This window comes from Amblyraja radiata, chromosome 13, assembly GCF_010909765.2.
Source record: "Amblyraja radiata isolate CabotCenter1 chromosome 13, sAmbRad1.1.pri, whole genome shotgun sequence".
Classification (NCBI taxonomy): Eukaryota; Metazoa; Chordata; class Chondrichthyes; order Rajiformes; family Rajidae; genus Amblyraja; species Amblyraja radiata.
The window spans coordinates 29939972-30175158 of NC_045968.1; the positions used below are offsets into that span (position 1 = coordinate 29939972).

Genomic DNA, 235187 nt, shown 5'->3' on the forward strand with positions numbered 1-235187 from the left:
GTAGAGCTGTCCAAACACTCCAACTGGAATTTGGACAGACTAATGGGACCGCATTAAACCCTTGGAATGTTCACAAAAAGACACTTAGTTCATAATGCAGAGGTTGACGACTTTGGGCTGACACTATCCCACAGCAGAGTGTCCTCTCACAGAGCAGAGCCCTGCGTTGCCATTCACTCATCATGGTGGTGTGAACATCGTGGGTGGGTTCTGGGCTGCCGTGGATTAGGGGCAGTGCCTGGGACACACCTGTCTAGTTTGCCTTTGATGCACCATGAAGGTGTCCAAGGACACTACACATCTCATTGTTAACATTTGCGATTATGAACATTTTCAGTCTGAAGGTGTTGATGGTCTCCAACTTACACGTAGAGAACCAGGAGAAGACCGTGTTCTGTGGAGGGAGGGAGGGAGGCAGAGTGGGGTGAGGAGTTGAATATCCTCAGGGTTTATATCACTGATGCAAACGCTTTGAATGATGCAAAGCAGGGAATTGTCTTGAAGTGAATTACTGCGAGAGGTACTATATAAAGGCAGGCTGACTCTTCCTCATGACCAGAGAGAGGGAGCAAGGGATGTGTCCTATCAGGCCCAGGCACTGGTTAAAGAAGTCCTCAATGTGTCACCTTGATTGCAGTGAAAGATATCGTCAGTTAGCAAGGCACTGCCTGTGGCATTGGTCCAGAGCTCCATGGGGAGAACTCTCAGCTGCAAAGTAACTTCCCTCAAAAGGAAGGGGGAGATTTTGCAGTATGGAGACAGGAAGGCAGAGAAAGAGAGATAGAGAAAGTAGGTGGGAGAGAGAGAGAGACAGAATGAGAGTGAGAGAGAGAGAGAGAGAGGCAGAGATAGAAAAAGAGAAAGGGGAGCAAAGGCTAGAGAGAGAAAGAGATTGAGGAAAGTAAGAGAAAGGAAGGAAAAGGAGAGAGAGAGAGAGAGAGAGACACACAGACAGAGAGAAAGAAAGAGAGATTGAGGTAAGAGAGAAAGAAGGAATAAGAAAGGAAGGGTGAGAGAGAAAAGGGGAGAGAGAGAAAGACAGAAAGAGGGAGAAAGAAAGGGAGAAGGAGAGAGAAAGAAAGGGAGGGAGAAAAAGGCAGAGAACAAGGAGTGAAAGAGGAGAGGAGAAAGAAAGAGAAAGATTGGGTGAGAACCAAAGAGTGAAACAGCTGGGCAGTGAATGTATGTTAAGGCATCATTGATAGAGACCCTTCTTTAACCTTGGTCCCATCAGGTGGCAGGATTCCCAGCCGATCTTTGCCTTGCTGCTGCTAGGAACGCACTCACGTATGATGTCAGAAGGTCATCCATCTTGTAACCCTTTGATCAAAGAAAGCAAGAATTAAAGGAGGAAATGCAGTTTGACCACTAATGCTATCCTGGTCTTTGAGTGACCTCACCAGTGAGGTCTCACACAGGATCCTTTCTCCCTTCATCATGCTGCCGACCGACATGTGGAAGTACGTGCTGCCACTGCACCAGTTGGAGATTTTGTTGAACGGATGGGTCACCAGAGGTTCCTGAAAGCAGAGAGCAGAGGAGCATGAGATGGCTGAACATCAGTGGAGCTCTGACATGAAGCACTGGCCACTCGGGGATCAAGGTCACTGCTTTACCACCAGTGAAATTACAACACAAATTAATGCCTTAGAGGAGAGACATACATGAAGAGTCAACAGTGGATCCTCTGTTGCCTTTAGGCTGCAGGTGATACACTGAAACGACAAAGAGGTTTATGAAAGAAATCCTGTTTCTCCCTCCACTGATGCTGACTGACTGTGCTGGCTCGGTGTTTCCAGCCGGTTGCTGGTTTTGTATCGCTACTCGCTACTTTTTGAAAGCAAATGGCACGTTGGCCTTCAGAGCGAGAGGATTTGAGTATAGGAGCAAGGAGGTCCTACTGCAGTTGTACAAGGCCCTGGTGAGATCACATCTGGAGTATTGTGTGCAGTTTTGTTCTCCTAATTTGAGGAAGGGCATTCTTGTTATTGAGGGAGTACAGCGTAGGTTCACCAGGTTAATTCTCGGGATGGCGGGACTGACATGTGATGATTGAATAGGTCAACTGGGCTTGAATTCACTGGAAGTTAGATGGATGAGAGGGTATCATACAAAAACATATACAATTCTTAAGGGATTGGACAGGCCAGATGCAGGAAAAATGTTCCCGATGTTGGGGAAGTCCAGAACCAGGGGGTCACAGTTTAAGAATAAGGGGTCGTCCACTTAGGAATTCTCTGCCACAGAAGTGGACGCCAATTCGCTGGATGTTTTCAAGAGAGAGTTAGATATAGATCTTAGGGCTAATGGAATCAAGGGATATTGGGAAAAAGCAGGAACGAGGTATTGATTTTGGATGATCAGCCATGATCATATTGAAGGCGGTGCTGGCTCGAAGGGCCGAATAGCCTACTCCTGCACGTATTGTCAGTCTATGTTTCTATGTTTACTCACTGATTACTCCCCACATTTTAGAAACTAAGGAACGGTTGTGACGGGGCTGATTCTGATTCAACTTGAACAGGAACGGACAGAGATGGTCAGTAGGGAGGTCACTGCAGTTGTGTACAGCTGTGTTGCCAGAGGCAAGTCCTCTAGACCCATTCAAACATTCTGAATTAATTCACCAGCCCACCCCTTAAGGATCTACTCCAAGAGGAATGTTTCCCTGCAAAGTTATCCTTGCTCCTGGAACAGACACAGGTGGTCACTACAGGACTCGGGATTGGTGGGGACAAATGGAGTTTCCACCCGGAAATTAAACGCGTGCTTCCTTTGTGTAGGTTCACCGATCAGAAGCTGGGCTTGTTGTCTGGTTTGTTCATCAGGGATGGAGATAGCAGTGTCACAGGGGACATTCCAGAGAGACTGGGGTTCCTCAGTCAATCACAGTGGAGATCACAAGCAGCGCAGATCATGGTGGGTGAAGGGGTAGAGGGTGTGGAGAGGGGAGAGGGTAGAGGGTGGGGAGAGGGTGGGGAGAGGGGAGAGGGTGGGGATTGAGGTGGTGCAGAGGTAGCAGTGTTCGGCTTCTGTTTTTAGATTTGATATTACTATTTCCTCCCTGATCCAAAGGTAATTGTTCTGTGGGAGGTGCGTTTGTTTCCACGGTTACGGGCTACGGGGGAGTCCACGTCCAGACTATAGAGATGGCAATAGAGCTCTTGCCCATTTCCTCTTCTGACTTGCTGAGCCTCCCCCCCTGATTTGGATTAGAGGGCAATGTTAGGGAGTGCAGGATGACCCGATGAGTGGTGCCGCATCCGAACCACGCAGTCAGGGGACAGGTCCAAAGCAAGTGCCCTGGGTCTCAGCCAACACTTTAGAATAAAGGGGAGGTCATTTAAGACTGTGGTGAGAAAAAAAAACTTTTTCACTCAGAGAGTTGTGAATTTGTGGAATTCCCTGCCACAGAGGGCAGTGGAGGCCAAGTCAATGGATGGATTTAAGATAGAGTTAGATAGATCTCTACGGGCTAGTGGAATCAAGGAATATGGGGAGAAGGCAGACACGGGTTATTGATTGGGGACGATCAGCCATGATCACAATGAATGGCGGTGTTGGCTCGAAGGGTCGAATGGCCTCCTCCTGCACCTATTTTCTATGTTTCTAACACCAGTTCTGGCCTGCTGGTGATGGCTCGGTTAGATTCGTAGACACAGTCTCCCAGCCAAAACTTGTTCAAGCCTATGAGGGGCAGCATCGGTCCAGGCAGACCCCAGTTATAAAGAGCATTGATAGGTTTACTCTACTGGGAGGGGAAGCGCTGGTCAATAAGACAGGGAGATCCATGGACAAGAGGTTGGTGCAGAACGTGTAATGGAGAACATCCCAACAGAGCCTGAAACCTCCTGCAGTCACCACTGCTTCTTGACAAGGTGGTGTACAGTTAGACAGAATCTCACTCCAATAATAGAACCACATTACTCTCTCTGTTCCAGTGGTTCACATTACATTGTTTTAATAAGATCCGTAATCTTCCCAAGATGAAAGAGAGGGGGAGGGGGGGGAGAGAAAAAGAGAGGTAGAGAGGTGGGAGAGGAAGAGAAAAATAGATAAGGGGAGAGGGGAGAGATAGAGAATGAGGAGACGGAGAGGGGCAACTGGGATAGGGGAGAGAGCAAAGAAGAGATGGGGAAGAGGGAGAGAGAGAGAGAGGGGAAAGAGGGATGATTGAGAGAGGAGGGGAGGGGAGAGAGAGAGGGGCAAAGGGAAAGGGGAGAGCACGTGGATATGGAGCAGTGGGAAGAGAGAGGGGAAGAGAGAAAGATGAGTGAGGGGGAGAGAGAACTGGTTTGTGAGAACACTGAACTCATTTCATTTTTGAAGATCTCAGCTTGTCTGCCTCATAGGGGGATGGGATGAACAAGCCCTACGTTACCCTGGGGTGAGGGCAGTGGTCCGAGGGACATTCACAAAATCACTGGATCGTGTGGGCTGTGTGATTCTACCCCTCCTGCCCATCCCCCGTCCCCAACCCCCTCCCCCTTACAGCACACTGCTGCCTCATTTCCTTCTGTTTTCCAGCTGTGGCTGGGCAGAGTTACCCTCAGCAGGGAACAGCTGGTCAGGAACCTGGTTAAAGGCCGGAGCTGTAGCAAATCGCTTTGCAATGAAATTACACGCTCCTGACCGTGACTGGCAGCGAGGGTCTCGGCTTACCAGCCGTCCCGCCAGGCGCCTGTCACTGTGTACAACCCCAGCCACACCACGCAGTCCCAGGGGTGCAGCAGCGTGGAGTGTACACCCCCACCCCGGCCCCCATACACACACTCTGCACAAACCCCAACCTCACACCTCCACCAGCCAGTGCCCGCTGTAAACACAAAGAGCATTTCACCAGGCAGCGACCTGGAAGTCACACAGACCCCAGTCGGTACGGGTGCAAGTCAGGACTGTCCCACATGGCCACACCGAGGGGGGGGGGGGGTGGGGGGGGAGGAGAACCTTCCGGAAGTGCAGCAGAGTAAACAGGTGTAACAGAGTTACAGGAAAAGCGCAGGACCGTTAACGTGGTCGGCACAGGACTGTGGCCAACGCACCCTGAACACAGGTCACACGCACCCTGAACACGGGACACGCACGCACCCTGAACACGGAACACACACGCACACCCTGAACACGGAACACACATGCACACCCTGAACACAGGTCACACGCACCCTAAACACGGGACACACACGCAACCTGAACACGGAACACACACGCACCCTGAACACGGAACACACATGCACACCCTGAACACGGAACACACATGCACACCCTGAACACAGGTCACACGCACCCTAAACACGGGACACACACGCAACCTGAACACAGGTCTCACGGACCCTAAACACGGGACACACACGCAACCTGAACACGGGACACACACACACCCTGTACACATGTCACACACACACACAACCTGAACACGGGACACATACATGCATCCTGAACATGGGACACACATCGAGTGGGTCGTGGATAAGGATGATAATGTTTTAATCTGATGCTTGATTGATTTATTGATGTTTGCAAATTGTTGGCAGATTGAATCTCTCCAGCATTTTGTAACTGTGATTATCGGGATAAAAACTTTTGTAAAGGAGAAAAAAACCCCTGAAGACAGAACATCAACGTGTGTACCCTGAACGCAGAACTTCAACACGCTCTAAACGCAAGACACCATCGTACTCAAACACAGGACACAAACACACACAGAGCGCAGGTCACAAACACACATTTAACAAAGGAACATCATCCAGACTGAGCACAGGAACCAATGCACACCAAACCCTGCTCTCTCTGCCGTTCCCAGTTGCTCCTTCACCTTCTGTGTTGATTTTGCTTCCATTCCCCACACAGGCTGGGTGCAGCTGGACAACACTAGGCTTGTGCTGAGGCATCTAGACGGGACCGGCTCACACGCAGAGTCTGGGAGATGAACCCACCTCTCATCTGGCTCAAACCTCAGCAACAGAAGCCTGACTCACCAGTTTGCTCATGAATCAGCCATTTGGGATTTTTTTCTCCAGAGACTCTCTCCGAACATGGAACTTTTAAAAACAGGATTCTTGTTGGGCTGGATCTTGAGCTGGAATCTTGGGCTGAAGCAAGTTCCAGGCAGGTCCAGAGTCGGGGTACAAGTTGCTGTGTATCAGGTCCCTGACACCCACTGCTGAGGGAGATAATCCACCTTCTTTCTTTCCTACCCAACAATTTAACAACCATCATCACACCACCAAATGTAGAGGAGTAGAGAGAGAGGAGACTGTCTTCAGAGAGAGGAGATCTTCTTCAAAGTAGACATACCTTGAGGAGATTTTGCAGTGGGGGAGAGATGTAGTTGTGCTTTGTATCCTCCTGTGATGTTGAAGGTATAGCATGGAAACAGGCCATTCGGCCCACCTTGTCCATGCTGATCATTAAGTATCTATCAACTAGTCCCATTTACTAGCATTTGGACTGTAGCCTTCTGTGCTTTGGTGATAAATGTGTTTATCCAAATACCTCTTAAATGTTGTGAGAGACTCTGCCTGCACCATCCCCGCAGGCAGCATGTTACAATCTGCAACCACCATCTAAACATTCCTCCCTAACTCCCTTCTCAACCTCTTACTCCATACCTTATGCCTAGGATCTCTGGTTATAGATGCATCTGCCATGATTAAAAGATTCCCTCATAATTTTGTACACCTCATCAGATTCCCCCCTCAGAGCAAGGAAAACAAACCTAGCCTAGGCTCTAAGATACTCCATCCCAGGTGATGTACTGGTGAACCTCTGCAACCCTCTCCATTTCTTCACTCTCCTTTGAGGTGACCAGAACAGTACACAATATTCCAGCTGTGGCCTGCTCAATATTTTACAAGCCCAGAGCTGAAGATGGATGTGTGTGTGTGCATGCTCTCTGTCTGTCTGTCTGTCCGTCTGGGAGTTCTGTTTGCAAATGCCCTACCCGGGATTGTAACCAGTATTTGACGCTCACCTTCGTCCGTGGGTTTATCACCGTCACCCCCTGCCTGTTGATGGCTATCCGGACAATATCTGGAAACGTGGGCTCAGATGTTTGCTAAAATGAAGAAGGCGAAAAAGAAATAAAAAGAGGATAAATAAGACAAATCAGTATCAGATGTTAATAATGTAGGATCCAATGAGTTTAAGACCAGAATAGTTGATGTAGCTGTACTGAAGCACACGCTGATTACATTCAATAATAACCTTCAGAGAGTGCGTGCACATGGACACACAACACAGAGAGATCACGTGGCTTGAATTTGTGGATGGCTCTGGTGTTGATGTTACACGGAGATTAACATCCTTCCTGTGCTGACCTTCCCAACAGGAATAGACACAACAGAATTCATTTGCCTGATGCGCAGGAAGGAACTGCAGGTGCTGGTTTACACCGAATATAGATGTAAACCGCTGGAGTACCTCAGTGGGATAGGCAGCACCTCTGGAGAAGGAATGGGTGACGTTTTGGGTCGAGCTATTCAGCCATTGCCAACGCCAGATAACAAATGGTTTCATGTAAAACACGGCCCCTGTGTTCTGATAGCAGCACGACTTTTAAAATGACATCTTCACTTGTGCCGGACCTGGGTCATCTTGGGTTCTGGGTACAGTTTACATTGTAGCACGCAATGGACCGTGAAACAGGTGTCTGCCAATAAGCCAGTTGGGTGAGTTAGCCTATTTGGGGGATGTGTCTGGAGAGTGGGAGGTAGTGGATCCTGAAAGATTACAGCAACTTCATGCTTGTTTTAAGAACCACCAAGGAGGAAGAGCCACTCGTGATTAGCAAAGGGCCCGTGTGCAGGTACAACAAGAAGGCAGGGAAGCTAATGATGATCTGGGTTATTGTCAGTGGGAATTGGGTACAATGGGAGGGAGGTTGTGTTTCAGTTAAAGGGGCACTGTTGAGGCAGCATTTAGATTTAGAATTGGCTTCCTTATTAATGAAAGATGTTAAAGCATTTGAAGCAGTTCCGAAGTTTCCTGGACTAATAACTGGAATGGGTGGTTTGAGGAGAGGTCAGACAGGCTGGGCTCGAGCCCACTGGAGTTTAGAAGAGTGAAAGGAGACTGGATTGAAACACAAAATTCTGAGGGGGCCTTGACAGGGTTGACGTGGAGAGGATGTTTCCTCATAGACAATAAACAATAGACAATAGGTGCAGGAGTAGGCCATTCAGCCCTTCGAGCCAGCACCGCCATTCAATGTGATCATGGCTGATCAGCCCCAATCAGTACCCCATTCTGCCTTCTCCCCCTATCCCCTGACTCCGCTATTTTTAAGAGCCCTATCTAGCTCTCTCTTGAAAGCATCCAGAGAACCTGCCTCCACCGCCCTCTGAGGCAGAGAATTCCACAGAATGTGGGAGAATCTCCAATTATGGGTCTCTGTTTAGAAATAAGTTTCACCTGTTTAGAGCAGAGATGAGTCATAGAGTGATACAGTGTGGAAACATGCCCTTCGGCCCAACTTTCCCACACCGGCCAACATGTCCCAGCTACACTAGTCTCACCTGCTTGCGTTTGGTCCATATACCGCCAAACCTTTCCTATCCATGTACCTATCTAAGTGTTCTTAAACGTTGGGATAGTCCCAGTCTCAACTAACTCCTCTGGCAGCTTGTTCCATGCACCCACCAGCCTTTGTGTGAAAAGGATCCGAGTGTCGATGCTCTTTGGAACCCTTCCTCTGAGGGTATTGAAAGCAGTGCATGACCTGGTTAACCCATGCAGGGCCAATGGTCTCAGTGTTGATTTAGATATTCCTCCAGAACTCTCCTGCTCATGCTGGTCCAGCGATCCAAATATTACCACAATCTATCATAGTACTGATGCAGCATTCCCTCTCCATCCCTCTCTGCTTAAACAGCATCATCGATGAGACCAAGGAGTGGATTGACTGTTGCATGCAGCATCCTGAAAAATGTCAACTCCCCCACCTCCCCGAGAAAAGACACGGAGTGCCAGGGGCCTCACAGTCAATGTGTGACCATGTGGTTTCTGGCTGAGAAGATGGAAGGGACCATCACAACACTGCATCTCTGTATCTGTACTCCAGCAGAGGAGATGTTGGCCACGGCTCAACAAAGGGCAGCTTGGAGATAAGGTGGCCATTGTGAGCATCATGACTCCATTATAAACATTGCACTAACAGCACATGGGAGCATGAAAATTGACCCGAAAACTCGAAGGAACTGAGTAAAATGGTGCAAACCAATGATCTCTGAGCAGGACTAGCAGTTCAAATGCAGTGGCTATGTTCTCTTTTCTTAACCTACTGGTCTCTAACATGTACATCAGGGTGGACCTGAAGTGCAGTGGGTAGAGCTGCTGCCTCATTAGTTTCAGCAACCTGGCTTCGTCCTGACTTCTGGTGCTGTCTGTAAGGAGTTTGCACGTTCTCCCTGTGATTGCGTGGGTTTCCCCAGGGTGCCCCAGTTTCCTCCTACATCGCAAAGACGTGCGGTTGTTGGTTTAATTGGCCTCTGTAGGTTGCCTCTGGTGTGTGGTAGAATGCATGGGGGGGGGGGGGGGGGGGGATGGGGAGTGGGGCTTAGGGGAATGTGGGGAGAATAAAATGTGATTAATATAAATGACAGATTTGGTGGGCTGAAGGGCAGAGGAGTCCATTCCTGATTTAGATGGGAGCTTGCCGCACCTGTAGTCCTGGAACATAGCCAGAGCTGTGGTGATAGGGTTACCGAGTCACCAGTGGAGCTTCCAATCCCGGACGGAGTGAATCTTCAGCTGATGGGGCAAATGCAGGAGCCCCTCCTTCCCCCTGGTCACTGAAGAACCACCTTCCCCACTGTTACCTGTGCTTCAGGCAGCCACGACAGAAAGTGAGGCCAGACCATGGCGTTCCCCCTATCCTGTATATTCAAAGCCAATTCCTGGGAAAGTAACTCAAACCTCCAAGGAACGTGGACCGCGGCTGAACCCCAACAGCGCTGCGATCTACAACCACAATCTCGGAGCAAGCTCTTACCTTCACATCAAAGAATGCTGATCCGAACGTTGGCAGGCGGTGCAGTAGTTTGAGGAAGGCGAGCTTCACCTCATCCCTCGTCTTCCCTGCATGCTTGTTGCATATTGCCACAATGGCCTGCAAAGGGAATTGACAATGAGCTCTCAGTCTAAGCAGGTCCCAGACCGCCATTGATTGCCTATCGCATACACACGGCGTATCGGGTACATTTGGGTTCTACCTTATTGCATTCTTGGATGTTAAAAATTCCCCTCGAGTTATAGAGTCATAAGGTCATAAATGATAGGAGTAGAATCAGTCCATTCACCCCATCAAGTCTATACCGCCATTCAATCATGGCTGATCTACTCTCCCTCCTAACCACACTTTCTTGCCTACTCCCATCACCTCTGACACCTGTACAAAAATCTAACTATCTCTGCCTTAAATATATCCACTGACTTTGCCTCTACAGCCTATTATGGCAAAGAAACTCAATAGATTCACCACTCTCCGACTAAAGAAATTTCTCCTCATCTCCTTCCAAAAAGAACATCCTTTAATTCTGAGGCTAAGTCCTCTAGTACTGGACTCTCCCACTTGTGGAAACATACAGCATGGAACCAGGCCCTTCGGCCCAACTTGCCCACGCACCAACATGTCCCATCTACACTACTCCCACCTGCCTGCTTTTGGCCCATATCCCTCTAAATGTACCCCAGGGGCTGCACCCTATCTTCTAACTTGCTAAATGTATCGCCCTCCAAACTCAAGTGAGGTCAGTAATGCCAGATCATCAGTTACATTGCCAGCATTCTGCTTTATTTTCTCTTCTGGCATTTAACATTTTATTCATCTCCACATATTTACATCTCCTGGGACACCAGAGACTGAGGAAATTTTACTGAAAGATGTAAGACCTGGAGGGGATATGACAATGTAGAGGCCTAAATATTTAAACCACTGCAAGAGCATCGGACAAAGAGTTGCTGTTAGAAGGTTAGGGGGGTTCATTTCAAATTGAGGCACTTAGGAACTTCTAGTCGCGGGTGGGTGCAGGTGTTCTCTACCTCAGATGGTGGTGGAGATTAATTCACTGCCTCAGAGGGTGGTAGAGAAGCAAATCACTGTGACGATTTAAAGACAGATAGCTTTCGGGAAAACTAGGGAATTGAGGCATAGGAGGAGAAGGGGCTGAATGGCCTACTCCTGCTCCTGTTTTCTTATACTCCCACGTTCTCCAACTCTCCTCTTGTTTCCCGGATCTGATGAAAAATTGACGATTGTGGTGTTGACCCTGTCCCACTTTCCACAGACACTGCCTGACTTGCAGAGGGTTCAAACCTCCAGCACCCAAAACATTTTCCTTTTGGCTTTAACTATCTTCCCCACACAGTCCATGACATGTCAATGCAACCATTTTCCTCGAAAATCTCTCCACATTCCTGTCCAATGGATAAAAGAGCAACTGCTCTATTTATCCAGGTACAAGCCTTCTCATGGTACAGACACTGTGTGGCCTCTGGGTCTCATAGGAGTTCAATGTGATTCTCCCTCGAGACCGCGGGGCAGTGCATGTCAGTGATGCACATGCAGGCCATTGATTTTTCCCAGAGGCCCAACAATGTCAGAGATAGGAACGATCATTTGGGATTGTTTTTAATGTAACTGCATAACTTTTGAGAGCTGTGCAGCTCGGTCGTTGTGTTTCATGTTGCCAATTAACCTCTTGACCCCACAACGTACTCTATTACACTTGAGTTTTTATAAGCTTAAAACATTCCAAAGGTCTGCTTTCAAAGGTCTTATTTTCACAGCCCAGTAACGGGGACAGTACCTCCCAAAAGGCAGAAGATTGCTTCATCAATTTCTCATGAGTTGGACATAGAGACATGTGGCCAGAGAGTACGGCACTCACAAATGGCCAGCGAGTAATGTTCCTCACAAATGGCTACACGTGGGTTTCCTCCGAGATCGGCTTCCTCCCCCACACACCAAAGACGTACAGGTTTGTAGCTTAATTGGCTTGGTATAAATGTAAATTGGCCCTGGTGTGTGCAGGGTGGTGTAAAAGTGCGGGGATCGCTGGTCGGTGCGGGCTTGGTGGGCTGAAAGGCCTGTTTCTGCGCTGTCTCTCTAAACTAAACTAAATGGCCAGGGAGTAATGTTGCTCACAAATGGCCAGCGAGTAATGGTATCGATTGGTTGAGGCAAGCAGTTACCCACAGAGGTCTATCTTCCCATTACTTACTGTTACTTGTGGTGAACTCTAAGGATCTTCTGTCCTTGATCTGCATGCTGCTCCTCTCACCCGCCCGCCTCTCTCTTAACTCACTCCTTCCCCTCCTGTGTTGATTCTGGCTACTTTCCCTCTCCTCTTTCAGTCCCACTGAAGGGTCCCAACCCATAATGTTGACTGTCTATTTCCTCCCCACAGATGCTGCTCAACTTGCTGAGTTCTTCCAGAAGTCTGTTTTTTTGCTCCAGATTCCAGCATCTGCAGCCTCTTGTGTCTCCTTGGTTTGTGGGTTGATGCAATGCACTCAACCCTCACTGTCAGCTTGGGTGTGAGCCACGAGTCCTCCTTGAATCCACTGACTAATCACACCTCAGCGGGCAGTTACACCGGCCCCAGGTTTCCATGAGCAGTGTGTTCTCCTGCAGGAAAGGCTGGGTGTGGGGCATGTGCACCGTGGTCCTGAGATAGACCCGCTGCATTGCTATTGAATGGTGGACCAGGAACAAGGGGCCGAATGGCCTTCTCCAGCCCTAACTGCCAATGGAGACACAAGTGACTGGAGACTTTGGAATCTGAAGCAGGAAACAAATTGGTGGAGAAACCCAGTGGATCGAGCAGCATCGGTGGAGGGTAAATAATTGCAGCCGTTTCGGGTTGGGGCCCTTCATCAGTCCTCCCCCCCCCCCAATAGATGCTGCTCCATCTACTGAGTTCCTCTTTCTTGCCACAATACGTTCTGTTGAAGTAGAAAGTTCTGCCCTAAAGCAGATTTAATGATTCGTTAACGGGTTTGGAAAACGCCTTGGATACCTTCTTCCATTCTTCAGGCGACATCATCCGAAGCATGTCCTGGGGCACCAGATCCTTCAGTAGTTTGGGAATGTTGACAAACTGGGACTTGTCGTCGTTGAACTTCACTTTGTACAGGAAAGCGGCCACCTGGACGGCATCGTCCCTGGTGCACGAGTGGTATCCCCGCAGGTACTTGGGCAGCTCCTGGGAAGAGGGAAGAGGCAAAATGGAACGTTAGAGCAGATCATTTGGGACATACTCGGCAGGTGTGAGTAAGAAACCGCCAGCGTTTGAGGTTTGCGGCCTTTCATCAGAACTGGGAAATGGGGAGACGAGGTCGTTCTCTGATGGAGAGTCAGTGAGGGCAAGACGCATGGAGCAAAAGGACCATCTATGATAAGACAAAGTGAAATGGCGGAAAAGGGGCAGTTACCAGTGCAGGCTTCCTGGTCTGTGTAAAGAATTGTTAATGGAAAGGCTGTGGGATCTGCCCAACAGTCTACATAAATGAGTTTGAGTTTAGTTTATTGTCATGTGTACCGAGGTACAGTGAATAGCTTTTGTTGTGTGTTAACCAGTCAGCGGAAAGACAATGCATGATTACAAACAAGCCATCCACAGTGTATAGTTACATGAAAAATGCATGATAAAGGGAATAAAGTTTAATGCGATAAATTCCAATGACAGTCTGAAGGTCTCCAATAAGGTTGCTAGTAGCTCAAGACTGCTCCCTTGTTGTTGGTAGGATGGTTCATTTGCCTGATAGGTATAAGTTGAGAGAACCAACAGGATATAAAGAGAGATTGCGGATTAGAATGTGCCTGGTACTTTCGAAACAACCTACTTTTGCTTAATTCGAGATCGAAAGGCTAACACTCTTTTGGGGATTTTATTGATACTGCCAGTCCTGAGTTGCAGAGACCCAACCTACATTCCCACTCAGGAAGGCTTCATTGTGCTAAGTGTAGGTAGGCCCAAAGAGGTGCTGGCCACCGGAAACATCCTGTGCTGCTCTTTCCCAACCCCATCTGGCATAATCTCCGATATAGTTATTGATTGGCGATCACAAGTAATTTAACCCCAGGGTCTGCTCCGAGACACCCCGGCCAGGTCTGCCCTGTCCCATACAGACAAGGACAGAAGCTGGTTGTTAACATGGAGCAGCACAGCACAGGAACGGGCCTTTTGGTCCATAATGTCCATGCCCAACATGATACAAAATTAAACTACCTACTTCTGAAGAAGGGTTTCGGCCCGAAACGTCGCCTATTTCCTTCGCTCCATAGATGCTGCTGCACCCGCTGAGTTTCTCCAGCATTTTTGTGTACCTTCAAAATTAAACTAATCTCCATTGCCTCAACATGTTCCATATCCTTCCATTCCCTGCATATTCATGCACCCATCAAAAAATCTCCCCTATTATACCATCTATTGTACCAAAGCACCACTATTATAGTTGCTTCCACCACCACCCTTGGCAGAGTGTTCCAGCCACTCACCACTCAGCACACAAAACCTGCCCCGCACCTCCTTTAAACCATCCCTCTTACTTGAAAGCTACGCACTCTATTATTGAACATTTAAATCCTAGGAAACAGCTTTTGACTGTCTACTCTATCTATGCCTCTGATAATTTTATATACACTTCCCTCAGGATTCCCTGACAGGACTCCCTTCAGCCTCTGAATCTCCAAAGAAAACAATCCAAATTTGTGCAACTTCTTGTAGCTAATACCCTCTCATCCAGACTGCATACTGGTACACCTCCTCTGCCCCCTCTTTAAAGCCTTCACATCCTTCCTGCAATGAGACCACCTGTAATGTGCATGCAATACTCTAAATGCGGCCTAACCAAAGTCCATAAAGCTGCTTCTGTTTAGTTTATCTTCACGTGTACTAAGGTACAGTGAAAAGCTTTTGTGTTGTGTTGTATTGTTCATTGTGCAAGCTGCATTGTGTTGTGACCACCGGCACAGGCACGAACAGCAACAGAGAGCTAGTACCACCAAGCAGAGATTACCGAGGCCGGGCCAATTACTCAAGCTGGCAGCTTGGCGAATTTAAATTGTTGATTAAATAACACGGGCTAAAGAGCTGGGATTCCGTACAGCCGATTTGCTCCAGATAGGAAGGATGCCGCATGACGTGGTTTGCTCTGAAAATGACTCTGGCCTGAAGAACCATTGTGGATTTCCACCCACCCTGCACTTGTCTCTGGACGGCAACCACCACTCTCCAGATAAGAATACTCACTCCTCTCCCGGATGTGATCCCTTACCCACTCCGGAAATGATCCCTCACTACTTCCCAGATGTGATCCATCCTGTTCTGGGTGGGCTCCCTCACTAGACCCTGGGCAGTGTTATTATCAGCTGGCGGATGGCGTGTTGGGCGGGATGCTGCTCACCTGGGGGAAATGAAGGAGCAGGTCTGCTTTGAGATCCCGGCCGGGGAGGATGTTGATCCAGAGCATCCTCATGAAGAGCACCTTGTAGGACACAGAACCGGCCAGATCTGGAGAACGAGAGCAGACACAGTCTTAGCCCTGGGAAACACTCGGTCACTTGGGTAAACTGCTGCACGTTATGCGAGAGATTCACCTTCTGGAACCCGCTTTTCCTTCCTCACCCAGTCACTCACGTGCCTCACGCAATCGAAGAAGAAATCTCCTTCCGGGATGCTGATCACCTACATGAACACGGGACAGAAATCTCAGAGGGGTTTCAAGTGGCATGGCCCCTGCTCTAGCCCTGGTGCCAGTCAGAGAACAGCGAAGGACAGGTCTCAACAGAGAGAGGGGACGAGATCAGTCCCCAGAGAAAGGAGGGTGAGATTTACCCTGTGGGTATCTTAACAAGTGTAGTTAAGTGGAAGTCCATTTGGGTAACACATAGTATATGGTCAATTAAAGTCCCCATGGTTAACATTTAGCGTGTGGAGAATAAAAGTCCTTGAGGGTAACATTTAGAGTGTGGTCACCTGATAGAGTATAGAATCAGGGAGTTGTACAGCACAGAAACAGGCCCTTTGGCCTTCCTTGCCAATGCCAACCAACGTGGCATATTTGCATTTGGCTCAAAGTCCTTTAAACTCTTCCTATCCATATGTCTATCTAAATGTATTTGAACAGTAGCCAAACTTGTTGTAAATTTAGATACCCTTTCTGTTTCTCTGCTACACCATTAAGTTTGGTGTCATCAGCAAGCTCGGTTTAGTTTAGTTTAGGTTAGAGATACAGCATGGAAACAGGCTATTCGGCCCACTGAGTCCACGATAACCAGCAACCATCCGTACACTAGTTCTGTCCTACACACGAGGGACAAATTATAGAGGCCAATTAAACTACAAAGCCACATGTCTTTGGAATGTGGGAGGAAACCGGAGCACCCAAACAACACCCACATGGTCACAGGGAAAATGTACAAACTCCATAAAGACAGCACCCATAGTCAAATTGAACCTGGGTCAATTGAAGTCTGCATGGGTAACATTTATACTGTGGTCTATTGAAGTCCTCAAGGCTATGTTTAGAGTGTGGAGATTTAAAGTCCCCGTAAACAACTTACTATATTGTGTAGAAGTGTTACTATTATTGTGAATGGTTAGTTATGGAAGTATTGGGGGGGAAAACACTGACATTACCTTATTTTCTACTTGTACAAAGAGGCTCAGTCCTTCGGAAGAGCCCAGGCCTAGGTGCTTGGTGATGGTCTCACACAGGGCCTTTGCCTTGGTGCTGGTGAAGATCTCGAAGGCCTGTTGGAGAAGGAGGACAGTGAGGATGGGTGGAAAGATTGAGGGGGCTCAGCAGCGGTGAGCCTGGCAGAAACTCACCTGGTCGGTGTCGTTTGGGAAGTAGATTTTGTGCAGGATCGTGGTGCTCCAACATTGGATGGCCTCCACCTCCAGCACATGCGGTGGGTTCCTCCGAGCTCCGGACCTGTCGGTGGAGACAACAGTGGACTCTGATTTATGATCCCTCTGTACACAGCAAGCCTGAGGTCCCAACAGCTCCACCACAGAGAGCACAAAGCCTCAGTGGTGAACAGGTGTTGTTGTGCAAGGTGGCACTTAATGGTGCAGTTACACACACATCACTAATTACTACACACACACTCGTGCACCTACAATATACTCCCACACACACACACCCATTTACACACTTGTGACGCACACTATGACATACATGCACACACTCATACGCACTCTCACACACATACACTCCTTCTCTCACACACATTCTCCCACATTCACACACACTCTCTCTTGCACACACACGCCCACCCACATCCTCCCTCACACACACACAAACATTCACCCATATCCAGTTCGATCACACTCCTGACTTCATCAGAAGCCAATAGTGTCCGACTGTTTAAAATCGTCCCAAGGGGCTCGATGTGGCCACAGACCCATCGCATGCTCACATCATCCTACAACCTCCAGACAGCAAACAAAGTTCATCAACTCGATGATCCACTGAAGTTCTGTCTTCACCCTCAGAATAAGGTCATTATCAACGCATGGTTACTGCATCTTTCAATCCATCAACATTAAATTGTAACTGCAAAAAGAGTTTTCTGTTTCTAGGCCGTCAGTGTAAACATGGGCCAGCGTACCGTTTAGCCTTGGCCAGTCTCTGAACACACTCGGTCGACAGCTTCTCCTTCGAATGGCTCTTGAGAAATTTCTCCACGTGAGGGAACAGCAGGCTGCTGGGAGGGAAGAGGCCGGTGCAGAGCCAGAGCAGCTGCCAGCCACCCTCCATGCTGTACCTGGGAGTCACAAGAACAGGGAAGCATCACAGCTCTTGCCTGCAACAATAGGCTAATGTTTCCCCAGGTCCCAGGTGAGGAATGATCTGAGCTCATCACTGCCTGCCTGAGGGAAGGTACAGAACTCTCTCTGTGACCGGCTGCAGTCTACGTGAGGAAAGATGTGCCACTAATTTTCAGCGATGCAGATGACCAGTGCTTTGAGGGAGCAGTGTCCCTTGGTGGTGAGGACAGGCACACGAGGAGTTTTGAACTTACATCCAACTCACTCTCTGCGTCCTCTTTTCATTTGTATATCCAGGCCTGCTGGGAGCTGCCTAGTGGCCTGACCATGCAGATCCTGCACAGATTTTACATCTTGAGCAACATATTGCACAGATTAAGGAGATGATCGGCCTCATAACATCCCCAATATGTAACCCTACAAGAGAATTCACTTTCTTCCACCCCATCATTCTCCTCTACTTCCTGCAACCCAGACCAACCTGTTTTTTTCTCTTTCCCAATTTAGACCTGGAATTATAAGTTTCCCCTTCCATAGATGCTGCCTGATCTGCTGGATATTTCCTGCATTGTCTGTCTTTCTTTGTTTGATTCTCTCTCTCTTTAGGCAAGGTCCCCACTGGAGATACTGCAATCTGAAGAAAGATCCCAAACTATTGTCCGTCCATTTCCCTCACAGATGCTGTCTGACTTGCTGGGTTTCTCTAGCACTTTGGTTATTGCTCCAGATTCCAGCACCTGGGGTCCGTTGTGTCTCCATTAGAAGCACAGGTCGGCAGTGTCACCTTCCCAGTCAGATCAGAGCTGTGCAGTGAGGCTGGGAGTTGAAAGATAGAAATCCCATCGGACTGCAGACCTGGGGAGGGGAAACTATAGGGATAGAGTGGAACAAGAGCCCGATAGAAACCAAAAAGACAGGGTTTCCCCATTCGAGGAGATGTCCAACCAACAGAACATTGTCAAACAGTCTGGTGTGAGTCTGAGAAGAGAAGCTGAGCTTTGGTTGAGTTCATGGTGATGTAGTGAGGGAGGGAGGAGCCCGCGTGGAACATCACCCAGTGTGAACAGTGACACTTATTGGCCTCTTCATAGCTCCATTCCGTTACCCTACCAGAGAATTCCCATTTTTCCACCCTGTGCCCGCATGGGTTTCCCGAGTGCTCCGGTTTCCTCCCACATCCCATTGATGTGTGGAATGATGTGTTCATTGGGTGCTGTAAATTCCCCTAGTGTATAGGTTAGTGGAAAAATCTGGGGACAGAGGAGTTACTGAACAGAATGGATTAGAGTAGGATTAGCATATATGTAAAGTCAATGGCCGGTGTGACCTCGATGGGCTGAAGGGCTTACTGCCTTGCTGTATCTCTGTGATGATGTGACCCCCAAGTGAGCGAAGGGTTGGGGACTGAGGCCCCGGGTTCAGGGGTTACCTGTTGCGGTTATGGGTGAGCTGCTTCATGATTTGGCAGTAGACCTCATCCTGTACCACTTCCTCCCGCAGCGCTCCAGTAAATATCTGGTCGGTCAGTTGAGTGCCAGACTTGGACAGCTTGCCAGGGTAATCGCCCATGTACTTCATTATAGGTAAGGTGCTGGTTAAGGAATTGACAGAGGGAATCGAGCAGCAGGCGAGAAGGAACAGAGTTTGTGTGTTGGATCTCATGGGGGGAAGCCATTGGGACTGGACTTGGCTCTAACCAGGGGCTGACCAATCTGAGCCGCCCTCACCATGAGGACACTCAATATAGTTGCACTTCCTCCCAGTTCTAGTCCCATGGACTGGGACTCTGCAATGGGACTGCAGTGCTCTCCTTGTTAAGCCCCACCTTCGAATCAGGGCCTTTTGAACCCATTTAAGTGATTCATAGTTAATATGTAGCACAGTGCTGGAGGAACTTAGAGACTCGTGCTACATCTGTGGAGGGAAAAGGACAGATGAAATTTCGGTCCACATTCTACTTCAGAGCATTGTCTGTCCATTCTCTCTGCAGATGCTGCCTGACCCAGTACTTTGATTTTTGCTCAATGTTCTAGTAGCCACAGTCTCATGTCTCCAGGGTTAAAATGTATCTTAACTCCAATTCCTTGATCTCCAACTCCAATAGCTGCCCCGAACAAGAGTCTTTGAATCTGGGTTGGGTTTTTGTTTGAGCCCCAGTACCAACAGCTTCTTTAGGCCAGGGATTGTCTGATTTGCACCACCCTTCATGTAAGGATGGGCAGTAGGCTGTATCCCCTGAGATCAACCAACTTTTCTGGAAGGAAGGCTCAGGCGACCAAGACAGTCAGGTTAGGCGTGCACAGCAACTGTGGCACTGGTGACAGTCGGAGTTACAGCTTCCCAGCGCTGGGGGAGTTGGTGAGTACTGACAGTGTGACCAGTCAGGGGAAGACTATTGCTGACCCTTGGGACCGTTCCCAACCTGTGGAACGTTTGGTACAGGTGACAATAAACTAAACTAAACTAGGCAACTGATGAGGAGGTGGGAGGATAGTGAAGGACCAGGGCTGAAGCAGAAACTGACCAGAGATCCGGTGGTGCGACCCAGTGAGTGTGGTCTTTGGGACATCCGTCGAGGAGTGCAGGGTCTGACTGGATGATGTGTTGGGCTGACATCAGGGCATATTATACATTGAGGGTTGCAGATACAGCCATGTGTACTGATGTCTCGCATGTACTTACAATGGGGACTGGATGTCCAACTGTGATTACAATGGAGATTGAATATCTGATGATGATTACAGAGTGGAGTGACTGTCCATCTGTGGTCACAGTGGTACACGATATGTAACGATAATTACAGTAGGGAGTAGATCTCTTACTGTGATTGCAGTGAGAATTAGATATCTGTACAGTCCGTACTTTAATTTCAAATATATTGTTCTGCAAGGGGTCTCTTGATCATTGCCCTCTGGAATATGGTGTTTCTGTAAGGGTGGGGTGGGGTTGGAGGGGGATGTTCCATGATCTCTGGGATTTATACGCTCTCCAAGGTGCAGTGCGGTGCGGGGAGACCGTGCTCAGATTGAAAGGATATCGATGAAGGCTTGACACGCCACTTGCACCATCTCAGGATTCAGACAGACTTTCTTCAACAGCGGCAGTCTCAGGGGCTCCCGGGAACAGGCCCAGATCGTGTCCTTCACGCGAGCCTTTGGAAACACTGCTCTGCTCATCGACTCTTTACTCGGGGGCCTGTTCAGACAAGAGGAGTTGGGTTAACGTAAGCCGTGCTACCCGCAGCAGATCTCATTCGCAGGAAGCACAGACTCTCAGCCGCCATCTCCGCCGAGAAGGAAACCGAGACATTGCTTTGTGCTGGCGGCCTCACCAGGAAGGGGAGGTGAGGGCACGCGCTTTCCTGAAGATGCTCCCAAGCTGCCCCAAAGGGTCTCGTTCCACAATTTAAATGTGAGATCCCTTGCAGCTGTTTCCACAACAACATCCCAGCTGCAAATACAAGGGCTATGGGGATGGCAGGGTGTTGCTGCATGTGTTCGATGATTAATAGCATTGGATGGGGTTATAGGGTTGTTTGTCTTCCAGGGTTATTCTGCCGAAAGGGCTGAACAGCTGGAGGTCTCTTTCCTGCTCTCAGATGGGTCCATAGGCTTGAGATTGGCCCAAACCAATGACTTCATTGTTGTCAGCATCCTACTGGAGTCCGTTATACCCCCGCAGGTCATCTATGCCCTCTGTTTGTTCAGGTCTGGTTCCTCCTTCAGACAGGGGCACCCATCATCTCAAACAATCTTCCTACATTGCAAGAGGCCATAACCACCACCCATCTCCCAGTGGCCCCTCCTCACCCACGTGCCATCTCTCCCCATCTCTCCTGCCACTCACCTACTCACCAGGAGCAATGAAGTGACCAGCGCTTAACCTTGCGCCCGCATGTGTGGTCACATGGAGTATGTGCAAACTAGGCAAAGACAGCACCTGAGGTCAGGACTGAATCGGAGTCTCCACTCTGTGAGGTTGTGGCTCTACCAACTGCTCCATTGTTCTTCCCCCGGCTTGTTATCCAATACTTTTGATCAAAATGAATCCTTAAAAAATCTTTCATGACTAAAAACCAAATTCATTAAAGGATGGCGCATCTGTCGCAACCCTGTTCAAGAATGAAGAAGGAGGTGCACCTGAAGTGGAGGTACGAGAACTCCTCCAGGGTGTAGTGCTTGGTGTCCAACTCCTGTGTAGGGGCAGTGGGTGCAGCCTGGCGTCGCTGGTCAGGAGACATGCGAATCAAACTCTGTCAGTGGAAGAAGGCAGCAGTTGTGAACAGACTCAGGGCTGAGGAACGGTTGCAGCAGGACAGCGCGATAAGGAAACTGCTGATCTGCTCGGGAAAATGCATTTACAGTTTTATCACCGTTTCCGACGTTTAAACAAAGGCACTTCCTGGTTGTTTATGACTTGCAGCAACTGTTGGGTCATTAGGTAGAGTCGCTACAAGTTTTCAGGCAGCTGATGTACATCAAATCTGACAGGTGGGAAATGTAGAGGGACACAGCACCAACTCAGGCCCTTCAGCCCACCAAGTCCATGCTGACCATCAAACACACATTTACACCAAATCTACATTTATCTCATTTCATTCGCAACAGGTCTCCCCAGATTTCACGCTCAACTACACACCAGGGGCAATCAAGAGAGAGAGAGAGAGAGAGAGAGAGAGAGAGAGAGAGAGAGAGAGAGAGACACACACACACGCACACACACACGCACACGCACACGCACACACACCGCAAAGGCGGGGGTCAGGGAAAGCGAGGGAGCGCTGTCTGAAGTTCACACCCGCGATGAAGAGGAAGATAAAATACGGCTGCACAGTGTACGGTAAGTCCTTTAGTGAGCGAGAGGGAGGGGGGGAGAGGGGGAGAGAAGGGGGAGAGAAGGGGGAAAGAAGGGGGAGAGAAGGGGGAGAGAAGGGGAGAGAAGGGGGAGAGAAGGGGAGAAAGGGGGAGAAAGGGGGAGAGAGGGGGAGAGAGAGGGGGACGAGAACGGGGAGAGAGGGGGAGAGAGGGGGAGAGAAGGGGGAGAGAAGGAGGAGAGAAGGGGGAGAGAAGGGGGAGAGAGGGGGGGGAATGGGAGAGAAGGGGGAGAGAAGGGGGAGAGAAGGGGGAGAGAAGGGGAGAGAAGTCAGACAACTTTTAATAAAGTTTAGCGGGCATTTTACCTACCGGTTGGTTTTCCTTGGTCCTGAAAACTCCAATGAGCCAATTAAAATGCCGGGTCAGCTAAGGAGATTGCCTACGGCTGCCCTCGACTCCCTGTAACTAAATAGTGACCGCACTCCACTGCACTACGAGTTAAATAGAACCATGCCGAGCAAATTTTACTCGCAGAACATTTTTCAACATGCTGAAAATTTTCCACGACCTAGCTGAGGCCGCGTGTATGCGGGAACTTCCCTCGAGCATGAAGGAGAGTTCCAGTGACCTCACAGGATCTCCTAGGACCACGTGTCGACCATGCTGCGAGTTTGAGTCGAGGGCAAACTCTTCTAAACTCGCAGATTTGGTCGCCGCAGTGGGACAGGCTCTTATCATAAATTGTGTTGGGTCTTGCAACAGGAGGACTGCTGGGTCCTATAATATTAGGGCAACTGGGTCATGTAATGGGAGAGGCACTGGATCCTGTAATGAGAGAAACTGGGTCCTGTATTCAAAAGGCTAGTATTGATAAGGGCCCATCAGTACCAGTCTGTGTGCTTCCTCTGCCGTGTAACAGGGGAACTCCAGTTCCTGTAAGCAATGGCTCCATAATAAGAGGAAGCACAGAGTCTCACAGAAAGTGACCTCAGGCACAGACTACTGAGTGCTCAAGACTGTAATGGGAGAAAATGTACAGGCCTGCAATTAATGAGGGCTCCCGCAGGGGATGGCTCAGCTCGGGAATGGGAATGGGAATGGGAATGGGAATGGGAATGGGTCCCTGACACATAAAGGACAAGTAAAAGTAACATTAGCAAATTTGCAGATGACACAAAGCTGGGTGGCAGTGTGAACTGTGAGGAGGATGCTATGAGGATGCAGGGTGACTTGGACAGGTTGGGTGAGTGGGTAGATGCAGTTTAATGTGGATAAATGTGAGGTTATCCACTTTGGTAGCAAGAACAGGAACGCAGATTATTATCTGAATGGTGTCAAGTTGGGAAAAGGGGAAGTACTATGAGATCTGGGGGTCCTCGTTCATCAGTCACTGAAAGTAAGCATGCAGGTACAGCAGGCAGTGAAGAAAGCAAATGGCATGTTGTCCTTCATAACAAGAGGAGTTGAGTATAGGAGCAAAGAGGTCCTCCTGCAGTTGTACAGGGCCCTAGTGAGAGCACACCTGGAGTATTGTGTGCAATTTTGGTCTCCAAATTTGAGGAAGGACATTCTTGCTATTGAGGTAATTCAGCGTAGAGTCACAAGGTTAATTCCCGGGATGGCAGGACTGTCATAAGTTGATAGAATAGAGCGGCTGGGCTTGTATACTCTGGAATTTAGAAGGATGAGAGGGTATCTTATTGAAACATATAAGATTATTAAGGGTTTGGACACGCTAGAGGCAGGAAACATGTTCCCGATGTTGGGGGAGTCCGGAACAGTTTAAGGATAAGGCGTAAGTCATTTAGAACTGATATGAGGAAAAACATTTTCACACAGAGGGTTGTGAATCTGTGTAATTCTCTTCCTCAGAAAGCAGTGGAGGCCAATTCTCTGGATGCTTTCAAGAGAGAGTTAGATAGAGCTCTTAAAGATAGCGGAGTCAGGGGATATGGGGAGAAGGCAGGAATGGGGTCCTGATTGTGGATGATAAACCATGATCACATGATGAATGCCGGTCCTGGCTCGAGGGGCTGAATGGCCTACTCCTGCGCCTATTGTCTATTATCTATTGATCTGGGCCTCAGCCGACCGATGGGGGAGTGCTTGGCCTCAAAAGACAACTCATCTCAACACAAGTAGTAACGAGCCGTTCTTTGTTAGAGTGAACTTTACCCCAACGTACCATCACATCTGACGATGGTTTCTCAAGGATTGGAATGATGTAGACGGACTGCAGAGAAAGGCTTCCTGTCTTTCCCGTACGCTCATTCCATCCTTGAACCCAGCCATGATCCTGAGGCGGAGTTAGCTCTTCAGGTTTAAGAAGCTTAATCAAATCACCCTTCTCAAATTTTAGGAATATGGGATCATCTGAAACACCGAAAATGGAAAGCAAATTAAACTCTGCACTTGGGTCAAAAACAACAGAGACACAGTGTTGACTGTAAACTAAACTGTAAATGTAGGATCAAACATGACAGATGTATTGGCCTGGAGGAACAAACACAGCAGTGATATATTAGACTGTTAGAACGAAGATGACAGCGATACATTCGATTCTAAGAACAAACATGCAAGACACATAGTTAGACTGTAGGGTCTAACAGAATAGCGATACAGTTAAACTGTAGGACAGATACTGCAGATGGACAGTTTAATGTAGGGACAATCTTGATGGATATTCAACAGTTTCCAGACCTGAAAAAGGAAGACTTCTATTACTATAGTGTTTTACTTGATATCAGATGTTCTAAGGAGTTTGCAGTTGGCCTCTTGAAGTATCTTTTGTCATTTGAACTCTCTCATCTTCCTGCCTGAAGCAGACCCTTCCCTTGTTCCTCCATCCACCCTCCACACACCATCATCTGCCTCACTTATTAGGAACTCGAGGAGGTCAATTAGTCCCTCAACCTTCTTCCACTAGTCGCTCTCAGGAATTCTCTGCTTCAGAGGGCGGTGGAGGCCGGTTCTCTGGATACTTTCAAGAGAGAGCTAGATAGGGCTCTTGTTGGACGATCAGCCATGATCACATTGAATGGCGGTGCAGGCTCGAAGGGCCGAATGGCCTACTCCTGCACCTATTTTCTATGTTTCTATGTTAAAGATAGCGGAGTCAGGGGATACGGGGAGAAGGCAGGAACGGGGAACTTATTGGGGATGATCAGCCATGATCACAGTGAATGGCTGTGCTGGCTCGAAGGGCCGAATGGCCTATTCCTGCACCTATTGTCTATTGTCTATTGAAAGAGGGTTTGTCTTAATGGAGAAGGGGAGTGACACAGACAATGAAGGGTATGTTTAAGATGCATAGTAAAGGTAGATAAATCACCAGGACTACACACAATGAATCCGGAGCTTACAAGAAGGTTGGGAATAATGCTGATTCAAATCTTCATTCTTCCAACACTCTTTGGTTCAGGTGTAAAGCTGAAAAAGACTCACCTATTCCTACTATAACCAGCCTATCATCAGTGAGGGGCAACTTACTGGAAACATTCTGTGGATCATCAGAAATGGATATATAGAAAGAACTGGATATATATGGAAAGATTTATCAGGGGAAGGAGACACGAGAGACTGCAGGATCTGTAATCTTGAGCAGAAAACAAAGTGCTGGAAGGAACTCAGCAGGTCAGGCAGCACCTGTGGAGGGAAATAGACTGATGACATTTTTGGGTTGAACATTTCTTCAGACTGCAGTAGAGGAAAGATAGGTGGTAGAAAGAGGTGAGGGTGGGGGTGAGACAGGAGCTGGCAAATGCACACGTGCCACCTTACCCCTCACCTGCCTCCACCAGTTACCTCCCCTCTACTCCAGCAGCCCTGACCCGAAAAATCCTCTGCCCATTTCCTGCCACAGATGATCCCGTCGAGTTATAATCATATAACCATATAACAATTACAGCACGGAAACAGGCCATCTCGACCCTTCTAGTCCGTGCCGAACACATAATCTCCCCTAGTCCCATATACCTGCGCTCAGACCATAACCCTCCATTCCTTTCCCATCCATATAACTATCCAATTTATTTTTAAATTATAAAAACGAACCTGCCTCCACCACCTTCACTGGAAGCTCATTCCACACAGCTACCACTCTCTGAGTAAAGAAGTTCCCCCTCATGTTACCCCTAAACTTCTGTCCCTTAATTCTCAAGTCATGTCCCCTTGTTTGAATCTTCCCTACTCTCAGTGGGAAAAGCTTTTCCACGTCAACTCTGTCTATCCCTCTCATCATTTTAAAAACCTCTATCAAGTCCCCCCTTAACCTTCTGCGCTCCAAAGAATAAAGCCCTAACTTGTTCAACCTTTCTCTGTAACTTAGTTGCTGAAACCCAGGCAACATTCTAGTAAATCTCCTCTGTACTCTCTCTATTTTGTTGACATCCTTCCTATAATTAGGCGACCAAAATTGTACACCATACTCCAGAATTGGCCTCACCAATGCCTTGTACAATTTTAACATTACATCCCAACTTCTATACTCAATGCTCTGATTTATAAAGGCCAGCACACCAAAAGCTTTCTTTACCACCCTATCTACATGAGATTCCACTTTCAGGGAACTGTGCACAGTTATTCCCAGATCCCTCTGTTCACCTACATTCTTCAATTCCCTACCATTTACCATGTACGTCCTATTTTGATTTGTCCTGCCAAGATGTAGCACCTCACACTTATCAGCATTAAACTCCATCTGCCATCTTTCAGCCCACTCTTCCAACTGGCATAAATCTCTCTGTAGACTTTGAAACTCTACTTCATTACCCGCAACCCCACCTATCTTAGTATCATCTGCATACTTACTAATCCAATTTACCACACCATCGTCCAGATCATTGATGTACATGACAAACAACAGTGGACCAACACAGATCCCTGTGGCACCCCACTCGTCACTGGCCTCCAACTTGACAAACAACCATCCACCATTACTCTCTGGCATCTCCCATTCAGCCACTGTTGAATCCATCTTGCTACTCCACCATTAATACCCAACCATTGAACCTTCTTAACCAACCTTCCATGAGGAACCTTGTCAAAGGCCTTACTGAAGTCCATATACACAACATCCACTGCTTTACCCTCATCAATTTCCCGAGTAACATCTTCAAAAAATTCAAGAAGATTAGTTAAACATGACCTTCCAGGCACAAATCCATGTTGACTGTTCCTAATCAGACCCTGTTTATCCAGATGCTTATATATATTATCTCTAAGTATTCTTTCCATTAATTTGCCCACCACTGACGTCAAACTAACAGGTCTATAATTGCTAGGTTTACTCTTAGACCCCTTTTTAAACAATGGAACAACATGCGCAGTACGCCAATCCTCCGGCACTATTCCCGTTTCTAATGACATTTGAACTAACAGGTCTATAATTGCTAGGTTTACTCTTAGACCCCTTTTTAAACAATGGAACAGTTCCTCCAGCACTTTGTTTTTTAACAGGTATGACCAACTTGATCCAATGTTCAACAATTGATGTGCTCCAGTTGTTTTCAGCAAGGCTTTAGAGTAGACAGTCAGAACCTTTTCCCCCCCGGGTGAAAATGTCAAAGATAAGAGGGAAAAGCTTTACGATGAGAGGGAAAAAGTGGAAAGGAGATTTGCAGGGCTAGTTTTTACGCAGAAGGTGGTGGATGCCTGGAACGCACTGCTAGGGATGGTGGTTTAAGCAGATATGATGGTAGTGTTTAAAATACTTTTAGATAGGAACATGGATAGGCAGGGAATGGAGTAATATGGATCACACACAGGCAGATAAGAGTTGGTCTTGGCATCATGTTTGGCACAGACATTGTGGGCCGAAGGGCACATTCCTGTGCTGTATTGTTCCATGTTCAGAGGTAGAGAAAGGCCTTTGTATAGTCAAGGAATAGGCTTGGTTCTGAGACAGTTACCAGGTGCATTGGCCTTGAAAGGCACTAGAGCAATGGTCTCAATGTTCTCCATACCTTGCTTGGGACTGTTGAGCAGTGACACTGCGTACTCCGACCTCATCTTCAGCCCGTTCAGAAACAGCAGCAGCAGGTCAGCGATGTCGGCAGCATGGCCGGACGTCAGGGTGTACTCCTCGCCCTGCAGCGTGCTCACCGTCACACTCTGCCCCGACAGCTTCAGAGCTCTGCGTTGGACAAAGCACCACAGTCAAATCTAGCGTCGCAGGCACTCGGACGGTTCTACGCAGGCAGAGCGTTCTCAAGGGGTCGAGCCCAGTCCGTCAATCCCAGCCCTTCAGCCCCTCGTCTTGCTTCCAGCCGAGTCAGCTTCTCCTCACTGCTCAGAGTATATCCAACTCCTAAATCCCACAGGAATTGTTTTGTCCGGTCAATGGAACAACCCTCCTCCCTCACCCCTGGCAACCGCTGCTCAATCACCAACATCAGCTCACGGGAATACTCCAACTAGTTGACGTGTTGGAATCCCTTCCACTTACGCCTTCACAGCATGACCTCCAACCTCCATGTGACCTCCATCCTCAGCCTGACCTCCAGCCCCAGCTTGACCTCTACCCTCCACGTGACCTCTATCATAACTTGACCTGCACCATCAGCCTGACTTCCATCCCCAGCCTAACCTCTACCCTCAGCCTGACCTCCACACCCAATCTCACCACCCTCAATTTTACCTCAGCCGGTCCTCCTCTAATAATAATAATAATAATAATAAATTTTATTTATGGGCGCCTTTCAAGAGTCTCAAGGACACCTTACAAAAATTTTGCAGGTAGAGGAAAAACATGTAAGGGGAATGAAATAAATAGTAGAGACATGACTAGTACACAAAGTAAAGACAGAATACAATTCAAAACACAATATGAGGCAATTAATGCACAGATGAAAAGGGAGGGGGACGTGGGGCTAAGGATAGGCAGAGGTGAAGAGATGGGTCTTGAGGCGGGACTGGAAGATGGTGAGGGACACGGAATTGCGGATCAGTTGGGGGAGGGAGTTCCAGAGCCTGGGAGCTGCCTTGGAGAAGGCTCTGTCCCCTAAACTGCGGAGGTTGGACTTGTGGATGGAGAGGAGACCGGCTGATGTGGATCTGAGGGACCGTGAGGGTTGGTAGGGGGAGAGGAGGTCAGTGAGATATGGGGGGGCCAGATGGTGAAGGGCTTTGTAGGTGAGGATCAGGATTTTGTAGGTGATCCGGTGGGAGATGGGAAGCCAGTGAAGTTGTTTGAGAACTGGAGTGATGTGATGCCAGGATTTGATGTGGGTGATGAGTCGGGCGGCTGCGTTCTGGACCAGTTGGAGTCGGTTGATGCAGGTGGAGCTGATGCCAAGGAGAAGTGAGTTGCAATAGTCCAGTCGGGAGGAGATGAAGGCATGGATGAGTCTTTCAGCAGCGGGCGGTGTGAGAGAGGGTCTGAGTTTGGCGATGTTGTGGAGATGAAAGAAGGAGGTTTTAATGACATGGCGGATGTGAGGCTCAAGGGAGAGGGTGGAATCAAAGATCACGCCAAGGTTGCAGGCCTGGGGAGATGGGGAGACAGTGGTGCCGTCGATGGTGAGAGTGGGGTTATTGATTTTGCTGAGTGTGGCTTTGGAGCCTATGAGGAGGAATTCTGTCTTATCGCTGTTGAGTTTGAGGAAATTATGTTGCATCCAGGTTTTTATAGCTGACAAACAGGAGTTGATATGGGAGAGGGGGGGGGTTGTGGGGGGATTTGGTGCCGAGGTAGATCTGGGTGTCATCAGCGTAACAGTGGAAGTCCAGGTTGAAGTGGCGGAGTATCTGACCAAGGGGGAGGATGTAGATGATGAAGAGGAGGGGGCCGAGTACGGAGCCTTGGGGAACGCCTTGAGGGACTGTGGCTGTAGCAGAGGTGTGGTTGTGGAGAGAGATGAAGTGGGATCTGTTGGAAAGGTAGGAACGGAGCCAGCTGAGTGCAGAGCCTTCAATGCCGAGGTCTTTGAGTCTGGTGAGCAGGATGTTATGGTTCACTGTATCGAAGGCTGCGCTCAGGTCGAGGAGGATGAGGATGTTGAGGGAACCAGTGTCAGCAGAGGTGAGGAGGTCGTTGAGGACTTTGAGGAGAGCAGTTCTGTGCTATGGAGGGGGCGAAAGCCAGATTGGAGGGGTTCAAGTAGGTTATACGCAAGGAGGTGGGAATGAAGTTGCGACGCAACGATACGCTCCAGGGTTTTTGAAAGAAAGGGGAGGTTTGAGATTGGGCGGTAGTTAATGAGAGAGGAGGGATCAAGACCAGGTTTCTTTAAGATTGGTGTAACGCCTCTGCCACCTGACCTCTACTCTCTGTCTGACTACACACACCTTGACCTCTACTCTCCGTCTCACCACCTCAATTTTCCCTCAGCCTGACCTCTACCCTCAGCCTGACTTCTACCCTCAACCTGACCTCTACCCTCAGCCTGACCTCTGCCCTCAGCCTGACCTCTACCCTCAGCCTGACCTCTACCCCAGCACCCATCCAGAATGGCCTTGACCCAGATGTTCCCAGATGTCTGCAGCTGCCCACAGAGGGAAGTGACGGGAGGGACGTGGCCTCAGCCTGCGATGGCCCGGCCCATGGTTTAGCTGATGAGGGAGTCTGGAGGAGGGGGCGAGACCCTGAGACACAGGGGTGGAGAGATTAGCAGGAGGGAGGTGGTTGATCCCCCAAGCTCTGACCTGTTTGTAGTTACTCCGGTAATTTCCGGGAAGGAGCGCTTCAGCAGGACTTTCTCATTCTCATCCACAAAGCTGAGACTGGCCCAGTTGATGGCGACCACCAGCTTGTTCCTTGGCAGGGTTGGTCCTGGAAGAGAGCAGGTGTGAGTGAACCTGGAGCCCACCGTGCTGCCCGCACTCTTCCTGCTGAGGGAGAACGCACCACCATCTCCCTCTACTGTAGCCGCCTGCAGCTCCCCCCATGCTCAACATGTCACTCACACACAGGGAAGGGTTAAGGTTTTGGCTTATTATTGTCTGGTGTACCAAGGTACAGTGAAGAACTTTGTTTAACATGCTGTCCAATCAAATCAGAAAATCAAACCATCCATCCATCCATCTATCTTCTATACATAACTAAAACTCTGATCTTGTTATCTTCCGGTTTGTGTGGTCTTTCTATTTGCGCAAAAATAGTTTGCGATAGCGCTCCGATTTTCACTAGTTCACTCACCGTTCTCCTGTGCTGCGATTGCACCAAGTTTCGTTCCGATCGGTTGAATGTCGTAAATGTTAGCGAGGTTTAAAAAATCTTAAAAAACATGCGTGTGCAGATCGATCTCTTCTCCTGCCGTGCCGCGCAGATTAGTCTCTTCCCTTGTCACTCACTGGGGCGGTCCGCCCCTTCCTGCGCCATCGTGTCTTTACTGGAGCTGAGGGTGGCTGATGGAGGTTTCCGACCGGACAACATTTTCAGAGGGACCCGAAGCAGCTGAGTCACGAGCAGCTCCACGTCGAGCAACCCAGAGTCGGAGACCCAGCCCAGCCTGGAGTCGGAGGCCCAACCCAGCCTGGAGTCGGAACCCAACCCAGCCTGGAGTCGGAGACCCAACCCAGCCTGGAGTCGGAGATGTCGCGATGTCGCCAAACGGAAAGCGGAGACTGATCCCGGCGGAGGAGAACGACCAGCGACCAGTGCCCGCTGTGAGTCCCCATCGCACCGCCAATTCCAGCCACTACCCCTCTGGTCCTCCTCACTGGCTCCTCTCCCCCCTTCCCTGTGATACCCCCCTCTCGCCCATGGCTCTTCCCCCGTCTTTTCTCCAAACTCACTCCCCTCCCGCCCACACACCCTCTCCATCCACAACTCTCCCCCCTGCCCATACACCCATCTCCCCCACAACCCCCCCACCCACACCCCCCACCCCCCACAACTACCCCCACAACTCCCCCCCGCCCACAACACCCCAACAACCCCCCACACCCACCCCCCCACAGCCCCCCCGCCCCTGCAACCCTTCCCTCCACAACCCCTCCTCCCACACATACCCCCTCCCACACACGCACCCTTCCCCACACATCCCTCCTCTCCCCCCCACATCCCTCCTCCTCCCCTCCCACACCCCTCCCGCCCACATACACACCTCCTCCCCGCCACACACACTGCTGCCACACCCCCCCCTCCACACCCCCCCTCCCCCCACACCACCATCTCCCCCCCCTACACCTCCCCGTCCACACACCCCGCCATACACCCCACTTCCCTCCCCCCCTCCCCTCCTCCTCTCCCACATATGATGAGGAGGGGAGGGAGTGCTTGGGGATGAGGGGAAATGAGCCGCACCTGAGCAGTTAGGGGCTATGGGTTGGTGGTGGAATATTGCGTTGGGGGAACGGGTGAGTGGTGGAATATTGCATTGGGGAACGGGTTGTGTTGGGTGACCAGGCCTCCCGTGTAACTGGGACCCAACGGAGCTCACTTAGTCTAGTACATAAATATAATCAAGCAAGTCAACTGACGTGCAATAGATAGAACAAAGGGGAAGATACAGAGTGCAGCATGGAGTTTTGTATAGCATCAGTCGCATAGACAAAGTCCAATGTCCGCAGTGGGGTAGAGGTGAATCGAACAGTACTCTAGCTTGTGGAAGGACCATTCAGAAGCCTGATAATAGAGGGAAATAAGGTGTTTCCGAGTCTGGTGGTGTGCACCTTCAAGCGTCTGTACTTATTACCTGATAGGAATGGCTAGTAGAAGATGAACAAGGTGGACTAATCTACGTTGGCTGCTTGTCTGAGGCAGCGCGAAGTGTAGATGGAGTCAACGGTGGGGAGTCTGGTCAGTGTGATGGACTGGGCAACATCCATAACTCTGCAATATTTTGACGGCGGAAATCGTTCCGCTGGTGAGTCTGTGCTGTGGGTGACCAGGGGTAGGTCGAGGGCTGTCCTCACCAGCACGTCCCAACATGGATTCCAGAGACTGGGCTGGAGTAGGAACATGGGCACAGTCTTTTCCTCTCACTCTGCTCACCAAAGGACTCACACACAGATTAGTCATACTGCATAGAAACAGGCCCATCAGGACACGCTGATCATCTGGTGGCCAATACACCAATCTTGTATTATTCACCCTACAGTCCCCCCAACTTACCACAGATTCTGCCAACCACCTCCACCACATACTAGGGACAATTTACAGTGGCCAATGTCAACCACCACCAACCTCAAGAGGCAAGAATGTTGTGTTGTCATGTGCAATGGGGAAGACACGATTATTTGCTGCAGTTTTACAAGCTCATTTATGCAAAAGCACAACAAATAAATATATATACAATAATCAATAATACAATAAATTGTCAGTAATACTAGATAACCAGACCATAATGGCAAACCAAAGTATGTAATGCAACCAATACAACGTCTGCAGTCGTTTGGTGCTGAGGGTAGGGTTGTGGTTAGGGGTTGTGCTGGGTGGTTCATGAGCCTGACGGCGAATGGGAAGATGCTGTTCTTGAACCCAGTGGTCACAGCTCTCAGGTTCCTGTACCTTCGTCCTGATGGGAGCAACGAGAAGAGAGCGAGGCTAGGGTGCTGTGGGTCTTTGATGACATTAGCTGTCATCTTGAGGCAACGCCTTCTGTCATGGAGCGGGCATTGTCCACCATCTTCTGCAACCTGCACGTCTTTGGGATGTGGGAGGAAACTTGGAGCATGCAGAGGAAACCCACGTTGTCTCAGGGTGAACATGCAAACCCCACATTGTCAGCACTGGAGGTCCGGACATGGACTGGGTGGCTAGTGCTGTGAGGCAGCAGTTTGTGGGGTCTTGCAGGCATGTGCACACATACACATGACATTTGCCCTTGCGCACATATGATTGTGACACACACACACACACACACATGCATAGGCAAACATGGAAGCTCACTGCAACACGCGGTACCTGAAAACTTTGCAGCTTCAAAAAATCTGGAGAACAGGAGGGGCCACTTCAAGCGGACGAGGTCAACCAGCTGGGCCTTGAGAGTGAGCGGCTCGGGACTGTCCAGGCCGAACAAACCCTTTCACAAACAGAAATATATTGGTGATGGAGTGTCTCTCTACAACAAACACACACAGACACAAACCGAGGCACACACGCATAGACACACACCCACACAAGCACACAGACATATAGGCACTCTATATGACTGAGGCACACATATATCGACACACATAGAAATGGAGTCACACATAGATATATACCTCCTCACACACACAGATATATGCAGATATATATATGTATATAGACAACACATATACATAATTAATCGCAACATTGACCAGTAAACCTTTAACAGGCTGGGTGCCGAGTTGTGAAGTGACCCTGTGTGATGGAGATCGCTGTAGTACACACGACACAGAGTCCCCATGACATACAATCCCTGTGTACACATCCCCGTGACATGCAGTCTCCATGACATGCAGACCCCTGTACTGCAGTCCATGTGACAGCAGCCAGCGGTGCATTGAATAGGCAGAGGCACTGATTCCCCCGCACAGGCACTGCTCCTACAGCTGGGGTCATGGGCAGGAGTGTCTGGGCTGCGGTGACCATAGCTAGGCCCAGAGCTGACCTCACCAGCAGGTCCCCACAGAGATTGAAGTGGAGCAGGAACACGGGCACCTCTCCCTCTCCTCACACAAGGACTCATGCACAGACTAGAGTCATACTGAACGGAAACACATCCTTTGTTCAACTGAGTCCATGCTGATCATCGGGTAGCCAATACATCATTCCATTTTATTTATCTCACATTCCCCTCAACTAGCCCCATCGTACACACGAGAGACAATATACAGGGGCCAATTGACCCATCATCCTCAAGACACACAACACAGGAGTTCCAGGCTGTCCAGTGGGCACCTGGATCCCACCCACGCCCACTGTCTGTCAGACCCTCAGGCACAAGCTTCACACCAGTAGACAGGCACAGACCTATTAGGACTGAAGGTACACAAAATTGCTGGGGAAACTCAGCGGGTGCAGCAGCATCTATGGAGCGAAGGAAATAGGCGACGTTTCGGGCCGAAACCCTTCTTCAGACTCTATTAGGACTGACACCACCGCCACAGGCAAACCAGTGTTGGGGTGCTCACAGTCACTGTGTTGGGGTGATCACAGTCACTGTGTTGGGGTGATCACAGTCATTGTGTTGGGGTGATCACAGTCACTGTGTTGAGGTGATCACAGTCACTATGTTGGGGTGATCACAGTCACTATGTTGGGGTGATCACAGTCACTGTTGTTGGGGTGATCACAATCACTGTGTTGGGGTGTTCCACATTGACATCTCTGGTGTTCTGGTTTTGGGTGGAATTGAATTGCAGGCTCATTATGAAGCTGGAAACACCAATCTCTTCCTCATTGCTGCCACTTGGTTGCCTGGGCCTCCTCTGACCCATGACCTACCCATCACCAGCCCCCAGAGTGAATGCCAAGTTTGCACAGACGGTGAGTGCAGATCTCTGCTGCAATGGACACACAGCACTGAAGGGGTTAAGGTGGACAGCAATGTCCTGATCCAGCTGTGCACGGTTGCCAAGCAACCAACTTTAATTTCTCCCAAGGGAACCCCCGGGATAGTCCTCTCTGGAGAGTGCAGTTCCTTCCTTACCTTCACTCGCGCCATGATCTGTTTACTCCAATCCTCCGGGGATTTGATCTGCAAGAGTTTGTCGGAGATGCAGCTTCTGACAACCTGCAGCCCCTTCACAGCCTCGTCACTCGTTCCAAAGTTCACGTAGTAAAGATTGGCGGCGACATTCACCAGCTCTTCCTCCTGGAGTAGTGGAGTCACACCAGTTAACCATCCCGACAGTCTCCTCTTAACTCTCAGAGCAGGCTGCTCACGGATCCCCACCAGGACCTTCCACACCTGCCCTCAAAACACTGCCCCCCCCCCCCTCCCACGCCCCAGCCCATCACATTAAACAGTCAACACAAAGGGAAGGATTAAGTAAGGTATGACCAGGGTTGTACTCCACATCTCCGTACCAGATCCCTCTCGATGAGTTGGCCAGCTTCCTGTGACCCTAGACCCGGTCATTACCACTGAATTGAACTTTCCCAATTGGAAACAACTCTTCACGTACTGTGATGCCTTCTGCAATGCAATAGTTTGATGAGGGAAACGAGGAATATCCATCAGAACCACACACAGCCAAGTGTCTCGGTTTTTGTTAGCTTTCAAAGATACACTATGGAAACAGGCCATTCGGCCCACTGACACCATGCCGACCATCAATCCCTGTTCAAGCTAGTTCAATGCTATCACACTTTCACATGCGCTTCCTACGCATTAGGGGCAATTTACAGAGGCCAATTAACCTACAAACCCGCATGTCTTTGGGATGTTGGAGGAAACCGGAGCACCTGGAGGAAATCCACGTGGTCACAGGGAGATCATGCAAACTCCACACCTGAGGTCAGGACCAAACCCTAATCTGTGACTCTATGAGTCAGCAGCTGCATCACAGGGCCGTCCTTTTCCACCCACATCCCAAAGACTTGCGGGTTGGAGGGTTAGTTGGCCTCTACAAATCGTTCCCAGCATGTGGGTGAATAGTAGAATCCAAGATGAGTTGCTGGGAATGCAGGCTAATCAAAAATGGGAAGAGTGTAGGATGGGCGAAGATGGGTGGTTGATGGTTGGCACGGATTCGGTGGCTGAAGGGCCTCTTTCTGTGCTGTAACTTTCCATGGCCAGTCAGATCTTCATGGGAGTGGGAGAGGAGAAGGAAAATGATAACATTAGAATCATTCAGTACAGAAGCAGGCCCTTCTGCCCAACATGCCCATGCTGCATGTTGCAATCCCATTCACACTAATCTCATTCCCCAGCCTTCTCTGCCTCGGAGATACAAGTGTTGGACTGGATGCTTCCTAAACGTGAGGAGGGTCTGCTTCCACCATCTCTTCAACAGATGTTCCAGAGTCCAACCACTCTCTGGGACAAACCATTCTTGCTCTTAAAACATGATGGGAAGCACCTGACAATGAGATGCTAAATACGTGATATATATTTATCACAAGTGCTTGACCGACAGATCTCACCTCGAACTCGTATTCCCCGAACCGAATGCCGCGAAGGATCTGCTGGTAGATGAGGTCCGTGCTGACTGGATCCGCTCCGCAGTCGTGCCAGGGTGTGAAGATCTCCTTGCGGAAGAGCAGGCGCCAGGCGGCGTGCCGCTCCTGCCTGCCCTGCCCCTTCACGTACTGCTCGCACTGCGAGATGGCGTCCAGGATGTGATCAGCACCACTCCCGAGGGAGGAGACCTGGTGGCGGGAGGGCGGGAGGGCGGGAGGGGGGGGAGAGGGGGGAGAGATAGAGAGTGGTTCAGAATTCTGTACAAAGTTTGTGCCTTACAGACCATTGGAAACAGGCCCACTAACTCACCAAGTTCACACCAGCCATCAACCACCCATTGACTCGAATCTACACCAGCCGCTCTGAGACAGGGAGGCCCTGAGGAAATCTGGATTGGTGGAGGTTCGGATGAGGGGACATGGTCACAAGATTACCAACCTCATAGCGTCCCTTGCACATTCTCTGTGACAGTAACGCTATAACACTGTAACACTATATTCTGCACTCTGGTATTGTCTCTTCGAACCACCTGTTGTACTTGTGCATGAATCTTATATAGAATGATTTGACTAGATAGCTTGCAAACAAAAGTTTTTCACTGAGCCTCAGTGCACGTGACAATAATTCACCAATACCAATTAGGGGACAGCCATTTAAACCAAGGTAAGCAGGAACTTTTCAGAGGGTGGAGAATCTCTGGAACTCTCAGCCCCAGAAGGTGGTGGAAGCCAGATCATTAGAAGCATTGGAGGTAGATACATTTTTAAACGTTTTCAGAACTAAGAGCTCTGGAGAACTGGCACAAAATTGATGCGTCTTGGGGTAGATCAGCCATGATCATATTGAATGGTGGAGCAGGCGTTAGGGGCCCAGTGGCCTACTCCTGCTCTGGTTTTCCGGTGGACAAAGAGCCACAGGTCCACCAGGCCAGATGTGGGAATCCCAGTCTCAGACGTTCCCTCTGCTTCATGGTCCCTGCCATATCTAGGTGTCCCCACCTCTGCTCGCTCCCTCCCATGGCCTCCCCGACACAGCCCACCACGACACCACACACCCTCCTGCACACAACCCGACTCAATTGAAAGGGCACTTTAGAGCCTCACCTTCTGGTACAGCGCGATGTAGATGGAGAAGCCAAACGAGTCGGTCAGGCCAGTTCTGCTGGCAAGGGCCCTGCACAGCTCCTGGGCTGTGGTGGCAGAATCGATGGAGACTGAGTAACTCGTTCCACTCATCAATGTCACCGTCACCTTCATCGGCTGCTTCGTCTTGGACGCCTGTCGGGAAAGGAAAGAGTCTTCCTCATCACTCACCCGTCCGCAATACACACCGGCCCATAGTCCGCCTGTCAGCAGCGACTACTAGTTCATGGTGGCCAACTGTTTACATAATCCAGTGTCAGCATTCTGCAGAGCCTGCCTGTAAACAGAACCCACCTGACACCAGTGACCGCCTGTCCACAATATGTGCCTGACTATGATGCCTGTCCGTAAACAGAAGCCACGTGACAATGGTGACTACCTGGCCACATTATCTGCCTGTCTCCAACCAATGATCATCCTTTTGCCCTAACGGTCTACCTATAGTCTGCCTACTACAGAATCTCCTCTCCACAGATGCTGTCTGGCCAGCTGAGTGTTTCCACCAATTACTGTTTTTATTTCAAATGTCCAGCATCTGCATTCTTTTTCTTTTCATTTGCTGTAATCTGCAGAAACAGCTGACTACACACAGTAAACAACTCTCCTGTACACAAGAAACAACCCGTTACACACAGGAAACAATCCCCTATATGCAGGAAATTAACTCCTACAGAAAAAAAGAAATAGTCCCCTTACATACAGGAAGCACTAGAGCCTACACACTGGAAATAACTGCCCTGCACATACAGGAAGCAACACTCCCGACACACACAGGGACAACACCAACGCCAGGCAACAACACCTTAAATACTGGAATTACCGCGATACACAACCCTCCTCTCCTCCCCAATGTAGGAGGGGGTACGAGTCCGTCTCTCTCACACCCTGCCCCCCTACCTCTAAAACTCCCCGGGACAAGAGGCATTTTCCGGGAAATCTGAGACTTCCTGCTGTCCGGAGGTCCCCGCAGCAGCATCCCTCCTCACCCACCCCTCCTATCTATCCTTTCCCACCCCTCCCAGTCCTTTCATTCCCTCCCCTCACATCCCTCTCCTCTCGTCTCCTCCCTTACACTTCTCTCCCTGCCCCCCCCCCCCCATCTGAGTTGGATGATCAGCCATGATCATATTGAATGGCGGTGCAGGCTCGAAGGGCCGAATGGCCTACTCCTGCACCTATTTTCTATGTTTCTATCTGCCCTCCCCACTCCTCTATTCCCCCATCTTCCCACGCCTCCTTGTCCTCCCACCCCATCCCTTCCTGCCTCGCCCTTCCCCACCACCCCAACCCTCTACCCTTTTCTGCCCAGCCCCTGTCCTCTCCCCCCTCCCCTCCACCCCCCCACCCCATGCCCCTCGCCTCCTGCCCCATATGCAGACCTCCAGCTCCAGGTAGCTGGGCGGCTCGGTGCGCGCTCCGTTGGCAGTAGTCCGTCTCAAACGTTCCTCGCAGTAAGATGCGTACCCCGCCGGGCCGGTCCGAATGAAGCTGCGCAGATACTGGTGAGAGAGAAAAGCTTTCAATCCCCTCATCCAATTCACTGGCGTACAACGTGAAGAGTAACGACCTTAGCACCGACCCCTGCGGAACATCACTAGTCACTGGCAGCCAACCAGAAAAAGCTCCTTTTATTCCCACTCTTTGCCTTCTGCCATTCAGCCCACCTGCTATCCGTGCTAGCATCTTCCCTCTAATACCATGGGCTCCCATCTTCCCACCAAAGAGTTTTGGAGGTCTTGACCAGAAACGTCGCCTATTCCTTTCCTCTAGAGATGCTGCCTGATTCGCTGAGTTTTGTGTCTGTCTTCGGTGTAAACCAGCATCTGCAGTTCTTTCCTACACAACCACTGACTCTCCTTTGTCTATCCTGTTATTTACTTTCTCAAAGAATTCCAGCAGATTCGTCAGGCAAGATCTCCCTTTCACAAAACCATGCTGACTTTGGCCTACTTTATCGTGAACTTCTAAGTACTCTGTCACCTCATCCTTTATAATGGTCTCTAAAATCTACCAATCACTGAAGTCAGGCTAACCGGCCTATACTTTCCACTCTTCTGCTTCACTCCCCCTTGAACAACAGAGTAACATTTGCAATGTTCCAATCTTGTGGAACCACTCCTGACTAGTGATTCCTGAAAGATCACCACTAATGCCGCCACAATCTCTAAAGCCGCCTCTTTTAGAACCCTGGGGTGTAGTCCATCTTGTAGACCTATCCACCTTCAGACTTTCCAGATTCCCAAGCACCTTCTCCTTAGTAATAGCCACTCCGCTAACTTCTGCTCCAACTCTCTTGAATTTCAGATACATTACTGATGTCTTCCACTGTGAAGACTGACGCAAAAATGTAATTCAATTCATCTGCCATTTCTTTATTCCCCATTATAATTTCTCCAGCGACAATTTCCAGCGGTCCAACGTCCACTCTTGCCTCTCTCTTACTCTTTATTTATCTGAAGAAAATGTTGCTATCCTCTTTTACAGTCATTCATTCTATGGTCCCTTTTCCAATCAACTTCAGTCTGTTCCTCCCTCATTCCTCTGTAGTCACCTTTACTCAACAGTAATACTGACACATCTCCTTCTCAAACTGCAGGTTGAATTTTATCATATTCTGGTCGCTACCTCCAAGGGGTTCCTTTACTTTAAGCTCTCTAATCACATCTGGTTTGTTATACGATACTAAATCCAGAATTACCTTTTCCCTAGTATGCTTGACTAAAAGCTGCTCAAAGAAGCCATCTCGTAGGCACTCAACAAATTCCTTCTCTTGGGGTCCAGTACCAACCTAATTTTCCCAGTCTACATGCATATTGAAATTGCCCATGACCGCTGTAACATTGCCTTTCTTACATGCCGATTGTACCTCCTGATGCAATTGATACCTTACTTCCTGGATACTATTCGGAGGCCTGTAAATAAATCCCATCAGGGTCTTTTTACCCTTGCAGTTTCTCAGCTCTACCCACAAGGATTCTACTTCTTCTGATCCGGCGTCACCCCTTGCTAAGGACCAAATTTCATTCCTTACCAGCGGAGCTACCCCACCCCCTTTACCCACCCAACTAAATTTTTGATAGGATGTGTAACCTTAGATACTCAGCTCCCAGCTCCGATCATCTTTTAGCCACGTCTCCGTGACTGTCGTACCTACTAATTACTAACTGCGCTATTACCTCATCCACTTTGTTCCCATACATTGTATTCATATATAACACCTTTAGTTCGATATTCACCACCCTTCTTCTCACATTGGTCCTAATTTTGCCTGACCTTAGATTCATCCCTTCTTAAACTATCTGTCCTTCTTACTTCCAGAGACTTCGTTAACCTCTTCCCTTTAACTTCATCCATACATTTCCAATTTGTTGCCCTCCCCACACTATTTAATTTAAAGCCCTATCCAGGGCCCTCGTTATGCAGTTTGCCAGGACCTTGGTCCCAGCCGGGTTCAAGTGGAGTCCATCCCATCGGAACAGCTCCCTCCTTCCCCAATACTGGTACCAATGTCCCACAAATGCAAATCCACTTCTCCCACACCGATCTTTGAGCCACGTGTTCAACTCTTTAATCTTCTCCCCCCTATACCAATTTTTTTTGTGGCTCAGGTAGCATTCCAGAGATTATTACCTTTTTGATTCTGCTTTTCAATTTAGTCCCAAGCTGCTCAAATCCCTTAGCAGAACCTCTTTCCTTGTTCTGCCTATGTCATTGATACCTAAGACGACTGGATCCTTGCCATCCCACTCCAAGTTCCTCTGCAGGTCAGACGAGATGTTCCGAACCCGGGCACCAGGCAGTCAACACAGCCTTCAGGATTCTCAATTCACATGACAGAGAATTGTGTCTATTCCCCTGACTAAACTATCACAATGATAACTACGTGTCTCTTCTCTCTCCTCTCTTGCATAGCTCCCTGAACTACAGTGCCATGGTTATGTTGCTCATTCTTCCTACAGCCCTCACACTCATCTGCACAGGGAGTAAGAATCTCAGACCTGCTGGACGAGCACAAGGGCTGAGGTTCCTCTAACACTGCCTTTACCTCTATCCTCCTGCCTGCCTCACTGGCATTCACACCCTCATCCTGACCATTGACCACGTTGGAAGCAGTTACTCTAATGGGTGTGACTGCCTCCAGGAACACTGAGCCCAGGTAATTCTCCCCATCCCTGACGTGCCGCAGTGCTTGAAGCCCGAGTTTCCCGATCAACCGAAACTTGCTGCAGATGTGGTCACCTGGAACAAGCAAAGTGTCCACCAGCTCCCACATCATGCAGCTACAGCACATCACGTGATCCTGCAAGCCTCATTTATGTGTTGCCAATGTATTTACTTGCTGCTGCTTTACTCTGGCTTTGACAGGTCAGCATTCTTCTCCTCAGCCCTTCTCTCCGAAGCCTCTCGAGCCAGAGCCTCAACGTGGCCACTCCCAACAGGCTGCTCCGCTGTAACTTGCCTTTACTTTATCTGTTACTCTAGCTGAGCCAATAGGGTGCATGCTTCAATCTAATCACCTCTTTAATCAGCAACACTGAACAGGGGAAACTTATTTTCGCTTCTTCCCATCGATGTTTTAAAGCTGATTTATGTTTTCAGCAAGATGGCTGCTCTCTTCCCACTGTCTTCAGGTTTAGAAGGTAGAAAAAAAACTCTCCAAGAAAAAAAAGAGCCAGAACCAGAGTGCCCCTGGTTCACTGGTTAGTCCAGGATGTGATCTGGGCTCCAGAGTAAAGCTGGGACCAGGGTCTGGATTGTGGGCTAGGAACGCAGCCAGAACTGGGGTTAGGATCTGGTACACCTGGGGTCAAGGATGGGGCACGGAATACTTCTGTATTTCCCACTCCCTTTAAACTCACTGAGTTCACTGGAACATTTCTCATCAGTGTGTAACAGGTAAAGATAGCGACATAAACGTGTGCTTGGATATTAGTGGGAGTAACATCCAACAGTCTAGGAAATCAGCACCAAAGATTCGAGGGTGCTGAATTATCAGCGTTTCATCAATGCATTTCCCATAAGTTCCCAGCTATTGTGTTTCTACTTTCACAAGTCTTGCTGGCGGGGAAGTTTGTTGCCGCTGATCTTCCAGCAGCTGGAAGAGAGGACGAGTGGAGAGGAGCCTACGGCTGCTGTGGGAGACCTTGGTCCAGCGTGGACTGGCCAGGGTCAGCATGGTTGGCTTGTCAGAGTCAGCATGGGTGGGCTGGTCAGGTCCAGTGTGGGGCGGCCAGGGTCAGCATGGTGGGCCGACAGGCTGACCTACAGCTTGCACTAAACTTTTGGGCAGTTGATGTTGCGCTGGGCTTCCTGATGCTCCTGAGTTGTCTGACAACAGTTGCCAGCGAGAGGCAAGTCAGTTGGCATCAAACTCAGGATGCCTGCAGCTTCAGACGTTGAATGGAATCCAAGTTGGACAGATGCCCAGCAGCTCCCCGCTGCTGTCTTTCTTTCCCATTGAGGTCTTCCATCACCACCCGCTGGCCTGACGTGATGCCAACGTTACAGATGACTGCTTCAAGGTCAAGGTCAAGTGAAGTCAACAATGGACTGATGATGAAGTGGGTTGTTGCAACAAAATGAGGTTCACAAGGTGGGAAGTGTCTGAAGCTGTTCTTCCTCGGAGGGTGGTGGAAACAGGGCTGGCATATTTTTAAGTCGAGCTTGATAGATACATCAGCAAAGGTGTGAATGATTGTCAAGGGAGGTGGGAACTGATCAGGTAGGATCTTACTGAATGGGAGATAGTCTCGAGGTGCCGAATGGTCTCCTCCTTGTCCGCAGTCGTTTGAGTGCAGGCTCGGGCACAGTGCAGCTACTGTGAAACGGTACATGCTCTGACTCGCAAAAAGCAGAGAGCAGACCATCCCTGGGGTGAAAGGGCAGTGATCCTCCCCTGGGGGTGAAAGGTCAAGGGTCAACCCATGGGGATAGGACAGGAGCCCACCCCTGGGCTAAAGGAAGGGTCACACATACAAATGGCGCTGAGCAACACCGGACAAAACCTGCAGAGCTGTGTTTGGGGAGAGAGTGAGACCAACAGTTGCAAACTGGCCTGTAGGTGTGTGGGCAGCACAGCGCGGCTAACAGCCACATCTGCCTGTAGGCATGCATGTTGCACAAGGGATGGCATGAGTCTGCCTGTGAATGTGTGTGTATCACAGTGGGAGCATCAAATACAAGTCTGGATGTTGGTGTGTGCTTGTGCGACTAACCTTCATAAAGCTTTCTGATGCTGGAAAGCAGCCAACACAGAGGGACAGGAGTATCCAGCCTCTGGCGTAGGCGTTCTTGTTATAACAATTGGACAGCTGCTTGCAGATCTGGCAATAAATCTCATCCCTGCAACAAGAACAAGGAAACGATCAGAAGGGCCTCCTTTTCACAACACTTTTCCCTTCTGCATCCAACACGGATTCTGTCGACCAGCACCTGGTTTCCTCCCAGATTCAAAAGACTTACGGATCAATAGGTTAAATGGGTGCCGTAAATTGCCCAGAGTGTGTAAGTGGGTGGTAGAATCTTGGAGGAGTTTTGAGAATGTGGGGAGAATTTAAAAATTGTATAAAAGTAAGATTAGTGGGTGGTTGATGGTCAGCATGGACTCGGTGGCAGGAACCATCGACCAGTTACCTGAAGATAGATGCAAAATGCAGCACGGTGGCGCAACGGTAGAGTTGCTGCCTTACAGCGCTTGCAGCGCCAGAGACCCGGATTCGATCCCGACTGCGGGTGCTGTCTGTACGGAGTTTGTACGTTCTCCCCATGACCGTGTGAGTTTTCTCCGACATCTTCGGTTTCCTCCCACACTCCAAAGACGTACAGTTTTGTATTTTAATTGGCTTGGTATAAATGTAACTCGTCCCCAGTGCATGTAGCTTGGTGTTAATGGGCAAGGATCGCAGGTTGTTGCCGACCCGGTGGGCTGAAGGGCCTGTTTCCTCGCTATAATGTATGGGCTTGTCCCACTTACATGACTTTTTCGGCAATTGCCGGCACCTGTCATATTTTCAACATGTTGAAAGTTCAGCAGCGACCTGAAAGACGCTATGACTCTTTGGGCGACTGAGAAGACTACTCACGACCATACAGGTGCTTGTATGGTCGTGAGTAGTCGCCCACAGAGTCGTACCTTGTTCTGGTCGCCGCTGGATTTTCAATATGTTGAAAATACTCAGCGACCTGCTGCGACTATGACGGGTGCCGGCAGTCGCTGAAAAAATCTCGTAAGTGGGACAGGCCCGTTATCTAAGCTAAATCTAAAACTCAGCGTCTCTGGATAGGAGGAATGGGTGATGTTTCGGGTCGAGACCCTTCTTCAGACCAATTACCTGATGCTGGGCCTGGCAATGGCATTACCAATAATGAAGTGAAGCTTCTCCAGGTTTGACATTGGTCTGTCTGCGACGGGATTCTCATCCAACAGCATTTCCTCTCCAAGTGTTGGACCAGACGGGCTCTGCAGCAGAAACCAGGAAAAACATTTCTCACAAAGAGATTATGAACCAAGGCTTTCAGCTCCACGAACCCAGTGGTGTGTTGTGTTCAGGAGCAGGGCCTGTCTGCAGTTGTGGGGAGGGTGAGCTTGGTTTCCACGTTTACAGCGCCACATCCCAAACTTGAAGAGCATTCGCTTTCAGGGGAGATCAGACAAACTTGGATCGTTTACTCTAGAGTGTCAGACGCTGAGAGTTGACCTGATAGAAGTTTATAAAAATTACAAGAGGCATAGACAAAATGGACAATCAGTTTTTTTTCCCCAAGGTTGAAAGGGAAGTGGTGGCAAGGGAAGTGGTGGAAGCAAACATAATATCAAGGTTTTACAGCCATTTAGACAGACATGTGAACATGCAGGGCATAGAGGGATGTGGATCATGTGCAGGCAGACGGGGTTAGCTGGACTGGCATCATGGTCAGTGTAGATATGGTTGGCTTCCTCCTGTGCTGTACTGTCCTCTGTTATAATCACAGTTTATAAACACACGGAATGTACCGAGCAGTGTTAATCAACAGCATCAAAACAGAATGAAATGTAACAATCTGGGTTTAACTTCTCTGATGTGGAGTGGGGGGGGGGGGGGGGGGGGGGGGGGGGGGGGGGGGGGGGGGGGGGTGGGGGGGGAGGGATGGTGTTAACGTTATGGCCAGTATGTGCGAATGAAGACACAGGAAATGGAGTAAACTACAATGTAATTCTGAAGGATCTCATCCTTCCCAACGACGGCAGAGGGAAAACCATTCTTTCCATACACGAGTACAGAACTTAGATCAACAACTAGACAGGAGATGCAAGCTTCAGCCTTCAACAATGACTCTACCACAAGACACAGCATAATTCCCACCGGCACCATGATGAGGAAAATGGCAGATTCGTTCCAGATCGGAGTTACTCTAATATTAGGAGTTGGATTGTGTTAATAGGGAGTAGGATAGTTAAAAAGTAGAAAACCACTTTAGGAAAAATTGCTGTAGACGTCATGGCCAGTGGAGTCCATGGCTGTTCTCATATCATCAGCATGATGTTTCAATTTGGGGTTGAATTGTTGCTTACATTTAAGCTGGAAGGCTAATGCTTGCTACATTTCTTCCTCTTTTCATGACTCAAGCTCTGGAAACATGGGGAAGTGAGAGTTGTGGCCCAATCTGTAACAGTGCCTGATAGACATCTAAAGGCTTCCAGACACCTAGGCAATTGGCCAAAATGAGGAAAGGAGGGATACAGGATGAGCCACTACCTCATTAGATGGTGGGGTGTGCTCTGAGGGATGTTGGCTGATTTCTGCCTCTGATCATTATTTTCCCTGACTGCAGTATCTGGGAATCCCAGTCCATGCCTTTCCATCCCCGGCTGACACAGAAGACAGTGTTAGTGTTCTTTCTCCACACATCTCCCAACGAACACGTTCATCGTAGCTCAGCTACCCACATAACCTCCATCACACAGGGACAGAGCTGGTAGTACTGCTGCCTCACAGCGGCAGAGACTAAGCTTGATCCTGACCTCCAATTCTGATTATGTGGAGTTTGCACTTTCTCCCTGTGACTGTGTGGGTTTTCACACAAACACGTGCTGCTTGGTTGGTTAATAGTCCACTGTAAATTGCCCCTGGTGGATGGGTGAGTTATATAATCTTGGGTCACGGTGGCGCAACGGTAGAGTTGCTGCCTTACAGCGAATGCAGCGCTGGAGACCCGGGTTCGATCCCGACTATGGGTGCTGTCTGTACGGAGTTTGTACGTTCTCCCCGTGACATGCATGGGTTTCCTCCGAGATCTTCGGTTTCCTCCCACATTCCAAAGGCGTACAGGTTTGTAGGTTAATTGGCTTGGTAAATGTAAAAATTGTCCCTGGTGGAGGTGTAAGATAGTGTTAATGTGTGGGGATCACTGGACGGCACGGACCCGGTGGGCTGAAGGGCCTGTTTCCACGCTGTATCTCTAAACTAAACTAAACTAAAATGGGGTTAAAGTGGGATTAGTGTAAATGGAGGATTGGTAGATGGCATGGACGCGGTGGGCCGAAGGGGCTGGTTGGTGTTGTATGCCTTGATATATCATTCTTCCTTCAAACTATACTACTGTAGTGGTAGATTCCAATCTATCATCAACTATTTTCTTGCCCAAGGGCGGATCAGGCTCATATCGTTCTCCATTTGAGTAATAGCGATCAGAATAAATAGCCCTTCCTTTCACTCTACTCTACCCAGGCAGAGTATTTGTGTTGGAACCAGCAATAATATTTCTCAGATGGGTCTTTAGTCCTAGTCAGAAATAAGTGCAGGAGTAGGCCACATTCAAGATGCTTCCATGTGAAAACATCCCGACATCTGCCACTATGTTCCTTCAGGATCTGAATGTTTTAAAAAGATCACCACTCATTCTTCTGAACTGAAAAGAATATATAACTAATTTATTTAATCATGATGCTAGGACAATCCTCTCATTCCAGGAACCTGCCTGGTGCTGTTGATGCAGACTCCTACTTTCCCTACCGAGTTCTCTTGGTCCCAGTAACAGGAGCGATGATCGACAGAATTCTACCACCATAAGACATGACAGGGGTAGGGTGAGGAAAAGTCTCACCTGCTGCCGAGAGAGAGGGCAAGGATGCATTCAAAGGAGCTCAGACAAAGATTGGTAAATGAGGGAAGCAGGCAGACCTCAGGTCCTCAGCGGGAGAAGGGTTAGACAGCACTGTTTATTACTGGATTGTAACACTGAGATGGGGTGGAAGATTGCAACCTTCACGTGGTCTGCCCTGTTTCGACGAATGCAATCAACCCGGCGTGCACATTCAAATAAGATCAAATAGAACAAGTTGTCCTACACCTTTAGGCTGTGCATGCCATATGCAAGAAGCAGAAGAGAACACTGGGATAAGCCCAATAATCAACCCTACCCTCCAGTAATTTAACACATTCAGATCATTCAACATCCCGCAGGTCATGGTTATGCAGCAACTCATAGCACACAGTAAAAAATGAGGGCCATAATTAAAAAAGCAACGAATTGGAAAATATATATTTTAATCCAGAGAACCTTGGATCAAGTGAACACTGTCAGGATTGGTACAGAAAGGGCCACTGGAGCCCACAGAGGGGTGGTCCTATACTCCACTGTACATACTGCCCACGATATCATGCCTGGTAAAACAGATCTTCTTTCCACACCATCAGAGGGGGAGTTGGGCAGAGGAAGAGAACTGGGCAGAGGGGGGAGCTTAGCAGTTGGAGCTGGGCAGGGGAGGAGCTAAGCTGAGGGAGCTTGGCAGTGGGGGGGAGCTGGGCAGAGGAGGGAGAGCTGGGCAGAGGGGACACTGCCATTGTTGTGGGAAAGACCATTGTGTGCGAGGGAGGGAAGAAACTATTGTTGTTGGAGGAACTGAATGGTTTTGAGAGAAGATAAGGTTAGCGGCGGGTTGGGAGGTAGTTGGGAGGTGGTCAGGGTTTGGGAAAGACTGGGAGCAGTCCAGCGGATGATCGGGTGGGAGAGGGGATGAGAGGAACAGGTGGTGATGGTGATATCCGTGGATGGAAACCTATAGCCCTAGTGACTGAGACCTTGGGTCCCAGACCCTCAACCTTTGGCCCCGCTGGTTGGGATTCACTGAACAGTGTCTGGTTAGTGTAATGTTCATAAGTTCACAAGTCACAGGAGCTAATGAAGAACCTTTAAAAATACTCAAAGACTTGTCCTCCACATCTGTCTGTGGTGGTGAATTCCATAGATTCACCACCCTCTGGTTGAAGAAATTCTTCCTCATCTCTTATGTAAGGTACGTCCTATGATTCTGAGGCTATACCATCTGGTCCTAGACTCTCCCACTAGTGGGAACATCCACTCTACATCCACTACATCCAGGCCTTTCACTATTCGTTAAGTTTCAATGTGAAGCCCTCTCATCCTTCTAAACTCCAGCGAGTATAGGTACAGTGCCGTCAAACGCTCACCATAAATTAAACCAATCTTATCGGGATCATTCTCTAAACCTCCTCTGGTCTCTGTCCAATGCCAACACATCCCTCCTCAAATATGTGGTCCAAAACTGCTCACAATTCTCCAAATGCAGTCTGACCAGTGCCTTATAATATCTCAGCATTATATCCTTGCTTTTATTTTCTAGTCCTCTTGAAATGATTGCTAACATTGTATTTGCCTTCCTCGCTATCGATTCAATCTGCAAATTAACCGTTTGGGAATCCTGCACCAGCACTCCCAAAACCATTTGCATATCTGATTACTGAACCCTTTCCCTGTTTAGAAAGTAGTCTGCACTCTTATTCCTACCACCAACGTGCATGACCGCACACTTTGCTGTACTGTGTTCCATCTGCCACTTCTTTGCCCGTCCTTCTTCAGACTCCCTGCTTGCTGTACACTACCTGCCCCTTCACCTATCTTTGTGTCATCCACAAATTTGGCCACCAAATCATCAACACCATAGTGGTAGCCAGATCAGTACTGTACAACACTTCACACCACGGTGGTCCCTGTACAGGTGGAAGACGTCTCTGACCACACTGCTCCAGTTGACTGGGAGCTTTGATCCACATTGAGCAATAAAACATTGAGTGTGTCAACAGTTCCCGGACGCACCATACCTCATCTGTGGCCTGGTTTGCAGTCATGAAAGCCTTGGACTTTCTGCTAATGGAGTCATATATTCGTGTCATGATGGAGTTCCTCGTCTTCTCTGTGGCCTTGGCAAATGGCTTGGGTTCTGGAAGATCTCCCATGAATCTGAGGATAACATTCCACACAGCCAGGGAAGCCTGCAGACACAGATTCCACATGTCGGTAACGTTACAAATAGCCAGTCCAAAGTTGCTGGAGCTGCCGACTGGCTATAAACAATGTGACTTGCATCATGACACCACACTCCAAAATGGAACCTCAACAATTTAATATCATTACTTCGCTCCAAATTCCACCATCTCCAGTCCCTTGTGAATCCTTTAATGTTATTATTATCTGCGACCCATTCAGAGATTTAGGGCAGATTTAGCACAATGGCGCACTGGTAGAGCTGCTGCCTTACAGCACCAGAGACCTGGGTTTGATCCTGACTATGGGTGCTGTCTGGAGGGAATTTGTATGGTCTCTCTGTGACCACGTGGGTTTTCTCCAGGTTCCCCGGTTTCGTTCCACATTCCAAATACATACAGGTTTGTAGGTTAATTGGCTTCGCTAAATTGCAAATTGTTCCTAGGGTGTAGGGTAGTGCTAATGTACGGGGTGATCGCGGGTCGGCATGGACTCGCTGGGCTGAAGGGCCTGTTTTCACGCTGTATTTCTAAAGTAATGTCTAAAGATGCAGGAAGAAATTTCCAACCCAGCTTGCCTAGCCAACATACACATTGTACGAGTGGCAGCATAGTGGCACAACGGTTGGGTTGCTGCCGTACAGCACCAGAACCTGGATTTGAGCCAGACTACGGATGCTGTCTTTGTGGAGTTTGTATATTCTCGCATGGGCTTTCTCCAGGTGCTCCTATTTCTTTCCACATTCCAAAGAATGTAGGTTAATTGGCATCTGTAAATTGTCCCTAGTGTGTAGGATAAAACTAGTGTACAACTAATCATTGGTCAGCCTGGCCTCAGTGGGCCGAAGAGCCTGTTTCCACGCTGTATCTCTAAACTAAACCAAAGTTCTTGGGCGGCACAGTTGCACAGCTAGTAGAGCTGCTGCCTCACAGCGCCCGAGACCCGATTCAAATCCTGACCTTGGGCACGGAATGTGTGGAGTTTGCACGTTTTCCCTGTGACTGTGTGAGTTTCCTTCGGGTGCTCTGGTTTCCTGTCACTTCCCAAAGATGTGCAGATTAGTAGATGTAAATTGGCCCTTGTGTGTGGATGAGTGCTAGAATCTGAGGTTATTCCACTCATGTGTTTGGGTAGAATAAAGGGTTAGGGTGGGATTAATGTCAATGAGTGGCTGATGGTCAATTGGGGTGGTTTGGCTGAAGGTCTTGCTTCTGTGCTCTATCACCCTCTATCTAAGCTCCTTCCCATGGAATAATAAACACACTTTAGATACGTCCCATTGTAATAAACTCCTTCACCCTTCCTTCACTTACATCCAAATAAGGTGGGAGGGATGGGTGGGAAGTCTACGAGCCAGGCCGTTGGCTTCCAGTTGTGCGACGTTCACCTACCAGGACATCTACTTGCTCCTCGTGGAAGAGCAGGGGGTGTCGGAGAGGCCGTCGGATGTGGGTGGCTGTGGATGACCCCTGGAAGTAAGTGGCAGCGTATTTCGAGAAGGTGAACTGGGAAAGGTCGTCCTCTTCAGCGGTGTCTGAGGAAAGCGAGGTGTCATCCAAATCAAACTCCTCCAACCTCTGCCGCTTCACTTCCAAGTCCTGAGAAGGTCAAACAAAACCAACCATGAGCAGGGCAAAGTGATCTCAGTGATACAGTCCTGAGTGGTAGTCATATGGACAGGTCACAGTGTTACAGACTGGGATCACTTGCAGACAGTCCTAGTGTTACAGGCTGGTATCACCTGTAAATAGGTCCCAATGTTTACAGGCAGTGATCACCTGTAGTCAGTCTCAGTGTTACAGGCGGGATCACCCGCAGAAAGTCCTAATATTTTGCCTGTAGACCACCCCCACCAGTGTTACAGGTGGGGGCTCACCTGTAGATGGGTCCCAGTGTTACAGGTAGGATTCACCTATAGACAAGTCCCAGCAGGGAACCCCTGTGGCCGCTCTGTTTGATACTGTGAGCTCGGGAAAGTAGACACGGAATCCTCTCACTGCCCAAGGGGATCTGCGACTTTGATCAGCAAACTGCATGAACTGGTAGAGATCAAGTAATCAATTCTAGGCAAGTATCAACCTATAGACACTTCCACGTTACTAGCACTTTTAATTAATTAATCACCAAATTAACAGATTAATTGATCAAAGTGTGGATTGTTAAGCTTCTCCTGCCCTCGAGCTACAGACACACAGCTGACGTTGTGTTTCAGCTTACGGTTCTTAGCGATATTAGGCTCAGCATTCCTGGGAAAGTTTCCAGGGCTGGTAACACCGGGTCATTCTGTGGGTGACCGGGTGCTGTTATTTCTCAGACAAGAAGACATAAAATACTGCTGGAGTCTAGTCAAATCTAGTCAGTCAAATTCCCACTGCCAAGTCAGAGGGACAACAACCAGAAATGGCCCAGTGCTGCTCTGGACGCATGGATGAATAATGGAAGCCCATGCCTCAGTTTCACAAACGTGACCACAAAAGGTTTGTGTAGCTGTGGAGTGGAGGGGTGGGGGGGGGGGAGCGTGGGCTAGTTGAGCTGATATTACACTGCATGCCACAATTTATGTTGGAAGCACATGAAGCAGTTTCCAGGCCAGGGGTCTCAGCCCTGTAATCCAGAATCCCAGGGGCACAGTCAGAGACCGCATGTCACGGGATTGTGAAACTGGGCCAAGTAGAATAACAAATCCAGAACAAAACTGCCCACTGCACATGCCCTGTCACCCACAGTCCAGTCAGTGAAGGCCCTCCTTGGGAAATCATGGTATTTAGTTCCCAAAATGGAAATGTTACCTCAAATTTCTCCTGATCTTCCAGCACATTTGGCAGAAAGCTGAAGATCTTGTCCACCATTTCCAGATCATTGATGGCCTCGTGGTTCGCTTCCTGTTGTTGTGTCCTCAAATACTCTTCTCTCAGCCTCCTCTCATTCATCATGTCCTGCTTGGTCATCATGGCCTACAGAGAGAGCAATGAGGACTGCTTAGGGGAGAGAGCAGATAACTGGAGGGAGGATGTTGTCATCAGTCAGGAAGCTGCAAAAGGATCCAATGGGAGTTTGTTTCTCAGAAGGTGTTTGCTTTCAGGGATGGTCACCGCTGGGAATCCAGCATCGAGGACCATCTTCAGGGGGGCATCCTATGGATTGGAGATATCTGCGAGTAGCTTGGATCTCAGACAGAAGATCCCAAGGCCTCGTCCCTCGCAGATCATCCAACATTGGCCGGCATTCATTTAAAAATACTCTACTTTTTAAGCAATACTAATGTTATTTTTTAACGTAAAATTAATTTTAAACATATATATGAGTTAAAATTAAAGGAGTGCCAATAGGTCATTCGGCCTTTCAATCCTACGTCAGCAACCTCGCCCTGTTCCGAATGACCTTCTATGGAAAAAAATCACCCCCTTTCTCTTGAGTGAAGATATTTTGTTCTCAACCCGGTCTAAAATAGCTCACCCTGAAGAGTGAGATCCCCAATTTCTCACAATTAAAAAAATTATTCAGTCAAAGATAGGTAAATAAACTGCAGCTTTTCCTCTTTCCTCATTCATCGCTCTCCATTTACACCTCACTCAGCTGTGAGTAACAAGCCTCCCTCCCGCCTCCTCTCTCGGCCAGCACCACCACCACCTGTCATTCAGTCTCCCCTTGTCTCCACCTTGTCACTGCCTGCCTTCTCTGCACTGCTCCCCTCACTCTGCTACTTAAAACAAGTTTGATTTTTAGCTATTCTCTATCAACCCTGAAGCACTAACTCTTTGTTCTCTCTCCACAGATGCTGCCTGACCTGCAAAGTATTTCCAACATTTTCTGTTTTTATAGCAAGTTAAGGCTCTGGTTGGAGGTGTTTTTGTGGGAAGGTGAGTTGTGGTGCTGGGCCTTTGCAAGGTCCCTGGTCTGTATCGGGCATGGATCCATTGTGGGATCTCTGGTCCCTTAAACCACGTGTATAGCCACTTATCAGCGGGGCGTTTGCACCAATGACAGGACAGCAACCAAGGTAATTGTCAGAGGAATGCCGTTTGCTGAGATGTTTGCAAAGCTGGACGTTGAGACCATTCGTACCGAGTTTCTTGTGTCAGCCTCATCCTTAGCCATTGCGACAACCACCACTCTCCGCTGCCCCCCTTTCTTGCCGAGCTTCCTTGCCTCAGCGCCTCCTTCAATCTGCGAGAGGTTAAAGAGTGAAACATATTACTAACACTCCACCCTCTCATCCTGGCACCTTCTCCACCCCCTAATACCCAATGCTTCCCACTGAGAGAGACAGCCAGGTCAGTTGCCCCACACCAAGCCACCCCCACCTCAGCCCATTCAAGTTCAAGTTCAAGTTCAAGTGAGTTTATTGTCATGTGTCCCTGTATAGGACAATGAAATTCTTGCTTTGCTTAAGCACACAGAAAATAGTAGGCATTTACTACAAAACAGATAAATGTGTCCATATACCATGATATAAATATATACACACATGAATAAATAAACTGGTAGTGCAAATAACAGAAAGTGGTTGCTAATAATCAGAGTTTTGTCCGAGCCAGGTTTAATAACCTGATGGCTGAGGGGAAGTAGCTATTCCTGAACCTGGTTGTTGCAGTCTTCAGGCTCCTGTACCTTCTACCTGAAGGTAGCAGGGAGATCAGTGTGTGGCCAGGATGGTGTGGGTCTTTGATGATACTGCCAGCCTTTTTGAGGCAGCGACTGCGATAAATCCCCTCGATGGAAGGAAGGTCAGAGCCGATGATGGACTGGGCAGTGTTTACTACTTTTTGTAATCTTTTCCTCTCCAGGGCGCTCAAATTTCCGAACCAAGCCACGATGCAACCGGTCAGCATGCTCTCGACTGTGCACCTGTAGAAGTTAGAGAGAGTCTTCCTTGACAGTCCGACTCTCCGTAATCTTCTCAGGAAGTAGAGGCGCTGATGAGCTTTTTTGATAATTGCGTTCGTGTTCTCGGACCAGGAAAGATCTTCAGAGATGTGCACCCCCAGGAATTTGAAGTTCTTGACCCTTTCAACCATCGACCCGTTGATATAAATGGGGCTGTGGGTCCCCCTCCTACTCCTTCCAAAGTCCACAATCAGTTCCTTGGTTTTGCTGGTGTTCAGGGCCAGGTTATTGCGCTGGCACCATATGGACAGTTGCTCGATCTCTCTTCTGTACTCTGACTCATCCCCATCAGTGATACGCCCCACAATAGTGGTGTCGTCAGCGAACTTGATGATGGAGTTCGCACTGTGGTTCGCTACGCAGTCATGGGTATAGAGTGAGTACAGCAGGGGGCTGAGCACGCAGCCTTGAGGTGCTCCCGTGCTGATTGTTATTGAGGCTGACACATTTCCACCAATACGAACAGACTGTGGTCTGTGGACGAGGAAGTCGAGGATCCAGTTGCAGAGGGATGCGCAGAGACCCAGTTCTGCGAGTTTGGTAATCAGTTTGGAGGGGATGATTGTGTTAAATGCCGAGCTGTAATCAATGAATGTGACATATGAGTTTTTGTTGTCCAAGTGGTCCAGTGCGGAGTGGAGGGCCAGCGAGATCGCATCCACCGTTGATCTGTTGTGGCGGTACGCGAACTGCAGTGGGTCCAGGTTTTTGTCGATGTAGGAGTTGATTTGCTCCATGATCAACCTCTCAAAGCACTTCATCACCACCGGCGTTAGTGCCACTGGTCGATAGTCATTGAGGCACGTCACCTTACTCTTCTTGGGCACCGGTATAATTGATGCCCTTTTAAAGCAGGTGGGGACCTCAGACCTCAGAAGTGAGAGGTTGAAAATGTCCGTAAAAACTCCCGCCAGTTGGTCCACACAGGTTTTTAGAACACGGCCGGGTATACCATCAGGTCCAGGTGCTTTTCGGGGGTTCACCCCTCTGAAGGATTTCCTGACATCGGCCTCTGTGACTGAGACTGAAATGCCATCACAGCGAATGGGGGATCGGGAAGGCACATCAGTATTCTCCCTGTCAAAGCGTGCGTAAAACGCATTGAGCTCGTCAGGGAGTGATGTTACACCGGCATTCGAGCTGCCTCCTGGTTTTGCCTTGTAGGAGGTGATTGCATTCAGACCCTGCCACAGCTGCCGAACATCTGTCTCGTCCTCCAGTTTGGAGCAGAAGTCCCTTTTGGCCTTTTTGATGGCCTTACCAAGGTCGTATCTGGTCTTCATGTAGGCCACTGTATCGTTGGATGTGAATGCCCTGTGTCTGGACTTCAGGAGAGTGCGGATCTCAAAGTTCATCCAAGGTTTCTGATTGGGAAACACTCGGAAGGTTTTTGTAGGGATGCAGTCCTCCACACATTTCTTTATGAAGTCTGTAACGACTGTGGCATATTCGTTCAAGTCCGTTGCCGAGTCCTTGAACATTGCCCAGTCTACAGACTCCAAACAGTCCTGGAGTTGTTCTTCTGCCCCCCCCCCCGACCAGCTCTGTGCTGTCCTCACTTCTGGGGGTGCGCTCTTTAATTGCTGCTTGTAGGCAGGAAGAAGCAGCACCGCGGTATGGTCGGACTTACCGAAGTGAGGGCGAGGGATAGAACGATAGGCATTCTTGATGGTGGTGTAGCAGTGGTCGAGGGTGTTAGGTCCTCTGGTGCAGCAGGAGACATGTTGGTGGAAGTTGGGGAGTGATTTCTTGAGGTTCGCCTTATTGAAGTCCCCAGCAATGGTGGTAAATGCCTCGGGGTAAGACGTCTGGTGTTTGTTGACCACGGCATGCAGCTCCTCCAGTGCCAGACGGACGTCTGCCTGGGGTGGGATGTAGACCGCGGTCAGGATAACGGAGGTGAATTCTCTCGGGAGGTAGAAGGGACGGCACTTCACCGCCAGATGTTCGAGGTGTGGAGAGCAGGAGTTGGACAGGACTGCCACGTCGGAACACCACGCAGAGTTGACCATGAGGCAGACGCCCCCTCATCTCCCTTTCCCAGATGCCAGGGTACGGTCCATGCGGTGGATGGAGAACCCTTCAGGCTGGACCGCTGAGTCTGGGGAGCTGGGGGTGAGCCATGTCTCTGTGAAACAGATCACAGAGCATTCCCTCAGCTCCCTTTGATAAAGCAGTCTTGCCCTTAAGTCCTCCACTTTATTTTCAAGGGACTGTACATTAGCCAGTAGGATAGTTGGGAGAGGGGGCCGAAGGCCCCTGCGCTTCATTCTGAACTGAAGTCCTGCCCGACGGCCACGTTTCCGGACACAATGGAGGCTTCCCCTTTGTTTCCAGGTACTGTACTTGCTGTACCTGCTGTTTCTGCGGACCTGCGCTGGAACGGGGATTCCCTCACAGACGGCAGCTCCAGCTCCGTAACGAACACAGACCCTGCCAGACACTCACATATGTGCGCACACACACAAACACGCACACCTGCATGAGCGCACATACACCTGCGCATGCATACACACATCTGTGCACACAGGTACTTGCGTGCACACACACATCTGTACACACCCCTGCACAAAGACACACATCCACTCACCCCCCCGCGCAATACATCTGCATACATAAACAAGCCAAACAAGATATCGTACAATATAAACATCTACACCATACACACACCAATACATACGCCAACACCATACATGACCCGCCCTCTCACGAACACGCACACACATGCACATACACACAAACAGACACACTCACTTAGACACACGTACTCGGACCCATGTACAAAGTGACATGCACACACAGACACTGGCACATATACACAGGCACACACAGACACATACACACAGGCACATGCGCACATATATGCATGCACACAGGCACATTCACACACACACGCACACACAAGCACGCACGCACACACATACACACATGTCTACCCACCCTCCCACAACCGAAGCCCATTCACAGACATGCGTAGACTGTTTCTTTCTCTGGCTGTACTCCAACAGCTGACTCAACGGCACAGCACTGAGCAAGTGTTTCACTGCCAGACTCACACCCTCTGGTGATGGTAAACCCCCCCCCCCCCCCTCCTGCCCACTGTCCATTCTTGGCCAATATTTATCCCTGTATCAACGTGGCATATCAGGTGCTGTCTGGGATCGTGCTGGGCTGGATTACTGGCTGTGTATACCACTCTGCAGCTGTACTTCATTGGTGGTTGAATAGATTGAGGGTGTGAAACGTGCTTCCTCCCTGCCCTCTCTCCCCACCTCCATCACTTACATCTCTCCTCATTATGCGATAGTTCTTTCGGATAAGCATCCCCTTTGTGTAGGCCTGGATAGTGACCAGGGCTTTGAATCGCTTGTTGTGATTTATCCGTGCCAGGTAACCCTGGCAGCGTGCCTGGAACAGTATCACCAGCCGCCGGGTATCCTGGTATTGTCTGACCATTCTCTGTGCGTGAAACAGCGCCTGTAATCTTCCAAATCCATGCCTCATCTAGGAGGGAAAAGCAGAAATGCCACAAATAATTGAACGTGCTGAAGATTGTAATGGTCAAGAGCTGCATTATGTCGGAGGAGTCATTACTGGATTAACACCTCCCCTTCACTGATATCCTGTGATCATCGGTCCTACAACCTCTCCATAGCCCTGTCAATCCCAACCTAATCACAGCACCACACATCCCCACACCCGCCCTTTCATCCTGTATCAATACCAGCCTAATCGGCCCACTTCTCCACGGCAAACTCTCAGAAAGTGGCTGGCCCAGATGAAGTCTCCGGACAGGTTCTGGAAAGTGGGATAGTTTTAAACAAAACACAAAGTGATAGAGGAACTCAATGGGTCAGGCAATATCACTGGAGGAAATGGATGGGTGATGTTTCAGGTCAGGACCGTCATTCTGACTTAGCACTTTGTGTCTCCAGGAAGCTTTTAAAAGTGTGCTACTCAGGGTTCAGGATATGCATGTTCTGGTTAAAGTGAAGGTCAAAGCAGATAGGCAGAAGGAACCCTGGCTGTCAAGAGTAATTGAGACTCTGGACCGGAAAAGGAAGGAGGGAAGTGTCAGACATGGGATGCTGGGAGTATCCCCCGAGGAGTAGAGGGGATTGAGAGGATTGGGGGAAATCAGAAGCGCAAAAGGGAAGCATAAGATGACTCTGGCAGATAGATAAACGAGAATTCAAAGAGATTTTATGAATTATAGAGAGAGAATAGGGCCCTCAGAAAACAAAGTGATCATCTATTTGTGGATCGCAGGAGATGGACAAGGTCCTCAATAATATTTCTCCTCATGTTTTTACCATGGAGAAGGATGTGAAGATACAGAAACCTGGGGATTTAATGGTGATCTCATGAGCACTGTCTATAAAACAATCGAGGATGTGCTGAATATATTAATTTCCTAAGATATACAATGTAAATACATCTTCCAGGCCTATTCAGATATATTCAAGGGCACTATTGGAACTTAGAGAAGAAATTGCAGGTGTCCTGGCTGAGATATATGAATCGTCTTTAGTCAAGGGTGACAAAGATAAGTTGCAAAGCTTCAAGAAGACTGAAAGGGATAGGTAGAAGCAGGACATGATGAACGAGAGGTGGCTGAGAGAAGAGTATTTGAGGACACACCAACAGGAAGCAAACCACGAGCCCATCAATGATCTGGAAAAGTTTAAATGCATAAAGTCCTCTTCATGCATTATAATAATTCTGTCTTTCAAGAAGGTTGAAGCTGAGCGTGCGCAGCTGACATTCACTGCAGTTTACTTTAGTCAGATTCTGTTCTCTGTTGTTAAAGGACAAATGGCAATCGTAAAACAATAAAATAAAGTCGAAAGGGTAACAGGACATTTGCTTATCTGTAATGGGGTGACATTTTACTGTACTGTGTTTTCTGGAGGTCAATGGTCTGTGAGTGTTGTAAAACCATTTGGGAAGAAGGAAAATTCCTAAGGTGCTTGCTATTGTAAGCAGGAAAGACTGTATAAAAGCAGATGAATCTTTGTTCATTGAGCAATCTCTTACATTGCTCCCAGTGATTACCGTATTTGGCTCTCTTGAATAAAGTCTTGATTGTCTCTGCTGATCTTTGTGTTGTGGTTTGAGCCTGGTGGGTATTTGGAATGAATTGCCAGAGGGAGTTGCTGAGGCAGGTACAATAACAATATATGTAGAGGTAAGCTTTAGAATAATATGGGCCAAATGCGGACAAATGGAACTAACTTAGATGGGGTATCTCAGTCGTCATAGACCTTGGGCCATAATGACTCTATGTTAGAGTCCAGCACAGTGGTGCAGTTTCTGCCTCACAACGGCAGAGACCCACGTTCGATCTTGACTACTAGTGCTATCTGTACGGAGTTTGCGCATTCTCCCTGTGGCACATTCTCCCACAATTTCTCCGGGTACTCGGTTTCCTCCCACATTCCCAAGACGTGTAGGTTTGTAGGATAATTGGCTTCTGTAAATTGCCCCGAATGTGTAGGATGTAAAAATTGTGATAACCTGGAACTAGTGTGCAGGTGATCAATGGTCAGCATGGACTCGGTGGGCCGAAGGGCCTGATTGCATGCTGTGCCTCTAAACTAAAACCAGTGGGAACCCGACTCCTACACGACAGGTACAGACATTCAAGCATGAAGACAGAGTTACCAGTCGGTACTTCTTGCGACACCGTTGTCCCCTCCAGTGACTCTGAATCATCTGGGCAGCGGCCCTCACTCTCAGGAAGTTCTTCCTGTTGAAACACAAGGAAACACAATTAATTGTTCCATGTACAACAGTTGATTCATTAATCTGACACAACCTTCGCACGTCTTCAGGAGGTGGGAACATGGGGAGAGACTGTCCAGACCACTCTCATCTGGTTGGAGATGAGGAGAGGCTGTCCAAGTAACTCTGTGTTGGTCAGCAACAGAGGGAAGGATTATCCCAATCACTCTCTGCTAGATGAGAGGAGGAGGTTACTGCCCAGTGTGCAAGGGAAGAACTGTCCAGTGAGAATTCCCCTGACCATGTTCCTGGTCAACATGGATGAACCACTGTGGTCGTTTTGCACTTGTCTCACTAAGGGGGAAATGACTGTGCAAAGCATGATAGGTTAGCAAGGGAGCAAGAACCACCCAGGACACTCTACGCTGGGGAGATCATGTCACAAACATTTGCCTCTGATCAGTGAGGCAAGAAGATCATCGATAGCACTCTGCCCATTTTGGAGAGAGGGAAAAGGCATTGGTGGTGGTCAATCAAAGTGAAAGCTTGCCCAAATCATCCCCGCTGCTCGACAGAAAGGAGCAGTTGGATCGCACTACATTGGGAGGGGAACTGGAAAGGATGGGCAGACGTATCAAGATTGAATCTGGGCCAAAGAAAGACACAAAATGCTGAAGTAACTCAACGGGTCAGGCAGCATCTCTGGAGAAAAAGGATGGGTGATATTTCTGGTTGGAACCCTTCTTCAGACTGAAAATATGGGTGGGGGTGGGGGCGGGGGGACGGGACTGGAGGTAGGAGAAGACCAGAGGTAGATGACCAAGGAAGGGTGGGGCCCATAATGGCCCATTGTTGGCTGGAGAAGTGATAACGAAGGGATACGGGGATGTGAACAGTGGAACTAGTAGGATGGCTAGGGGGTTACTTGAAATTAAAGAAATCATAGAGAAATCTGGGCCAGTTCTATAATTGAATAAATTGTGCAGTTCATCAACGTGATTGTCATTGAGTGAGCCATTAAATATTGCCAACCGCGGGCGATCCCATGTTGTAGAATGTCATGTTGTTGTATTCATCAGCACAAACTCAATCCAACCTCTGACCTCTGACACTAAGCACAATCGAGCCTCCCCTCTGACCTTGAAAATGATGCAACTCTGACATCTGACCCTGAATATGACCCAGCTCCATCCCCTGACCCTGAGCAGTATCAAACCTCCAACCTCTGAACACAGACGCTCCAATCTCTAATCTTGAACACAATCCAGCCTCCAACCTCTGACCATGAACGCAATCACCTCTGGCATCTGACCCTAAACACAGTCTAGCCTCCGACCTCTAACCTGAGCACAAAACAGAGATGTGACATTTGAACAGAATAACAGAATCCAGCGATTATCCTTTTGACCCTGAACATGATCGAGTGACAACCACTGAAACTACGCACAATCCAATCACCTTAAATTGATAGATTAGATTAAACTTTATTAATCCCCTTATTCAGGGGAAATTCTGATGTCCTTGCAGCACACTAATAAAAATACAACATAGCATTCAAAAAGAAGTTCAACACAAAAACATCCCCCCACAGTGATTCCCACTGTGGGGGAAGGCACAAAGTTCAGTCCCCATCCTCTTGTCCACCCAAAGTCGGGCCTATTGAGGCCTCCACAGTCGCCGCCACGGCGCCCGATGTTCTCGCCGGGTGATGGTACTCCGGCGTCGGGAGAACCCCCAGCAGCTTGGGGTGCCAGGAACGGCCGCCTTCCCACCGGAGCCTGCGGCTTCCAAGCCAACAGACCGCGCCAGACGGAGCTCCGCACACTGGTGATCTCGGCGAGATGTAAGTTCAACGTCGCAGCTGGCCGCTCCGCAGAACCGCGGCTCCACGATGTTTTCCTCGGCGGTACCAAGCATAGTGGAGTCCCAGCGCGGCGACCCAGGAAAGGCATCGCCCGCTCCGCAATAGCGCTCCAGCGCTGCGCCACCGCCAAAGCCGATGTTCTGCGCCGCCGCCAAAGCCGATGTTCTGGCCAGGTCCCCTCAGGGAAATGTCGCTCCAGGACCCGCTGGTAGGCCGCGAGGACAGGTCGAAGTCGCTGCTCGGAGGAAGGCAACCCCTCCGACCAGGTAGGGACTCGAAAAGCAGTTTCCCCCTGCCCCCCCCCACCACCCCCCACACATAAAAAGATTAGGCCCCCTGACTACACATTCAACGTACTAAAAATAATAAAAAAGAAGGGGAAAAAACGGACAGCTGCAGGACAGGCAGCCGTTCAGGACAGCGCCTCCTCCGTATGAGCACAATCCAGTGAAATGACCTTCAAGCATTAACACACGCCATTATTTCAACCTCTGACCTTGAACATAATCCAGATCTGACCTCTGACCTTGGACACAATACCCATCTGACCTCTGACCCGGTACACAACCTAGCCTTCTGACCTCTGACACTAACCTGCACTCTGCATTTGACCCAGGGAATTGCATTGGTGACTATTTACGGGCATCCCGAAACATGCGTACATTTAACGACGTTATGTAAATACGTCAGGCGCTGGATGATTTTTTTTTACAGTGGTCCTTTGATTGTTTGCTCTTCAACACAAGGACATGGTGACAATACGCAACAAAATACCGATCTATTTACATGAATACAAGTGAAAGAAGAGGTCATTGTATTTGACCATAATGCCGGGTAGGTGTACGACTGGGGGAACTCACCTGTCTTTGAAACCACGCATGCGTTTTTGAATGATCAGAATGTTTGTTGTCAAGATTCTCTCTAGCTCAAGCTCCAAAGTCAGGTGGTGGCACTCCTGGAAGGCAAGAAAGATATACGTAGGGCACAGGGAGGTCCAAGACATGGGGTGTTGGGATTACAAGAAGAAATCCAGCAGCCCAACGTGACAAGCTAGCATCTCCAGTCTTCCACTTTATGTTTAGCGATTGAATGGGAGCGACAGGGAGGGGTGAATTGTAAAGTCCTGGGCATTTACAAAATGTTATTGGGTTTTTCAATGGAAATCCATGGGCTGGTTGTTGGTGCAACATCACCTCTAGGGCAGGCAGAACGTCCTTTAATTCTAAGGCTATGACCTCTAGTCATAGACTCTCCCACTAGTGGAAACATCCTCTCCACATCTATCCAAGCCTTTCATTATTCTGTACGTTTCAATGATGTGTCCCCTCATTCTTCTAAACTCCAGCGAGTATAGGCCGTGTCGGAAAAACGCAAGAATTGTACTTTCTGTACTTTCGCTTGATCGCTTTGTGTCCATCAAACTGTCAGCATTTTATAGCGCTAAGGTCTTTCATCAGATGATATTGTATATAACTCAGCACCAGTGAATATGGAAGCCCCTCCCAGCCATGAGCTGCCACAACTCTGTCCCCTGTCAGTGTTGAATGGGGAGCGAAGTGCCCAGGAGTGAATGGGGAGTGCTGAATGGACTGTAATGCATTGTACCTACTTCTGCATATTGCAAGCAAGTCCTGCCTGCCCTAGAGGTGATGTTGCACCAACAACCAGCCCATGGATTTCCATTGAAAAAACCCAATAACATTCTGCAAATGCCCGGGACTTTACAATTCGCCCCTCCCTGTCGCTCCCATTCCATCACTAAAGAAATAGAGCAATGTTATACACTACATTAGAGGAGGGAAAGGAGCTCCAGAGAGATGTCTCCAAGTCCTTGCTGTGATTCAGTGGGGATTCCATGTGTAGGAGGAAAAGATGACTGTGACTACTCTCCAGATTCTCATCTCTCCTCCGCTGGCTGGAGTCTGTACGAGGATTTTCAACCAGTCTCTGGCCCAGTCCACTGTTCCACCCTGTCTGAAGTCCGCAACCATAGTCCCCTTGCCCAAAAAACCCCACATTTCCAGCCTCAACGACTACCGGCCAGTCGCACTCACACCAGTGGTGATGAAGTGTTTTGAAAAACTGGTCCGGGGTCACATCACATCACTCCTGCCCCGAAGCTTTGACCCCCACCAGTTTGCGTACAGAGCGAATAGATCTACAGAGGACGCTGTAGCCACAGCTCTCCATGCTGCACTGTCCCACCTGGAGCAGCGGGGGAGCTACGTGCGGATGCTCTTTGTGGACTACAGCTCTGCCTTTAATACCATCCTTCCCCACAAACTGGTGGACAAACTGGGGGACTTGGGACTTCCACACTCCACCTGCATGTGGATAAATAGCTTCCTGTCGGGTCGCAGCCAGAGAGTCAGAGTGGGCCATCACACATCCACGGCCCTCAGCCTCAGTACCGGCTCTCCACAGGGCTGCGTGCTGAGCCCCCTGCTCTACACCATCTACACACATGACTGCATCCCCGCCCACCACAGAAACACCATTGTCAAATTTGCGGATGACACTACGGTGGTGGGACTCATCTCCGGGGGGGACGAGTACGCCTACCGGGATGAGGTGGAGCAGCTGACAGTGTGGTGTGGAGAAAATAACCTGCTCCTTAACACCTTAAAGACCAAGGAGATAATAATAGACTTCAGGAAGAATAAAACGGACATGGTACCATTAATTATCAGAGGGGACTGTGTGGAGAGGGTGGCGGATTTCCGCTTCCTGGGAATCCATATTGAGGAGGACCTGACGTGGAGCGTGAACACCTCTGCGCTGCTGAAAAAGGTCCAGCAGAGACTGCACTTCCTGAGGGTGCTCAGGAAGAATAACATCACTCAGAGACTGCTGCTGTCCTTTTATCGGTGCTCCATTGAGAGCCTCCTAACATACTGTGTATGCGTATGGTACACCAGCTGCACAGCGGCTCAGAGGAAAGCGCTCCAGAGGGCCATTGACAACGCCCAGAGGATTGTCGGATGCCCTCTCCTTACCTTGGAGGACTTACACAGTTCCCGCTGCATCAAAAAATCCCAGAGTATTATAAAGGACATTTCCCACCCCGGACACTCCCTGTTTGAACTGTTACCGTCAGGCAGACGGTACAGATCTACAAGGACAAGGACAAACAGACTTAAAAACAGTTTTTACCCCACTGCTATAAAGGCACTAAATGTAGCCGCCAAGGAACGCAGGGGCGATACATACATACATGAAATCGACAGAAGGATGTAGGGCTGGGTGTTTATGCGTGCTATTTTTATGATATTTATTTTAGTTGTTTATCTTTTTAAATATTTTACTTTGTATGTATCGTTAGCTTTTAGAAATGTTTCAATGGTGCACTGACTGGCTGACATTTTACAATTTCGTTGTACATGGTTCATGTTACAATGACAATAAAGAAACTATTCTATTCTATTCTATTCTTATTCTGTCACACCAACTGCTACATGAACCAAACCTCGCAGCCCCAACCAAAACTTGGCTATACAATAACTGTTCCTAGGATGGGTCATGTGGGTAAACTCTGTCAGCCTGATCAAAGACATCTAACTTGCTGTTAGCAGTGGTGCAGCGGGTGGAAGTATATCATGTTACATCAGATCCTCTTTTTGTCTCTTTTTGCTAATCCTGACCTTCTGGAGTTTACAAGTTCTCTCTGTGACACAGGGGATGGGGGTGGAGGGGGGAGGGGGGGGGGGTATGTAGAACTAGCTGCTGGAGGAAGCTGTAGAGGCAATACAATTATAATACTTATATTAAGAACGATTTAGCAAGATGTGAACCAAACACAGGGACGAGTTTGGATAGACAACTTGGTTGGACAAGTTGGGCCGAGAGGCCTGTTTCCATGCTGTATGACTGTATCCCGGGACATGATCATGTGGGTTTTCTCCGGGTGCTCCGGTTTCCTCCCACGTCAAAATGATGTGTGAGTGGGTGAGTTAGTTTGTTACTGTAATGGGCCTTACTGTTCGGTTCATTGTGGATACTGGGGTTGAGTTGATGGGAAAGCAGGGAGGTTAAAAATTAAGATTAATGTAGGAATAGTGTGAATGGTCATCAAATAGTGTTGATGGTTGGCACAGACTCAGTGGGATGAAGGGCCTGTTTATGTGCGGTATCTCTCCATTACTCCTGCAGACTGAGCAGATGCATCACCCAATCCCTGGTCCCGGGACAAGAAACTACCATGGGTCCCTTTCTGACCCTCAAGGATAGGTGTAAGGAACAGCACCGACCGAGGCTAGGCTCTCCCAGGCTTATGTCAATGGCTCTGCAGCTTACACAACCTTAAGGAAGATCTTTGTCTTCCCAATCTTCCAACCTCCATCAACTCCGATCACCGACTCAGCGATCTGCTTGCAGCGTAAGCAGACATCGTCCTGTAATTAAGATAGAAATGTGCACTGTTTCTCTGTTGGTGAAATAGAGAGCAGTAAAGTGACGTCACCCGCAATGACATACATCACTGTGCTACGAACAATACAATGAATAATACAATGATCAATATAAGGAGAATAGGACAGCAATGATAAGCAGAAATTATACCATAGAGCCAGGGCATTACACCTGGAATGGGCACTGGCATCTGCTAATTGGCTTCTGAGTCTTGCGTGGACTGACCTTTGACAAGAAGATCTCTGAAGATCTTGGCACCATTTGAACTGCGAACTGCTGGTGGATAGAACTTTTGCGATATCATAGTTTAGTGCAACAGCAAAGTGAAGGTGAAATGGAAGAAACATTGAGTTTTCTAGCAACCCAGGCCTATAATGTGGATAAGTGGGTAGCTGCTGTTTGTTTGCAAATGGCCAGTCAAAGGGTCCCAGCCCCAAACTTCCCAGTGAATGAAGAGAGATGTTGCTGTTTCACGGGACACAGTCAGGGCCACAGAAGGAAGGGGGACATGTGGAAATTGAACTGAAACAGACAGAAAGAGGATGTGGGATGATGAAGTAGCTGGTCCAAAATACAAGAGTGACATAAGAATGAACCACAGGCTGAGCTACGAGGAACACTTACCGTTTCCATGCAAGACGCAGAGCACATGCAACTAGTGGTGATTCTGTGATGGCACACAACCTCACAAACAAGAACAGATCACAAGGTATTTATGAAGAAGACATCTTGGTTATTTGATCCTTTTCCGCAATAAACCAACCGTGTCTCCTTAGTGTTGAATCCACCCGTCCCTTTAAGATTTCCTTATTCCCCTTATTCCCCTCAAAGGAGTGGGTGATGCACCTGTGGATGATTCAATTATAACAGAGGTGGCGATGGTGATCTGTTTGTGAGAACAACAGGCTGCTGATTCCAAGCATCTGCCACGTGCCAGAATACGGGAGATCGGGTAAATCCTGCCGCGCATATGAGAGGGCCATTCAAGAGTCTGATAACTGTAGGGAAAAGCTGTTTCTGAATCTGACAGTACGTGATTTGTGCTCGTTAGGAGAGGTGAGAAAAGGGAATTTGATTCTTCCTACAATATGGTCCAATCCCTTCCATGCAAGACCCACACATTACCAACACCAATCACATGCCCTGGCCTTTAATCAGTATTATCCACGTTAACTACTGAACCTTCTGATTGGAAACGGTTTGGAAGATCCAGCAGACAGTTGTTTAACTCACCTCTGTGTACTGCCACAGTGCTGATCTCAGAGTGATCTTGTATTTCTGCACAAAATCTTTGAAAGTGAAGCGTATGGGATAACCTGACTTGCGGATACGGATAGTCTCCTTCATTCCGGAATATCGCAACTGTTTAGTGCACAACTCACGATCAAACAGCTAGATGGAATTGGACCAGAAAATTGAAACATGTGAACATGAGGGTTAAATTTGAAAGATAAATTAATTGTCAAAATTGGTGGAGTTTGCTATGGAGAAAGTGAGAGGTGATCCCTGAGGCAAGCCAACTGTTGCACATGAAGATGGGAGGATGGAGTGAAACCTCATAATCACATTCCCAATGTCCATCCTCACCACTCCATCCCATTCCCAATGTTTATCCTCACCACTCCATCCCATTCCCAATGTTTATCCTCACCACTCCATCATATTGCCGATGTCCACCCTCTCCACCTCAGTCCCAGTGTCCACTCTCTCCATTCCATTCCCAGTGTCCAACTGCACCATTGCATCCCATTCCCAGTGTCCACTTTCTCCATCCCATTCCCAGTGTCCACCCACATAATTCCACCCCATTCCCAATATCCACCCCCTCCATTCTAGTCCCAGTCTCCACCCTCTCCTCTCCAACCTATTTTGGACCTGGAGAACCAACCACCACATCTGGATTAGACCCATCACTCCACATCTGGAGCAGAGAAACCATCAGTCAGTGTTTGGATCCAGAAACCTCACTCGACATCTGGATGTTACGGCCCATCACACCAGGATTCTACCCCTTAATTCAGGGTGTGGACCCAGACTCACCAACCCTCCTGACTGCCTCCACTGCGGGGGTCTCTTACCAGAGGTTTCTTGTAATCATTGGGCTTGATGCAGCGAATGAAGAAGGGCTGACAAGCTCTCAGGGTTTTCATGAGGTTGTCGAGCGACTGCTTGAACTGGCTGCAGAGTGTGGACAGGCGTTTGTGGCTGTCGTTTGCCTGTCGGATGGAACCCCGGGAAATATTACTGGCCTGAAACAGTCGGAAAGATAAAATGGTTAGGGGGTGCTCCTGGAAGCTCGGTGCAATCCTGGGACTAACGTCTTAAAGACAAATACAAATGTTATTCCTTAGCAATGAGGTGGGCACAAACTTTGCTGGTGGAAGCTTTGTATTTAGATCCAGATTAATTTAAGAGCCAATTTATGGAAAAAGGTAACACACGAGGTGTAGACATGGCTGGGGCATGTTGCTGGGTGAACACAGCTCAGATAGCTGGTCGCAGCCTTTGGAAGGTGGAACGCCCTCTGGGTGATGCCTGTGGAAACAGTAGATGAGGCCGGGGAGCAGCACTGTGAAATAAGCCATGGAGCCCGGCACCAATGACAGCAGGGAAACACACGAGAATGCAGCCAGCAACAGGGTGCACAAACAGGGAAATGGGATGAAGAGGAGTGGATGTGCATTGAAAATGGGATGGAGAGGTGGGGGTGGGCAGTGGGAATAAGATGGCGAAACAAGGATGGGCACTGGGAATGTGACAGAGTGGAGAAGGTGTACACAGAATGGACTGGAATAGAGCGGGTTGACACTGAGAATGCAATGTGGACATTAGGAATGGGATGGGGTGAGTGGACATAATATTGGAGTGGGGATCCTGGTTGTTTGGATTCAGAACTGGCTTACCCATAGAAGACAAAGGGTTGTGGTGGAAGGGTGTTTTTCCGGCTGGAGGCCTGTGAACAGTGAACTTTCACAGGGATCTCTGCTGGGATCTCTTATGAGATAGAAAAATGATTTGGACATAAATGGTTGGTAAATTTGTGGACAGCAGCAGAATTGGTGGAGTTGTAGACGGTAATATACAGAGGGATCTTGGGGTCCAAGTCCATAGTTCCTGAAAGTGGCAACACAAGTACATTGCTTGGTAAAGAAGGAATATGATAAGCTTGCTCTATTGCTCTATTGGTCACGGCATAGGGCATATGAGTCAGGAAGACATGTTGCAACTTCATAGAACTTTGGTTAGGCCACATTTGGTGTATTATGCACAATTCTGGTTGCTCCATTATAGGAATGATATGGAGGCTTGGAGAAGTAGCAGGAGAAGCTTACCAGAATTCTGCCAGGATTAGAGGATATTACCTATTAGGAGAATTTGGAAAACCTGGATTATTTTCTCTGTTGTGTCAGAGGCTGAGGGGATACCAGATAGAAGCATATAAAATGATGAGAGATGGAAATAGGGTATAAAGTCAGAACCTTTTTGCCAGGGTGGAAATGTACAAAACTAGAAGATCTTATCTCTAAGGTGAAAGGGGCAAAGTTTAAAGGAGATGTGCAGGGCAAATGTTTTTACACAGAGAGTAGTGGGTGCCTGGGATGTACAGCCAGGGTTGTTGCTCGAGGCAAATACGACAGTGGCATTTAAGAGGCTTTTAGATGGATACGTGGATATACAGGAAATGGAGAGATAAAGAACAGCTGCAGGTAGAGGGGATTAGACATCTTGTTCAGCACGGATATTGTGGACTGAAGGGCCAGTTCTTTATTCTATGACACTGGCAATGGGATGGAAAGGTAAGGGTGGACACTGCAAACAAAATGGACTACAGGGAACATGTGCAGCTGACAATACAAAGACTGAACTAGAATAGATTGAGCTGACTGACTGTAACCTGCCTTGATGGATCCTCCATGAGGAATGTTAGGGTGGTTGGCCTTCCCCCCTGGTGTTGGTCCGGTGCTGGCCTGGAAGATCTGTGTGAGGAATGTGTTGCTAGAAGAGTGCACAACCTGGGCGATGCTGAAACTCAAATCATCTCGGTTCTTCTCCAGGAAGCCTGTGGGTGTGAAGGGACATGAATTGTCTCAGCTGCTGAGGGTGCCTACCTGCTGAGATTGTACATCTGCTGGGATTGTCTACCTGCTGGGATCTCCAGCTGCTGAAGATAAGATACCTGCTGGGATTGTACATCTGCTGGGGTGTCTACCTTCTGGGAATGTAAACAACAGTCCTGAGCCGACTGAGCAGCAAAATGAGGCAGTCAGGACCTCCTGAGTCAGCCATGGCTTCCCCCATCTTGTGCTCAGACAGGCTCAATCATCCAGTCGCTGCAACTTTGCCCATGGTCTTTTACCTTCCTCACCTGAAGTTCAGATCAAGTGCCTTCCCCCACAGACCCAGGACTTCATTACTCAGATCGTGTGAAGGAAGTTGGATTGCCAGCTTTTCACTCAGAGTCACAATATAACTCAGCCCCTGAAACCTGCCCAACCAATATGATCACAGCAGATGTGCCCCTGGCCTCATCTCCTCTTCTGTGCCAGTTCCCCAAAGATCTCAATTCCCCAATCTTTCAGAAATGTACCCACCTCCACCTCAAATACTTCCACCAAGTATACCTCAGGGGCAGGGAATTACAGAGATTCAGTGCCCTCTGCTAGACCTCCGTTTTAAATTACCTTCCCCTAACTATGTACCCTCATCCGAGATTCTCCCACAAAAGAATACCTCTCAACTTTTACCCGGTCATGCCCTCTGAGGATCTTCCGTATCTCAATAAAGTCACCCCTCATTATTCTAAACTGTACATTACACAGACCAAACCTATCTAATTGCTCTTGATAGGAAACCCTCTCATCCCAGAAATTAGCCTGCGAATTTGATTTGAATTGCCTCCAATGCACCTACACTGACTACTAATTTGTGATGTCCAAGCAAATCAATGTGTAGGTGCCTGCAGAAGGGAATTGAGTGGCTTACAGGGGCCACTCCAATGGACCTGGCTCATAGTTATTGGACTGGAGTCACATGTGATCATGTGGGGACTGGGCAGGAGGCTGATTTCCCCCAGGAACATTGGCAAGCCCCCTTCTTTACTCCTTATACACCCACGACTGTGCAGCCATTCACAAATCTAATTTAATTTTCAAATTTGCAGACGACACCACCATTGTGGGCCAGATATCAAATAATGATGAGGCAGAGTACAGGAAAGAGATTGAGAACATTGTGTCCTGGTGTCGAGACAACAACCTTTTCCTCAATGCCAGCAAGACAAAGGAGATAGTGATCGACTTCAGGAAGTGAAGTGGTACATATACACCAGTTTGTATTGACGGCACCAAAGTAGAGATTGTTGAAAACTTCAAATTCCTCGGAGTCAATATCACAAACAACTTCTCCGGACCACCCAAATTGAAGCAACGACCAAGAGAGCACACCAACGCTCTACTTCCTCAGAAGGCTAAGGAAGTTTGGCAAATCCCTTACAACTCTCAACAACCTCTACAGATGCACCATGGCTTGGCTTTGGAACAGCTCCATCCAAGACTGCAAGAAATTGTAGTGAATTGTGGACGCAGTCCAGACCTCCATACAAACCAACCTCCCTTTCATTGACTCCATTTATACCTCGCGCTGCCTCGGCAAGGCCAGCAGCATAATCAGGGATGAGTTTCACCCTGGCCATTCCCTCTCCTCCCTTCTCCCATCTGGTAAAAAGGTATAAAAGTGTGAAAATGCACACCTCCAGATACAGGGATAGATTGGTCCCAGATGTTATCAGGCAACTGAATCAACCTACCACAACTAGAGAGCTGTGTTGAACTACCATCTACCTCATTGGTGACCCTTGGACCATCCTTTGCTGGCTTTACCTTGCACTAAACGTTATTCCCTTATCATGCATCTATACACTGCAAATGGCTCAATTATAATCACGTTTTGTCTTTCTGCTGACTGATTAGCACGCAACAAAAGCTTTTCACTGTAGACATGACAATAAACGAAACTAAACTCTGATTCTTGGAATATCTCCCCGCCTGAACTCTAAATAACCCAACTCTGCGCAATGAGGCTACTACACCAGTACCGTTCGAGTCGTAGTAAACCACTCCAGCAAAGTGCGCAATGCCAAACTTAGTATCGTGGGAGCTCTTTGGAGGGAAGTAGATTCCACTGTTGCTATGGTGATTATTCAACTTGTTTAACATTGTTCGGTCAGTGCCCTATGGAAAAGAAAAATGGATATATTTCATTATATCAACTGTTACAACTACAACTCTCTTCAAGGACAGGCACCAAAGTAGGATAGAAGAACAGGCAGCCAATTTGTACAAACAAGATCCCATAAACAGCGATGGTTTTGTCCAGATCATTTTTAAGTCAACAATGTTGATTGAAGCATCAATTCAAAAGGGAGGGGTTGATTTCCAAACAACTTCTTATATTTTATGTCCAGTCTCCAGAGCAGAACCGCAAACCACACTTTTTGGACTTGTCTACTGGGTCACATCACATGGGGGCGGGATGGACTGGTGGGGGGGGGGGGAGAGGGGAAGAGAAAGGGGGAGAGGGAAGGGGAGAGGGAGGGGGAAAGAAAGGGAGAGAGTGAGGGGGGTTGGGCAGGGGAGGTGGAGAGGAAGAGAGAAAGGAGGAGGGAGAGAGAAGATAGGTGGGAAAGAGACAGAGAAAGGAAAGAGAGTGGAAAAAGGGGGAGGTGGGAGAGATGGAAATGGAGAGAGATTGTAGGAGGAAGGGCAGAGGGGCAGGGGGGCAGGGGGGGAGGGGATAAGTGCAGCTCCAGCAACAGCCAGACGCTTACCCCCATCCAGTCTCTTGATCGGCGTTCCATTCACTGCCCTCAACACTCAGCACACCAGGCTGCAGTGCATTAAAAAAATGGTCTAAAAAAACCCAACTGCACATCCCCCTCAGGCTTCCTCATCAGTCGCACAACAATGCAAGCTAACTCCTACGGGCGTAACCACCTGCAGATTCCCCTCGCACACTTGAAAATACCTTGTCTTCCTTCATCATTGCAGGGCCTGAATCTGAGAACTCCTCATGCAACAGTGGCCTAGAAACAGCTTCACCACAAGGAATGCTGTGCTCATGGCAGCGGCTTCCAACAAGGGATTGCATTCAATATTGGTTTTGTAACTCAAATCCCATTGCAAAGGGTACAGGACGACTTACCTTCAGCAACTTGCTTTCTTCATCAATGAGTGAAATGATGCTCATTGGTTTGATGCTGAGAACATCCAGCACCTTTTGGTTGTCAACAAAATCGATGTGCAGCCAGTCGATGTTCTCCTGAAGGTACTCCGCTTGTTCCTCCTTGAACAGGTGCCTGACGAAGAACTGCTGCAACTGCTCATTGGCAAAGTTAATGCACAGCTGCTCAAAGCTGGAAAGGATAAAGCAGGGAGTCAAAAGCACCAGGGCGAGTTCAAGAAACATCCGCTAACCCCGCACTCTTAGTGCTTTAATGGTACTGGACTTGCAGATCTGGGGGACAATAGAGTTGGAAACAGAACCTGGTAAATCAGATGCAGGTCCCCTGGGATATGTACAGAATTAATTACCGGATGACACCAGCATCATCGGCAACACCAGGGCTGGATCCAAGTCTGATACCCCCATCATATCCATCAATAAAACACAAGGAAGTTTGAACGCAATGTAAATAATCTGAACGGCATCTCTGTTAAATTGGCACACAAACTCTCCTTCTCTTTCAGTTACATGCAAAATCCAATTAACACCATCCAGCATGAATAAAGGAGTCCACCCTTCGAGCCCATCCAGATTTGATCAACAATTGGAAGAGTCATGGGGAGATACAACACGGAAGTAGGTCCTTCCACCTCAACCAAGTTACACTAATCCTACATTGATCCCACTTCTTATTCTCTCCACATTCCCATCAACTCCTCCCAGATTCTGCCACATGTTGTGGGCAATCTACAGTAGCCAGTTCACCTGCTAACCGGCATGTCTTTGGGATGTGGCTGGAAACGCAAGCACCTGGAGGAGACAACACATCGCAGGAGAATGTGCAACATCCCCACAGGCAGAACCGGAGGTCAGGATTGAACCAGGGCCTCCAGCACTATGTGGTCTAGGTCTCCAGTCTCCAGCAGTGGCCCTACCCGCTACACCTGCTTCTGTTTACTTTTAACTCCCACCTCTCCTGATCACACACCTTCCATTGACATGAAACAATTAAAACAAACTGCTCAACCTATGTCCTGGGCCCAAAGAATCCCTGGCACACACCTGAAGCAAGGAATAGGTCACTGTACAAGTAAATACATGAAACATAAACACAAATTGCCATCTGCCCTGTCACAAATTCTTAGAAGAGGAACTGGATACCTGTTTAAGTCAAAGTTCTCAAAGCCAAAGATGTCCAGCAATCCAATTGAAGAGGCCTTTCCTGAATTATTGGCAGGTTGTGTGTAGATCACAACGTTAACTTTGTTCACGATCCACACAAAAAGATGGCTGTAAATCGCCTGGTTGAAACAATCACAGATGTGGTGTTATTTTGATCACTGGCTCAGATTGCACAGCATATTTAAGAGCCTCTCTAAATTTCTCTTAAATGTAGTGATTGTAACTGACTCCACCATCTCCTCTGGCAGTAAGTTCCTGATATCAGCTGTACTCTCTGTGTAAAAAAACGTATTGCTTAGATTCCCATTCTCTCACAAACCTGTGGCCTCTCATTTTGATTCCCCTATCATGGGAAAAAGATTTTGACTATTTACCCTATCTATGCCTCTTTTAATCTCATAGAAACATAGAAAATAGGTGCAGGAGTAGGCCATTCGACCCTTCGAGCCAGCACCGCCATTCAATATGATCATGGCTGATCATCTAAAATCAGTACCCCGTTTCTCTCCATATCCCTTGATTCCCTTAGCCCTAACAACTAAATCTAACTCTCTCTTGAAAACATTCAGTGAATTGGCCTCCACTGCCTTCAGATTCCACAGATTCATGACTCTCTGGGTGAAAAAGTTTCTCCTCATCTAAGTCCTAAATGGCCTACCCCTTATTCTTAAACGTGACCCATGGTTCTGGACGCCCCCAACATCGGGAACATTTTTCCTGCATCTACCCTGTCCAATCCTCTAAGAATTTTATATGTCTCTATAAGATACCCTCTCATCCTTCTAAATTCCACCGAATACAAGCCCAGTCGACCCATTCTTTCATCATACGTCAGTCCCGCCAGACTGATCAATCTGAAGAAGGGTCTCGACCCGAAACGTCACCCGTTCCTTCTCTCCAGAGATGCTGCCTGTCCCGCTGTGTCTACCTTCGATTTAAACCAGCAACTGCAGTTCTTTCCTCTGCACGCCGCACCTGCTGGAGCGTTGAGGCTAGGAAGTGGTTGTGACCTTGACCTCACGGTTGTAGCGTGATAAGATGTCCACCCACAAGATGGCATGCCTTGCTGACTAAACCCATGCTAGCTGAAGCAGTGTTCCGTGGAGAGGTGGAGGTAACAACTTTTATCTCTGAAATCTCCATGGGGATGTGGAATTCCATGTTTCACTCTCCGGGATCCCTGAGCTTGCAAAGCCTCGCCTTCAGAGAGATAAAATGGTAAACTTCCCAATCAGTGGGTAAATAAGGGGGAAAAGTGCTGAAGGCTGGATTGGAGTAACTCCAAGTGCATTGCAATGCGTAGGAATGGTCTCCAGTGAATGCTGCAGTTATTCCCCGAGTCTCCGTGTTCTGGGTGAATGCCAGAGAACACGGCGATTGTGGACCAGCTGCTTTGGATGTTGGTGCCAGTTGTTCATAGACGTGTGAGGTCCAACTTCTGTCTGAGATGCTGGGGAGGGGGGGGGGGCAGCAAGCAAGAATCCCAGCTGGAAATGTCTGGTCAAGTGTGGTAAAGAAGGAATGGTTGGAAATGCAGATAGCTTCGGATTAATATGATTTTACATTGCCTTACGCTGATAAATCAGAAATGTACGATCCGATTTCCATTGGCATCCTTTGGGGTGGGTGGTTGGGGGGTTAAGAGTGGTAAATTCCTAAGGCCAGATAGCTTCCATCCCAAGGTTTTACAGAATGTAGGAGTGAACACGCTAATGTTTAAGAGCCACAGTCAAACAGGACAGAAACAGGCCACTCAGCCCACTGTCCATGACAATCAGCAAGTACCCATCTATCCTTTACTGGTAGATTGATGCCTGCTCTGTAGCTGAGTCCTGGGCTACAAAGGGCTTGACAATTATATTACTGTTGCTGCCACTTTCCAACCTGCCCTTACCTTCACATGATCAATCTCTGCCTCGTCCTTTTCTGGATCTCTCTGTCTCCATCTCAGGCCATCGCTTAGCTGCTAGTATCTATTACAAACCTACTACCTCCCACAGTTATCACAACTATTCTTTAAAGATCTGTCCTAGCAACAGCACATTGATGCAAACACAAAGAAAACTCACCCTCTATTTCCTCAGAAGTTTGAGAAGATCTGAATACGCTATTGGACTTCTACATGCATACGGTGGAGAGCTTATTGACTGGTTGCATCACGGTCTGGTTTGGATCTTGAATGCCCAGCAACAAGCTGTGGTGTTCAATGACCTAATCCCCACCCGCTACCACTCAACTCAGACACGTGAACATCGAGAGGCTCAAGAGTGCAGATGCTGCGGGCTTGAGCAGAAACAAACTGCTGGAGGCAGCATCTGTGGAGGCAGAGGGATGGTCGACACTTGGGTCGAGACCATGCCTCAGGATTGAGAGTCAAGGGGGAAGCTTGAGGAAAAGCACCTCATCTTCTATCTGGATACATTGCACTTCTGAACTTAATATTCAATTCAACATGCGGTAACTGGATTACTGTCTGTATCGGTTTTCCATCCGTGATATTGGCTCAGCTTGTTTTGTTTTCGCCTTTTTACCCACTGGGAGTCGAGGACACTCCCAGCCTGATTGACTGGACATGTCTTCCTGCTCTGCCTCTCACATCTCCCACGTTCCTTTGTCCCTCTTCCTTTATGCCTTTTATAATTCCAACATCCCAAAGTCACACATCTTTGGGATGTGGGAATAAATAGTAAGATTAAACGAGAATTTACCAGTTTCAAGTTTGATCTGTACTTTATGAGGAGTTACGATGAGGGATTACGTGAAGAACCCCGCCACGACGCATGCGTGTCATTCTTCAAAGCAGCGGTGTGAAATCACAGATAACTGTAATGACTAAACATAGTAAGATTAGAGAAGAGATACCAGTTAAGTATATGATCAAGGGTGGGAGCGGAGGGCACGTAATCCCTCATCGTAACTCCTCATAAAATACAGATCAAACTTCAAACTGGTAAGTTCTCGTTTAATCTTACTATTTTGTAATCACGTGAGTCACGTGAGTGACTACGTGAAGATTTTAAAGCTCTGTGATTTCATGCCGTGGAAACGAGTCCATGCATCACGTCTGCCTTGATGATTGTAGGAGGAATTGTGTTAACATAATTTGGACATGAATTCGACATTGAAATCATAAAATTTATTAACACAAATTTATAACCCCTTTTTATGGGTTTAAATTAATTTACAGAACTTAAATTTGTTTCTGCAAACGTTCCAGGTTTCATTACTGGTTTATTGTAAAATAATTGGAATGTGTTTTCCCCCCAGACCATCCTGCTGCCTTGAGGATTTGGTCCATCCAACTGTATGCTGCCGATGTAGCTGCAGCCCTGGTGGAATGAGATTTAAATATTAGTATCCACCCCAGCCTGTGTTAGCACCTGTTTCAGCCATCTTGAGATGGTCTGGACCGTCACTCTTTTGTGTGGTTGCTAGTGGCTGACCAAAAAGTGCCTTCTCATTGCCTCTTAGGATTTTCGTTTTCTCCATGTATAACGACAGATGTCATATTATACACAGATGGTCATCTGTTTGGGTATGACCTAAATTGTATATTGAGGCCTGCTGATCCCCGTCTGTTCTGCTTACTAACTCATAGATATGAAACGTAATATTTTCTGTTGAGGAAGTCATGTTGTCCAGTCTTAGTTTATGCAGTGACTGTACCCTCTGTGCCGTGACCAATGCCATTAGCATGACTGTTTTTAATGTCAGTCTGTGTATTGTTTAATGTCAGTCAGTCACAATTCCTCCTACAGTAATGTCAGAGCTGTTGCTAAGACCAATTCCTGAGCATCTTCAGGATAATACTTACATCCCATATTTGGGAGTACCTGTTTTTGGGGGATTAGTATTAAAAATTCCCCTCATAAGTTTTGTTACCAGTGGGTGAGTCCCAACAGAGTAACGCTCTGTCCCCTGCCATAGGTAAGTCGATAGGGCACTTCTGGCGCAGTTGATGGCACTGTAACTGAGCCCCTCATCATAGTGGAGGCCTGCCAGATATTCCAGAACAGACGGGATGTTCATGTCTCTGTAGGTGATGTTGTTTTTATGGCAGTGCATCGCCCACTTCCTGATATAGACCAGATACTGTTTTTTGGTTGACTGTCTTTGGGCCGCCGAGATCATGTTCACTGTTCGGTCCGTCAGTCCCAGTTGTAGTAGAGATGTTTTTAAAACTACAAATTAATAAGTTCAAATGTTTATGGCATGGGTGGCTATCCCTTGTTACGGGATGTAGCAATAAATCTGGTCTATGTGGGATGGTGATACATGGTTCTAATACCATGTTTAATACCACTGGGAACCATGGTTGAGTAGGCCAATCGGGTACTACCAATACCAGACGCAGAGTCTTGTTGTATTTTCCTTAATACCCGACTGATGAGGCAGGAAGGAGGGAATGCGTAAATAAACAATTTCCCCCCCCAATGCAGCGAAAATGCATCTGTCGCCGCTGCCCCAGGGTCTGGTTCCCATGAAACATAATTTGATAACTGGTGGTTAAGTCTGGATGCGAATAGATCGATATCTGGTGTTCCATATTTTGCTGTAATATCAGCAAATACTTTTTTATTCAACATCCATTCGGTGTTTTCATTAAATTTGCGTGACCTGGTGTCTGCCACTAAATCTAGTCTTCCTGGTAGGTAAGTGGCTGATATCCAAATATCTCTCTGGATACACCATTGCCAAATTGTATTAGCCAGATTGTCACATGATGTCGATTTGTTTCCACCCATGTGGTTAATGTATGCTACCACGGTGGTATTGTCTATCTGTAGTCTAACATGCTGGTGATATGATCCAGTACAATATGACTTTAGGCCATGGAATGCACCCAACATTTCCAGGTAGTTTATGCCCAGTGTGAGTAATAATGATGCCTCCTGAGCAGTCCATCTACCTCCACAGCTGGTGATGGTATTGGTGGCTCCCCACCCAAGTGCACTGGCATCAGTTTGTAGTACCATGGAAAGGTTACTGACAATGATTGGATTGGAACAAAGCCAGATGTTATCTATCCACCATTTTATTCCATTTTAGCTTGATTGGTAGTTTCATAGGTCTGTCAAAGTGACCTGCATTAATTTAGAGTGCTTGTATTTTTGCTCTCTGTAAGTTTTGGTAATGTAGAGGTCTAAATTGTGTGGCTGGAAAGGCAGCCACCATTTGCCAATTACTTTTGCTACCAATCTGATGGATGGTTTGCTGATGTCAATGAGGTTATGCAAGCCTCTATTAAATCTCTAGCCTTTCCCTTAGGCAGAGTCACCGACATGTGAACTGAGTCAATGGTGAAACCCCCAAATAGTCCATAGTAGTGGAAGGCGTTAGTTTAGATTTAACTGGATGGATAATAAATCCCAGTTTTTCAAATAACTGTTTTGTGGCTGTTACAGTTTGTTTGGCCAATTCCAAAGTTTTGCCCACAATGAGTATGTCATCTAAATATGCCATGACCATGTGTTTACGTTTCCGTAGAAACGCTAGGGCTGGTTTCAAAATTTTTGTGAACAGCCTGGGGCTGATGACCCATTTGGCAGTGCTTTATACTGCCAGAGTTGCCCATCCAGTTGAATTTTAAGTAACATCTGTGGTCACCTCGTATAGGCACTGAATAGTAAGCATCATTTAAATCGATGCTGGCCATGAAGTAACCTTTGGAAATTAATTGTTTAGCAGTAACAAAGGTATCCATTTTGTCAGATCTATGGTGATGCGACAACTACCATCTTTTTTGTTTTTGATAAATATATTGGACACGAATTCTAATGGTTCGTGTTGAGTTTTCTCAATTACACCTTTTATGTAAGGCCGCTCCAGTTCAGCTTGCACTTTTGATTTTTCTTTATCAGAAGGCACGAACATTCGGTTCGGTATATGTTGAACTGGAGGGCTGTACTTGTGTATAAACTCTATTGTATATCCCTGGATACTGCTTAAGATGTAAGTATCGGTTGTTAACATGCTCCATGCATTCAGAAAAGAGTGTAATCTCCCCCCAACCTCCATGCTCCCTGTATTTTGTAGGGAACCAGACCCACCTACCTCCATAGTTACCAGTGGCAGGTTTACTTCTTTTTGTAGGTTCTTCGCTGCTGTTGTTGCGCTGGTGTCTGGATTTTCGGTTTGGTTGGCGTTGGAGGTCCCCGCATCTTCCAAGAAGGCCGGCCTGGGCCATGGCCTACAAAGACTCATGTTTTGAATACCGAGCCTTCGAGCTTTCACCAGTTCTGCTGGTGGGTGCGTAGGGGTGCTGTCTTTGGCTGTAGTGTTTGTTGGAGTCCATTTTATTAGTCCAATAGGCTCTCTTGTTCCTGCACCCCTTGCACACTTGTCTTTCCTTCTGCGGACCCCTCTTCCAGGTCAGCCCAGAACTGACCCGCAGTGCTCCCCTCTGATGAGGTAGAAGCACTGTGCAGCCCTTCAAGAGGTGCTGCTGTGGGTTTATCATAGGGCCCACAGTGACCCGACTCCATCTCCCGGAGTCTGTCACATTGGAGCAAATGCTCCACACACCGCTCCATCCGGCTCCAGCGCTCTCGGTCGCTGGCCGCCCGCGGTTGTTCAAAGTCGGACTCCTCTGAGTCCACGACCTTGTTTGTTTTTGTGTCTAGTCTTTACGCCCGGCTGCGTGGATCTGGCCGGTGCGGAGGCGACATCGGGCACAGCTGATCCCACTATCGGTGATCCGAGTGCCGCTGGCTGCTGCTGGCTGCCCGCTGATCTGCGGTCCTCCCTCACCAGCTTTGTCCTTACTGCCGTAGAGTGGATCTGGCCGGTGCGGAGGCGACATCGGGCACAGCTGATCCCATCTACCCCACCAGCTTTGTCGCAGCCCGTTGGTTTCTCCACCTGTAATTAGTATGGTAAAAACACAAAAAGACCGCAGCTCTTACCTGCAGGTCTAAGTTTAAATTGTCGCTACGGGGGAACGTTGTTCCACCCCGCCTCCTGCCGTTTTCGACTTGTCCAAAAAGTCGACGGCCCCATTTGAATAGTCTTCCGCCCGGCCGTGGTGTTCTGGCCGGCGCGGGACCAAAAGTCGGCACAGCTGATCCCTTACGGGGCTTATGCCTTCAGCTGCTGCTGGCTCCCGCAACTTCGCGGTCCTCCCCAGCCAGCTTTACTAGCAGCACGTGTGGACACTATTTTGTCCAGCTTCCCCCCCTGTGTAAAAACAGCGCGGGGACAAAAACTACCGCAGAGTAAATCACTTACCTGCAGGTCGCGGTTTCAAACTTACCGCTGCGGGGGACACTCCATCCCGCCTGTCGTTTCGCAAGCGTGAAAGCGATATGACATGCATGCGACGTGGCGGGGTTCTTCACGTAGTCACTCACGTGACTCCGAAGGTAAATCAGAGACCAGGTGGGAAACCAATACAGAGTCACAAGGAGAATGTGCAAACTCTGTGTCAGCTCCGAAGGTCAGGATTGAACCCAGATCGCTGAAGCAGCTACACCAACGTGCCACCCTTAACTAAATGTCCTATAATTTTACAAAGATCTCTCAATTCAAAAGAGAGAAAATAAGTTTGCTTTATTTTGTAGAGAGGGTTAGGACTATAGAAATATCTCTGATTGGGTGAGGCTAAGGTTACCGAGGGGATATGTTGAACAGGTCATCCAGTCAGGTTACTGGGAGCAGTTAAAGAAAGAGCAATGAAATTAGATCAGTTAACGAATGGGGGAATCTGGCAGAAACATAAGGTGAAATGCCGGCTGGAGGACATTCTCTCTCTCTCTATCTATCTATCTGCCCCCATTAACCCATTGATTGGATGACCTCTACAAAGGTCCTCATGCCAACCCTGTTAGAAATATCCCACTAAACGCTTCCTCACTTACTCTGCAACATAAAACTATTCTGTTTTCCGAGCTCTGACAGAGAGTCTTCAACCTGAAACATTAACTATTCTTCTCCCCAGATATATTTAAAATATATTTAAAGATTATAGGAACTATGTCTGTATTTCTCGGAACTTAGAAGTTTAAGAAGTGGGGCTTCATAATTCTCCTTAATTTCAAATTAAGAAGTTCCTCTTAATTGGTTGAAAATAAGTGCTAAATTGTTTTCAAGCAATTAAGTGGAACCAGAGAGAGAGGGGGAGAGGGGGGGAAAGGAGGGGGAGAGGAGGGGGAGAGGAGGGGGAGAGGAGGGGGGGAGAGAGGGGGGAGAGAGGGGGGAGAGGGGGGGGAGAGGAGGGGGAGAGGAGGGGGAGAGGAGGGGGAGAGGGGGGGGGGAGAGAGGGGGGGAGAGATTGCAGTAGAAACATCTTTTGGAACTGGTTAAATAACATTTAATTGAGCAAAAGGCGACAGGGATTTGCATCTCAATCCATGCACAGCAAATTATATTAAATTGTTAGAACATATGTAATGGGAGCGGGTGTAGGCCATTCTGCCGATCGAAACTATCCCGTTGTTCAAGATCACAGCTGCTCTTCTGCCCCAGTGATATTCTCCTCCACTCTCCTGAATCTATTGTCTCCATTTTGAATGGGCCCAGTGACTGTACTGTACTCCACTGCTGTCTGGGGTAGGGAATTCTAAAGATTCTTCAATCTCTGACATTTATCGTCATTTTAGATCAATTGTAAATTTTAAATCCAGGATGGATGGATGGATGGATTTTGTTTAACAAAAGATACAAAGGAAAATGGAGAAATAAACATATTTACACAAATCCACCACACATTCACTGAATGGCAGAACAGGTTCAGGAGGCTGAATGGCTCATCCTGTCTCCTTATTATAAGTGAGTCAGCCAGGTCCTGCGCCTGGCAACGGTGCGCCAGTGCCAACTGGAAGTGAGCTTGAGACCACATGTAAATTGGGACGTGAGGACAGCCGAGCTGGGCTCATGAAGGGGAACACGTTTGGCAAAGAAAACCAGCAGACATGGTACAGTCTTTTGCCATATGAGTCATACTAGGGGTGATCTTAACTTCCCTCATGTTGACTGGGAATCCCATTGCGCAAAGGGCTTGGGCAGGGTGGAATTTACTAAATGTGTCCAGGAAAGTTTTCTTGAACAATCCCTGCTAGAGTGCACGCAACATTGGAGTTCCTCTTAAGGAACAAGAATGGGCAAGTGACTGAAGTGTCGGTGGGGGAGCACTTGGGAACCGGTGACCATGTAGAATGGATAAGAGAGAGCCAGTGGATGTGGTGTATTTGACAATGTCCCACACAAGAGATTAGTGCACAAAATTAGAGCACATGGTATTGGGGGTAGGGTATAGACATGCATAGAGAACTGGTGTGAGGTGCTACATCTTGGCAGGACAAATCAAAATAGGACGTACATGGTAAATGGTAGGGAATTGAAGAATGCAGGTGAACAGAGGGATCTGGGAATAACTGTGCACAGTTCCCTGAAAGTGGAATCTCATGTAGATAGGGTGGTAAAGAAAGCTTTTGGTGTGCTGGCCTTTATAAATCAGAGCATTGAGTATAGAAGTTGGGATGTAATGTTAAAATTGTACAAGGCATTGGTGAGGCCAATTCTGGAGTATGGGGTACAATTTTGGTCGCCTAATTATAGGAAGGATGTCAACAAAATAAAGAGAGTACAGAGGAGATTTACTAGAATGTTGCCTGGGTTTCAGCAACTAAGTTACAGAGAAAGGTTGAACAAGTTAGGGCTTTATTCTTTGGAGCGCAGAAGGTTAAGGGGGGACTTGATAGAGGTCTTTAAAATGATGAGAGGGATAGACAGAGTTGACGTGGATAAGCTTTTCCCACTGAGAGTAGGGAAGATTCAAACAAGGGGACATGACTTGAGAATTAAGGGACAGAAGTTTAGGGGTAACATGAGGGGGAACTTCTTTACTCAGAGAGTGGTGGCTGTGTGGAATGAGCTTCCAGTGAAGGTGGTGGAGGCAGGTTCGTTTTTATCATTTAAAAATAAATTGGATAGTTATATGGACGGGAAAGGAATGGAGGGTTATGGTCTGAGCGCAGGTATATGGGACTAGGGAAGAATACGTGTTCGGCACGGACTAGAAGGGTCGAGATGGCCTGTTTCCGTGCTGTAATTGTTATATGGTTATATGGTTGGCAGACAGGAAGCAAAGAGTAGGAATTAACGGGTCCTTTTCAAAATGGCAGGCAGTGACTAGTGGGGTGCCGCAAGGTTCGGTGCCGAGACCCCAGTTATTTACAATATTTATTAATTATTTAGATGAGGGAATCTCCAAGATTGCGGATGACACAAAGCTGGGTGGCAGTGTGAGCTGCGATGAGAATGCTATGAGGTTGCAGGGTGACTTGGATAGTGGGCAGATGCATGGCAGATGCAGTATAATGTGGATAAATGTGAGGTTATCCACTTTGGTGACAAGAACAGAAAGGCAGATTATATCTGAATGGTGTCAGATTAGGGAAAGGGGAGGTGCAACTAGTCCTGGGTGTGCTTGTACATCAGTCACAGAATGTAAGCATGCAGGTACAGCAGGCAGTGAAGAATGCAAATGGCATGTTGGCCTTCATTGCGAGAAGATTTGAGTTTAGGAGCAAGGAGGTCCTACTGCAGTTGTACAGGGCCCTGGTGAGAGTACACCTGGAGCATTGTGTGCAATTTTGGTCTAATTTGTGGAAATACATTATTGCTATTGAGGGAGTGCAGCGTAGGTTCACCAGGTTAATTCCTGGGATGGCGGGACTGACATATGATGAAAGAATGGATTGACTGGGCTTGCATTCACTGGAATTTAGGAGGATAGAAACATAGAAGATAGGTGCAGGAGGAGGCCATTCGGCCCTTCGAGCCAGCACCGCCATTCATTGTGATCATAACTGATCGTCCCCTATCAATAACCCGTGCCTGCCTTCTCCCCATATCCCTTGACCCCTTGGACGAGAGGGGATCTTATAGAAACATATAACATTCTTAAAGGATTGGACAGGCTAGATGCAGGAAAAATGTTCCCGATGTCGGGGGAGTCCAGAGCAGGGGTCACAGTTTAAGAATAAGGGGTAGGCCATTTAGGACTGAGATAAGGAATAATATCTACACCCAGAGAGTTGTGAATCTGTGGAATTCTCTGCCACAGAAGGCAGTGGAGGCCAATTCACTGGATGTTTTCAAGAGTGAGTTAGATTTAGCTCTTAGGGCTAAAGGAATCACGGGATTTGAGTAAAAGCAGAAACGGGGTACTGATTTTAGATGATCAGCCATGATCATATTGAATGGCTCAAAGGGCTGAATGGCCTACTCCTGCACCTATTTTACTGTTTCTATGTTTCTATCAGATTTTAAATAGTTACAGAGAAAGATAAGACAGGTCCACAAGTTAAGATGACATAAATTGAGGCAAGGCTAATTTTGAGGGTATTAGACAGAAATTTGTAGTAGATTAGTGGATTAGGAGATGTTGTTTACGGCCGAAGGGATGTCTGTCAAGTGGGAATGTTTTAAGGTGAGATTTGGAGAGTTCAGGATGTTCCTATTAGAGTGAAGGACAAGGCTGGCAGTTTTAGAAACCCTGGTTGATGAAGTGTATAGAGTCTCTAGTCAGAAACAAGGAGGCAGCATATGTCAGGTACAGTCAGCAGGGATCAAGCAAATCCCTTAGGGAATGTAAGAAATGTAGGTATACTTGAGTTAATGAGCTGGGCAAAACGAGTACATAAGATTGCTCTGGGATAAGGGAAAATAGATTCTACAGGTATATTAAGAGCAAAACAGTAACAAGGGAGACCTTAAAGATCAACATGATCATCTATGAGTCAAGCCACAGGTGTTTAATGAGCATTTCTCATCTGTCTTTAATGAGGAGAAGATCATGGAAGCAAAAGAATTGACAGAAATGAGATGTGATGCATTTACCATTTCTGAATTACAAATTAGATGGTGCGAGCAGTCTTAAAGAATATTAAGCTGAATAAATCCCCAAGGCCTGATCAAGTGCATCCTTGTAGATTATGGGAAGCTAGGAAAGAAATTGCTGGTGCCCTGGCAGAGAGGTTCACATCACCGTTAGCTGTGGGGTAGGTACCGTAAACCTGGAGGGTGCCTATTGTTGTACCTTGATTTAAAACAGGCTGTAACGTCTAGCCGGGGATGTACAGGACAATAGTCAATAGACAATAGACAATAGGTGTAGGAGTAGGCCATTCGGCCCTTCGAGCCAGCACCGCCATTCAATATGATCATGGCTGATCATCCACAATCAGTACCCCGTTCCTGCCTTCTTTGCATATCCTTTAACTCCGCTACCCCTAAGAGCTCTATCTAACTCTCTCTTGAAAGCATCCAGAGAACCAGCCTCTGAGGCGGAAAATTGCACAGACTCACAACTCTCTATGTAAAAAAGTTTTTCCTCATCTGCGTTCTAAATGGCTTACCACTTATTCTTAAACTATGGCCCCTGGTTCTGGACTCCCCCAAAATTGGGAACATGTTTCCTGCCTCTAGCGTGTCCAAACCTGTAATAATCTTATATGCTTCAATAAGACATCCTCTCATCCTTCTAAATTCCAGAGTATACAAGCCCAGCTACCCCAATCTATCAACATATGACAGTCCCGCCATCCCGGGGATTAACCTCATGAACCTACGCTGTACTCCCTCAATAGCAAGAATGTCCTTCCTCAAGTTTGGAGATCAAAACTGCACACAATACTCCAGGTGTGGTCTCACTCAGGCCCTGTACAACTGCAGGAGGACCTCTTTGCTCCTATTCTCAACTCCTCTTGTTATGAAGGCCAACATGCCATTCACTTTTTTCACTGCCTGCTGTACCAGCATGCTTACTTTCAGTGACAGATGAACAAGGACCCCCAGATCCCGTTGTCCCATTGTAGACATTGAGCCTGGCCTCAGTGGTGGGATAGTTACTGGAGGGGATTCTGAGGGGCATTATCTAGCAACATTTGGATAGGCAAGGATTGATTACGGACAGTCAACATGGCTTTGTGTGAGGGAAATCATGAGTTTTTGAAGACTTCACCAAGAAGGATTGATGAGGGCAGGGTGATAGATATTGTCTTCATTGGTTTTAGCAAGGCCTTTGACAAGTTCACACATGGTAGGCTGATCTGTAAGGTTAGATCGCATGGGATCCAGGGTGACTGGATTCAAAATTGGCTTGGTGGAAGCTAATGGAGGCTGTTTGTCTGATTGGAGGCCCGTGAGCAGCAGTGTGCCACAGGGATCTGTACTGGGTCCACTGTTGTTTGCCATCTATATTAACAATGTAGTTAATGTGGTCAGTAAGTTTACGTATGACACCAAAAATGGTGGTAAAGTGGACAACAATGAAGTTTGCCTAGGTTTACAAAAACACCTGCATCGACTAGACAAATGGGCGAAGGAGTAGTAGATGGAACTTAACTCGCACAAGGGTGAGGTGATGCATTTTGGTAAGTCAAACCAGCAGTAGGATTTAAACAGGAAATTCAAACCAGCAGTAGGATTTAAACAGCATTCTGGTGGATGAAACAGAGACACAGAGATGTAAAACAGCGAGACCTAGGGTCACAGGTGCAAAGTTCCTTGAATTTGGTGATGCACGTAGGCAGTGTGATGAAGAAGACATTTGGCACGCTTGTCTTCATCAGGAAGTGTATTGGAGTTAGGACAATTGTCATGGTACAACTGTGGAAGATGTTCGTGAGACCACAATTGGAGTACTGTGTGCAGCTCTGCTCCCCCGCTTTCAGACGGATGTCATTAAGCTGGAAAAGGTGCAGAGAAGATATTAACAGGTCTCGAAGGCTAAATTTAAAAGGAAAGATTGGATAAGCTGGGATAGGCTGTTGATTCCATTTTGAGAGGTTGGATAAGCTCTTTCCCGGAATGTAGTAGTGTGAGGGAAAACGTTGCAGAGGTATACAAAATCATGAGATAGATAGATAAGTTAAACTAAAGGGCATAGGATTGTGAGATGTGACAGATTTAAAAGAGACCCAGTGGCATTTCTTCACATAGTGTGTGCATATGAAACAAGCTGCTATAGGAAGCCACAGAGGCAGATACAATGGGGAAGGTTTTAAAGACATTTGGACAGGTATGTAGATGGGAAAGGTTTAGTGGGATATGGGTCAAACACAGGCAAATGGACTAGTTCAGTGGAAGGAAACAGGCAGCACAGTGGTACAGTTGGTTGAGCTGCTGCCTCAACACTACAGAGACTGTGTTCAATCCTGATCTCCAGCTCCACATTCTCCTTTTTAATGTTTTAATTTATTATAATTAGAGTGTAGAAACCGGCCCTTGTAGGTATATGGGTTAATTGGTCACTGTAACTTGCCCCTAGTGTGTGTCAATGGTGGAACTGGGGGGGAGTTGATGAGAACGTGGGAAGAATAGAATAAGGGGAGATTTGGTGCTTGATGCTGAGCAGGACCTTCAGTGGATCGAAGGGCCCATTTCCATGCTATATCTCTCCAAAACATTAATGAAAAGAAGGGGAAATGCCCGATTCCTGGGGCTCCAAGAACGCTGAGTATATTTGCTTGGAATGGTGCTGGTTGCTTTTGACTGACTGAGAACTTGCTGATGGTTCCTTACCTTGGCGAGTGCATCCCGGTTACCTGCCGCCCATGCCTTGCTCATGGGGGTGGACACACTTTCTCCGCGGATCAAGATGGACCTGTTGGTCATTCCATTCTCAAGTTCCTGCAGGTCTACCTGCACAAAGAGGGAGACAATTACCACCCTCCCCAAGGAGCAGTGAGCGAGTCCATGCTAATCCCAGGGCTACCGACAGAGGCTGGTAACCCAGGTTAACATGAAGGTGGCCAGCCAGAGGATGCCAAGCCAAAACCTTTGTCTAGGTTAACACTGTTAAAGTTCAGACCAAGCCCCAGTCCTGAAAGGCCAAAAAAGATCCAAGAAGGGCGGGGGATAAGATACCACTTGGGATGGCACCGCTGTATCTTAATTGCTTTCTGGCTGGTGAAACTAAGACCAGCGGGTTTCCACTTACCAAGAAGGTGTTTAGAATTGTTTGGGTAAGAACAGCTGGGAGGGAAATTTGACCTGTTTGAGTCAAGACATGGACGACACAGTTAAAAATGCAGCAGATGCTGGAATTCTAAAACTAAAACAGAAAATGCTGGAAAGACTCAGCAGGTCAGGCAGCATCTGTGGGGAGAGAAACAATTAACGTTTCAGGTTGGGGAAGCGAGAAAACCAGTTTGTTTGATGTTGCGGAGAAGCCTGGATGGGACTCTGGATGGGACACGGGGATTATTTCTGATCGGGCGAGGCCAAGGTCACAGGGGGATACGTCGTAGAGGTCATCCAGTACTGATATAATTGTTTTTCTGCGCAGATGATGTTTGACTTACTGAGTGGTTCCACATTTTCTGTTTTTATTTCTGGCAAACACATTCTCTGCGGTCTGCGTCAGACATTTGTTATGGTACAGATCAGGAAGAACTTTAATAGCCTGAGAAGGTCTGTCAGGGGAAGTGTAGCCTGCATTCCAGGCAGCTGTCGATGAGCAACTCCCACACGGCAGTAACTGTCTTCTCACTCAGTAACAAACAGGATCAGCACCAGAGCCCTTTGTCCACAGTCTCATCCAGTTACCCATTCTGCAGTTCTCATCGTCCCCACACTCAAAACTATACCCACTATTGCTTCATGATTCTGGGAGGGAGTGGTCCCCAGCTCACCACATGTGCTCCTCAACACCACCGCTCTGCCTGTGTGTTACTCAGTGGTTTGATCACCTGTGGCAGGATGGGGGAGGCAGCAGAGTGGTGCAGTGAGGTAGAGCCGCTAACTCATAGCACCAGAGACCCAGGTTCAATCTCAACTCCCACGAGTCGAGTTTGCATGTTCTCCCTTTGATCGTGTGGGTTTCCTCCAGGTGCTCCGGTTTCCTCCCCTAACCCAAAGATGAGCGGGTTGGTATGTTAATTGGCCTCTGTAAATTGCCCCCTCGTGCATGGCTGAGAATCTGGGGGAGGCTGATGAGAATGGGGGGTTTAATGCAAATCAGTGCTTGATGGTAAGCATGGACTCGATGAGCCAAAAGAACTGGATCTGTGCTGCCTATGAGGATTAAAAAACAATTTACTGGAGGAGAAGTTAGCAATCGGGACAGGTTTTCAGAATGTTCTTTCTTGCCATCTTCAGGAACAATTTACCCTCTGGTCACACTGATGGGTGTTGGAGAGGATGGGTGGAGTTTGTCCAACCGGTTTGTTGAACCAGCTGACATTCTCTCTTACACAGTCATACACAGCCATAGTAACAACAAAAAAAGTCAACCCAAGCCGCAATCTCAACCCAGCAGCAACAGTGGGAGCTGGATATATTGCAGCAAGGGACTGCAGGGCCTGAGTTGATACATGGCTCATGTCTCTCTCTCACGGGCACATGTAGCAGCATATTCCACAGGCTGATTCTGCTCCTTCAACATTAAACCAAGTCAGGGATCAAGGCTGATTTATTTACCTCAAGTAGCTTGGTTGCCATGGAGAGGTGACTTGATGACAAAAGTTCGCAACAGTCCAAGTTATTATATACAGCAGCTGTAAGGGAATATACGAGACAGGGTAAGGACATTGATGAAATCGTACAACTGAAGATGTAAAGAAATGATACTGATGTTGGTACCATCAAACTGATTGCTAACAATCAATATTTATAGACTCTCTCTGTGCCCACAATTTTGGTGAGGTCATCAACTACAAACCTTCTAAAAAATATATAGCATGAAGGTTTCTGAAATGGGCTGTCATAAAATCCCTTTACATGGTGCTTTGGTCGGTGTTTACTATATTCTGTCATCCACACTCTTCTCCTTCTTTAATCTGCAAAGTTCAGCACTGACCTCCATTTCCTGAGCCTGGATCATTTCCAGAAATGATGGGCAGTGGCCCCAGTACCGAACTCGGAGTTGTGGTACACTCTCACAGTGTCGTCAGGGTGGACAGGAAGAGCACAGGGTGTGGAGGCTTCCGAAAGCAGGTGGGTGTCTGAGACTCGGAGTGAGGTGAGGACTGTGTGAGATAGGTGGGAGTCAGGGTGCAGGCAGCAGAGATAAGGCGGAATGAGTTGAGGGAGGGTGCAAAATGGGAAGTTAATCAGATTGACAAAAGATGAGGCAAAGGAAGAAACACGAGGTTCATCATAGAAGACATAAAGCTGGGTGAGGTCAGTTCATGCCATGGGTGTGGAGGAAGGCAGTCGCACACGGAGCAGGTACCACGTTAGAATGGACCTACCATCCGAGTTGCCCGACACTGTGGCCAGAGAGATGGAGGGAGTGGAGAGGAAGCAGAGCTTGCTTCTGGCCATGTGAGGGACTGCCATCCCAGAGCTGGGGTGACAGGGCTCTCACCTGAAGCCCAGTGTGCTTCCGAGGATGTGGTCTGAGCGAGAATTTGGCAGATGGGGTCCATGAGTAGGTTGATGGGGGACTCCACAGATACACCTCAGGAGCAGGGTGAGAAGCAAAGATCGGATGGACAAGATCGTCCCACACAGCAGGAGAAGCAAATGGAGAGAGAGAGTGGACAGCAAAGTCAGCAGGTGGGTGGGAGGGAGGAGTTGTTCCAGGATGGCATCTGTGATCTCACTATGAACCATTTGCATCCCACAGAGGGACCCCATACTTTTGCGGGGGTGGAGGACTCGGATTCGGAAGGATGTGACATGTTTGGGGACTGGAGTGGGAAGGAAGGATATACCTGTCAGCACGGATCAAAGAGATGATATTGTGCAAAGAGCAGACTTGGATGATCGGAGGAGAGGAGAGGGAATCAGGAACAAAATCAACACAGATGTTGGAGCTGGATTTAGGGAGCAGGATATCTGCATAAGAACAGGTGTAGCCTGCCCTGCCACCCAGTCAAATCATATTTGTCCAACTTTCCATGCCCACTTTCCTTCCTTATACCATAACTCTAGATTCCATTACTGATTTGAAAATGTATCTCAGCTCTGAATGTATTCAAGAATTCAGCCTCCAACTTTCTAGGGCAACAAATTAAAAAGACCCAGAACCTTTCTGGGAGAAGAAACTCTTCCTCATCTCACTCTTAAATGGACAACCTTTACTCAGAGACTAAACTTTGCTTCCAAATATGTCTTGTGAACGAAGGCTCTCTCCTGGGACATTCCATTCTCCCTTAACATCCCCTGGAGATTCTTGTATGATTCAATCCGATCACCTCTCCTTCCTGTAAACTCCAACGAGTACGGGACCAACCCGTTCAATCTCACCTTACGGGACAATCCCTCCAGACACATTGGTCACCTGGGTGAGTCTTCTCTGCACTGCTTCAAATAAAATATCCTTCCTTAAAGAAGGAACCAGAACTGTACACAGTACTCTCATGGTTCGATTAGTGCTTGTGCAGCTGTAATAAAACACCCTTCTTTCATCCTCTAACCCTCTTGTCTCCTGGACAGGAGGACCAGAGAGAAGGACACAAGAGGGGATGGGGGAGAAGCTTAAGGCTCACACAAGGGGAGCCTTTGGGAAAGCATCACGTTGGGAACTAAGGGAACTGAAGGTGGGGGTAGGAGTTGGTAAAGGCACCTCAATGAATAGTCTCAAGCTGGGTACCAAAGTCCATGAGTTCACCTGATAGGGGAGGTAGGGATAGATTTAAGAAGGCAACATGTTTTATTAATAAACAAACAAAGGATGTGGGCTTCACCACAGGATGAGCCAGCATTTATTGTTCATAGTTAGTTACCCTTGAAAAGATGGTGGTGAGCTGCCGCCTTCAATTGCTGTAGTCCTTGAGGGTTGGGTACAGCAAAATGCTGGTAGAGAGGAAATCCTAGCGATGGTGAAGGAACGGCAATATATTTCCAAGGATCGATGGCATGTGCTTCAGAGGGCCGCCTCAAGTGGTGGTGCTGCCATGCTTTTGCTGCTCTTGTCCTTCTAGCTAGTGGAGGTCTTTGGTTTGGAAGGAGTGTAGTGAAGAAAGGAAGCCAGGGCTATCTTTGCAGGGTGATCCAGGGATTGTAAGCTGTTCTCTCAGCTGGGAGGTAAACCCATGAGTGCTTTGTGCAGTCTGTCAGCTGTGGCAGTGGAGGGCTAAATAACATCAGCTAGAAATATTCAGGATGGCATGGCTTGGAGTGTCAAATGAAAGATGGGTTGGGAAGAAAGACCTGGATGCAAAGGCATCCTGGATTTCATGAGAGCATTGGTGGCAAAAAATGGTTGGATTGTCCACTTCAGGAGTTTAGAGGGCATGCAGAGCCAAAGGCTGAGCAGGCAGGAATGGAGGAGGCCACCATCAGTGATGATTTTTGGGGAGCCAGGCCAATGAACAAACCATTCTCCCTCAGGCACAGTGAGACCTGTGGTGAGCTTAAGATAACCACTATGAAGATAGGGGTCTTGGTGTTAGATTGTTTCACTGAGACACGGCAATGATTGTTGGTGTGGAAGGCAGAAGTTTAACAATGATACATGTTAACATGTTAGTGTTGTTCTGCGGCTCCAAAATAGACTCATTATTGAAAGATTTCCTTCCTCTCACCAGGCTTATTCCCAGGATGAGAGGGTTGTTCTATCAACACAGGCTGTATTCTTTAGAATTAAAGGAGGGGTAACCTTATTAAGATATACAAAGGATAGGGCAGATGTTGAGATGTTTCCACGATTGGGAGACCCTCGATCAAGGGGACATAGTTACAGGATAAGGGGGTGCTCATTTAAAACTGAGGCAGGCAGAATTTTTTTCTCTCAGAATTTCAACTCTGAATTTCTCTGCCCTAAAGGTCGAGAAGGCTGGATCATTGTAAGTATTTAGGACGGGAGCTGGATAATGTTTTGAAAGATGAGGGAATGTTGAGGGCCATGAACAACTGGTACAGAGGAGGAGTTGAGGCAGATCAGCCTCAGCTCATATTGCATGGCCAGGCTGGCTTGAGGGGCCGAGTGGCCGACTTCCGCTCCTGTCTTCTTAAACTCTCAAGTTTCCCGAATTCCATGGAAACTCCTGAGACACAGCTAAGGTCACCACATGATTAAGTCTATCACTTTATCTTTCATTTCATAAGTCTATTATTTTATCGCCCGCCACTATCTCTTGGTGTGTTCATACCTTGGAATTTAAGGTTACCCAGATGCAGAACAGCAGCCAATAGCTTGTTAATATCCCACTGCTCCTTGTCCGAAAACATCAAGATTTTCATAGCTGAGCAAATATCAGCATAATGCCCCACATCATCGTGCCCAGTGCAACTGGTACAGTTACCCTGCAAGAATAAATCACAAGCTGTTGATTCCATAAGTGACTGTCTTAAATAGTAACCCTATTACACTAACGTTGACTGAGAATTTCTTCCATTTTGGAACCACCTCTCTACAAACCAATGGTTTCAAATAGGGCGGCACAGTGGCGCAGCAGGTAGAGCTGTTGCTTCCCTGCTCCAGAGACCCAGGTTCAATCCTGACCTCCGGTGCTGTCAGGGTGGAGTTTGCATGTTCTCCCTGTGACCGTGCGTGCTTCCCCAGGTGTGGACTCCTATATATCGGCGAGACTAAGCGCAGGCTTGCCGATCGTTTCGCTGATTACCTCCGCTCAGATGCCTGGGCCTACCCAATCTCCTGGTTGCTAAACACTTTAACTCCCCCTCCCATTCCCACACTGATCCTGGGCTTCGTCAACTGTCTTTGTCAAAACTTTGTTAAGTTGCCCAATGCAATTTGGAGGAGCAACATCTCATATTTTGCTTATGCAGCTTACAACCCAGCAATATGAATATTGACTTCTCCAACTGAAAGTAACCCTTGCTTTCCCTCCCTCTCCAAATCTCCCCCATCATAGTTCTCCGACTAGTTTAATTGCCCTCCTGAATAAATATTACTGATTCTATGCCTCGCTGTGAACTTCTCCTCAGCTAACAATGTACCATTTCCACATTTCCTTGATCTTCGTCCCCTTTGATCTGTGTTTTCACACCTTACCCTTCCATATCTCTCTGTCTCCCTCTCCTCTGACTCTCAGTCTGAAGAAGGGTCTTGACCTGAAACATCATCCATTCTTTCTCTTCCTTCAAACCAGCATCTGCAGTTCCTTCCTATGCATGCATAGTGTTGCAGCTACAGAGAAACATACGCAAAGCACTGCTGCAGATGCTGGAAATTTTCAATGAACAAAAAATGTGAGAAATGTTGATTAACTTTAGAAGAGTCCCAGTTAAACAGAATTTTTATTTTAGAGGAGCCCCATTTAAATTTTTTCAGAGCTGCCCTCTTTACATGGTAATCTGTCCAAATTCCCTCCAATCTTTCACATGTGGTTTTTTATATTAATCCACCAACTATTATTAACTCTGATCTAATCGCTCAAGTATCGAAACCAGTCTGATGGTGTTTTGCATCTTTCAGGATCTCTGCCCTTTTATAAGATAATAAAAGGCAGCTCAGTATCAGCTGTGGTTGGTGGGATAGTGCTTGCATTGGAGAGTCATTGTGGATTTCTTTCATATGGAGATTTCAGACTTTTCCTCCACTACATTATTCTACACAATATAGCTTTTCTTTAGAAGCAAGAGAGCAAGTCTGCTGACCCTATAGCAAGTCGAATTAGCGCATTACTTCTGGTCTGCTAAATGTTCAGTTTGCCATGCTGTTCCATGGCACTTCACACTCATATCATTTTGATTCTTCACAGAGCTTAGAATTCAATGAATAAACATTGGAAGGGAAAATTGGGCCAATTTTGAATCTGATGTGTACGGTACAAAAGCATAAGTTGTTTTATAGGTTGGAACGATGGCTGTGTGTGTGCTGAAGTAACAGGCTCACCATGGTCAGATAGTCAAACTCGTGTGCTGCGCCTAAACCGAGGAGCTGCTTCTGTTCCTTCTTCATGCCCATCAGTAGACTGTAGAATACGTGGTAGTTTCTCTCATCTGGAGCCTGGTGGAGTACAGGACAATAAAAGTAGCGTTTACCCGTTGGGAGAGCATGTCACTTCCTCACCAAGGACCTAGGTTGGCTCAACATCCCTCCCAGCAAGTTAAATACATCCAACACCAGCACTCTGGGATGGAGCATCGATGTAAAACCACGGCTCCCCACCATACCCGGAATCAACCAACTCAAGAGCATCTCCAAATGTTTCAACACAACACCATCCACAGACTTCTCAACCAATGCCTCCTTCTGGTTTTCTGCTCAACACCACCCACACAGCTTTGAGAAAAGATAGTCAACCAGACAGTGGTGCAGCTTGTCGGACCTCTGCCTCACAGTTCCAGGGACCCAGGTTCAATCCTGCCCTCCAGTGCTGTCCATGTGGAGTTTACACATTCTCCCTGCGACCATGTGCATTTCATCCCACATCTCTAAAATGTGGGGATTGGTAGGTTAATCGGTCGCTGTAAATTGCCCCTGGTATGTAGGTGAGCAGCAGAATCTGGAGGGAGTTGATGGGAATGTACTGAGAATAAAGGAGGATTAGTGTAACAGGGTGCATGGACTGTGCGGTGAGGGACAATTTTGGTGCTGTATGATTGTATAAATCCAAATCCGTGACGTTGAGGAGTTGACCCATTACTCCATTGTGCAGGATGGTGTCAAAGAACACGAGTACTTCTTGGGGTCTCGCAAGAATAGGAAAGGCTTCCATCCACTTGCCAACCTTCAGGTGCCACCAGTTGTTCACTGCACATGTCCGAACTCCGTGCCATAGCATGATCTGAGTGCCAACAGGTGAGTACCTATAGAAGAGGGAGGCCTGGCCGAGATATCTGGCGAGTTTTATCTGCAGTACACGATTAATTTGGATTGCAGAGCTAATCAGGAAACATGATGGACTCACTGTGTGTGGGTGGGAGAGAGAGATGGTGAGAGAGAGAGAGAGAGAGAGAGGGTATGTGTCAGAGTGTGCGAGTATGCGTATGAGTGTGAGTGTGAGTGAGTACCATGAGATTCATCATCAGTCGCTGTACGTGTGACGTTTCTGCACACGACAGCCACAGATTTGTAGCAGGTGAAGAACCGCCTTAACCTCCACCACGCAAACAGGCTTGTGCGGAGGAATAGTCTGAGATTAAACAGCTCATCCATCACTGAGCCTCTGTCAGGGAGCCAACGGATCAAATGTCTTCAAGAGCTTCATAGTGTCATACACCACAAACACAGGCTATCCTGCACACTGAGTCCGTGCCGACCATCAATCGCCCATTTACACTAATCCTACACAAATCTTATTCCCCACATTGCCATCACTGATGGTCATGGTCAGGGTGGACCTTTGGTGTGGGAACCCATCAGTCCACAGGAGAGTCACGCGCCCCTGGTCACACTCACCTGTTGACACACTCGGGATTTCTCCAACAAGTACTGCTCAATCCTTGCCCCCTCTATCATCCCATCTCCACTGAAGAAGATGTCAATGTATTTCCCAAAGCGGCTAGAGTTGTCGTTTTTCACCGTTTTTGCGTTTCCAAAGGCTGTGAAAGAGAACAGTGTGAATGGCGTCTCAGCGACAAACATTTATAGTCAGGTTGTCATGGCAATGTTTCCATGGGCCGCATGGAACTGTACCATAGAATCATGCCTCACGGAAGCAGGCCCTTCGGCCCACCAAGTCCGTGCTGACCCATTTATACAAGTCCTACATTAGTTCCACTTTATTCTTCCCTTCAGCCCCACACAGATTCTGCCACTCACCTACGCATTGGGGGAAATTTATGATGACCAATTAAACTAGCTGCCCCATACATCATTGGGCAGGAGCTGGCGGATCATGGTGACAGGGAGAAACGTGCAAACTCCACACAAACGGCACCCATGGTCAGTACCAAACCCGCAAGGCTGCACAATCAGGCAGCGGCACTACTCTCTGGGCTCAGTCAGTTGCTTCACTTTGCAGGTTGGGGGGTTGTTGGTAGAGAAATTGACTGAAGGGAAGATTTTCTCTTTTAATTGCCAATTGCCCACAGAGTCCACGGCGACCATCGACCACTCGCTTCCCCTTTTCTCCCCACATTCCAGGCAACTCCCACCCAGATTCCACCGCTCCCCCACACACAAAGAGCAATAAACAGCAGCCAATTAACCTCCCACCCACAGTCTCTGCAATGTGGGAGGGATCTGTAGCCGGGGGAGAAACCCAAATGGTCACAGGGAGAACATGCAAACTTCACACAGACAGGAGCTAAGGTCAAGGTCTCAGGAGCAGTGGATCAAATTAAACGCACACAAAGAGTTGTGTTTCTAAACTGCTTTTATTAAAATGTATATGGAATGAATACTTTCAGTTTGTGATTCAGACCTGTGCCTGCTGGCAGGTCTGAACTCACTGTCCATGCATACTGTAAGGAGGAATGTTTGCTGGTTAGGTCAATAACAGCAATTCTCTGTTCAAGAAGGAACTGCAGATGCTGGAAAATGGAAGGTACACAAAAAAGCTGGAGAAACTCAGCGGGTGCAGCAGCATCTATTGAGCGAAGGAAATAGGCAACGTTTCGGCCCGAAACGTTGCCTATTTCCTTCGCTCCATAGATGCTGCTGCACCCGCTGAGTTTCTCCAGCTTTTTTGTGTAACAGCAATTCTCTGGCTATTTGACAATTGTTGAGACTGCAGCCGAAACTGATCCTTCATGTAAGTCATTCCTTCCCCAACGCACTCCCCTCTAACACTTGTCCTCACAGGTAGAGGCAAGCCCCTGGTAATTTTGTACACCGTTGTCTGGTGGCCTTTCAGTGTTGTCCATTCCAGTCACCACAATATAGGAAGGAGGTGAATGCACTGGAGAAGGTGCAGAGGAGATTCACCAGGACGTTGCCTGGGATCTAGCGATTCAGTAATGAGGAGAGACTGGGGAGGCTGGGTCTGCTCTCCTTGGAGACAGTGAAGGAGGCTGTGGGGGACCACTACAAACTGATGAGTTGCATGGATAGGATGAATAAAATGCAGGTAAATGGGAATAGACAATATAGTGTAACCAAAGAAACTTGACATCTCTGTCTTTTCTTTAGGCAAGTATCCCGACAGGCTCCTGAGAACAGAGCTTCTCCAGCCCAGGACTTGGCTGAGTTAAAGAGTTCAGACGCAGAACTATGTGAAGTAGGGGAGGAGTGAGCTCGAGTCAATGCGACACTGTCGAACAGATGCATTCTGCTGGTCAAGCTCATCATCAATGAGTGCGTTATTGCTGAACCATGCAGCTGACAGATTAACTCAACGTCCAGAGTAGAGATAACAAGCGACTGAGATGGAAAAGCAAGTATGAATATGGAAAACAAAGCCATAATTGGCTGTGAAAAACCACAGGCCTCTGGTGAGCAAGTGAAAGTAGAAAAAAGGGACTTTACGAGGTAATGTGAGAGACAAATCCAGAGAGCAACCCTCACAAGGAAGAAGGTGATTCCCCGCGTCTGAGGTGGAGAGTTAGGGAAAACCCTGCTTAGTGAAAGTACTCATTGTGTTTGTCAATAAAGCAGTTTCGAAACAGAAATCGTTGTGTGCGTTTAATTGCCTGGAAGTGTTGTCAATGTTGTACAACAATGGCACTCGATGGCCGGTATGGACACTTTGGGCTGAAGAACCTATTTCCTTACAGACTGGCAAAACAGAAACAAACCCAGCCTCTCTAGTCTCTCCTTCGGACCGAAACACTCCATCCCAAGGTGAAACTCCTCTGCACCTTCTCCGGTGTAATCAGGTCCTTCCAACAATGTGGTGACCTGAACTGCCCGCGGACACCTCTTAGTCTGGCCATGGGCTTTTCCACACAAGGCTTACCTTCCAGGATTGGGTTTGCTTCCAGGATCTGCTGTTCAATCCACTGGTGCTGTCCGCTGACTGCAGCCAGAAACTTCAAGATCAGTTTAGTGTTCTCTGTCTTCCCTGCTCCCGACTCTCCGCTGAAATTAAGAACACCTCGTTTACAGCCAAGGTTCTCTCCTTCCGACACCTACTTCATTCCTTTGTCCACAGCACCACCCAATGTAGCAAAAACTCTCTGAGTCAGGCGTGTCCTGCACCATGAACACCAGTGGTAGCTTCTCTTCAGCTGCTCTCTGCCAATCCAGCACAGTGGTTCAGCAGGTAGAACCGCTGTCTCATAGTGCCAGAGATCAGGGGTTGATCCTGACCTCATCAGGTGCCGTGTGTGTGGAGTTTGCATGTTCTCCCTGTGACCGTGTGGGATTCCCCCAGGTGCTCCTGTTACCTCCGACATGTCAGTAAGTTAATTAGCTGCTGTAATTTGTCGCAAGTGTGCAGCTGAGTGGCAGAATCTGGCCAGGAAGTGGTTGGACACAGGGGAAAATAAACTGGCATCAGTGTAGGATTATGTAAATGGTTAATGGTCAGCACGGACTCGGTGGGCAGAAGGGTCTGTGTCTTTTCTGCATCTCTCTATATCTTTCGGAGGTAACAGTGGTGTTAGCAACCTGAGGGTGGACCTGATAAAGTAACATGGACTGAGTGGAAAGGTGGAGAATTCACTCCATAGTAGAGGTATCTGAAACCACAGGGCAGATGACCTGGATATGGGGTAAGAGTGGATCAGAAGAAATATCTGGATGAACACCTGAAGGCATAGAAGGCTACAAACTGCATGGCCTGGAAGGCCTGCATCTGTGCTGGATGACTCTGTGATCCTATGGTCTTATTGTATGGGGGGGGGGGGGGGGGGGGGGGGGTAGAGAGAGAGAGAGAGAGAGGGGAGCACCTCTCTTCCAATAGGTCCCTTTTATCACCTTCAATGAATTGAATCAGGTTATCAGCAGGAGTTCAGCAGCACTCATTTACACAGGCTAGCACCCCTAGCGAAGTGATCCCACGGCATGAGTGGAAAAGTACTTGTGAAATCATAGTGTTAGACCACAGAAACACACCATATCCAGGCCATCCAACAACCACCTATTTTCATCGGTCCCTTCTATTCTCCCCACATTCTCATCACTCCCCCAGACTTTACTACTCACCCACACACTAGAGACAATTTACAGTGGCCAATTAAACCAACTATCTGCACATCTTTGAGAAGTGGGAGGAAACGGGAGCATGCAGGGGAAACACACGCGGCCACAGGAAGAACATGCAAACTCCAAACAGACAGCGCAAGAGGTCAGTGTTGAGCCTGGGTTTCTGAAACGCTGAGGCACTGAGCCGCTCAAATAAGGAGCTTGCATGAATAGGTAGATGGCTTGCTGAGCTGAATTGTGAGTGAGCAATTGTCAAACCCCACACCAATTCCTGGCTACTGTTCTGGAGACTGGTGGAGTCAGAGAGAGCCACAGCACATACACAGGCCCTTCGACCCACCCAGTCTGTGCGGACCCATTTGCCATCATGTTGGGCACAGGCCGGGTGGGCGGACTTGGGTTGGTGGGTGGGTGTTTGCCCCTCGCTGGCCCATAGCTCTCACCTGATGATGCAGCACTGGTCCCTGCAGCTCTTCCTCAGACTGAAGTAGCAGCTATCGGCGATGGCAAAGATGTGAGGCGGTAACTCTCCAATCCTCCTGTTGGTGTACTGGCTGATCTGCTCCGAGGTGTAAATGGGAAGCTGTTGGTAAGGGTTCAGAGCCACCAAGATGGAGCCGGTGTAGGTCTGTGTGAAGCAGAGTAATGGGAGCTTTGAAACCTTCAGTCATTCTGGCCCAGCCTCTCTGTCAACAGCACAGCTTCTGTCACCACCACCGACACAGCAAGGGGGAGGGGGAACCATCTTGGGCCGAGCGTCCAGCCTGTGTGAATTTATACTAACCCTAGATTAAATTAGTCCTTATCCTCACTGCCCAGAACTTCTCTGTGAAGCACTGATACTGCACTGTACTCCCCTCCACCTACATTTAGACCACTAAATATAACTAAATATAACCAGAGATTGGAAGATGACCTAATTGTCTCAAAATTAAGAGAAACTGAGGTGTTACTTTAAAATTAATTGTGAACATAATGTAAAATCATTCCCAAGAGAAAATAGAAGGCCGTTCTCTGCCGCAGGGCCTCCTGGATCTCCTAGTTGCTATCCATTTCAATTCCTTTCCCATTCCCATTCAGAACTTTCTGTCCTGGGCCTCCTCCATTGCCAGAGTGGTGTTACACAAAAACTGAAGAAGCAGCACCTCATATTCCATTTGGGTAGCTTACAACCCAGGGTTATGAACATTGAATACTCCAGTTTCAGGTAAACCTCTGCCACCCAGTTCTCCACCTCACCCCTGCACCCCAGGCACACACTTTTCTTTTCACTCCTCCCTGTACTTGTCACCCAGTTCCTATCCCCTCCTCCACCTCCTCTATCTTTTCAACTCTCACCTCTCACTTTATCTGGTTCGATATTTTCCTCCCCCCCCCCTCCTTTCCCTTCTACCCTCCATCCTTCCCTTTGGTTCCAGATTTCACTCCCCATATTCCTTCCGTACCAGATTCCACCATCTGCACCTTTTTGTTGATGATAAAAAGCAGACAGGATGCTTGCCTTCATTAGCCAAGGCAGAGAACATTTTTGCAGGCTGAACATGGGACATAGTTACAAGATAAAGATTTGTGTGTGTGTGTGTGTGTGTGTGTTGCATGTGTGTGTGTGTGTGTGTGTGTGTGTGTGTGTGTGTGTGTGTGTGTGTGTGTGTGTGTGTGTGTGTGTGTGTGTGTGTGTGTGTGTGTGTTGCATGTGTGTGTGTGCGTGTGTGTGTGTGTGTTGCGTGTGTGTGTGTGTGTGTTGCGTGTGTCTATGCTTGTTTGTGTGTGTGTGTGTGTGTGTGTTACGTGGGTGTTGCGTGTGTGTGCGTGTGTGTGTATGTGTGTGTGTGTGTGTGTGTGTTGTGTGTGTGTTGTGTGTGTCTATATCCGTGTATGTTGCGTGTGTCTATGCTTGTTTGTGTGTAAGACAAAGTGGGCCCAGGCAGAGAGTAAGCAGGAAGTGCTAGCTCCCTTTGCCAAGGAGTTCAAACCCACAGCTATAGATTTAAAGTAACTAGTAGGAGGATTGGAGGGGCGATAATAGACAATAGACAATAGGTGCAGGAGTAGGCCATTTGGCCCTTCGAGCCAGCACTGCCATTCAATGTGATCATGGCTGATCATCCCCAATCAGTACCCCGTTCCTGCCTTCTCCCCATATCCCCTGACTCTATTATTTTTTAAGAGCCCTATCTAGCTCTCTCTTGAAAGCATCCAGAGAACCTGCCTTCACCGCCCCCTGAGGCAGAGAATTCCACAGACCCACCACTCACTGTGAGAAAAAGTGTTTCCTCGTCTCCGTTCTAAATGGCTTACTCCTTATTCTTAAACTGTGACCCTAAGTAAACTATTGGGCACCCAGATGGGATGGGGAACTGAGAGGATGGTGGGGGCTCAAGTCCCCTCACAATTAGGTGCAGGGCTGCGGAGATGGGGTTAGGCTGGGGCTCATCTCACCAGCGTGGACACTTAGGGTCAAATAGCCTCCTCCTGCCTTCTGCACTAGCTGTGACTGTGTTAACTCTTCTGACGGATGCCTTACGTAAATAACGTCCTTCCGATATCGGATGTGGAGGTTCCGCAGCATCCCGGCTTCATTCAGGTCCTCGATGCAAATCATGTCGTCTATCTCCCTCACTGAGGTGGGGTGCATGTGCTTCACCCGATGCGTGTCAGCCCCATCGATCCACAGCTCCTAGGACCAGAAGAACATGCCCGTCAATGGCATTCCCAGCACAGTCAAGCCCCGTTGCATTCTCCGTACACTGAGGCCACCAAGCTTGAGGGGTGGGGACCTTCCCTTTACGCGGCAGCTCCTGCCACATGTGGACCTACACACAAGGCCGAAAGCTTGTAAAGGGCTTCCCCCCCCCGTCCCCGAGGACACCGAGATTGTTGGACAGGAGATTAGGGTTGCCTGGAGGAGGGTCTGATCACGGGGTAAGGGGAAGGAAATCTTGTGGTGAGAGCTCTCTGCACCAGAGAAGAATCAGGAGGAAGGTTGGTTGAGAATCTGAGGCGAAAACTGAAGCAGGAACTCAATAGGTCAGGCAGCATCTACGGAGGCAAAGCGATAAATGATATTTTGGACCACTGGATGGAGACCTTGTGGTTGAGCAGCTGGAAGACTTTGGAGGAGGGCATTTAAGCAGAAGATTGGTGAACTGAAGTGGGGCTGCTAGCGGTACAGCTGTGGGGCGAGGGTTGGGGTAATCACTGATGTAAAGCAATCTTGAATGAAGAAGGTGGATGCCTCAAGAATCCCTTGAGATGGCAGGCCTCTGCCCTTGGTTTAGGGCCTGAGGTACCAGGAAAGGAAGGTTTAACGGTGAAGAGGAAGCTACAATCCGGTCATGGGTGGCTGGCCACTGACCTTGCCTTCATCGTCCAGCAACAGGGTCTTTCCACGATCGAGCCGCTTCACCTCTGCCCCCATGGGCACGTCGAACTCTCCACCGCTGCTGGTGTGAACCCACACATGGTCACCCTGCCAACAGAATCCGCAATTATGCACAGTCTCACTTACCGGTAAACCTGTTAGATTTATCAACCAACAGGGAGAAAAGAGACTGCAGATGCTGGAATCTTAAGCTAAAAACAAAGTGCAGGAAGAACTCAGCGGGTCAGACAGCATCAATGGAGGGAATGGACAGATGTTTTGGGCAAGGGACCCTTTTTCAGGCAGAATTAGCCAGTGGTGCTACTGTCTCCGAACTATACCTCCTCCCCTCCCTTGCACACCCTCTGCCACCACCCACCAACCTCCTCTAAACCCCCCCGACACACGACCTATCCCTGAATCTGCTGGAACAGTGACAGAGACCGGCAACGGTGTTGACAGGCATCACTGGGTTTTTATCCCGTAAAGGGAGACGATGAAGATGATTGAACCTGGGGATGAGTTCAAGGCAAAGGAAACACAGACAATCTAAAGCTGCAAAAATATCAACAATCAGTGAAGATGTGAGAAGGTTAGCTCAGCCTCGGTGATTCAAGTGGGGGGGAAAAACCGGTCTGTGCTCTCCCACGACTACAGCAAGTGGCGTTTAAGAAGGAACTGCAGATACTGGAAAATCGAAGGTACACAAAAAAGCTGGAGAAACTCAGCGGGTGCAGCAGCATCTATGGAGCGAAGGAAATAGGCAACGTTTCGGGCCGAAACGTTGCCTATTTCCTTCGCTCCATAGATGCTGCTGCACCCGCTGAGTTTCTCCAGCTTTTTTGTGTACCTACAGCAAGTGGTGGATGTCTTGTTTATGTCTCCAGATGGGGATTGCACAGAAGCTGTTTGATAGAGTGGAGGCTGAGGGGTTTCCCAGTAACAACACAAGAAAACCAGAGCAGTAGAAGGCCACATGGTCCTTCAAGCATGTCCACCATGCAACATGATCACAACTGATCCATGCTGGCCTCAACTCTTCGGTGCCAGTTCTCTAAAACACTCAGTTCCTCAATGTTCCCAATATGTATCTAACACCACCTCCAATGTATCTAATGATATGGCCTCAACCACCCTCTGGGATGGGGAATTCCAGAGTTTCAACACCCTCCTGGAGAAGAGGTCTCTTGCACGTTAGTTTGAAATTCTGACCCATGACCTGTAGCCATGTCCCTTCGTTCATGAATCTCCCTTTAGTGAAAACTTCTCAGCAGCTACTTTGTCAAGCCCCCTTAGGACCGTATATATTTGAACAAGGTTACCCCTCATAGTTTTAAAGTCCAAGGCAGTCAGATACAAACTGTTTAGCCTCTCTTGATAGGACGACCCTCTCATCCCAGGAATTAGCCTAGTAAATGTCCTCTGGACTGCCTCCAAAGATACTAGCTCCTTTTTGTATGAAAGGGAACCAAAACTGCTCACAGTATTCCAGGAGCAGCCTCACCAGGTGCGGCCTCAGTCTCTGCCTGCTTTAAAGTCACCAATATTGTCCCTCTACCCGAAAAGGCAAGGATTACTTGTCTTAATGACTACAGGCCTCTCGCGCTGACCTCTGTAGTCATGAAGACACTTGAAAGGCGTGTGCTGGCCAAGCTGAAAAATATCACAAACTCCCTGCTGGACCCTCTGCAGTTTGCATATCGGGCCAATAGATCTGTGGATGATGCAGTCCACCTGGGCCTGCACGTCATCCTACAGCACCTGGACCGCCAGGGGACCTATGCGAGGATCCTGTTTGTTGATCTACTCAATGAGTAGTTGCTCTACTCAACAGCCAAAAATCTGTAGCCTCCCTTTGATCTGGTATTTTGTTAGTTCACATGCTTGATCAATGGTGTTTTATCATGAATGTTTTATTATTTATGAATGTTTAGTGTTTTCTGAGTCATTCGTAACTGTCACTGTGTCATGTTGTTACTTGTGGGCGGAGCACCAAGGCAAATTCCTTGTATGTGACTACTTGGCCAATAAACGTACTTACTTACTTACTTACTTACGCAACGCCCAGAACCAGGGGCCACAGTTTAAGAATCCAGAACCAGGGGCCACAGTTTAAGAATAAGGAGTAAGCCATTTAGAACGGAGACGAGGAAACACTTTTTCTCACAGAGAGTGGTGAGTGTGTGGAATTCTCTGCCTCAGGGAGCGGTGGAGGCAGGTTCTCTGGATGCTTTCAAGAGAGAGCTAGATAGGGCTCTTAAAAATAGCGGAGTCAGGGAATATGGGGAGAAGGCAGGAACGGGGTACTGATTGGGGATGATCAGCCATGATCACATTGAATGGAGGTGCTGGCTCGAAGGGCCTAATGGCGTACTCCTGCACCTATTGTCCATTGTCTATTGTCTATTGCCTATTGTATAACAGTAACAAACCTCCTTCACAAGGACTACCTGCTGTGTGCCTTCTGATACCTGTTGGACCTGCCAGCTCGCGTTTTGTAATTCATGCTCTAGAACACGGACATTAAACAGGACAGAATCTATGGCTGCAGCTCGAGTCGCAGTGAGCTAGGAAACTCGCTGCACCATCACCCTCCAAGCAACTTCCATGTGTCCCAGCTTTTGCCACTTCTACAGTTGACACATCTGGATAAAAGTTTGCTCAAAACCAAAGCTTAGGAGTCTGCACTGGTCAGTGGAGTCAGTCCAGATGGATGCTTGATGGTCATCACAGTGAGGATTGGAGCAAGGGCGAGACAGGACAGGAGGAAGGGGTCAGAGTTTGAGTGGGAAGATGTCGGAGGCTGGAGGTAGAGAGCACAGAAAAGAGGGAGAGAGGATGGGAAGTGGAGGTCAGAGAAGGAGAGAGGTCAGAGGATTGAGGATTGGGTCAGAGGATTGGGGTAGAGGGGACACAGGATTGGCGAAGGGTGGGAGTACAGGAGCACGGAGGGTAGGGTGGAAGAGGGATTGAAGGAGAAGATAGGGACTGGAAAAGAGAGGATAGGGATTGCAGGAGAGAAGACGGGGACAAGGACACAGATCAGGGACAGGGGGTTGAAAGAGATGGGGGACATAACTGGAGGAAGAAGAAGATGGTGGATTGGGGAACAAGGAAAGGGGGAACAGAATGATGGTAGGACATAGTGTAGAGATAGTCTGGTATCCACCCCAGTACCTCTGGAGAAGGTTGATAACAGGCATGTTCTGTGCCCTGTGGTCTGTTCTGAGCGGCCTTAATGTAAGGAGCAGAAGCTGTGGGACATGATGTGAATGTGAGAAGAAGTGGGATTAATGTAGGATTAATGAAGATGAGTGATTGATGGCTGGAATGAACTCAGTAGGACCTGATTTTATTCTGTATCTCCCTGACTCAATATTTAATATAGTACAGTTTGCAAGAAATAAGAAGGTACCTTTCCCACTGGCAAGCAGTTTGTTAAACATGAGGGGAAAAAAGTCCCTAATTTCCAGGGAAATAAACGCTGCCCTTAAACAAGTGGAAACAATGATCTCCCAATGCCGCCCTTGCTTAATTTCGTGTAGTCAGATCAACGGTGAGCTTTGATCAATAAAAGAATAATGCAATTCCTTACCACTCTCAGTATGGCCATCGTGTTTGGCAGTGTCTCCTTCGTTCAATAACTTCGGCCAGAAGGGAACAAAAGAGAATTAAAACAGGTAAAGGCATAGAGCAGTGCGATCTCCACAATCTCCACCCCGGTCTCCTCTACGATTGCGGAAACAATCCACATACAGACACAGTACAGATTCCACCGGCCTCGGAAAGGCAACACCACGAGTGGAATTTGCCTTCAATAAATCCCAAATGTATTTGCTTGTGCTTTTCTTTCAATTTATTTTAACAACAACCTGCAGCCTGACAAATGAATTAACTCTGACGTGTTCTGGGGATTTGATTGAACTTTGACCTTTATAATGAGTAGATAGTCCCACACCCGGGGAAATTAGTTAATGAGCCTTTGTGCATGCATGTGAAAGAGAAAGGGAGAGCTTTAGTCAAACAGCACAGAAACAGTCTCTTCAGCCCAACCCGAGCTTGTCGACCAAGATGCCCATCTAAGCTGGTAGCATTTCCCACGTTTGATCCATTGCCTTTTCTATCTATGTACCTGTCCAAATGTCTCAAATATTATGATACCTCTTTATCACTTCCTCTGGGGAAGAGAGGGAAAGGGAGGGAGGGGGGGAGGGAGGGAGGGGGGGAGGGAGGGGGGGAGGGAGGGAGGGAGGGGGGGAGGGAGGGAGGGGGGGAGGGAGGGGGGGAGGGAGGGAGAGAGGGAAATGGAAGGAGGGTGGGTGGGAGGGGAGAAAGAGAGGGAGGGAGAGGGAGGGAAAGGGAGGGAGGGAGAGATAAAAAGGCAACAGAAAGCAAAAAAGGGATGGGCCCAGAGATATTTTTTACAGACCCAACCGAACAGACATCTCATCTCTTCTCTGCCGAACCAGAGCATTTCAAAATGTGCCCTCAGGACGTGGTGACAGGGCCGAGCATGGAGCCTTTCCCTGGGTAGGAGATGAGACTTCCCACATAGAACAGGTGATCTACTAATGACGAAAGAACAATGGCTCAAGTCCACACCAGGATGGTTGGTTGTGACTGGGGTGTTGAACTCAACCTGCGGATGTTCCATGAAATGGCGAACCATCAGTGACCTCACCGACTTCCAGTGGCAGATTGTACAGAGTGACAGAGTTTCTTGGGCCAGGGAAGGGCTGCTGCTGAGGGCAAATATCTGTTATATTCGCCTCAAATGAACAAAAGTTGATATCTAGTGTCACATATTAAGACATGCTTATTAATAGAGCAACACTGTGGCGCAGGTGGCCAGAGACCTGGGTTCAATCCTGACCTCCGGTGCTGTCTGTATGGAGTTTGCACGTTCTCCCTGTGAGTTTGCTCTGGGTGCTCTGGTTTCCTCCCACATCCCAAATATATAGCAGTTGTCTGGGCAACTGTAAATGGTTCCTTGTGCAAGGGTGAGTGGTGGCATCTGGAGGAGGTGATAGGAATCGAGGAGAATAACATGGATTAGAGCAGAATTGTGTAAAAATGAGTCATAGCGAGAGTCAGCATGGATACAGGCCGCTCGGCCCACTGAGTCCTTGCCATCAATCATTCATTTACACTAATCCATGTTCTATTCTTCTCATGCTCCCATGAACTACTCCAGATTCTCCCTCTCACCCACACACTACAGGAAAGATGATGGTCAGTGCAGACTCAGCAGCCCTGAGGGCCTGCCTCTCCATTACACTATGGCCATTAACATTTATATATTTACAATTGACAGGGGCTGAAATCCCCTGATCCGCGAGGTTCCTGCTGCATGTCAGTCAATTGAAGATTCTGGCCAAAGAGACTCTGAGGACTACTTTAAAATGCCTTGCTGGTGAGATGGAGAGTTGTACATGGTAACGGCAATTAAACGACACCATTCTCTGCTGTTCATTCACAGCTGGAGCTGTGACCAGAGGCCTTCTGAAATAAGAGAGACAAAGGGAACGGTGAAAGCTGGAAACAACTCAGCAGTCAGGCCGCATCTGTGGAGAGAGACAGTTCAGCTTTCCGGATGGTGAATTTGTTAGGGAATGCTGAAGTACTTTGTAATGCTGTTTTTAAGGCTAGATCCTTCCCACCAGCCCTTCTCCATAATCACCAGTTCATCCACCTCACTAATTCACATTTTTAAGTGAAATCAGCGTGTCCTTTGCACATGTCTGCATGAGTTGACCCTCCAATGATCTTTAATCTTTGTCTTCGAGTTGTTTCCACTAAATTAGGCAGCACAATGGCACAGCTGCCTCACAGCACCAGAGACCTAGGGTTGATCCTGACCTCCAGTGCTGTCTGTGTGGAGTTTGCATGTTCTCCCTGTGGCCACATGGGTTCCCACCGGATGCTCCAGTTTCTTCCTACATCCCATTGGCACGCAGTTTGACCAGTTAATTGGCCGATGAAGATTGCCCCAGGCAGTTGAGTGGTAGAATCTAGGGCTTGCGGGTAGTTGATGGGAATATGGGGCGAATAAAATAAGATCAGTGTAAATGGATGCTTCATGAACCCTTGTTCAAAGGGCCTGTTTCCATGTTATGTATTGTCCATGTTATGCTATGTTCATTTCCTCCAACATATTTTAGGATCAGAAGGCTGTGGGTATAATGGAACTTATCAAATGTTCAGCACACAGCATGGGGCACAATGATCCAGATACTGGACTGTGAGTCTAGAGTCAGAAGTCTGTATCCAACCCTGGCAACTGGGAAGTGAAAGCCAGATGGGAAATTACCGTGAGTGCAGTGATACTGCTGGTTTGGGTGTAAAATCCCATCTGACTCACTCGAGTGGTCCTGGGGAAAGGGGTTTGCCCTCCTGACTCTGAGTGGCACCCGTCAGACTCCGCGGAGATCCAAAACACAGAGGCTGAATCAACCCCGCGGAAATGGTCAAGCAACCATGGGCATTCCGGAGGAGGCGCTGTCCTGAACGGCTGCCTGTCCTGCAGCTGTCCGTTTTTTTTCACTTCTTTTTTATTATTTTTAGTACGTTGAGTGTATAGTCAGGGGGCCTAATCTTTTTATGTGTGGGGGGTGGTGGGGGGGGGAAGGGGGAAACTGCTTTTTGAGTCCCTACCTGGTCGGAGGGGTTGCCTTCCTCCGAGCAGCGACTTCGACCTGTACTTGCGGCCTACCAGCGGGTCCTGGAGCGACGTTTCCCTGAGGGGACCTGGCCAGAACATCGGCTTTGGCGGCGGCGCAGAACATCGGCTTTGGCGGCGGCGCAGCGCTGGAGCGCTATTGCGGAGCGGGCGATGCCTTTCCTAGGTCGCCGCGCTGGGACTCCAGTATGCTGGGACCGCCGATAAGAACATTGTGGAGCCGCGGTTCTGTGGAGCGGCCAGCTGCGGCGCTGAACGTTACATCCCGGAGCCTGGGATCTCTTGCTGAGATCGCCAGTGTGCGGAGCTCCGTCCGGCGCGGTCTGTTGGCTTGGAAGCCGCGATCTCCGGTGGGAAGGCGGCCGTTCCTGGCACCCCAAGCCGCTGGGGGTTCTCCCGACGCCGAAGCACCATCACCCGGCGAGAACATCGGGCGCCGTGGCGGCGACTGTGGAGGCCTCAATAGGCCCGACTTTGGGTGGACAAGAGGATGGGGACTGGACTTTGTGCCTTCCCCCACAGTGGGAATCACTGTGGGGGGATGTTTTTGTGTTGAACTTCTTTTTGAATCTATGTTGTATTTTTATTAGTGTGCTGCAAGGACATCAGAATTTCCCCTGAATAAGGGGATTAATAAAGTTTAATCTATCTAACAGTAAGTACTGGCACTGCCAGCCACTCCCACAGCACAAGGATCAGCCACAAAGAGACATTTCTACGCCATTACCGAGTGCCATTGTAACTCATCCACAGGCCCTAATAAGAATGAACAACAATGTATTCCGACTGTGAACGCTGTGCAACCACACAGTCGGATACGCCTGCGATGCAGGGAGAAAAGGCTGACGACCTATCGGCCTGTTGGCAACAACTACAGAACTACCTGTTCTTGCTTTGACTCTGTACAGCTCGTGCGAACACAGTCCAAAGGGCAGGGTTGGTCCGGATGTGGCAATGGTGTACGTGCTGCTGTGAAGCCAGTGGAGGCTGGTTAACCATTTATAATGTTTACGATGCACTAAGTAGTCACACAGAAGCAGAGCCTTCATCACCAGGGTAAACCCACCAACAGCTTCAAAAAAGGTGAGAGTCCAATGTGATGTCATGTCCCTCAGCTCAGCATGGGTTTGTTTCTCTCCTCCCAGCAGGGGGCAGTGAGGTGGGAGTGATGGTCACTTGGATAGGCTCAGCACAGGGTGGTGGGCGACTTGGAGCCAAAGATTATAGATTGGAGCAATGGGTCATTGAGAGATACAGGGCCTTCAACTCATTACCTTTGCTGACTACCAACCATCCATTTATACTAACCCCATTTAATTATCACCATATTCCCATCAATTTCCCCAGATTCCAGCAATCACCTACATACCAGGAGCAATCGACAGAGGCCAATTGACCTATCAACCAGCATGACTTTAGGATGTTGGAGGAGACTAGAGAATCGGGGGTGGGGTGGAGAGGGAATCCCACACGGTTGCAGGGAGAACACACAAAGTCCACACACAGACAAGGTCAGATTTGATCGCTGATCTCTGGAGCTGTGAGACTATTGGCTGTGCCACTGGTCCATGGCAGGGACACTAAGTGGCACAGTGATCTGAAAACTCCCCATTCATATCAACCTCAGGCCAGAAGTCAAACTTGTCATGATGGCAGAACTTTAAAGGAGTTTATGGAAATGTGGGAAGAAGTTACAGGGAAATTTAGTTTGGAATAGAGCTACTGCAATTGCTCTGAGACCGATAGGTCTATTGGCACCTTCAATGCCACATGCTAATATGGAAGCAGGCTTCATAAAGGAGTGGTGTGGTTTGTTCCGTGGCAAAGTGCGGTAGATTGGTGGGGGGGGGGGGGGGGGGGGTGTGTGGTTTACACTGAAGATACAAGGAAATGGAGACTTCAGAATGATTCTTGACTTCAGAAACGGGAAGTCAGGAGACCACTCTTTCAATTTTAATTGGAGGGTCGGTGGTGACAACAGTTATCAGCTTCAAATTCCTGGGCGTTAACATCTCGGATGACCTGCCCTAGGGTCTGGGCACAGCATGAAGAATGCACACTAGCATCCCTACTTTCGGATAAAGTATGTAATCAAATATACTAACAAACATATACAAACCCGCTGTCAAAAGTATCCTGATTGGTTTCATTACAGACTGCTACAGCAGTTCCTAAACATAGGAACACAAGAGGCAGCAGAAATCGATCAACTCCACCATCACGGGCACATTCCTCCCCACCGTGGAAAGCATCCACATGAGGCACTGCCTCAAGAAGACAGCACCTGCTGTCAAGGATTCTCACCATCCGGGCCATTCCCTCTTCTTGAGCAGGAGATAAAGAAGACTGATGTGTCAGGAACAGCTACTTTCCGACAAACATCAGGTTCTTGAACCAACCCAATCTTACCTCTGCATTGGAACACTATGGCACACCTCTTGCAATACTATGGACTTGTTTCCTAACAGCGTTTGGAACTAATCTTTTGTTTTTTGCACAGTCATTTTCGTTTCACTGTCTTGTATAACTTGTGTCTTTGTATGTTTTATCGAAGACTGTGCCTATGATGCTGCTGCACACAAGGTTTGTATATGACAATAAACTCAACTTATGTGAATGGTGCCAACTAGCTAAAGGCAGAGTGGGTGCACCATCCCACTCAGGCTGGGCGAGTTGCGAAGGAGACTCATTATCATCGTAGCAATGACCATCACTCCCTCCGCCCACACCCACCTATAGCTGCATTAGGGGTCTGGGGTTTACGGTGGGTGGAGACAGGTGTGGAACACCTCTCCTTGTTACTGCCACTGCTGTCCCTCATATCACTTCATCCTTCGTCTCCCACTTTCCAGGCCATGCTGACATAGTCAACGTTCCCCCTAATAGATGGAAATCAAAACACTGCAGACGATGGAAAACCTGTTGGTCAGAATTCTCAACTCACCAAGTCAAGTAGAGTTTATTAGTATGCGCACAAGTATGGTGAGGTACAGATATGATGAAAATCTTGCTTGCTGCAGTATTACAGGCATATAGACTCCATCTACTCACACAAACAAAATTATAATTTTCTACCAGACGGCGAAAATATAAATACTGCTAAAAGAAAAAAGTAATTAGTGCAAAAACACAATTTAAACAAAAACTATTGCATAGTAGTGCATGAGGTGGGCCATAGTGTTCCATTGTCAAGGTAGGATTAGTGTAATTCAAGGACCTGATGTTTATAGGAAAGTAGCTGATCCTGAATGTGGTGGTGTGGGACTTCAAGCTTCTCGCCGTCCAGTGGTAGCAGCAGAAGAGGGCTTTTCCTGGATGGTGAGGTTCCTTGATAATACATGTGCTTTCTTGAGGAAACGCACCTCATATAGATGCTTCCAATGGTGAGAAAGGCTGTGCTGGGCTCTCTGTGGCCTCTTGCGTTACTGTGTATTAGAATTGCATACCTGTTCATAATGCAAGCGGTCGGGATATTTTCTGCAGTGCATCTGTGAAAGTTCGTTAAGAATATTTGGTGACTGGCTGAAAATCTTTAAACTTCTAACAAAGTAGAGGCATTCATGCGTCTTCTTCATGATGGCATCTATCACCACATGCTCACTTCTATATGACACTTTAGGTTAAAGAAGGGAATGATAAATTTCCGACACTGTGACCTTGTATCTGTAGACAGTGGTTTCACATGGATGGAAGTTCTGATGAAAATGGAAACTCAGAAGGTTAGGGTGCATGATTGGGGATCTCCCAGTAAGGCTGTCTTGAATCATATGTCCAGAATAAGATACTGTAGGATACCCATGTTCTGTCTCCAGCCAGTGATCTCATGAGTAAAGAGCTGAAAACCCCAGGACAATATGGGGAGGATATTTGTGGAGGTGAATGTGATGTTTGTGGTACAAGATCAGTTTTACTTCTGTTTACTTAACTCAAATGTCGGCAATGCTGAAAATAGAAACTTTTTGCTGCATTCCATAACTGACCCCTGGTTTTATCCAGCCGTAAATATCTTAAAATATTAAACCGTTTTCAGAAAGTAAAAAGGAATGGGGGGACAGAAAGGAAAAGCTGCAATAAAGAGAGCAGAGGGATGGTTAGGAAGAGAGAGATGGAAGGGAAGAACCTGCCTCACCCCAGGATACATAATATTTATTTATCAAAACCATTGTACCTGGTTGATACAATCTCAGATTTTCCAAAGTATGTTGCACAGTGGCAGCTTTCTCCGGGTGCTCCGGTTTCCTCCCACAGCCTCGGGAAAACAACCAAGATAATCAAGGAAGTAGACACAAGGAAATGCAGACGCTCGTTCACAAGAATGGACACAAAGTGCTAGTGTAACTCAGCAGATCCCGAAGGTACCCGACCTGAAACATCACCTATCCATGTTCTCCACAGATGCTGCCTGACCTGCTGAGTTACTCCAGTACTTTGTATCTTTTTTTAAAAAGATAATCAAGGAATATTTACACCCTGGTCTTTCCGTTCTTGCCATCTCTCCCACCAGGGAGCAGATACAAAAGCTTGATAGCATGTACCACCAGATTCAGGAACAGATCCTTCCTACTGTTATCAGGCTACTGAACGCGCCTCTCACAAGCAAAGGCTATAGTCCCAATTTTTAATCTGCACTTTCTCTGTCGTTGCAACATTGCACTCTGGTATTTTCCTCTTTGCACTCCCTGTGTATTTATGTATGGCTTCAGTGTACGCATGCATGGTATGATTTGATTGGTTAATACACAAATGCATCTTGGTACACACGACAATAACAAACCAATACCAATTATCAATGAATTTTCTTAATAACACTATTTAGTTTGGGGGATTAACAAAGCTACTTTCCATTACAATAAATAGCACTCATTCTCCACCCACAGGAATAGTGTCACTAAAACTCCCATAACAGTCTTTTCAACTTGTGAAACTTCACTAATCAGATGTTTCCCAGGAATGTCTCATGTTCATAAATTGAGGAAAGGCTGTATCCTTAACTCCCAGGAATCTTGGTTCAACAGTATTGACAGCTTCTCAATGCCGGCTGCGATATTAAACAAGTTTGCATTTATAAGCTGCACCATGTAATGACCCAAGAGGTGGACTGAGCACAACCAGGAACATTCCTGCTTCTATAAGCATTTTCCATCAGTGGACTAGCCAGGATTCCACAGGGGGATCTGCTGCTGAGCTGGAGGGTTTGATCTGCAGCTGGTGAACACATGCTGCCACTAACTGACTGCTCTACCAAGGCAGACGGATGAAAGGGAAGGAATCATGTCATGCAGGAGCAATATCCTCGCAGGTGATGGATAGGGCAATGGAAAATAAACCAATGCAGAACAGAATGCTGCCAAGAGGAGAGCTGGAATTTACCATGTTCATTCCTGGAGCTTCGATTTATAGCTTCTTGATCTTCAGGGATGGGTGTTAACCAATCCTTTACTAAAAAGGAAAGTTGCCAATACTGTAAACCCAAAACAAGATCAGATTATGCTGGGGGGCTGTATCTGTGTTAGAGCGAGGTGAGAGACAATTCATCAGGAGGGCAGAGAGGTGCAAAAGGAAATCTCTTCCAGTGTGTTTAACAGTTCTCGGTGCCTGAGGACTTTGGTCACCTGAACAACCTGATCCTGTCCCCCTGGGGTAGGAGGCTTCGCAGTTGGTGGGCCTCTGCCAGAGCCAACTCTTCTGGAACATGTAGATCATAAAGTTAGCATTTCGTACTTCCGCGATTCATTAATCATTATCATGTAATGTAGTTTTTTGGGACATATTTCTTCATTCTATGAAACAATTTCAACCTAAATTGAATATAAAGCCACTCTTCACTAGTAGAAATAAGCTGCACCGAAGTATGCAATGACATTTCACCGGCTTTTTCCATTTATGCAGTTGTGCTTTAACAAAATTGGTAGTTGGTGGAGCTGCCCCTCACACTTCCAACCATCTGGCTCTGACCCTGGCCTCCACTTCTCTCTGTGACCGTGTGGGTTTCCTCTGGGTGCTCCGGTTTTGTCCCACTTCCCACAGAAGTGTGGGCCGGTGGGTTAATTGACTGCTGTAAATTGCCCTTAGTGGGCAGATGATTAGAATCTGGGAGGAATTGCTGGAATGTGGAGGGAATGAAATGGGATTAGTATAGGATTAGTGTAAATTGGGTGACGCTAGTCCGTAGCTAGAAAGCTCCTCGGAAATGCTCGTTGCTTTTGTAAATCAGGGCATAATTGTCAGCAGTGGTCCTTTGATCTGGATGGAATTCATCCGAGGTAGCAGCATGGAGCTGCTGTAGAAGATGTGTCACAAGCATTCAATTCTTGCTGTAACACTGGAATATCTTCACGTTCCACTGCAACCCATGAAAAGGGAAATGAATAAACTTGGAAAATATAGCCCAGCTTATCATTGGCAGTATAGAAGTTATGTTATAGTAGTGTAAAACATTACTGATGCAGCACCTGGAGCACTATATTCAGTTTTGGTTACTGTGCTGTAGGAAAAATGTAATGAAGCTAGAAAAGCTGCAGAGAAGATGAATAAGAATGTTGTCAGAACTCGAGGGCATGGTCTATAGGAAGACATTGAGCAGGGTAACACTTTATTCCTTGGAACGCAGGAGGCTGAGGGGTGATTTGATACAGATGTATAAAATCATTAGGGGAATAGATAGGGTGAATGCACAGAGTTTTTCTTTACCCAGGGTAGGGTAATCAAGAACCAGACGACATAAGTTTACGGGGATAAGGGCAAGATTTAATAGGAACCTGAGGGGTAATCTTTTCACTGGTGGTTATATGGAATGAGCTGCCAAAGGAGGTGGTCGAGGCAGGTACAATAACAACATTTAACAGACACTGGGACAGGTACAGGGATAGGAAAGCTTTAGAGGGTTATGGGCCAAACGGGGGCAAACGGAGCATCTTGGTCGATTTGTTTCCATGCCATATGATGCCAGACTGTTTAATTAACAGAGCTTTACTCAACTATAAATTGCACCATTTATATTTATAATTGCATAGTGGTGCAGCAGTAGAGCTGGTGCCTCACAGTGCCAGAGGCCTGGGTTCGGTGCTGTCTGTAAGGAGTTTGTACATTCTCCCTGTGACCATGTGGGTTTTCTCTGAGTGCTCCGGTTTCCTCCCACATTCCAAGGACGTGTAGGCTTGTAGGTTAATTGGCCTCTTTAAATTGTCCCTAGTATGCAGGATGCAAAAGTGGGATAACATAGAACTGGTTAACGGGTGATCGATGGTCAGCGTGGACTCAGTGGGACGAAGGGCTGTATTTCTAAACTAAAATATGATTGCAATGATTTTAGACATGCGGGTCGTAGGTTTAGAAGTAGTTATAAATTGATATATCACTGGTTAGGCATGAGATGTCCAGTGGGGGATAAAAATGTTGTACCTGAGGGTACCCCACGAACACAGGGTACAAAGTCTTCAAGAGGGGTCAGGATCATATACGTCATCGGGTGGTGCCGCGAAACGGCAACCTCGCCAGCAGCGTGTTCGTCCTTTCAACTTTTTGTTGTTCTTTAGTTTGGCTAAATGTATGTTTTAGTGTGGGGGTTGGTGGGGGGGAATAGGGGGAAAACGTTTTCAGTCACTTACCTTTACGGAGATGCGACTTTTCTCTTTGTCGCATCTTCGCCCCCCTCGCGGCCTAACATTGGTTAGGATTGGTGCGGCCTTTCTCAGAGACCGGCCGAGAGCTTCAGCAGTAGGCGTGGCGTGGAGCCTGGGATCCCTTGCCAGGGATCGCCAGAAGAAGTGCTCCGACCGCTGGCCTATAACATCGTGAAGCTGCGGTCTCCGGTAAGAAAGCGGCCAATTCGGGAACTCCAAGCCGCGGAGTGCGAGTTCCGATCCGTACCTACGTCTGAGTTTCGATCATTCCGACGGGAGGGCTTGTACATCGGGCTGTCCATAGCGGCGACTACGGAGGGTTCATGGCCTCGAACACGGGTGAACAAAGGAGGAAGATTGACTGAATGTTATTGCCTTCCATCACAGTGAAGAATGTCGATTCCACTGTGGTGGATGTTTATGTTAAATTCTATTGTGTATTGTGTTCTTTTTGATTGTATGGCTGCATGGTAACTCGAATTTCACTGCACCTTAATTGGTGCAAGTGACAACTAAATGTGAACTTGAACTTTAACCCAGGTCCCTGCAGGAATAATTTCCTTAGTTCTAAAAATAATGAACCATATCTTCTATAGTCTCTCAGTACAACTATTTATAAACTTCATACCTGATGGCTGGCAATGACACGGTGGGCCGAAGGGCCTGTTTCTCTGCCATATGGCTATGATTCAATAACAGGTCTCTCAACGTTCCTGTGAAACCCCTTCGGATCCTCAGAGACTTGACCTTCTCTCTGAAACGTGGAGACCGGAAGATTTAGGAGTGATTTGCTAAGATGATACACATTAGTCACGGGGAAAGACTCAACAACAGGGACTCTGAGCTTGGGAAATTCTAAAAATCAATTTGAACTCTGTGGTCAAGATTCCAGTGAGTTGCGGAAAACCCATTCTGTTTACAAAGTTTTGAAACACTGAGCTGTTAGAATTTAAACACAAGACAAAATCAAAGGCTACTGTATATCCAGTTGATATTTGAAAGGAAATGAATTAAAGGAGATTGGGACAAAGCAGCCACTACATGCACAATGGGAACAAGTAGCGAACATTAACCATCAACATTTGTAACCCAACACCGTGGAGAAATGTCACCACATTTTCATGTCCGACAGTTCTTTCTAATAGTGCAATCATTTCCTCTCTTACAATGCTTCCTTTATGAGGAGTGTCTGGTGGGGATAGAGTCACCTTAACCTCAAAGCTTTTATCGATTCCTCTGCTCCTCAATAATAAAGTCCATCACACATCCGGAATCTAAGCAAAGTCACCATGGAAGAAGGAAAAAGAATGGGTCAGGCAACTTCGCAAAAGGAAAACTGGACACTATGGCAAAGGAGGAGATAATGGCTCGGGTAAAAAACACCTTAGTCAAAGAGATAGGTTTTAAGAAGAGTCTTTGAGGTGAAGAGGGTTTCAAAGAAGAGATGCAGAGTTGGCAATGCTCTCAAAAACAGAACAAGTGAAGAGCATGCAGAAGGAATGGAAATAGATGAGCAGAAATTTTGAAAGAGGAGCAATGTCTGAGACAAGGTTGATGTTTTAGGAACCAAGGACTGAAACAACTAGAATGGGGGTGCTGGGAGGATGGGATTGCATTGGTCAGTAATGAGATACAGCTTGAGAAGAAAGATAAGGGAGAAACAGATAGGTTGCACAAAAGATGAAGGTTTTCCCATTGACAAGAACCAAACACATTTCTAAAGCAGATTTACACTAGATGTGGACCATCAGATCTCTGCACAATCAATAACAATCACACTGTTAACATTTGTACCAATGTCAAATCGATAATGGACAAAGCAATTTCTCATTGCACGTGTAACACAGGAGAACTCTTGCATTACACAGTACTATGCATTATACATATTGTTATATTTCATGGATAGAAAATCTAGTAATAGGCAGGTCAAGAGCCCTCTGAATTTTCTTTTATTTATTTATATTCAGGATCTTGACCAACATTTCTTGCCCATCCCGAATATTCCCTTGAGGAGGTTCAGCGAGCTGCTTTCTTGAACCACTGCAGTCCTTCCCATGAAGGTATTCCCAGAGTGTGTTCAGAGACGAGTGGAGGGGAAGCTGCAGGAGGTGGTGCTCTCCTACACCTGCAACCATTGTACTAATTGGTTGTCAAGGTGGGGGGTTTGGGCAGGGCTGATGCAACACGCTGGGCACACATCCGGAGCACCCATGGGAAACCGACGCGGTTACAGGGAGAACGGACAAATTCCACACAGACAGCAACGGAGGGCAGAGTCAAACTGACTAGTGCAAACAATCCTGATGGTGCCTCTTGATGACATAAACAGGAGGCCATGCCTATGGAGTGCATCAGTCAAACTTTGAACCTGAGGGTAACAGATAGTAAAGCCGGAAACAGGTAATCCAAGGGAAACCTTTACGATGTGCCATCGAGCGTATGTATGCATGTATGCATGTGTGCATGTCTGTAGGTGCATGGCTACACGTGTGTGCTTCTGGGTGTGGACATTCTGCTGGTGTGTGTGTATGCATAGGTACGTGTGATTTTATGTGTGGATGGCTGAGGTTGCTAAGTATGTGCACGCGTGTGTTTATGCATGGGTGCGCTGAAGTATGTTTATTCATGTGCTGCTGTGTGTACATGTGCAGGGTTCCGGTACAGACTCATTAGACCATGGGTGTAAGCTATGGCTATGTAAAGGATCAACTACAGCAGTACATCAGCACTGTTACCATAGCTGCTTCTAAGCTGCCATGTTTAATTGCATCTGACAGTAATCCCACTGACCTGGACAATAAATGTTTGCAATCATTTCTCTGCACTTCTCTGTCAACACCCCTTCACTAACGCCAGCCATTGTGCCCACCATTGATGCACCTGTCTTACATTACAACCATGACCATGTCAACAAAGCCCATAATAGACTGTAAAATGTTTTGGGACTTCCGAGGCTGTGGAACCCTCTCTGTAAATGCAATCCTCAAGCTTCTTTTTTATAATCTGAACCCAACCGTACTAATTCCATGTTACACTCATTCTTGGAAGAATTGAATGAGAATACGTAACAAAGCTGGGTACCTGAAAAAAAAGAACACAAACGCATTCTCAGCAATAACACAAACGGAGCTGGAGTAACTGAGCAGGTCAGCAGCATGTCTAGACATGGATAGGCAACATTTCGGGTCAGGACCATTCTTCAGACCTTTTTCCGAGTCCTCCGGAGATGCTACCTGATCTGCAAAGTTACTCCAGTACTTCTTATGTTGTACACAAGATTCCAGCTTCTGCCGTTCCTTGTGTCCACATTCTTAGCTAGCTTAGCACTGTTTGGAATTTCGCACAAATGAACACATATGGAGGTGCTTTGTTGAGGGTAATTCTAAGCTTGCACAAAGCAGCATACCTGTGCCCGGTGTTTGAGCCACTTCCCCAGGCTCCTTCCATTCGCCTTGGCCCATTCCCTCAGATTGGTGTATATCTGTGTCCTTCAGTGCTCCAACATTGCGGAGGAATCTCTTGTTCCTGCTCCACACTCTGTCTCCCGGATCATTAGAGGGTTGATACCGTCTGACTGGTGGCCTGAGGTTCCTGTGGAGTAAGAGTGTCCTGGCTCCTGTCACATTCTGTTCTTCTTAATCAGTTTACAACTGCTTCCTTTTAATCTGATTATAAACCGGTCGATTTATCCCGAACTAAAGACGACCTATGCTTCGAGTTGAAAGCACTTTTATTCACTAAAGCAATTGAAGGCCCCTTGTCAGCCAATGAAGTAGAATTTTTTTTTAATGGCAAATGCTGGAAATCTGAAATAAAAACAGAAAATGCTGGAGACACTCAGCAAGTCAGGCAGTATGAGTGCAGAGAGAAACAGTCAACTTTTCAGATAAAAAGGCTGAGCTCCTTCATCTGTGTGATGTATCACTAACGCTGTGAAGTCTGTGCAATTCTGTACAGTCTGGCCTACTGGCAGGTCCCAGACTCTACAAATGAAAGGAGGAACAGAGGGATAGCAGGCAAAATTGGCAAGTCTTGGAACAGAGAAAGCGAGAAGTCTAAAGCTGGAGAACTCTATATCATGCCCTGCAGGCAGCCATACACCCAGATGGAAGACGAGAGATTGGCATAAACATGAGCATCATAGCGGGATGAAGAAAAGTCCTGTCACCAGCCGCAAAGCTCAGTATCCACTCCAGAGCACACGACGATCCTCAAAATATTGGCTCCCGACCTCAACCGTGTCACAGAGCTGGACAGGTCAAGGGCTTGAAGGTTGAAAGAAATGCAGTGCAGGTATTAAAGTTGTGGAAGGTACTGAGATGTTAGATGGAGAGACAACTCCAATTCAGATCCTACACTTGTTGGAGGTCCTGTCTTATTGATAAGATCTCAAGGAATGCTGTCAAGATCTACATGCTCCTAATGCAGCAAATGAGATTTACATAGATGGACAAAAATGTTGGCAAAAATGGATGTGCTGTGCAGAAACGCCAGTGCTGTACAAATCTTTGGCACTACATCTCTGAAGCTATAGTTGTTGGACGGGATGTATTTATAATGAGATGTTACAGTGAGTTCCTGTCAATGCTCAAAGATCCAGGACAACTGGAACATTTGCACTGAGTTCTGTGCCAATATCAACCCTCAACCAACATTGTTGCGAAGATCAGATTAGTGAGGGCACTGTGCTACACATTATGTTTTCCTATGCCACAGCCTTCAGTATGCCTCAAAATTGCAAAAGGCGCTATACAAACACAAGTCTTCCTACGTTGTTGGGCAGAGGATTCTGCTGGATTGCATGGTCACAGTGTAATCGTTGATGGTGGCTTTCAGAGTGAAGCCGCTGGCCATCACTGGCCAAAACTAGCCACACCGGCAGACTTTGACCAAGCCTGAGATGCCAGGAGCATGGTACGGTGTCGGGGCAGGAGGCTGGCCATCCTGGAGCTCAGTGGCAAAGAGTTGAGAGGAGAACCTGCCATGGTAAATGAGTGAAGCAACAATCAGGAGGCAGACTTTGTAACTTCATCGCAATGGTGAAACCCAGGTACAGCCTGCAAACTGTGCCACGGATGTCCGCACGTCAAGCACAGCCAGACACAGTACAACTACCACAGTCACTATCTGAACAATCAGAAATCCCAATGGTGTAGCTGCATCTCACTCACTGGGTTTTGCCTCAATTCCCTCCATCTTACTGGGCCCACCACCCGCACCCTTATTTAACCTACTGAATTCACTGGGAAATGTATTATAATATATTGTATCATCACAAAAAATGACATAATGCAGACAGAAGAGACTGCAGATGCTGGAATCCGAGTAAAGAAGTGCTGGTTAAAAGTGTGCATTTGATTTCCTTCAGCAGCTTTCTTTTTACACTGAGCTAAGAATGTGTTGGGACGTTAATGTAAATAATATCCAATCGTATATAAGATCTGTAGGTCAGCAACACCAGAGTCCTGTGTGTGCTGGATTATTGGAGTTGTACTGTTTGTGATAGTCGAACCCTCAATGGTGAGAATACTGCGAGAGCAAGCGTTTCCACGGCCTCTTCACCTTGTTCAGGCAGGAATCGGATATCTATGTGATACGAGGGTTTGTGATAAGTTGGACCGCTGTTTGAGAAACACTGCTCAAATATAATGGAAATGAGGAAACCCCTATCTTCGAGGACAGGCTGGACCCTGAACTCATTCAGCTGGGCTGTCACTAATGGATTTATCAGCTGGAGCCAGGATCTAGGAGTAAAATCACTTCCAACAAAAACTAAATTCTCAACTTCAAACATTGATTATCAGAGGCCACGGTTCATTATCGCATTTTGTTATTGTCTGTCCAAAACATAAACCAACTCCTTTCAGTCTAATCAGGAAGTTTTGAGATCTGTTAAAGTGACTTCCTCTTCTTAACAAATTTGGTTTGCACACAAGCTGCTTCTTGGACACAGGAGAGCATAGTTTCATGGGCACAGATTTACACGTGATACACTGAGCTCGGCAATTGCTGGGCACTGGTGGCCATTTGATCTTGGGTTCCTCCATCTCACTCTGCCCCAGACACATTCACATCATTGTTTTCAAGAAGGAACTGCAGATGCTGGAAAATCGAAGGTACACAAAATGCTGGAGAAACTCAGCGGGTGCAGCAGCATCTATGGAGCGAAGGAAATAGGCAATGTTTCGGGCCGAAACCCTTCTTCAGACTGATAGGGGGTGGCGGGGACTCGGTATTTGACCCCATATTGAACCAGGTTACAAAAGACCAGTTTGCAACAACTTCTAGTGCGCCACCCCCTATCAGTCTGAAGAAGGGTTTCGGCCCGAAACGTCGCCTATTTCCTTCGCTCCATAGATGCTGCTGCACCCGCTGAGTTTCTCCAGCATTTTGTGTACATTCACATCATTGCCCATTTGCGTTCTGATTTTCCTAAAACTGCCACTGCTCGCACTAGAAGTTGTTGCAAACTGGTCTTTTGTAACCTGGTTCAATATGGGGTCAAATACCGAGTCAAACCTTTCCCACCCTCTCAAGTACAGATGTGGGAACTAGGAAGAGTCCATCAGCCTCTTCATCATTTAATGTGATCACTACTGATCTGATTGTAACCTCAACTTCACATTTCCACCTCTCCTGCTAAACCTCCCCACACACACTTACAATCCATCGAACAACGTCTTAAAAATGTTCAAATGCCTTACAAAGATTAAGGGAAAAGCAATGCCTCTTCTAAGCCTTAAATGGGTGCCTCTTAAATGTGAAACTGTGACTCCGTGTTCTAGGTTCTCCCGCAAGAGGAAACATTTTCTCCACATTCACCCAGTCAAGATCTCTCAGCACCTTCTCTGTTTCCGATGATCGGCTTCTCTCTCCTCTAAACTCCAGCGGAGTCGCACCCAGTCCGACCTTTCCTCTGAGGACAACCAATCCTATTCAGACATCGGTCTAGTCAACCGTCTCTGAACTGTTTCCAACGCCATATTCTCTCTTAAACAAGGATTCAGGGTATTCCAGATGTCAGCAACACCCTTAATAATTGAAAAATAACCTGCCTACTTTTTTATTCACTACCGTTTGTAATAAGCAATAATATTCAGTTTGTTTTCCTAACTACTTGCTGTCCCTGAATATTAGCCCCTTCTGAATCGTACACAAGTTTGGAACTTTGCAATTTCTCACCATTTATGTAATATTCTCTATTTTCTTCTTCCAAAATGGACACCTTATACACTATTTGCCACATATTTGTCCACTCATTTGACCGCTACCCTTTGTAGTCGTGTACTTTTTTTTCCTGTCTTTATGTCTTCATAAATATTTCTTTAAAGTTATTTTCCAAGCAGGCCACATCTAACAAAAGGTTATGTTCTGTTTCCTTGCGATCGAAGATAAACTTGTATGAAAAGTTAAATGAAATTGCATTGCAATACAAAACAAACCTCTAGCTCCCAGGTGGGAAATACAATGTAAATGGAAGATGCCCTGGGTAGTGCTGGTGAACAGAGGAACTTTTTGGTATGTCCATAGATCCCTGAAACTGGCAGCATATTGATAGTAAAAGAAAGCCAGATGGGTTGCTTGCCTTCATTGGCTGTGGCATAGCTGGGACATCATTTTATAGTTTATAATACATCGGTTAGGCCATAGCACGAGTATTATGCATTGTTCTGGTCCTCACATTGGGAAGGTGGTGATTGTTTTGGAGAGGGTGCAGAGAGGATACACTGGGATTTGCCTGCGATAAGGCATTCGTTTGTAAAGAAAGGCTAGTTAGTCTGGGTTTGTTTTGGGTAAGACTGAAAAACGAGGAGTGGCCTGATAGAGGTACATAGCATTAGGAGGGGAAGATAGGGGATATAGTAATGGAAGGAGTGTCAAAGACAAGAGGACTGGTTTAAGATGAGATACAGGTGTGGAGAGGATTAGAGGTGGAATTTCTCCTCCCAGGAGGGTGGCTGGAATCTGGTGGAGGCAGACTCTCGTACATTTTAGAAACATCTAGACAAGTAATTAATTTGTCAAAGCACAGAAGGTTATAGACCTAATACAAGGAAATTAGATTAGCAGGTACATGATGGGCCAAAGGGCCTGTTTCTGTGCTCTGCCTCGTGACAGTCGGACAGGCGCACGATCCAGCAGTGAATCCCCGGGGCATGTGGGTGATGTTTCAGTCAAGGAGTGTCAGTGGAAGGGTGGGTCTGGAGGCAGTCCATCTTGTAATCCTTAGTGAAGTCCAGGTAGGCGAGGAAGTGTTTATTCAAGGCATGGTTCCGGCATCTTAAAATAGGCATCTTGCCGAAATCACATGGTCCTGAACATTCTTGAAAACTTCCTCTCCTATGTCGGAGTCAGCTTCCAAAATAGCCCCAAGTGAATATTGATGTACAGAGTTAGCCAACTCTGTATATCACCAGCAAACACTGCAGCGATGTAACAGAACCCTCTGCTGCCCAGATCGCTACATAACAGCACCATTCTTAGGATAGAAGCCTGGGCTGAGACTGCAGGCTACAAGCACTCCTGCTCTGCAGATTTGGGTAGGAACACCAGCCTATTCTGCTGCCACTAAGCCGGCAGAGTTGTAGAGTTGAGGCACCAATGTAAATTGCTGGGATAGTACTGACAGCATATTATACTGTAACTGACTGGAGTTACTGAAACAAGATGACAGCGTGTACCGAGGATTCGGGTCAATGCCTGGAGAAAGTACATGGAGGAATAACGGTATTTACTCAAATAATGACAATGGTACAGTCAAAACAATACTTAACCTCAAGCAATAAATTAGCAGTGCAGTAAATAAACACTCCAAGGAGTTAAGAGAGGCATTAAATGTCACATGTACCTTTGCTGCACATCAGGGCGCTCCCACCACGCCGGGACTGGAGAATTGGGTTCCAACGGCCTTGGTCCCAAGTTCAGCTTCTGTTTGAGCTCAAGCTCGAGCCCTTCCACAAAATAATCACTCTGTCGGGTTCTCATTCTCATTCCGCTGGTTTCTCTATTCACAGGGCCTGAGGCCTTCCTGGTGGTGAATGCAGGCGTGAAAGGACTGGGTGTCCTCAGACACCTCCTCAAACCTGACCCTTGACCTCAACCAGACAGATGAACAACAAGCCACCATCTCCCAGACCATCATCGATCTCATCAGCTCTGGCCATCTCCCCTCCACAGCCTCCATCCTTATCATTCCCCGGCCCCATATTGGCCATTTGAGATGAGATAGCCTTTTATTGTCATCCAGACCGAAGTCTGAACGAAATTGAAGCAGTCATACATACAATACAATACAATAAAAAACAACAATAAACACATATTAACATCCACCACAGTGAGTCCACCCAACATCTCCTCACTGTGATGGAGGCAAAAGTCTTAGGGCTGCAGTCTCTTCCCTCCTCTTCTCCTTCTGCGCTGAGGCGATACCCCCCGGGCGATGTTAAAACCTGTCCCACGGCTCAAACACCGCGGCCCGGGGTGGTCGAAGCTGCCGCTCACCAGACCTGCTGACGCAGCCGCTGGCCCGCGGCCGAACCCCGGTCCCAGGTCACCGCCACCAGAACTGCCGTCCCAGCCCCCGGAGCATCGTTCCAGCCCCGGGCCGGATCGCCCTCACGTGAGTACTGCCACCGTCTCAGCCACGCGCCAGGCCGCCGCTCCTCCCTCGCGCCAGGCCGCCCCGACTGGGCGCCGCTCCTCCCTCGGGCTGGGCCGCCCCGACCGGGCACCGCTCCTCCCTCGGGCTGGGCCGCCCCGACCGGGCACCGCTCCTCCCTCGCGCCAGGCCGCCCCGACCGGGCAACGCCCTCCCTCGGCTGGGCCGCCCCGACTGGCGCCGCTCCTCCCTCGGGCTGGCGCCCCGACGGCAACCCGATCCTTTCTCCCTCGGCTGGGCCGCCCCGACTGGGCGCCGCTCCTCCCTCGGGCTGGGCCGCCCCGACCGGGGCACCTCTCTCCCTCGGCTGGGCCGCCCCGACCGGGCACCGCTCCCTCCCTCGTTCTGTCCGCCCCGACTGGGCCCTGTCTCCTCCCTCTGGCTGGGCCGCACTGACCGGGCACCGCTCCTCCCTCGGGCTGTGGCCGCCTCCGGACCTGCGTCCGGCTTCTCCCTCGGGCTGGGCCGCCCCGACCGGGCGCCGCTTCTCCCTCGGGCTGGGCCGCCCCGACCGGGCACCGCTCCTCCCTCGGGCTGGGAACGCCGTACCTCCCCGTGCTCGGCCACTCCGACGGGAGCACCGTTCCTTCCTCGGGCCGGCCGTCACAGTCCCTCACGGAAGCCCTGTTCCAGCCCCGAGCCGGGCCGTCCTCACGGGAGCGAGCTCAGTGCGAGTCCTGGCGGGCTCTGCCTCCTGAGCCTCGAGGTCGCCAGCTCCGCCATTAGGCCTCAGCGCAGACGGAGGCAGAGAAGGGGAATACGACAAAAAAGTCGCATTCCCCCGCAGGGAGAGACAGCAAGCCCCCGTTTCAACCCCCCCCCCCAAAAAACACAAACTAAAAACCAAAACTAGACTAACCAAAACGAAAATAAACAACCCAAAAAACACAAAACAAACAGGACTGCCGGAGAGCCGCTGCAGCCAGAGCCGTGCCGCCACTCTATCTCCTTGTGAAAATCCACAAGCTGCCCTGGGAGATCCAATGTTTCTGCCTGTTCCTGCCCCATAGAACCCATCTCCAAATACCTTGATTCCATCTTGTGCCCTCTAATCCAGTCCCACCCGACCTACAAAGGAGTCAGAGGAAGATGTTTTTCCACATTTTGCAGGTATGTCAAGGCCCTAACAACATATCAGTAGTTTCTAATACTTCGATTCTCAACGGGTCAACCTGAGCTATGGACCAAGTGCTGGTAACTGGGATGAGTATTGATGGGCAGTTCACACGTCTCCCTGTCTGCACCTGATACACACGCCTGTACACAATCTACATGTCTGTACACGTCTCCCCGTCTGTCCCCGATCTACATATCTTCTTGCCTGTTTGGTACTTCTCCATCCTTAATTGCCCTTTTCTTCAGACAACACGGGACAGCTGAGCACACCAGAACTGGGGACTGAATTTCATTTCTGAAGTCCGCCTTCCATCCTTTCCAGGTTCTTTCTGATAGTCCTGTCAGGGACCGGTGCTGTACCCAGGAGAGGCCGGTAGGCGACCTTCGCCCCTTTGCCCCCTGGGATTCCCTGATCCATGACCTTGCAATGGCAAATTGTCAAGGAGACCCCAAACATCTTGAGTATCTTCAACAGAAGCACAAGGAAGCCAGGCAGAAAATGCACCCTACAACCTCTCCTCCCCCTTCCCCCCTCACCCGCTGAACAACTGCTCCGCAGACCAGAAGCTGCCCGATAGGCCCGACTCGCCCCCACAGGCCTCCCAGGTGCCTGTGGAAAAGACGGGCGGGCGAAGCCTGCCTGGGCCGAATGGAGCCTCGATGGCAGTGGTGAGCCTCGGTGGCAGTGGGGCCTCGGCAGCGTTGAAGCCTATTCGGCGGTGAGGCCTCGGCGGTGGAGCCTCACGGTGATGAGGCCTTGGTAGTGGTGAAGCTCGCAGCGGCGGCCGCGGCGAAGCGTCGCGGGTCGACCCGCGGTCAGCAGTCGATAAGAGATGGGCGAACCACTGTGAGAGAGGGAGGGGAAGGACAAATAGGGAGGGAGGGGGTGAGACTAATGGACAATGGGGACCCGGCATGAGGGAACCCGCTGTGGTGGAGGGGGGAGGGAGAACATCAAGGGGGAGCCGGCGAACTTTGTCAGAGCCGTGGGTGGCCGCTCTTTGTATACCTTGTGTATGCAAGCAAAGAATTTCACTGGGCCTTGTCACATGTGACAATAAAGTATTCCATCTCCTGCCACCTCCTGCAGCAGACTCTGATGGTCCTACACTGGCCTCTCAGAGCCCACAGAACTGGAAACAGGTCACCCTCAAGCACTGGGTACTGGGACCAAAAATGACTGCATTTTTGCACAGCTATACATGAGGTGTATAAAATGATGAGGGGTATGTTTAGGACACTTGATAAAAATCTCTCCCCGTGACAGAGAGGTCAAAGGAGGAAATATGTTCTTGGTATGTATAAGAGATTTAGAGAGGAATTGAGAAGGAACATTTTCACCTGGAGCTAGGTTAAATTCTGGCAAGGAAGGTAGTGGAAGCAAGTACATTTAAGAAGCACCTGCATAAGCATTTTAATTGCTGAGGTGTATAAGGTTACATTGCTTATTTGTATCAATACATACTTGATAGTCAGCACAGGCCCATTTCTGTGTGATCCTCTGTGGGATACTGGGCAGGTGGATAATTGATTTCAATGAATCAAAGTATCCTCAATGGCCTCTTGTATTATCATCTTTCTCCATTAACAACCCGGTATCGGTTCATATACATTAAACAATCCATCACAACTCAGGTAAAACAGCCCAGGGAATGAACAGCAAGACTGTGGCGCCTCTCCTATCCCCACAGATACCAGGATAGCAAACAGTCGTGAGAGAAGGTGAAGCTTTCCCAGAGCCTCTATTCATCCCCCTTGCCCCAGTGAACTGTTAGAATGAGCAAAAGCTCCTGCACACTGATCTGAGGAATTGTTTATTTTCAGTTCCTGCCACTGATCAGTTCTCATCCCCGGCTGGATACAGGACTGAGGAACCGCAGTGACTGAGCTTCACTCTGTTAGACGCCTGCAGCACCTCCTGCAGCTGCTGGAGGGAGTCACTGAGCTGCCGGATTCTGGGGTTGTTGAAGAAGGTGGACACGGGAATGTGAAGCTGAGCACCGATTTTGGTGACCTCGGGGCTCCAGCTGAGCTCGGGGCACCCCGCGACCTCTGGGCTCCCCCCAAATGATGGGCCGCTGACCTCCGGGCTAAAAGCGGCCCGTGCACACTCCTCGCCGTCAGCTCTGCACGTCCTCCATTCACTCTGCCCACCAGTGTCAATGTCAATGAAACTCCGTCTCACACATTCCGCAGCGAAGATCACCTCATTCAGGATGGCATCGTGCAAGATTTTCCGATTTTGCAGACTTGGGTAAACAGCTTCATAAACCTGTGACACAAGAGGGAAGAACTAACAAAGAGCCACAGTGTTCTTCACAGCACGTTTACAGAGGCAATCCCTGGACATACAGGAATCCATGAAAAAGGTGGCTTGTTTAGTTAATGGATTCGGATTACGGAGGTTTGATGATTTAGGAAGAACACTCACAGGATGTGGGGACGGAGATTCAGCTCACTGACTGACTGAGTGGGAAGAGTGGAGCGAGAGACAGGAGCAGGGAGGGAGACGAGAGCGGGGGGGGGGGGGGGGGAGGTGGGGATGGAGAGTGAAAGTGGGACGGGAGAAAACAACAGGGAGAAGCGAAAGGAGAAAGGCGAAGCAAAAGGAGGGGGGAGGAAGAGGAGTGGTCACTGTGACTACAGGTGCTTCCTCTATAATCTTCACTCCCTTCTGACTTACAACACTCACCAACTTGTACGGTAACTCAGAGTTCTTCATCTTGATTTTGGCCCTTGAAGGATCTCTGCGGAAGATCGCTACTTGAGTACAGAAGCCCAGTGTTTCTGTACCTGCGGGCCCTACGCCTACACCAGTGAACTCCATGGAGTAGGCATTTGTACGTCCAATGTCCAGACACCTGCGGGAGCAGAGCAGAGGGCTATTAGTAATTCACAGCCTTTTAACTTTCACCGACTACACAGAATTATGAAGGGCAGTGAGAGGCTAGATATTAGGAAATCTTTCCCCGTGGCAGAGATATCTAAAACTACAAATGAGAGTTTAGGGTTAAGGGGTGTTTGATTCAGAGGGAATTTCAGGAAGAGATTATTTACCCAGCACGTGGTGGAAATCTGGAGCAGAAGTCTGTGGACCAAATGCTGGTAAATGAGATTAGTGCAGATGGGATGTCAATGATCACCATGGACATGGTGGGATGAAGGGCCTGATTCTGTGCTGTATCTAGATCTCTAGAGTTTGAAGGATTATATTATTGAGACTTGCTAGATCCTTAAGGGACATGAAGAAGATATAGAATTATTTCCATGAGTGGGGAATTTGAACGAGAGGTTGTAGTTACAATATTTGGGACAGGCATTTAAAATGGAGCTGCTTCTCACAGAGGGTGGTGAATGTCAGGAATTCTCTATCCCTGGGGTTTGTGGAAGCCGGATCTTTGAGGGTGTTTAAAGAGGAAGTAGATACATTACTGAAAGATTAATCAAATTGAGGGCAGTGGGGAACTAGCACCGAGGAGCTGCAGCCAGTGTAGAGCAGCCTTGATCATATCAATTGGTGGGGCAAGGTTGAGGGCTGAATGACCTACTCCTGCATCTATTTTCTTCTGAATGACTGTAAGGTTCTAGTCTCCAGTGTTTCTGAGCAGGATGGTCCTGCCCAATCAATCAATCAATCAATCAATCAATCAATCAATCAATCAATCAATCAAACAAATACTTTTATTGTCATTCAAAAATACACCACAAAGTCTGAATGAAATTTCGTTGCATCTGGCTCGCCGTGCAACATAAAACAACAAAAGGATAAAATGGATAAAAAGATAAAATAGATAAAAAGATAAAACAGATAAAATAGATAATAGTGGCAGCAAATTATATGGAATTCAAGAGTCTGATGGCTCGGGGGAAGAAGCTGTTGCAAAACCTGGCCGTTCTGCTCCTTATACTGCGATACCTTTTGCCCGAGGGCAGCAGAGTGAATAGTCCATGATGGAGATGTGTGGGGTCTTTTATAATGCTGTTGGCCTTGGACAAGCAACGTTTGCACGCAATGTCCCGGATTAAAGGAAGAGAAGTCCCGAGAAGTCCACTTACCAAGCTTGAAATTCAGATCTGCTCCATTCAAATCTGTGGTCACAATGTCTGAATTGGGTTACCCCTGGGAACAAGATGTTGAAGTCAGCATTGGGAGTAGTTATTACAACTACAGCTGGGTTCATATAACCAAACAACACTTCTGAAAATCTTGCCAGTTCGGCAGCATCCAAGTGCTCTATTCTGAATAAGGAATAAGAAATGGATCAAATAAGACAACAATAAATTACATTGTGCATTATCGTTACAGGGAAATCCTCAAGGAATACATTGTATGCACCCAATGTATTTTCTGATGCTCCAAAAGGAAGGGTCCCTACAAAGCAATGATTAAATGTGAGAGGAAGTGGAAGTTCATAGGGAAATAAAAACAGAAAAGTCTGGGAACAGAATTTCTGGTCAGCGAGGAATTTTTTTGGAATTCTTTCCCTGGCAAACTCTGGCAAAGGGTCTCAAACTTGAAATGTTAAATTGCTTGAAAACTTGGATCAAATTACCCTCTGGCAGATAAGACTTAAGAGAATCCAAAGGGATTTTATCGTATTGACACTCCTCGACTTATGCAAGGGAAGCATTCCGTAAAGCCTTATGCAAGTCAGATTTTACTCAACCCTGTTAGTTAAGTCGGGGAGTGCCTGTACATTAAAAGAGGGCAATGAGAGAGAGAATAGGGCCCACAGAACCCAAAGCGGTCATCTAAGTGTGGAGTCACAGGAGATGGATGAGGATTTCTCCTCTGTTGTGGAGAAATACATGATGGTGAGGGAACTTGGGATAGTTAATTGAGATGTCTTGAGGATAGTCTATATTACAGTAAGACCATAACAACATAAGACACAGGAGTAGAATTAAATCATTCGGCCCATCGAGTCTGCTCTGCCATTCAATCAAGGCTGATCTATTTTTTCCCCCTCAACCACATTCTCTGCCTTCTCCTGTAACCTTTGATGCCCTTACTAATTAAGAGCCTATCAATCTCTGCTTTTAATACCCAATGATTTGGCCTTCACAGATATCTGTGGCAGAGAATTCCACAGATTCACTAAACTATGGCTAAATAAATTCCTTTGCATCTCTAGTCTAAAGATACATCCTTTTATTCAGAGTTTGTACCCTCTGGTCCTAGACTCTCCCACTACTGGAAACATCCTCTCCACATTGACTCTATCTCGGCCTTTCATTATTCGGTCGGACACAATGGGTTCCCCCCTCATTTATATAAACGCCAGTGAGTACAGGCCCAGAGCCAACAAATGCTCCTCATATGTTAACCCATTCATCCCTGGAATCATTCTAGTCCACTTCCTCTCGACCCTCTCCAACACTAGCACATCCTTCCTCGAAAGAGGGAGCACATAGTGCCAATTCTGGCCTCCCTCCACTGGCTCCCGGTGTACTTTCGAGTTCATTTTAAAATTCTTTTATTTGTTTTTAAATCCTTAAATGGGCTCGCCCCGCCTTACCTCTCTGAGCTGCTTCATCCATACGCTCCTGCCTGGTGCCTCAGGTCAGCTGATCAGCTGCTTCTGGAGGTACCGAGGTCTAAGCGGAAGCTCAGAGGGGATAGAGCCTTCTCTGTTGCTGCTCCGGCACTCTGGAACACTCTGCCGTTGCACATCAGACAGGCCCCCTCACTGTCCATCTTCAAAACCAGTATTAAAACACATTTATATTCCTTGGCTTTTGACCCTGCTTGAGACTTTGCTCCTGTTTTAGTGCTTTTAATGTTTTTAATTTTATTGTTTTTATTCTTTCTTTTAATATTTTTATTGTCGTGTAATAATTTCTTGTTCATGACTAGTCATGTACAGCACTTTGTGGCAACAGTGGTTGTTTTTAAAGTGCTCTATAAATAAAGTTATTATTATTATTATTATTATTATATGGGCCTCAAAACTGCTCACAATTTTCCAAATGTGACCTGCTCGGCATCTTATAAAGCCTCAGCGTTACATACTTGATTTTATATTCTAGTCCTCTCGAAATGAATGCTAACACTGCATTGGTCTTCTTCACTGCGGACTTGACCTGCACCAGCACTCCCAATCCATTTGTACCTCTGATTTGTGAATCCTTTAGAAAATAGTCTATGCCTTTAATCCTTCTACCAAAGTGCATGACTGTACACTTTGCTACACTGTATTCCACCTGCCACTTCTTTACGCACTCTCCCATCGTGTCCAAGACCTTCAGCAGAATCTCCGCTTCCTCAACACAATCTGTCCCTCCACCTATCTACTGATCATCCACAAACTTGGACACTAATTCCATCATCCAGATTATTAACATAAAACGTGAGAAGTAACGGACCCAACACTGACCCACGCAGAACACCACTGGTAACCAACCAGAAAAGGTCACCTTTATTCCCAGTCTTTGTCTTCTGCCAGTCATGCTAGTTACCTTGCCTCCAATACCATGGACCCCTTTCTTGTTTAGCAGCCTCACGTGCAGTACCTTATTAAAGGCCTTCCGAAAATCCAAGTAAAAACCTCCATTTTTTCTCCTTTGTTGATCCTGCTGGTTTCTTCCTCAAATGGACTCTAAAATCTTACCAACCACGGAAGTCAGACTAACCAGCCTATAATTTGTGTAGGAAGGAACTGCAGATGCTGGTTTAAACCGAAGATAGAAGATAAACAAAAATGCTGGAGTAACTCAGTGAAACAGGCAGCATCTCTGGAGAGAAGGAATGGGTGTTGTTTTGGGTTGAGACCCTTCTTCAGACCAGCATTTTATCATTCCAGTTCGGTTGCATCCAAGGGCTCTAGTCTCAGTAAGATCATCATTTGGCGAGTGAAGTGCCGGGTAACTAGAGGGTGACTAATTGAGTTGATTGAAAGACATAGCATGGAAACAGGCACTTCAGCCCAACGGGTCAATGCCAACCATCGATCACCCTTCACACTAGTTAAGTTATCCCACTTTCTCATCTACCTATACCTTCTCGTCATAAACACCTGCTATGGTCAAGTTTCCCCATCCATGTCCTCTTAATGTGTATCTCTTTCAAACATTCCTCAGCCTCTTCTACTCCATAGAAAACAAGCCAAGCCTCTCTAGGCTTCCCTCATAACTGAAACATTCCAATTGAGGTGAACCCTCCTCTGCATCCTCTCCAGTGAATCAAGTCCATAAGTTCGGGTAGTGTCTTATTTACTGTACCTCTACCCAGAGGGACAGAGCTACTGCTGGAGGTCCCACAGAGGCCAAGCGTGCAGATTGTACACAGCGGTGGATCAGCAGTGGAGGAGATCCACAGCATTACCAGGCCAGGCTGATCCCTGCAACACCAACCCAGTGCTGCCAGCAGGACAACGGGCCTTTACGGCCAAGATAGGAGTCCAAGAACGTGAAAGCTGAAGGGCACAAGGTGGCGTCAGAAAAGTGGCACCTCTTTGTGTACTACCTTGGTGAAGTCTACTATTCTTACACTACAATCATTGTACTTTTATACTTATTTATGATTGTGCTTATGTATAGTATGATTTTACTGAATTGTATGCAAAACAAATTATATTACTTTATCTTGGTACATGTGACAATCAAGTACCATTGAATCATCATCGAAATGATTTGCCACACAATGTTTTTTACTGTATCTCATGCGACAATAATAGTAAGCCAATGCAAATACTTACAATTCAATGCACGAAACAAAATCACAATCCAGCATGCGCGGGTCTTTCACAGCGACAGATCCCTGGTACAGTCTCACTGACAATGGGCTGGGCCGGGGCTGCAGGTAGTCACCGGGCAAGGGGGAGACACGGTACCTGGTGGGAGCAAGAACCCCAGTTCATCATCGCCAAAAGTGTAAAGTTCAATGGGACAATCGCACAATGAAGAATATGTGTGGGAAGTTTCAGGTATTTTTTTAAATTCTTTGCAGGAGAATCCTATACCTCATGCACGCTCCCGTCTAACTGGCATACCCTCTGGGCCCAATATTCCATCAGTACCGGTTCCGAAGGTGCTCAACATCTGACTATGGCAGAGAATTCACAGACACTTCTCCCGCTTGCGATCTAGACAGCAAACCCTCCTTCTTAAAGCTGTTCTTGACCCTCCCATCATCTGAAACCTTCCTGCATAGGACGTGTCCAGTTGTTAGAATTGTATAGCTTTTAATGAGATGCCATTTCATTCTGCTTCACTCCAGAGAACATCCAGACAAGTCCCACCAACCCAGGATTCGATCCAGTAAACCTCTGTTACACTTCCCCAAAACAAGAACACCGTTCCTCAGAGAAGGAGAGTCACAACTCTGGGTGGGATCCCATCACAATTCTGTCCAGCTGCAGCAAGGCTCCTTGTTTCCTTCCAGTGAAGACCACCATATCATCTGCCTTTCCAACTGCTGCCCTTGTTTTTACTGACAGGTGTATCCATCTCCCAGATGTCCACACCATCCAATTTCCCAGTCTTCACCATTCAGATAATCTGTGGCTGTAAAATCAAACCATGAATTCTCTGGTCTGGTTTTACATTTACAATAGATCACCTCTTCTATATTCCTGTCACACTGTACCTGTGGTGAAATTCCCCACTCACCCAACTAATCTGAATAACACTGGAGCCTCAAGCTCATAATTCACAGCAACCTCACCCAAAGTTGAACCCCCCCCCTCCTAACCACGCACAATGACCGCATCAGTCACTCACGCACACGCACACTCACACCCAATCCCATCTCTGGCCACTTTCAGATTCATCTATCCTATGAGTCACATTTTCATTTCCGTACTCCATTACAACACAGGAAGAGGCCATTCATCCCATCATCCATACTCTGTAACCCTATTCTCCCCATATGTCTGACGCCTGCTCTATTGTCAGAGTGAGGCTAAACATAAATTTGAGGAGCAGCATTTCATATTTCACTTGGTCAGCTTACAACCCAGGAGTATGAGTTTTGATTTTTCTAACTTCAATTAACCACAGCATTCCCTCTCTCCATCCCGCTCCCACCAAGTCACACCAGTTTTACGTCTTCACCTGGTAAACAGCTAACAATGCCTTGTTTCCTTTATAATTTTCGAATATCTTTCATTCATTTGCCTATATCTCTCTACATCATCGCCTACATCTCTCGTTTCCCTTTCCCATGACTTTCAATGTGAAGAAGGGTCTCGACTCGAAACTTCACCCATTCCTTCCCTCCATTGTCCTATACAGGGACACATGACAATAAACTCACTTGAACTTGAACTTGAACTGTACAGGTTTGTAGGTTAATTTGGCTTCGATAACATTTGTAAACTGTCCCTAGTCTGTACGATAATGCTAGTGTACGGGATCCATGTTTAGCGCGGACTCGGTGGACTTGTGTTTCCGGGCTGTGTATCTAAACTGAACTATTGGGCTTTCGAGAAGAAACCTGTACTCAAGTTGGCTTGTATACAACCACACAGCAGTAACAATGCCCTTTTGAAACAGTCTCTTAAGCACCTAGGAATGGGCAGTAAAAGCCTTTGCAGTGAAAACTTGGGTCCCAGCTAAATAAATGTTTGGTTGTATCATGGTCTGGTGTGGCAGTTCCAATGCACTGGAATGCAATGTAATGTACGAGACTTCCGAGTGATGAACTCAGCCTGGCCCTTCATGGGCACAAACCCTCCCAACCAACAAAAGCATCTACAAGAGGTGTTGCCTTAAGAACTTAGGCATCAAGGAGTCTCACCATGCCCTCTGCTCACTGCTATGGGCAGAAGATACAGAAGCCTGGTCCCTCACCACCAGGTTCAGGAATAGCTACTTTCCTACAACTATCAGCAGAATAGAGCAATGGAATTCTTGCACCACCATGGACTCATTTTCTAATTGTGTCTTGTTTTTTGCACACTTTGTACAATTTGTGTAACTTATGTATGTTATGTTTTTGTGCGTATGTTACTGTGATGCTGCTGCAAGCAAGATTTTCAATGCACCTGTCCCTCACCATACTTGTGCATGTGACAGTAAACTTGACGTGATAACAAGTGAAGAAGACATCTTCTTACAAAGCAGAAAGGGAATGGACCGATCAAAGTCCATTGGAAAATCTAAGAAAAGCATTTATCAAAATTAAATTACATGTTTTCCTTCAGAAGTTCCAAGTCTGTGTCCACTCCGATAAGAACCTCAATACAACTGCAGAACTTTAACCGAGACAGTAGAGTGCATCGTGCACATCCCAAATCTGCCACCTGGACACAGGAGAGGGCAGAGAATCACCAAATAATATTTTACAAACCGTTACACCTTCATGTTACTTCACCTGCAAATGCCAGAGGATGAAAGTAATCCTTTTATATTCTGTTCATCACATTAATGATACTGTACAAATGTATGATGCAAAAAAAAAGGAGAGCAACTAGATGAACTCAGTGGGTCAGGCGGCATCTGTGGAGGGAAATGGACAGATTTTGTTTTGGGTTGAGATCATTCACTTGGACTGGACGGCGAGGTTGGGATGGGCACAGAGAGCAAAGGGGGTCAATGGGGGTGAGGTTGCAGTGGGTAAGGGGAGTGAGAGGAGGTGGGTAGTTGATGTCATGTCGGCAGTTAGAAATGAAAAGGTCACGAGGGATTAAAAGCCAGAGGGAAGTGTCCAAGAGGAACAAGAATATAGGAGACAGGAGAAAGAGTCAACAGTAGGTGGGAGGAGAGAATTCCATGTCAGAATAAAATGGGCATTTAGGCAATGGAAGAAGAGCTCAAGATGCCGAGGTTGGGATTAGTGCTGAGAGAGCATATATATGGAGAAACTCAGTGGGCCAGGCAGCATCTGTGAAGGGAAATGGATAGATGATGTTACAGGTCGGGGCCCTTCTCCAGTCGGACTTGTTCAGGTCCTCCAGCAGTTTGTTTTTTACTCAATGTCCCTTCATTCTTCGTCTTGAGGTGATGCTGTTCACCAGTCAAACTGCCACCAATGGATTAACCAGGTGACAAGCAACCAATCTGACATTCAGATTGAAGAACGAACCAAAATATATCTCAAAATGGAAACTCAGCAAGGAGGAAATGAGTTTGGAGGAAAGGCGTTACAGAACAGCACAACACAGGACAGGTACATTGGCTGAACATTTAAACTGCAGACCTGCCTATATAGAGACAATAAACCTCCATTACCTGGCTGTTTGTGTACCTGTCTAAATGCTTCTTAAATGTTGCTATCATATCTGCTTTCACAATACTTCCATTGGTAGCAACTTCTTGGCAACTCTTGTTTTTTTTTTTGGGGGGGGGGGGGTAAGAGAGGATTGGGGAGAAAGGGGAAATGGGGGGGGGAAATGGAGGGATGTGTTTGTAGAAGTTACTTAAAATTGAAGAATTCAATGTTCATACTGTAGTAAGCTCGCCAAATGAAATATGAGGTGCTGTTCCTCCAGTTTGCATGTGACCTCACTCGACAATGGAGGAGGCCCAGGACTGAAAGGTCAGTATGGGAATGGGAAGGGGAGATAATGTAGATAGCATTCAGGAGATCCAGTAGACCTTGGCAGACCTAGCTAGGTGTTCAGCAAAACGATTGCTGAATCAATGTTTGGTCGCCACGATGTCCAGGAGCCCACAGCGGGAACACAGGATGCAGTAGATGAGGAAGGACATTATTGCCATAGAGGGAGTGCAGAGAAGGTTCACCAGACTGATTCCTGGGATGTCAGGACTGTCTTATGAAGAAAGACTGGATAGACTTGGTTTATACTCTCTAGAATTTAGGAGATTGAGAGGGGATCTTATAGAAACTTACAAAATTCTTAAGGGGTTGGACAGGCTAGATGCAGGAAGATTGCTCCCGATGTTGGTGAAGTCCAGGACAAGGGGTCACAGCTTAAGGATAAGGGGGAAATCCTTTAAAACCGAGATGAGAAGAACTTTTTTCACACAGAGAGTGGTGAATCTCTGGAACTCTCTGCCACAGAGGGTAGTCGAGTCCAGTTCATTGGCTATATTTAAGAGGGAGTTAGATGTGGCCCTTGTGGCTAAGGGGATCAGAGGGTATGGAGAGAAGGCAGGTACGGGATACTGAGTTGGATGATCAGCCATGATCATATTGAATGGCGGTGCAGGCTCGAAGGGCCGAATGGCCTACTCCTGCACCTAATTTCTATGTTTCTATGAGGTTAGAGGTGCATGTGAATCTGTGAAGGACTGTTGGGATCCCTGAATGTAGTCGAGAGAGGAGGTATAAGGACTGGAGTTACAACTCCTGCAGGGAAATTACCTGGGGAGGGGGTAGTTTTGGTGGGAAGGGATGAGTAAACCGAGGAGTTGCAGAGGGAGCGGTCTCTGCGGATGGCAGAACGATTAGTGGTGGGATCACGTTGGAGGTGACGGAAATGTCAGAGGATGATATGTTGAATGCAGAGGCTGGTGGGTGAAAGGCGAGGACCAGGGGAACTCTTTGTGTGTCTGGGGGAGACGAGGAAGCAAGAGCAGAACTCCAGGACACAGAAGAGACACGGTTGAGAGATCCATCTACAACAGACGGGGGGAAACCACTGAGGATTGAGGACATCTCAGATGTCCTCGTATGGAACACCTCATCTTAGGAGCAGATGCAGCGGAGACGGAAGAATTGAAAGTAGGGGATAACATCTTTGCAAGCGGCAGAGTGGGAGGAAGTGTCATCAAGATAACTGTGGGAGTCAGTAGATTTATAGTAGACATCAGTCGATAGTCTGTCCCCTGCGATGGAGACCAAGAAAGGGGAAAGAGGTGTCAGAGATAGTCCAGATATTGAGGGCATTCATTGTAGAAGTTAGTGGTGAAGTTAATGAAGTGTATACCCGGAACAAGGACTGTTTAGATGTAACCAACAAAAAGGCAGGCATAGGCCCTTGATTACACCTTTAACTTAAAATTTAACCTTTAACAGATAATTAGATCCCATTTTCTCCTCACCTTACGTGCCTGCAATTTCTCCACCAATTCTACAACCAACTGGTATCGCTGTTTGTACAGCGGTGGAGAAAAGGTTATGGTCTCCATCGCTTCCGCTTGGCGACACCAGCAACCTGATCAAACACAAGAGCCACATGTGTCTCTGTAAATTGTGAGGGTTACAGTCGGAAGGAGTGTGATTTAGTCAGGGTAAGGTGGTACAGGGTGTGAGGGGTAGAAGGGGGTAAGGAGTGAGGGTGTGAGGCAGGGTTCATGGAAAGATGGACAAGGTGAGGGGATACAGGGTGAGGATCCGCTGGGAGGTTGTGTGATGGGTTCAGGGTGAGGGGGTACAGGGCGAGGTACATGATGAGGAGACGCTGGGAGGCGATGTAATGGGGTTCAGGATGAGGGGGTTCAGGGCAAGAGGGTGAAGGGGACCATCTGGAGGAGGTGTGTTGGGATACAGGATGAGAGGGAGTGATAGAGTCTGGGTGAGGGGAAGGGGGTACAAGGTGAGGGAGTATAGGGTGAAGAGATGTGATGGGGTGCAGATGTGATTGAGTGGGAACTTGGTGAGGGGGTACAGGGCGAGGGGGGTCAGGGGTTCAGAGTGAGGGGGGGACAGTGTGAGGGGGTACAGCTTGAGGGGGGTCAGTGTGATGGGTTCAGGATGAGTGGGTACAGGATGAGGGGGTCAGGGTGAGGGGGGTTCAGGGTGAGGGGGGTCAGGGTGAGGTGGGTTCAGTGTGAGGGGGGGTACAGGGTGAGGGGGGTTCAGTGTGAGGGGGGTTCAGTGTGAGGGGGGTTCAGTGTGAGGGGGGTTCAGTGTGAGGGGGGGTCAAGGTGAGGGGGGATCAGGATGAGGGGGTTCAAGGCATCAGGGGGTTCAGGGCGAGGGGGGGTCAGTGTGAGGGGGGGTTCAGGGTGAGGGGGGTTCAAGGCATCAGGGGGTTCAGGGTGAGGGGGGTTCAAGGTGAGGGGGTTCAGGGTGAGTGGGGTTCAGGGCATCAGGAGGTTCAGGGTGAGAAAGGTTCAGGGTGAGGGGGGTTCAAGGTGAGTGGGGTTCAGGGCATCAGGGGGTTCAGGATGAGGGGGGGTTCAGTCTGTTTTACAGATTGTCCTCAATCTTATATAAATATATATATTCAGGGTGAGTTCAAGGTGAGTGGGGTTCAGGGCATCAGGGGGTTCAGGATGAGGGGGGGTTCAGGGTGAGGTTCAGGGTGAGGGGGGTTCAGGGCATCAGGAGGTTCACGATGAGGGGGGGTTCAGTGTAAGGGGGGTTCAGGGTGAGGGGGGGTTCAGGGTGAGGGGGGGTTCAGTGTGAGGGGGGGTTCAGGGTATCAGGGTGAGGGTTCAGGGTGAGGGGGGTTCAGCGTGAGGGGGTTCCGGGTGAGGGGGGGTTCAGGGTATCAGGGTGAGGGGGGGTTCAGGGTGAGGGGGGTAGGACTACAGAGACAGGGTCGCGGCTACGGGAGAGCAGGCGGGTGAAGCTGCGTCAGCGGAGGATGAGGCTGCACTGCAAGAAGGGCCGTGGGGTAATGAATGGGGCGATTTCCGTACAATGACGAAGTTGAAGAATAATTCCGTGTAAAATGCGCCGCAAACTCATCCGAGGATTGACATCAGGCTTAGCTCCGGGCGATGACGTGTTTCCTGTCCAGTGACCATGGAAGTGACATCACATCCAACGAATGAAAGGTCATCGGGAATATGAGCTCTGCGCTAGATCTGCGACGTCATTCCATGACGCACACGTACCATCCAATCACAGCCGGCGTCAGCCCCGCCCCTACTTTGTCCCTATACCTTTAATTCTGCAAATGAAGAAGGGTCTCGACCCGAAACGTCACCCAATCCTTCGCTCCAGAGATGCTGCCTGTCCCGCTGGGTTACTCCAGCATTTTGTGTATTACTTTAATTCTGCACCTTGCTCCCATTGTGGGGGTACAGGGGGACCTCAGGAATGCGTTGGTATTTACAGGGGGTTCCTAGGAATGTGTCATGTTTTTTTACAGAGGATCCCAGGGAGTATGTAAGCATTACAGGTCTAGTTTAGTGTCACATGTACCAAGGTACAGTGAAAGTTTTTTGTTGCCTGCTAATATGTCAGCGAAAAGACCATATGATTACAATCAAGCCGTCCACAGTGTACAGATACATGATAACGGTAATAATGTTCAGTGCAGGATAAAATCTGGTAAAGATAGTCTGAGGGTCTCCAATTATGTAGATAGGCGCTCAGGGCTGCTCTCCCGTTGTTGATAGCATGGTTCAGCTGCTTGACAGGGTCCCCAGGAGTGTGTCAGTATGTGCAGGTGGTCTCCAGGGTCGTATCAGTATGCACAGGGGTCCTGTGGGATGCACTAGTAAATGGGGAATGAGGAGAGTAATTGGAGTGTGTCACTATTTACAGGGGAAACCATGAGAATGTGTCAGTATTACCGACAGCATAGACACAAAAAGCCGGAATAACTCAGCGAGACGGGCAGCATCTCTGGAGAGAAGGAATGGGTAACGTTTTGGGTCGAAACCCTTCTTCAGACTGGTTAGAGATAAGGGAAACGAGAGATATAGACGGTGATGTGGAGAGATAAAGAACAATGATGTGAGAAGGAATAGGCTTCGTTTTGGGTCGAGATCCTTCTTCAGACTGATGTCGGGGGGGGCGGGAAAAACAAAGGAAGAGGCGGAGACAGTAGGCTTGGGAAGGGGTGGGGAAGGAGGGAGAAAGCAAGGACTACCTGAAATTAGAGGTCAATGTTCATACCGCTGGGGTGTAAACTACCCAAGCGAAATATGAGGTGCTTTTCCTCCAAGTTGCATTGGGCCTCACTCTGGCCATGGAGGAGACCCAGGACAGAAAGGTCGGATTTGGAATGGGAGGGCGAGTTGAAGTGCTGAGCCACCGGGAGATCAGGTTGGTTATTGCGAACTGAGCGGAGGTGTTGGGCGAAGCGATCGCCAAGCCTGCGCTTGGTCTCACCAATTTAGAGAAGTTGGCACCTGGAACAGCAGATGCAGTAGATGAGGTTGGAGGAGGTGCAGGTGAAACCCTGCCTCACCTGGAAAGACTGCTCGTGTCCTTGGATGGAGTCGAGGGGGGAGGTAAAACGACGTGTAGCATTTCCTGCAAGGGAAAGTACCAGGGAAGGGGGTGGTTTGGGTGTGTAGATGGTTTATGCATGCAACCTATAACGTAGCTACCTCAACACCACTAACCACGCCCAGCCATATCAGTATAACTGTGATATCCTCCCCTTGTTCCTCCCTTTGGTTCCAGTACGCCTGAAGACTAGATGCAGTCAGTACTGGGACGTGTGTAACATGTGCCTTGATTAAAGACTCAGTAAAGGTTACAGTGTGTCAGACTCCACTCCTTTACAGGGTGGGAAGGGACAAATTGACCAGTGAGTTACGGAGGGAACGGTCTCTGCAGAAAGCAGAAAGAGGAGGAGATTGGAAGATGTGGCCAGTGGTGGGATCCCGTTGGAGGTGGTAAAAATGTCGGAGGATTATATGTTGTACTCAACGGCTGGTAGGGTGGAAGTTGAGGACAAGGGGGACTGTCCTTGTTACGAGTAGGGGGATGGGGAGTAAGAGCGGAGCTGCAGAATATAGAAGAGACCCTGGTGAGAGCCTCATCTATAATAGAAGAGGGGAACCTCGTTCCCTAAACAATGAGAACATCTCTGATGCATTGGTCAGGAATACCTCATTCTGGGTGTTCGTTAGCAAAAAACAATCAAAAGCTGGTGATAAGAGTGTGAGACTGGATAATTGCATGGATAGATGGGAGAGGTTGGGATTGTTCTGCTGGAAACCAGCATATGGACTCAAATGGTGATGAGTTTAGTGATACAGCGCGGAAACAGGCCCTTCGGTCCACCGGGTCCGCGCCGACCAGCGATCCCCGCACACTAGGGACAATTTTTACATTTACCAAGCTTTGGAGTGTGGGAGGAAATCGAAGATCTCGGAGAAAACCCACCCAGGTCACGGGGAGAACGTACAAACTCCGTACAGAACAGCACCTGTAGTCAGGATCGAACCCAGGTCTCCGGCGCTGCATTCGCTGTAAGGCAGCAAATTTACCGCTGCGCCACCGTGACCGCCAGTTTCTGGTGTCACTTCTGAGGATGTTTGCCAACATTGCTGAATCCCCAGATGGAGAACAATTCTGTACTGTAAACTCTCGTCCCGTTTGCAAGCCACACTATGACGTGTTGTGGAAGAATGTTTGTCTGTTTGACAAATCAAGAGTTAAAACTTGGTACTCGCTTATAATGTCTCCATTGTGCTTGCCTGTATGTTTCCTCACTGCCTATGAATGTACTTATCAGCAGCTGCAGATAACCGTCCCCTGCAAATTTATTAAAAACGGCCCGTCGGAAGAAAGTAGCATGGTAAAGGTTATCACGTTGCCCTTGGTTGTTTTTGTACTTTTATATTCTATTGTAAATTAAAGCATGACTTTAGTCACGCAGACTCGTTTAAGATATTGTTGAATTACTTGTAGCAGAGTCTGGCTCCAGCAAACAGTGATATCACGTTAATAAAATCTCACAACCTCGAAGTCCGGTGCCGGCAGTGTTTCTTTCAGTAAATTCCCTGACACGTGTTGTGTCTTGTACTTCTGTACTCCCGAGGTATCCATTTACTTGCCTCGAACAGTGTTTGGAAGTGGGAGGTGGGGAAACAGGTCAGTAGATATGTAGAACAGAGGACCTGGAGCTAGGTGGGAGAAAAGGGGTGGGGAGACAGAGGCAGATAGAAAAAAGGGCAGATGGAGCCAGTAGAAGGACAGGAGGGTAAAGATGGCCATAGGAGGAAACAAAGGCAGCCTGTGCTGGAATCTGATAAAAGGAAAGTGATTATGGGAACCTTTAAGGGAGAAATGAAACGAGGCAGGTGAGGATCTGGTGGGTACAATGTGTTGATGGAACCAGGAGAGGGAGGCGGTGACAGCATACAAATGTAGGGGACCTTGAGTGGATGGTGAGGACTCAAGTAGTTTGGGGCATGATTGAACACATGATAGATGAAGTTTAATGCAGAAACTGATGAGTGCCACACTTCACTAGGGAAAGGATGAGAGAGCATTGCGCGGGACAGTTCTAAATGGGAACAGGACCAGAGACATTGAAGTATTTGTGTTCAATGGAAGTGGCAGGGCAGTTGGTAAAATGTTACCAAAGACACCCACAACACTGGACTTCAGGCAGAGAATACAAGAGTGAGGAGGTCATGATGAACCTTTATAAAGCAATGGTCCCATTTCAAGAGGGATGCAGAGCCCATTTCTGGGCACCACTTTAGGAAAGGTGAAATCTTAAGGAATATCCAGAGATTTACTGGCTGATTCCAAGGATGTGGGACTTCTGAATAAGGGGGTCAGTCTGTAGAACGGCCTCGACCCGAAAGGTCGCCTATTCCTTCTCTCCATAGATGCTGCCTCACCCACTGAGTTTCTCCAGCATTTTTGTCTACCTGGGACTTGAATTCTGTTGCCAGACTGAAGAAGTTGGGCTGTTCTCCTTGGAACCGAGGAGCTGGATTGATTTTACATTGAGCTAGCGCTGAGTTGAGTCAAAATACCTCAGTCCCTATTGCTGCCTGATTCTGTACACAGAGCCCGAGGTTATTCCCCTCCTTACTTTTGGGTTGCATTCAATTGTATGAAAAGTGCTATGCAAATAAAATTATTATTCTATTATCCCTCTTCTTTGTAAACCGCTGGTTAAGCAGGGTTGGGTTTCACAACAGCAACATCTCACAGCTGGTTTTAATTAAGAGATTGCAGAGCCAATGAGCACAGGGCAGAGTCACCCCTTCCCCTCTCCTTCTCCCCAAGCCTGCCTCTCCCTTGGACTGGGAACTGGTTAATCTTGCTTTCGTCAGTCAGAATTAAATGCACTCACTCAATCATTCCTTCAAATAGCACCCTGTAGTTCAAACAGGGGAGATGTAGTTGAGTGGTGGTAGGGATTCACATGACATCCTGATTTACAATGCTGTGAGAAATAGAAAAACAGTAAAAACTATAAACATTCAGCACGTCATCAGCATCAGTCATCAGTCATCAGCATCACGTCATCAGCATCAGTGGAGAGATGGTGCTGGGTGCATGGGACGAGATACCAGGGGAAATGGTTGAGGCAGGTGCTTTATCAGTACAGTAAACTCTTGTTAAAACTGACCATGGGGGGGGGGGGGGGATCAATAATCTGATTGTCCTCTCTCACAAAGGGATTATCATTGTATAAATATTAAAAACAAAGAACTACACATGCTAGTAAATACATAAAAGGGACACAAAGTGCTGGAGTAACTCAGCAAGTCATGCAGTATCCCTGGAAAATATGGGTTGTTGACATTTTAGGTTCAGATGTTAATACTGGCCAAATTAATGAAACACCATAAATTGGAGGATCCCTGCACTTGTCAGAATTGCTTAAGCCTTGTCAGCTGAAATTTACAGGCTTTGGATGGTGCCAGCCAGTCTAGGCTCAGACTGGTATGCAGGATGGTGAGGGATCCAGATGTTCTCTTTGTTTCTCCTAAATTGATAAAATGTATAGCAGTTTTGCAAACAAACTTTAAATGCATCATTTCGATTGGATCGCTGCAAGGGCATTGTAAATAGTATAAATAATGTTGCAAGATGGTTATTCTGTTAATTGATGATTGGTCGAATTTTAGACCGTTTGAATCCCAGAGCACATGTTTCAGTGATCATTCTTGTTTGCTTCCTTCAAATACAATGTATTCAAGATTGTATTATTAGGTTAAGGAATTGTCAATCATGTATTGTTATTATTAATATGTTTAATTGGTTTATAAAGTGACAACCCCCGTGTGGGTCGGCCCCTCATGGTTCGGAGACCTATAAAAGGTAGCTCCCACGAGGTCCGATGTCGATCTTCTGTTAGAACGCTTGGGATTGCATGACCTTTTGTAGTGTCTCTGCTTGCACGAGGTTAGAAGGGCTTGGCCAAGCAGATACAAGGATCGAACCCGCGGTGGTTAGGTATAGTAGAGGGGAATTGTTATTGTGTTATTCAAAATAAAGTTTAGTTGTGCAAGTGCTTGATTCAGTATTTTATTGAGTGAAGCTAGACTGGGGGGAGCTTAGAACGAGCTAGTTACATTGGGGGCTCGTCCGGGATCTCAACAGACCCACAAACACAAGTTTGCGATTAAGGGTGTTTTGCTGTCTCGATCGCGAGTGCAATTTTCGCATTGATTTTCGGCACTTCGCTAGTCGGATTAAATCGATCATTCGCGGGCTTGGGAAAGGGTCCAACCAGATCGTAGAACAGAGTCTAGCAAGCACGGGGGGGGGGGGGTGGCCCTTTCCTGAGTTAGAGGCCCGAAACTATTGGTCGAAGCTGGTAGCCAATTTGGGGTTGGATTAAAACCCCCCTCCATTGGGTTAGAGGCCCATAAAAGTAAGGTTGGGTTAGAGGCCTGCAAAACTTGGGCCACAGGCCCAGCCCAGAGTGGATATCCGATTGGCGGGATATTTAAAGACAAACTGGGTTTAAGTGGTACTAAGCGGCAAAGTACTGCGTCGTTGCTGGGGGAGCAGATTGGAAAGGCGCGGCTCCGAAAATCGGCATCGATTGTCAGTGTGAAGAGGCTATGCACTGACGCCCGGTACTTAGTAGGTAAAAAGGGAAACCCTTTGCTCAGGTGTACCTAGGTGGGTTAAAATCCCCGCCTGCGTGAGATCTCTGGATCCCTGTAAAACGGAGGAAGGAATCTTGAAAGGTATCAGGAATTCAGTGGTTAAAGTAAATTGGTCAGAAATACTTTAACCAATGTGAAAATTTCATGTTCCCAGAGACGTTCCGTGCAAATTTTGAATTCGGATTAAATTCAATAATATTCAGTATGTAGCGGCACCTAGTGGTTCAGCCACTCTATCTATGCGAATCCTCGGCAACCATTGGAAAGTCACGAGATATATCGGGGTGTGCCCTAGTATACAAGTCCTGACCTTCCCTCTCTCGCTCTCTTGCTCTTCCGCTTCCTCGCACTTCATGAGAATGTCCTGCCACCTCGGCAGGAGCTAAACCGAGCTCAACAACTACGACTATTGTGTTAGAGTGCCAAACGTCCATGTATTTCCAACCTACAATGCCTGAATAAAGAATCCATTTATTCATGACGTTGGTGCCTCTACAAGTATCTCATATTGAGGTGCTGGTTAATTCCTAGTGTATATATCTGTCCTTCCAAGTTAACTTGCGTACAAATCCCTTGTAAAAACTGTAAAGATACCTTTCAGAGATATATATTTAAAAAGATTGTGAATCGATTTTGATTTGAAGTGTACATATATTTCTCTCCAGATTTATCTGGGCATAATAAAGCTTTGGAGTAGTAGTGTATTAAGATTTCCAGTCTTGCATTGTATTTACTGTGTTCTGTGTGTTGTTTTTGATTAAAATTTTGCATGTTAGAAACTCTGTTGTGATATTGGTTCAAATCGGCTGTCGAGATAAATAGTTGATTAAGACTGCTATTGTAATTGGAGTCCAAATCGCGGCTGATCATCCAGGAGTTCGTACTCCCTCTGATTGAATGTAGATTAGTACCTGATAGCGAAGAGCAACTGAGAGACGGGAACCTGGTTTACTTGGTGAAAAGTACCCGGATGCGAAAGGTGCCCCTAATTCTGAGAACTTAGAGTGGAGGGATAGAGGTCCCCCAATAGAAGTCCAGTCTAAGCAGGAGGAAAGTAACATTTAGGAGGAAAATTTGTCATTTAAGAAGTAGTACCCCTCAGCAAAGAGTACCCTAGGAAGGGGAAAATTTTCAGTATCAGAGGAAGGGGTTAACTGTTTGATAACAGCGCGACGCAGGATTGATTTGCTTTTGGAACTGTAGTTACTGAATGCGATATTAGATGAATGATTGCGGTTGATGTAGGTGTGTGGTTATGCATGATAATAATAAGTGGTGTGATTTCTTATCCGTGTACGGTATTGCTTGCGTGTTTGGAGCTAATTTTCATGTGTTTCGTTTGAGAGTTAAACGAGTTGCGAGACGGCGTTTGATTGTGCTCGAATTAGTTTTATTGTTCCCTGGAGTACTCTGATCTTTGAATGACTGAGGATTGTGCAAATTGTAAGGTTGAAAGTGTGTGGACCTGTGGGAGATAGAAGAATTTGAATAAGAGAGTATGATTGGTGGAGCAAAAGAGTGAAGAAGTGCGAGGCTGCGGACACTTCGGGGGCATTAGCCACTGTTCAGGAGCGAGCCTGATAAATTTAGGGATTAAAAGGAAAGAGTGAAGGACTTAGGAATTCTGTTCGGAGGCATGGGGAACAGTATAGACCGAGATATGATAGAAGATGCAAGGAGCCCATTGCAAATAATGTGCAATGAGTTCCCTCACAAGGAAGAGAAATTAAGAGATTTGTCAGGAGCGCTAAATAAGAAATTAGGAACCAAACTATGGCCACCGGGGGCCGTTAGAACAGTAAAAAGGGATAAAATACATAGAACTAATTATTTGGCAGCATAGTAATAACAAACGTGCAAAGGAATTAATAGGATAATGGAGAAAATATTATGAGGAATTGAAGGCGAATAAAGAAGTTAAGAGGATGGCGAGTTGGGATTATACGAGCAGTGAGAAAGAGGAACAACTTTTTTGGACAGTATCGGGCACCCCCTAGCGAACGGGAAGATTCATCTGAGGGTGAGACAGTAATTGAAGATACCGAGATAGATTTTGATGTAACCGAAAGTTTACAAATTGAACAGATAGCCCATAGACAGTTCCCAGTTAGGGAAGTGCTGAGTACAGCCTTTGATTCGACCAGCGCTGTAAGCATAAACAATCCTCGTGCCAGATGTCCATACTCCGTGGAAGCCCCATTAAATAATAGCAGTACTCAACAAAATCCCTGATAGGAAAAAGTCACCTGCTGCCTTTATAGATTATTTAAGAACCACAATGCGTGTATATCATGCAGATTCCCGAGACCTAAGGGAGACCATACAACAAATAATTACTCCAGCTGAAAACACCAAATTTCTAGTAGCCCTAGGAAACCCAACATATGAAGCCTTGGCAAACATAATAGTGGAAGACAGTGCAAGAGAAGAGGCTATTTTAATGGCCGTCGCTAACACGTTTCAAAAGCTAAGTGATTTAACATGAATTCTGGAGATAAAACCAGAAAAGGGTGAAGGGCCTGATGAATTTCTAGAACGATTTTCAAAATTATATATGGACCAATCAGGTGACCTTAAACTATCAGAATGGAGCAAGTTCCCCACAGTAGTGTGCCATCTTATTGAATTGTCTCCCCACTACAGTAGCTAACTAAATTAAGACTGGTAACAGGGACTGGTCTGAGAACCGTGCCAGTCAAATGGCCAGAGCTGTGAGAATGGCCAGAACTATTGGAAGGATGGTAGGAAACAGGAACATTATCCTGTAACTAGAAGAGAAACTGAACGTATGGTCAAGAAGGAGGAACCAAGCTCTGGCTCAGGACCATGGAGTCCTCAAATGTTAGCTAAGAATGGAATGGGAGAAATGAGAGTCCCAGACTACTCAGAGTATTATTGCAATTATACTCCCAATTTAGAACCCATTCCAATGGAACCAAGGGGCAAATGAAATTCAACCACATTACCTAATCAATGTTACACTTGTGGAGGAATGGGACACTGGAGTCGAGCCTGTCCGACAAGAGAGCAAGTGAGAGAGGGGTAAAGAATTTCCAGGATCATTAAGAAATTAGGGATCCTAGAGGATATAGAAATATCCGAAATCCTAGGAATTATAGGTCCTTCAATTCAAGAGACTACTGGGACCTGAGAGAACAGAGAGAGAGCTGGCCCGAATGTCAGGAATCAAGAAGTCACACACCGTTTACTCAAACCAACCCATTTTTTCAGTCCTGACTTACCAACTTGTCCAGGAATTGTGCACGTGGAAATATGACCCCTACTCTAGAACCCCCTCAAGTAGTTTACCAGAATAAAAGAATTGGATGCATTATCATAGTAAAAATTGAAGATCACACAAGTGAAAATTGAATTTAGAAATTTGAAAATAGTACTCCTATGTGGTTCGGGGAAAGATACTTACTTTGCCCCTAAATTTAGTTATTAAAATAATTTGATTTGAAAAGAGCTTATGGGATATATTTAAAATAATTAGAGAATTGATTGTTGACTTGGCATTCTCACCCATAGGAGGATAATCAAAGATGGGACGAGACTATTTAGTGGCTATCAAGAAAGGGACAGACCCTAACAGATATCAGAAGTTAAGACATACCCTGGGAACACAAGGTGGTGGTGATGAGGTAGACTGAACATTTAGATAATGGGTTCCCCTCGGAAGGTCAATACTAACTTCCTCCCATCGAGGGGATTTATCGCAGTCGCTGCCTCAAAAAGGCTGGCAGTATCATCAAAGACCCACACCATCCTGGCCACACACTCATCTCCCTGCTACCTTCAGGTAGAAGGTCTGTACCTTCTACCTGAAGGTAGCAGGGAGATGAGTGCAACAACCAGGTTCAGGAATAGCTACTTCCCCACAGCCATCAGGCTATTAAACCTGGCTCGGACAAAACTCTGATTATTAATAACCATTTTCTGTTATTTGCACTTTATCAGTTTATTTATTCATGTGTGTATATATTTATATCATGGTATATGGACACACTTATCTGTTTTGTAGTAAATGCCTACTATGTTCTGTGCTGAAGCAAAGCAAGAGTTTCATTGTCCTATACAGGGACACATGACAATAAACTCATTTGAACTTGAACCATCCAGCAAGAGTTACTCAGTGGTAAAAGGAAACTAGATATAAGGAAGAGCCCCTATTGACCGAGAGCCTATTCAAAATACTAAGGACGGAATACTGGAAGAGAAGTCTATTGAATTAGAAGTACTAAAGGAATGAGTACTGGTTCAGAGTCGATGTATTTGACTGGTGGATCTAAATTTGTTTAACCCTTGATAGTAAAGTGGCTTCTATTATCAAGGTATAAAGAAATTGTCCCTAGATTTTTCATTCTTAATTGGCTTTATAATGAAATTGACAACATATGGAACTTGATTGATTAAATTTGAACAGCTGGGAATTCCAAAGGAATTGGATGGAATTGTGTTATCGACCACAAGCTGTGGAATTGGTGATACTCAAAATAATAAATTGAAGGCTGAGACTGAATTTGGTTGATTGAAACATTCATCATGGTTTGCTTTAAATAAGAGTCACGCCTGTAGGGAAATCTGGACTGAACCCAGCTAAAATTTATATGAGAAACCATCATCAGATATACATTAAAGAACATCGTGTGATTATGGAGAGGGCTGATTAGTGTTGATCCTAGGATAGTAAAGAGTATATTCTAGAGCATAATAGTGATAGTGAAATAAAAGGGTTTGTGACTGACAGAATAGAAATAGTACAGTGGAATGTATGGGAAAGCATTAGTGCATGAATGGTAACTTGCTTTGTCACAAGTTTTTCAGGAATTATAGGTTATAGGTTCAACTATGGAAAGGGATAGAAGGATCAACAACACGGATGGAGGGAATTTACACCCACGAAAACGAGAGAGGTGAAGACTCATTAGACGGAAATTTAGAAGCTACGCCCACAAAAACTTGGGAAGCTTGATAAGATTCTGGAAGAAACATCGTCTTGTTGTTGTTAATAGACAGAGAATGTAATAGTCACACATATGTATATCTGGTTATTTAGTTATCATAAATGATGGTTTATCATATATGATAAAAGGAAGGAATGTTAATACTGGCCAAATTAAAGACACCATAAAATGGAGGATCCCTGCACTTGTTTCTTTACAGGCTTTGGATGGTGCTAGCCAGTCTAGGCTCAGACTGGTATGCAGGACGGTGAGGGATCCAGGTGTTCTCCTTGTTTCTCCTAAATTGATAAAATGTATAGCAGTTTTGCAAACAAACCTTAAATGCATAATTTTGATTGGATCGCTGCAAGGGCATTGTAAATAGTATAAATAATGTTGTGAGATGGTCATCCTGTTACTTGATGATTGATCGAACTGTTGTGCCTTGGAGAAACTGTTTGAACCCCAGGGCACATGTTTCAGTGTTCATTCTTGTTTGCTTCCTTCTAGAAGCTTCTTTCAAATACAATGTATTCAAGATTGTATTATTGGGTTAAGGAACTGTCAATTATGTATTGTTCTTATTAATATATTTAATTGGTTTATAAAGAGACCATCCCCATGTGGTTCGGCCCCTCAAGGTTCAGGGACCTATAAAAGGTAGCTCCCACGAGGTCTGATGTCGATCTTCTGGAAGAACGCTTGGGACCGAGTGACCTTTTGGAGTGTCTCTGCTTGCACGAGGCTAGAAGGGCTTGGCCAAGCAGATACAAGGATCGAACCCGCGGTGGTTTGGTATAATAGAGGGAATTGTTATTGTGTTATTCAAAATAAAGTTTAGTTGTGCAAGTGCTTGTTTCAGTATTTTATTGACTTAAACTAGACTGGGGGGAGCTTAGAATGAGCTATTTACACAGACCCTTCTTCAGACTCTCAGTCTGGAACTGGGGCTGGAGTCTAGGCGAGTTGACAGCCCAGCCTGCTGGCAGCTGGAGAGCAGAAAATGGTTGGCAGTGGTGGTGGCAAGCATGGCCTGGAAGCGGCCGGGGAAACTGTGTGGGCCAGCAATGGCGGCAGTAGTTCTGACCTGGAAGGCAATGTCGGCCAGTTGTGGTGTCAGCAGCCTGGTCTAGAAGCAGCCGGGGTGGCGTCAGCAGCCCGGCCTGGCGGTATGTTGGTAAGTCCGTCCTCTATAACCAAAATCCATTCATAACATTCATGCGCTTTGCTCATAGTTTCACCCCCTAACTGCCCCTATTAAACATCGCCACATTGTCAATCACAACTTATCTACACGTCATCACTGATCTCACCTAATCACAGATATACCCATCTTCCTGCCCATTCTTCCTTCATTCTCTCTGCAAATTAAAACAAACTTGTTTTCCATTTCCTAAACATTAACTGTTTCTCTTTCCACAGGCACCGCATGACCTTGTGATTATTTTCTGATTCCTACGAGACTATCTTTCACAAGAGGACATCGCCCTTGGCCATTCAGGAGTGATGGAAGGAACCACCTCACAAGAAACAATGGAAAACATCTCTCCCCTCAAAAAATAAAAATCAACATTAAGAATCAGCTGCAAGTTTCAAAATCAACTATTTATATATTTTTCATAAGACAAGGGCATAAATGATTATGGAAGCAAGGTAGGTGGAGAAGTTCATTCGATCAGTTACGATCTAATTGAATAACAGAACAGCTCTGAGCAGGTCAATGGTCTAATCCTGCCCCTAAGATTGATGTTTTATGTAGGTTCGTATATCCCTCACTTCTCCACAGCATTGTTTTGTTTTGGAAATATCATTTTCATCAATAGTATCAGTTAATGATACATCATATTTTATCTTTTACTCCTTTAGCCTCTCTCTCACAGACACAAATTGTCAGATTGGTGGATAATGATACTGCTAGCAACATGGCTTGTCAGGATCCAACTTAGTCACCCCCAGCTTTCCACCTGCGATGATGTGGTGGAATCAAATTCCCACCGGGTCTGTGCAAAACCACAAACCATGGGCATTTCTTTAGCCCTTATGCTTACCCGTGTGCTAAGATAATCAGGCAGTTCAAGCATGGATTTGTTAACTTTTGCCATTGAGGAAAACTAATGATTCGGTCTCTGGTCTCTCCAATGATTGATTGGGGTGGGAGATTGCAACCTTCACCTGTTTTGACAAATGCAATCAACCCGGCGTGCACAATCAAATAAGATCAAATAGAACAAGTTGTCCTGCAACTTTAGGCTGTGCACGCCATACGCAAGAAGACGAATGATTGATTGTTTGGGAGTGAAGGAGTCCTTTAACTGAACCAAAGATGGCTCGGTTGGTCATGACCTGTTGCTATGCAGCCTTGGGCAGTTTTGTGGTTTTGTAATCAATTATCTTATTTTCTTTAAGGGCATTGAATGAGCAAGTTAAAAACAATAGTTTTGGTTGTATCTATGCCTGATAAAATACCTATTTTGATGCAAAACTAAGATGACAATATAGCCAATTGCAATGCAAGCATTTGTAAAGCATGAATGGAACACAGTAATTGAAATAATACTCAGAATTGTTATCAAATATTTTAACTTAATGAAGGTAATGATGAAAATAGGTGACAATCTTCAATTCTATCTGCATGAGGTGAGAGGGCATCAACACTTAACCTGTCTCTTATCTGTCCAGATGCACAGTACATTTTGCAGCACGGGTCACGGGACAGTGATCAACAAAGAGCATGGAATTCTCAATCTTCTCAGGAAGAGCCAGAAACTCTGGCAGGACGTCAAATAGGGTCACATCACTCTGCACCAGATGGGATTCAAACCCAGGATCTACTCATCATTCTGTTGCTCCTGTTTGAATATGAAAGAGTCCCGATTTCTCACCGCTAACTTTCAACCTTAGCATTTGGTGCTCCATTTACCAGGAGAAAGGTTCTACCACAAGAGCAGAGGATCATTGCACAAGAGCAGGGCTGCACAGAACAGGCAGGTAATGTTGTACACAGACAAAAAGACACAGAGTAAATACAATTCACTTTATCAAAGGGTTTTCATTCACAAAATGTGTATGCTTGGGCCATAGATAAAGTGGTAAATGAGGCCAACAAAAAGAAAAAACTAGATTTACTACCCCTCAAACACTGTTGATTAAAAGGTGACCAGATTATTGCCAGAGTGACTGCTGGAACTGGGACTGTGCTGAAATCTTGTATAATGTGCAAAGAAATCCAGCTTCCACACTTGGTTTCTGCTTCACCTGTAGGCACGCACACATAATCGCATACCACTTGGCAATTACGCACAGGTGCCCGTAAGAAGTCCCGTTATTTACTTCAAGTTAATACTTACTTATGTCATGGGAGACAGGGCAGTAACATATGAAAACATTTCAAATCCCGACCGCACTTTCAACTGCACCTATTACCGACCATTGGTTTGTGCTGGACGAATATAGTCAAACTCCATTTTTATTACACAGGATTTTGAATTTTCTCCCCGCTTTGAGCAGCGTTTGGGGGGAATCACATCCCACGATTCACTAAATGAAAACCGCAAACCAGTGACCTTTTGGTTTAGGGGGGCAAGACTGCAAATAACAACCCATTGGATACATTGTCCACTGGTGAAGACATTGAGTACCCTACACATGTCAATGGTTTCAGTACTAAAAAACCTGCAGCTCATACATGTAGTCCTGCAAGTTACCAAAGTAAGGCAAACGTAGGTAAACAAGTATAGAAACAGAAACAAGATTTGTTAGAAATCCCTCCCTTCCCCAAACAATATTCTACTGTTTCATTGCGGCGTTCCGTTGCCAAGTCTGTCTGAGGTAGGGCTAACCGTAGGCGTGCTTGGCAACAGAAGCTAGCATCATAAAATAGTGCAGTAGTAAAAGTAACTAGACCAGGAAGAGGAGGCATCACCTCCGATGAGGTGGTAGCTGGAGTCCCGCGATTGGTCATGCTGCTTATTGTCAGGAGTAATGATTGTAGAGGGGTGGGGCATGGAGGGTGCCATTTTGAAAATAGTGCTGTCTTGAGGCCATGTACTCAGCGTAGCTGATGGTTATTTTTTCGCTGCGGTACCTGAGGAGAAAGAAACGGCAGTGCGTTAATGCAGGTTGTTGTGGTTAGTTTTTTGTTGTACAGACTAACGATCAGGTGCTGGTGCCTGCCGCAAATGCATCTGTTGTCCCAAAGTGGGACATTGGTCAGGTTTTTAGTCATAACGATGCCCAAATTAATCCCAGTCCCATGAGAAAACCAAATCCACACTTTGTGCACTAGCTCCTGTGCTACTCACTGGAAGCCCACTGAAATATAAATGAAGTGCGTCAAGTGGCTTCTCTAATTCTATGCCACCTTTCACATCAATCCCATTATTTTAAAAGTGCTCAGTTATAGCTTTACAAACCCACACATGAGCAGCAATTTTTGATAAATATTTTTCTTGCACTTTTCATTCTTTCCTTTCCTGAGGTTGAGGTATAAGGCAGAAAGCCAACTGGAATGCCCAACATGTACTAACTCAACAGAAGAGAGACAATCAGCACTACTGTCCAGTTATTGAACCACCAATCATGAGTTCCTGGGGTCGGCTTCTCTCCACATTTGCATCTGGAGGCCCTTAAAACCTTTCCATTGCAGAGAGCTATCACCGACCACTAGCCAAGATAAAGGTGTCTTTTCAAAGTGCTCTCACAATGCAGCCAGTGAATCAGCATGAAAATCGACATTCTGCAATAGTGCGCAACTGGAACAGACATGATGCCTTTCCCAAAGGCCAGCACAGACACGTGGGCCAAATGGACTCCTCCTGTTCTATGACAAGAGTATATAAAAGGTCCAAGCCAGTTCATAACGCCCATCATTTTACTTGCAAGTTAGAATCTACATTCATTACCAAGTAACCTATCCTGTTCCAACATGATATTCACCTATTCCAAGTTAAGGCTTGAAAAGATGAATGGCAGGTCACCAATGTGCAGTTAAGAGTTTAGCCAAAGGGTATACAATTCAGATTAGTCACATACACCAATGAAATTCCTTGTTCTTATGAAGCTCATAAGAGTACACAGAATACATAATAGTCACAACAACAAATACGACAAATACAAAACAGTGAAATGATACAAAGATTGTAATACATTCTGAAGTAGTGCAAAAAAAAAGCTCAAGTACAATAACAGAATGAGATAAGGTTACGAGTGAAATTATGTGACAGCATCCCTGGGAAAAGCATTGGTTCAGGAGTCAGATAGCAGTGGGGAAGAAGCTATTCTTAAGTCCAGAGGTCAGGGCTTCCAAGCTCATGTATCTTCTCCCAGACAATAGCAGGGAGAAAAAGGAATGGCCAAGGTGGCAGAATTCGAGCAGTACTTCCTTATGAATTCCTGATGTAACACACTGTGAACATGAAGGAGAAAGTGATGAGCCTGCGACGGACTGAGCTGTTTTCTCCGTCCTCTGGAGGTTCAGTCAAGAGCTGAGAATATGGACCCTACTATAACTGTCCTCATTGGAACGTAGCTGTCAACGTATTTTTTAATTGAAATCATTGTCAATAGAGGTATACTATAGAGGTCATACTTGAATGAAGTGGCCTTGGACATGTTCCAGCTCACCGACTCATGGCAGACTCTCAGTCTCCCCAGACCATTGCCGTGTTACTCTCAGTGTTGGTGACTCTTGCTTCAGTTTCTGTATCACTAGCACAAAATGTCTGAAGGTTTTTAGCTGACACCTGCTTACTGCATATAGCTTCTTTAATATTACAAAAATAACCCAATGCACTTTATTAGAAATGCTTAATAGAATATCTTATTATTCCCATTGTAATCCCTCAGTTAACCTACCCTACACTTGCTTCTCTCTAGTTCCCAAAGCATTCGCTCTGGTTCTGCGATGGCATTCTCACCTCAAATTCTCTCTGGCTGAAGTGTAGCAGTAATACAGTATTGCCCTACAGATGCTTTTATTAAGATGACTCATTAAAATAACGCACCATCTGACTTTGAGTCCATGGTAATGATTGCCATGGTAATATAAAAATTACAGGGTTTTTACTCTTTCATGCAACACCAACTACCTGGACATTTATCTCTGTTGTTTTTTTGGATCAGTTACTTGCTTTATATGTATCTACACTCAAATGAATCACTTTAGCTTGGTGCTTTAGCATGTCCTCAAATTGTGAGCTGCACTATATAAATGAGTCCTTTCTTTAATGCTGAATTAGGTGTATCAGAGTCCTGTTACGTGACTCTTCAGTGCTTCCGAGACAGGGAGTTGGAATTGCTTGAACAGCATTGTACCACCTCATATTTCATTTCTAAGGTCATTTATACAGCTTGCAATGTATAAAATCTGACAGTTTGGTAACCCAAAGGAATAGCCCATTACAAAACTATGGTATCCCTGAAAATTAACAAAAGTCCCACATACATCAGCAGCACATTGGTTCATGGTAGTGAGAAACAATCAAATGCAGATACCGTATGTGCTTATATCATATAGTGCTTTGCCTCCTACAACTGCTTTTGTGTAATGATCCAACCGCATTGAGTGAGCAAACTTAGGAAAGCACAGTACTTGGTGGAAACTGAGATAATTACAGAAAATGCTGAATAGGTTAAATCATTTCACATGACAGAAAAACAGGTGATAGTTCAGGTCAATTCACATAACAAAAACAAAACTATTTTTGGCTTCCCCTCTCAAGAATTAGTGACTCCTTCCCGAGAGAAGAGGCTAGACTGAGACTTATTTTCTCTGAAGGTTAAGAGGTTAAGGAGTGACCTTAGAGTCTATACAATTATGGGGCACAGATAAGGTGAATAGCCAAGCTCTTCTCCCCAGGGTAGGGAGTCTAAAATTGGAACGTGTAGGTTTAACATGAGAGGGGGAAAGATTGAAGAGGGACCCTAATGGCAACCTTTCCACAGAGGATGGTGGATATTTGGAATGTGCTGCCAGAGGATATGTAAGTGGTGGGTACAATAATTACATTTGAAATTTAGTGATGACATTTAGACTGGTACAGTGCATTCAGAAAGTATTCAGACCCCTTCAATTTTTCCACATTTTGTTACGTTACAGCCTTATTCTAAAATGGATTAAATTCTTTTTTTTAAATTATCATCAATCTACACACAATACCCCATAATATAAAAGAAAAACAGGTGTTTAGAATTTTTTTCTAAGTAATTAAAAATAAATAGCTGAAATATCACATTTACATAAGTATTCAGACCCTTTACTCAGTACTTTGTTGGGGCACCTTTGGCAGCGATTACAGCCTCAAATCTTCTTGAGTATGATGCTACAAGCTTAGCACACCTGTATTTGGGTAATTTCTCCCATTCTTCTCCGCAGATCCTCTTAAGCTCTGTCAGGTAAGATGGGGAGCGTCGATGCAGCGCTATTTTCAGGTCCCTCCAGAGATGTTTGATCGGGTTCAAGTCCGGGCTCTGGCTGGGCCACTCAAGCACATTCACAAACTTGTCACAAAGCCACTCCTGCGTTGTCTTGGCTGTGTGCTAAGAGTCGTTGTCCTGTTGGAAGGCGAACCTCCGCCTCAGTCTGAGGTCCAGAACGCTCTGGAGCAGGTATTCATCAAGGATCTCTCTGTACTTTGCTCCGTTCATCTTTCCCTCGATCCTGACTAGTCCCTTACAACCATATGACTCTAAACCCCAACCTCTCTACCTGGATTTGTACAGCTGACATCTCGTTAGACTCCAATCTCTTCAAACATTTTCAGAAATAGCCTTACTGCGTTACTGACCTGGTGAGCTTGATTGCTTTCCTGAATTCATTTGTAATGGGAGCTTTGTAACCTCCTTTACGCAGAAGAGAGTCTATAGTCTGAATCTGGTCCCAGTCTGCAACACAAAAATGCAAATGCCACAAACAAAATTAACATCAGAGAAACATCCACGTCTTGGTACCAGCTAATACCTACAACATAAGTTACAATCACCAGATCAAGGGTAGGAAAGTAATTATTACAGAAAAATAAGCTACTTTCCTCCTTACACTTTCTCCGCAACTGGATTTATTTAGGGCAAGCTTCACAAACTATGAAATAACATATCAAGAAAAGATTATGGAAAAATGTGAGAAAGTTAACTGAAAATTAAAAAAAAAAATTGCAGATGCTGAACATCTGAAATAAAAATAGAAATTGGTGGAAACACTCAGTAGGTCAGCCAGCATCAGTGCAGAGAGAAACAGAGTTTATGCTTCAGGCTGAAGCCCACGACAAAACATTTTCATCTATTCTGATGAAGGAACTGCGGTCCGAAACATTAATTTATTTTCTTTTTCCACGGGTGCGGTCAGACCTGCTGAGGTTTGCCTGATTTTCTGAAAGTTAAAGTTAGTTTATTTTCACAATTAATGCATCCAGGTTGTAGCATGAAAACTACTGAAACTGAAACTTATCAGTCGGACTTTTCTATGGTTGTTGTACTTGTGTTTGGCTTGATTGCACTCTTGCACAGTACGATTTGACTGGATAGCATGGAAATAAAGTTTTTTCACTGTATCTCAGTAGACGTAACAATAATAAACCAATACCCCCAATCACTCTTCTTCCATCCTTCTTAAAACATTCCCACTGAAAGACAGAGCACCAAAAGAAAATGACCAAGCTGTTGTTCACACCTACCCTGTTCCTTGGCCACTTCCGGTAGGTATGTTGCTGTGCGTTTCGCCCCCTTCTCATTCATAAACTCTATCCGAATCCCATGTACTCCCACCTAAACATAGATTTAACTCCATTACTATAAAGATAACAAAGATTTCATTCAGCTCACTATTACTCACTATGCAAATATGGGCCCATTGCCCATTTTAACTTGGAACAAATCATAAAATTGAACCCCAATACAGAACTGATTATTTTCGGATCAATAGAAGACGGTTGTAAGCTGACTTTGTTCCAAAAGTGTCTCCTTAATTATGGCTTAATAATGGCAAAAAAAACCTATACTTAAATTCTGGAAAAATGCACCCACACCAACGCTCAAAATGTGGATTTCAAATATGTCTGAAATGTCACATCTTGAAGATATGTGATTCGTCCTATCAGGCAAATCAGACCAATTCTTAAAGATTTGGTCTCCCTTTATCGACTTATTACAAGCATATGGTGCAACACAACCGTAGAAATTAACTGTTTCAGAACCGGGTGAGGGGTGGGTAAAGATACGAAGCAGGTATATCCCTTTTAATTTTTCTTTCTTTTCAGGTCCCTCCAGAGGTTCTCTATCCTTTTTTCTTTTTTTTTGTTTCATCTCTCCCTTTTGTTTTCTCTCTCAGGCTTTATAGCTCTATGGGCTCTTTCTATTTTTTCATGAACTATCAATATCACTACTTTATTTAATATTCTCTGTCTCTTTTTCTTGCTTTTGTCACTTTTTTTTTTACTACTAAATTTAAAACAGGAAGTTGTACATAAAATGTATTATGCTATTCATGTTTTATATTATTGTACATTGCTTCTAATAAAAATATTTTAAAATAAATAAATAAATAAAAAGTCGAGAGAGTGAAAAAGCAGACAGAATGGACACTAACTTCGAACCAAGTAGGTTCTGTGATGGTTCATGTTGAATGGAACAATGAGCAACTGAGATACTTAAGGTGTTTCACAAATATGATGATCAGTTAAGGTACAAGCAAATGCAACATAATTGGTCCCGACTTATTACCATTCAAGCAAGGATTTTGAAAAAAAAGTTTAGATCCTAGTATAATTTAGATGGCCATGTGTTGAACCATTGAAACCAATATCTTTCCTGAAAATCTGTGTTGAAATCTAAACTCAGTTCTCACATGGAGAACCTCAAAGGTTTTGTGTAAGTAAATATACCTTATTTTTGACTGACTGATGTCTCAGCCACTTTTCGGATTGCTGTTGATCTGTGCGCAGACACCCAATGCTGATCCACACCACCTAATTACTAATTATATTCTGATTGGTCTCAGATCCAAAGTAGACACTCACACTTCACTTCATTGACCATAGAACTGCCTACTTCATGATGTCCTTGTGTGACTGCGTCCTCCCATTCACGCATCTTACATTTTCACTGTTAATTTTGATTTAGATCATTTAAACTTTAAATAGCCATTTATTTATCAGCCAGATTCAATTACAATTCACTGCCCAATTTGATTCAGACAACAGTAGGCAGTTTTATTAGCAGCATTGAAAACCTTACTCTGAAGTCGCTACTGTCCCGATGCATCAGACTCTCACATGTCACATCGGCCTGGTGAGTTGCTGCTGTAACTCCCCCAGCCCCACCATGTCTTGATTAACCCTCAACACCACTTGTTAGAAGGTTAGGAGGAGAATAAGTAGGGAAATTGGTGATGAAAGCCTTGGTTTAGTGCATGTAAAATCCAGAAGACAATGAAAGAAACATCAGCAAACAGAGTATTAATTGAGTAAATGCAATAAGATGGTTAGGAAGGCTTTGGTTTGAAGTTTGTACCAATTTGAATAGATTGAAATCGATACTTGTCACTAAACATCTTGATTCCTAACAATTTTCAAGATTGCACAAATATAGAGGTGTGGAGGATAGACAATTTATAAATGACCGTATGTCATTACAAGTTTTACATTATGTGTAAGTCAGTAATCTAATTCTTACCTGCTTTAAACTGGCTATTATGCAATATCCATTAAAAATTTTGAAAAATGCAAAAACTGTACTCTATTTTAAAAGATATTTCTGATAATCAATTTGTTACTGAATTCGGATGATCAATGAAGAAAATATATTAATGTCATTGATGACGAATGTGAAGTGTAATTGAAGTGACATTTATTAATAATTATTATGGGCTGATAAATCAGGGAATGCAGCTGTGGTATCAGGTGGCTACAGTGCAGTACAACATTTCTTGCCCTTTCTAGCATATCACCTTCTGGAAGTAAAAACAGGCAGCTACTGATTGGGAGGGAGTCCTCCTATCCACATTTGGCATGGCAATAAACACACACTTCATTCCACTTTACAAATAACCTGAGAATACAACGTTCAGCATCAAGGATCTCCATCTTGTCAGTATATTTGGCTAACAATTTTAAGAAAAACATCAAAATGCTAACCCCTCTCCTCTGTCTGATGCTAATCCAGCTATTGTACAACTCCATAATTTTTCTTGAGTTAACACAGGATCTGAGACATTGAGGAAATGGTTGGTAAAAGCTGTATGGTTAACGAGTTGAACGGATTTATGAAAAAAGCTATCTTCACACTGCAAAATCCACAAAGTAAAGTAAAAACATGCGTCTTATTGGGTCAGTAATGGCTGATCTATCATCTTCCAGACGGGGAGGGGAGTAACCAATGGGAAATAAATAAAATATCAAATCTTTCAACAATCGATTTCGACAAAGGCCTGTCGGAATCAGTGTGCAGTCTAGGAGTGGATAAGCAAGTTTTCGCAAGCACAAGTACAAATGCAGACAGTCTGGTAGATAGTTCCTGTGTTCCTTTCTGAATGGCTGCATTCTTAAATGCAGAGAACAGGTGAAACTGGTTTAGTTTACAGATACAGGATGGAAACAGGCCGGTCAGCCCACTGGTGCACTCCAACCATCGATCACATTAGTTCTATGTTATCCTGTTTTCGTATTCACTCCCTACACACTTGGGGCAATTCATAAAGGCCAGTGAACCCGCACATCTTTGGGATGTTGGAGAAAACCAGAGCACCCGGAGAAAACCCACGCAGTCAGTGGGAGAATGTGCAAACTCCACATTGACAGTGCCCAACGTCAGGATTGAACCTGGGTCTCTGGAGCTGTGAAGCAGCAACTCCATCAGCTGCGCCACTTCATATGTTCATGAGCGCTTGTGAAATATCAATATGGCATTGAATAAGGTTATTTGCCACTTTCAAGGAACTATGTACCTACACTCCTGGATCCCCAAGGCACACCACCAGTCACAGTCCAAGAAACAACCTCCACCATCAGCTTCCTTCCATGAAGCCAATTTGCCTATCCAGTTGGCTAGCTTTCCCTGGATTCCTTGCGATCTAACTTTCCAGAGCAGCCTATCATGTGGAACCCTATCAAAGCCTCACGGAAGACCATACTGACAGCATTTACTTGTGTTGCCCCTTTCAGGTACCTATGGGCAGTGGTCACTTTTGTGGCACTAATCACGATTGCCAAGTCGTTCTATGCCTGAACGATACCCAGATGTTTCTGATTCCAATCAGTTTTAATGGGGGTCCTTGATGCTACACTTTGGCAAATGGCGCCTTAATGTCAATTTCATCTCAGCTCTGAAATTCAGATATTTTTCTATGTTTGGATCCCCCCTAATCTGCCACATCATTAACTGACCATCAGCTATGAGTAAGTAGTGACAGCAGTCTGGACAATGTTGTACATGGTCTTGCTAATCATGGGATTGAACCTATGAGAAAGGTTAATGGCCAGCTTGGATTTGTCCTGCTCATTGTGCAAAGTACTGGACAATTTTCTACAGTGTCAAGTAGGTTCCAATGATGTAGCTGTACTGGAGCAGCATGGCTAGAGGTGTGGCTAATTCTGAAGCACAGATGCAGGAATTGTGAACATTGGTTAAAATAGATGATTCTGTGAGTACATCAGTGTTAAGCTGGTTTTGTTTGCCTCATAGCAGTTTGAAGTAACTATTGCAATTTCAGAGGCAGTGAAGAGTCAACCGAGGATGAGAAATCACAAATAAATCTGGCAGATTAAGTATGTCAAATTTCCTTTATTAAAGAACCAGCAATGAATGATGATTGGTAAACATTGCCCAGCATGGCAGAACTGAGGATGAAGTCCTGCAGAACATAAAGAGTATAGAGAGTTAGAGAAAGGTTAAAAGCAGGACCTCAAGGACTGTAATCACTGAATTACACCCAGTATGTTGTTGGTGATAGAAATAGAAGAATAGGTCAAATGAATGCATGGCAGAATAGATTGTGCAGTGGGCAAGGATTCAGGCTCTTGGTCTCCAATGACTGACGAATTTACACTGTAGCACTACAGAAATGCACCACAGCTTGGGACGGCAACTGCTCTGCCAAAGAGCATAACAAATTGCAGCGAGTTGTGAATGTAGCCCAGTCCATCACGCAAATCAGCCTCCTCCCCATCCACTCCATCTATATGTCACGCTGCCTCAGGAGAGCAGCTAACATGAATAAGGACTACTCACAGGCAGATAAGAAGTTGAGGACAAATACTGCAGTCAAAAGAAAGCAAGATTAGTCTTGGATAGCCAGGAGCACGGCAAGGTGAGAGGAAAGACCGGTAGATTCAACTTCATGCGTTTCAACACAGGCTCTACACGTAAAGTGGACGAACTCGGGGCATGGATTGACATAGAGCACGGGGGATATTATAGCCATAACGAAACATGGCTGAGAGCAGGATAGGTCTGGCAGCTCAGTGTTCAAGAGTACAGATACTACAAGGTCATTGCGTAAATATCTACAACATCTTTAGCTACAGGTGAAGTTCTAAAAGACTGGAAGATGATTAATGTACTATTATTTACTAAGGGCAGCAAGGACATGCCAGGGAACTTCAGGCCAGTGAGCCTGACATCAGTGGTAAGCAAGTAACAGGAAGAGATTGAGAGGGATAGGATCTACTAACATGGACAGACAAGGACTGATTTGAGATAGTCAGTACGGCTTTTTGCATGGAAAATTGCATCTCACACACTTGTTAGTTTGTTGAAGAGGTAACGAAGAGGATTGATGAGGCAAGGCAATGAACGATGTCTATACAGACTTTAGCAAGGTTGTAGGCTGGACAAGATTGTAGATTGCATGGCAAAGGCTGTATTTTGGATGCCTGTGTCTAGTGGTATGCCATAGGCCATAGGGATTAGTGTTGGGCCAATTGTTTCTCATCATTTTTATGAACCATTCAGATGAGAATGTTAAAGGCATGGCTAGCAAGTTAGGAGATGACATTAGAATAAATAGCTGGTCTCGTAGACAATGAACAAGGTTATCACAACATTTACTGTGGGATTTTGATTGGCTAGGTAAATGCGCCAAGGAATGCCAAATAGAATTCAATTCAGATACGTGGAACGTGTTACATTTTGGGAAGTCAAACCAGAGCAGGACCTTCATGAACGGTAGGCCCCTGGGTTGTGTTTTAGAACAGAGTACAGGTACAAAGCTTCCCTGAAAGTGTTGTCACAGATAGACAGGATGGTGAATGTGGCACTCAGGTTATTGAGTTTCAGAATTGAGATGCAGTTGTACGAGATGTTGTTGATGCTGCACTTGGAGCATTGTGTACAGTTTTGGTTGCGATAGAAAATATGTCATTTAAGCAGGAGAGTGCAAAAATGATTTATGAGAATACGCCCAGGACTTGAGAGCCTGAGTTATGGAGGGAGGTTGGGCAGACTAGGACTATATTCCGTGAAGCATAGGCAATTGAGGGGTGACCCAATAGAGATGTATACGAATAAGATGAATACACACAGTTAGTCCTAGGGAGGGTGAAATCCTAGGGAGGGCATTGATTTAAGCTGAGAAGGGAAAGATTTGAAAGGGACCCAAGGAACAAATTTGCAGCATACAGCAGAGTGGTGCATATTACAAAATGAGCTACCAGAAAAAGAGATTGAGACAGGTCCAATTAAATGATACTTGGAGATGTAAATTGATAGGAAAGGTTTTGAGGGATAAAGAGCAAAAGCAGGCCAAAGGGCCTGTTTCCGGGCTGTATTTATAACTCTTTTCAACAGGGGCATTGTTGAATCTTTCACATACCCTTGACAGGACAGACTGAGTTTCAAATACTTTCATCCAAAATCAACCATGTGAGTATTGCCTGGTACTGCACTGGTTTGTATGCTCAACTTTGTGTGATACACAGTATGAATCCAGGGCTAGAACCCCAGATAATGAGCTAAGGTTAACACAGCTAGTGAAATGCAACCAGCAAACTGCACATTCTTTAGGTTTCATATAACTACAAATTCTGAAAAGGTTATAAAAGATGTGTCCCCTTAATGATTGACAAATAGAAATCCTATGAGCTGGTGCAGATTTTCTAGTCGTTAGTCTGTGATAACAGTGATGGATTTCCATGCACCAAAATAAATATTACATAATAGCCCCATCTGAACAGCACACATGGCAGGGCAGATGCACAAGGGCAAGCTCCAGCTTTTTGTCTTAACACCCAACCTCCAGTCGCCAATACTCCCTGTTCAAAGCCTAGATGCACAGAAAGCCAATTTGTTTTCCTAAAGAAAGCTACCCAAATTCCAGGATCTTTAATCTGGAACAAATTAGCACCTTCAAAGGGAAATTGAGGACACAGGAGAAAATTGCATAATTTGAATTATTTTCTATTCAATTTCAAACGGATTGCCCCTCCCAGCCTCCTGTGGTGACAACAAGTTTGAACTGGAATTCCATTACCTCCCAGTCCAGGTAATCGCTGGCATCCTCGAAATTAGTGAGCAGCGAAACAGAACAGAAGAGTTTGGGAAGTTCCTCGCGAGTCAGCGGAGGGAAGCGACTGTCCTTAAGGGCACTGTGAGAAGAGAAAGATACCGATAAAGTTCGGACATTTTAGAAAGCCGATGGATTACCTCCCACTGTGCTTGAAGGAGAAGCTCAAAATCTGTGACATGTGGAGTGCAGGTTGTTATCAATACCATAAGATCAATGAATGTTAGGAATTCAACAATTTCTTTTAATTACAGTTCTTAACAAAACAATAAAAATCTCGAACAATAAACACTGGTTGGGACCCTTCTTCTGACTGATGGATTGGAGGGAAGATAGCTAGTAGGAGTGGGGAAGGGGTGGCCAAGAGCTAGCAAGTCATTTGTGTCTCCATTCAACTCAACTAGTTTGTGTACTGTATAAACACTACTGCACGTTTTGCTAACACAAAACAGATATGAGAGTACATTTCCTTGCTGGGTCGACAATGTCTTTAAGTCCTCATCTTGGATTAGTTTCCATTTTTTATTGATGATTTGAGAGTCCTTACCTGGTAAGTGTGTATTCCCTGAGTCCCGAATGGAGATTCATGGCAGAGAAGGTCCCAATGCAGCCTCGCAGGCGTTTATCTCGGCCCATCTTCCATGTTACAAACAATGGGCTAGAAAACACAAAGCCATTCATTCCTACATAATAGAATCAGGTTTTATGGACAACCCACTGATACTGACTATTGCACAGATCCGTCTAACATGCAGGCAGGAAGCCCAGTGCTTTGAAATCAGAGGATAAATGTGGCCCCTCAGAATATCAAGTTCCTTATTTTTACCTCAGCATTTGCACAAAGAGAAATCTTGCCCATAATTTGTTAGATATTCTGGGCATAACTCTTCATCCCTCATTCTTCACGTTAATATCTATAAAGAATCTAGGAATTCAGAATATTATTCATTATACCTTGCAGCTAAGATATTACATGGGCAAATTATGTTGTGGTAATACCGGCATTCTGATAGCTCAGGTAGCTGGTTATAATCAACAAATATACACAATTATTGTCCAGTACTGCAGATAGTTTGATGCATGAGAAATCTTGGTAATACAATAATTCCATAAAATCAAATAACATGGGAATTCTCAAATAATGTACAAAACTGGAAATAGTTTGGCAACTTTAACACATACACAGTTCTGATATTTGCTGCCAAATGTCTAGATCTGGCCCAATGTATCTAAGTAAAATGAGTCTCTCAAATAATCACCATGTCAAGCAGTCATGTTCTAATATGCTGTGCCCTGGAATTGCTTCTATACATGATCATTTAGAAATATTCCACAGTCAGGTGTTACTTTGAACATTCTGTTATGAATCCTAACCCCTGAATATTCCGGTCTGGCCACAATTCCCATATGTTATGGAACTAATTCTATTGGCCTAAATATTACTGTATTTGCTTTGAAGCCGAGTTATTTCGTACCACATATTTCATCGGGATTTGGATCATGCTATGCTTAATACCTGGGGGAGAACAATTAACACTAATCAGAAATGTACCTTTTGGAGACTGGAACCAGTGAACCCTGTGGCTTCACATCAAATATTGGTGGGGACAGGCTGTTACATCTACAATTTGATGTATCATTCGATAACAGAGGATTAACTTTATGCAGTAATTAGGCACATTGTTCAGATATTCTAGAATTAGATGCACCGACGAGATATCCCAAAGTAAAATCTGCTAATATGAACATTAAAATAAGCAGATACAGCTAAATTCACAACACTCCTCGAGCCTGCTCTGCCATCAATAGGATTCTGCTGATACCACAGCTCAAATCTGCTTTCCCACCAGTTTCCAGCAGTCCCAAAGCACACTGATCTCATCCTAAAATATACTCGATGACATAAGCATCCACAGGCCGCTGTAGTATGGAATTTCACAGATTTACAATAGCACGAGATAACTTTCCCAGACCCATTTTGGTGACTCCATATTCTGAATATCCTCCTCATCTCCCTTAGAGTCATAGAGTAATAGTGATACAGACCCAACTCGCCACACCGGCCAACAATGTCCCAGCTACGCTAGTCCCACTTGCCTGCTCTTGGCCCATATCCCTCCAAACCTGTCCTATCCATTAATCTGTCTAACGCTATCTTAAACTATGGGATAGTCCCAGCCTCAACTACCTCCTCTGGCAGCTTGTTCCATGCACTCACCACCCTTTGTGTGAAAAAGTTGCCCCTCGGATTCTTATTAAATGTTTTCTCCTTAACCTTGAACCTATGTCCTTGATTCTCCTACTCTGAGCAAAACACTCTGTGCATCTGACTGATCTATTCCTCTCATGATCTTGTATACCTCTATAAGATCTCCCCTCATCCTCCTGTGCTCCATGGAATAGAGACCCAGCCTACTCGACCTCTCACTATAGCTCACACTCTAGTCCTGGCAACATCCTCGTAAATCTTTTCTGAACCCTTTCAAGCTTGACAATATCTTTCCTATAACATGATGCCCAGAACTGAACACAATATTCTAAATGTGGTCTCACCAACGTCTTATACAACTGCAACATGACCTCCCAACCTCTATACTCAATACTCTGACTGATGAAGCCCAAAGTACCAAAAGCCTTTTTGAACACCTTGTCTACCTGCGACTTGACCTTCATGGAACCATGCACCTGTACTCCTAGATTCCTCTGCTCTACCATTTACTGTGTCGGTACTGCCCTTGTTCAACGTCCCAAAATGCAACATCTCACACTTTTCTGTATTAAATTCCATCAACCATTCTTCCGCCCACCTGGCAATCTTTCACAACCATCTTCACTATCTGCAAAACCACTAACTTTTGTATCATCAGCAAACTTACTAATCTTGCCCTGTATGTTCTCATCCAATCTCATGACAAATAGTAATGGGCCCAGCACCGTTCGGTGAGGCACACCACTAGCCACAGGTCTCCAGTCCGAGAAGCAACCTTCCACCATCACCCTCTTCTTCCTTCCATGCAGCCAATTTGCTATCCATTCAGCTATCTCTCCTCAGATCCCATGCGATCTAACCTGCCAGAGCAGCCTACCATGCAGAACCTTGTCGAATGCCTTACTGAAGTCCATGTACACAACATCTACAGCTCTGCCTTCATCAACCTCTTTGCTCACGTCTTCAAAAAAATCAATCAGATTTGTGAGACACGACCTCCCACGTACAAAACCATGCTGACTGTCCCTAATCAGTCCTTGCCCATCCAAATGCCGGTATAACCTATCCCTCAGAATACTCTCCAGTAACTTACCAACTACAGATGTTAAGCTCACCGGCCTATAGTTCCCAGCATTTTCCCTGCAGCCCTTCTTGAAAAGAGGCACAACATTTTCCTCCCTCCAGTCTTCCGGCACCTCTCCTGTATTTAAGTACGACTCGTAAATTTCAACCAGGGCTCACACAATTTCCTCTCTGGTTTCCTGCAAAGTCCTCGGATATATCTTATTAGGCCCTGGAGATATGCCTACCTCCAAATACGACAGTACCTTCAGTACTTCTTCGACGGTAACCCTGACGGCTCAAGACACTTCCAGTGACTGCTCCAATTTCTTCCGTCCTACTGTCTTTCTCCTCGGTAAATACGGAGGAGAAATACTAATTCTAAAGGAATGTCCTTTTATTCCGAGGCCATGTCCTCTGGTCCTAGACTCTCCCACTTCTGGAAACATCCTCTCCACATCCACTCTGTTCAGACCTATCCACTCGAAACAGAACTGGTATTACTCTCCCAATCACCATCCAAGTACATTATACAAAACCAAAACCTGACGTCTGCTGTCAAGCGATTATGATTAAGTGAAACAAAATGCCATTTTCAAAACAACTGGATCATGTCACCTATGAATATGGCTTGGTTAATTACTGCATGCAGCTTTTGTTTATTGTAAAACAGGCCACATTTTATTTCCTTCCACTTGCGGATGTTGATAGTACAAAGTAAAAAATATCACCAGACGAGTGCCTGGAGTAGATGGCATGGAGATTGCTGAGAGTAAAAATGTCACAAATTTGACTGAGTTCCTGTGCTCTTAGAAATTTAGCTCTGAAAGGTCTCTAACCTCAGTCTAATCAGTATAAATAAAATCTACCAGAGAGAAGGTTTACAACTGGAGCTTTCAATGTCTATTTTGATTCCAACTTTTCTTCCCTGTACCGAACTAGAAAAACGAATGAAATTCCGACATAGATTTAAAATCAGAATATTCAAAGCTACAGCTTGGAGTCAGTCTAGATTTTCCACTAAAATAATGAGGTGGCCAGATGCTAAAATGTCCCATTAGATTAAGAACAATTACAGCAGGCACGCTTTGTGTTATGAGCTTTCCTTTGGAAATTCTGTACCGGATTTCACGAATGTTCCCAAACGCAGACACTCATGATCAGGAGTCTGAACCTTGTCTCAATCAAATCCTAATTACAACACATACTACAATATGCTGCAGAATGTAGTGCATTAGAGAGGCAGTGCAGCATTGCTATGATCTTAGATGAGATAATAAACCAGCTCACTCAGTTGAATGCAAAAGAATCCAAGTGTTACTTGATCCATTGATTATTTGTCTAATTCTCAATCTGTGGGACTTTATCAAAGTACAGTAACTGCACTATGCATCAACAGTGGTCATGGCCTGTGTTGGAATGGATTGGACACTACATAAATAACAGTTCTAACCTAGTCAAGGAGGAGGGGCAGTGTTGGACCTCCTGTTAGGAAATGAGACGGGACAGGTGGCGGAGGTATGCGTTGGGGAGCACTTCGGGTCCAGTGATCACAATACCATTAGTTTCAATATAATTATGGAGAGGGTCAGAACTGGACCTAGGGTTGAGATTTTTGATTGGAGAAAGGCTAACTTTGATGAGATGCGAAATGATTTAAAAGGAGTGAACTGGGACATTTTGTTTTATGGGAAGGATGTAGAAGAGAAATGGAGGACATTTAAAGGGGAAATTTTAAGAGTACAGAATCTTTATGTTCCTGTTCGGTTGAAAGGAAACAGTCAAAGATTGGAAAGAGCCCTGGTTTTCAAGGGAAATTGGACATCTTGTTCGGAAAAAGAGGGAGATGTACAATAATTATAGGCAGCATGAAGTGAATGAGGTGCTTGAGGAGTATAAGGAATGTAAAAAGAATCTTAAGAAAGAAATTAGAAAAGTTAAAAGAAGACATGAGGTTGCTTTGGCAAGTAAGGTGAAAGTTAATCCAAAGGGTTTCTACAGCTATATTAATAGCAAAAGGATAACGAGGGATAAAATTGGTCCATTGGAGAGACAGAGTGGACAGCTATCTGCAGAGCCAAAAGAGATGGGGGAGATATTGAACAATTTCTTTTCTTCGGTATTCACCAAGGAGAAGGATATTGAATTATGTGAGGTAAGGGAAACTAGTAGAGTAGCTATGGAAACTATGAGATTCAAAGAAGAGGAAGTACTGACACTTTTGAAAAATATAAAAGTGGATAAGTCTCCAGGTCCTGACAGGATATTCCCTAGGACATTGAGGGAAGTTAGTGTAGAAATAGCCGGGGCTATGACAGAAATATTTCAAATGTCATTAGAAACGGGAATAGTCCCCGAGGATTGGCGTACTGCGCATGTTGTTCCATTGTTTAAAAAGGGTTCTAAGAGTAAACCTAGCAATTATAGGCCTGTTAGTTTGACTTCAGTGGTGGGCAAATTAATGGAAAAGATACTTAGAGATAATATATATAAGCATCTGGATAAACAGGGTCTGATTAGGAACAGTCAGCATGGATTTGTGCCTGGAAGGTCATGTTTGACTAATCTTCTTGAATTTTTTGAAGAGGTTACTAGGGAAATTGACGAGGGTAAAGCAGTGGATGTTGTCTATATGGACTTTAGTAAGGCCTTTGACAAGGTTCCTCATGGAAGGTTGGTTAAGAAGGTTCAACTGTTGGGTATAAATGCAGAAGTAGCAAGATGGATTCAACAGTGGCTGAATGGGAGAAGCCAGAGGGTAATGGTGGATGGTTGTTTGTCGGGTTGGAGGCAGGTGACTAGTGGGGTGCCTCAGGGATCGGTGTTGGGTCCTTTGTTGTTTGTCATGTACATCAATGATCTGGATGAAGGTGTGGTAAATTGGATTAGTAAGTATGCAGATGATACCAAGATAGGGGGTGTTGTGGATAATGAAGAGGATTTCCAAAGTCTACAGAGTGATTTAGGCCATTTGGAAGAATGGGCTGAAAGATGGCAGATGGAGTTTAATGCTGATAAATGTGAGGTGCTACACCTTGGCAGGACAAATCAAAATAGGACGTACATGGTAAATGGTAGGGAATTGAAGAATACAGTTGAACAGAGGGATCTGGGAATAACCGTGCATAGTTCCTTGAAGGTGGAATCTCATATAGATAGGGTGGTAAAGAAAGCCTTTGGTATGCTAGCCTTTATAAATCAGAGCATTGAGTATAGAAGCTGGGATGTAATGTTAAAATTGTACAAGGCATTGGTGAGACCAAATCTGGAGTATGGTGTACAATTTTGGTCGCCCAATTATAGGAAGGATGTCAACAAAATAGAGAGAGTACAGAGGAGATTTACTAGAATGTTGCCTGGGTTTCAACAACTAAGTTACAGAGAAAGGTTGAATAAGTTAGGTCTTTATTCTCTGGAGCGCAGGAGGTTAAGGGGGGACTTGATAGAGGTCTTTAAAATGATGAGAGGGATAGACAGAGTTGATGTGGATCAGCTTTTCCCTTTGAGAATAGGGAAGATTCAAACAAGAGGACATGACTTCAGAATTAAGGGACAGAAGTTTAGGGGTAACATGAGGGGGAACTTCTTTACTCAGAGTGGTAGCAGTGTGGAATGAGCTTACAGTGGAAGTGGTGGAGGCAGGTTCGTTGGTATCATTTAAAAATAAATTGGATAGGCATATGGATGAGAAGGGAATGGAGGGTTATGGTATGAGTGCAGGCAGGTGGGACTAAGGGAAAAAAGTTGTTCGGCACGGACCTGTAGGGCCGAGGTGGCCTGTTTCCGTGCTGTAATTGTTATATGGTTATATGGTTATAGTCTGCCTATTTCCCCCAGAAAAGTGCAATGGAATGTCATTTCTTTCCAGATGTCAGGAACATGTCCACCTACTTTCTCCCTTACTCAGTTCAATGCAGTAGGTTTGCACAACATGTTGACCTACTTTTGGGGAGAAATTAGCTCTGGGTTGCCCAGTTATTCTAGTTCTTACTGCCTTCAATCTACATTCCCGGGTTTCTTTGTACCAAAGAAGTATTAGAACAATGGTCGTGGTGACCTTGTTTTTCTCATTTACATCACAATTTCGTTGTACCATGTGCAATGACAATAAAGAGATTCATTCATTAATACTCTCACCAAGCATGTTTTGCATGACCTTGTGTTTTACCAATCACCATCTTGTTAAACTATTAAAAGTCAATGACAAACTCATCTCAACATCAACAAACACTAAGAGTAGACTCTCATTTGGTCAGTCGCGGTCAAATAAGAATTGTAACTCTTTTGTCTTAAGCCATCATTTCTTCCTATTTCCTAACTGTAAAGATGCAGAGGAAACAATCCATGTTTCCACCATTTCAGTTATTCCATCACCTCCTAAGAGGAAAATAAAATACATTTCAAGGTGACACAAAGAACTGCAGATTAGAATCTTGAACAAAACTCAAAATGCTGGAGTATTTCAGCTGGTCAGGCAGCATCTGTGGGGGAGGGGAATAAGTTCAAGGGATCAAGACTTTGTAAATTTGTACTCCCATACATGAGATCTTACACAATGTCAAAGTAATACATTGCACCTGAAAAGCCTTGGTAATGGCAAGTAAACAGCTTTGAAACAGTTCTTGACCTGCATTTGTGTCCGTGTGACTTGAGCAGCAACAGGTAAACTGCAGCCAAATGTATCTGGCACAGGTAGGTGTGTTAGATCGAAGATCATCTCTTAAAAGAAAAGACGACCAAAAATAATTTTGCACTCAGGTCCCTAACAATGTAATGCAGTTATTCAACTTGATAGGCATGTACAGTGGCTTGCAAAAGTTTTCATACCTCTTGAACTTTTCCACATTTTGTCACGTTACAACCGCAAACGTAAATGTATTTTATTGGGATTTTATGTGATAGACCAACACAAAGTGGTGCATAATTGTGAAGTGGAAGGAAAATGATACATGGTTTTCAAATTTTTTTACAAATAAAAAACTGAAAAGTGTGGCGTGCAAAAGTATTCAGCCCCCCTGAGTCAATACTTTGTAGAACCACCTTTCGCTGCAATTACAGCTGCAAGTCTTTTGGGGTATGTCTCTACCAGCTTTGCACATCTAGAGACTGAAATTTTTGCCCATTCTTCTTTGCAAAATAGCTCAAGCTCAGTCAGAATGGATGGAGAGCGTCTGTGAACAACAATTTTCAAGTCTTGCCAGAGATTCTCAATTGGATTTAGGTCTGGACTTTGACTGGGCCATTCTAACAAATGAATATGCTTTGATCTAAACCATTCCTTTGTAGCTCTGGCTGTATGTTTAGGGTCGTTGTCTTGCTGGAAGGTGAACCTCCGCCCCAGTCTCAAGTCTTTTGCTGACTCTAACAGGTTTTCTTCCAAGATTGCCCTGTATTTGGCTCCATCCATCTTCCCATCAACTCTGACCAGCTTCCCTGTCCCTGCTGAAGAAAAGCATCCCCACAGCATGATGCTGCCACCACCATGTTTCACAGTGGGGATGGTGTGTTCAGGGTGATGTGCAGTGTTAGTTTTCCGCCACACATAGCGTTTTGCATTTAGGCCAAAAACTTCCATTTTGGTCTCATCTGACCAGAGCACCTTCCTCCACATGTTTGCTGTGTCCCCCACATGGCTTGTGGCAAGCTGCAAACGGGACTTCTTATGGCTTTTTTTCAACAATGGCTTTCTTCATGCCACTCTTCCATAAAGGCCCGATTTGTGGAGTGCACGACTAATAGTTGTCCTGTGGACAGATTCTCCCACCTGAGCTGTGGATCTCTGCAGCTCCTCCAGAGTTACCATGGGCCTCTTGGCTGCTTCTCTGATCAATGCTCTCCTTGCCCGGCCTGTCAGTTTAGGTGGACGGCCATGTCTTGGTAGGTTTGCAGTTGTGCCATACTCTTTCCATTTTCGGATGATGGATTGAACAGTGCTCCGTGAGATGTTCAAAGCTTGGGATATTTTTTTATAACCTAACCCTGCTTTAAACTTCTCCACAACTTTATCCCTGACCTGTCTGGTGTGTTCCTTGGGCTTCATGATGCTGTTTGTTCACTAATGTGCTCTAACAAACCTCTGAGGCCTTCACAGAACAGCTGTATTTATACTGAGATTAGATTACACACAAGTGGACTCTATTTACTAATTAGGTGACTTCTGAGGGCAATTGGTTGCACTGGATTTTATTTAGGGGTATCAGAGTAAAGGGGGCTGAATACTTTTGCACACCACACTTTTCAGTTTTTTTATTTGTTAAAAAATTTGAAAACCATGTATCATTTTCCTTCCACTTCACAATTATGCGCCACTTTGTGTTGGTCTATCACATAAAATTCCAATAAAATACATTTACGTTTGTGGTTGTAACGTGACAAAATGTGGAAACGTTCAAGGGGTGTGAATACTTTTGCAAGCAACTGTACATGATAGCAGTATTACTGACATCTGTGTTCTCCCACAGAACACTATGACATAGAGCAGTAACATCCTATGTGGAAGAACACATGGGTGTATCAGTGTAGGATAAGCTTTACCTAACTCATTGCATAATTTAATTATCCAAAGGGCAAAATTATTCCATTTAATTTGGAGCCAGATACAAGAGCTGAAAAGAGAACATGGTGCACAATGCCACACAGATTTGCTATTAAACTGGAGTGGACTTAACCTTGCTCTTCACTGTTGCCCCAAAATGAGATGCATTCAATGGGGGAGTGTTTGCTGCTCTTAACAATCTATCCTTATACTGCAGTACTCACTATGGGTCATTGGTGAACCTGGGTGATCGGGGCAGTGGGAATCCATACAGATGACAGTACAACACATCAAAGCAGTAGCAGCACATCTCTGCGGTCACCACCAAGTTCCTCACATTCAGTCCACTGGTCCCACTGTGTCCAGTCCCGTTTGGACGACTTCCCACTGCAATCAGCCCAGTCACTGAGCTGAGTGTAGAGTTTAAGGAGTTCAGGCTCCCATTGCTCTCCCTGTTGTTCCTCTCGCAATGGTTCTGGCTGTAGTTGTGGTTCTGGCTGTAGTTGTGGTGGTTCCCCAGGGCTGTTCCAGACTGCAGACTAGACACCGAGCCACAGCCTAGGCCGGTGCCTGAGTGATTCAGCTGGTTGTGCACATTGCTGCCCGATAGCTTCGGCTTCTTTACTCCACAGCAACCCGCTGCTATCTTCTGCTCGAGCGTCGGCTCTGCTTGTAGGCACCGCCTCTTTCCCATCCTCCTCGGCAACACAGTGTCAACACGGCACCCTGAGCAAGAGAATGCCCAACAATTAGAGATACAGAAATGAGACACCAACTGCGATTGGAGAACAAACAATGTAAATGCAGTTTATCACCAAAGTGGTGCTGTCAGCAAGACGTGGTCACATAACTTGCATAAGTAAAACTGCAGCAGTTCAACCCCATCCCAAGCAAAAAATACATCATAAAGTAGCAACTGAACCATGATATATATTACTCCAGATTTCAGACTTACATTTTGTACTTCCAAACTTGGATTCAGTCCCAAAATTATATTGTGATTTTTAAATCACAAGGTAAAAGCTAAACCCAATGATAGTTATTTCAGATACATTTGTCCTACCAATGTCACGGCAGCTCCTTACTGAATAATCACGCCAGTCCCCTACTCCACAGCTGAGCAAGCTAGCTTCCTCAGGCACCTATCGGTTTGTTTTTTTAAAGCCTCTACTGACTTTTTATATCACCCCTGAATTCCATATCATAACCACACCCTGTTGAAAAGAGTTTCAAGTTTCCTCTCTATCATTTGCTTTCAATCCAACCCTGTCCCTGATCTTCAGACTCCCCACCAACTGAAAAACCTCTTTAGCTTTCTAAACCCATCATGGTCTTCCCTAGTTCTAAATTAAAATTATTTCCAGCTGATCAAGACAAAGAACCTAAATGTCCCCAGTTTAACTGTAGTACCTCACCCTGAAAACCATTCAAGCTAATAATCCTGCACAATCTAAAATCTTCATATTCTACAAATCTGCTCAGAGTAAGGAATAGGGTGCACAAAGGAAATATAGCAGTAGCTGTGAGCAAATAAAAGAAAAACACATAAATGGATTTAGAGTGCACGTGCACAAAGACATTGTATGGTGATGAATGCTAGTCAGCAGCAAAGGCAAATAGATGTGGGATTATAATAATATTGTAATAAATGAAACAAGGTTCAACAAAAAAAAGGGCAGGACTAGGTATTCTGTGTTCCAGGAGCAAGGTGTTCCGAAAAGATAGGCAAGAAGAAGTAAGGTGGTTGAAATAAAGGAAGATATTATTGAAAAAAGATGCACAGTGCCAGAGTAACTCAGAGGGCCGGGCAACATCTCTGGAGAAAATGGATAGGCGATGTTTCTGGTCAGGACCTTTCTTCAGACTGATTGTCGTAAGGGATAGAAAGCTGGAAGAGAGGTGGGTATGCGGGACAACAGCTAGCAAGCGATAGGTGGATACAGGTGTGGGGGGGAGGGGTTGATTGGCAGATGGGTGGACAAAGGCTGGAGACGGAAAGGCGACAAAAGGCTATGAGAAAGGAGAGAAGGCGAATGAAATGTGAAGCCAGAGGAAGGGATGTAGGTGGAAGGGGAAAGAGAAGGAGGGATAGTGGAAGAAACATGTGCGCATTCAGGTGGGGCATGGGAAAGAGAGGGAGGAGGGGGAGAAAAGAGGGGGGTTGGTGAGTTACCTAAATTGGAGAATTCAATGTTCATACCCATAGGTGGTAAGCTACACAAGCAGAATACGAAGTGCTGTTCCTCCAGTTTGCGAGTGGCCTCACTCTGGCAATGGAAGCTCAGGACAGGTCAGATTGGGAATAGGAAAGGGGCGTTAACCGAGCACAAATGTTTGGGGAAACAGTTGCCCAGTCTACGCTTGGTATCGCCGATGTAACGGAGGCCAGTCTCTAACCTCATCTACTGAATGCAGTGAATGAGGTTAGAGGAGGTGCATGTGAACCTCTGACTCACCTGGAAGAGCTGCTGGTCCCTGGATGGATGTGACGAATGAGGTATAGGGACAGGTGTTGCACCCTCTGTGGTTGCAGGGGGAAATGTACCTAGGTAAGAGAGTGGTTTGGGTGGGAAGAGATGAGCGCAGCAACAAGTTGCAGAGGGAGCGGCCTCTGCAGAAAGCAGAAAGGGATAGGGGTGGGAAGATGTGACTGGTGGTGGGATCACGTTGAAGGGGGCGGAAATGTTGGAGAATGAAGTGTGGGATGTGGAGGCTGGTGAGGTGATTGATAAGGACCAGGAAAGGCAAGATATTATTGTGATAGGGGGCGAGATATCCTTGGCAAATCGTGACAGAATCCATTTGTCTTAAATTGTGTTAAATAATGTCAGAAGGTGAACAAATCTGCAGGGAAACTACTGAAAAGTTCATTGATTTTCAGTGGAAACACAAGGTTCCGCAGATGTAGCAATCTTGGGCAAAACACAAAGTGCTGGAGAAACTCAGCAGGTCAATAAACCCAAATCTTGATTGGAACAGGATTATAGTAGCTCAATGAAAGGAGCACTTTCGGAAATACATTTGAGAGAATGCCATAGTGATCCTGCCCATGAAGATGGAGGCATTGTCGGAGAATGAAGGAGAATGGAGAATGAAGCAAGCAACATGCCAATTGGAGGACCACCTGTAATTGGGAGGACCTGCTGGGGGCAACTTCCAGGTGGTGTTCCCATGCTTGTGCTGCCCTTGTCCTTCTACCTGGGACAAGTTGTGGATTTGGAAGGTACTGTCCAAGGAGTCTTGGCGAGTTGCTGCAATGCATCTGTAGATGACACAAACTGCTGCAATTGTGCATCAGAGGTGCAGCGACTGTATATTGTGGATGAAGTGTCTATCAAACAGGCTGGTGTGTTCTGAATGGCGCAGTGCTTCTTGCGAATTGTTGAAGCTGCACACATTAAGGCAAGGGGAGAGTATTCCATCACACTCCTGACTTTTCTACTACAGTAAAGGAACCAAAATGGGAGTTCCCTGTAAGATAAATGGAGTGAAGAAGGAAAGAAAGGAAAAAGGTACTACAAAAATCAGGTCAAAAACCACAGATACAATCTGGGTGTATACATTTTGCCAATAGAGGCGGCAAAAAGGAAACCAATGTCAGCAAAGAGGTAAAGCAAGAACAGGTCATATGATCTCTCAGGTCTGCTGCGCCATGCAGTAAGATCTGCTGCGCCATGCAGTAAGATCATGCCTGATCTGGCCTTAGCCTTGGCTCAGCATATCCCCATGTCTAATAAACTCCATGATATACCAAAAATCTATCTAAGCCTTGAATATAATCAATAATCTGCCTCTACTGCTATTTGGGAAAAGAGAATTCCAGGGAATCACAATTAAAGGCAGAAAAATACTTCTTCATTTCAGTCCTAAATAAGTGGCCACATTCTAAAAAAATATAAGTATGACCAAAATAAGTGTACCAAAAGTAAGAATAACTATGTTGCTTAGGTCTATATTCCTCCATGTGGTGAAACATCCTTTCAATATCTACCTTGTCAAGCTCGTTCACAATCGCATGTTTAACAAGATCATCTCTCATTCTTCTCAACTCCAGTGTGTAGGATGAACTGGTGCCTTCCCACACAAGTCAAATCAGGTGAACCTTCCCCAAATTTCTAATGCAAATGTACCTCTCCTTTCACGAGAAGTAAACTTAAAATAGTAAGCAGTTAAAATGAAGGTAAATATAAAAATCTTCTGTCAGTATTGAGTAGCAAGTGGGTAGTAAGAGGAAGTGGGTGGTAAGATGGAATGAAGGGATATGCATCATGTACAGACGGAGGCGATTACTTTAACTTGGCATCGAGTTCAGGAGAGACATTGTGGGATTAGAGATAAAGAGGCAGAAGGCATGGCTGAAATTGTACAACCACCTTGCAACCGTCTTTACACAGGAAGAGAATGCTGTCATAATCTCAATAAAATGGGATTAAACAGAGAAGGAGGTGAAAACTAACAACAAGGAACAATCATTGAATATCTGCCTATGCTTAAAGTAATGGCGTCACCAGATGTGAGGGAGGAGAATGCCTCTCATTTTACTGAGGGGGGTGGCGCTGAAGGTCGCTGTCCGTTTGACAAGGAGGTTTATCACGTCCTCCAACTGTCCCATTATAAAGTGGTACTGCCAGAGACTGGAAAATGGCAAATATAACACCCTTGTGTTACAAATGAAATGTAAAGATATGTCCAGCAACTACAATGCTAGCAACTAAGAGGTTGTGAGAGGTTTTAAAAACAAATAATCAAGGAAAACATTAATGTGCACTTGGGAGTTCATTAAACAAAAATGTATCCTCCTTCTCGAACAACCTTTCCTTTTGCATTAAATAGGCACAAGAGTATAAAAGTTGAGTTTCACAATGAAGGTAAACAGATTGACTTGAGAATTAGATTATGCTGCGTGGAAATTCTACTGCTGTTTTTTGCCTGGTAGAAAATAACAATGTGATTTGCTCACACTGCTTTAAAAAAAAGCATCGCTAAGATAGTTACAAAATAGCATTGTTGAATTCCCTGGTATAGCACATGTTATTTCTGCTGCAGCAGCTGCCTGTACATAGATACACAGCTGCAACCTCAGCAGCCAAGCTCAAAAAGTGCTGAAACCAGGTAGCATTCTTCCAACTTCTGGAGAGTGTTGCTTAATAAAGCAAGGCTGGAGCAATGATTGGAGCAGTATATGTGGTGTGGAACCCAACCCATTGGTGGGATGTTTGTTGTGCTCAGGGACCATGGAGTGCCTCACAGGCTACAGCCAGGCACACCCACCAGGGAAGTATCTTTAAGGAGAAACAGTCCTAGCAAGAAATGCCATGATCTCACCAGATTGATGAAGGCAGATCCTCAGCATTTAATTCTTCTTCATAACATCTGTAGACTTTATACTCATCTCCATTCAAAATTTGTTAACACTTTTCCCTAACATTTCATCTCAGCCACAAACAGCTCATTCCTTCCTTCCCACATCCTTCCTGCATGGTTGCCCAAACCTCTCCACATAGAACCTTTCAAAAACTAAATGTTTTCTCTCTCTGTTTCACAGAAGCATTTTCTGATGCTTTCAAGTACACCACCAACTTTTCTACAACTCCCTGGAGACGAAAGAAACAGTGGATGCTGGAATCTTGATCAAAATACAAACTGTTTGTGGGAACTCAGCGGGTGGATGGAATGGACAAGTAAAATTCTGGGTCGGGACAACTCCCCGAGTCACCCTTACAATTTCACCAGCATCCACTTCCATCCAAAGGCAGCTTCTCTTCAGATAACGGAAAATACAATACCCACCCTTTGACCTCTTCCACTTTTACAATCCCAGGACCTAATAGTCCTTCCAACTGAAGAAACAATTCATTGGGATTTCTTCAGATTTAGTGAACTGCATTCAGTGCTCAGTAGTGGTCTCCTCCATACTGGAGGGGAAACAAAAGCATATTTGGTAATGCCTTTGCTAAACATCACCATTCTATCATTAAAGATGACCCCGAGCTTCCTAGTTTACTCTCACTTTGATTTTCGCTCCATTTCTTCTCCAGCCTGTCTTCAGAATCTTGAATCCCAAAGTAAGCACAAGAAACAGCTTCTGACCTTGTGTCAGGTCTAATGGAAGGCCTTCGACCTGAAACGTTAACTCTGTTCCTCTCTCTAGAGATGATGTCTGACCTGCTAGGTATTTTCGGCATCTTGATTTTTTTCTCTTGCCCTTCTCCTCAATCATCTCTTCTTTACATCTCCATACTGATCAGCTGTAATTAATAGGCCTGCCTTGACCATCCTCACTGTATGTGTAAGAGTATTTGATATTTAAGGAGGGGCAAAAGGAAAGCAAAGCAAGGTAGCACAATTAAAGAGGAACATTAGTTTGGTAGTGAGAACTTACTTTGGCTCAGGGACAATTGAAGATGATAGAAAATTGGAAAGACACGTAAATGCAGAAAGCTTCTATAGATATTTAAATAGGAGAAGACTAGCAAGGGAAAATGTGGGTCCCTTATAGACAAAAACGATTGGGACTAAGCAAAGACAGTTAGCTCTCAGTCGGTCTTCAAAGAAAACATCAAAGAATTGCCAGAAACACTAGCGAGCCAAGTCTTCGTGCAAATGATGGAATTTAGTCAGAGATTCTACCACTCACCTACACAACAGGGGCAATATAGTGACATAGTCTGAAGAAACATAGAAACATAGAAATTAAGTGCAGGAGTAGGCCATTCGGCCCTTCGAGCCTGCACCACCATTCAATATGATCATGGCTGATCATCCAACTCAGTATCCTGTACCTGCCTTCTCTCCATACCCCCTGATCCCTTTAGCCACAAGGGTCACATCTAACTCCCCCTTAAATATAGCCAATGAACTGGCCTCAACTACCTTCTGTGCCAGTGAATTCCAGAGATACACCACTCTCTGTGTGAAAATCACCACTCTCTGTGTGAAAAGGGTCTCAACCGAAAACGTCACCCTTTTTTTCTCTCCAGAGATGCTGCCTGTCCTGCTGAGTTACTCCAGCATTTTGCATTTACCGATAAATTTACCTGTTACCCTGAACATGTTAGGGACATGGGAGGAAACCAAATCACCCGAGGAAAACTATGCGGTCGCAGGGAGAATGTGCAAACTTCATCACAGGTCAGGAATCCAGGCTTCTGGAACTGTGAGACAGCAGCTCCTCTAATAATAGAGGGGGGAAAAAAGAGAAAATTTAGTGAAACCAAAAGGTGAAAATCCCCAAGGGCTCTATTATCTATCTCAGTCTTGTCAGTTGAGTCAGAAATGGTGAAAAGTGCTAGTTACAATGAAAGGAAAACACAGATCTAATGATCCATTAGCCCATCAGAAGTAGAGAAAATCGAAATCAATAACACAGATGTAATTACAAAACATCTAGAAAAGATGACAGGACTGAGCAGTGAGCATGGACATAAACGGAAAATTATTTCTGACCAATCTATTAAAGCTCTTTGAGGATGTAACTGGCAGAATAGAGTTCATAGTTATACAGAATGAAAACAGGGGGTTTAACTAATTCACCCATGCCAACCAAGTTGTTCAATAGACAAGGAGGAAATCAGTGCATGGAAGTTTAGCATTTAGAGATGCAACGTTGAAACTGGCCCTTCGGGCCACCGAGCTCATGTCGAACATTGGTCACCCGTACATTGGCTCTATGTTATCCCACCTCCACATCCAACACACTAGAGGCAATTTACAGAAGCCAATTAACCTGCACATATTTGGAAATATGGGAGGAAGCCAGAGTATCCAGAGAAAAACCACGTGGTCACAGGGCAAACATACAAACGCCGCACATAGTCTGGATCAAACCTGGGTCTCTGGCATTATGATGCAGAATGTTTACCGTTGGGCCACTGTGCCACCCTGTTTCCAGAAGTTTTTCAAAAGGTTAGTCAATGAGATTGCAGCACATGGACAATAAATTCAAATGATGTGAGAATTGGTTAACAGATAGAAATCAAAGAGTGGGAATAAATGGATCATTCTCAGGTTGACAGCCTAGGATTAGATATTAATTGTAGGGCCCAGCTATACTCAATAATTAACTGTATGTTGGATGAGGAGGCAATATGTCACATTCAAAATTTGCTCAAGATAATAAAAATGTGGGATTGTGATCAGACATGAGAATGTGAGGACATGCCAAGACCATACATGCAAAATAAGTGCATGGTTGAAAACATGGTAGATGGAATACAAATGTGAAAGAATGCAAGGTCAATTAGTTCACAGAGAAAGGCATGGCATTTTATTTTCAAATGGTGATGGATTGGGAAGTGTTCAGTGTGATCTGAACACTTCAGATCAATGTGGAAGCTTAATATGGAGATGCAGCATGCCATTAGGAAGGCAATGGGTATGTTGTTTTTTATTATGAGAGAATTTGAGTACAGGAGAAAATATGTCTTACTGCAAATCTAGAAAAGCTTTGATGAGACTACATCTGGGGCACTGTTACAGTTTAAGTCCCTCAAACAAAAAACTCACAAATGGTGGCCAGAGCTAAAATGGGACAACAGATGAAGTGCCGTAAAGCATATTTTATTAGGGGCAGTAACCCAAGAAGAGAGCCCCTGAGTTTAGACCGCAGAAGTTTACAATCCCATTGTAGTGAGCCTGGGCAGTTCATCTCACACGTGTAGTATTTAAATCCAAGCCAGGAATCTTGTGATTTAGTATAATGAGTGATAAGCAAGAACAGTGAATCAAATTGGAGTTATTAGAAATCAATTATACACCAGCATGTCTAAGTAATGAGTACTAATGAAGGCCAAGTTGTATTTAACCATTGTTTGCGTCTTTGTTTGACACATCAGTTGATACCCTGTGGAGTAAATAGGGTCACCATACTGGTGTCAAAGAGATACAGCATAAACAGGCTGCTGGGCCAACCATGTCCCCTGCCAGCTATCAACTATTCATTTACACACCTAATTCTCCCCACATTCACATCTCCCACCTTCCTCCCTCACCCACATCAGATTCTAACATTGATTTACACAACACAAGTCTTTGGGATGTAAGAAGAAAGTAGAGGACCCAGGCAAGCCCAGGCAGTCACAAGGAGAGCAGGCAAACTGCACACAGACAATACCCAAGGTCAGGATTGAACCCAGATCAGTGGTGCTGTGAAACATCAGCTGTACTACAAGTTGCATTCTTACCCTTTCACCTGGCTTAAGGTGCGACACCTCCTTAGGTCTCCTTTTGGAGACAGGGTATTTCCCTTTCTCTCTTCTCTGTCTGCTTATTTCAGGTGGAATCTTAGGCCAGCAACTTTGACCCAACCTCTCAATTTAGCGCAGGCCTTTGAAACCTGGCAACATCCTTGTAAATCTTTTCTGCACTATTTCCAGACATCTTTCCTATAGCAGGGTGACCAAAACTGAACATAATACTCCAAATGTGGCCTCACCAACATCTTGTTCAAATGCATCATAACATCCCAACTTCTATACTTAATACCCTAACTGATGAAGGCCAATGTACCAAAAACCTTCCTTACAATCATATCTACCCGCGATGCCACCTTCAGAGAACTGTGTACCTATACACCAAGATCCCTGTGCCCTACAACACTCCCCAAGATTTCACTATGAAGGTCCTGCCCTTGTTTAACTCCCAAATGCAACACCTCGGACATATCTGCATTAAATTCCATGAGTCATTCCTTCGCCCACTTGCCTAGCTGATTAAGATCCTGCTGTCATTCTTGATAACCATCTTCACTGCTACGATACTATCCACTTTACTGTCATCTACAAACTTACTAATCATGCATTCTACCTTCTCATCCAAATTGTTAATATAAACTACAAACAGCAATTGGTCCAGAAACAATCCTTTACAAGTCACAGTCCAGCCTTCCTTCCATGAAGCCAATTCTATATCCAGTTAGCCAGCTGTCCCTGGATCTCAGCTGGTCTAACCTTCCAAAGCAGCCTACCATGTGGAACCTTATCAAAGGCCTTGCTGAAGAGACTACACGATGATCTATACAAGCTTCTTCTGTTCCTCTCAGAAGTGAATAGACAATCTCTGCAGCTTCTTCTACCTCCCTTGGGCTGAACGATTAGCGCAGTACAAGTATATTTCTCTGTAAATTCATTTTCAACAGATAACAACCCCCAGTTTACTGCATCCTTGTCTGAAATGCCGTTTCTGGACGACTCAGCCACTTGAAAATGGTGATTAATTGAGTGTGATCCATCCCAGGAAGATACAAAAAGAATCAACCATTACTACCAGGTAGCTTTTGGCCCTGGTTATGAAGAGATCCGATGCCATGTTCACCCAACGTCAATCCACCACCCCATGCTTATATAAAGTACTCTTGCTGCCTTGATTTCTCAGAATGATACACATTATTTTTGGCTGAAGTCCTTCACTTCTGCATCTATTTCAGGCCCATTACAATGATTCACAAGCTCTCCCAAAGCAGCTGTTCACTCCCAAATGTGACAATGTAACGGAGCATTTGTCTCCCGTGAGTCTGTTCTTCCATTTGTTAAAGTATCCCTTGTCATATTCTGTAGTTTCTGGTGCGTCTGAGTTGTCAAGAATCACCCTCTCCCTTTGTACCCTCTATGCCATCACTCTCACACTCGTGCTGCTTCTACAACATCCTTCAACCCCTTTCTGCGTTGTCTCTCGCACACAACAGCAATGACTCGACCACTACACCTGCATTACTCAGCCACTGACTCAACAGCATAGTGTCCATCTCTATATTATTTCCTTCACCTGACATTCACCAGTTTTATATGTACTATGACAGTGCCATATGCCCTCATTAACTCTCACAATTGCTCTCTCTATTACAAACCAATCGAAAGGGACATGCAGTTGTAAGAGAAGCCAATATGGAAACCCTGTTTTAAGTGTCAGATATGCAAGTCTCAAGGACTAGGGGAGTTGCTAGTGACTGTGACCTCCCTAAGAATAGCTACTTTCCCCTGATCTTGTCATCATTACAATCTTCTTTTCCTGTCAATGAGTGGTCTTTTCAGATAAGTGGGAAATATCAAGCCATTATTGAGATGGAACAAATGGCTAATTACATATATAATTGAATTACACTTGCCCAATTGGCCACCCATATAGTGTGAAAAGTTCACAAATGCATATAATTAGATTTAAAAAAACAAGTGAAAGTGACAGTAGTACAGTTATGTGTCTATCGACATAACTTTGACGTTTTGGCATCAATGTAAAATTTTAAAAGTTGAATTTGAACAAAGTAACAGAAGTATCATGATATAAATAGAGACCATACAAAATTATATTGAGGTGTAATTGCAGGCTTGGTTCCAACTTATTTTTAGTATAATTATAGGCCAGAACTATACACAGTACTTCAAGTGCACTCCCACCAACACCAGGTACAATTGTAGCAAGACTTCCCTTCTCTTATATTCCATCCTCTCGGTTTATTCAGATGCGATTACAAGCTAGATAATCAATTAAAATGAAGACAATTAGTCTTTCAAATGATTTATACAGCAATGTGATTACTAACCTCAGTGTATTACAATTTAACGCAACCAGGTTTTACGATAGATTTTGTGCTGAATATAATAGGTAATTAGACTTAATATTGGATTATAACGAGTAATTCTGAATCTGCACTATTATGAGGAGAAAATTACTGCCCTTCTGCTGGATTATTATAAAAATAAATTCAAAATTTGAACTGAATTATATAGGGCTATGATTACAGGTTTTGTGCTGTGTTTCACTCTGGTGGGGTAATTGCAGGCTCTGCTGGATCACAGATTTCCACTCGATTGTTACAAGGTTAGTTACAAGCGTTATGCTGGACTAGTTATCTTTGTATTAGACAATATAAATGTTGATGAATTACAATGGGGATGAAGGATTATATTTTTATAATTATAATACTGATATGATATATCAGTCTGAAGGGTCTCAACCCGAAATGTCATCTATCCATGTTCTCCAGAGATGCTGCCCGACCTGCTGAGTTACTCTAGCACTGTGTGTCCTATAATGGGGCAATTGACGTCTGTATTCTGGATATAATCTTTATAGTGCAGCGAGTTATAATTACAGTATTTGGAATGCCTGCATCTACGATCATTAGATCCTGTCATAAGCACAGAATGAGGTCATTGATAAAAGAGGGAAATCCTCTTTCGTTCAATAAAATGATACCTGATACCTCAACTCCAATTTCCTGCTACTTCCCCATTACGTTCAACTATCCAACAGTACAAAAAAATTGAACATAGTCAAGGTTGGGCTAGACAATTATCTGTTTCATGACACCATAAGCAAATAAATTCTTCCTCATCTGTTTACATAGGCAACGACATTATTGTGAAAGTATACCCTCTGTTTCTAAGTTGCCCCATCCTAACAGTTCCTACTTTGTCATACTCCTACAATTTACCCAGTAAGGTAATCTCATTCTTTAACTGCAATGTGTATAGGCCAAATCTTTCATGAATCAATCCCTTTATTCTACTTATGTAGGAAAGAACGGCAGATGCTGGTTTAATTGAAAGTAGACACAAAATGCTGGAGTAACTCACCGGGACTGGCAGCATCTCTGGAGAAGGGATGGGTGAAGTTTCAGGTCTAGAAGGGTCTCAACCCGAAACATCACCCATTCCTTCTCTCCAGAGACGCTGCCTGTCCCGTTCCTTTATTCTACTTTCTAGCATGTGTTCGATATAAATAAGGCAGCCAGAACGGCGCACAGTACTTCAAGTCCATTCCCACTGGTACTCTGTACAAATGTAGAAAGACTTCCATAGTCTTCTAGTCCATCCTCTTTGCATGAAAAGTCAATGTTCCATTTGCCTTTACGATTACTTGTAACGGAATGAAACTTCCTGTGCAAGAATATTTTTTTCAGCAGCAGGTTCTCTCCATATAAACAATATTCAGCTCTTTTACATTATTTCCAAAGCAAATAAACTTTATATTCCTTTTATACTCATGCAAAATTTTTGTCATTCTCTGAACCTCTATATTTCCAGACTTGGTCTTCCTTTCAACATGCATTCCAAACAAATTCATATCATCAATAAATTAGATCATTATGCACTTGGTGCTTTGATCATTAATAGTTGAGCTTGCTACAATGATCCCTGAGGCTACAATTCACTAACCCAAAAATGACCCATTTATCATGACTCATTAATATCCAGTTCTCTGTTCATGCCAGTATATCACTCCCACAATCATGGGCTCTTACCTTGAACAGACAAGTTTTGTGTGCTTTCTATTAAATACCTTTTGGAAATCCAACTGTTGGTGTTTCACATCCACAAAAACCTGATACATGTGTGCGCAGTTCTGGTTATCCCATTACAGGAAGGATGTGAAGGCATTGGAAAGGGTGCAGAATTTCTTTTACGAGGATGCTGCCTGGATTAGAGTGCATTCGCCAAAAGAGGTTGGACAAACATGGATTGTTTTCTCTGGAGAGTTAGAACTCGAGGCGAGACCCGACAGAAGGATATAAAATAATGAGAGGCATGGACAGGGCAGACAGTCAGAACCTTTTTCCCCCAGGATGGAGATGTCAAAGACGAGAGGGCATATAGTCTTATGGTCAAAGGGGGAAAGTTTAAAGGAGATGTGCGGAGGATATTTATTTTTACACATAGAATGGTAGGTAGTGGTGGAAGCAGATACAATAGTGGTGTTTAAGAGGCTTTTAGATAGGCACATACATATGTAGGGAATGAAGGGATACAGGCAGAGGAGCTTAACTTGGCATCATGTTCAGCACTAAGAGCCTGTCCATATGTTGTGCTGTTCTATCTTTGTCAAGCATGATTTACCTTTCCTAATACAGTCATCATGGTATTATGATTTTCTAAGTGTCCTTATACCATTTCCTTAATCATGGATTCTGGCATTTTGCCAGTCCCTTTTGTTTTCTTTATTTTTTTCAATAAATGTTTTTTTGTGTGCAGATTTCCAATCAACTGGAACCATTCTACTATATAGGAAATGTTTTAAACTCACAACTGATACATTCGCTTCACACGAGCCCCAGGACACGGACAATCTAGTCTAGGGATCTTGTCAGCTTACAGTCATATTAATTTTCCAGATGCCTTTGTCACAGAGAGAGTATTTAAAGTTCCTCCAATCCCCACCCCTCTCTATTTTCTATTATTTTTGGAATGTTTTTCAGTGCAACAAATACAAGATGTGTTCAAAGTCAGTTGCTTCCTCATTATAAATGCAGAGTGTTACCTGCTAAAGAACTACCATTCACCATATTCGATCGTTTTGTACTCTTAATTTTCTTATTTCTTTGCTAGCTTACTTTCATCATCTATTTTCTCCCTTTTTAAAATAAACTTGGTCCTTAGCGTCTGTATTCTTTCTTTGAAAGAGCTCGCACTTGGTCACACAACCTATTTCCTCTTGTGTATGACCCTGTAAAATGTTCAAACTCATGTAATTGCAATTCCAAATTAAAAGTTATTTATGGAATCAGCCTCCATCACCTCTCAGGCAGGGTGTTCCCCAATAACTAGTGAAAACATCATCCCCAATTTTTTGCCAATAATTTTAAATCTACAATGTCTGGTTATTGATCCACTTTCCAGATGGAATAGTTTTCTCTATCAAAACCACTTGACGTCCAGAAAATCTGTACAGCTTCTCTCAATCTTTTCTAACTAACATTCCTAGCATTCATGTCTCTCCTCACTAGTCCCTGGTAAAGCATAAAGAATAGTTCACATTTCTCCACTCGAGGCCAAATTTCTGATCGTGGAATTTCTGATCTTTGTCTACTGCTATGGTTATAAACTGAAGTAAGTCACACAGCACAGAAAGAGTCCATGTCGCTCATTGTATTTATCTATACTAGTCCCATTTATTCACACATGCTTCCTTGAACCTCCTTTTCTACTTGCCTTATTATATTAAGGGTCCTGTATCTCCAGCCACGGGTTTGATAATCTCCAACTCTGTCCGTGCACAATGAACACATCTTCCCTTTACCATGCGGATTTCCTCCGGGTGCTCAAATTTCATTCCTTATTCTAAAGGCACAGTGGGCAAACCTTCCATTGTAAACAGCCTCTGGGGCTGATGGGTAGTAGCAGAATTGTGGTTGGGGGAGTTAATGAGAAAGACTCGATTACAGGGGAATAAATGGGATATTGGATTGATCCGAGACAGGCTCCAATGGTTTCCTTCCATTTGAGAAAAAACAAGTGAAATATTTCAAAAAATTTAATTTATCATGTACTGCATTTCGAAGATGCATACCTTAACTTCTTTGAACATTTGCTATGACTTAGTCCATTTCACTGTTGAAGTGCATAATTATGCTCATGCCAGCTACTTTTCCAGGTTCATAATCATCATAACTGTGCATCTAATATTCACGTCCAAGGCATTTGTGAAAATCGAAAAGAGCATTGGATTAACTTTGGTTGCTTTCCTTTTTCATTTTAATGAAATATTTCTCAGCATAATAGCTAAATGCCTTCAATTTCATCACTATGAGCTGTGCCCTACATTAGCAGTACATGTAAGGTTTGGCCGCTTATAATGGGATAATTGCTGAATTTTAAATGGATTATAATGGGGGGTAATTACTGCAGTATTTCTGGATTCTACTCGGATACAATCACAGTCTCTGCATTAAATTATACTGAAGTGTGACTGTAGACATTGCATGAGTAATACTCATGTAACTGTAGAATTTCTGATGAATTATATGGTTATTATGTGGTTTTCTTTTCAAACAAGATATTACAAAGGTGGGATGACAGATCTCTGAATTTTCATGGAGAAAGTTTCTTTCTCTGGATTAAAACTGGATAACCATTGCAGCGCCCTTACAGACTCTCCAATAGATTGTAATGTATTCTGGTCAATGATGAAACAAAGTAGAAAACCTAGTGGCAAGATTGGAAAAAGATTTTGAGATATTATTTAAAGATTATGGGTATTTATGTGCAGACAGATCTGGATATATGCAAATATTAGCAATGCAGCAATTATGTGAGAAAATAAAATGTCTGGCCTGTATTACAAAAGTTACAAGTACAAGAAGTCTTCTTGGAATTTATCAGGGCTTAGGCAAGACCAGAACTGGAATTCTGGACATAGGCTTGGTCCATACTCCAGTTTGCAGAAATTTGCAAAGGAGGCGGATCAGAGGAGATTCAAGATTTAACTGTTTTCTTAAGACGGAAAAAAAGAAATCACAGGACCTACACACTCTTCAGCTTTGAAGCAATTTCACTGAATCACTGGGGAGTTTGCACATTCTCCACGGAAGGTTGGAGGGTTAGCCGTCTGTTGTAAATTGTAGGTAAGTGGCAGAACCTTGGGGGGGTTTGGCAGAATGAGAATGTGGGCAGAATAAAAATTCAGATTAATGTAGGATTAATTGCCGGTCGGAGCAGACTTGATGGGCTGCTCCTCGAGGTACCTCTCAATGATTTCAGATTATCAATAATCTCACAATGTCAAAACAGGTTTGAGGGTAAATGGCCTACTCCTAGTCCTAAATCTCATTTTTTTGTGATGTTTGTGATGAGATATTACAGTTCAATTATTCAGTTTTGCACTGGATTATAGTGGAATATCTATAACCTAGCATGGGTGTTCTGGATTCTAAATAATGCAATCTCTGAGCTGGATTAAAATGTGCTTAATGACAGGTTGGTCATTCACGTTTTGTAATGGATCATAGAGTTATCGTCATGCCATTTTAATGCAGTGCATTAATAGAATAGGGATAATATGAATAGACAAACTGGATTGCTGTTAAGGTTACACGTTCCACACTCACTCAAAGCATTGTTAAGCACAGTGTTGGAACATAATAGGTGTAATTACTAATTTTATACAGTTAGTCTAAGATAATTATAGCCTTCCTAACAGGTTACATAACAAACATACTACAGGTTTTAAATGAGATTATATGCAGGAGAATATGATGGGGCTAACTAGTTTTTACATTGGATTTTTGAGACTTAACTACAAGCTTTTTATTGAGATATTGATTTACAATTATAGCATTTGTGTTGGATTATAATTGAATAATTATAATTTCTGAACTGGATTATAGGGAGGTACAATGTGTGGATTATATTATAAACACTATAAATACTAGCAACAAAATTTTGTTCAGACCGCAAGGTCTGAATGACAATAAAGACTACTTTGACTTTGACTTTGAAAATAATCCATGATTCTTCACTGAATCATTACCAGATAGAATTTGACATTTTGAATTATCATATTAAGGCAGGTCTTTAGAGATCGTGTATTGGAATATATAAAGAATACTTTTCAAAAATAGACGGGCGATAATAAAGTGATTTTGTATCAAATGATGTTATTTCGCCAGAAAGAAACAAGGGCAAATGCATACTTAATACCTAATTCCATAAAAACAGTGATGCAACTGGGTAACAGTCTGAAGAAGGGTCTCGACCCGAAACGTCACCCATTCGATCTCTCCAGAGATGCTACTTGTCTCGCTGAGTTACTCCAGCGTTGAGTGTCTAACACAGATGTAAATACTGTCTTGGGTGGATTATACTTTTGTGTAATCCACCCAAGACATCTTTAAGTTTCATTTTAATGCAAACAATTGATGACAGCTGGATAATAATCAAAACAATCAAAAACTTTCAATTAGATTATTTAGAGGTTTGGTTACAAGTACAATACTGGAAATTGGATAATTAACTATTTTGTGTTGATTATATGAGGTTAATACAAATGCTTTACTTGATTGTAATGCATATAATTACAGGCATTGCACTGTAATATAATTGTGGCAATTATAGGTTTACCATAGAATTACAATGAAATATATGACAAGAGCTTGTTGCAAATCTTAATGTAAGATGCCAAGGCTTTGGGAGCTACCTGGGTAATTATAGGCAAAGTATCATAGGGGTGACGCTGGCTTTGAGCTAACTCATAACCTGGATGCAAATACTAGCTTTGTATTTAATAACAAATGAGCAAATTGCAGGCTCAGAATTTTATACATGTGTACGATTACATATTTTTAAATTGGTGATTAGACTGATTGAGAAAAAGGATGAAGACAGCCTATGTACTAGATTGCAGTACTCACTTTTTTCCTGTTGAAGTCAAGTAATGCAATTATAGGCTCCGTCCAAAAATATATGGAAGTGCAATTGGACTGGGCAATCAGGAGAAATGAAAGACGTGACAATGGTTTAAAGAACATATCATAAAACGTGGAAAAAGGGAAAATCCAATACGGTGTCAGGGCAGTTACCAACAAAATTAATACACAAAAAAAAACTAAGGCAGAAGCAGACTGAATGTTATTCCCAATGTTATATATCTGAACCCAATTGAGCATGCCTTTTATATGATGAAGAGAAAACTGACAGGGACTAGCCCCCAAAACAAGCATAAGCTAAAGATGGTTGCAATGCAGGTCTGGCAGAGCATCACCAGAAAAGACACCCAGCAACTGGTGATGTCTATGAATCGCAGACTTCAAGCAGTCATTACATGCAAATGATATGCCACAAAATACCAAACATGACTACTTTCATTTACACAACATTGCTGTGTCCCAAACATTATGGTGCCCTGAAATGGAGGACTATGTATAAACACTGCTGTAATTTCTACATGGTGAAACCAAAATGTATGAAAATGGCCTTTATTAAAATCTGACAATGTGCATTTTAACCACATGTGATTTTTTCTATTACAAATCTCAAATTGTGGAGTACAGAGGCAAATAAATAAATGATGGGTCTTTGTCCCAAATATTATGGAGGGCACTGTATATCTCAAAGGCTTACTAAGTTGGAAAGAGTCATCCATAATAATAGAATCACAATTAAGCCTCACAAAAGAACAGCAGATCAATTTCCCCCAAAAACTCCAATAAGCCACAAACACCCATTGTTTTAAGAATGGTTAAAGATCTGCATACAAAAAGCTGCTAAATTCAGATTCTGAAAATGTCATAGTACTGGCCTCTTCAATTATCATTTTAACAGTATCCCATAGTCAAAAAAGCTGCGTTATTACCAAGGTCACAGCAATGACGTGCATGTCCAAACACAGTTTCCTCACAACAGTATAGATGCATACTGGGTTAACTCCTGTGATTGAAAGTACCCATGGGTTTGAAGATGTGGGAACTGACCATATGACAATTTTGCAGGGCCACAATGCGCAACTGTTAAAATATCACCCTTGAGAAGTTTAGGTGAGTATCTTTGCCAACTATTCCACCTCCAGTTTAAATTCCATTTGGAATATTTTGGAGGACCAAGAAACCAAGAAGAAACCAAGACGGACCTTATTCTGCAACTTACAAGAACAAGAGGCACATGGCATTCAGCACAGGACCGGAGCAAAAATTAAATACATTCCCCAGATTTCAGACATAATTCCTGGAAGATTTATCTACTATCCCTGGAACTTCCCATAAAATACCCGAGCGAAAGATGGCAACCATAGCTGCATTCTCTCTTAAACCAGAACATTCCACCTGCAATGTGAGCCTAATACTGAATGCTACTCTGAAGCTTTACTGAGATTTACAAAGGTTCAACAGGACTTCTTGCAGCCCAAGAGGAAACCTAGAATTTTAATGTAAATGCACAATGGATGATCTTAATTTAAATGTTGTATGCTGCTAAGTAATAGATTAATTTGTAATTGTAAATTAAGTTTATAATTTATAGCAGAACAGTCGCAAGTCACAAGTGTACATTTCCTACCTACAACCGGACACTTCACCAAATACGGGCTATTGCAAATCCTCTTCAGCTTCTTCACTTATGTCAAAAAGGAACAAAGCCATCAACTGCAGAGGTAGCTTTCAGACACAGCTGTGCAGGATGGCAGTGGATCAAAAACACATTTTCATCATTTTCAAGTGCATTTCAAGCCATCCATGAAGACAGCATGAACAAACCGCATAAGTGAAACTTGGGCTGACACAGACCTGAGATTTTAAATGCCCTAAAATAAATGGCCAAATGTAATTCAATGTCAGTACTGGTAAGGGGATAATGTTTTACTTAAAAAGTAGAAGTGAATGCAATCATTTCTGCAGCAAGCACTTAGAAATTTAATTTAGTTTAGAGATAGTGCGGAGACAGGCCCTTCGGCCCATCAAATCCGCACCGACCAGCGATCCCCGCCCACTAACACTATCCTAGGGACATTTCTAGGGACAATTTTTACATTTTATACCAAGCCAATTAACACTAGGGACAATTTTACATTTTATACCAAGCCAATTAACTTACAAACCTGTACACCTTTGAAATGTGGGAGGAAACTGAAGATCTTGGTGAAAACACATGCAAGTCACCGTAAGAACACACAAACTCCGTACAGGCAAGCACCCGAAGCCAGGATCGAACCAGGGTCTCTGACGCTGGAAGGCAGCAACTCTACCGCCATGCCACCGTGCCGCCCTATGTATGGGAGCAGCAGCCTAGACTTATAAGCGTGATTTTCTGGAGTTGGATTTGAAGTTACGAGTACCACCAACTGAGCCATAACTGCTAATATGATCATAGACTGGCTATCGTACCATTACGGCAAATATCATGCGATAAGGCAGTGAAAGTTTGAGCTACATTTTCATCGGATTTTAAAGAATAAAGGAATATCAGGTTATAGATTCAAGTAGCAGCACAAATTAAAATATGAAAAAGCAAACAAATCGGGAAACATAAAGAAAGGGCAAAACTGTCAGGGCGATTTAACATCTTGGTGGTGGTTACACTTCAGGAAAGATCAAACAGGAAAGACAAAACCTAAGAGAATGACCTCAAAAGATTTTAAACTGTGAATGTTCTAATAAGATAGAATTAGAAAAAATGCTGGCAAGGTGGCAAGAAAGAGAGCTTGAATATGTTAGTCATTAATAAATCTAATCGAAAATTGATCTCAGATCACAAAAAGGGAAAGCTTGCATTTATTATTGTTCCCTATATTCAATAAGGTTCTATCAAAATGCAGTTGCAACGTCGGACCAAAGCAGCCATTTGAGAGAAGCTTCCCTGCACATAAAGCAATGTAAATGACAAGATAAACCTTTGCGATATTGATTGAGAGTTAAACAATGGTCAGGACATTGGTAATAGCTCCCCTACTACCAAAGCATGTCATGTTCCCTCCGGTTGTACTGCAATAAAGACCATGATTTATAACCTCTATGTGCGGGTCTGATCATTCAACACTCACCCAAAGGGCATTAACTCCAATACTGCAGCAATTGCTCATTGTTACACGGAGCATCAGCTTTGACTCGTGTTCATCGCTGGAATAGGACTTAAACCCCAAAGTCCTGACTCACAGGTAAAGATGTCTACAACTGAAGCACAACTGTCCTATCAAGTGGTAAGTTCATAGGCTTGGTTATCATATTGTTAAGTGGTATGTAAATCGGCAGTCGAACAAAGGTTAAATCCAGGGGGGAGGAATGCAGAACACATATTTACATGCATAAGCTAGTTGGACTGAAAATAAGGATTCTGTGCTGTAGGCAATGTAAATTATTGTGGTTGATCTAAAGGTGTGGGATCCCCTACATTGTCTGACAGAAGATGGGGAAGGATCCTCAGTCACACAATAGGCCATCATCTTCAGCACACAAAACACAAAAGAAGTCAAGCAAATAGAGGAATAGCACCTTACAATTAATTTCATAAGACTCTAATGAGGTTTTTTAGACTGCTCCTACAAAGTGACTACATGTGACCCTTGTGTTACAGCTGTTCAGGTTACAGAAATGTGCTCTTACAGAAATCGATAATTACTACCCAATGATGCAGGAGGCATCTGTTCGGACAATCCATGAGAGCTGGCAACTCCTAGAAACCTTTCATTTGCACACATTAAACTTTTATCACTAATATTGAATATGGTTATCAAAGATGATAGACTTTCAATTGTTTTCAGGAAGAATAGGCAGAAGCTGATACCATAAAGAGGAAATCTTCTTTGTTGCTTAGGTTGTTCACATAAATGTTCTTGCTTAATCTTGTAATTTTGTTTGGCAGTCAAAACTGTGTCAAGAGTCAAGTCAAGTGTGTTTTATTGTAGGAAATTGCTCAAAAACAGCTAAACTGCCAACGTATTGCCAGATGGTCAGGCTGTACTTCTGATAAGGTTGCATAGACAGGAGCAGTCAGCAGCAACTTTAAGGGCTGTAAGATTTAAAGTGAAATTCACAGGAAATACCGAAGAGCCTAATACAGGCACATATGTGTGGAAGTACTGGATCAACACATAACATCAGGTGATGAGAATCAGGAAGGGTTTCAGCTGTTACGATAGGAACTTTTAGATGAGAGCTGAAGGGGTGCAAAGTGGAGAAGCAGCTAATATTCCCTGTGGCAGTTCTCCAGAGATCAATTTTAAATATTGGACAGATATCAGCCCTCTGCACATCGTGCCAGTGTGTACCTCGGCTGAGTAGTTTCAAATCTGAGCCCAACACTGACATTTGTATCTCAATAATGGCCTTTATCCTCTACACTGTGGTCCATCCGCCACTGTCTTGGGTGATTTAACTATCTAACCCTAGTTTGAGCAATCAAAACTGGAACATGCTGGGTGTTATAAAACATATTTACCTGCAACACAATCGGGGGATAGTTCAATCCAGCTCTGAAATGTTTCTATTCAAATGCATTAACTTGTAAACATTTCCGCAACCATTTAACAAACTCATTTTCAGTGCAGTTAGTACTGTTCTGTATGAAAATACAGCAGATCGTTAACACAAAAGATCCTCAAAGTAGGAAATGAGACGGGTTACCATTTACTCTCGTTAATATTAGCGAAGGGAGGAATGCCATCCATTCCTCTCACACTTCAAACTCTTCAAATCGTGCCCTTGAACCCATTATACCTGCCTGAATAATCTCGACCTCCATTTAACATCACCTTTAACATACTTTCTAGCATTATGTTACTGCGTTCATCTGGTTGATAAAAGGGGAATTTCTGTTCAGTCACTGTTTCCAGTACAAAGTGTTGAAAGCTGCTGCTTAACAGCCCTGCATTGTGAACTAAACAAAAAGCCGGACCCAGATTTAAATCCCAATCTCTGCTGAGTAAACAATTGTAATGCTGCAAATGGCTGCTTTGTCTCCAAATGTGATGGGTGGGGAAATTAGGCCAGAAATACACAAATACCAAAAGCAGTTCGTACTAGAAACGTTGTGTGTGCAGAGGTCATTCGAGGGCAGGATAAGGCTCTTTGGCCCATGGTCACATTAGTTGCTGCCACTTAATACTTGGGTTCAAATGAACAATGGTCTGTTGGCAAGTTACCAGAGAGAGAAAGAACAAGAATAAACAGAATAAATGTACATAACTTTGGTAAACCACACAGTAGTCATCTCTGCGTTGATGATGCGTACCTTTATGGAAGTTTTGGAACCAAGTAATTTGCACAGGTAATTCAGCTATTGAAATTCCAGAAATAATTTACTCAGCTTCACTTCCATACCTGGCCAGGATCAGACTTTCCAAACTTGTGAAGCCTGAAACACAAGGACAGAAATTGTACATTAATAAAGAATAAGATAACACTGCTTTTGAAATATTCCCATACTGAAATCCAGGTACAATATTTACTAGATCTGCATAGAATCGTAAGCAACAATTTCCAATGCTACCAGCAGTCACTGTTCTGTGTAAAAGAGGGCAGGAGCAAGTTTCATACTTTGCCTACCCATATAGAAAACACACAGTACTATAACTAGTTTAAAACTTTTGCCCCACCAAATAGTGACTGAAGAACACATTGCAAGTTGCATAACATTAGGGTCAAGAACTGTTTGTGTAAAAACATCACCGATAATAGAAGTAGCAGAAACAATCAGAGACATTAGGTGAACCACAACATGAATGTTATCGCCTTCAAGGGCCTGTCCCACTTACGCGTCCTTGGCTCGCAAATTACGCGACCTCGTGGTCGCTTGAGGCGTACGGGCACCGTATGGCTGCGCGGGGCCGGTCCCACTTAGAAGCGTGGAGGGGTATGGAGTTGTGCGGGGCCAGCCCCGACATCACGCGGGGCTCCGGAATTCTTGCAGTGAACAAAATCTTCGCGCGCCAGCGGCCTGTCGCGGAACTGACGGCCAAAGTGGGACAGGCCCAAGACCCTGGTGCGACGCAACAACTCACCTTCAACAGCAGCAGAAGCAGGCAAACGATCGCCGAACTCGGCCTGGGGCTCACGGCCATTGCCCCCCACTTCTACTCCCAGAGCGGGGCCAAGAAAATTGAAGATAGACACAAAATGCAGGAGTAACTCAGCGGGACCGGCAGCATCTCTGGAGAGAAGTAATGGGTGACGTTTCAGGTCAAGACCCTTCTTTACCGACATGAAACGTCACCCATTGCTTCTCTCCAGAGATGCTGCCGGTCCTGCTGAGTTACTCCAGCTTTGTGTCCATCTTCAAATAACGTCACGCACTCCAGACAGCTGTGCGTACGCATGAAATCGCGCCCGACCTTCGCTCGACCGTCTCGTCTCAACGCGACCACGAGGTCGCGTAATTTGCGTGCCAAGGACACGTAAGTGGGACAGGCCCTTCAGAGTTTCCAATACACAAAATGCTGGAGTAACTCAGTGGGACAGGCCGCATCTCTGGAGAGAAAGAATGGGTGACGTTTCTGGTCAAGACTCTTCTTCAGACAGTAGGATAGATGAGTTTGCTGTCAGTGATAGGCCAGACGGTTGCAATATCTTGTCAGAAAGATCTATAGAAAACCAGTTATTAAAAAAAGGAATGTTTGTTCCCTTTCTCAAATTGCATTTGTTTCAAGACAAATTGACATTTTCCCTGACTGAACACTTCAATTAAATGTGCCCTGGTGAAGCAAATGGCATCCATCATGACTACTACATGCTTGACATCTAAATTAATTTCTAAACAAGCCCTTAGTGCCTCCATCTAGATTACTAGATGGCACAGATGATGGGATTTTTCAGGAAGCAGAAAGGACACGCGGGTCACACGAAGTAGGATAAAGTCCAACAAAATACAGAGATGGCAACACTGTGCAAGCAATAGGAAAACACCAAGGTGGCGAGATGATACTGAACAACTTCCAAAAGGAGTGCAACAAAGCCACATCTCAGTGGTAAGACAATCCATTTGGAGCAGTGGAGTCCCAGATTCTATCATCGACTGCCAGATTTAAAATATCCAGTTTTACAGTTGCCACAAAGATGTGTGCATCTCCTTGTGTGTCTGTGTAGAAAATACTTCAGCATTTCTCTTCTAAAATACTCTGGCTAGGATTTTAGCTGCTGGAATTTTATGATCCAAGAGGAGGAAATGGGGTACTTAGAGAAAATCTAGCAAATCCTTTATCTATTTAAAACATATTGCTTTTAAACTCTGCCACTGACCATCACGTTAAGTGCTAGCTTTATAAGTTATTAATAATTTCAGATCGTCCTCAAAGAACCGCTTCAAAGGTGACGGGAAAGCACAAGTCAGCAGCACAGAAATTTGTCACACAACATGGCTATATGATTGTTGCACTCCCCAAACATTTGCATTGGTCCATTGAGCATTTAAAATGTAGGGTTAACAGGAGACTTCATTCAGTGGAAAATCAGAATTTTCTATGTCTTGTTTACCTATTCAGTAATCGTATTTTTTTAATGATTTCATTATGCGAAAGGAATATTGGAAGGTGCATATTGTACAGTGAAAGTATGAGCATGAACATTGTTCCGTGATTTGATAAATTCCTAAGCACCAAATGGTAGGTACACAGTAATTTAAGTTCTCCATCTCAAAAGAACAACTGCTCAGACTGCAATTTGCCACATCTATTCCAAAGGAAAGGAGTAATTCTCTAATAATGCATTCAATGAAAGTCCTCCAGATCTTCAGGCTTCTGCATTTCTTTATGCCGATAGCATTGGAGGAACTAGTACCAAGAATTAACAAGTTCCACACTGGAACATAGAAAATGGCAGCAAATGAAAGACCAAGACCATTCAAATTCAATTCTGCCATTCTAGCACTGATAAGATGAAATGGCAAAAAACTGGTTGACTAATCTCACACTTTTTCAAATCGGCCACAAGAGATCCAGAAGCAACAAATACATCCCCAAATTCCTTTGGAATGGTGAAACTGAAATCACCTGTTCCTCCTAAGGTCAGAGTGGCACAGTGCTACAGCAGTAGAGCTGCTGCATCACAGCACCAGAGATTCTGGTTCAATCATTACCTCAGGTGGTTTCTGTGTCGTTTGCACGTTCTCTCTGTGACCGCATAGATTTCCTCTGGGTGCACCAGTTTCCTCCCACTTTCCAAAGATGTGTGGACTTATAGGGGTTTATTGGCCACTGTAAATGGCCCAGAGTGTACAGGGAGAGGATGTGAAAGTGGGATAACATAGAACTAGTGTGAACAGGTGATCGATGGTCATGTTTAAGAAGGAACTGCAGATCCTGGAAAATCGAAGGTAGACAAAAATGCTGGAGAAACTCAGCGGGTGAGGCAGCATCCACGGAGCGAAGGAAATAGGCAACATTTCGGCTCTAAACCCTTCTTCAGACTGATGTGAGGGGGAGGGGGGGGGGGAAGAAGAAAGGAAGAGGTGGAGCCTGTGGGTTGAGGGAGAGCTGAGAAGGGGAGGAGAAAGTAAGGACTATCTGAAATTAAAGAAGTCAATGTTCATACCACTGGGGTACAAGACTGCCCAAGCGAAATATGAGCTGCTGCTCCTCCAATTTATGGTGGTCCTCACTCTGGCTATGGAGGAGGCACAGGACAGAAAGGTCGGATTCAGAATGGGAGGGGGAGTTGAAGGGCTGAGCCTCTGGGAGATCAGGTTGGTTATTGCGAACCCAGCGGAGGCGTTCAGCGAAGCGATCGCCAAGCCTACGCTTGGTCTCACCGATGTAGAGCAGCTGACATCTAGAGCAGCGGATGCAATAGATGAGGTTGGAGGAGGTGCAGGTGAACCTCTGCCGCGCCTGGAAAGACTGCTTGGGTCCTTGAATGGAGTCAAGGGGGGAGGCATTTCTTGCGGTTGCAAGGGGAAGTGCCCGGAGAGAGGGTGGTTCGGGTGGGAAGGGACGAATTGACCAGGGAGTTACGGAGGGAGCAGTCTCTGCGGAAAGCAGACAGAGGAGGAGATGTGAAGATATGGCAAGTGGTGGGATCACGCTGGAGGTGGCAAAAATGTCGGGGGATTATTTGTTGTACGTGATGGCTGGTAGGGTGGAAGGTGAGGACAGGGGGGACTCTGCCCTTGTTACGAGTGGGGGGATGGGGAGTGAGAGCAGAGTTATAGAAGAGACCCTGGTGAGAGCCTTATCTATAGTAGAAGTGGGGAACCCCCGTTCCCTGAAGAATGAGGACATCTCCGATGCCCTGGTGTGGAACACCTCATCCTGGGTGCAGATGCGGCATAGACGGAGGAATTGGAAGCAGGGGATGGAGTCCTTACAGGAAGCAGGGTGGGAAGAAGTGTAGTCCAGATAGCCATGGGAGTGGTTTTATAGTGGATGTCGGTCAGTAGTCTATCACCTGTGATGGAGATAGTGAGGTCAAGAAATGGTAGGGAAATGTCGGAAATGGTCCAGGTGTATTTGAGTGCCGAATGGAAGTTAGTGGTGAAATGGATGAAGTCAGCGAGTTTTGTGTGGGTGCAGTCGGCGATGTAGCGGAGGTAGAGTTCTAGGATAGGGCCACAGTACGCCTCGAACAAGGATCGTTCGAAGTCCCCTACAAAGAGGCAGGCATAGCTAGGGCCCATGCTCGTGCCCATAGCTACGCCTTGTATTTGAGGAAATGGGAGGAGTCAAACAAAAAGTTATTAAGGGTAAGGACTAGCTCTGCTAGGCGGAGGAGAGTGTTAGTAGACTGGGATTGGTTGGATGGTCATTGTGGACTTGGTGGGCCAAAGGGCTGGTTTCCATGCAGTATCTATTAATCAATTCAATCAAAAAGGTAAATGGACGAGGAAGGCCATTTTTCCCCTCAGCCAGGCTCCTTGCAAACATTTTACTTCTACATCATCATTTGCACTAACCAAAGCGTGCTAGACTTACCACAAGCAATTATTATATATATCCTGATTATTTTCTGAGAACCAATCTCACTTGCATTTGAATGAATCAATTCTCACTGTAGTGGCCATTTGGCCTGTTTTGCATGTCATTGAGGATGGCATGTGCCTTTAAATTTTAGACTGCCCGTTTTTATTAATTTTTGTCTTGTTTTTATGTAGTTTTTATTTTTATTTTTTGTTGGGGTATGTGTGTGTGGGGGTGGGGGGGGGGGGGTAACTTTAAAATCTTTCCCTGCACGGGAGACCCGACCTTTTCTTTGTCGGGTCTCCGTTGTCGTTGGGGCTGCAACGTGGAGCGGCCCCAGCAGGAACGACCTGGGATTCCAGCTGCGGAGCTGCAGACTACTCACCGTCACGGGGCTGGCCGAGTCCGGAGCAGGTGGAGCGGTGGTGGAGCACTGCTGCGACCCAACCCCCGGAGATTCGGAGGCTGCAACTGCGGGTTTGGCGGACTGCGGCACCGGGAGCCCGCGGGTCCCTGCTGGGAGACCGCTTTTCGGGGCTTCCGCAACGGCGACTTCTCCCGCCCGAGTTGCGGGGTTGAAGAGCACCTGGAGCGGGGCCTTACAGCACCGCCCCGCGCGGCTTGGAATGGCCGCGGGACTTTGCGAGCGCGCGCCGGGGGCTCTAACAACTAGACCCGGTGCGCGACCTTGCATCACCCGGCGTGGCTTTAATGGCCGCGGGACAATCGCCATCGCCAGCCGGGGGCTTTGACTTTGACTCTGACTCTGACATCGGGGGGGAGAGTGCAGTGGAGAGACAAGTTTTTTTTTTGCCTTCCATCACAGCGATGTGATGGATGTTTGTGTAAACTGTGTTGTGTCTCGGGTCTTTTTTGTTTTGTAATGTATGGCTGCAGAAACGACATTTCGTCTGGACCTCAAGGGGTCCAAATGACAAATAAATTGAATTGTATTGTATTGTATTGTATATTGTGGGTGGGATTTATGACGTGTTTTGGGGCGTCTTTGGAGCTTAGATGCTTGCGCAGAAGTTTAATTTTTAGATTAGTTTGGAGAGCCGATGGGAAAGGTTGACCCTTCTACCATGCGGGCCATGCGGGGTCCACGGGAGATCTAAAGGAGATCATGCGGGATTATGCGGATCTTGCCAATGTTACGGAGACACGAGGAGTTTTCTAATGTCTAAAGTAATAAGCTGGAGTTCGAAGAAGATTGTAGTAACGAGTCGGAAGAAATTTGGATGTATCTTACTGTTTTCTATCAACAATAAAGCATTTATTCATCAAAAGCTATATCTGAGGAGAAGCTCTGAAGGTCTCTGTGAGTGAGCTTGCATGCGTTTAGAAGACACCCCCTTCAACCATTCTCATCCAAATAGCGGCTAGGGTGCTAATATACCTGAAAGATATGAAAATCCACCACTACACTCACTGCTTTCCCTTGATCTCCAGGGACTGCGATCAAGATATTCATCATTTGTTCACTGAAATGCAGATTTGCAGATTTGCTTTAAATGTACTCCCATTACCTGTCTTCTGGCCACACAGTTTTGAACAGAGTCAATATCACCTCACCCATTAGAATCTGAAATACAGCATTCATACATCTTTCAGTGGAAAAGGTATTCAGTTTACATAACACCCCTCATGATCCAATTCCTCGTTTGGTTTCTTTCTTCTATATCCTTTCAATCATTGCAATTTTCTTTGTCCTGTGGTGATCAAAGCAGTATGAAATATTCTAAGTGTAATTACACCAATGGTTCATAAACTCACATTCTCTGCTCAGTGATCAGCTCTCAATGCATCCCAGAATGTGATTTGCATTGCTACTTCTGAGCATCATCATCATAGATTCCATTTGTCAAACATTAACCAGAACCTCTGATCTTTTATTATTCAGGCATCTCTCCACACTTACTAACACCTGCATAGATTTCTCCTTATTCTTGGAAAGAGGCAGCGAAAGACTGTGAATAAGGGCATCCCATGATCTCTGATTGATTGCATTCTCTATTTAATCTATTCCCAACCGTCTGAACAAAGCATTCCATTTTGTTCTCCAATTTCATCCACCTGATATGGCTCCATGCATTCATTCATTTACTCGTTATTTGTCATTTCTGAACCTATTCACTGCCCATTAAAGCCTGACAGGCCACAGAACAATTAACTAAATGATGTATGCAGATTAGCTACATATTCAGCAGTTTGTCCTGTCTATTGGTCTAACTGAGCTGATTATGAAGTGCCCTGAAGTCAACAATCCATCCATCATCCAACCTGAGATGTAGATGGAGAGAATGAGAAAAAAGGACAATGTTGACAAGATGTAAAACACAGCAGCTTGCTAGAAATCTGAGCTCGAAAATTGGTGGAAATACTCAGATGGATGAGTGATGAAAAGTGAGATAATATCATAGCTGGGTGACCTTGCATCAGAACTGGCCAGCTCTGACCTCTGATGTAAAGGAGCCTGGTGCAACCAGAATTGGTAACTTTCAGATTTTTTTCACCTGAGATTTCTAGCATTTCAGTTCCGCAGAGGTTCTTTCACTCCATCCAACCCCCACCGCCCATTCCCCTTGACTATCCTCATTCAAGGGAACATAAGAATCAGGATGAGGCCGTTGAACCTGCTCTACCACCTTTCAAGATCATGGCTGATCTCTTACCCCCGTGGCATTTGGCTACAACACCCTCAAACCCCAGGAATCCCTTGATATCCAGAAATGGATACATCCATTAACAATTAACAAAGTAGGAACCCTCCAGGACAGAGAATTTTAAACCTTGGTGAAATGCCTTCTCTTAGTCATAAAATGCCTTCCCTTAGTTCTGTGGCACCTCGTTCCAAACTCCTCAGCTAGGGAAAAATATCAATTTAAACCCACCCCGTCAAGCACTAAGATTGACAATAGACAATTGATGCAGGAGTAGGCCCTTCGGCCCCTCGAGCCAGCACCGCCATTCAATGTGATCATGGCTGATCATCCACAATCAGTACCTCGTTCCTGCCTTCTCCCCATATCCCTTGACTCCTCTATCTTTAAGAGCTCTGTCTAGCTCTCTTGAAACAATTCAGAGAACCAGCCTCCACCGCCCTCCGAGGCAGAGAATTCCACAGACGATGCAATACCTGATGAAGGCCAATGTGCATGAGAATATTTGGCATTCTGTCAAACTCAGGAGAACACAAGCCTACTCTGCTCATTTTCTACTCCTACAGCAAACCTGTCATCTCATGAGCAAGTATCATGAATCTTTGCTGAACTCCCTTCATGGCAAGCAAAGGAGACCAAAATCTGAAATATTAAGTGGATTTCTGTTGCCACCAATGTGTATTTCAAACATTTTCTGCTTTTTATTTAAATGTCAAATCTCCAGCATCTGCAGTTGTTTTTTGCTTTTCAAAATATCCAGGCTGATGACAGACCTATTTTTCTATGTTTCTAGAACCTATCAGGAAAGATTGAATAGGCCTTAGTTACTAGAAAACAAGCTTAGAGCAAGATGAATAAAATATCTAGAAATTATGAAAGGATATAACTAAATAGAGAATGAGGGTGATATTTTCACTTATGGGGGCATTCAGAACCAAAGAGCATGGATAAGATAAACACTAATAAATCCAATAGGAATTCAGTGGTAACTTCCACAGTGGTGGAACTGCAACACAAGGGATGAATATTTTTAAGGAGAAGGGGAAACAGTAATGATAACCTTGGGAGATGGATAGCAGTTGCATAAAGAATAAACACTAGCCTGTAAATCATGTTATTCCATCGAAACAAAGAACATCCATGATACAAAAGTGGAGGGTTTTGCAGATACAGGTGCACAACCTTTTATCCGGAGTTCCGGAAACCGAAAAGCTCCGAAAACCGGACATTTTTTCCAGGATGTCGTCTGCACACCAAAGCTCGCGTTTGGCGCCAAACCTGACCCGAAACGACCCACGGTCAACCCAGGTCTGTACTACTGTAGCGGCTGCCTCCTCCCCGGAGACCGGGGAGACGATTAAACATCTGTAAATCATTGCTTAAATGTTAGTCAGTTAGTTTGGAGGGCTTTTATGTGAAAGGGGGGGGGAGGGGGAAACTTTAATTCTTAGTCCCCTACCTGGTTGGAGAGGCGATGAGCGGGCAATGCATTACCGGGTCGCCGTGCAGTAAGCTCCGGAGCGCTGTGGCCGCCGACTCCCAACATCGCGGAGCTGGGGCTGCGGGCGGCGCCGGTTGTAGCTCCGACCCCGGCAACTCTACCCCTGGCTGCGCGGCGCTCCAAATCCAGCGTGGCCCGCGGCCGGACGCCCGCAGCCCCAGCTCCGCGATGTTGTGTGTCGGCGGCCACATCGCTCCGGAGCTTACCGCACGGCGACCCGGTAAGGCAATGCCCGCTCCCCGCTGGTATCCCAGCGCTGTGACGCCGCCGACTCCCAACATCGCGGAGCTGGGGCTGCGGGCGTCCGGCCGCGTGCATTGACCCGGTAAGGCATTGCCCGCTCCCCGCTCCCCGCCTCTCCGACCAGGTAGGGGACTAAGAATTAAAATTTCCCCCTTCACCCCCCCCCCACCACATAAAATCCCTCCAAACTAACTGACTAACATTTAAGCAATGATTTACAATGATTCCCCGGTCTCCGGGGAGGAGGCAGCCGCTCCAGACTTTTCAAGCCGCCCGCGCTACCTACCTAATCTACACTAAAAATCTTCCATTCGGAAATCCGAAAAATTCCGAAATCCGAGAAGTGTCTGGTCCCAAGGCTTTCGGATAAAAGGTTGTGCACCTGTAGTGAAGATGGTTGTGAAAAATTGCAGCAGGATCTTGACCGATTGACCAGGTGGGCTTAGGAATGGTTGATGGAATTTAATACACAGAAATGTGAGGTATTGCATTTTGGGAAGTCGAACATGGGCAGGACCTACACAGTGAAGCTCTGTGGAGTGTTGTAGAGCAGAGAGATCTAGGAGTGCAGGTGCTTGGTTCCTTGAAGGTGGCGTCCCAGGTAGGTCAAAAAGGCTTTTGGCACATTGGCCTTCATCAGTCAGAGTATTGAGTATAGAAGTTGGGAAGTCATGTTGCAATTGTACAAGATGTTGGCGAGGCCGCATTTAGAGTATTGTGTTCAGTTCCGGGCACCATGCTTTTGGAAAGATGTTGTCAAGCTGGAAAGGGTACAGAGAAGATTTACAAGGATGTTGCCAAGACTAGAGGGTCTGAGCTGTAGGGAAAGGTTGAGTAGGCTGGGACTGCATACCTTGGAGCGCAGGAGGATGAGGGGTGATCCTATAGAGATGTATAAAATCATGAGAGGAATAGATAGGGCACAGTCTCGTGCCCAGATTAGGTGAATCGAGATCCAGACAACATAGGTTTAAGGTGAAGGGGAAAAGATTTAATAGGAATCTGAGGGGTAACCTTTTCACACAAATGGTGGTGGGTGTATGGAACTCGCTGCCAGAGTTGATAGTTGAGGCAGGGACTATCCCAACATTTAAGAAACAGACAGGTACATGGATAGGATAGGTTTGGAGGGATACAAATGTGGGCAGGTAGGACTAGTGCAGCTGGGACATGTTGGCCGGTGTGGGTAAGTTGGGCCGAAGGGCCTGTTTCCACATTATGACTCAATGGCTATCCAATACATGGAAGTAATTTAAAGGCCAGTTGATTGCAGTGAGGAGGAGGAATAAGGAAGGCAAAGTCAGGGAACCTTGGATGACCAAAGAGGTTGTAAATTTAGTCAAGAGGAAATGGAAGCCTATGCAAGGTTTAGAAAGATGAAATCAGACAGGACTTTTGGGGGAAATACAACATGCAAGAAAGAATGTAAGTTCTGAGGAACAATTAGAATGGGCCACAGGAGGAATCAAATATCATTGCTGAATCAGATTAAATAAAAACACAAGGCTTTTCATGCATACATTAAAAACAAGAAAATTACAAGGAAGAAGTAGGAGATTGTTAGAGTCAAAGAATGTTGAGCAGATTACAGCATTATTAGGAAAGAGTTGGGGAGCAGTTGGTAAATTGAGAGTGGTTGTTATTAGGCAAGTCCACATCTGACATGTGGGAGTCATTTAAAGGCCAGTTGATCAAAGTTCAGGACTGGCGTGTTCCAGTAAGGATCAGGGATACGATGGCAAACTAAGGGAACCTTGGATGAGTAAAGAGGTTGTAAATTTAGTCCAAAAAAAGTATATGCAAGGTTTAAAAATATGAAATCAGACAGGCACTTAGATGAATATAAAGCAAGCAGGAAAGAACACAAGGGGGCAAGTAGAAGGGCCAAAAGAGGCCATGAAATGGCTCTGGCGAGTCGGATGTTTTTTAATGCCTACATTGAAAACAAGAGGGTAACCAGGGAAATGATAGGACAACTCAAGCCTGAAGGAGGGAATATATGCTTGGAGTCAGGGGATCTAGGCGAGGTACTAAACAAGTAATTTGAATCTGTATATACCAAGGAGGACAGCGAGATCAGTGTGGAGAACACAAGGGCTGTTTGAAGTGAAGGAATTGGTGTTGGGACTCTTTAAGAGTATTAAGGTGGATAAATCTCTAGGATCTGATGAGATCTATCCTAGGTTATCAAGAGATTGCAGGAGCCTCAGGGAAGATCTTTGCATCTTCTTTAATCACAGGTGAGATCCTGGAGAAGTGGAAAATAGCAAATGCTGTTCCTTTGTTTAAAAGTAGAGAGAATTGTTTAAAAGAATTAGAGAGGATCCAGAGAATTATAGGTTGGTAAACATCAGTGGTAGTATTCTTCAGGATAGGAGTTACTCACATTTCAAACAGAATTATCTAATTAGGGACAGTCAGCATTGTTTTGTTCATGGCAGATCACATCTTACCAACTTGATTGAGTTTTTTGAGGAGGTGACGAAGATGATTGATGAGGGTAGGGCAATGGATAGTGTCTCAATGGACTTTAGTATGGCATTTGATACAGTCCCTCATGGCAGGCTGATCCAGAAGATTAAGATTCACAGGATTCAGTCATATGGATTCAGAACTGACTTACTAATGGAAGACAGATGGTTGTGTATATCAGTCATTTTAATATATATAAATATTAAAATATATTACAATATAAAATATATATATATTTTATGTATGTGTGTGTGTGTATATATATTGTATGTGTGTGTGTGTGTGAAATAATATATTATAAAATGACTAATATAAATGTGGATTGGTTAATATGTTTGTAAATGGCACCAAGATTTGTGGAATTGTGGTGTGAAGAAGATTGACAATAACCAAAGTATACAGAGGAATCTAGATAATCTACAGAAATAGGCAGAGAAATGACAGATGGAGTTTAATCCAAGCAAGTGTAAGGTGTTGCACTTTGGAGGTTGAATGCTAGAGGAATGTATACTGTTAATAGCAGTAATACCTTGAACAGCATTAATGTATTGAGGGATCTTGATGTCCAAGTCCATAGCTCGCTGAAAGCAAAAACACAAATAGATAGATAGGTTAAGAAGACATATGGTATGTTTGCCTTCATTGGTCTGGACATTGAGTATAGGTGTACGAGTATTTTGCGTATAATCATGGTGCAGCTGGTATAGTTCTGGTTGCTCTATTAAAGGCTGTGGAAGCTTTGGACAGGGTGTAGAAGAGGTTTACCAGAATTCTGCCTGTATTTCATGGCATGAGTGATAAGTAGAGGTACATAAAATTATGAGGTGCATAGATAGGGTAGACAGTCAGAACCTTCTTCCTCAGGGTGAAAATGTAAAAGACCAGAGGGCAGAGCTTCAAGTGGTAAGAGGGGAAGTTTAAAAGAGATGTGTGGTTGCCCAGAATGTGCTGCTGGGGTGGTGCCGCAGGCAGATATGATTTGCATTTAAGAGGTTTTTATAGGCACATGAATATGCAGAGAACGGGGGGATATGGATCATGTGAAGGCAGATGAGGTTAGTTTATCTTGGCATCACGTGCGACAGACATTGTGGGCCGAGGGGGTCTGATCCTGTGCTGTACTTTTCTATGATCTATGTTAACTGTTAATAACTGGCCAATTTCAACACCTGTGTTATGGTTGAAACAACTCGGGCTCTGTCAATTTGGGAAATCAATGTGACTGGCATTCTGGGGGGCCTGCCTGGCTGCTGGGAAAAGGTTGTCCACGCTTTCCCGCTTCTCCTCTGTAAATTCTACTTTCATTACAGAATTGGGGGCGGAGGAAGAGAATTCGGGAAAACATTTTGAACTCTGTACTTCAAGGGTTCCCAACCTGGGGTAAATTTACCCCCAGGGGGTAAATTTGTTGATTTTGGATTTGTACATATTTTTTCTCATTGACTGACCCTGGATGGTTCTGGTATCTGTTCATCATTAGTTGTTCATAAATAAGTGAAATAACATTGTTATGTGCTATTAAAGTTGCCTGGGGTAAACGGGATGAAAAAGGTTGGGAACCTAGTTGGTCCAAATCTCTCCAATGCAAGTTTAGTACCAAAAATCTGAGGCTGGGAATTCAATTTTGAAAAGCAAGTTTTCAGCAGCACAAAATACATAATCTTGACTTTATGCAAAAGTAATGTGAAACATTTTTTAAAAATCTGCAGATGCTGTAAGCCTGAAACAAAAGTAGAACATGCTGGAAACACCCAGCAAGCCAAGCAGAGTCCATGGAATGAAAAACAGTCAATGTTTCAGGTCGAAGCCCTTTCTTCAGAACTGAGGTACAGCAATTAAACTATTTGTATTGTTCAACCTTGATGTTTTGTTTTACTTAATTGGACAGTCTTCTGTAGAAACACCAGTTTATGCATTGCATTAGAATACCACCTATAGAGCAGGGATAATATCATATATTGAATCCATAAGTCTAAGCATAAAGTCTAAGAATTCTGAATGTTGGGACCTTGGGAAGACATTGTATGTTTTGTGAGGGTGTGTTAATGTTGGGAGGAATACAGGGCTGGGAGCTGGCTCCTGCCGTGGTTGGTGCAGGTCAGTGAGAGGGGAGCCAGGGGTGGGGAGAGGGGAGTGATGTACCGGAGCACAGGGGGCAAGGGGAGAAAAGAGTGCTGCAAATGGATGGGGGGGGGGAAAGTGTCACGTGCCATGCATGGCAAGGTGGGGAAGACTTGTGCCAAGGGGATGGGAAGGGGGGGGGGGGGGGAGAGAAAAGACGTGTGGGGGTGGCTTGAGGACGAATGTCAGTGGTGGGGGAGGGGGAAGACCTGTGTTCAGGAGAAAGAGAGATGGGGGGGTGGATGGATGGGGTGGATGGATGGGGGGGGGGGGGGGGGGTGCCTAGGGAGCGGGTCGGGGGGAGGGAGGGGGGGGTAGGAGGGGGGGGGGGGGGGGGGGGGGGGGAGGGGGGGGGGGGGGGGGGGGGAGGCTAGGGGGGGGGGGGGGGGGGTGGGGATGGAGTTGGGGGGGGCCAGGAGGGGGTGGGGGGTGGAGCGGATGGGGGGGGGGGTGTGGAGGGATGGGGGGGGTGGAGGAGGGGGGGGAGTGGATGGATGGTGGGGGAGGGATGGGGAGGGGCGGGGGGGGGGATGGTGGGGGGGGGAGTGGAGGGGGGGGGGCCCGGGATGTGATGGGGGGGGGAGTGGATGGATGGGGGGGTGGATGGATGGGGGGGAGTGGATGGATGGGGGGGGGAGTGGATGGATGGGGGGGGGAGTGGATGGATGGGGGGGGGGTGGATGGATGGGGGGGGGTAGTGGATGGATGGGGGGGTGGATGGATGGATGGGGGGGGATGGATGGGGGGGATGGATGGATGGGGGGGTGGATGGATGGGGGGTGGATGGATGGGGGGTGGAGATAGATGGGGGGTGGAGATAGATGGGGGGTGGAGATAGATGGGGGGAGATGGATGGGGAGGGGGGTGGATGGATGGGGGGGTTGGATGGATGGGGGGGATGGATGGATGGGGGGGGGATGGATGGATGGGGGGGATAGGATGGAGGGGGGGGGTGGGATGGGGGGGGAATGGATGGATGGGGGGTGGATGGATGGATGGATGGGGGGGAGGCATGGATGGGGGGGTGATATGGGGGCGGAGGCTATGGGGGGGGGGGATATGGGGGTGGATGGATATGGGGGTGGATGGATATGGGGGTGGATGGATATGGGGGTGGATGGGGGGAGTGCAGTGTCTGGGGCAGGAGGGGAGAGTGGTGTTGGAAGGGGGTGAGTGCAGTGGGAGGAGAGTGTGGAGTGGTTGGGGCGGTGGGGAGAGAGTAGAGTGTTAGGGTTGGGAGTTCGAAGGAGCGTGGGGTGTTTGGGTCGGGGGATGCTCTGATCTGTCGACGGGGTTCGTCAGGAGAGCGTCGCAACGGGACGCCCTGCAGGGACAGGCTATTTCTTTTGTTGCAATGGCTGGGGAGCCGGCTCCCCGCCCGCCGGTCCGCCCGCATTGATGCAACTCCGGGACCGGCTCGTTGTTATCGAGCTGGCGGGCAATCCATAAATCCCCCCCCCAACCCCCTCCCGTGACAGGAGGCAGGACTGGAGCCCGCATACCACGGGACGCGGCGCGGCCGAGCAAGAGGTGAATGTCAAACCTGGTGAAGTGGCGAGTGCTCGGGACGCTCCGTCAGCCCCAGACAAGCAAGGGCGGCGGCAGCAGCAGCAGCAACAACAGGAGCAGGAGGAGGAGGAGGAGGCCGGCTCTTTCCTGGCACACATTCCCCCGGTCATGTAGCCATGTCACGGCAGCAATCCGAACCACACACGCGGCCCCAGGCCGCCGGCAGCGACGGAAATGAGAGGAGAGGAGGGAGGCGGCGGAGCGGCGGCGGCCAGTTAAAGGCAGCGGAGAGACTGGAAGAGCTGGAGGACCGGGTGGACCTCCGCAATCCCAGCGCGCATCGGGGCGCACTGACGTCATGCACCGGCGTGCGACCAGGACACGCTGGAGCTGTGGGATGTGAAGATCTTATTGCTATATATTATATATATTAGATCTTATAGCTATATAAGACCTTTGGTGGGATGTGTGAGAAGGAACTGCAGACACAAAGAGCTGGAGTAACTCAGCGGGACAGGCAGCAGCGTCTCTGGAGAGAAGGAACGGGTGATGTTTCGGGTCGAGATTCTTCTTCAGCTGTGGGATCTGGAGTTGGTGCCGGCAGCTCGGAGGACCAGGGGAGGGGGAGGGGGAGGAAATATCCCTCCGGCCACAGCACTCGGAGGACCAGTGTATCCCGGCAGCCTCGGTGATTTCCGAGCTGGGAGGGAGGACCTGCGGAGGCTCCGGCATCTGGGCGGCCGCCATGATTTCCGAGGACATTAAGAGACCGTTTTCTTTCGGATTGGGATAATTGGTAACTTGAAGCCTGAGTGCTGGAGAATCTACATTGCCGCCAGTTGTTCCACATTCTGAATTGGCTTCTGGACGGTTGAGCCAGTACAGCTGTCAGCAAAGATCAGAGAAGCTCTAGTATCTTTGATTGTCAGGCTCCTGCAGTGTCCAACTAACAAGCATCCACATGTTGACTTCATCCACAGTAAACTGGCCCATCATGTTTTACCCCAAAAAACTGGAGCAGCTCAACGTGGCAGGCAGCATCACTGGAGAAAAGGAATAAATATCACCGATTCCTTCTCTCCAGAGAAGCTACTTGACCCGCTGAGTTACTCCAACATTTTGTGTCTATCTTCAGTTTAAACCAGTTCCTTCCTACACATCATGTTTTACCGCAGAGTTTACCAAACATAAACCACGAATCTGAGGAAGGCATGGGACTGAATTTATTGAGAGCAGCAATAATAAATGCAATCGTATTAGGAGCTATCCAAAGACACATGGAGACAAGAGACAACAAATGCTGGAATCTTGAGCTAATTGCTGGAGGAAGAAGGTGCCAACTCAAAACATCTGTCATCTTCCTCCACAGATGCTGCCTGGTTCACTGAAATCCTCAAGCAGTTTTTTTTTGTTTGCTTAAGAAAACATAAGAGTGGGTAACTGAATATTTGGTTAAAGACTAAGATTGGATTTACCAGCAGCTTCTTTCAGGCGAAAGAAGGACTATTAGCATTTCACGTCCCCCTCTACAAATACGGGCATTACCCTTTGACCTCAATTGGCTCCTTATCTCCTCTTGCAACCCATTCACTAATTAATTGCCTTGATAGAACTCCAGGGTTTTTATTCTGATAGCCATCTAAATTCTCATATTCTTTCATTGCCCATCTTGTTTTACTTTTCACCTCTTTTCTCAGCTTCTTATATTCAGCCTGATCTCTCACTTGAATTACTCAACCAACTTGCATTCTCTATGTCCTGTAACTGTTTTACCTGCCAGTCTTTGGTTTCAATTTATCCTAGCCAAGTCCCCTACCATTCTATTGAAGTTTCTCCCTCCTGGCAATAACATGTCCTACTTTGGTTTAGCAATGGAAATGACAAAGGGACTTGGTCTACTTCATACCATGTTGACTTGAAGAGGTCAAAGAAACTCAGAACACATTTCAAAAATGTGTCTCCTTTGACCTTTGTTCTGTCATTATCTCAATCAACACTGGGGTCATTAAAGTATCCCGGTATCGCAGTTCTTGCTCTAATTTCACTGCAGATTTATTACTCTTCACCATGCTGAACCATCAAATGCCTATGACATGGCATCCTACTCCAATTAAATATATTCTGTCCTTGTCCCTCAAGGACATGAAAAGAAAAAAACATGCAGATGCCAGAAATCTGAAATAAAGTCAGAAATGTTCATCAGGTTGGGCAGCATTTATGGAGGGAGAGAGAGACAGTTAATGTCTGAGTTGATTATATCTCCGTACTTGAGCCTCTGGCCAATAGCAAGTGGTGTTTGAAACTGATGAGAAATGAGTAAGACTGTGCAAAGGAAGAACATAGAAACATAGAAATTAGGTGCAGGAGTAGGCCATTCGGCCCTTCGAGCCTGCACCGCCATTCAATATGATCATGGCTGATCATCCAACTCAGTATCCCGTACCTGCCTTCTCTCCATACCCTCTGATCCCCTTAGCCACAAGGGCCACATCTAACTCCCTCTTAAATATAGCCAATGAACTGGCCTCGACTACCCTCTGTGGCAGAGAGTTCCAGAGATTCACCATTCTCTGTGTGAAAAAAGTTCTTCTCATCTCGGTTTTAAAGGATTTCCCCCTTATCCTTAAGCTGTGACCCCTTGTCCTGGACTTCCCCAACATCGGGAGCAATCTTCCTGCATCTAGCCTGTCCAACCCCTTAAGAATTTTATAAGTTTCTATAAGATCCCCTCTCAATCTCCTAAATTCTAGAGAGTATAAACCAAGTCTATCCAGTCTTTCTTCATAAGACAGTCCTGACATCCCAGGAATCAGTCTGGTGAACCTTCTCTGCACGCCCTCTATGGCAATAATGTCCTTCCTCAGATTTGGAGACCAAAACTGTACGCAATACTCCAGGTGTGGTCTCACCAAGACCCTGTACAACTGCAGCAGAACCTCCCTACTCCTATACTCAAATCCTTTTGCTATGAAAGTTAACATACCATTCGCTTTCTTCACTGCCTGCTGCACCTGCATGCCTACTTTCAATGACTGGTGCACCATGACACCCAGGTCTCGCTGCATCTCCCCTTTTCCTAGTCGGCCACCATTTAGATAATAGTCTGCTTTCCTGTTTTTGTCACCAAAATGGATAACCTCACATTTATCCACATTATACTGCATCTGCCAAACATTTGCCCACTCACCCAGCCTATCCAAGTCACCTTGCAGTCTCCTAGCATCCTCCTCACAGCTAACACTGCCCCCCAGCTTAGTGTCATCCGCAAACTTGGAGATATTGCCTTCAATTCCCTCATCCAGATCATTAATATATATTGTAAATAGCTGGGGTCCCAGCACTGAGCCTTGCGGTACCCCACTAGTCACTGCCTGCCATTGTGAAAAGGACCCGTTTACTCCTACTCTTTGCTTCCTGTTTGCCAGCCAGTTCTCTATCCACATCAATACTGAACCCCCAATGCCGTGTGCTTTAAGTTTGTATACTAATCTCTTATGTGGGACCTTGTCGAAAGCCTTCTGGAAGTCCAGATACACCACATCCACTGGTTCTCCCCTATCCACGCTACTAGTTACATCCTCGAAAAATTCTATAAGATTCGTCAGACATAATTTACCTTTTGTAAATCCATGCTGACTTTGTCCAATGATTTCACCACTTTCCAAATGTGCTGCTATCCCATCTTTAATAACTGACTCTAGCAGTTTCCCCACTACCGATGTTAGACTAACTGGTCTGTAATTCCCCGTTTTCTCTCTCCCTCCCTTCTTAAAATGTGGGGTTATGTTTGCTACCCGCCAATCCTCAGGAACTACTCCAGAATCTAAAGAGTTTTGAAAGATTATTACTAATGCATCCACTATTTCTGGAGCTACTTCCTTAAGTACTCTGGGATGCAGCCTATCTGGCCCTGGGGATTTATCGGACTTTAATCCATTCAATTTACCTAACACCACTTCCCGGCTAACCTGGATTTCACTCAATTCCTCCAACTCCTTTGACCCGCGGTCCCCTGCTATTTCCGGCAGGTTATTTATGTCTTCCTTAGTGAAGACGGAACCAAAGTAGTTATTCAATTGGTCTGCCATATCCTTGTTCCCCATGATCAACTCACCTGTTTCTGACTGCAAGGGACCTACATTTGTTTTAACTAATCTCTTTCTTTTCACATATCTATAAAAACTTTTGCAGTCAGTTTTTATGTTCCCTGCCAGTTTTCTTTCATAATCTATTTTTCTTTTCCTAATTAAGCCCTTTGTCCTCCTCTGCTGGTCTCTGAATTTCTCCCAGTCCTCCGGTATGCTGCTTTTTCTGGCTAATTTGTACGCATCACCCTTCGCTTTGATACTATCCCTGATTTCCCTTGTTATCCACGGATGGACTACCTTCCCTGATTTATTCTTTTGCCAAACTGGGATGAACAATTTTTGTAGTCCATCCATGCAGTCTTTAAATGTCTTCCATTGCATATCCACCGTCAACCCTTTTAGAATTAATTGCCAGTCAATCTTGGCCAATTCACATCTCATACCCTCAAAGTTACCTTTCTTTAAGTTCAGAACCATTGTTTCTGAATTAACAACGTCACTCTCCATCCTAATGAAGAACTCAACCATATTATGGTCACTCTTGCCCAAGGGGGCACGTACAACAAGACTGTTAACTAACCCTTCCTCATTACTCAATACCCAGTCTAAAATAGCCTGCTCTCTCGTTGGTTCCTCTACATGTTGATTTAGATAACTATCCCGCATACATTCCAAGAAATCCTCTTCCTCAGCACCCCTGCCAATTTGATTCACCCAATCTATATGTAGATTGAAGTCACACATTATAACGGTTTTGCCTTTGTCGCACGCATTTCTAATTTCCTGTTTGATACCATCTCCAACTTCACTACTACTGTTAGGTGGCCTGTACACAACACCCACCAGCGTTTTCTGCCCCTTAGTGTTTCGCAGCTCTACCCATACCGATTCCACATCCTCCAAACTAATGTCCTTCCTTTCCATTGCATTAATCTCCTCTCTAATCAGCAACGCTACCCCACCTCCTTTTCCTTTCTCTCTATCCCTCCTGAATATTGAATATCCCTGGATGTTCAGCTCCCAGCCTTGGTCACCCTGGAGCCATGTCTCCGTGATCCCAACTATATCATAGTCATTAATAGCTATCTGCACATTCAACTCATCCACCTTATTACGAATGCTCCTTGCATTGAGACACAAAGCCTTCAGGCTTGTTTTTACAACTTCCCTTCCCTCATAACTACCTATAATAATCACTTTCAAAATAAGTGACCATGGAGAAACACTGATCGTTGTTGAGTTGAAGAATCAGAACAGGAATATGGGAGGAGACTGAGCAACATTCATCAGCATTAGTGCTAGGTTAGATCAATAGCTATTCTAGGAACAAAGAAAGTTTGAGGGGAGATAATGATTGAAGTGCACAGGGTCGCAATTGGTTTAGATTGGGTAAATAGAGGGAAATAGATCCCACTCGTTCAAGAACTCTTGAGGCACACAAACATTTGGCCAAAAAGCACAAAAAAGATGTGAGAGAACAAGTTGAAACAAGTTTATTCATGGATAACCCCTTGAGATGGACAGTCATCTCGTTTTCGAGGGGGTCCAACATAGAACATACAGCACAAGACATAACATACATAGAGGCTCTCATTGCCCCACCTACCCACACACCAATCCCAAAACCCCTCCATCCCCACTTGTTATAGTTTATAACAATTGTTAATTGGCTTTACATATCCAATAATAATAATAGTTATATGTTACAGCATAATGTTGATGCATAATACCATATACCACCTATCATACATCGTACGTTAATACATACTATCAACATTATTACATGATATATTATTTCATGATATTGTGACATAATACAATATAAGACCTTGTTACACTATGCAATACAATAATACATAAGTGTAATGGCCATGCATATACAATAGTTATGCCAAATGATCACACACAGAGCAAGCTAGATAAAGGAGCTCGAAGACTCTAATACTAGAAACAGGTACATGGTTTTATAAGGAAGGGTAAAAGTTTATTTTTAAATAGACGAAATGAAATAATAGTTCTTATGGTACTAGGCAGAGTGTTCCAGTCAGAAGGAGCTTTGAATTTAAATGCACGTCTCCCAATTTCTTTGTTAGTTCTTGGAATGAAAAAGAAGGGTTGCTGAATATGTCTTAGTGAATATGAGGGTGTGTATGGTAATAGGTCTTGTTTTAAATAAGAAGGGTAATTGAGATGGATGCATTTAAAGATGAACTGGAACCAGTGGAAGCATCTTCGAGCGTGGGGGGATAACCAGTTTAGAGTTTCGTACATAGAACAGTGGTGAGTTATATATGGACACCTTAAAATAAATCTGCAAAGACTATTATAAACTACATTGAGGGGTTGAAGATGTGTATCAAATGTATTCTGATAGACAATATCAGCATAATCCAGTGTTGGTAGTAGTAGTTGAGAGACAATTATTTTTCTCATCTGAAAGGTGAAACAATTTATATGGCGGTAAAGAATAGCTAGATTACAGCTGAGTTTTTTAGTAATCGTCTCACTATGCTGCATAAATGAAAGCGTTGGGTCGAGCCAAACACCAAGATATTTGAAGTTCAATACTTGTTCTAATGGTGATCCTTCATTAAATGATATAGTCAGATCTACAGAATTACCAAGGCCTTGTCTGGTACCAAATAACATACTGCATGATTTCTTTTTATTTAAAATTAATTTGTTAAATAATAGCCATTTCTGAACAGAAGTAAGATCTGATTGAAGGGATCTTTCAATTTCAGACTTGTTAGTACTAGATGTATATAGCACTGCATCATCGGCATATAGTTGTGTTTGACAGTCAGAACAGATATTAGGGAGGTCGTTTATGAAAATAGAGAAAAGGAGTGGTCCCAAAGACGAACCTTGCAGGACCCCCTTCTCAACAATTAAGGAATTGGATTGACTTCCATTAAAGGTGACACATTGGCGTCTGTTCTGAAGGTATGAGTTAAACCACAGTAGATTGTTTTGAGAAAGACCAATAGAGTAAAGTTTATCAAGCAGTAGGTAGTGGTCAACAACATCAAAGGCCTTGGTTAGATCAAGAAAGATGGCACCGGTGAGTTTACCATCCTCAGAAGCAGTGAACACATCGCTGGTGAGTTTTAACAGAGCTGTAGTTGTGGAGTGATTAGGTCTGAACCCAGACTGGCATGGAGATAGAATGTTGAAAGTTGAGACATAATGTGATAGCTGGTTGAACACTAGTTTCTCGAGGATTTTAGCCACCGAGTTGATAATTGAGATGGGGCGGTAATTGTTAATATCGTGTGGGTCGCCTCCCTTATGCAGTGGAGTAACATTGGCATACTTCCATGCGGAAGGGAGGGTACAAGTTGAGAAGGACAAATTAAACAGGTCGCATAGTGGGTACATTAGAATATTAGCTCCTAACTTAATGAATTTAGTCTCAATACCAGCTGGTCCAGATCCACAATCATCCTTTAATTCATTAATAGCATGTTGAACGTCAACAGGTTTTATTTTTTGAAAATAAAAAGAGCTTCTACATGTAGAGGTAGCTGGAAAGTCACATATAATAGATGAGTCAAATACAGTAGAGCTACATACAGTGGAGAAGTGCTGGTTGAAAGCATTGGATATAACAGCAGGGTCCTGAATGATGTCATTGTTGACCCGAATCTGAGTGCTGATATTTTGATTTGATTTATTAAGAACATTATTTAGTCTTTTCCAGAACTTTTTTGGATTATGCATGTCTTCAGAAAGATGTTTTATAAAATGACTTGATTTAGCATTACGTGTTTTTGTCATACACTGATTCCTTAAGGACCTATATTTTTCCCAATCAGCAGGGTCCTTTGTTTCCCTGAAAGTCTTCCAGACTTTATCCCGCTCATTAAAAAGGTTGATCAAATCAGCACTAATCCATGGTAAATGTTTTCCCTTGACTTTTATTTCTCTCCAGGGGGCATGCTTATCGATAACTCTTGTGACTTCAGTGTATAAATAATTCCAGGCATCCTCGACAGTTGGTATAAGTTGAAACCTGTCCCAGTTTATTGCAATCAGGTCATGCATATAATTATCAATTTATTACAAGAGGGTATTTACTACCCATTAGGTTAGTGGAAAATAAATCTGTGCCTTCAAATCACAACTGGCTACCAGGTGAGAGAATTATATGAAAGGAAAAGGGGCTGACAAGATTCTGTTGTTAAGAGCTGGTACAGATTTGATGCGCTGAATAGCTTCCTCTGTGACAGCAATTCTAGGATCAGTGCGACACGAAACCTCCACCCATCCTGTGGGGTACAAAACCCCTTCAAACTGTTGAATAGCAAAAGCATTTCTTCATCTTAGATCTCATAGTCCAGAGCCCTGATGTTTAGTACATTGGATAACTACCATCATTCCCATCTTATACAACAGTGGAAATATAAACATACCCAGGTGGCCCAGCCGCTGAGAGGACTCTCCCGACGCCGGGGCAACAGCACCCGGCCAGAACAGCCAGGAACATCAGGCCTCCGTAGAGGCAATAGCGGAGGCCTCAATAGGCCTGACTTTGGGAGAACTGGGGATGGGGCCTGGACATTGTGCCTTCCCCCACAGTGGTAACCATTGTGGGGGGATGATTTTTGTGTGTAAGTGAATATTTTAGTTTGTGTCTAAGATGGCTGTCGGAAGGGAGAGTGTACGCTGGCGCTGTTTGGCTGCTGCTGCTCCCTCTTCACATTGTGTTTTTTGATTTTTTTGTCTTTGGATCGAATTCTGTCTTTAATTTGTGTATTGGTGATGTCTTTATTATTTATTTTATTCCGATTATATGTTTTTTTACTCTTGTTAATTTCTGTAAGGTGTCCTTGAGACTTTTGAAAGGCGCCCACAAATAAAATTTATTATTATTAGTATTATTAATGGTAACAGTGCCATGGAGCTAAAAGCATAAAGCTGGTTCTCCATGCTGTTCATATAGCTTCAAGTTCAAATAGTCTTTTCAAGTCCAAGCAATCGATTTCCTTTGTGGAGTTCGCTCTTTCTCCCTGCCCTCATAAACTACAAGCACAATTCTTAGAAAGTGCAATAGGTGAAAAGAAAAGCTAGGTCTAAGGTTCATAGCAACCACCATTTTGAGTGATATCAATTTCCTGGCAGCGTTGCCTCAGGATGCGTTGTGTTCCGAGAAGTATAGTGCCGTCCATAATGTTTGGGACAAAGACCCATCATTTATTTATTTGCCTCTGTACTCCACAATTTGAGATTTGTAATAGGAAAAAAATCACATGTGGTTGAAGTGCACATTGTCAGATTTTAATAAAGGCCATTTTTATACATTTTGGTTTCACCATGTAGAAATTACAGCAGTGTTTATACTTAGTCCCCCCATTTCAGGGCACCATAAGTCAAATCAAGTCAAGAGTGTTTTATTGTCATATGTCCCGGTCGGGACAATGAAATTCTTACTTGCTGCAGCACAACTGAATATGTGAATATGTAAACATTGTATATAACTAGAAAAAAAAAAGTTCAATAAATGGCAAATATAAAGTTTGGGACACAGTAATGTCATGTAAATGAAAGTAGTCATGTTTAGTATTTTGTTGCATATCCTTTAACATGCAATGACTGCTTGAAGTCAGTTGCTGGGTGCCTTCTCTGGTGATGCTATGCTAGATTTGCCATCACTCTGATACAAGTTAATCTTCGTCTCATTTGTCCACAAGACCTTTTTCCCAGAACTGTGGTTGCTCTTTTAAGTACTTCTTGGCAAACTGTGACCTGGCCATCCTATTTTTGCAGCTAACCAGTGGTTTGCATCTTGCAGTGCAGCCTCTGTATTTCTGTTCATGAAGTCTTCTGCAGACAGTGGTTATTGACAAATCCACACCTGACTCTTGAAGAGTGTTTCTGATCTGTCGGATCGGTGTTTGGATTTGATTTTTCTTTATTATAGAGAGAATTCTGTCATCAGCTGTGGAGGTCTTCCTTGGCCTGCCAGTCCCTTTGCGATTAGTAAGCTCACCAGTGATCTCTTTCTTCTTGATGATGTTCCAAACAGTTGATTTTGGTAAACCTAAGGTTTGGCTGATGTCTCCAACAGTTTTATTCTTGTTTCTCAGTCTCATAATGGCTTCTTTGACATTCATTAGCACAACTTTGCTCCTCAAGTTGATAAACAGCAATAAAAGTTTCCAAAGGTGATGGAAAGGCTGGAGGAAAGACTAGGTGCTGAGAGCTCTCTTATACCTGCATTAAGGAGGCAACTATGAAGCCATGTGTCCCAAACATTATGGTGCCCTGAAATGGGGGGATTATGTATAAACACAGCTGTAATTACATGGTGAAATCAAAATTTATAAAAATGGCCTTTAATAAAACCTGACAATGCACTTCAACCACATGTGATTTTTTTCCTATTACAAATCTCAAATTGTGGAGTACAGAGGCAAATAAATAAAAGATGGGTCTGTCCCAAACATTATGGAGGGCACTGTATATAAGATAACAGCTTCATGCTACATGACATGAGGATCTCCCAAGAAATTCAAGCCATTTCTTTAAAATAAAGTAAGCAACACAATATCTTCTATTATTATTATTATTATTTTTATATGTCATAATGCATTCCTGGGACTGAATCCAATGCAGTAAGCTAATGGCATTCAGAGACATCATCAAACAGGGACATAAACATCGTTAACCCGCTCATATCTGAAACATCAAATCATAGCCTTGAAAGTACTTGGTTGTAAAGCTTTAATTAGCCTGGCCTTGTCAACACATATCCCATATTCTCGTTACAAAAGCTTCACAACTTTCCATATTACTAGTGCAGTCTCACAAATGGCCAGTACATTGTGCAAATATTATTATGGATTAAAGAATCATCCATGCTCTTATTTCTTCAAAACAATTTGGCCTCAAACTTTTGAGATTCAATTAGTTAATTAAAAATTGCTTATGGATAAACAATATTTTTGTGAAACTCCTGAACAGGACAACTTGGCATTCGGAGCTCCCGCTGACAATAGCATGTGGTTTCATGGGTGCCGCCTCACAAAGGTGATTTTATTTCAGGCACAAATTGTAATTATCCAATACGTTATCCAGTATGTTTAGTGTGGCACATTGGTGGAGCTAGTAGACCTGTTGCCTTACAAATGATGGTCCAGCTCTGAACCCTACCCAAGTGAAATTTCCATTATCTCCCTGTAACCTCATGGTTTTCTCCTGAATGGTCTGGATTCCTCTCACATCTCAAATATGTGTGGGTTGGTATATTGTAAGTGACAATATAGGAACATTACGGATTTCCTTAGGCCATAACACCAGAGAAAACAACATATGCCGGAGACACGGGCTCGATCCCGACTACGGGTGCTGTCTGTACGGAGTTTGTACGTTTTCCCCGTGACCTGCGTGGGTTTTCTCCGAGATCTTCGGTTTCCTCCCAGACTCCAAAGACGTACAGGTTTGTAGGTTAATTGGCTTGGTAAATGTAAACATTGTCCATAATGGGTGTAGGATAGTATTAAGGCACAGGGATCGCTGGTCAGCCAAAAGGCCTGTTTCCACACTGTATCTCTAAACTCAGTCCAATGAAAGTGATTTGTTGTGACTGAGTAAAGAAGGACTTTTTGTTGAAATGAGGAATCCTTTGAAAAGCAAAAGACTACCAGCTACACAGTAGCTGTGAACAGGCAAAGCTCACATATACCCAAAGTAATTTTTTGAGCAGTTCATGGAAAATATTTTCTTCAGTTATAAACACATGTCCTGAGGCTTAGAACTGGCTGTTCTTCCCAGTGCCCAGAACTCATGATAGATCTAAATCTACTGAGGAATTGAGTTAAGGAGAGAGCGAGAGATCAAGAACCTTGTCTTTAACATTCGAAAGATGAAAGAGTGGTTGTCGACGTAGTCTTGTGGGGTGACCACAACACTGTCTTCATCACAGAGCTCCTGTAAAGATGGTCGACTGCATCAAGTTCCTAGGCATCTATATCACCAGCAACCTAACTTAGTCCCATCACACTAATGTGGATTTCAAGAAAAAGGCATCAGCGTATGATCTTAAGAGCAGCGTCTTCCACACTGCTGTCCAACGCCTGAACCAATCATCTATTTCACACCCCCCACCCAGAGATGCTGCCCTGTACTCATCTCAACTCTATTTCACTTCAATATTTTTTTGCACAACCATCTTTGTACCATTCTGCTGTTGTTCATGCAAACAAGGAATTTTAATGCATCCCAGTGTATATAATAAACTAATCTGAATCTGATAACGTCAGAAAATACTAAGCCACTCAGGCCCTCAAGATTGCCTCGTAATTCAATATGAACATGGCAGATTTGTGCTAGGTCCCCAGAGCCCTCAATTCCTTAACTTTTGTTTACTTAAGCCAGACCTCTGGTTATCTCTGGAGAAACGAGAACATCTAGATGCTGGTTTACAAAAAAGGCAAAATGCTGACAAGGGCAGGTCAGGTAGCATCTCTGGAGAACATGGATAGGCGACATTTCAGACAACTGGAGAAGCAGCACCTCATATTCCACTTGGATAGCTTACAACCAATGGTATGGGCATTGAATTCTCCAATTCTAGGTAACTATAAACACCACCCACCCCCTCTCTTCCCTGTGCCCCACCAGGACTTCACCCCTGCCCTCCCACCTACATTCCTTCCTCTAGCTTCACAATTGACAACTCTTCAATCTTTGTCTCACACCTTCTGTCTTTTCATCTCTGGCCTTTACCCAGCCATCTGCCTATCCAAACCCCTCCCCCCCCCCCCGTGCCACCTGTACCTGTTACGTGCCAAGCTGTCCTGCAACCGGTCTCTCCAATCAGTCTGGAGAAAGGCCCTGACCTGAAATGTCACCTGTGCATGTTCTCGAGATGCTGCCTGACCCACTAAGACTCCAGCACCTTTTCTCTGGTTACCACAGCAACAGAAAACTCCTGCCTGCTGTTGAGGCTTTGAATACCATTGGAGATGTCTTAGAGTGGACCCATTGTTTCTCATCTCACTGTAATCAATGGCATTGCTTCCAATTTCTAAGGCTTCTGAGACCTTGGGTCTCAGTAATATGGATTAATTTCCCAATTTATGATTGCTTTTCATGCCTGACTTGTTTATAGTGTAATCAATCATTCCTTCAACCAAATCATTATCTCCTTGATATTAGTTTTCAGAGAATTTCAGACCATTAACCATCCTTGCATGTAACTGCCAAATTATTATAGTTCTGACTAAAAACTGTCCCTTATTCTGTTCTGCAATGGTTGTTCTTAATCCTGACTACCACACAAAGTATAAAAAGGTACATCTTGGCTTCCCTTCCTCTTCTCCACACGTTAAGGCTACAAATTCAAGCCATTAGAGAACTAAAGCATGTCGAGTCTGAAATTCTGCATCAAATGTGCAACCCTTGACAAGAGGCATTAAAGATCAGAAATAGAGTTGAAATTGAAGACCTATTGCACTATTTTTTTTAAAGCAGGAGTAATCTGGCTCAGTTACAAGTTTTCTTCAATCACCAGCAAAACCAAATTGATCGGTGCTTAATTGAGCAGTACATAAGCAACTCCCAGATCAGTCTCCAACACAGCTTACTCCATTTCAAAATAATTCATTATATATGAAGTGTTTGAGACCCCCATAACTTGGCAGATGAGCGCAGGTGTCTAGCACAAGATGGGCTTTGTTCAATTTTTCTACTGAGGATAGCTCAAGTCAAACCTTTCAGTGAGGCACAGAACAACCGTTGAAACTTTTCTAACCTAGAAATGTCTCAACTGACTTCAAAGGCACAAAGAAACCAGACACTAAGGAGTGGCAAACAAAGAGTTTGGCAAGGAACAAGGTTTGGTTAAGTCAAAGAAAAGATGATGGGAGATTGTGACTAGATTTTACAAAATTCAATGCCAAAAATGAAATGAAGGAAGAAGGATGTGCAATAATCTGGATAGCAAAGGGAACTTTGCGGTTCAAAAGGTGCCAAGTTTTGAATGCAAGTATGT

The 235187-nt window shown here is 45.8% G+C and overlaps 3 protein-coding genes across 6 annotated transcripts; all 3 read right to left on the bottom strand.

The window, feature by feature from the left end:
• Positions 1–1088: 1088 nt before the first annotated feature.
• Positions 1089–125729, bottom strand: myo7b (myosin VIIB). Its single transcript, XM_033032264.1, has 50 exons — positions 125647–125729; positions 124282–124466; positions 123890–123956; positions 106569–106773; positions 105738–105890; positions 103657–103841; positions 102024–102145; positions 99584–99726; positions 98075–98188; positions 96366–96519; positions 92746–92822; positions 90847–90966; positions 76300–76439; positions 75118–75328; positions 74012–74147; positions 71817–71977; positions 69996–70133; positions 69151–69309; positions 67809–67901; positions 64371–64465; positions 61587–61671; positions 59208–59426; positions 55101–55202; positions 53825–53989; positions 52427–52633; positions 50873–51043; positions 46103–46230; positions 44987–45113; positions 40151–40270; positions 38733–38906; positions 37593–37817; positions 37483–37485; positions 36154–36318; positions 34440–34557; positions 31235–31361; positions 28555–28724; positions 24777–24964; positions 21917–22029; positions 20815–20972; positions 19207–19360; positions 17618–17773; positions 16833–16938; positions 16641–16754; positions 15599–15686; positions 15406–15512; positions 13017–13202; positions 9989–10105; positions 6971–7054; positions 1401–1520; positions 1089–1320 (listed from the first exon to the last, which is right to left on the bottom strand). The coding sequence occupies exons 1-50, from the start codon at positions 125727–125729 to the stop codon at positions 1231–1233; spliced, it is 6828 nt and encodes a 2275-aa protein (XP_032888155.1). The 3' UTR covers positions 1089–1230.
• Positions 125730–133038: 7309 nt separating this feature from the next.
• On the bottom strand, positions 133039–146408 carry henmt1 (HEN methyltransferase 1). Its single transcript, XM_033031585.1, has 7 exons — positions 146143–146408; positions 144598–144710; positions 141781–141893; positions 139347–139481; positions 135706–135888; positions 134342–134510; positions 133039–133921 (listed from the first exon to the last, which is right to left on the bottom strand). Exons 1-7 carry the CDS (start codon positions 146189–146191, stop codon positions 133487–133489), a joined length of 1197 nt encoding a protein of 398 aa, XP_032887476.1. The 5' UTR covers positions 146192–146408; the 3' UTR covers positions 133039–133486.
• Positions 146409–160232: 13824 nt separating this feature from the next.
• On the bottom strand, positions 160233–221712 carry ammecr1l (AMMECR1 like). Of its 4 annotated transcripts, none has more exons than XM_033031588.1 (9): positions 221137–221712; positions 218002–218053; positions 206029–206062; positions 182738–183239; positions 173255–173365; positions 172675–172789; positions 165887–165977; positions 165002–165098; positions 160233–161301 (listed from the first exon to the last, which is right to left on the bottom strand). In XM_033031588.1, the coding sequence occupies exons 4-9, from the start codon at positions 183205–183207 to the stop codon at positions 161190–161192; spliced, it is 996 nt and encodes a 331-aa protein (XP_032887479.1). In that variant the 5' UTR covers positions 183208–183239; positions 206029–206062; positions 218002–218053; positions 221137–221712; the 3' UTR covers positions 160233–161189. The 4 variants fall into 4 exon arrangements, with proteins under 4 accessions (XP_032887479.1, XP_032887478.1, XP_032887480.1 ...); XM_033031587.1 differs by having other exon boundaries at positions 182738–183241; positions 205941–206062; XM_033031589.1 differs by lacking the exon at positions 218002–218053.
• Positions 221713–235187: the final 13475 nt, after the last annotated feature.

Excerpts from the sequence above, each read along its gene's own strand:
- henmt1 (XM_033031585.1), bottom strand. The coding sequence starts at position 146,191 with ATGAGTTTGCGGCGCATTTTACACGGAATTATTCTTCAACTTCGTCAT. Across the intron at positions 139,482-141,780 it reads GAACTTCTGAAGGAAAACAT|GTACCGTGTCTCCCCCTTGC; the intron begins GTAATTTAATTT and ends TGCTCCCACCAG. Across the intron at positions 134,511-135,705 it reads AGATCTGAATTTCAAGCTTG|GTGTCTGGACATTGGACGTA; the intron begins GTAAGTGGACTT and ends CTGCTCCCGCAG.
- ammecr1l (XM_033031589.1), bottom strand. The coding sequence starts at position 183,207 with ATGGGAAAGAGGCGGTGCCTACAAGCAGAGCCGACGCTCGAGCAGAAG. Across the intron at positions 173,366-182,737 it reads AGGTTCACCAATGACCCATA|CCCATTGTTTGTAACATGGA; the intron begins GTGAGTACTGCA and ends TGTGTTTTCTAG. Across the intron at positions 161,302-165,001 it reads AAAGCAATCAAGCTCACCAG|GTACCGCAGCGAAAAAATAA; the intron begins GTCAGTAACGCA and ends CTTTCTCCTCAG.
- myo7b (XM_033032264.1), bottom strand. The coding sequence starts at position 125,729 with ATGGCCAGCGGCTTCACTCTGAAAGCCACCATCAACGATTACACTGTG. Across the intron at positions 75,329-76,299 it reads GAGAACTTTGACTTAAACAG|CTTTGAGCAGCTGTGCATTA; the intron begins GTATCCAGTTCC and ends TATCCTTTCCAG. Across the intron at positions 24,965-28,554 it reads GCTCAACAGTCCCAAGCAAG|ATGATCCCATATTCCTAAAA; the intron begins GTATGGAGAACA and ends TCGGTGTTTCAG.